The 243,769-nt window shown below is 42.4% G+C and overlaps 6 protein-coding genes across 8 annotated transcripts; 2 read left to right on the forward strand and 4 right to left on the reverse strand.

Annotated features, from left to right (window-relative positions):
• The first annotated feature begins 5,773 nt into the window (after nucleotides 1-5,773).
• On the forward strand, nucleotides 5,774-11,265 carry LOC125705996 (neuritin-like). Its single transcript, XM_048972411.1, has 3 exons — nucleotides 5,774-6,028; nucleotides 8,881-9,025; nucleotides 10,223-11,265. The coding sequence occupies exons 1-3, from the start codon at nucleotides 5,974-5,976 to the stop codon at nucleotides 10,449-10,451; spliced, it is 429 nt and encodes a 142-aa protein (XP_048828368.1). The 5' UTR covers nucleotides 5,774-5,973; the 3' UTR covers nucleotides 10,452-11,265.
• Nucleotides 11,266-44,669: 33,404 nt separating this feature from the next.
• fars2 (phenylalanyl-tRNA synthetase 2, mitochondrial) lies at nucleotides 44,670-129,691 on the reverse strand. 2 transcript variants are annotated; one of them, XM_049012694.1, is made up of 7 exons: nucleotides 129,575-129,691; nucleotides 105,526-106,171; nucleotides 104,585-104,747; nucleotides 103,209-103,340; nucleotides 85,794-85,954; nucleotides 79,590-79,741; nucleotides 44,670-45,241 (listed from the first exon to the last, which is right to left on the reverse strand). In XM_049012694.1, exons 2-7 carry the CDS (start codon nucleotides 106,159-106,161, stop codon nucleotides 45,103-45,105), a joined length of 1,383 nt encoding a protein of 460 aa, XP_048868651.1. In that variant the 5' UTR covers nucleotides 106,162-106,171; nucleotides 129,575-129,691; the 3' UTR covers nucleotides 44,670-45,102. The 2 variants fall into 2 exon arrangements, with proteins under 2 accessions (XP_048868651.1, XP_048868650.1); XM_049012693.1 differs by lacking the exon at nucleotides 129,575-129,691 and adding an exon at nucleotides 110,429-110,714.
• A 111-nt stretch (nucleotides 129,692-129,802) lies between these two features.
• LOC125738199 (LYR motif-containing protein 4A) lies at nucleotides 129,803-170,878 on the forward strand. 2 transcript variants are annotated; one of them, XM_049006901.1, is made up of 3 exons: nucleotides 129,803-129,920; nucleotides 140,318-140,438; nucleotides 170,478-170,878. In XM_049006901.1, the coding sequence occupies exons 1-3, from the start codon at nucleotides 129,835-129,837 to the stop codon at nucleotides 170,547-170,549; spliced, it is 279 nt and encodes a 92-aa protein (XP_048862858.1). In that variant the 5' UTR covers nucleotides 129,803-129,834; the 3' UTR covers nucleotides 170,550-170,878. The 2 variants fall into 2 exon arrangements, with proteins under 2 accessions (XP_048862858.1, XP_048862869.1); XM_049006912.1 differs by lacking the exon at nucleotides 170,478-170,878 and adding an exon at nucleotides 144,637-145,534 and having other exon boundaries at nucleotides 129,816-129,920.
• Nucleotides 170,879-173,443: 2,565 nt separating this feature from the next.
• Nucleotides 173,444-175,543, reverse strand: ppp1r3g (protein phosphatase 1 regulatory subunit 3G). The gene has a single exon (XM_049006890.1). The coding sequence runs from the start codon at nucleotides 175,050-175,052 to the stop codon at nucleotides 174,204-174,206; it is 849 nt and encodes a 282-aa protein (XP_048862847.1). The 5' UTR covers nucleotides 175,053-175,543; the 3' UTR covers nucleotides 173,444-174,203.
• A 4,484-nt stretch (nucleotides 175,544-180,027) lies between these two features.
• Nucleotides 180,028-216,374, reverse strand: LOC125738181 (chromodomain Y-like protein). The gene is made up of 7 exons (XM_049006877.1): nucleotides 215,949-216,374; nucleotides 191,971-192,703; nucleotides 188,076-188,332; nucleotides 186,715-186,887; nucleotides 184,853-185,063; nucleotides 183,211-183,354; nucleotides 180,028-182,663 (listed from the first exon to the last, which is right to left on the reverse strand). The coding sequence occupies exons 1-7, from the start codon at nucleotides 215,970-215,972 to the stop codon at nucleotides 182,505-182,507; spliced, it is 1,701 nt and encodes a 566-aa protein (XP_048862834.1). The 5' UTR covers nucleotides 215,973-216,374; the 3' UTR covers nucleotides 180,028-182,504.
• Nucleotides 216,375-224,694: 8,320 nt separating this feature from the next.
• Nucleotides 224,695-232,125, reverse strand: LOC125750594 (cytochrome b5). Its single transcript, XM_049028677.1, has 5 exons — nucleotides 231,796-232,125; nucleotides 229,106-229,234; nucleotides 227,577-227,606; nucleotides 226,868-226,902; nucleotides 224,695-226,158 (listed from the first exon to the last, which is right to left on the reverse strand). The coding sequence occupies exons 1-5, from the start codon at nucleotides 231,907-231,909 to the stop codon at nucleotides 226,077-226,079; spliced, it is 390 nt and encodes a 129-aa protein (XP_048884634.1). The 5' UTR covers nucleotides 231,910-232,125; the 3' UTR covers nucleotides 224,695-226,076.
• Between the last annotated feature and the right edge of the window lie 11,644 nt (nucleotides 232,126-243,769).

The raw sequence follows: 243,769 nt of genomic DNA on the forward strand, positions 1-243,769 counted from the left end.
GTGACATCACGAAAGTGGCACATTAAAAATTGTACATATAAGCAAGACATTGTTTTTGTTCAGAGGTTAATACCACCATAAGAACACTGTGTGCTGTGAAATAAATTTTGATGAAAGAAACATTTAGCTGGCAGTGACCAATTTGGATATCTGCTGGTGCATTAGTCCTATTACATTTCCCATTTATTTATTTTTTAATTGCAGGCCAACACACATTAATGGTTGATATTTAGGAGAGCCAAAGTCACAAACAAATATTATTACCATTGCGATTTGTAAAGGCAGACCATTAAAATAGATGAAGCTTGCGGTGACCTTCAGGAAATGTCACCAGTGCAGAGGAGCATTGCCTCACTGGCATGGGCAACATGAGTTTGCCCCAGAAAGCATAAGCAAAACACCAGGCTCTAAATCACTGCGTGGACTCAAATTGACCTCCCAGTTCAATCCTCAGCTGGTCTACCATTTCTCTGTTCTACCATGGGATCTTTTTTGATGCTGGAATGTCACGGTATACCCCTCAAGAGTATATTGCCGTGACATTATTCCAGAAAATGTTTTGGCTTTATACTAGAAGACTGGGCTGTACTTTCAGGGAGTGTTTTACTACAATAAGGTGATCTCAAAGCAATCCCACAATCATAATACACCTGAATTGCTTATATCACTGATATTCAGAAATTTTAAAAACATCCATCCATTCACCCATCTATCTTCCATAGCCTCTTATCCAGTAAAGGTCGCGAGAAGCATGGATCTTATCTCCGAAAAATGCTGTTTCAATATTTGAAGTTCAATAACAAGGTTAAATGATATTCCAAATTAATATTAATAACATGTAATAATTTGTCAGTGTATTCACTATTTATTTATTTTTATTTTTTTTTGACAAATTTATTTGTGCCCTTTTTTGATCATTAACGATCACGCTAAATTTACCGGGGGGGAACCCCCCCAATGCTACTGCACCATTCAAGAATTTGCCCCTGTCTCTGCAAGCCGCAATAATCTAGGTGACTGGTTGGACTCCCTCACTTTGCACCCCCTGGGAGAGAATCCTAGAGTTGCCTATGCCGGGAATGACAGAGCATGTGGCAAGGGAAACCATAGGGAAACCTTAAGGAAACCTTAGAGAAACCTTAGGGAAACCATAGAGAAACCTTAAGGAAACCTTAAGGAAACCTTAGAAAAACTTTAGGGAAACCATAGAGAAACCTTAAGGAAACCTTTGAGAAACCTTAGAGAAACCTTAAGGAAACCATAGAGAAACCTTAAGGAAACCTTAGAGAAACCTTAGGGAAACCATAGAGAAACCTTAAGGAAACCTTAGGGAAACCTTAAGGAAACCTTAGGGAAACCATAGAGAAACCTTAGGGAAATCTTAGAGAAACCTTAGGGAAACCCTAGGGAAACCATAGAGAAACCTTAAGGAAACTTTAGAGAAACCTTAAGGAAACCTTAGAGAAACCTTAGGGAAACCATAGGGAAATCTTAAGGAAACCTTAGAGAAACCTTAGGGAAACCTTAGAGAAACCTTAGGGAAACCCTAGGGAAACCATAGAGAAACCTTAAGAAAACTTTAGAGAAACCTTAAGGAAACCTTAGAGAAACCTTAGGGAAACCATAGGGAAACCTTAAGGAAACCTTAGAGAAACCTTAAGGAAACCATAGGGAAACCTTAGAGAAACCTTAGGGAAACCTTAAGGAAACCTTAGGGAAACCATAGAGAAACCTTAGGGAAACCTTAGAGAAACCTTAGGGAAACCTTAGATGGGATACCAGTCTGTTACCGGACACACATGAATGAAAGGAAGATTGTTTTTCTGACTACACACAGACTTTGAAAATAAGAGTTTATTCTTTTTCACCAAATGTCTAAAATCTCTTTCCCCCATTGCATTCCACAGATTTACTTGTAAGCTGGGGGGTGTTAAATATCAGGGTTATAACCCCTTTCCCCACCTTTCTCTCAAGCCATTCCCATGGAAACCAACAGTGTTGACAAGTATGGATTTACTCTGTACGTGACATTCAAAGTCATTATCAGACTGATTCCCCATGTCAGTGTGACTTTTGCTATGTGTGGACTGCAAGTGTCTGATACAGTAAGAACCATTTTTGTGGGGATGGATTCAAATAAATTTGACTTTTGGTGAACAAAAACAATCTGAGGAGGAAACAGTCATGAGGAAATTTCCACTGGGGATTATATGCACCTTTGCAAAAGATTTACTCAACACTTCAGTGAAAATGGAGTTAAGCAACCCATTGCAACATAGCCCTGGCAATCGTGCTATTGTGTAAGGGGGTATTCCACAAAACAGGATTTCCCGGTTACCTGGATGACTTAAGTCAAACGTGGAAACTGTCCAGTAGGAAGAGAGGTAACTGTCATTCCTATTGGACAGTCCTTACATTTGGATTAAGGTATCTGGCTAATGAAAGAATCCTGCTTTGTGGAATATTCCCCAACTGTGTTCTGGTCTTTGTATCCAGCATTTAACATTAACCATAATGCAACAGTAGGTTCCTGGAACCTACAACCTTCTGGAGTAGATTTTTATCTTTTGAATTCTTGTGATATTAATGAATTAATGAATTTACCATTAATGAAATGAACCTCTTTTTCTCAAGCATAACTATATCTGTTAATTATGTAAACCACTGTGAACTACTGAAGTAACCACTTAAGGAAATACTGTATTAACAGATGTAACATCCTGTTAATAACATGTAAAATACCAATCCCATGTTTGTTCATCGTTAATTAATTGTGATGCATCATTAATCCCAAACAGTTACTATATTTTATATACTTCTGTAAATCTTGGTGAACTACTGAAGGAACAAGTAATGAATAACAGGTGAAATACTGATGGCAAGTTTGTTCACCATTAGTGAATCATGACACATCTTTCATCTTAGGTAGCGAATATATTTGTACATGACTGGTTCATGATTTATACTTCAATAGTGACTGAGTTACTACTAAGTATTTGTGTCCCCTCAAGAAAAGTGTTACGAATGTTTTTGTCCAAAGGAATGTACATATGAGGAGAGCTATATGACAGATAACATCCATTTCCCCTGGAGCAGTTGGATTTTGTAATTCTCAAGGATCAACTCAATATTCAATACTACGAAAATGACAACATGAAACTGAGAAGAGAGACAAAAGCTGGAAACGGAGATGTGACACACTGGCAATTGACACTAAGGAGCAATGAGACCATGGCCTAAGTTCTGTGTCCAGAAGAGCCAAACTATATAGCCAAGAGAACTTATTAACTAGCTGCACTTCTGTGTTTGATCGTGGATCACAGAGAGAGTCCATGTCGACCAGAATCCACGGAAACCCCACTCTGCGAAAACAAACACACAGTATAATAAAAGACACAAAGACAATTGTTTTAAGATCTGATATCTCTTAAACTAAAATAAGGTTAACATATTATAGAACAAACAGACGTTTCTGAACTTACTAACATCCTTAAAATTGCGCTCAGCGAAAAAGATTTTGACTGCATTACAACCGTCCGACACTAGAGGGCAAAAATAATAAATAATCTATATTTGAGACATATACACGTAAGTGTAGTGTAGTCTTGCTGTCTATGAAAACTACACGTGTTTATTTATCCAGGCAAGGAAGCATGCTTAGGTATGTAAAATTTCATTTTAAGCATGTTACCATTAGAATGACCACTAATGAGGCTGTTTTGAAAATATATTTATGCAGTCAACATAGTTTTAGAAAGATAGCCTACATTTTGTACCCGCAACGCCGATTTGCATTAAGTTTCTTAGTAATTGCATTAGTAGATAAATGACTAAATGATGCAGCCTTTGTCCTGTTAATGGAAAGCAACTGGATTTATGGATAAATGAGTTGTTATTAAGTAGCATAAATCGTATGCATTTATTTGTGTAGGTATCCTATTATCGTTATGGAGATGGAACAAATATTCGGGCTAAGACAAATAAGTTTGCCATCCATTAACGTATTTTAAACTAAACCTTCACTGGAGTGCATCATGGTTACGACAACGTGCCACCCAGGCCGATACCAAAAGGATGCGACGAATAGACGTTACGTGTGAAATTCAGTAAAAGCGATGGGGTTGGGTTAATTCAGTGGGGCGGAGGCACAAGTTTTTGTAAATGGTATTTTAAAATGCTCCATTAATGTGCTCCATTCAGGAGTCCCAGTACTATCGTAAAAATCCGGGCTTCAATGGAAATCTGCGTCTCCTGTCTTAATTAAATAGCCTACGCAAGTGCCGTGCAGTCCGTTAAACGTTTAATGTAATTTGGTCATTTTAACAACAATATAAGACGTTTGTCTTACATAAATAAAACAAAATAAATAAAACGTCATCTTTCACGACTTGAGGTTCAAAATTTAGCGAGTTAGTTGTGCAAAACGATTTCTCCAGGTAACGTTGTTTATAAGGGTTAGTTTCCACAGTGTTGCAAAAAAATACTTTGGCGGTACAAATAATTTTGCATTGCATTGTAGTATCGTTAGAGCGGTATAAAATTAGATCTGATTAGTTTGAATAAGTGTATCTGTATCATTAAAAAAAATCTGATGGAACAGATGTAACAAAAACTGAAATGAATGTTATGAACAAAGATTTCTATTGACAAACAACAGATGGTTTTGCTTCATATGGCTAGACAAAGACCAACAGATGGATGTTCACTTTCTCCGTTTTGCCTTGCTCGGCATCAATAGATGTGAGGACCTATATAGTTAGGGCTGGGGTCGTGTTTTTAAAAAGGCAGAAAAAGCAAGAAAGTAAAATCGTTTTTTTCTGATTTGATACGTTACGCATGCGCATTATGGCAGAGGGCGCTTTCCACCGGTGAGCGAGTCTGATATGACAGCATCGGTTGCAATGTTCTAATATATTAGGATGCAAGACGGGGAGTTTCTGTATGGCCACAACGTCAAGCTCACTTTATTTAATCGTCTTCATTCTTTAAAATCAATAGTTTCCCTGCAAGACAAATGTGAATTATGTATTTTTGCTTGTTATATTGACATTTACCTTTGAAGGCGAATTTTTAAATAGAAATTATTTTTCTGTAGACATATTTTCCCAAGCACCATTTCGCTTACACATAGTCTATTATATGTCTCCGTTTTCATCACCACATAATTTACATATCCTTAATTTCTGTAAGAAGTGAGTATTCACGCTCCATCGAATGGCTGACGTCCCGTCAGGACAATGAAAAAAACCCACCTTTCCTTAGCTGCTTAGAATATACGTCGTGTCTGCTTTAAACGCCAGTTAGGCTGTGTCATTCAGTTCATATATTAGTATACCGTAGTTAATTAAAAGTATCTGCAACACAAGAGACATATTCCTAGGGGTTGATTTTTTTTACCAATCACGTACACGCATTTGTGAATGAAACGGGTGGAAATGTAGAGCTCTGCAAACTAGCTTATGTCATAGGAACATTTATAAATAATTTATATTGTTATTGTAATGCAGAATTCGGACTATAACATTAAATCGCTGAACAATTAATAGACAACAGAATTAACAGCAATCACTGCAGCGCTTAATCCCACCACTGTGACGTTTTGGCCATCGGATGACAAGCGTTTCCATCAATCAAGATGGGTCCCTACAGCACTTCATACATTATCTGTAAGAAAGACAAGGGCTTCCCTTATGTAGCAAATGAGAAAACGCTGAAAAGGGAGGAGCCGTCACCTTTACGTCAACTGCGCCGTGTGGGCGTGAAGGAGCCGCACAAAACCCCGTCAGCGCCCTCCTTTGCCCGGGAGCGTCTGATTACTCCGTCCGCGTTAAAAAAAAAAAGGCAAAGGGTGACTGGAAGAATCGGTAACAGCCGCTGGAAGTTGATAACAATGTTAGAAGAACAGACTCGAGTCTCTTTTTTGCTGCACAGTATTTAAGATCTGCTTACTCAAATGTTTTTTCTAAACATAGGATGGGATTAACTTTGAACGGCAGCTATATCTCACTGTTTCTTGCTGTTCAGTTAGGTGAGTTTTGCACGATCCAGCATTTTTTTTAAGTATCGCATGCTGCAGTGTTAGTTTGTCCTGTATGACCAGGTATTAACTATAAAACTGGGAGAAAATAGTCACTGAACAATGGGACATTATTATAAGAAACGTTTGGTGAGTTATTTCAATGTAAATTTAAATCCGATAAGAGAGTTCTATAACAGCATCCGTTTGCGGTACGTTTTAAGTAAAATTATTTTGCTGTAATAGACAAAACAAGCTAGTATGTGAGTATGTGCATAGTGCGACTTTTGTTTGGGAATTTGGATACTTTTCGATTTAAAAATCTCCTTGATATATATATGCCACGACATAGGATTATGGTAACCGATTTCGAACGGTTATGTTTTAGATTGTAGCAGCATACATAAATAATTTACATCCTAACAGTGGACCCACTGAGCATCGTAGATGTATAGTAAGGATGACCGCAATTCTAGTGCCCAGGATGCATGCAGTTATACTGATATTGATCGGAAGATTTTCGAACTTCCGAATGTCCAAAAATTTTACTTTGGTGTAAAAAAAACAGTCAGTGAAGTCATTCAAAATAACATTACAGATGGTATAATAAACAATAACTTGCAGTTGTTTTAAAGAGATAGGCCCATTTTCAGTAATCCTAGTTTAAGAAATTGTTTGGTGGAACGGTGCAATTGCCCATTGCAGTTATATTATCAGGTGTATTCAAAACCAACAAAAATAAATAATATCTAATGTGTGAAAAATATAGGCTACATTTGTGAAGTTATACAAACGATAAGCATACGGAAAGTTTGGTATCAGGCTATATTTACAAGGGTAAAACTGGTCCTTTTATGGCAGCCGGGTACTCTCAGTTTTGTGTATTTTTCTGTAATTGAAAGCTTTGTAAATTGAAGTTTGTCACGTGAAAATCTTTTTTGAAAAATCGGAATACTTTTATTTGGTTGATTAATTCTAGTTTTACTAGTTTCAACTACGAGTTCATAACTTATTATGACTAATAACTTCAATTAGTCCTTCATATACCCATGGTTAATTTTGTTTTAAACTTTCTGTATTGATCTTTGGGTTTTACTAGGAATTTATGAAGGGCGTTCTAACAAATAAAAGTGAATGGATTTCGTAGCCTGAAAGTTGTTATAGACTTATTGAATGTTTAAAAATCTTAAGTCACTGACAGATCAAAATATGCCGGAGTGGCCAAACGTTTTCGTATTTTGTTTATACATTGGGCATATTCACCAATACAGTCCGCGATTGGGAATTGTATTCGACTATGCATTTTAAATGAAGGAATACACTGTCGTTCAGTTCACAATGAATAGATGCTTTAACCATATTTTCGCTTATTCACCTAGGCTACTGATCACTTCTCTGCTTTTCCAAGTTTAACTCCCAAGGCTTCCTCTCCTCAACCATAAGCGCATATTTGCATATTTAATTTTCGTAATAAAACGAAATTGAGTCCTGCACAGTTTATATTATAATACTTGCGTATTATAATGTAGGCAAGTAGCAAATTGAAGGTGACAGTGTGTATGTGTGTGTGTGTGTGTGTTTGCGTGTGTGGGGGGGGGGGGGGTACTGCAGATAACACGTGATATGGACACGAGCCACCGTGCAGACCCACATTCATAAAAGTGGACGTATAATAAACCAAACTGACCTTAATGTCAATATATCCTATTGCAGGCCAGTATTTGTGTCCCCGAATGGTAATTACATATTAGGCAGACAAAATTTGTGTCCAATCAGTAATTATTATAGGTGATTTTAAATTAAATCATAATTTTGGGAAATGCTGCTGCGTTGTTCTTAATATCACAACCGTGCAATTAAACCTTCAGATCGGTGTTTTGTGTTTTCGCGCTTCTTGTCTGTGGAGATGAGATGACGGCGATGGAATTATACAGAAATATGTTGTTCAGAGCCTCGAATTTTTGTTTAGTCAACATGGTGACGGTATGGAGAGACGCTAATGTAACGCCTTAGTATTTTGGGGAAAGGATACATTTAGGCTGCGTAAAGGACATTTGATTTTTTTTTACTTAAGAGATAACGGAAGTAACATATCGGATTTTTATACAATGGTAAATGTTTTCGTTTTCTTCAGACCCGAATCATTATTCGCATTGCATTGCGTGATATTTCTTGGCTTTCCTCGTTATTGCAGAAAATACTGTAACTGAGCTACACGATCAATGCATTTCTCTGCTTCCCCTCGCGTTTACCTGAAATCGTGGCAAGACATATACCATATAGATTGCTTTGTTCTGGCACCTAAACTTTGAAAGCTTCTTTATTCGTTATAACGGTATCATCTGAGTGAACAATTTGTGAAAAAAGAGAGATGTGAAAAAAAACTTCTACCGGATTATGTTATACTGCGAGCGATCCGACTCGAAAACAATAGCTTACTTGCGCTGACCATCACGCACTAATATCCTCCTCCACAAATACTTGAATGGAAACTGCTTCTCCCGTATGGTTAAATAGCTCAGCCTCCTTATCTCCCTCTCTCTCCCCCTTTCTCTCTCACACTCATACAACATAGGCTACTTCTGCATAATGTCCCGGCACGTATGCGTTAATCTTCCTTAGTCCCCGTTGCACTTATTAAATCCTGATATGACCCAGTATAACGTCAAATATATCACCGTGTACAAAAATGCTGATATGAATTTGTTATTGTTTTTTTTTTAAATAAGTACAGGACTGCTAAATTCTTTAAACATGATTCCCACTTTCGTGGAAATAATAGACTGATCCTGAATGTTATTCATTCCTATCGATATGATTATGCATGATGCTTTGTGTAATCCGCACCCATTCTTTAATTTCAGCCTATCTGCTACAGGCGGTAAGAGGAACGGGCCAGTGTGATGCGGTGTTTAAGGGTTTCTCAGACTGCTTGCTCAAACTGGGGGAAAAAATGGTCACCTACCCAAAGGACATGGACGAGACGGAAAACCTACAAACCATCTGCTCGTAAGTTCGTATGTATGTTAAATAATGAAAAAAAAAAATAGTTTAGGCAGCACAAACGCGCCCCCGGGTAACTCAGACAGACAAGCACGACATGGGGATACACGTTACTATTTACTTGTGATTCAAAAGCTCAGATACGGAAATGAACGGCGTCAACCTTATAAATTAATTACGACGAAACAGACCAATTGCATTAGATGATCGGTTAGATGTTTCCGTGTGTTTTTCTGTCTTAAGGACCGGGGTTTAATGTTGTCACAATTGTCAATTCATCTGGGCAAGCCGATGCTCGTTATTAAAGTTGGTTGCGCGCACCTAACTATTGAACCTATTTATAACCAGTGAGTAGCGAGGAGTAAAATAGTGTCGCCGTATTTTTGCAAGTACGGAGTTAATATAGGCGATATTAGGCGAGATCTGGTGCATCACGTCTTCATTTTTGTCACTTTGGGGAAGGAAGGCGGTGCAAAACGCCCCACTCTTATCTAGAACACATTCGTGTGCAGAGTTAACGGTCTCTGGGAGATAAATCCAAAAGCACCTACCTTTATGACGTGTATATGCAAGAAATTTTAAAGAACGCATCAAACGACATGCTACTCTCGTCGTGTTTTCTAAATTCAATTAAAAATGTTATCGAATAATTAAAAAACAATATATGATCCCGCATTTGTTCTAATTATCTAGGTCTATCGCAATGGATAACATTTGTATTTACTGACTGCAAACTAAAGGGTGCTTTTTCTTACAAAGGAATATTGCTGGCAAAAATCCAAAACATTTATGTCTGGAATCCCAGTATTAGTTATTGTCTGTATCTCTTTAATGAAAGTTTTGGAAACCAGTTCAATAATTCATAGCAGCCGGATTAAGCAAGGACTGGTGTAGGAACCATCGCATTCCTGTGTCACTACAAATTCATATAGCTACTAAATATGTTTTATGCGTAGGCTATGACAAAGAGTACCCTCGAATTTCACATGGTTGAATATATATGCTTATAATTATTAATTTAAAATCGACGTTTTGATATGTAAAAACAATCAATCGAATGCACACCACAGTATCGAAACATTATTAGCATACATAAGTGAATGTATAACGCAGTTGCGTAATTAATGGGCTACTCAGTCTGCTTTACAGATCCCAGTCTAAACACGTGATTTTAGAATTAATCTTTTTGTATTTCGTCTACAGATACTGGGACGAGTTCCATGCCTGCGCCACAACTGCGCTAGCGGACTGCCAGGAAGGAGCCACGGATCTATGGGAAAAGCTTAAAAAGGACTCCAGAAAACTGGAATTCCGGGGTAGCTTGTTTGAACTGTGCGGCGGTGGCAGCGGGGCACCTACACCGACAGCCCCCCTGGGCATTATACTGCTCCTGACTGCAATCTCTGCACTAGTGACATGGCTCACCTTTTAGGGAACTGGATTTCTACATCTGACCTGAACCAATACCGGCGGATGAGACCTAACAGATCTGTTTTCCGGCGACTCTCCATAACCACCGCTGCATACCTGTTAAACCTGCGGCCAGTTATAGCTCATATGTTCGGTAGACTTGGACTTGGACTGTACGGTGCTCTGCTCGATGAGGTGTTGCATACGCATACTACAGAGTAATAACGACTAAACATCACAAGAGCAATTTTCCTATAATTATTCGTATGAATACTTGGATTGGATGACTGAAGGGATTCACAGGTGCATATCTGCGACTACACTGAACTACAAATCCACGCAACTAGAATATAACTGAACGAAAACAAGTAATAGAGAAATATTACAGAAGACAGATCTTTAAATTGTGTTAGGTCTGCTTCCTTTTAAGTTAATCTTATTGCTCCTTTTTATTTTCCAAATGTGAAATGTCAAGTGAAGATGAATGGCTGAGAAGGACTCAACTGACGTCTCTACTTTTATACGATACTCGCTGACGCAGCGAGGAAGAAAACGGTCTAGGAACAAGCCGACTTGCACCATTTAGGTCCACCACGAGTTTCCCGTGGATAGACGTTAAAGTGAAATATGAACAACGAATGGATCCAATGAAAACCGCAGCCACCCCTAAACGCCCTGGAGGAAAATAAGATTAATAACTGTTTATTGCTGCTATGTCCCATAGTGCGTTTCTGTCTTTATGTTAGAAAGAGTCTTTATTTAAAATGATGAGCAAAATCATTTTATATTGCATCATGGCAAAAAAATAAATAAAATATTAATGTTGTGAAGACGTATCTCACGGTTCACCGCCTACAAAATATACTGTTTGTTAATTGTAGTTCTGGGGGAGTCGCAATCCAAAATTATTAAGAAAAATTAAGGCTGAATACCAAAAGACTTAGAGAAAAAAAAACGAGTAATTGAAATCCCATACGTATAACAGATTATTTATTGTATAGTCATATTTCATTTCAGATTTTTAAAAAGGATGAATATATATATAATAAATCATTTACTGATTCACCAAAGTGTGTGATAAAGATCTATGTTTTACTGCGGGTGTGGAGCTTGTAGTGGGACTTGCGTGTGTATGTGACGAAGGCAAGAAAGACACATGACTGTAAATGTAACGTTGTATTAATAAATCATAGCAACATTGCAGCCATATGACGAAACGGATAGTAGGCAATAAGCAAGGGAGGAGGGGTGGGAGTCGGTATCTGAAGGGGGATTTAAGTCTCAAACACCAAAATTGAAGGTCTGGTTCTGCACAATCTTGTTACAATTTATCAAAAGACAAAACTGACGAAACAAACGGAGTTAAAAGAGTAAGATGCACATTGATTGATGTAACATAATTTTAGCTTGCATTCTTACGTCACAAGTGTAATACAGAAGATGTTTCGTGGCATTTCATAATTTTATAGTTTGATTTTAAAATGTCATTACTGACAGCTTAAATCGAACGTACCTATATAAATGTACGTTTACCGCTTTTCTGTTCAAAAGGGCACTTGTCAGGGTTTAGATATTTTCAAATGATAGCGTAATATTTAACTTCAATTTTAAACATGTAAAGCAAAATCAAACATAAACACAGCTGTCAGAATACCATATACTCTGAAAAAGCATTAAAACATTTGAAGGAGTGGCAATTCAGAAACAATTAAAGAACCCTAAGGATTTGTACTTAGGTAAGTGTATTCTTCGTACATATGTGCTATACAAGGGCGTATATTTCGGTGTGGACGGCTCCTACCAATATTGTGGGGGTACCGTGTGTGTTTTGGGGAGATGGGGGGCTTCGAGGCTGATTTGGTCCCAATACCAATGCGGAAACCCATCCTATGTCTTTGCTACTATACCATGTAAAGTCACGACTAGATGAAAAAGATGCACTATTTAGCCAACAAATTCTCTCATGAATGATTAATACGGTCATTTCCGTCCAGCGAATGCATTATGGGAGCAGGAGATTAAGAAGAGCGGGCGTGTGCTGAAGTTCTGAATCCGATTGCTGTAATTGAAAATCAGCATCGGGGACATGGGTGGTGTTTGGACATCCGGCCATGGGGGTGGGGGGTGGCAGCAGTTTCAGATACGCCCCACTTCAGCATGTACTCCGTCTATTGCTGTTTAGTCATTTCTGAAGACGCCTTTGCCAGTACACGATATGCACATTACATACACAGCATTACATTACTACTGCTTTTTGCTGAACACGCATGGTTTACACTACTGAGGAACATATACTACCTCTTGTACTGACAAGGGTCTTCCCAGACATGTTATAATGAAACATTCCCGGATTAATGCGACCAGTCATCATCAGAACCCGTAATATTTTTTTCTCCATTATAGCAACATTTGTCACCTTTATATTATGACTTACGAGTGATTTGTATACTCGACGTGTTGGTTCTGTATATAGCTACAGGCAGGGACGCCTTAAAGGGAGGGGGAGCTCCAAGGGTCCTGGAGTGACAATAACTGGATTGGTCTGGACTGGGGGGCCCAAAATGTTTAGCAAGGCCCCTGGACACAGATACCTGTACTCGGTACTTGTCTATCAAAGTTCCTGAAGAATATATTTCACAAGTAGATATTTCCTGTAAGCTGAAATGCTTAGGTGGCAGGAAATGTGTTTTTTTCCTTGGGCATTGAATTAATGTTGTATGTATCTTTTTTAAATCAACCTTCCTTTATAAGGTCCTCGCATTACAGTTTAAAGTTAAACTGCAAAGTAAACAACATTCCGTGTAATAAATACCACAATAAAGATAACTGAAAAGGTTACTGATAAACAATCAATCAATAAGACCCGATACTACATACCAACTTCCAGTTTACTGTGTTTATGGGTTAGCTGCTGTTCATAGTTTTATCGTAATAAGGTTTCGGAATGTATTGAAAGTATGTTCGGGGTTGTATATCTTTCGCAAAATCAATTGCTATGTGATGGGTTAACATGCCAACAATAAAATTTTCATTTTGAAGCCTAGAGGGGGCTTCTTCTTACATATTGTATATGTAACTGCATGTAATATCATTTAAATAGGCTATAATTGTTTTGTACGTTACTGCTACCGCAAAAGAAATGGTAAAGATTGTATTCGCATGGTACCGCAGCTAGTGTTTCGCGAGGCACATTTTTGGAAATGCAACACCTGTTAAACTTTAAGTATAAATTGAGCAGAGCGCGAAAATAGCCAAATGCAACGTACTTCACGTCCTTGTTTTTATTAAACAAGGCTGTTAGTTGAGAGTTGAGGCCTCTTTAGACCAGAGATCCCTGGGCTTCATACTGAGTAACCCCGTACATTACAAGCCTGTTCCTGTAAGCATTGCATTAAATTACTTATTATAAGCAACACATGATAAGCAGAAGTGCTTCTACATGATACTGCAGCTAAAAATACAGTTGCAGTGCAATTGCACATTTCTGTCCCGTCTGCATCACAAAAGAAATTCTGACAGACCAAGGCAAATCTTTTATGTCAACTGAAGGAACTATACCAGTTGTTCAAAGTCCTGACACTGTGCTGATTATATCTATCCCTAAAACATCCCAAGTGAAGCATGAGTTCGTAACCAAATCTCGATGCCAAATGTTTCGGTTCACCAGGCCTGCCAAATATGACCTCGTGGGGCCCCAAACTAGATGTTCAAAGATTTTGTAAATTGTTCAGCATTTACCATTCTTCTGAGGAATACAAATGGGAAGCCTGTTTTATCGAGTAACCATTAGGTCAATCCATCTTCCATAGCTGCTTATCCAGTACAGGATAGTGGTGAGTCTGGAACCTATCCCAGTACAGGATAGTGGTGAGTCTGGAACCTATCCCAGTACAGGATAGTGGTGAGCATGGAGCCTATCCCAGTACAGGATAGTGGTGAGCATGGACCCTATCCCAGTACAGGACAGTGGTGATCCTGGAGCCTATTGCAGTACAGGATAGTGGTGAGCCTGGAGCCTATTGCAGTACAGGATAGTGGTGAGCCTGGAGCCTATCCCAGTACAGGATAGTGGTTAGCCTGGAGCCTATCCCAGGATGCTCAGAGCCACACTGGACAGGATGCTTTACAAACAAAACACAACAAAATCAAGGCACAATTAATGGTGTGAATAAAAGCACAATTAAAACAGAGAAAGTGTGACCTATTTCTTTAAAGCACAGTTTCCATTTTTTTGTGTTTGTTACGTCTCTTTCCTGAAAATAATATTAATTGGTGTTTTGTGTTTTTTCTTGACGCCCACTACGCCAGTGGAGATTTCACATACTTGCTCTCCTGACACTTAGTCACATTTTTTGGTTCCTGACTTCCCAGCCTGGGTCTCTGCCTTTCATTTGGTTTCTTGTCAGCTGAAACGACTCTTTTCATTTTTTTGTTTGCATTTGTGTACCATTGAACCCACCCCGTCTTGTCATGTACCCTAATAAACTGCGATTCTCTCTCCAATCCACATGTCCGCCCACCTGAGGTTGCCTCCAAGCGCCCGAAGATTATAGTAGCTATTTTAATTCTTGCTATTCTTTCTGATACTGACAACTCAGCTCAAGAAACTGTGTTGTGTTGCCCACACCGATTGCTCAGTTCTTCTCACTTTTAGGTCCACATCTCATCGTGTGTTTGCCCACCAGCTTGGCGCGCATTTGTCTAACGTGTGATGGGCTGCCATTTGCTTAGCATTAGCTTAGACACAGCGGCCCATGGCCAAGCTGTTCGGAGTCATCGTTTTGCCAACTTTCGAAAGGGACAGATTTGTCCACTGACCTTGGGTCCAGTTTTTGTCTTGGTCCTCGGGGGTCATTTTTGGAGGCGGCTGCTTTTGAAAGTGATTTTTAGCTGTATGCTTGGCTGAACCGCATATCCCGTTCTTCATTAGGTACATGTGCCGGCCCACTGGACTAGGATCTGCACTACAACCATTACTGGCACTGCCATCTCAATAAAATCAGAAGAAAGTTCAAGAAAACAGAATGAATATAATAGACAGCCTATTCATATAGCATAAGAATGTTCAGCTTCAAGGTTATAACCATCTGAGGGTCATGCAGTAATATAATAATACTAATACTATTCTGACTCTGATCACCTATCATTTATATATATATATATATATATATATATATATATATATATATATATATATATATATATATATATATATATATGTCTGCAACTATAACATAACGTTAATTTCCACTTGAGTTATAGACTCCATTTATAGAATTTATAGAAAAAAAAATCTTTGTTAGGAAAGTTTTGCTGAATTTAGCAACTGTGGTTCTTCCAGCTTTTGTTTTCAACCCACAAATCTAGTCCAGCTTTTGTGGATAGATGCCTGGACAGAAGTAGCCATCATCCCAAGGGATTATAGGCTACACTCTCATGTTTGCAAACAAAGCCGCAATATTGGATGTATATCTAGACTGTGAGCTTGACCTAGAGAAGTGGTTGGAAGATGGACAGATGAATGGGTGGATGGATGGGTGATATCGAGATGAATCAAAATAGTTCACATAACGTAACTATTTTATTCGGTTTAAGGAAATTTTCCAGATGTACTGATATTATATGTGCTACATGAGAATATTTATGTTAGTACTTATGTATTAATTAACCGCAAACTAAGTGTTAGTTACATGTTGATCACTATTTGTTAATCATTAATGAATCGTGACACATCTTTTATCTCAATTACCATCTTTGTTACTGTATCTTAATTCTGTAAAACTTTCTGAACAACTGAAGGATGTACTGAATAAACAAATAATGAATAACACAACTGGAATTCTCTCATGTTTATTCATCATTAATTAACAGTGATGCATCTTCCTTTCCAAACAGTTAGTTACGATCTTTAATTCTGTACATCTTAGTGAGCTACTGAAGGAACTACCAATGGACTATTGAAGGAACAAGTAATGAATGTGAAATTCTGATCTCATGTTTGTTCATCATTAATGAGCTAATGAATGATGCATCTTTTCCTCAAGTAGTTACTGTATTCCTTCGTGATTTGTACTTTAGTAGTAGCTGAGTTACTACTCTGTATCTGTGCCTCAACGTGTTACTAGGTTTATATGTGAGGAGAAGTGTTTGCTTTTTATTGGGGGGGGGGGGGTTTGCAGCTCTGCAACTCTTCCCCTCCCAGATCTGGCCCTGGTTCACCCCTGCTAATGATTAGTATCAAACTGTCACTTAACAAATGCATACTTGGATTACAATCACAGGAAATAATGAGAAGCATTGAAAGTTACACAATCCAATGTAGATCAGAAAACATCAAAAGACAATGACAAAATATGACCATGTTTATTTTTTAAAAAAAAAAAAGCTTGAGAATAAAATGTGAAAACCTATTTAGAGGGGGGGACTCGTAATTTGTCTTCATAACTTTGAGTATGATTAATGCTCTAATGAAAACTTTATGCTAATTGACTTTCAGGATTAATAAATTAGCCTCCTTAAAAAATGGGGTGTTTATGCTTGTGGAATCACTACTAAGTATGCAATACCAGCAAAGGTAGAAAGCAATAATTCACTAATGATTAATTTACAGATGCTATTTTTAATGACGGGTAATTTATATATATATACTGTACACACACACATATATGGCTTACTGGTATATATGTATATTTCACTTGCTTAGATTTGGCCGAGTCAGACAACAATCACAAACAGATATAAACAATTAATGAAGCTTGAAGTGTCGTAATGAAGCTTGAACGATCAGAGTCCTTAAAATGCACATAAATGAGCAGTATATACAGCACAAGTCATAGCAGAGAGTGCAATGACTAAACATTTGGATTTGGCAATGAACTACTCATAAATGAGCAATTTTCATTCTGAGATGAGCATGGAACAGAACTAGGCCACCATCTGCTGAATGTGGCTTTTCAAAACTTAGCTCATGGGAATCTTCTCATTGGCAATAGCCAGTCACTGGATCGCTACCATGTCCCAGGTTAATGCAAACATTTTGGAATGATGTCACAAATCAGTAGGTCCTTGTTGTTGGGAGAACAAATATTCAGCAGAACTATATTTATTTTGGTTGTAGTACAAGTCAGATTTTGTAAGTGCTAAACTAAGAACAAAGGTCAGCAACAAAGTTGAGGAAAGGAAAGAGTTTGTGAGAAATGTTTTATCTACAAACAAAGTGACACTTTAACAAACATGGTAAGTATAGCTAAGCATCGATAACAAGGATTAATGTCCTACAATAAGTCATGGTACACTGTCTACCATTTTGGGAAAAATGTGTGGAGATGCATAATGCATAAAAATAATGTTTTGAGTTCTGCATGTGCTCTAACAGGCAAACCTGTGAAATAAAATGTGAAAGAAGTCACATATCTCACAGATTTAGAAATAGGAAGTGGAACATTCTTTCTGATGAGAATTTAAAAGAAAAAAACACATTTTTATTTTTCAAAATTTAGCCCCCTACCTTGTAAATAATGAAAATTCCATGACTTTTCCTCAAGGAAAATTCAGTTTTCAAAAAGCAATAAAATCTGGCATGCCTACATACCCAGTATTTTTAGCTCTCCTAACGACTTCTTTAAATGGTGCACAAGACAGGCATTCTCTGCCTTTGCGTGTTATGTTTGGACCCATAACATGTGCGATGATTCAAGAGCATGCCGCACTGGAAGGGGTGACATGATTGGGGACTGCTGATTGGATCAGTTTGCGCTGCTGTTGTTTCTCACTGGAGAGTCATAGACAGGAAGTAACACCAGTGTGTGTGTGTGTGTGTGTGTGTGTGTGTGTGTGTGTACAGTGCTCAAAAAAATGTAAGGAACACTTTTTAATCAGAGTATAGCATCAAGTCTATTAAACTTCTGGGATATTGATCTGGTCAGTTAAGTAACGGAGGGGGTTGTTAATCAGTTTCAGCTGCTTTGGTGTTAATGAAATTATCAAAAGGTAAACTAGAGGGGCAACAATGAGACGACCCCCAAAACAGGAATGGTTTAACAGGTGGAGGCCACTGGCATTTTTCCCTCCTCATCTTTTCTGATGGTTTTTTCACTAGTTTTGCATTTGGCGACGGTCAGTGTCACTACTGGTAGCATGAGGCGATACCTGGACCCTACAGAGGTTACACAGGTAGTCCAACTCCTCCAGGATGGCGCATAAATACGTGCCATTGCCAGAAGGTTTGCTGTCTCAAGGGCATGGAGGAGATTCCAGGAGACAGGCAGATACTCAAGGCCATAGAGAACATTAGACAACGGCACCTTGACTACCATTAGATAACAGGATGAAATTCTTGAACCCATTGTCAGACCCTATGCTGGTGCAGTGGGTTCTGGGTTCCTCCTGGTGCACGACAATGCCTGGCCTCAGGTGGCGAGAGTATGCAGGCAGTTCCTGGAGGATGAAGGAATCGATACCATTGACTGCCCCCCATGCTCGCTTGACCTAAATCCAATAGAACACCTCTGGGACTTTATGTTTCGTCCATCCGATGCCACCAGGTTGCACCTCAGACTGTCCAGAAGCTCAGTGATACCCTGGTCCAGATCTTAGAGGAGATCCCCCAGGACACCATCCGTGGTCTCATTAGGACCATGCACTGACATTGTCAGGCATGCATACAACCACATGGGGGCCATACAAACTACTGTCTATGATTCAGAGTTACTGTAATGAAATTTCGGCAAAATGGACTAGCCTGTTGCATCGTTTTTCACTTTGTTTTTCGGGGTGTCTTTGAATTCAACCCTCTGTAGGTTGATAATTTCATTTCCAGTTCATATCAGTATAGATATCCAGCATAATTTTTCCCCATTGAGATCTGATGTGTTTTCAAAGTGTCCCTTTAATTTTTTGAGAAGTGTGTATGTATGTGTGTGTGTATATATATATATATATATATATATATATATATATATATATATATATATATATATATATATATATAAACTCAAAGCCCTGACTAAGTCCCTGAAGAACCTAGGACTTATGGATCTTGCTCCTGGGCCCAATGGAGAAATCACTCTGCTGACTCTGGGATTTGAGCCACCGATTTTCTGGTGATAGGCACAGCGTAATAAGCTGCTGGGCCACACACTGCCACCCAAAGGTACACATTCCTGGGGGAGGCCAGTGGCTGCTGGCATGCAAACACACAACCATACGGTCCGCAGGATTGAAACCTACGCAGGGAGACTCCGATGGATTTCTAGTTCTGCCCGACTGGCTTTGTGTGGAGCGAAATTATGGTGACAACAACAAACATGGCTGTATACAGGACACAAAACAAAGGGAAATAACTAAAACATTAAACGGAAAAGGGGAAACAAGCAAGCAGCATCCATCATCAGGATACCAGAAAGTGCTGACTCACTTATAGGACTGCTTGTCCAATATGCCCCTGATGGACTACCAAGCCATCAGCCATCCCACACTGTGATGCCTCATAAGAACGATTAGGAACCTTCTCTACCGATGCTGAAATGAAACAAAAAAAGGTAGTAGCAAAGGGATCCAAAAATTCTTACACTACCTGAAAAGAATTACCATTTGGAGAAGCTGAAATTACAGTCACCGAAGCAGGCAATCCGCAAGCCCTTCCAAGATCCTCTACTTGAATTACCTTCCCTTGTGGTATATTCTGTAACTTATGGTATATTCTGTTAACTCCCTGATTTGTATCCCGATATCACTCAGCTAAATGCAACTGAACAAAGGCAGCATTAAAAAAAATGGCAAGGAAAATGCGTCATGTTTTCGATCCATAAATTTGCGGTGGAGTTTCAAATAAAAACACACACAAAGAGTGGTCATAAGAGCATGACTATATCTCTCACCTCTATGCTATAAGCACTGAGAGAGGAGCAGAAGGCTGTCTGGAAACTTAATACTCCAAAGTGCATCAAGCCTATTACGGCACCACCAGAGGTGATACCAGTTACTCATCCTTCTACTTACTGACACCCAAACTGCCATTTGGCATTCCATTCAGGATCAAAAGAGGTCATCAAGGCTGCCAGCAGAGGTATGTAGGAAGAAGAAAGGCTTACAAGATTGCATTCAATTTAACAAGAGACTCGGGTACGTAAAGGCCGAATGGCCAGGAAGCATAGAATTGCAGAAGGTATAGAATTGCAACAAGGAAAATCCCATTAAAGGATACAAATTGCCTTAATTCTTTAGTGGTTTTCCAGGACACATTCCTTCCTTAATTTCCTTTTTAATGTAATGTGGAACTTTGAGCACATCAGTCCTGTTTTGTTGTTACTATTCTGGCTTCCTGTTAGTTTCATATTGATTTTAAACTACTCTTACTAACCAATAAAGCTCCAAATGGCCTTGCCCCAGATTACTTGTGTGATATTTCTGTTCCATATGACCACCCCTCATTTGCTTCAGTCTCAAGGGCCATGGCATCTATTACTTCCCAGGATGGGAGGGGCTTTGTTGGGCTGGACAGCATCCCTCAGTGCTCCCCCATCAGTTTACCTTACACTGATTTGTGTAAACTCATGCTTCTTGGTGCCGGCCAGAGGAAGGCTGGGTCAGCCTTGAGTCTGGTTTCTCCCAAGGTTTGTTCCTTTTGCTGCAGAAGCTCTTCCTTGCCACTGTTGCCTCAGGGTTGCTCTCCTGGGACCTTGAGCCCAGAACTCTGTGAAGTGCTTTCTATTATATGAATTAATTGAATCTAGATTATACCAGAGACTAAATCTGAGACTGAAGTTATTCAAACCAAAATCACAATTCCATGAAAAGTAATCGAGTAAGTAAGCAAGTATGCACTTTTTTTTATTTACATACATACTTGACATGATCTGTTCAGTGAACTTATTTCCACAAAAAAATTAAATATATTTTATTTATGATATTCTAAAACTTTCCTTCAGGTTTTTCAGGTACTGTTATAACTTTTGTGACAGAGATATAGATGGAGAGTTAACATCCTGTGTCTCTCTTGGTGCCTTTTTGACAGCAGACGAGCTGAGTGTTCCTGCTGGAAGCTCTGAGAGGTGATGGATCAGCAGCAGGCAGCTGTCCTGGATGCGCGGTTTCTGCAGCCTGTTTCCATATTTTAAGTTTCTGTACTGGGAACAGCAGGGGATCTGCTGGCCTTTTTTTTAACGCCTCGATAATAAATCCAGCTAATTTCTTTCAGTCCTTCCCATTCGTTCATGTGGCCTTTGCCCAGTTCAGCTTCACATGCATAATTATTGGTTATGCTTCTGTCTCACAGAAGAGAAGATATAAGATATGAAGATAAACAAACCTCTTGACTTCTTATTGTATCACATGCATACATGGTATATAGTGAGAGGAAGCTCTATGAGCAGATAATTTAAAATAAATGAAAATTTTCAAAAGAAAAAATATGCACATGCATATATACATGTTTTACATGTATAAACATACACAAACTCTCAGCATGAGAATGTGTGTGGAATACATACAATTCATAATTTATATATAAAATATTGAAACATACAAAAGATTTTTTTGTGGTCCAGAAGCAATAGTTAAGTACTCAAACAGTCAGGCAGTGGGACATGGTGCAGGCATAAAGTAGACAACCATCCATTTTGCGGCTCCAAGACAACAAAGGGGTTTATTAGAGGATCTGAACAAAACCAGGAAGGCATAAAATAACCATGAGGGCTTCAAAAAGCAAAACTGAAAACAGAAACCATAGGATAACAAAAATGGGGAGCGGAGGTAGGCAGGGGAGCACAGTGACACGTTCGGACATAAGGACCCACTGAAGAAACGGATACAGGCAGGAACTTAAATACACAAAGTGAACGAAGAAGCAGGAGCGAATCATAAAACAATTGACCAATCAGAGAGGGCACAGCACAAATAGCAATCAGGTAGAATAATCAAAAATCATGAGGCACAGGAAAAAAGGAAACAGGTGGATCTAATAACCTACGGAACTAAGAGACTAACAAGGAAATTAGGAAACAGAATCTAACAGTAGGAAAATAACAAAGAGAAGTAATACATAATCACAAGCTAGGAACAAGAAAACCAATAGAAAAGAAACACTGGGGAACAGAAATCTAATAAATACAAATAACCAGAGGAGGCTGCCCTCAAACACATGACCAAAGGGTTTACAGCTGCACACTCAGCCCACAAAACTATGCGGCAGTCCAGGAGCTGGGGAAACACACTAAGGACTTGAAGGACAAGAGACATTGTGGAAAACAGGATGGCCAGCGACACCTGCTGGCCAAACGAGGAGAGGACACAAAGGGCAGGGTTTGACAGTGCAGGCCCTGACACAGACAAACAGACAGAATAACAATTACTCTGCCCGACCCCCTCCCAAAAAACAGAAATAATGATAACAAAAAAAGTGCATAAGTAGAGAGTAGGTGAATAGATATTGGAAGATGTGTAATTAGCATAATTAGTACAGTGACAGGTCAGGGAGTGAATATGTGGTCTGGAAACAGTGCTTTTTATATACTGAGGTTCATGGGAATGTATTTGTGACCTAATCCGATATCATTCTCACTTAATTACTTAATACACTTTAAAAAATGGAGACTGATTAAGTACTGTATTAATATTTTTATTTGTACCCACATTTTCATAACTTTTATACAAAGATTTCATCAGGTGGTAGGAATTATGTTTTGCTTCTTTACTTTTTTTGATATATAACATTGGTTTACATACTGGTAGATAAATATTGTTATATAGAAAAATCTATTTCCAAGGAGCATTTTATCCGCAACAAATGCATATATTTGTCTGCATTCTTCAAATATTGTGAGCCATTCTATTTTTTTCGTTCCATTCTCTGCTACTCAATCGGGGTCGGGTCGTGGGGGCAGCAGCCTAAGCAGGGATGCCCAGACCTCCCTCTTGCCAGCCACCTTCCCCAGCTCCTCCAGGGGAATACCAAGACATTCACAGGCCAGTCGAGAGCTATAATCTCTCCAGCCTGTCCTGGGTCTGCTCCAGAGCCTCCTCTTGGTTGGACATGCCAGAACCACCTCAACTAGCTCCTTTCGATACGGAGGAGCAGCAGCTCTACTTTGAGCCCCTCCCGAATGTTCGAGCTCCTCACCCTATATCTAATGCTGTGACCAGACACCCTACAGAGGAAACGAATTTCTGTCGCTTGTATTTGCAATCTCTTTCTTTTGGTCACTACCCAGAGCTAAAAGTTAGGGTAGGAACGCAGATCTACTGGTAAGTTGAAAGCTTCACCTTACATTACTACGCATTACTTCTGACGCTGCAGTGATCATCTCCGACTCTCTTCTTTCCTCACTCGTGAACAAGATCCCAAGATACTTAAACTCCTCCACTTGGGGCAGCATCTCATCCCTCACCAGGAGAAGGCAAGCCACCCATTTCTATTCCAGAACCATGGCATCAGACTTGGAGGTGCTGATCCGCAACCCAGCCACCTCACACTCAGCAGTAAACTGCCCTAATGCATGCTGCAGGTCCCTGGCCAACAACGCTGATTGGACCACGTCATCCGCAAAAAGCAAAGACGTGATCCTGCAGCCTCCGAATCGGACCCCCTCCACCCCTTGGTTATGCCTAGAAATTCTGTCCATAAAAATCATGAACAGAATCTGTGATAAAGGGGAGCCCTGATAGAGTCCAGCACCCCTCGGGTACAGAGACCTAATGGCCCACAACAGACCCCATACCCCATTCTCTTGAAGCACCCCACACAAGACCCCCCAAGGGACACGATCATATGCCTTTTCTAAGTCTACAAAGTACATGTAGACTGGTTAAGCAAACACCTATGAACCCTCCAGTATCCTTGTGAAGGTGAGCTGGTCCAATGTTCCGCGGCCAGGACAGAATCTGAATTGTTCCTCTTGGATCCGAGGTTTGACCAACAGACAGAACCTCCTCTCCAGTACCCCAGCATAGACCTTACCAGTGAGGCTGAGGAGTGTGATTGCACTGCAGTTCAGACACATTCTCCAGTCTCCTTTCTGAAATATTGGGACCACCACCCTGAGGCATGCCAGCCAAGACAGCACAATAACATCAAGAGCTTTCAAAAATTAAGGGTGAATCTCATCCACCCCCGGAGCCTTACCACTAAAGAGTTTTTTTTGACTATTTCAGTGACCTCAGCCCTTCTGAGTCTTCCAGCTCAACTTCCTCCAAGGAAGGTACATCACTGGGATTCAGCAGATCCTTGAAATATCCCCAGTTGAGGTCAACAATTCTCCATCCCCCCTGTAAACAGTACTGGTAAAGCCCTATGTCCCCGCCCTGAGTCACCTGAGGGTTTGCCAGAACCTTGCAAGAAAGACCTTCTCCATAGCTTCACCAAACTTCTCCCACTCCTCCCACATAGCTCCCATTCAGGCTCCATGCCCCATGACTCCCTTGGGAGCGAAAAGAAGTTCTGATGGAGGTGAGAGTTGAAGATCTCCTGGACAGGGTCCTCTGCGAGACGCTCCCAGCATACCCACACTATACGTTTGGGTCTACCAGGTCTATCCAGCATCTTCCCCTGCCGTCGGATCCAACTTACCACCAGGTGGTGATCAGCTGACAGCTCAGCAACTTTCTTCACCTGAGTGTCCAAAACATGGACGAATATACAAGGACGCAGATCGATGACAGAATTACAAAATTGTTCATCAAATTGCAGCCTAGGGTACTCTGGTGCCAAGTGCAATTAAGAACACCCTTATGTTCGAACATGGTGTTGATTATGGACAAACCCACACCTGCCCAGCACCTCTCACCATGGGAAATTACAGGGTGGAATAGAGTTCAGCCCCTCTCAAAGAGTTTGGTTCCAGACCCTGAGTCATGCATCAAGGTGAATCTGACTATATCTAGTCGGTATCTCTCTACCTCTCGCACCAGGCCAGGTTCTTTTCCCCCTAGAGAGGTTACGTTCAATGTGTTGAAAGTCAGTTTTGGTAACCGACGATCGGTCTGTCCAGGCCCCACCCTTCAACTGCCACCCGATCTACACTGCACCTGACCCCCACGGCTGCCCCTGTAGGTGGTGGGCCCACAGGGGGATGAACCCATGTTATACATTCGGGTTATGCTCTGTCGAGCCCCATGGGTGCAAAGCGCTTGCATACAATCTCTTGCCCCAGGTCTGCCTGCTCACCTAGGACCAGTTTGCCTTGGCAGACCCTACCAAGGGCAATTGCCCCCGACAACATAGCTCCTAGGACCACAGGGGCACACTAACCCCTCCACTATGATAAGAGGGTGAATCATGGAGAGCTTTGAGCCCGTTAAAGAAATATTGCACACTGTGGGTTCATTCTGGGTTGATACTGCCACTTACTTGAAAGTAGAATTTTATTGACATCTGTGATAGTACAGTCGTCCCTAGCCACTTCGACTTTCGCGGCTTCACTCTATCGCGGTTTTTTGTATATTCATTAAAAAGTTGATCGAAACAGTGAAAATGATACATCGCTATGCATCGGAAGTATCTTTGCTCTTGTAAGTGTTTGCTATTACTGAGCACTTTTAATAGTGCGTTCCATCTGCCCTCGGAACTCTGAGTCGTATTCCGAGTTTTGAAGCCGGAAGTGACGACATGCATGCTCCCGTTTCTCGGAGATCTGAGAAATATCTCGGAACAGCACAGAGGATCCCGAGTTCAGAATCCAAGATGGCAGCGCCCTTTATCAACAGAAGAGAAAGTTGTAGGTTAAGCACTACTTCCCATTTGTGACTCATTAAATCAGTCGTACACACTATACCGTCTAGCTTATCTGTGAACGTGTGGACATCAACTAATATTGCTAACAATTAACCGGACTAGAACTGGATTTCATGATTTGTTGGATTATTTGTCAGAATTAAGGTAGTTCGGACTAATTGTAAGTGAACGAAGATAAAGGCCATTTAAACCGAGGTACCTTATATCCGACAAGTTGTCCAGCTAAGCAAAAAATCTTGCTTTTTCATATGGATCCATGCTATTGTACTTCTGTGGCAAATGGGACGCATCCGACTCGGATTTTCCGAGTTTTTAGCGGATGTGACATAATCTCGGAATCCGAAAATCGGATCCCAAGGCAAATGCAATGCACGATAAGCCCCACGATAGCTCCTAAACATACCATAGGTTAGTGGTTGTGTGTGAGAACTGTGTGTGTGCGTAATTAAATGCACAGTGATAATAATATATTTGTAATGTCTAATATGTCTTATTTTCTCTTATTTTGTCTAATATATTGGGTAATACGAGTGTAATGGTGACTAAAGGGTGTTATTTCATGTCTAGAGGGCTCTAATAATGTTAAAAACCATATTTAGAAGGTCAGAACATTTTCTATGCTATAACTACAAAAATATTTGATTTATAAATAAAGAATCCTACTTCGTGGAAATTCACTTATCGGGGTAGAGTCTAGAACTGATTAACCGAGATAAACGAGGACCGACTGTACATTTGAAAGTAATGAACTATGTCAGTATTTACAACCTTCAGGCTCATGTTCACAGAAAGATCGTAGCCTTTAGATATCTAATAATGAGAGAAAGAGTGCATTTCATAACATATTTGGCTTTTCTTAAATAATTTTTTGCATTTTAATTTTTATTGCATGCTAGAATGTTGAATTACGGATTGTCTTCCAACACTTAATGTGTTCAGCTTCCAAGGACAACATTGAGATGTGTAGATTTTTAACCATTTTCATCATGAGTCCTGGGAATTAGAACATTGTTCAGAATCAATAATTTCCTTTTATGAGAAGGGGAAGTAAAACAATATAACAATACAACCTATAGCAACAGAATAACCTGGAAAAGTCGAAAGATGTTTAGTCTATGGTCATATGGTTATTAAAACCTGGGGGGACTTTTGCCTTGTAAGGAAATTATAAATGAAGTGTTTTTTAATGGGGCAAGTCTTTTGCAAAATAATGGTGTGTGTGTGAATTATACATGTAGCGTAAAACGTTTAATGTACTTTTACACAGAAAGATAAGATAATTGGTCAATATCTAATTGGAATGGTCTGAGCAGGGGATGCATTAACTGGCTTAACTGGATTCTCGGGAGAGATTTGGTGGGAATAGATTGCTTTTTGATGTGGCTCTGGTGACTCAGTGGTTCGCACGGTGGCCTCACACCTCCACAGCGGTGAGTTCAGCTTCTGTGCCCTGCGCTGTGCGTGGAGTTTGAATGTTCTCCCCATGTTTGTGTGGGCTTCCTCCCACCATCATAAAACATGCAGTTAGAGTTGGTGTCTCTCAATTGCTCTGTGCAGGAGTGTGTGCCCCGCTTTGTGCCGGGATAAGCTCCAATTCCACCGTGATCCTATAACGCATGAGCTGGATCAGGAGGATGGATACAAAGTAATTATTTCAGTAATATCTTAGATATTACTTCACTGATTTCCCTTCTATTATTACAAAGAGCAAACTGAAGCACTGGATACCAATGCCAGTGAAACATCCTTAATCATACCTGACTCACATAAATATTAAGAATTGAATTAGCTTTCATAATGGAGATCTAAATGACAGATTTTTATATAAAGCAACTAATAATACTTGATATTTTATACTATACTACATTATATTGTAAGATATACTATATAGGCACTTGGCCACATAGTAATAATAAAAGGTTTAAACCTCCTCCCTGGAAATTTTTTGTTACGGATCAGGCAAGTGACCAGGTAGAAATATAATGAGTTTGAAACGCCTTCTCTCCCCCCAACAATGTCTATGGGAAATGTTACCAGACCATCTATAAACATAAACCATTGCACACTTGCACAGCTTCCTGTCCCTCGTTTCCGTCTCCTGCGGCTCCGTCCAGCTGGTTTTAATAGCCTGCCCATTAGTCTTGTGAACACGATCCATCTGAGTGTCATTAGCAGCAGAGATTGTGCTGGCTGATCGACGCTCTGCTCCCGTTCCTCTCCTCGCTGTTTAATATTAAGATAAGTTTGTACCCCAGCTTTTATTCCTCATTTAACGGATGGTTTTTTAATTACTCTGCGAAATGTCATGAGAATAGAGCAAAGATGAAAAATGAAATGAAAAAATAAGAAGTAAAACAGGTGAAATATTCTCATGCATAATCAACTGATTTTTTTTTTTTGCTCCTTCCTGAGACTCTTGCTAATTAACTAGTGGCAACAGGATAATTGTTTCATGTATGCTTTTAAAGCAGTATAGTAATTGCATGGGACAGATGAATTCACACCACATTAATTCCTCATGTATAAACACGATATTTTGAGCTGAAAAATGATAGTCACATGTGATTTATATATATGAAGACTGATTGCCTTTCAGCTGGGACACCAGCCCTCCTGAGCAAACACACACATGTGGCTCCAGTCTTCAGCAATCCCATGCAATTATATCGTATAAATGTATCAGAGCATGAAATTAAATCAAATTAAATACACAAAGCCATTCTGTACACATTTATCTAACTGCCCTGTAATCTATTTATTGATTATTTTGTGCATGGATAGTGGGGTGTCACGCTCACTGTCAAGCGGAGCGGCGAGCGTGCGGGTAGGCGTGGATGGAACAAGCAGGAAGCCGAAAGCAAGGCAAAACTCGGGTTTATTCCGGCACAAGGGTTAGGAACAGGTAACGTCAGGAACACCACATTAACCATCACCAAACCACAATGACGGACAGGGGAGACGAGCAAGACCAGGACTTAAATACATAGGACTGAGCAAAGTAACTAGACACAGCTGGATACAATCGGGGAAGCACACGTGGGTAATCAGGGGGTGTGGCACACAGGAGGAGCGGACGAGCCGGGCATGACGTGGGGACATGTGCCTACCAATTTTTAGAATTTAGAGACCAGTGGTCATTGTTGACCCACCACAGCACACAAAAACAGAATGTGTCCTCTGCATTTAATCCATAAGTGACGTCGTGACATAGCAGGGGGCAGCTAATTCAGTGCCTGGGGAGCAGTGCTTGGGGGCGGTACCTTGCTCAGGGGACCTCAGTGGTGCTTTGCTGGTCGGGGATTCAAACCAGCAATCTTTCAATTACAAGTGCGCTTCCCACAAAAATATGGAATGAATTTGCAATATTGTGGGCGTATCGTGTTCGTTTAGTCAGGAGGGGGGAGTCAGGACTGATTTGGTCTCTACCAATGTGAAAACTAAACCTATGCACTTGACCAAGAGGGGGTCGCCATTTTTATTGATATCTGATATCACCAACAGGTCACTATTTTTTGATGAGTCTGCAAACCTGTGAGCATGGTTCAAAGTGAAACTTCACAGACTCTTCACTTTTGGAAAGTGGGGGCGGGGGTGGGGGGGGGGGGGGGGGGGGCACTGTTTTCCATCCAAAGCTCATATCTGTAGGTCTTTCACCAGTAAACATGAGACTTTTGGCATTCTTGTGTCTGGAAATACATGTATATTTACAGTATATTGCAATGTATTGTAGTGTGGACGTCATACATTTATTCACTGTATTTGTATTTATGTGTGGCACCAGAGGGGACCCAAGGAAAGCAATATTTCAATGCACTGTGTACCTGTACATACATGTGTTGGCAATAACGAACTCTTGAGAGTTTGACATTAAAGACATTATTCAACGTCTGTTGCGATCATCCAGAACTTACACTAAGAGGCTGAGCCTCGTATGTTCAGGCTACAACTTCTGGCTGCATCTTCCAGCCTATCAGGGTATGTGCTCATGCACATGTTCCTCTGACATAAAGGTTTTTTTAGTTTATTTGTGCATTTTTTAACATGAATTAGGGGTTTGGATGGTAAAAAGCACACACCCCCTACTCATGTGATGCCATCTTGAAGTTTTAGCTGTCCTCTTTAAGAATCAACAGGACTCAATAGAGTGGCATATACAGCATGAGAGATAGGAGCAAAAATATAATGTCCTCCACAGAGGACCACATTAACCTTTCTTTGGGTAATGCTTCCCCGCCCTGCAAAGTCTTTTCCTCTTTTTCAGGATTTTTAATAAAGGAATTGCAGGGGCCGTAGAAAAGAGGAAGCTACGAAAAGAGATGTGGATGCAGAAAAAGCTGAGACAAGCCGATCTCTCTGGCGGCATTTCAGCCTTGCAAATCTAAATAATCCGAGTGATTATCGGATTGATCTTGACACTTTCTAAACACGCTTGGAAATGTGTACCCCATCTGGATACTATTTCTTGAAAAAAGTCTATACTGAACTCATTAAAAACACAGAAGGATGCCAAAAGCCAAGGTGCTCTGTAAGAATAGGTCAGATGTAATAGAATATTACTGTTAAATGTGTTAAAATGTCTGGAAACATGGGATATAGATCAAAATATGTTTTATACCAGTGGTACCTCTACAGCAGTGTAGAGAAAATGAAAACATAATCTTGCCCCCCCCCCCCGGTCTACCATTTATCTCTGCATCTGTTTAAATCCAAGGGTTTTGCTCTACTAAACCACAATAGCGAACATAGTTCTTTCTTTGTCTGCTCCGCTGAGCAGTCCTTGGTCTGGGATATGAGTGAGCAGAGTGCAGTTACTTTTAATAGAATGCATTTTCACGGAATGCTTTACAATGGATTTTTCCGGACAGAATCTAAAAGAAGACGACGATGTACCAAAAAAGGGTCACTTAATTATTCTCTGATGCTTTCAGAGAAGACAATCAAGCAGCATCCATCCATCTTCCAATTGCTTAACCAGTAGAGGCTGTTTTTTGGGGGGGAGGAGTCTATCTCAGGCACCACATGCGCCAGACGAAACTGCTTTTATAACATCGTCATTAAAATTCTATAACATTGCAAAGTTACACTTGAAAATGTGGCTTGTGTCTTATTATACGTTTAATAATTTATTGTAAATGGTATTAACATATTCAATAAAATTAAATTATATTGTAAAGTTGTATTTGAAAATATGGCTTGTGTTAGTCATATCGTTAAATAATCTGTTGTAAATGCATTCAGTATTTTTCTTTTCTATTATTATTTTTTGATTTATTTATCTGGATGAATGCCTGGTTGGTCCCTCTCACCTTGCACCCCCTGGGTGAAAAGCCTAGAGTCGCTAAAGTGAAATACATGCTATGAGCAACCTGGTGATACAAGTTCACTTACCTGCATGTTCTTAGATTAAAACTGAGGGAGTACATGCAAATTTCACATACTCATACAGCAGGATTCAGAGCCCCAACCCTGGGGTTTTATGAGACATAATTGTAGCAATAGTTATGCCCACTGCACCATCATGCTGCCAATTTAGTAACACTCCCTGACAAATAACTGATATTAATAGATATGACAAAAATCATAAATAGGCAATTAGGAGAGAGTCTTGATTGGAGCTATTAATGAATCATGGTCAGGGGATGACGCTGCTACAGATAGACTGGGTAGAGATATTGCAAATGACTGCATCTAAACAGCATGAAACCAGTGAGCAGGCACCTCCTCTGAATTTTGTTATAAACTGAATGTCTTGCCAGGGGTCTTTGAGTTTTGGACGGTCTTGAGGGACAGGAAGAGGTGAGAAGAATGGCTCCGCGTTTTATTGCTAAGTAGATATACGAGGAGAGGTAGTCAAGGAATAATATGGGGTTGCACTCAGGAACTGAGAAACAAAATGAAAAGATGGTATATACAGCCCTAGGGGGGAGCAGGGATGGAACAACCAGACTAATCATGACAGGACCCAATAAAGACAGGACGGAAAATAAAGTGAAAGGGTGCCAGCATGGAATGTTTGGAACATGAAAAGCTCACCTTGGTACAAAGCCCATCATAGTACCAGATGGCTAGTACGAGGCAGCATCACACGGACAAAGTAAATGGTGTAAATGAGAAGTGAATAATTAGCGTAGTGAAGGTGCAAATCAATGTCAAGGATTCAAGAATTCAAAGGTTTTCTTGTCAAGTGCCTTGCAGTCAGAGGGATTGAAGACGGGGCTTTACAAGCTTATAAGGCATCACAGAAAGAATTAAATGGCATTAAAGAGACAACAAAGCATCAGTAATAAACTGTGAATAAATAACAGCAGTGGACATCGTTAACTGAGCGATTATGAACGTACTTGTTATTTAGCAGTGGTGTGTACAGTATGACATGGAAATGTGAAATGTCATTCAAACTGGAGGAAGTTGAGTGTGGGTCAGTGTAAGTAGATGAAGGATTCCATATAGAGCTTAGGGTGTTTAAAAGTCTGATGATGCAGGGGTACAAGCTTCTATCCAGCCTTTGTTCTATCAGCTGTCAGACTTGAGGAGGGTGAATAGTCCACGACTGAGATGACTGGAATCTTTGATGATTCTATGGGCTTCCCACAAAGGCCTCTTCACTTAAATGTCCTCTGGAGCCAGGGACCTACTCCTATTGGTAGTCTAAACTACTTTCACCACCTTCTGTAGGCCCTTGGGTTCCCGGGTGGTACAGATGCCATGCCAGTGGGTCATGCCACCAGACAAGATGCTCGGCTGTAGAAGCTAAGGGAAGATCTCAAAAGCTACACCAATTTGCTTAAAACTCACGAGAAAGAAAAAGGTGCCGATGTGCCTTCCTTTGTCACAACATCAGGGCCAGTCGCGTCCAACCCAACACACAATGATGTGCACAGCAAGGAACCTGAAAATGCTGACCCTCTCCACCCCTGCTCTGTTCATATGGATCTGCCCTCCCCCTGTTTCTTCCTGTAGTCCATGATCATCTCCTTAGCTTTCCTGACACTGGTGGTGAGATGGTTGTCCTTGAACCATTAGGCCAGAGCAATCACCTCCCGGCAGTAGGCACAACAGTGTCCGGCGAGTCTGACCCTACTCAGTGATGAGCTCTGTTGTTGGCAAGCTCCACGATGGAAGCAGGCTTAGCTATACGTTTGCGGGTGTACAGGGGAGTACAGGGAGGGGTTGAGCACACATCCCTGGGGAGCCCAAATCTAGAGCTTCAAAGGTGAGAAGCATTTTTTTCTTATAGTCAACTCTAAATTTAACCAAACTTTGACAAAAAATCACTGAAGGAAGACGAGCACTCCACAGATACCGTTACACATTTTTTACAATAAGATTTCTTGTGGTTGCATTTTCTATGTTATAGAGGCATGTGAACACCTAGACAGAACATTATAATGAAGCCTACAGGTCAGGGAATAGAGGTATTTAATTAGGTTGGACAGACACAAAATTCTACCATCGCTATAGGTGTGGTTCCTAGAATGTATTCTAATTTTATCCAAAAAATTAAGCACTGTAATAAACACAGCATGGTATCTCATTCAGGGTGTGCACCTTGTGCTATGGGATAGATGTCAGGTTTTCCTGTGACCCTGAACAGGATAATCAGAACAGCCTCCGTATCTGACCACTGTCTGAAAGACCATTTAGCATTTTTTAAAAAGCAGTTTCAGTGCAATGATGTCTGAACACATACCAATATGTATCTCAAACATCACTGCAACGCAGAAAGATATAAAAAAACCGCTGAGGAATAGGAGAGGTTAGATCTATATTAAGAGGAAAATAACCAGATGAAGGAGATGAATTTATAATGTCTGTCACGGAATCACCACTGGCGGGCTGAAGCCCCACCATCATCTTTTATGGTTAAAAGATAAAAAGTAAGTAGTAATACAGCCGCCTCACCTGATGTAGCTCCTGCTAAAGATATGATGAATATACACAAGATAGAGATCAGAAGCAGATAAGCCACAGACTAGCTGTTCACTTTTTTTCATGGCGTCTCTGATCTTCAGAAGTCTACTGTCAAAAATATTCGGTCTGGGTTTATCGATTAGAAACTGTGTGTTTTGTATTTATTTCCAAAACTGTGTGTGCATACACACACACACATACACGCACATGGGAAAAATGCTAACTATGACAACCTTAACCCCCACCCTACCCTAACCATAACCATAAGTAACCAAGCAAAATGCAAGAATTTTTTAACTTTTTCATAGCAGTCACTGATTTCTATAAAATATAGTTTTCCCTTATGGGGACCAGGAAACCGGTCCCCATAAGGGAAAAAAAACTGATATTTATCACATTATGGGGACATTGTGTCCCCATAAGGATAGGTATACCCGCTCACACAAACACACAGACACACACACACGGACAGATATGATTGTTCTCTTCATGTAGAAATGTAGATTTAGCAATGAAAAGTGCATTCTTACCTGATAATTTGCCTTCCAGAAAAGACGGTGAACCTCCAATTTGACAAACTACCATTTGCATTCCACTCTTTGAGAACTCATATCACATTATTTTGTCTGTATACCACAGGAATAAATGAAAGCCTCAGGGATGCCAAATATTACACCAAAGGTAAGGAGCATGCACTGATTACAGTGTGGAAGGAGCACGCACTGACTACAGTGTGTAAGGAGCACGCACTGACTACAGTGTGTAAGGAGCACGCACTGATTACAGTGTGTAAGGAGCACGCACTGATTACAGTGTGGAAGGAGCACGCACTGACTACAGTGTGTAAGGAGCATGCACTGATTACAGTGTGTAAGGAGCATGCACTGACTACAGTGTGTAAGGAGCACGCACTGATTACAGTGTGTAAGGAGCACGCACTGACTACAGTGTGTAAGGAGCACGCACTGACTACAGTGTGTAAGGAGCACGCACTGATTACAGTGTGGAAGGAGCACGCACTGACTACAGTGTGTAAGGAGCATGCACTGATTACAGTGTGTAAGGAGCATGCACTGATTACAGTGTGTAAGGAGCACGCACTGATTACAGTGTGGAAGGAGCACGCACTGACTACAGTGTGTAAGGAGCACGCACTGACTACAGTGTGTAAGGAGCACGCACTGACTACAGTGTGTAAGGAGCACGCACTGATTACAGTGTGTAAGGAGCACGCACTGACTACAGTGTGTAAGGAGCATGCACTGATTGCAGCAGGGAGCATGCACTAACTACAGTGTGTAAGGAGCATGCACTGATTACAGTGTGTAAGGAGCACGCACTGACTACAGTGTGTAAGGAGCATGCACTGATTGCAGCAGGGAGCATGCACTAACTACAGTGTGTAAGGAGCATGCACTGATTACAGTGTGTAAGGAGCATGCACTGACTACAGTGTGTAAGGAGCATGCACTGACTACAGTGTGTAAGGAGCATGCACTGATTACAGTGTGTAAGGAGCATGCACTGACTACAGTGTGTAAGGAGCATGCACTGATTGCAGTAAGGAGCATGCACTGACTACATTGTGTAAGGAGCATGCACTGATTACAGTGTGTAAGGAGCATGCACTGATTACAGTGTGTAAGGAGCATGCACTGACTACAGTGTGTAAGGAGCATGCACTGATTACAGTGTGTAAGGAGCATGCACTGACTACAGTGTGTAAGGAGCATGCACTGATTACAGTGTGTAAGGAGCATGCACTGACTACAGTGTGTAAGGAGCATGCACTGATTACAGTGTGTAAGGAGCATGCACTGATTACAGTGTGTAAGGAGCATGCACTGACTACAGTGTGTAAGGAGCACGCACTGATTACAGTGTGTAAGGAGCACGCACTGACTACAGTGTGTAAGGAGCACGCACTGATTACAGTGTGTAAGGAGCACGCACTGACTACAGTGTGTAAGGAGCACGCACTGACTACAGTGTGTAAGGAGCACGCACTGACTACAGTGTGTAAGGAGCACGCACTGACTACAGTGTGGAAGGAGCACGCACTGACTACAGTGTGTAAGGAGCACGCACTGATTACAGTGTGGAAGGAGCACGCACTGACTACAGTGTGTAAGGAGCACGCACTGATTACAGTGTGTAAGGAGCACGCACTGACTACAGTGTGTAAGGAGCATGCACTGATTACAGTGTGTAAGGAGCATGCACTGACTACAGTGTGTAAGGAGCATGCACTGATTACAGTGTGTAAGGAGCATGCACTGATTACAGTGTGTAAGGAGCACGCACTGACTACAGTGTGTAAGGAGCACGCACTGATTACAGTGTGTAAGGAGCACGCACTGACTACAGTGTGTAAGGAGCACGCACTGATTACAGTGTGTAAGGAGCACGCACTGATTACAGTGTGTAAGGAGCACGCACTGACTACAGTGTGTAAGGAGCACGCACTGACTACAGTGTGTAAGGAGCACGCACTGATTACAGTGTGGAAGGAGCACGCACTGACTACAGTGTGTAAGGAGCATGCACTGATTACAGTGTGTAAGGAGCACGCACTGACTACAGTGTGTAAGGAGCACGCACTGATTACAGTGTGGAAGGAGCACGCACTGACTACAGTGTGTAAGGAGCATGCACTGATTACAGTGTGTAAGGAGCACGCACTGACTACAGTGTGTAAGGAGCACGCACTGATTACAGTGTGTAAGGAGCACGCACTGACTACAGTGTGTAAGGAGCATGCACTGATTACAGTGTGTAAGGAGCATGCACTGATTGCAGTAAGGAGCATGCACTAACTACAGTGTGTAAGGAGCATGCACTGATTACAGTGTGTAAGGAGCATGCACTGATTACAGTGTGTAAGGAGCACGCACTGATTACAGTGTGTAAGGAGCATGCACTGATTACAGTGTGTAAGGAGCACGCACTGACTACAGTGTGTAAGGAGCATGCACTGACTACAGTGTGTAAGGAGCATGCACTAATTGCAGTGTGTTGCTGCACACATGACAAACCACCTCAGGGATGAGAACCTGAGTGCAGCCATACGGTGGGTGATGCCTCAGCGTTTTTTTTTCTGGTGGCTGAAGTGCCAGTCCCTCCACCAATACCCAAATTTCCCTTTAAGTTGGAGGACCTCCTTATAGGGCTGGATGTAGATAAATGTCATACCCAGAATGAAGCAATTGCAGGTTAAGGACCTTGCTCAAGGGTCCAATGGAGTAGAATCACTCCAGGCATTCATGAGATGTGAACGAGCAACCTTCCAATTGCTAGCACAGATACCTAACCTCAGAGCCACATGATGGTGCAGTGGAATGCAGTTTTCCACTGACATTCAGTAGCTGCAGGGAAATTTTGCAGGACTCAAGATGGGAACTGAAGATGTATTAATCGCTCCTTCAGCAGGAGTTGCATGCAAAGAATATGTACTGCGTGGGCAGGGAAGATCTGATGAGCAATATGATGGCTTCAAAGATATGGAGCACAAAGGGTGATGGACTGGAAAAAGAGGCGTGGGGACAGGTAGCAAGTTGGATAGAGGAGTCAACTGAAAAGATCATGGCTTAGCAGAAGCTGGGAATTGGTGAGACTGACGACAGCTGAGCTTGTGAGAAGTAAAAGCTCCGATGAAAAAAATTTATATGAAGTAACAATCATTGAGTAGGTGGTTAAATGAATGACCACTATTCCCTGCCTTCTCTCTATGGCTCTGAAATGTCTTTTACATCCCTGTACACTGTAAGGCTCTGACTTGCATTTGGTAGAACCCTAATCAATTTAAGGTTTTAGCAAATCAAAAGAATTGTAAAAGTAATGGTAGTCTGAAACTGGAACAGACTGACGTCATTTTTGCAGTTTGAAAGTAGAATCAGCTGTCCTGTGACATTATTGCTAATTAAGAATTTTCCCGTTTGTAATGGTGCTTTAAAAATGTAAGTGGTGATTGTCTTATTATTATTATTGCTTTTCATGTTATGTTGAAATGTTATTTCTGCATTAGAGCATCAAATGAAAACCAAGTTCATAACTCCTTCCTGTGAAGGGGTGAATGTTTTGTTTTCACATATATACATGCACCACTGACTGAAAGCAACACCAAGACATATTTTTCATATATTGCCTTTTGTTAAGATGGACTGCATGCAGTGGCTTTACATTATAAGACAGTGTTGTACTATTACACTTCTGATTGCTTCTTCAATCAAATCCCATGCTGGACTTATACTTGATATAGCATATGAAAAATAAATCTACCCTCAGAAAAATTTCCCATTCAGTGTTTATGATGAAGGTAACAAGGATATGTTTTGGCTGTTTACAACCCCATTTTCATTGAAAGTTCGGACAGGGGCAACAAAAGACTTGAAAAGTTGTGTATTGATTAAACAAAAGACCTGGCTGAATATTTCACAACTAATTAGGTTAATTTGCAACAGGTCAGTAAGATGATTGGCTATAAAAAAGACCCCCAGATGGGCAGAGTCTCTGTGCAGTGAAGATGGGGAGAGGTTCACCACTCTGTGAAAGACTTTGTGGGCAAATAGTACAACAATTTAAGAATAATGTTCCTAAATGTAATATTGCCAAGAATGTGAGAATTTCATCATCTACGACATATAATATCATTAAAAGATTCAGAAAATCCGGAGAAATCTCTGTACTCAAGGGACAAGATCGAAAACCAATATTGGATAGCTGTGATATTCGGGTCCTCGGGCGGCACTGCATTAAAAACAGACGCGATTCTACAGTGAAAGTCATTGCGTGGGCTCCGGAACACTCTTGAAAACCATTGTTTGTGAACACAGTTTTGTTGCTGCATCCACAAACTCTGCCATGCAAAGAAGAAACTGTATCTAAACATGATCCACAAATACCACCAATCTCTCTGGGCCCGAGATCATTTAAGATGGACTGAGGGAAAATGGAAACTGTCCTGTGGTCTGATGAATCCAAATTTCAAAATCTTTGTGGAAATCATGGACCCGACATCCTCTGGGCTAAAGAGAGGGACCATCCAGCTTGTTATCAGCGGACAGTTCAAAAGCCAGCATCTGTGATGATACGGGGGTGCATTAGTGCCCATGGCTTGGGTAGCTTGCACATCTGGGAAGGCACCATTAATTCTGAATGACATACACAGGTTTTGGAGCAACTTGTGCTGCCATTCAGGAAACATCTTTTTCAGAGGAGGCCTTGTGTATTTCACCAAGACACCAAACCACATTCAGGACAACAGCATGGCTCTGTAGTAGAAGAGTCCAGGTGCCAGACTGGGCTGCCTGCAGTTCAGGCCTTTTCATCCATTGAAAACATTTGGTGCATCATGAAACAAAAATGATGACCCTGAACCGTTGAGCTGCTGTAATCCTATATTAGGCAAGAATGGGACAACATTTCAGTTTCAGAGGTCCAGCAAATGGTCTCCTCGGTATCAGTCGTGTTGGCAGAACTGATGCAGCACAGCGGTAAACATGTCCCTGTCCCAATGTTGCGGGCATCTTCAACCTCAAATTGAGCACACATTTCTCATAAAACAATAAAATTACTCAGTTTCAACAGTTCATATGATGTCTTTGTTTTATTTTCAACTTACTATCTGTTTATAAGATTTGTAAATCATTGCATTCTGTTTTTATTTACATTTTACACGGCATCCCACTTTTTGGGAAACGGGTTGTATTTACATTTTTATAAACATTCAATAAAGATTTTTTGTGTAACTCTTTCAGAAACAAAATTTCATAATAAATCTGGAAAAAGGTCTGTGGTTAGTATTTCTGGGCTCTTCTGACATTTGTGAGACGAACTCCTTCATGCTGATTATTTTCTATGTCATTCACAAGCCATACTTTCTGAGTGTGTTTCCCCTTGTCTTTAATGTCATAAATATTCTGCTGAATTTAGGCCTGTCGTCTCGGAGGGCTTAGTATAGAATGCTGATTTTGTAGCCTGTGAAAATTTAGATGAAGATTTTTCCGGAAGTCTTCCTTGCAGGACTGCCTTAGCCTCCTGGCTGTTTTGGCATTTCCTGATAGTGTTCATAATTCTGTGCTAAGACTCAAAGACCCAAAGAAACATCCATCCATCCATCCATATTCCAAACCCCTTATCCTACTGGGTCACGGGGGGTCGGGACCGTATATACAGTGCTAACCACTGCACCACCATGCCGCCCAAAGAAACATCTAACAAAACACAAAACTTCTTCATGGCTTCTTTCTTCTCATGACAAACAAAATAGCAGAATGCATGTGCCAAAAAGCTTGATCATGTCTCCTCAAACCATAAAACACAGTAATTCCAATCGTGAGACTAAAGTACTGTTGTAAATTAAATAAACTTTTTTTTTTCTTATTCCCCTCAGATAATGCACTTTTACCCCAAAAGCTAGACTTTCTGTTCAAACTATCTGTCTAATTGTCTGCGAGGCTAACAGGAAGCTCTGCTCTTCAATTTACTTGCCATAAAAGCGTTCACTTATCTTTTTTAGATGTTTGTACATTTATCTTTATATGATGTTTTTAGCATCTCCTGACCCTTCTGCGGACATTGATATCCTTTGTTTCTGCTACCGTCTGTGAACTTTCTGCAGAGGACTGGAAATGTAATTAAAATGCACGCAACCTCTTTAATATGACTGGGGAAAGGATACAGAGATTTTGGAATAAAACCACGCATACCAATTTGAATAAAATTTTACTTAAAACAATAATTCTACATGATAAAAAGGCTTCCCCTTCCTAGATGTGTTAACTGTCTACAGCACAATCGTATCTGAACCTTGTTGCAAAGAAGACTGTGATGCGATCTGCATTTCCATGGCAACCATCAGCTGCTATTGCAATCCAACATGAGATCTAGCATCACTCCAGCGTTGGACCACTGGGAAATTCAGATGGAGGATCCCTTTCGCCTTTGCCAAGTACAATGGTCCTTCAGCCAAGAAAATATTGCACAAAGAAAGGCCTGACATTCAAAATATCAGCCATTTTTGTATTATGTGCTATTGCTTGGGCTGCAGGACACAGGTTAATATATGAATTACACAGAATTGTCTCCCTCCCAATCCATGGGAGTTTCTTAAACACCCCCAGCACTGTCCAGTGAGTCAAGGACACCTGGGGCCCCTGCTACAATTCCATCTTAATGACTCTTAAAATGGCATCTTAAAACCAGGTGATTTTACAGATGCAGACACAGTTGTTCTGAGGCAACCACAGGTTAATACAGCAAAAAAAACCACATTGCAATTATCACTGACATCATCATGGCAGTTATACTAAACTTACTCTAAGGGGACAGTTTTACATTTAATGGCTATTTATTGTAATGATGCTTTAGCACACATAATCACATACCATGGCCAATTTTGAGATGCAAATTCACCTAAATACATGCTTCTGGACTGTGGGAGGAAACTCACACATACATCGAGAGAACATGCTAACTTCACATGTAGAGCAGAGGTGGGGTTCAAACCCCCATCCCTGGAAGGGATCATGCACCTAACACTCCATTAATCCACACTGACTTACAGTACAAGCAAGGGTTACTATTCTTTATGTATGCTGCTTGCGATTTGGGGCAGTGGTGGCTTAATGGATAGGGAAGTGCACTTGCAATTGAAAGATTGCTGGTTCAAATCCCCAACCGGCAAGATACCATCCCCAAGCATTGTTCCCTGGGCACTGAAGTAGCTGCCCCCTGCTATGTCACATTGTCACATATGGGTTAAATGCAGAGAACACATCTCATTGTTGTGCACTGTGTGCTGTGGTGTGTCAACAATAACCACTGATCACTAAATTATATATTTGAATCACAACCACTAAATTTTCAGTACAGGACCAGATATGTTTAGCCACTGGGGACACCAACCTATTATTATACTACTCATACAATGTAGGAACATATAAAAAATTCCGTTTTGTAATAAATAGGATCCTAAACACCTGAAAAGAAATCTGTTGGCCAGTCTGTCCACCTATCTGTCATGAAATCTTTGTGCATTACAAAGCTTAATCACTCCGACGACATCATATAAATCCAAATATTTATTCTCATCACCTCCAGCACAAATCAAGTGTGAATATTAATACTGGGAGTGGGCGCTGGCATAACATGATATGCATCATGAGATGTGTGAAGGAACAGCAAAAGACGCTTAAAAGAAATGGAAAACAACAAAATGATTTCTCAGAGACAGACACAACTTGTGCTCGCTGTACTACACCCCCCTCAGGCCCTCGTTAGTGGCGTGGAGGCCGGTGTTTCAGAAAGACGCCGTTGTTTTTCCCAGAAAGGCTCAGAGCGATCTGTGTGATGGGATTTTTATAAGAGAAGTCAGACTAGCAAAACAGAAATTAAACATTTCATCCATGTTCTATATGGCTTATGCAGGACAAGGTGATGTGAGGCTAGAGCCGATGCCAGAATGCACATGGCACATGGTGGGGGGAGACGCTGGATAGGACGCCTGCAAACAAAACCATTGATTTACAAAAGGAAGGGATTAATAAAGAGAAAGAAAACCTAACATTTGTTATCTAATATTTGTAACTACAGGGGGGTCCTCAGGTTATGAAACAGTTCTGTTCCTACGACACTGATGTAACCCGAATTTTGGTGTAAGTCGAAACACACCCTTTTCCTGATCTCTTTACAATGTGTCATTTCACTTCCATCGTGACGGCTTCCCTCTTCACAAACGGAACACTTGCGCTTTTAACAGTCCGAAATGGTGTTACTGCGTATTCCTCCACTGTGCGTAACCAAATTAGTTCGTCCATATAATCTGTAAGTACGACGCTAACGGTGTACGCCGAAACACTCACATCTCAATTTTTTAAAAAAGTTTTAATGTGAGTGTCGTAAACTCGAAACATTGTATGTCGAGACGTCGTAACCTAAGCACCCCCTGTATATTGATTTGAATTTTTTGGTACGTAATTCCAAGCCTGATGAACACATTAAACATGTTAGTTAACTAAGTAGCTAGCTAGTGTCTTAGCTGGGCTAACAATTGATACTTTATTGATTCCTGTGGGGAAATTCTTTTATCTCCCCCAAATTGCTCTCAGTAAATGACAGCAAGCTGGCCACAAATGACCACAAATGACCAAGCTGACCACAAATGACCACAAATGACCAAGCTGGCCACTTCCTGTGACACTCAGGGAGCTGGGGGGTTAAAGGATTCGTTGAAGGACCCATAGACTTCCTAAGGCAGGGCTTGAACCAGCAACCATCTGATCACAGGCACAGAGGTTTAGAAAGGTCTGGAAATGCTGACTTGACTGAGAAACTTGAGGTTTTCAGCTGACTGAGTTGATATCAACGATCGTATCACTATTCATTATGTAATAAGGGTTGATTATAAGGTAACATTTCTCAAAAAAAAAATGTAAATGTTGCTTATTTGACACTTTTTCTTATTACGATGGGAGATGGGTCAGAGCAGATAGCGGTGTCACGCTCATCATCGGGTTGGGGCAGCGCCTTGAGTTTATGCTACTCCCTCGTGCTTAAAGAACCACAGGGGAAAGTTAAAATCATTACGTGACTGTGGCAGTCTGTCCTAGAAGAATGCTTATTTCTGCACTTATTTCCACAAACACCAAAGCTATCGAGTTCTGGGACTTCATAAATGACCTGATGCAAAAAAAAGGGAGGAGTGGGTGGAAGGAATAAAATGACTTGAGGAAACTTTGCTGCTATCAACAGCATGTATCTTGATTTTTCTAAAACTCTTTAAATCAAAGCTCACAGGCTTAATCTATATAATTATATTTATTTTTTAGAGCCTGATATGTAAACCAAGCATGATTAGTCACTAATTAAATATTTTGATAATACTTTAAGGCCATCATGAATGTTTTATAAAGCTCTCATCTATAATGCACTATAGATACCTTTATAACGCATTATAATAGCCAGTATAAGCATTAAGGATGCTTTTTACTGCATTGAAAAGGTATCTGTAGTTCATTATAGATGAGAGCTTCATAAGGCAGTCTTTGGGCTTTATAACCATGACTATAATCTTTTATGCCTTTTTGTAAATATTTATAGCCATGTTTATAATGCTTTATGAATGCATTATGAATGTGTTTATAAATTAATAAAAATGTGGCTTTAAGCAAAGTGTTACCATTATTTTTATAATAGTTGCATTTGTTATTTCAATTAAATGAAAAGACTAACTGATAAACAGATAAGTCAGTGGGTAGCACTGTAATCTCACAGCATTGCTCTCTTTCGCGGAATTTGATGTCGACACCCCTGAGACCCTATGCTGGACAAGTGGGTGGATTAAAATGGGATTAAAATAGCTAAAACTCCTAGTGCCATAAATACTCAACATTAACTGAATTCAATACTTGTCTTCAAAATTATACATGCCCGGATAAAACTGGTGAAGTCTTCACTGTAATGAGATCTGTTCTGCTGTCGTTCTTCAAATGAAAGCTTGGCCACAGAAATTCAAGTAAATCCCAGTTTGACAATAATTCCCACAACACAAATGACAAGAACACATACAATTAAGCATCTCCAAAGACAAGATGAGACAGAAAAGCCAGCCTCTGAAACTTTAATTTTGTGAATAAAACGACATGGTGACAGAAGTAAATTCATCTCCAGTGAATTCCTACAATTTCACGTAGAAATAGTTGATTTGCCAAGAATTACACAAAGATTTCTGTCCATTTAATTCATTACAAGTGAAATAGCATCATAGTTAACCAAAAAATGGCTGCCATAGACAGCTAACAGGCAAATGTATACAAGACCATTAAGCCGGCTATGTGTTATGTTCCGCATAAGCCTCTATTGGGGGCAAAATGCCAGCAGGATGGAGAGGCTAAGAATTCATCGAAAAGATACGAAAAACATTTCCTTTGAAGCTCAGAATCTGAATGACTGAGTTATTTTAAAGAGTCCCTCTGCGACCAGAGTGGGCTGATTGTTAATTGGACAGGACGGATGAGGGGGGGGGTTGCACAGCAGGTCAGAACCTCCCCTGTACGCCCAGCTCTCGCTCCGCCGCCTCCTCGATGGCCCGGTGGACGACCCGCACCTCCTCTTGGGTCAAGGTCCTCTCCATGTGGCGGTAAGTGATTCGGTAGCAGTGGCTGACCTTCTTCGTCCTGAATGGCCAGGTAGGGGAGGGGATAGGGGGAGGGGACAGTCAGGAAAGCCCAGCTGAGTACAGAGAAATCCAGAAATAGCAGTGGACATCTCCCGTTCGTGCTGCTGAGCTACGCCAGGCCTCGAAACCACTGGCTGGAAGCTGAGCCGTTACTACAGAATTCTGTGGAATACTTTCAGTGACCATTACTGTTTATAATCTATCATTTATTGTATCTGCCTGTTAATGGCTAAATGTCTTTTTACTGTCTAAATGTGTGCATTGTGCTACTGTAGACCTGCAATTTCCCTCAGCATTAACAAAGCAGCTATCTATCAGGTAATCCCCATTCCGGTTCCTGCTGCATCCTCAGCCCGATTCTGTTCGCATGTTGTCAGTCATGAGTGCCGCTCACAGTACAAATACATGGTCTGCTGTTTTAAGGTAGCTGCTTGGACTATTTACAGCACATCTGTGTCTTACATTTTACTTATGTAACAGATGTATTTTTATCAGAATCACTTTATTTCAGCATGTTACACATATGAGAAATTTGTTGACACGTAACATTTCACAAACTGGACAAGTACAGACATATATATTTAATGAAAATAAAAACTAAGAAAAGGATACAAATTATAAGATGATGAGTAGAGGAAATAAACATGAGGATATTTTATATTAATCATGTATGCAAACGTATACTTGTGAGGAACACGTAGATAGAATCTATTATTTACAGTATGTTACTGGGTTACATATGGTTTATGCAAATGAGCAACCGTGCATTATGGAATAGACAACAACGTGATTCTTAAAAGTTATTTACGGCGATGCGTGATTTTGAAAGAAAACAGGGTCAGCTGACCCCTGGAGCAATTGGGGGTTAAGGGCCTTTCTCGAGGGCTTGACGGTGACATCACTTGGCTGACCCTGGGATCCGAGCTGACAACCATCTGATCACAGACACAGCATTCTAACCCGCTGAGCCGCATACTTCCCCACTTGCCCAGGCCTTTTTGTATATAATAAGTGTAGGTCTGTGGGAGAGCAAGCGAGTGGACCCAGACTGGAAGTTAGCTGTCCTAATTAAGACCCTGTGGTTTCAGAACTGCGTGCGGTCGCTTTCATTACGGTCAGCGATAGCGCCTGGTGTGGCTCCACGCTCCCTTCCCTTCACATCTCACACCTGAGAAGTTCACGGGCATGAAGATGAAGAACGGAGTAATCTAATGTCATCAAAGCCCAATTAGTGAAATGGGGGGGTGCAGCATGTGTTCCAGTCCTGTAGCTGCGATTGGGTACATTTTTGGCCGGCAGATTGATGATGCTGTAGGGCCCCTGAGCAAGACCTTTAACCCCCAGCTAGAGAAGCACTAGATGGTGACCGACTCTGTACCGGGGCCCTCAGATTTGCTGCAAGTGTGTCTGTGAATCTCATGGAGAAGAAGATGGGGTAGACAAGAATACGATTCCCCCACCAGGATGATGCTCCTTGGCTATTAATAAATAGTTCTTGATCATTTTATAATATATTAAAATACAGAGCAATTCATTCACAAACAAATTTAGAAGTTTAATACAATCATATTTTTCTAAATTTGATTGTAAGTGCATCTTTTTATTTACTAATATATTTATTAGTACATTTATTCATATTTATTAACTTACTTAGTCAATTTATTAATAATTAAAGAGCAGATCTAAATTAAAGTGTTACACACTTTTTTATCATTTTCTTTGATTACGCGATTTAAAGAATTAGCTAAATACAGAAATTCCCTAAATCATGCTCCATGGAATAGTGGGGCTGCTGTTTTTCACAGAAGCACTGTGGGTGTGTGGAGGTTTAGGGCTCCAAGGGACATTTGGTCACGCCGGACATCTGAGCAGACAAATGGAGAAATTCCACTTCTTCATTCGGTGACAGTGTAAATTCCCCTTGTAATGGGGGGGCCGACATGACTGGCGTCACTCAGGCCAGATTGCATTGAACCCCGGCTTGAGATGTAATCAGCGACAGTTCAGGGCCGCCAACCTGCAGTCTTTCCATCACGGGCAGCACTGCTAGTTTCCTCCAGATTTTCCAGTTCTAATAAGGCTTTACAATCTTAGCCAGAAGTCACATGCCCTGCAGCTTGGGAATATGCATTTATTTCCCAGTTTGATAAGATTATTCTCAGGACTCCTGAGTGAGAATCACAACAAATGCAAGTGATGATTAATAATCTGACATATAACATACATGTATGATCTATATGTACAGGACTGTACAGAAGAGGCAGGCTGTCAAAGAAAACATTTAGAGCTATACATGTATATGCCCAGAAAAAAAAACTAGTTCATGCCATAATATGTACAAATGAAGTGTAACACCCTGCAATCCCTGAGAAAGACAAGTGGTTACAGAAAACTGATGGATGGATGGATGGAACTGTAACAAAATTAATAGAAGGACAAGAATTTGTTCTTTTATTGGTAACTAAAAGTTACCAATATCTGGTTGGAAAGTGAGAAGAACACCTCTTCAGCTGCCTCTTCCCTAGGGCACCTCAGTCATTCTCTGTACTCATTAAATTTAACCAAATCTAAGCTCACTTCATTAGTCAATTAATAAATTAACTAATTTGATCATCTTTAGATTAACCAAGTACGGTATGAGATGGGTTTGCCTGCCTATTGAAATAAGCAAAATGTAATTTGGATTGAGTGACTGAGTATGCCTGTTGTACTAGATCATTACTACAAATATTATGATGACATTGGGATGGCTTTGGAAATGAAAAGAACCCCCAGACAGTCCATGCTTCCTGGTAGCTGGGAGAACCAAGCTGAGAAACACTGAGCTACAGATAATGTTACAGACATATACTGTAAGAGCAGAGCATGAGCAGCTGTGAATTACTGTATAGACGCAGCATCTGACAAAGTTAGGAAGCCTTCTAGGACACCTTTCATGCTGACAGCTAAACCACTTAATTGGAAGCAGGTGAAGATAGCTTTCCCTTTCCGTGCACAAAACAAATACACAACGAACTGGCAAAGAGGGGACATCCTGATTTTTTCCCAGTTCGATGTGTCCCTGGTCAACAAGGGAGGGGCTTGTGTTTCACTTCTTTAGCCAATCACAGTTTTCATCGCATGACTTCCCCACATTGGTCCGTTGTTTCTCATTTTCAAATTCAAGGGTTCCAGTTATCAGGCCGAGGACAGTGTGCGACTCAGCAGGCTAAGCCTTTGTGCATGTGATCACAAGGGTGCTGAATCAAGTCTTATCATTATCATCATCATAATTTAAAACACACCCTTACATTGCTCCCTAGAGCATTTGCAGGTAAGCGTATTCCTGTGTTCGGTCTCTTTATCTGTAACACGTCCCTCAACAGAAGACATATACAATAAAACACCTACTTTAGAAATCTATGCACCTTGCCGCTTAACAGGAAACACTGGTTTTAATTATACGATGATATCATACGATGAAGACTCTGACTGGTTAAAGAAGTAAAATACAAGCCCCTCCCCTTGCAGAATCAGGGACACAACGAACTTGGCAAAATCAGGACACGCTGCGAAGTGGGCCCTACCTCAAACGCAGTGCGAGCAGCTCTTTCAGCCTTTCAAAATCATTTTGTGCGTCCGCTAAATGAAAGCTCTCCTTTCTGTGCCTGCCGTAGGGAGGAGAAGCTCTCCGGCAAAATTTAATCAAGACATCAAAGGCAGCTCAGAAGTGGCATTTGTTCTTACGTCCGTCCTTGTTATTAACGTTCAGGTTACTGCGCTCACCCCAGTGTGAAATAACCAGACTCCTACGCAGGTAAAGACAGCCTTCTGGAAAGTTCTCACAAACATTCACAGCGCTGAAAATTTAATAAAATGACAAAATCCACTTTGTGCATGTTTTTTTCCACCCTGTATAATGTAGTTCAGTCATTCGACCACGAAGGGATATTTTGATAAAATGCCATGAAGAATGTATGCAGACATTTGCACAGTTCTAGTCGCACAGCTGCACTTAGGGTATATAGTGCACCCATGTATTCACAGTACACTACAGGTAAAACAGAGTGCTTCTTGAAATGACCCCAATATAATAGTGTTGGTTTCATGGTATAAGAAACAGATGGAGAAGGATGGTCATATTCCCAAATATTTCAAGAGGTGTAACTCCGGGATTAGTCTAACTGCTTTTCTTTGAATATTTTTCTCCAAATTGCAATGACTGGCTGTTTGGTATTCTGTATTGCTGAAGTTTTAAAAAAAAAAAGCATCGTCAACCAGTATCACACATTCATAAATGGGGGAAAATAATCATTCTGATAAAAAAGAAACAGCGGGAAATTGATCACACTTGACCAAGGAAATGGAAATAGTTACGTTAACTAAACTGTGTTTGAGACCACAGCAGGTGCTCATGATACACAATGATTCCATGTTGAAAAGGAAAGAATTAATGCTTCATCCCAGATGCTTCGCTAGTTCCTCTCTTCTTCTGGGAACATCTAATGAGCTTTATTTGGGTCATTTAATAAACTGCTGGGAGTCCACAGTGACCCCTCCCCTGGATTGCAAGAAAAAGCCATGAAATAAATCAGGTGATATTTTGTGTTATTCAGACCTTTCTGGTCCAAAATGGAAAACCCCCCTTCGAAACGATATTCATTATGTTTAATGGATTAATGTAGCCATCTGTGACCAACTTAGTCAACTCCTTCACAAATTAATGAATAGATTCTATAGTTTTAAGGGATGATAAGAACTTCCAGCATCCCACAGGGGCAAAATGTCTGTCGTCCCGCAGCAGAATAAAAATAACTTCAGCGCAATCCCCTTAAAAAAATAAATAAATTAATAAATGACAAAGACGTATATAAAATAGGTACAAATGGGGTAAAAACATGCCTTGTAAACATATGATTTTTAGTGCAGGTGGGATAGTATGGTGATTGGTCAAGGAGAGTTGGGTTGGTGTCCTTTGACTTGGACGGGGACCTGGAGACTGGAAGCGCCGAGGGATCGAATGGCTTCAGCCACAAGGGTGTGTGATTGACGGTGCCCCCCCCCCCCCCCCCGACTGTACCTGCTCTTCTTTGACAGGATGGGCCTCGTTCTTTGGAATGAAGTACAATTTGAAGACCATGCTTCCATCCACCATCACCTCCAAAGAGTCCAGACTCAGGTCTCTGACATTCATAGCTTCCCTCAGACGTTTGTTCAGTCTACCAGCGTTCTTCACCTTGATATTACCCTACCAGCGTTCTTCACCTTGATATTACCCTACCAGCGTTCTTCACCTTGATATTACCCTACCAGCGTTCTTCACCTTGATATTACCCTACCAGCAGCACAGAACATGATGCTGTCTACTACAGACAAGGGAAACACGTGTAGCAGTTTGAGCGTCCGCGCGCACACACACACACACACACACACACACAGACACACACACACACACACACACACACACTGAAGGACTTTATTCTCCTCTAGAAAAGCAGCCTACCCGCTGCTTTCCTGTAGTCTCCCTCTGTGTTGTCATGGCAGTCTAGCCGCTTATTGAAATTCTGTATAAATGGCCCTAGAAAGTGCATTTTCTCCAAATGCAAAGCATACTATTAAATTTATTACATAAAATATCACCATTACTTAAATGCATTAAGAATGCACATTAGGAAAAATGCCCAGGAACACAAAAAACTACAGTGACCAAGATAAGAGGTTGCATGATATTTTGATTTAGAAATCTGTGCAGTAATTGAACAGTTAGAATTACTTGTCGAATGGTGTGTGAGTGAATGGTGTGTGAGTGTGCCTTGCGATGGGCTGGCCCCCCCATCCTGGGTTGTTCCCTGCCTTGTGCCCGTTGCTTCCAGGATAGGCTCCAGAGCCCCCCGCAACCCAGTAGGATAAGTGGTTTGGAAAATGGATGGATGGATGGATGGATGGATGGATGGAAGGAATTACTTGTCTGATTACATTTGTGTGCTTGTTTAGGTTAATTCCTACTTTTGTCCAGTCCTTGTGCAATATGCAAGTCTGTTAAATAATATTGGTTGTCACTCCTGAATTTACATCCATCCATCCATCCATCCATCCATCCATCCATCCATCCATCCTGAGACTGCTTGTTCATTTCAGGGTTGCAGGGTTGGGCTGACACCAGTCAGTCACTCTCACACACATACATCAGTCACTCTGCATTTTGTTATATTACTGTTATAATTTATCTCTTTCAGCTGGACTACCTCAATATACGTTTACCTTTTCAATGTAGCTTGTTCTTTTGTATATTGTTTACATCTTTAGTATAGAACTTCATATTTTTATTGCATTGGCTTCGCAAGTTACCAACATAATCTCATCATGTGTAATACAATAACAGTAACACTTTTCATCCGAATTTGAATTGAATCTGAATTCTGACTCCTTTCTGCCTGAGGATGTCTGGTCACTGAACCATTTCACTGAGGAAGACGTTGATGTATTTGTATGCTGGGTCAGAGACTGATCTGACGGTCAGTCATCTCTCTCAAGGGATGCAAATATAACTAATTTTTAGTGCTAATTAGTTCCAGGCATATTTTTCCTCTCCATTTTCCACATGCTCTTTGACCTCCGAGACCTACTGGACATATTTAGGTTAGAAGAAGTAAAAGTTTCCCCAATGTGACACAGATAAATCTGACTTGGGAAGCATCAGCTGACTCGATCTCACTCGATGGCCTGAAAGCCAGGAATTCTTATCAAGACGACCCTCGGAAGAAGAGGCAGCTGCCTCTCCATTAATAATAGTCACTTACGGGGCTGAGTTGCTTTCAGAAGAGCATTATGGGACTGCAGACACCCTGATCTGTAAGCATCAGACAGGATATGATGACAGAGCAGTGAAGAGGCAATTCCATTGAGTTCTTGAATTTGCATCATCAGTGTCAGGTACATTGTTCCAGCAGTAATTTATACATCGTGAAAAAGACTCAACCTAACCTTTATCACAGGTCTACCTCAGTGGTTCAGGAAACACCTCAACTCTCAACACGGTGTTTTAGTATTTTACGTTGTTAATTTAATTCAACCATTTATGTCATTAACATAAATTTTTTGTAATACTGTAGTCATAGATGTATGAACTGCAAGCTGAACTATGGCAGAAAGTTAACCTTTCACAAATCAGGAGAGGAAATCCACTCTAAATATTGACTTCGGGAAATGAAATTATGCTGACAGCAAACTTGACATCTTTAGCTTTTCTTAAAAATGGAAGGATATGTAACATTAATCACTCATTAATTATGCAGCTGACACAGCCAATCCATACACACTAAAATCTCTTTGATCAGTCTCTTGGTGTTTTCTTAACCTGGGCATTACACAGTATGTATGTGAGAGTTCCGTCCTCTCACAGAACGCGGCTCTGAAATCCCAGCTCTTTCACTGCAGCCTAATCAAGGGCTTCCCTCAACGTGTTCAGGCAACTGGAAAAGACAGTCAAGTAGAACGAGAAGTCCTACAGCACTGGAGAAACGGTGCGCAGAAATCAGTCTGCATCCCAATGACTTCGGCCCATAAAATTCCTTAGTCCATTAACTGCAGTTACATTTGCCCTCAGTTAACCAGCAATTAATTAATTAAATCCCAGGCTTGCAATACCTAGTGAAGAGAAGTGAAGATCACAATGGTTTGCCTCAAACGTAAGACAATTTATAGTGAAAATGGGCTTTTCCTTTGAAATCAACTTATTATTACTACCATGAATGAAATCTCAGTAAACCAGCAGCAAGCTGCTTTCTGGCCAGTGTCATGCAGCGTAACTTAATGCCATCTTGAACCAAAATTCATACCCTCATCCTGTGAGAGCACCTGGGCTGGCGAACCGAAGTCGTGACATGGGACAGGGACAAAGAATGATATTTATATATGGGGAAAACAGGGATACAAGAGTAACTGGGATTGAGTACAGACAGGCTTGTCACAGACATGAAAACAAACAGGCAACTTTGACAGGGATGGAAATGCAACCTCACTGTCAAAACAGGACACACAGCGTTGCACAGTGTTGACTCTACCTTGGGGTACCTAGGAGCATGCCAGTTCTCCTGGACAGTATTAGAATAAAGAAAGAAGTTTACATTCTGAAACATTTAAAAACTATTACCAACCCACATCCCACATTAAAATACCACCTTAACAAAGAAAGATTAGAAAAGGTATGTGACATTTTAAATATTTTCCTTCCTGCTACAGAACACACACACACACAAGTGCGCACACACATACACACACACACACACACACATGCACACAAAGTGTGCACAAACCTGCTGATTCTGCTGTATAAAACAGACCAAGCATCTGAATACTTGTGGCTGGATTCTACAAACATGGCAATTACCATAATGTTGGCACTTACTATACAATTACACCATAAGTAATACCCTCCTTAACTACCCATTGCCTTTCCCCATGTAAAGTCATACACTAAGGTGGCATAAATCATTCATTACGACAAGGATCCAACAATACTGAATGAATAAGATATTACACATTTAAAGATAATGCAAACACTGCAGCTTGAAACAGGGGTGAAAACAGAGACAGAATGCAAAGAGACTCATGTATTTAGATTGCATTTTCAATTCAACAAAATGTATACAATGAAATCCAGTAAGCGTTAATAAACTTGATCATATTTCTGTTATTGCATTTGTTCAGCGTTCGCCTCCCGTCGATCTCAGCGTAAGCAGAACCATTTCATTTCCTTCTACTTTTCACTGTTTCTGCGATGTGTTGGAAATGACGAATACGCTAAGACCGTCAGCTTGCCATAAAACCCGTGAAACACAGAGTGTCTCATTCCCCCCCCCCCCCCCCCTTACTTTCGGAGCTGTTAATGGAATGGCACCTTCCTATTGGTGTTCAAATCAAGTTCTAGTCCTTTCTGCTTGCTTTCAGAGATGCCAATGGATTGGCATCAGGAGCTACCTTCCATTCTGCCTTTTATGGTCATCAAGTAGACATTTACCTATGCATTTATTTAGCAGATCCTTTCATTCAAAGTGATGTAGCACATGGCAGGTAGCACATTAGAAGCATTCAGGACACTTAAGCTTCACGACCACCTTCTCCGTGGTCATCAGAGCAGATCCCCCGCCTGCATTATGGTCAGCAATATGGTCAGTAGCCATTTAAAAGTTTTACATTAAATGCACCAATCTATTCTAGAACCAGATAACCAGATATATAAACATCCCTATAAATTCAAGGTCTTGTTGCTAAACTGATGCCCAGGCCAGGACTAGTGTCTGTGGTAACAAATTACCATCAGCGTAGAAGTGAACCTAATGGTATTTTGCTGGTCAAATACATCAAGCCCTTCGTTAAAGTTGACATTCTAGACTTACTGAATAGTCCTGAAGCTCAGTGGTATTGCCCCTGAAGTAAACAATGGTGTGTACACCTCAGCAGTCTCAGGGCAATGGCAAAGGAGAATTTCATCCTTCGACACATCGTTTTTTCCAGTGAAATTCTCACTTTGGCTTGGTGGAAAATAGTTTCCATTCCGAAGTTATTCAAAGGCCTAAGCCTGACGATACAGTCTGGAGGGCAAGCAGAGAGAGCATGCAGCCCCCTGTGTGAGATACTAACTGCTGAAGCAGGAATTGTCACCAGAAAAGCGAAGATGACACAGGGCCACTCCTACACAGCAACCAAATGCTCAACAAGTCAAACAAAAGGCTCACAGCTAGCTAGTATGAACAACTTTCATTTACAGTGCCGGGTGTCCGGTGGCTAGAGTCATCACCTACCTAAGACATAAAATTCTGCTGCAACAACCAGAAAAAAAATGGGGACCCCTACAACTAGGGAGCATGGGCTACAACCCAGATTAGCTCATGCATAAGTCCAGCCTTGGTCATGTCTATCTATTTAGCAGACAATATAATCTAATGAAATGCACATTTAAGAAAGCAGGGACCGACAATCTCTAGGGCCACTGGAGTTAAGGGCCCCGTTTAGGGACCCAATGATGACATCACTCTGCTGACCACAGGCTATGACCTCGCAACCGTTTGCTCACGGCCACCCAATGTGCCACAAACTGGCCCAACCCTTAAAGGAAAGCAAGGCCTAAAAGAGGCTTTCGATGCCTCAGTAAAACTCAATTTCAAAGTAGACATCCATTTTCCTGACCTGTTTTTATTCCACAGCAGATCACAGGTCATCAATTGTGCCATACCTGTGAAAGGGAAGAATTTTCCAGACAAAGTAGCTGCTAAGACATCATACAGGAGAGGCAGTTTTCAGAATTTGGAATAAAAAGGTGAGTCTGCAGTTGATAAAACTTCTTTCTCAAGGCCAGAGATTTCTAAGCCGAGGGAATGAGCTTTTAATAAGTCGCAAACATAAGTCAGCATGATCTCAGAGAAAGGCCGGTGTAGGCGTCAAAATCCCTGCATCTCTGAAGCACATTCAGGATGCATTTTTGAGAAAGGGGGCCAGCGGAAAGTCATGGCCAGCCAGAGCCATCTTCTCAAACACTGTTCCTAGTTCAAAATGACATACAACTTGTGGCAGAAAAACCCAAGACATGATCCTTACTGAAATCATGGGCACGTGCAGCTGGAAACACATAGTCAAGAAGAATTCAGTATAATCTCTGAAGGGAGGTAAAACAAGCCATGGAGCTAAAGTCAATGTAACAGGAGGCCAAAAGTACAGCTTTATATAATTAACTAGAATGAAACCATATGTGTCTCTGAGTGTGGAAAAATATCTATATCTCTGATCACTGGGCCAAAATCTACGAGTCACAGCAAGGAAACACTTACCAGCCAATGGTGTGTAATTGCAGTAGCTACTTAACTCTAAAGGAATTATGAGAACAGGGTAATACTGACATGTAAGCATTGTGACTTCATCAGTATCGTCTCAACCTCTACTGGGTTATTAAAAAATGTTTGAGTTATTAATCAAGTCAATAACTTATGATGTTTAAGACAAACTGGACACTCTTCTCTATCAGAACATGGTAGCAATACTACCATGAACGCACATTAACTGCTATCTGACTTCCAGACAAATTAGTAGCAGAAAATTTACGTAAAATTTCTCCCAAACTGGATATAGCAAATAGGCAGAAAAATATATCCTACTGATTTTTTTTATCTTTTCGGTTCCCATGTGTAAGAAACTCCACTGTTCAAGCAAGTTTCTGTTTTGCTTCCCTTTGCTGAAGATTGCTAGATGTCCCACGTGAGAGTAAAGAACAAGTATTATACTGCATGGCTTTTGTTGGAATATCTTGCAGCAGCAGGCAATTTTTTTTCCAGGGTGGGAAAAACAGTATTGATTTTTGTTTTTTTTTCAGCATAGGCCAACAATAAGCTTCAAAGAACCCATAGATAAAAGTCTTAAATCAGATCATGCTGCCATCACCGCGTTCTTCATAGGAGTTACTTCAGGAAGTGGTGTAGATCCTTTGTTCGGATTCATTGACGTTATTCAATATGTTCTGATGCACTGCACTGATTCACTGTGTAATGGACATTATGTAATTAAAGTGGCATTTTATTCATCATTAACTCTAAATAAAAGTATGAGATTTCCTGTAGTGTCATGAAATTAATCAACAGATAAAACTGTTGGAATAGAGATTGGTAGCTGTCAAATCTCGGGGCAAACATATTGTTTACCCTGTCAACATGGGATACTTATACCTAATGACCTCTCTTAACTTCAGACAACAGCAAAAGCACAAAATATAGCCTTAAATAACCCACAACGGGGGGCAGCTCAGCAGGTTAGAATGCCGTGTCTCTGACTGAAAGGTCATCGGCTCAAATCTCAGTGGAGTAATTTCACCACTGGGTCCTTGAGCAAAGCCCTTAACCCTCAATTTCTCCAAGGACAGGATGACCCAGCTTTCTCAAAAAAATAAAAATAAAAAATAAGTACGTCACCTCGCATGAACACGTCTGCTAAATAAATCAATTTTCAGGAGGGTGGATGTTTCTGGAACTATCACACCTGATACCAACAATCACACCATATTCAAATTGGTTAGATGACGCATCTTAGCCAGTATAACACTGAACTAAGAGCTGCATCTATACACCCTCCTTGCATGACATATTCAGCGGCAACCCCATTAGCCTTTGCTGGTATCAACGGGGTGTTTGTGTAAATGAAAAACATTTTTCTGAGGTGGCACCAACTAATCAAGTGTTGGGTAATATTTGCAAAAATAAAACGCAATAAAACGCAGTTATCCGCAAAGATGGAGGTAGTGATCTGAGGCTTTGAAATGCATTTCAGAATGACATGAAGTCGATACATGGCGATGTTTGATGGGGGTGGAGTGATCTGGATGCCTTAATTTTTTTTTATTCAGTTCTGAAACAGGAGGAAACGCAAGTCTGTATGAAGTATCAGGCATTAACTGAGCCCTTGCCCCTTGCCAGTTCAATATTTCCAAGGCTAAGTATGATCTGTAGTTTTCATTTATACCTTTTCACAATGAGACAAAGTGCACAAAGTTTCAGAAAGTTCATTTAATCTTTCTGATGCTTTTACCCAAAGTGATTCGGGTAGGTGGAAGGTGGGAGAGAGAAATTCGGAATCTGTAGTGTCCCTTAGTAGTAGCCTAGCAGATCATACACAGCTTATGCATTGTCTCTGGAACCTGAACCCATGACTTCCTTAATAGTAACATAATGCTCTACCTGTTGAGCTACAGAAGCAGACAAAAGCCCCTTGAATGACCTCTCATCCTCGGTTCGTGCCTCTGAGAGTTATTAACATAAAAATGGAAGCAGGATTACAGTTCTAGCACTAGGATGGAAATAATAATCAGAAACACTCATATCAGGCTCTTTGAATCTATGACTTTAGCTAATAACAGGTGTGAGGATAATCCACAAAATTAGTGCAATTAATTATATTTAATTTAACTCCAGTACAATCCTATATAATATGTCTTAGTATTACTGTATAATTTGCTTCTCTGTGGATATACAGGGGCTGGACAATGAAACTGAAACTCTGGCCAAACTAGTGTTTGAGGGTCCAGGCACTAACCCGGACTGTATCCAAAAAACATAAAACCTCAGCTGCCAAACTCACTGCAGAATCAAAAGTGGACCACGACTCTCCTGTTTCCAGCAACAGTGTTCGTTGGGAGATTTACAGGGTCAATATTCATGGTCTGTCTGCTATAGGCAACCTTGGCAAGTCGTTCCAGTGCCAATTTCAGTTTCAATGGTCCAGCAGAAATCTTGGGCTGTGGACAATGTGAAACATGTATTGATATTTGATGAGTCCACCTTCAGTGTTTTTCCCACATCCAGGAGAGTTATGGTGTGGAGAAGCCTGCTGCGTACCCAGAGTGCAGCACGAGGGTGGATCAGTGATGGTTTGGGCTGCAGTATCACTGCATTCCCTAGGTCATTTCCAAGGACCACCGAACCATCCTAACATGGTACCCTGAAGGTAGTGCTGTGTATCAGGATGATAATGTACCAATTCACACAGCAAGACTGGTGGCAAAGTGGTTTGATGAACATAAAAGTTGTTGAACATCTCCCACGGCCTGCATAGTCCCCAGATCTAAATTTTATGGAGCCACTTTAGGGTATTTTGGAGGAGTGAGCCAGGAAACATTTTCCTCCACCAGTGTCCATAGTGACCTGGCCACTGTTCTGCAAGAGGAATGGTTCAGAATCCCTCTAGCCACAGTGCAGGACTTGTATCTGTCATTCCCAAGTTGAACTGATGCTGCATTTGCCACAAAACGAGGCCCAACACCATAATAATAAACTGCAGTCTAAAACCAGGTGTTTCATGAATAGGCTTTTTTTTTTAAAGATGACAAACCTCAGCATATTTCATCAAGAGCCTCATACAAGGTCATTTTATATGTGATTTTAATGTCTGACAAACTCTTTAAAAAAATAAACAAATTACCAATAAAAGGTACAAATTGTTGATTTTGAGCTCCATTCTCATGGAAACACATTTATAAGATACTGTATGAATTCCTCCGAATGGTATTAGCCAGCACATGTGCTAAAGGTAGGCGCAGACTTAAGGAGGAGCTCCAGAAAGCTGAAAACTATCATACTACACACCCAGCCTTGCTGTGTCGGTGAGAAGCCCCCTGGGACCTCTTGAACCTATGACCCTCTAATTAATTGCTCATTAAATTCTGTTTGCCCTTTTTAAACATATTTGATTTCCAGATTCCCAACAGTGTGGAATTCTACTGCAGCTAGTCTGACATTTCCTCGGTTTTCAGATTAATATTTCAACAAGAGGTTGAGTTCGAATGTAATTAAAGTCACTAAAATCCAGAGGAAACACGGATATTCCTTCTGCTATACTCGATGTGAAGTATCTTAACACCAGATTCAAATCAATACTTAGACAAGAAGTCTTGATCAATTCAAGGGCCTGCCCTTAAACTCATCAAACGTGACATAAATAGTTCAACCAGATTTTCCTCAATGCACATAAAATTGAATAACATGCTCATTAAAGTCATTCAAAGAAAAACTATGTATATTGTATAGCTATTTATTAATTTTCCATAACTGTCTATCCCTTATATCCTCCTGAGATCCAGCAAGTCATTTTTGCCCTCTGTAGTGGACATTATGTGCAGTCAACACATATGTCTCATACTCTACATGCTACTCAATTAAGTGCTATTGTTCCTTAAAGACATTTAGGGCTTTAAGATGACATCACATCTGTGGGGGTATGACCTTACCAACTTCCTCTTCCTGTCAAATCAAAATTTTAATCAATATTAAAAACCTTTCTTCCCTGGATCTCAGGGGTATATTCTGCTCATCACAGTGGCTCTCAGTGCTGATCGTGGTGCCAGAATCCTTACATTCCAACCCTACCTTAATGAGGCTCATATGCTCCTAAATAGGCTAATAATGACTGTGGCAGGTTGAAAGCAGTGTGGTTTGAATGAAAACATTCTGGCGGGTGGAGGGGGGATTGAAAACTATTGCAGTAAGCCAAGGGCACAAAGCAGGGGACACCCTCAATGGGCTGCCACCCCATCACAGGGCAAACAGACACAACAGGAAAGAGACATCAATTCACCGAAACCACAATTTCTTTGGACTATAGAAAGAAACCCACACAAACACTAGAAGAAAATGCAAACCCCTCACACTCAGAGCTGGGCCTGGAATCAAACCCACAGCTCTGGAGGTGTGAGGCCACAGAGCTACCCACTGAGACACCATACTGCCCAACTATATGTAAGACATACGATGCATATCTATAATTAATACAAATCAATAGCACATGCAACTGTTATTACAACCTGAAATATGATAGAACTAATATATTTTTATTTACATGACAGAACCCTTCTTTTATATATATAAAAACACCAATTATCCATTTGGTTGCCATGCTAGATGCAGAAATTCTACATCAAATATAATTAAATGAATATTTCATGCTGTTCCAAAATGCTCCACGTCAGGCAAAGTTTAGATTTTCTGCTCATCGTCTCATGGACTGCAGACCGGTCTTTGATTTTTGCATGATAAGTCAGCAAAACCCACAGCAAGGATTTATGGGGACATGCAGTACTTCCAGAAGCTTCAACGCACAGTGTATTACGGTACAGTGACACGTCGTTCACGCAATACATCATCTTGAGATTGCATCGCAATTGAGAGGGCCTGTGTATTTACAGACACATCCTTTACCCTTCAGTTCATCAGAAAACATTTATCGTTGTTCCAGAACATTCTGGGCCATTTTTGATACATAGGCGTTTTTTTTTTTCAGATTCTCTGACAGCTCCATTGCAGAAAGACCGCTTTGTTTCTGCCATATTTACTTTCCACCAGTATGCAGCTATTTCTGAAAATGAATCCTACATGCCGACATTTGCAATAAAGACTGAAAACTGAAACACAGAAGAGATAGGAATTAGAGATAATATTCTTTTCAAAGCAGGACGCACACCATAATCCAAGTAGGGAACCCCAATCCTTCCGGAAACCCAACTCTGGGTTGATAAGTTCATCCAAGCACTGCAGGAGTCTCCAGCCAAAACGATACCTCCCTGCTCTCAGTCCCCCCCCCCCCCACCCCATCCCCAAGGAAGAGGGTGGGCGCCAGGATTCCATCATCTGGTGCACAGAAATGTCTATTAAGAGATCGATGAGGCTAGGCTGGGGGTTTAGCACCCGCGGATCCGGGGGCCACAGGGGTGCCCCGTGTACCAACCCTTCCCCCACTCTGCATGGGAAATCGGCTGTCTATAGTTACATTTCCTAAAGATGCAGAGTGAACGTTTTACCGCTAAGACCTTGCATAAATAACTTGTGGTCAATGCTAATGCTGCTGAACCAAGCCTGTAATGGGGAAGGGACCGATCAGCCGGACTTCGCTTCGCATCAGTGGGACGTCGGAACCACTGCCGAAGGTTTTATTCCCGCCTCACTTAATTTTCATGTGCAAACAGAACATGCAGAAAACTTGTTTGTTTTAATAAATGATGAAACTGGGAGAGTGTTTCCACGGTAAGGGGGGCTTGGAGGAAAATAATTAATTGTGACTGGTCTAGATAAAAGCAGAATACATTTATTTAGCAGACTTTTTTTATCCAAAGCAGAATGCATTTGAGGGATGCGTGTCAGACACTCCATTGGGCAACTGAGGGTTAAGGGCTTTTTGCTCAGGGTCCTGTGGTGACATCAAATTTGTCCCTTGACCTTCTAGTCATAGCAACAGCATCTTGGCACACAGAACAGGCGTGATTCTAGGATGGTTTAAAGGTGAGAGGGGCATAAGGAGGGCCATAATTCATACATTATCATTAGCCAATCATACGCTTTGAAACGGTGAGTGATGGAGGGCGTGGGGGCAGGTGCATTCTGAGGGCCAATCAGCTTTCAGTTGGGACCAGCGCCCCTATGGCCCTGCCCCAGTATATGTCCCTGCTGCTGAGCAACACACAGGCGTCATCTCCACCCACAAACCTCTTAATGGAAAACGAGAATGCCGGCTCTTTACCGTAAAACCCAGCACTTCCAGTCCACCGCTAACATACGGCTCAGGGCCGGTCCCACCCCCAGTTGGAAAAATCATTTATACAAGCCCTTAAACACTCGATGGCTGGGGCGAGGCTTCGGAAAAGGCTGTTCAGAATGGAATAATCAATACTCCGTACCGGACAAATTTCATACCTGTTAAGTATCAGAATGTGATAAGTGATTTTAAAATTGATCCGCAGAGAGCATTCCGGGAATTGGTGCTCAAACGGTGGCTGAAGTTGTCTGGCAATTTATTTAGTGATCAAAAATGACAGCTGAAGGAATTAGGCAGTTTGTCGTAAATCAGTCCTGTAATAATACTGAATAATTCTATAACCGTAATCAGTCATCAGTGCCCCACAAAACTATCACTGTTTAACTCTTCAAACACTTGAGACATTTCATGACCCAGAGATGTAAATTATAAGCCATTGAGGAAAGAGCCAATTCATACATCCATTCAGAAACACTTCATCCAATCAGAGCCATGGTCATTCAGATGGGGCGTATACCGGGGAGGGACCTGCAAAGCTGATCGTCCCCTGGACTGCCCCCTTCCATCACACACCGATTCAAAATGTATCACTGTCTAATTATAAAGCTGACCCCTCTACATGAATTATGGCCCTTCTTATACCCCCCCCCCCTCCACCTTACAAAAAATAAAATCTACAATCGCTCCTGCAACACGGCAATGTCAGCAAACCACACGGCACTTAGGCAAAGTCATTCAAAAACTAAGGACAAATGTGAGTCATCACTTTGAGTGAACAGCATGTCACTGGAGAGTGGGAGGAAAGTGGAGGGAACCAACAAAGATTTAGGGGGCAAACGCACACCCTGCATGGACATCGTCTCCTGCAGAGCCAACCAATAGTATCGTTTCAGCTGCAATTATTGGTTTTCTCGCCTCGACCCCATCTGGCTTTTCTGTCACGCACCACACATGAAGCCCCAGAGGACATGATGGTCACAGCAGTGTGACATCGGTGTCCTCGCTCTTATTTACAGCCCAGTGGGTTGGAATTTAAACCCAAGTGCACTGCCGCCCGCTGGCTGAACCAGCCTCGTTTTGGAATATACTGAATGTGCTAAGGAAGTGTGAGATTACAGGCCTCCAAAACTGAAGCGCATGGATTCAGCTGGTAGCACAGTTAGTTTCTTTCCTCTCGAGATGCCACATTAACAATAATAAAGGATAAACCATTTCTATCAACAGGAGGCCAAGGGATCTAAATGTCCAGCAGCTGTTGACACACTTTAGGCCTTAACTGCTCACCTGAAGGCTAAATTTAGAACAGAATTGAAACTGTCACTGTTATTTGATCTTAATTCCCCAGGAGCCGACTAAAGACTTATTATGTTAATCCCACCAGTCTAACTGCATCCATCCACCTATCCATCTTCCACTGGTCTATCCTGGCTAATGCAGAGCACAAGGTAGATGGACACCCTGGATGGGATGATAGTCTAATGCAGGGCACATGCATGCACATACTGATACACTAGAGGCAATTTAGAGATGGTAATTTATTTCATATAATCTTTATTTGTATTATATGTACATGTCAGGATATAATCAGTTTTTATATAATAATAATAATTATAATAATAATAATAATAGGTACGATTCATCTCAAAATTTCAAAAATGTCCAGATCTTCAAACTTACAACATGTCTGCAACACTTGACAAAAGATCTACCAAGTACATTGAGTTATTGAACTAATGGGATCAAATGTTTAGAACTACTTTTTTTTGCTATCATTATATGGCACTGCTTCAGTTTTGGGGCAATCTGCCTCAAAATTTGATCACTTCCAGTCTGTCATTCCTAAAATGTGCCTCTGCAAAATTTGAAAAAGACCCGTCAAAAACTTTTTGAGTTATGGTCTTAATGAGATCAAGTGTCAAAACTGTCCTTTTCCTGCTATTATTAAGAGGCTTACTCCAATTTTTGGGTGATATATCTAAAAATTTAAACAGTTGAATATTAAAAATAATAATAAGAAGAAGAATCTTATTCATAGATGTTTGCATATTGTTTTATCCCAAGAGTTCCATTAGGATAATCGGCAGTTTGAAATTAAATAACTATATGTATACAAACTTTACCAGTTCTCCTCATTCCCTTTTCCGCAATGCAGACAGCGTTCCTGTGTGTCTAACTCAATTAGCGAAGCATCAGCGGCAACAATCATTAAACTACAATAACTCCCACACTCGCTTTCAAATGGAGACTCCATCAAATTCCCAGTCTTATTTGCATTCAAGAAAACTCCAAGGAAAACAGCGACATTCTCTAATCCACAGAAAGCCATTTTTAAACAGTCTGCCTATTGTTTACTGATTGATTTTCCCGTAAATTGCTTTTTCAGCCCATTTCTTAGTCTCCGTATATCATCGTAACGGGGTGATATTATTTTCAATTGAGTTCTAGCAGTTGGGGCAGGAAGCCGCGGTGTTGGGGTGTGACTGAGAGAGATGGCTGCCAAAATCACTCTGTCCCCAGCTGCTGAGTCATTCCCCGAGACTTGAACTGCCTTCGCCAATTACTCAGGATCCTCTGAAGGACTTGGCCACTCTCAGGTCTGGCATTTGATGACGCTCCCTTCTGCTTCCCCTTCGTCTCTCTCCAGGTGAGAAGCTCACCTGCGTCGTTGCCACATTCCCACAATTCCCACCTCACGTTCTCCAGCACTCCCACTCTTCAGATTCTCACTTTCGATCTCCTACCGCTTCACCTTCTTCCTCACCCTCTCCCGCAGCTCTCACCATTGGGCGGAGGCTACACCTCCCTTTCTACACCAACCGTTTTTTTCAATTCGTCTACATCTATGACAGATATACCTTTTTTTTAAAAAAAAAAAAAAAAAAACTGATTCAAACCACCTCCGTGTTCACAATGCGATGGGTTGAGGAGATAGGTTGAGATGGATTGGTGTTTCTTTCATCATCATACCGCCAAGTCACCTGCTTAAGACGTGCCAGCTGCACTTACAGCTTCACTTCACAATCCTTCCGCTTGTAATATGTCGGGTTTCCAAATCTCTGAAGTCACACTGTAAGACTTGCTTCAGGCAGGATGATGAAAGAAGCTACCCAGCTCTGGGGTGTGAGGAGGGAATAGGGACTGTGTTTGGGTGTGGGAGGAGAGGTGGGTTTAACAAAACAGTGGCAAAAAACAGAACTGAGAAAGAGTTGTTTTGGCTTTAGTACAAGGGAAATGAATCAGGAGAACTACATTGCGAGGAGGGCTAGGGAATCACGAACCAAATCTTATATTTACTTATTTAGCAGACGCTTTTATCCAAAGCGACACACATTTTAGGGAAAGGTTCAGCCAGTTCCTGCAGTAACTGGAGGTTAAGGGCCTAGCTCAAGGGCAAAATGGTGAAAGCACCCTACCGGCTATGGGTTTTCAACCAGTGACCTTCTGTTCACAAGTATAGCATCCTGAGCCACTGAGTCACACACTGCATTCACAAGACTGGGCTAGAGCCAGACAGCTGAATTAAGCGAACCCCCTGATTTACACAGAATAAAAAACTTAATGAAATAACATATTTCTGTCTTCGGGTATATCTACTCAAAAACGTAAACAAACCCCGAAATGCAGGCAAGGCTGATTCTTGAACCCTCACTGCATACAAAGGACCAGGCTTTAGATCTAAGTTCCAGAGCTTTCCATAGCCAGGGCTGAGGGACATCCTGAAACATCACAGCTATTCTGCATATTACCCCTGGCATTGTGTGTGTGGAGTTTGTGCATCCTTCCTGTGACAGGCTGACCTCCCGTTCAGGATGCACCCTGCCCAGCTGCATTCTGGGATAGGCTCCAAACTCATGGCAACAGCAATGGATAAGCTGCAGAGGAAATGGATGAATTGATGGATATCATCTTAATTGACTTAATTCAAAAGCGACATTTTTCTGAATTTGTAATGTCTGGTTATTACTTTCGTTTATACTTTGTGGATTTACCGAGTGATTGGAACCCATTTCATTTTCTCTAGAAACTACAGATTATACTGTTAAACATTTAAGTTTCACGAAACTCAGCATATTTTTCATTTGAATTCAGTCTTTTTCATGCGAATGCAGACTTCCGTTTGCAGTACCGAAGACATCAAATGCACTTCACACCAATGTGCTCATTGCTCTACTGGCTTAATGCCCTATTTATTAAAATTAAATTCATTGTAAATCAGGATGTGAGACACTATGGGTGTGACTAGGATGAATGGACTGTTTCCTTTTATGCCTTTTCGTGCCATTTACTGTATTGGAAAACCACTAAGCAGTCATACTTCAAACACATTTCGAATTTAATTTGAAGAGCTTCCAACTATTTTTAATGGTTACTGTCACCGAATTCAGCAATAGCTTAATTTCTAATAACAATAACTTTTTGAGCAAAGTGACCTCAAACAGTTTCACAGCATAGTTACACTCGTCAAAAACTCTTCACTTGTTTTTTGTGTATCGGCTGCAGACGTGTTCAGATGCTCCTCAATCAAGCAGACAGCACATGTGTAAATGGTTCATTTCATGGTTATCCATTATTAAGGGATGCTGAAGTGTCAGGGGAACAGAATTTGGCTGGCTAATTAATTCCATCTGTCCCCCCCTCCCTGCAATGTGTATAAATCTCTGCGTGATCGCTTCTCTATCTAGTACATGGAGAGGAAACCTCTTCCTACATTCCTGTAAGCCTCTCTTTGTCTTTTTGGAGTGGTGTGTGGCTCTGTGGGTTAGGAGTAAGTGATCAGAAGGTTGTTGGTTCAAAGTCCCATCATCATTGGGCTCTTGAACGAGGCCCTTAACTCCAATAGCTCTAGGGACAGACTGACCCTGCTCTCTGATCCTTACTTGTGCGTCAAAAAAAAACACCGACTAAGTAAATGTTCCTTTACATGTGACGTCCATCGATTCCCCGCCTTGTTTCCCCAAGACAGGACCAAGTTTTCCCCAAAATAATGACACCAATCCCTCCCCAGCACTACTGTGAGCTGATTTTGTTTTTACAGCTATCTTTCAAACAAGCTGGGAAACAGGAAATGTCCTAAACCCAGTATGTGGTTATGCGATTTTTCACACATCTCCTCCAGTGAAAGGTTCTGTTTTTCAGCATCCCTGTCAGATTTACAGATCCTTCTCAGTTTCAGAAAGAATGCGGGAGATTTGTTATCGCAATATTCCATATATAAACCAATTGTGTTAGATCTCATTCTCAGATAACTTAAGGCTTTGCATTATTTGATTATTTATGTGTTAAATAAGACTTTCATGTCACCATATAATTTATGTATATGTTAGCAGATGTACTTGCACCTTTTTAATTAAAAACTTAAAAATCAACTATCTAAACAATGTTTTTTTGAATGACGCATTAACAGGCCCCCCCTGACAAATGGAAGTGCCAGTCCCGATTCCTGTCACGAACATCACACGCACTTAATATCTGTTGCTGAAACGTGGAATATTTTTGTTTTCATTTGATTCACTAAAAAATTATTACCTTAACATCTTCCGGGCCAGACGGCCTTTTCGTATTTATATAGGTGTTTCAGTGTGTAAAACTAGTCAGAATTTGGAAGACTTTCGAAGACATTGAGCTCTCATGCCCCACACCCCACCCCCACCCTAAAAAAGGCCCCAGGCGCTAGATGGACAGCTGACACTGTGCTCAAACCTCAAACTTCACTCTCACCTCTATAAGTGCAAGACTAGATATGCGAAAAACACATTCCAATGTGTACCTATTCCTGAGCTTCTACAAACCGCAAACAGTGCCATCTTCACTTCATTTCTCATTTGCTGCAGTATTCCAAAGCACTGCGTAAGACATAAGATTCCATACAATAAAGGAATACACGCACTTTGAAACATTCTCCTGAGGCATCAGCACACATATAAGACTGATCTACATTATATACATAACCTGCTAATGTTTTATTTATAAAGCAACCATGAAACAGAAATTTCCAAGAGACCTTTGACTTTTATAAACTAATTTCGATTCTTGAGTTGGTTAAAAAAAATAAAAATTCAGGAAAAGTTGTCAGGAAAGCCTTTACAGCAAAGCAGTATCCGAAGTCTTAACCCAACCCTACTGCTGCTAAAACTGATTGTACCCAGAGGAAGACAATCCCCCTCCGCCCCCAATGTCTGTGGGTGACCGTCGGCAAGAATTTTGATGAGGGTGCAGCCAAAGGTAGTCAGCCCCTCTGTCCCCACAAAAAAAGTACTCAAGCTGTTTGTGACTCCAGGAGCAGGGATATTAGCAATGGCCCACAAGGTCTTGTTAAGGCTAATGTCTGCGGAGGCTACAAGGTCAATGATGACATTTAAAATAACGTCGGGGACTGGGGGTGTGTAAATGCCAGCCTGACTGACAGATGACAGCACTGCACGAGGAATTTTTATTTTTGCTATTTTCACAGTTGCTTTTTGTTTTGCCTCGTTTTTTTACATGAACACTGTATGAAAAGGCAATAAAAATCACCTTTATTTAATTGAGCGGTTTCCCTGTTCTGAATGTCTGCAAAACATCTATCCTTGACTGAATCTCTGGCAAAACCCTTGCAAATTCATCCCAGACCATAAACTGCACCCAGCCAGAACTCGTGGAAGATCAGCTTTGTTTCCCAGCTTTTTTAATTATTAGAAACCCTGGCTCCTATCGTTCTTACCAACAATTAAACCTTATGTCTGCGCGTGCTCAACGCCACCCCTAAAGGACAGCACCAGAAGGGGCGTGTCAGCCAGAGGGAAAGGGCAAAAGGAAAGCAGACAAAGAGAATGTATTCAGTTTTCGGGGGGGGGGGGGGGTGCTAACCTCTGGGGGGATAATTCCTGGAGTAGCATTTCCTGGGATAAGCCCCTGAGACAGCGACAATCCCCCCAAGTGTACACACCACACCTGTGCTCCATGCCATTTCGGGACACTAATTAGTGCATAATGCAATTAACCCAGGGATCTACATCGATTTACCCTCATGTGATGAACAGCGTTCACCCTGGGGAGAGATGCTGTGTCCCGCCGGGCACAGATTTAATTCTGGCTCAGGGATCAGGACGGAGGGACGAGGCCAGGAGGGCATGTGATGTGGAACTAAGCAGGACTCCTTACTGAATTCTCCCTCAAACAGTTGGCTGTGCATGATAACAATAATAACCCGCTTATACTACAGTTAGGTACAAATGTGTTAGCCAAATGAGTAGTAGACGACAACTCTTTAATGAGCTGAAAAATCATTTATTAGTATAACTACTGCCAGCAATGATTTTTACACTGTACGTTAATTTTAAATTGTGTTGCGCTAATTTGACGTTGCATTCTGGAAATTTAAGTAACATTAGTTAGAATTAAAGATTATTTTATTGCACATTGATTATTGTATTACACATTGATTTACTACTGTGATTTGCCTGACTGGCACTATGTGTGCGGTTACAGAACATTAATCATCACCCTTCAGACCAATTAGATTAGAGACTTCAACAGTGTTGTGGTACAAATTCTTTTAAAAAGTGAAAAGAGTTCAAAGCAGACTGGTAGTATGGTGGCTCAATGGATGGCACGATAGCCTCCAAACACCAGGGGGTATTCCACAAGGCAGGATCTCCCAGATAGCTGGGTAACTTAAGCCCAACATGAAAACTGTCCAATAGCAGGAGAGATAAGTGACATTACTGCTGGACAATCCTTCCATTCGGCTTAAGTTATCTAGCTAATGTGGAAGTCCTGCTTTGTGTAAAACTCTAGAGGTTCAAATCCCACTTTAGGCTCACAGTCTCAATGCCACCTCTGTGCATGTGCACAGCATTAATTTTCTACCCATGATTCTCTGGGGTCTTCCTGCAGCCAAAAAACACACAGTTGTGGGAATCCGTGTTTCTAAATTGCCCATTGTGTGCAAGTGTCTCCCCTGAGAATGGCTGACATCCTGTTCAGTGTCCCCTGCTTTATGCAAGAGGTTCTCTGCAATCCTGTACTGGATAAGTGGGTGAAAGATGGATGGATAGTGGAAAAACCAGGGTTTAACTGGTCAGGTTGTTTTTAAACAAACATATTTGTTCAGCCTCGTTATTTCAAACTGCAATCAAATTCAATTTAAATTCATGAATGATATTATATTCATCAAATGAATACATTAATGAATATATTCATCAAAAGTAATAAAGAAAAGGCTATCTGCTAATTGTCAGGTGGTGAGTGAACCCCGAATACTCGCTGAATAATGACGACTTTATTCCCAAATGCTAAATGATCATCACAAGGCGCAGATGTGTCTTACAAGTATGGAAATGAGAAGACAAGAGAGCTGGGGCTGGCGTCCACCAAGTAAGCCCTTGGAGGAGTGACAAATCCTGGGGCACCCACAGGACAGGGAGCCCTCCTCTCCAAAGAACATTTAGAAACATCTTTCTCCGAATTCACAGCACAATCCAAGGCCTTCAACCTCAATGGGACAGCCAGTCAACAAGGCCTTAGCCCATGCTAACTCTTAGCACAGGAAAAATATTTTTGGTTGTTGAATTGGGGTATCCTTTAAAAAAACCACAGGCTCTGAGAGTGAGGATTTATATAGTCGTTGCGCCAAGTAACCAAATAATGGACTTGATGCTCCCTCCATTAGCGCAGCTGGTCCAAACCTGGCCTTGGGCGATGAAGGATAAACATCTGAGCTCACACTCGAGTTCATTTCCAGCCCTCCATCGTACAAATAAATTAGCCTGGCTGATCTGGTGTCGTGTATGGATTGTTACCATGACGAAACGCCGCAGCCTCCTTATTGGTTAGCGGGCAATAACAGATCAGTAATTGCTCTTCGGTTCTAAGAGGGCATAAAGGAACAGAAGGCTGTATTATTTTCCTCTCCTTTCTTTCTGTAACTCTGTTAGCATGCTTTTTCGCGGGGGTTTTGTGAGCTTGCCATTCTGAGTGTTCCGTTTTCATTCTCTACAGTAGTAGTTCAGAGCCTATAGTATCATCGTCTATATGTCTTATGTGAATATATACAAATATCCTTTATTTTAATACCTTTCCTTTCATTCATGTCACCAATTTTTTCATATCTTTGTGTAGTGTGATTTCCCCATTGCCTCCACGATCATGGCTTTTGGTTGTTCTATTAAACCCAGTCAGGTTAAATATGGTTAATGCCATGTACATTCCCAAGATTACTTCCTCACAGGACTTTTTATTGCAATGTACTAAACTAGAGGGGCGGGGGATTAGTTTTACAAGAGTATGCAAATATATGCAAAGCAGGGCTATAATTTCTCAAGGTGGATTGAGAGTTTAGTAAATGTAACTGCAATTTAATATGACAGGAGAGCCAACAGTCACCTCAGCTTGGCATCGTCCTGCAACTGCTGCGGTATCCACCACATTAAGGCGACACTATGCTCATAATTTAAGATGATTACTTTGAAAGAGGCACACATATTTCATTTACTTCTAAACATCTGAAACAATCAACTTTACAAATAGCTTAACCTAAGGTTCCGGGAGAGGAACATACAATTATGTTCCAAATACTGGCTCCTGTGAAGAAAAACTAAACAACCAAGGACAATTCAATCAAATATTTATGGAGAGTATGCTCTTCTCTAAAAAGGAGAGCCCAGGGACGACAGATGAAAACTGGCCTTTTGGGAACTTTGGTATATTTAAAGTCATGTTGGCAATATGCTTTGTCTCTGTCAAAATAAACCAATAAATAAAACAAAACTAAAAACACAATCTATAAAGCAAAAATATCTATAGCCAATACCAAAGTGAAGTATCATTAAAATTATATACAAAATGAAAACAAATATTAATAAATTATTCTTGCCTTTTGTAGAAGTATGAGTACGGGTAAGACTTCTAGTTTTCGTATATCTTTCCCTTCTATGAGACACACACATATACAGGGTCCAAGTGTGGAGTCAGACATTTATCTAGGGTCCCATGGATATCTTGGGTTCAAGGGCCTTGTTCATGGGCCAAATGGTAACATCACTCCGCTAACCACGGGATTTGAACCAGCAACCTTCCGATCAAGGACACCGGCCCACACGCAGCATTCCAAGCACATCAGCGCCGAAATATGTAACTGGCTCAGGGCTGAATGCTTCGCGTGATGAACATTTCTGCGAAGTCTGACCCCCTGATGTCTCCCAGGCAATGGCATTTCGTTGTAAGATACCCTCCCAGCTGTCCGTCCTTAATCAAGCCGCCCCTGCGCGTTGTAAAGAGGGCAACTGAGGAACCGGCTCTGTAACTGCCCGTCTCATTCTGAACACGCTCACCCACCTCCCCCGCCCTCCGCAATCCGCGCCACAATAAAGGATTAACACTTCCCTCAAGATCGAGTTGCTTCCTCACCATATAATGCTCTGAAAGGCCTGAAAACTTTAAAGGTTGCCCCTAACCTGCCATTAAAATATCAGACCTCGCATCCTTTGTGGATCCATTAGGGTGACTTGTGAGCTGACCGTTTCCCTTTACGGCGTCTCTTTTCATCCGCAAAGCCTTGATATCTGTGGTGCCCCCCCCGTTTCTTCATTGTGAGCTGGGCTTTTACCAGCATTCTGCTAGTCTCCATTTCCTTGACACACTTTCTCAATGGGTCAGGCAAAGACTAACCACACGTCCAGCAAAAAAAATAAAATAAAGGCGAGGAAAAATGGTCGCTGAAAGCTCTTGAATCCACCCTTAAATGATGCTACAATCCCTGAGTCGGTGAACATGCAGGGGGGACGACTCACTGGCTGCAATACCGCCAGCTTCCCAGACCTGTGGCCTTTGCAATTAAAGCAAATGTGCAGCATTATGTTGAAAGTGCCCTGAAGGAAACCTCTTCAATAATACAGATCCGGCATATCTGTAAAGCACTCTGCGATTAAGCTGTGTCCTAGGTGGGCGTCCATCAGAGACCCCATATAAAATTCAAAAGAAGAGGCAAGGAATTAGTAGCTAAGCTAAGTCAACTCTGCCGACGCTTGGCTTTAAGCTGCAACCCTGTTTTTTATCCCAAGAATAACAGCTATGAAACACAGTGCTATTCTTTAAGGGAGACAAATACACGAGCAAAGAATTGCTGAATGATAAATAGAAATGCTGCACCTTCCTCATTCTGACAGAAGTGAGATTAGGAGGTAAAAAATTCAATTCCCCGATGACATTAAACTTTCTGTCAATCCTGCGTCTGCGCTTAACACAGGACTGCAGCTGGTGCTTCATTGGCTTGTAAGGTTTTGCGGACGGAGAGTTTAAGCTGGTCAGCTATGCAGAGTTTTCTAGCGTAGAGTGATTGTGTTTTGTTGCAGAGCGTTTGGGGTAGAGGTGGGTCATTCAGTTAGGCCGGGTCAGCGACTATGCCATCGAACCTCATGAGAGATACATGCATGAAAACAGTAGCGTGAAGGAAGCGTACTCCATCTCCAACCTTGCCGAACAGCGACATTTTTGTGGATCGTGGATGTTTACCCTGGATGCTCTGGGGTCCAACAAGACACAGTTATGTGAATCTGTGTTTCTAAACTGCCCATTGTGTGCGAGCGTCTCCCTTAACACGGTATTCAGTGTTCCCTTCCTCATACTTCATACTAGAAGTTCTCTGCAATCCTGCACTGGATAACTGGGTGAAAGATGGATGGACAGTGAAAAACAAGGATTAATCTGGTCAGGTTGTTTTGGAAAAAAAGGAAAAAACAAAACGTTTTAAACAAATATATTTCTTCAGGCTCATTATGTTAAACTGTGATAAAATCTAACAAATATATTCATCAAAAGTAATAAAGAAAAGGCTATTTGCTAATAGTCAGGTGGCTGAGTGGACCCCGACTACTCTGTTGTCGGGGCAGTGTTGACGTTGAATAACGACGACTTTATTCCCAAACGCTAAATGAGGCGCAGATGTGTCTTACAAGTATGGAAATGAGAGGACGGGAGAGCAGAGGCTGGCGTCCGCAATGTAAGCCCTTGGAGGAGCGATGGATTGTAGAGATGTGCACTGGGCAGGGTAGAAACCCACCTAAAAAGATCTGCTTCCACTTCCAAAGACCTCGGAAAAGACACCAGGCACAGAGTATATAAAGAAATCTCTAAGACATTGTTGCAGAATTTTAGTTTTGGTCAGAGGGGCAGGCAATTGTATCCTGTATAACTGCTCTAGTAAATCGTTCGATTTAATACCAACATACCTGCCATTTAACAACAGAGACATCCGAGCAAAGAAAATGCCCGTTAACATACCTAAAGAGCTGAAATTATGAATGTTCTCTGTCCACAACCTATTATATAAGAGGTGCTGTGAGCCCCAGAGGTCTTAGCTCCGAAAAATGGGTCCCTGATAGCTGCTCAACTCTGCAGTTTATTGCGTAACACCTTCGGGAAAATAAATAAATAAAAATCAATAGCGATTCTGTGGGAATATGATGCTTTTGGCGACTATAAAGCATGATGGCTAGAAAACAGACTTCGGTGTGACAGAAACCAAAAAAAAGTGAAGGAAAAAAAAACGACAGTAGGAGAAACCCAGCCATCATACTCAGCGAATGAAACGGCAAAGTACATTTCATATCTGCCGGAAAAAAAAAAGACGACACACCCACACACACACACAGATGCACACACACACAATCACACAAAGAACAGTTTAAAAATAAACTAGCTATAAAAAGTCTAAAACCATTTCTGAAAAGAGAGGTGCGGAGACGTGGTATTTGTAGAAATTCGACAGGCGAGTCGTTCCGCACTTCATTAATTTCCTTCAGATGTCTTCACACCGCCTCTGTATTGTGCGAAGGAGCCGGTATCCCAGCATGCACTGCACATTTACATGACAGCTCCCTGAATAAATGTGACATTTTGGGGGACAGCAGGTTTCTTCGCCACGCCTATTTATACTCAGAGACGGAGAGAGGGAGGAAGAGGCAGGGATAGTGGGCAAACCCCTCAAACTCAGCAATATTTTATTTGTAGTGCTGTCTCTTCACTGAAACTGAAAACGTGAGATTAGCTATTTACTGCACCTGAAAGAGAAACTTACCCAGCATCAGAGAGCTTAAAATGCAACGCTGTAACTGTACCACAAAGTGAAAATTACTGCACTTCACACAAAGTCAAGTATAATGAGTTCAGTTATGTGTGGACACATTCTGCACACCTTAAGCGGCAATCAGCACAGAATCTAAAGTTCTATCTTTAGTTATCTGCAGAATACCTGCATTTCCTCACTCCTGTGAATGTAACCAGAAGCCTAAAATCTAATGCCTACTGTACAGAGTATGGTACAGTGCATGCCAGTTTACAAAATGATCTCTCACACAAATCAGTATATTTCAGCAACCTGGACTGTTGATGGAAGTTACATGGAGACATTTTACAGATAGTTTACATTTAAATTTAAATGTAAACTAATACAAACTAGTTTACTAGACTGCACTGAGGCCATGCAGTTCCAGTGTCACCAACTCCCTCTTTATGTGGGTTTCCTGCAACGTGGGTATTCTGGTTTTGCCACAGTCCAAAGACATGAGTTTTTCTCTTATTGCATGACTGCAAACGGTGCCAAATTAGACCGCATCCAGGGGTCCCCTGCTTCATGCCTTTTGACCCTGGGATATCCAGTCAGGGGGGGTGGAGGGTTGCCCAACATGACTGAAAGTACCTCCCATCTGAGGTTTTGAATGTCCCTTTTTGGGGGACATTTTATGGACGAGAACCTCCCCATCCCAGTCAAAGGGGATTCCCCCCCCCCCCAAGCCGGACTGCATGGCCCTGGTTCCAATCTCACTATGAAAAATGAAATTTGGCCGGATGTATATCAATTCTAGTTTAACTAATGCTTGCCGTGAATAATAAAGGGTGCATTACATCTTATACATCAAATCCAGATACGTTAAACTGAGCATATATAAGGAGATAATTATAAAATGAATTTTATTTTTAATATATTTAAAATAACTTTTATGTTTTAGAGTCCTCAATAAGCTTCCACGGTAATATCATTCCCTTTCGTTTTCACTGGCCACTGATTCCTCGAGGCTGGTGAGGTGTTCCACAAAGCCATCCCCTAGGCCCATTCCTATTCTTGAGCCCGCAGATGCGTGAGAACAGCTGTTCCTTTTTTGGGGTTACAGGGACAGAGCGGGCACACAGAGGTGACATGGCAAAGCAACAAGAAGCTGCAAGAGGGAGTAGAACACACAAAGAAAATGTCTGGGACAGCAGTCACCAGAATAGTAAAGGTGAGGGGTTCTGAGCAGGTTCACTGGGCCAAAGAAGAAAGAAATAAAAAAGAATACATTTATAGTGCCAGAAACACAAGGATCCAATCAGCATAATGACCCTGGTCACATGATCACTCCCCCTAGATAACCCCATCATAATCCTCCATCATTGTTGAGCCTCTCTCAATAAATACAGAACACAACACTGAGATGTATGTAAGAGTGTGATTACGCTTAACAGATCTCAGTGACTGGCAATGAAATAGCAATAATAAAAAAGGTAACATTATAGCTAAAAAACATTTTTATCATACTGTGTATATTGCATACAAATGATAGATTCACACACATACACTATCCTGAAATGGCTTGCTTTTCCCTAAAAGCACGGCCATTAAGACAATGATAACAATCATAACAATCTAAGGAGTATCTGTAAGGTAATAATGAAGATCACTTTATTATGACCATAACGGCTTTCAACACCATGCAGATGTATCTATTTATTTCCCCGAGAAGCACAGCTCCCCCCTCATTTATCTGCCATCCTCTGAGAGAATGTGTCCTTTCCGTCTCACGGCTAATTTTATAATATACTCCATTTAGGGAAACTGTAATCTACCGATTCGATTACCATGCAAATATAGCGTGAAGGAACACCAAACCATTTTATTAAAAGAATAACCATTTGGGTTTGGGTCAGCTACACAGTCTGATTCTTTATAAGAGTCATTTACACCAGCCGTGCCCTTGAAACCCTATAAATGTAAACTTGTTTTGGTGCTACTATCTGGTAAAGCTACTTTTTGGCTTGCACCACAGTGTTATGCGGGGTTTTCCATCGCATTCACTGGCTGATAATAATGAAATATATTCATAAAGGGACACATAGTGCAATGTTAAAAAGAACAGGGTTGGAAAGCAGATGGTAGTAGGTTCAAGCCCAAGTCAGAGATCTGAATCAGTGCATCAAATATTGCAGGAGATGCTTAACTATTCTAGTAAAATACTGTGTATTAAATGGGGTGAAATGCCACTGTGAAGTGAAAAACTTGCTGAATTTGCTGCAACCTGCATTAGCTAATAATACGAATAACTGTTACCTAACTGTAAGTGGCGCTACTAGTATATTCGCAGAATCTTTTGCCTTGGATTAATGTACCGCTATATTTTTTGGGGGGTGTGCTGTTTAATATTGTGTTTCTGCTCACTTGTGCCACAAAAACATGGCATGATAATGAATGAGGTGTCAATATGAAGGCACATACGCGCCTACCGATGCTTTGCTATTGTGCCGATATCAGTGTTATCACAAACACCGTTAATCACTCCTGATTCACGCTGCGATCACAATTTAAGAAAATTATCATTTCCCAGGACAAGTAGCTAACACTCTCAAATGCGATCATTTGCAGTTTTCCATATTCAATAGCCTGCTGCGCTCACACCTGAGGGCCGAGCTGTCACACCCAAAATCATCAGCACAGACCCAGGACGAGATAAGGATGTGGATGCTGTTCAGTGATGCGAAGGACCGATCGTACGGAAAATAGCTTAATGCCCGTGTTCTTACTCACTGCAGACTTTTTAATGATTGCCCTTAATAAGACTCAAGTGGACAAGCTTTCCTCTCCTGCAGCTGTCCTCTTACGTCTTTATCGATTACATTTCGAAGAAAAGCACAGATGGGTCCAGGATCAAAAATAACTTAATCACTACTAGTAATGGCTAAATGTTCCACACTGCGCAAATATCATGGGTATAAGTGATATTGACAAAATTTTTTTATGCTTAATTAATGTACATAAAGCCATCTCATGTGACAAGTAGGTAAAATCTAATTTCGGGAGGGAAAGAGGGGCAAGCCTTTACCAAACTATTTCACAATGTCTCCACGCCTGACCCTGAGTACGAGGCTGTCTCCTTTGTCGGGTGAAATTAGAAATCTGCTTCTTTCATTTTCTAAATTATCTTTTCGCCCACTAACTGGCAGGGAACATTAGTCTTCGCCGTCAACGGGGGCTCGGGTCTCCGCGTCTTTTGTCCGACCTGGCGGCGGTCGCCGCTAATGAGTCTGGCATCACCGACATGATTCTGCCGTGTTTCCTATCAGGTACAGGTCAGGGATTAATTTGAGGAACAAGAGGCACCTCCTCTTTCGTGTGTCTGCCTGTGGGAGGCTGTGTGTGTATGTGTGTGTGTGTGTGTGTGTGTGTTTGTTTGTGTATATGTGTGGATTATGTTTGTATTACATTGTGGGGAACGACGTAATAAAAACAGTTATTTTGACGTTGTGGGGACCATTTTTCAGGTCCCCATAAAGATCTGTGAATGTTATCGAAAAACTAAAAATGCCAAAAGTCTCGTATTTTGTTTGGTTACTTATGGTTGAGGTTAGGGCTGGGTAGGGGTTAAGATCATCATGTTGTGATTAGAGCTTTCCCCATAGAAATGATATAATTACAAACCTGCGTGTGGGTCTGTATGTGTATATCTCTGAAAGCCATTAATTCAAAAGACATCGATATGTAGACAGGATTTTTCGGATTATTACACTTTCCAATGAAATTCTCCACTCTCTAAAATCTGATCCATGTTCCAGCATTTTTCCAGCATACAATTGTAAATTGCCGCTTCAAATTCTTAGTTTACTCTTGTCTTTGGATCGGTCAGGTTTAATTTCACTACATGTTGTACTTGTTATACTTGTATGTTATGAATACAATGATTATGAGATGAATCGTGATTTAATATAAAAAAACATTTTTAAGCATAAAGTGTCTCTACTACAAAGGAACAATTAGGTACACAGAAATGCAGTATTTCTAATTCCTATTTAGTGAGGACTGAAATTGTCAAATCTTGTGTACCACTTGCAAAAGCAATAAGATGTTTTAACAGTACATTAACAAACATGAGGAATGCTAATATTTTAAGAACTTATTACCTTTTAGTAACACAGAAGCTCTTAGCAAGTTAGCGATAAGATGATACAAAATATTCTGCTTTTAACTGAAATTTTGCAGATCAAGCGTGATTATTAAGTAAAGTGAAGGTGCTGCCTCTTACTTGGGGTGAGTGAACTGATCCACCAGGGAGACCTCCTCCACCAGGTCACTGCCAATGGTCCTCACTAGGTCATAGAAGTCATTCGCAGTGAAGCCATCAGCAGGTACCCAGAAGGAAATGTCGTTCATCAAAGACGGATATTTACTAAGGGGCTGGGGGGAGAGAGAAAATAAGACTTTGTAAGAAGCTATATTTATTTTATTAATAGATACTTCTAAAAGCGACATTCAACTGAGAGAGCAGGGCCAGGCAGTTCATGGAGCAACTGGGGTTTAAGGGTCTTGCTGAAGGGCCCGACAGTTACATCACTCCGCTGACCCTGGGATTTGATCCAGCAACCTTCTGGTCAACTAGATTCTGAACCCATACACCACCAAGAAAGCTGCTACAAAAAAACAGACAACATGGGAGTGCAAAAAGAATCAGTGTACAGAGGGTAGAAAATGACTGGAGAACATCTCATAACCGCAATGTAAGGTCATGGTGAACCACGGGCATCACATGGAATGAAAGATTCCAGTCCTTATAGAGACCGCTCATTCATTTGTATGGGAAAAATGCTAATGCGAACTATGACAACCTTAACCACTACCCAGCCCTAACCATAACCATAAGTAACTAAACTGAGTTTTTGCATTTTTAGTTTTTTCATTGCAGTCGCAGAATTTTATGAAATTAAAGTTATTATTATTTAATTTATTATTATTTATTAAATTTACTTAATTTATTTAAAAAAACGGGCATTCATCACGTTATCGGGACATTGTGTCCCCATAAGGTAAGGTATACCCGCGCACACACACACACACACACACAAATATTTTTTACAATATGTGCATTATATATGGTTTGTATGCCCTCCTCCATTATGCCAGATGACCACAGATAGGATCTATGCCTTAATGAAAACTCAGAGGCTGATCAGCAGCTCCGCCAGATGTCGATTTGCTAGATGCCCCAATGACAGCCCCTGGAAAGCTTGTCGACCCAGCAGGACACGGGGCCTCGCTGCTCTTAACATACGGCTGCATCTTTCCAGCTTGTGATCTTCCCGTCGCTGTCCCAGATGCACTCATAAATATTTATGTGTGTATATGTATTACAAATATAAGCAAACTATTCATAGCCTCTGATGCAGCCTCATAACACAGAACATATTTAAAATGCCATGACAACACATCATAATTCATACTCATTTCATGGGCACCCTTACAAAATTGAGAGGGTCAAAAGGTCAACGAAAATCCACCAACTGAATCTCTAAATTGTACTGTGTTCCATAAGGACTGGGGCGGAAGTGATTTTACTGGCTGTCAGCTAAGCAGGACCGTTGTTTGTAAATACGGGGTAGCTTTTTCCGATACTCTGACGGGACACAGCCATGTCTCAATCAAAGCTAGGGAACATCCTGAGACATCCAGGACAAGACGAAATCTCCCAAGGTGCATGAAAACAAGACACAGCTTAATTTCTTGCTAGCTAGTGCAAACGAGGCGTCATTCCCAGTTCTGTCTTATTAACGTGTCACGGCAGGATTGGCGAGCGCATATGAGTGTCGTACGAGTGCACGTGAGCACGTCGTCAGTTTTGATTAATGAACATTTAAACGGAGCCGGCCCCCAGGAGGAATCCAGGGCAGAGTGGATATGAGAGCGGCCACAGGCATGCTATGTAGCGCAGCAATTAATCAACGTGATTTGTAAGCACGATGCAGGGTGTTAAACATGTGGGGGAGGGCAGGTGTTAGCTAACAATTGATGTGGCACTTGTACAATGCATGTGTCATAGTGAAAAGATTCATGGGAGGGTGTGGAGGATACAATGGGGGCGATTTTTAATCGGCACCCTTGGTAAACCAAAGGCTATGGAAGCCAAACGAACTGACCCACAGTAAATTTGCTTTTTACCAAACACAAACAATGTGGAATCTCAGAAGAGCACATCATTCCTGTGGCCTGTACTACGAAGCGTGGTAACTGGCTTATTGGGGTAACTTGTCGGATTGAAGGTACCACAGTTTAAATGAACTTCATATTCGTTCACTTATATTTTGCCCAAACTATCTTAAATCCGACAAGTTACCCCGATAAGCCAGTAACCCCGCTTCGTAGTACAGCCCCCCGGTCTGTAATGTTACTTTATAATTACATAATGTATTACAAGTGAGGGGAGGGGCTTGCCCCCCCCCTCAAAACAATCCCCCCCTTCCCTGTCACACTATGGTTCAACTAGTCACGATTGCATGTTCTAAAAAAATTTGGAATAAAAATTCCAATATGAAAGAGTTTCTTATATAGTGCGTGTTTATGTTATGTCAGCAAACAATTTGTGAAAATGTGCTGTACAAGGAAGAAAAAAAAAACCCAGTGCAAAAATAAAGCATGAAGAGGAGCATTAATGAGCCTTAACAGAGCCAAGTGCCTGAAACAGGGTCAGTTAGTAAAGTTAATAATCGCCTGTGAAGCCTGTATAGGACGAACAGGACACTCAAGGCAGCCGTGCCACCATGTTGACGTAAAGCTTGTGCCTACAGACTGTATGAAAGATCGTTGGTGGTAGAAGGATCCACCAACAGCACTCATCAGCACAAAAAGCTGAGAGGGAGTGGAAGCGGATGGAGGAGGACGTGCAGAAGCTGGGGAGCACCGCTGAAGTAGGAGACAGCTGCTGCTAAATGAATCCATAGATGGCTCGTGGCCCTGACGTACTCTGAGTGAAACACCTGTTCAATCATATATATGCCCCATGTTTTCTAGCCCCTAACTGCACAGCCCTGGCATGTTTCCTATTTCATATAGCTAATAATTCCTGCATGGACAGATCCTTTATTAGCAGGATAGCGAAAAGTAAACTGGGAAACAGGATCTTCTGTTGCAGAACACCTTACTTGTGACACAATGCCTGATTTCATCCTAACTTATCAAACTTTAGTCTAAGTAATAAATGAATGTAAAAAAAAACATTTTGCTGTATTTATAACATTTATAAGCAACGAACTGGCAAAGTATATGGCTTGTTTTTCAGTGTATAAATATTTAATTTTTACTTCCTGTCTGCGGCGTGTCCTGTCTCTAAAATCTCAATAACATGCACAAAGTATATCTCTGATCTGTCTCTATCCTCACTATAAGCAGTTTAAATCTCGACTGGGTACCTTTGCTCCAAGACCACTGCATTCCTGTGACTTTTGACATCATGCTCCCCGGTTTACGCAAACCGGCCGTGCCACTTGAATGTGCCCGTCGCCCATCTTGCCCTGCCTTTATGAACACGCTCTTATGCACATCGCTACCACCTACGCAGGTATCCTTTACCTCGACATCACAGGCTCCGTGAAGAAAATGTGCATGAATATCGGTACACTGATCTTTAGTTTCCTTGCTTATGGCTGTTGTTTAAGTAGAGATGTTTTTGCATAATGGTGGTCCTGTGGTTCTACGTTCTTAATGAGTTCTTAATCCATCAGTTCTGCTCTCTTTAATCCCAAATCCATAACTACTATACTACTCATGTGATGCTTTTGTTTCATATAGAACATTCTGATTGGTGTCGGTTTTGAACACGCATTTTACTCATAACAGGTTAATATTTTTTTTTTTTCTGTAGTTTTCTGCTACTTTCCGTCCAGGAAGTCTGGAAATATGTCTCTCCCCCCCTTATTTTGGAAAGCCTGACACTGTAACAAAAAACAGTGGCTGGTGACAGGTTACGTAATGTGAAGTGTAACTGGTTGACTGCTTGAACTCGACTTCAGGAAGTAACATTTTTGGATCCAAAAACTGTCTCGTTAAATATCACAAATCTTATATAAGACATCTCAGCATTAATAATACCAAAAATGCGTGTGCCATCCGACTCGTCTGCTACACATATTTTTGACAATGACATCACCTAAAACATATCTAAAGTCTGTGTATTTCTAGACATCTCTCTACTCACCCCAATCACTGCCCCCCTGCCCCCATCCAAATAAGGAAAGCACATCCCAGCATCATGCCGTTTCCCTGGGGAGACCATACCGGTGGTGGGGGGAGCATTTATGGAGAGCCGACTCCCTGTTTATAGGGTACAAATACAGTCACACGTCCCAGACTGCTGACCCCAGAGAGAGCTCATTACAAGGCAGGTAAGGGGACAGTAGGGGAGGAGAGTGGAGGGTATGTGGGCAGGTCCCCTGTGAAAGCCCTCAGCTCAGGGCACCACCGGGGTCTGTCCCTGAGGGACCACTGTGGCTGGGGCTGGAACATGCCAGCGTGAAGCGATCACGGTGCTGTTGAGTAACAGTGACAATATGACGTGGTCATGGAAGAGTCCCAATATGGTCATAATGTGATCACGGTGCTGACATGATACGATCGTGATGTGGTCATGGTAGGGTCATGATACAGTCGTGATGTGGTCATGGAGAAGTTATGATACGGTCATGGTAAGGTCATGATATGGTTATGATGTAGTCATGGCACAGTCAAGATATGGTCATGATGTGGTCATGCTGCTGTCATGATGCAGTCATAATGTAGTGCTGGAGACGTCATGATACAGTCCTGATTTCGTGACAAAGCAGTTATGAAATAGGCATGTAGTGGTTGTGTTGTGGTCATGGTACAATCATGGCGCAGTTGTGGTTTGGTCACTGTGTAGTCATGGTGTAGGATGAAAAAGGTCCCTAACTATTACAATAAGGAGCATAAATCATTATTTGACAAGGACCCTGGACTAAACAATCACCAGATTTCGTTTCATTATTTATCTTGTCTTGTTGCCAATAAAAACAGCTGCTGATTTTTCCCCTAATTTAATTCCTTTGCCCAGATAACAATACAAACTAAATATCCCCCAGAAGAGAGCAGCTTTAAGGCGTGTAACAGAATAATTATCATACCAAAGTGCAGAGAGAATAGCAACAATCCATTTGCATCCTTCGGCAAAAACAGTTGTGGTCGCCAATAATTTGCATGTGACTGTAATTCACTTCAAGAAACATTTGTGACATCTTACAATTGGTTTTATAATGCATTGAATGAGGGTGATTTCTTGAATTAATCAATATGGTTGCAACCCATGCGCTCTTTCAAATCATATTATTTAGCTATTCATGCTAAATATACAGTGCATATGTGAAGTATGCACTCATTTAGTGCAAATGTTAATGTGAATATTTATATATTTTGTGTAATCTGTGTATTTTGGTAAATCATCAGCTATGAAAAAAGGCCCAAAGGAAAAGCCAACACAGGCAACAGAGTTGACCCTTCATCTCAGGGACTTTCAGGTGTGACCCAGAGAGACACAGTACAGTCCAAAAGGGCAATGCTTGTAAGGACACATAGTAAATAAACAGAATCGAAAAACATCTTAACGATGAGTTTGGGAGTTAAGACCTGTTTAACGACAGGATCTTCTCTGAACACAGGACCAGTAAACTCACCCGATTTAAGACGACCAGAAGCCTAAACAATGACAGACGACCCCAAATATATATGACCATGAAAAGCTGTACAATTATAAAAGAGAGAGGGAACACAATAGGCTGACTGACACTTAATGCAGCCAATCACAAGGATTTTGAAGAAAGAATAGCAACATGAACGCTAAAAGAAGAGAACAAAGAAGAAAAGGAAAGATAGAACGCAAATCAGCAGCCAGCATGTCCCAGGGAGTTCTGGGGGGGGGGGGGGCACTTCTCTGCAGGTTAAACCGCACATCAGTCATCCCTGAGAGGGTGAGGAGATCAGGACAGTGCCGGGGATGGGTGCGGAGGTAAGGAAGATCATCCACAAAGGCAGGGTGAGCTTTTGCTAACAAGGACCAGAGCAAGAAGGGCTGCAAGAAGACTCGTATAAAAGATGCTAGCTAAAAAGCAGAGTTCAACTTTAACACGACACAGGAAGTGTGGTCTTAAAGATATGCTGTGCCTGGCCAGGTGGTGTTTATGTGCTAATGAGAAGGAAACTTATACAGAGGCGGGGCCACAGGGGCACTGGGCCTAAGTGAAAGCTGATTGGCCATTGCAGTGTCACTCACAGATTTAAAACATTTCATTGGCTAATGATAAAACTGGCCCCGCCATATGAAATCAAGCCACTCCCATGTGTCTGACTGTAAAAATCCAAGAATTACCCTCGAAGGCTGCTCATTCACTGTTAAAGTCTTACCTAAATCAGATACAGTAAATAAAGATGATTGTTAGGAGGAAGCTTGTACCTGGAAGCTGACAGGGTCGTTGATGTGGCGTAAGCGGAACTGGCGGAGGAAGCGCTCGTCCTGGCTCCAGAAGAGGCGGATGTCGGGGATTCCGTAGAGGACCATGGCTAGCCGCTCCAGGCCCAGTCCGAAGGCCCACCCTATCCTGTTGTCGGCGCCGGCTGCAATGGGAGAAGTACAGCCAGTCACCAGGTTTTCAAAGACACGATGGCTTCAATGAGAAAAAGGAGGAATAAACAGCAACGGACAACATGTGCCAAGGGGCCCTGCTGGGGACAGGATGGGGGGGGGGGGGGGTAGACAGGGTAGACACTGGTGCCCCGCTCCAGAACAGCCAGACAGGAACGTGACACAAGGTAACTTTAACTGCGTAAATGATGTGAAAAGGCCCGGGAAGAAAAATACTGTGTTTAAGAAGCAGCCAGCAGAACATGAAGGTCACCAAGAGGCATGGATCAGCTTCGTTGGACTTCTGACAGCAGGCGGGTTCGTCGGCTAAGATCCGCCTCCTGCACCTCCGGGGCCTTTGTTAGAATTGAACCTCGGCCCCCGCGTGAGCCGTTTGCCTGTTCTGTGTAAGTGTTCCCCTAGGTGCACTACTTCCCTCTTGTAATCCAAAAACAGGACAGGTAAAGCATACAGTATCTATAAATGACCCATGGGATAGACTCCAGGTTCACTGTGACCCCATGGTATGGAAGATGGATGGAAATATACGTATAATTTTATTGTATTTTATTTTGCGACCTGCTGCTTAGTGATAGTCTGTCAGTTCCTTTGAGCCATTTCCAGATTTACATCAGGATTGCTCCAGACCAGTGCTACAATGCCCCCCGCCCCCTTCTGCAAGAAGACGTCCCCCCAGAGTCCTTCTGGACAGGATCTGCTGTCAATTTTACACTACAGGTCTCCTCATGACGTGAGCTAGCTGATTGGATACCTGGGATATCTTAAAGGCCATTGCTAGGCAGTTCCCTGCCTTGTGCCCTCTGACAGCCTGGCATCCCTTTAAGGGTGTCCCCTGCCTTGTGCCCTGCGATGGACTGGCATCCCTTTAAGGGTGTCCCCTGCCTTGTGCCCTGCGATGGACTGGCATCTCAGCCTTTTGCCCTGTGTCTCCTGAAGTAGACTCCAGGCTAAAACTACAACCGTATAATGGGTTACAGGAAATTAAATGAAAGACTCTTACAGGTATGTATATAGTCAAAACACTGCATATGTTTGTGAAGGAAATGCACATTCATATAGAGACACTGTGAATGCCTGCATAAACTGGCTTTGTTACAGAAAGTGGAACATAAAATCGGCAAGTTATAGAGCGAGGGTTACGTCCACTCGGTAGAGACACGAACCCAGACCCAGCTCATCCGTAACAGGACAGAGAAATGGGAAAAAATTTAGCCAGACAGCAGGTGCCTGACTGCTGTCATCGGCGACTGAACCGTAATTACAGTCTCTGTTTGCTTTAAGCACCCTGACCCAGCTGAGGGTGGAAGCGGCCCATTTGTCCCAGGTACGTTGAATATGTTTGAAATCTGGTTTATATGATAATAAGCGAGAAGCCCAGGGTCAAACCGCACAGGTCAGACATGCGGCAGACCATAGAAAATGCATGAATACACCTAGAGTTGCACTATTCCTCACAGATGGAAGGGTGACCTGAGCTTAAAACATTTCCGGTTTTATGCTACTTTCAATTCTGTAGATGATGCCGGCTGTGGAATTCTTGAATTCTACTTCACACAAACAGCCATCGCTAACGTAGGCCTGCTGCATTGTTGCACTTCTCTCTGCCTTTGTCAATTAGAATTACACATGTTCCTGGCTGAGATAAAGGTTAGTCGAGTAATTAAACGGGAAGATAAAGCTGGAATTGTTTTGTAGTGAAGAGGTTTTCGAATGGCAAAGGCACTTCTGAGCGAGCGCACAGTAAATACTTTAATGGCATAACCTTGTGATGGAAAGCTTGGACCGCGGATTCCCTTCAGTGACGGATTAAGCTACCATATTCTGTATAAGACATACTTACAGACGACAGCTTTCAATGTATAATACAGCAAGAAGGCTACATTTAAGTACTTCAACAGGGGAAAACTTGTCATTGTCAGTTATAAATAAAATAAATAATACAGATCGTATTAATTTTTATGAATAATTCCATGCATCCATTTTCCAACTGTTTATCCAAGATCCTATCCTAGACAGCATGGAGTATCATGCCGTAAACCTTTATCCCTCCCTTCAAGGACAAGGCAGGGGACACCCTGGATGGGATGCCAGTCCATCACAGGACACGAGGCAGGGGACACCCTGGATGGAATGCTAGTCCATCACAGGACAGGGGGCAGAGGTCACCCTGGAAGGGATGCCAGTCCATCATAGGACACGAGGCAGGGGACACCCTGGACGGGATGCCAGTCCATCATAGGACACGAGGCAGGGGACACCATGGATGGGATGCTAGTCCATAACAGGACAGGAGGCGGGGGACACCCTGGATGGGATGCCAGTCCATCACAGGACAGGAGGCAGGGGACACACTGGATAAGATGGCAGTCCATCACAGGACAGGAGGCAGAGGACACACTGGATGAGATGTCAGTCCATCACAGGACAGGAGGCAGAGGACACCCTGGACGGGATGCCAGTCCATCACAGAACACGAGGCAGGGGACACCCTGGATGGGATGCTAGTCCATCACAGGACAGAAGGCGGGGGACACCCTAGGCGGGATGCCAGTCCATCACAGGACAGGGGGCAGAGGACACCCTGGACGGGATGCCAGTCCATCACAGGACACGAGGCAGGGGACACCCTGGATGGGATGCTAGTCCATCACAGGACAGGAGGCAGAGGACACCCTGGACGGGATGCCAGTCCATCACAGGACAGGAGGCAGAGGACACCCTGGACGGGATGCCAGTCCATCACAGAACACGAGGCAGGGGACACCCTGGATGGGATTCTAGTCCATCACAGGACAGAAGGCGGGGGACACCCTAGGCGGGATGCCAGTCCATCACAGGACACAAGGGAGGGGACACGCTGGATGAGATGCCAGTCCATCACAGGACAGGGGGCAGAGGACACCCTGGACGGGATGCCAGTCCATCACAGGACAGGAGGCGGGGGACACGCTGGATGAGATGCCAGTCCATCACAGGACAGGGGGCAGAGGACACCCTGGACGGGATGCCAGTCCATCACAGGACACGAGGCAGGGGACACGCTGGATGAGATGCTAGTCCATCACAGGACAGGAGGCGGGGGACACCCTGGATGGGATGCCAGTCCATCACAGGACAGGAGGCAGAGGACACCCTGGACGGGATGCCAGTCCATCACAGGACACGAGACAGGGGACACCCTGGACGGGATGCCAGTCCATCACAGGACACGAGACAGGGGACACCCTGGATGGGATGCTAGTCCATCACAGGACAGGAGGCGGGGGACACCCTGGATGGGATGCCAGTCCATCACAGGACACGAGGCGGGGGACACGCTGGATGGGATGCCAGTCCATCACAGGACACGAGGCGGGGGACACGCTGGATGAGATGCCAGTCCATCACAGGACAGGGGGCAGAGGACACCCTGGACGGGATGCCAGTCAATCACAGGACACGAGGCAGGGGACACCCTGGATGGGATGCTAGTCCATCACAGGACAGGAGGCGGGGGACACCCTAGGCGGGATGCCAGTCCATCACAGGACACGAGGCAGGGGACACGCTGGATGAGATGCCAGTCCATCACAGGACAGGGGGCAGAGGACACCCTGGACAGGATGCCAGTCCATCACAGGACACGAGGCAGGGGACACCCTGGATGGGATGCTAGTCCATCACAGGACAGGAGGCAGAGGACACCCTGGACGGGATGCCAGTCCATCACAGAACACGAGGCAGGGGACACCCTGGACGAGATGCCAGTCCATCACAGGACAGGGGGCAGAGGACACCCTGGACGGGATGCCAGTCCATCACAGGACACGAGGCAGAGGACACCCTGGACGGGATGCCAGTCCATCACAGGACACGAGACAGGGGACACCCTGGATGAGATGCCAGTCCATCACAGGACAGGGGGCAGAGGACACCCTGGACGGGATGCCAGTCCATCACAGGACAGAAGGCGGGGGACACCCTAGGCGGGATGCCAGTCCATCACAAGACAGGGGGCAGAGGACACCCTGGACGGGATGCCAGTCCATCACAGGACACGAGGCAGAGGACACCCTGGACAGGATGCCAGTCCATCACAGGACACGAGACAGGGGACACCCTGGATGAGATGCCAGTCCATCACAGGACAGGGGGCAGAGGACACCCTGGACGGGATGCCAGTCCATCACAGGACACGAGGCAGGGGACACCCTGGATGGGATGCTAGTCCATCACAGGACAGGAGGCAGAGGACACCCTGGACGGGATGCCAGTCCATCACAGAACACGAGGCAGGGGACACCCTGGATGGGATTCTAGTCCATCACAGGACAGAAGGCGGGGGACACCCTAGGCGGGATGCCAGTCCATCACAGGACACAAGGGAGGGGACACGCTGGATGAGATGCCAGTCCATCACAGGACAGGGGGCAGAGGACACCCTGGACGGGATGCCAGTCCATCACAGGACAGGAGGCGGGGGACACGCTGGATGAGATGCCAGTCCATCACAGGACAGGGGGCAGAGGACACCCTGGACGGGATGCCAGTCCATCACAGGACACGAGGCAGGGGACACGCTGGATGAGATGCTAGTCCATCACAGGACAGGAGGCGGGGGACACCCTGGATGGGATGCCAGTCCATCACAGGACAGGAGGCAGAGGACACCCTGGACGGGATGCCAGTCCATCACAGGACACGAGACAGGGGACACCCTGGATGGGATGCTAGTCCATCACAGGACAGGAGGCGGGGGACACCCTGGATGGGATGCCAGTCCATCACAGGACACGAGGCGGGGGACACGCTGGATGGGATGCCAGTCCATCACAGGACACGAGGCGGGGAACACGCTGGATGAGATGCCAGTCCATCACAGGACAGGGGGCAGAGGACACCCTGGACGGGATGCCAGTCAATCATAGGACACGAGGCAGGGGACACCCTGGATGGGATGCTAGTCCATCACAGGACAGGAGGCGGGGGACACCCTAGGCGGGATGCCAGTCCATCACAGGACACGAGGCAGGGGACACGCTGGATGAGATGCCAGTCCATCACAGGACAGGGGGCAGAGGACACCCTGGACAGGATGCCAGTCCATCACAGGACACGAGGCAGGGGACACCCTGGATGGGATGCTAGTCCATCACAGGACAGGAGGCAGAGGACACCCTGGACGGGATGCCAGTCCATCACAGAACACGAGGCAGGGGACACCCTGGATGAGATGCCAGTCCATCACAGGACAGGGGGCAGAGGACACCCTGGACGGGATGCCAGTCCATCACAGGACACGATGCAGGGGACACCCTGGACGGGATGCCAGTCCATCACAGGACAGGAGGCAGAGGACACCCTGGACGGGATGCCAGTCCATCACAGGACAGGAGGCAGAGGACACCCTGGACGGGATGCCAGTCCATCACAGGACAGGAGGCAGAGGACACCCTGGACGGGATGCCAGTCCATCACAGGACACGAGGCAGGGGACACCCTGGATGGGATGCTAGTCCATCACAGGACAGGAGGCGGGGGACACGCTGGATGGGATGCCAGTCCATCACAGGACACGAGGCAGGGGACACCCTGGATGGGATGCTAGTCCATCACAGGACAGGAGGCGGGGGACACGCTGGATGGGATGCCAGTCCATCACAGGACAGGAGGCGGGGGACACGCTGGATGAGATGCCAGTCCATCACAATGCACACAGTCACATCCTATGGAAAATCTAGAAATGCCAGTTCACCTAACTGCATGTTTTTGGACTGTGGAAAAAACATGCAAACACACGCACACACGCACACACACACACACACACACACACACACACACACACACACACACACACTGAATGGGGACAGGATTCAAGCAACAGGGCTGCACTCTGAACTTCTGTGTCACCCCTGATAATATATAAATATTAAATAATAATAATAATACTGTTATGTTACTTATTGGTTCTAAGCTACTACTTTGCTAAATGAACAAACAAACACCACTTTCCTATAATCTGGTATGGATGAATAAACCAAATTGTTTGCCATAAATTCCCTCAGCAGATGTATGCCTCTTTGGCTCTTCTAAGGGTTCTGTAGCCTACATCTACTGTATAGCATCTTAAAGTTTCTGCATCATACAGCCGTAGTACTGTACCTTCAATATTCTGAAATCTATTGTCATAGTTCCATAGGAGTTCTGCAGCTTGCAGCCATACTACTTCAAATATCTGGGCCAGTACCACCCAGTGTATGTGCACCACCAGTGGTATCCGTAGCGTACCCAGGTGGTATGTGACAATTTGTTACTGTGATTTAGATCACTATGATCCGTCTCACCCATGTGGAATGTGGTTGATATGGTTTGATCTGAAGTGGTACTTGGTCCAAAGAGTTTGAGACCCACTGATCTAGGTCTTATTTCACAATAGCCCAATCAAACCCATCTAATAAACAAAAGCCAAGAAGTAGGGGATGACAAAGGCTGCAGAACTGCCAGAAGGTGGATACTGAGAAACATCCGCATGCAGTTTGTTTACTGCCTGCAGTGTAATCAAAGGAAAGGCATGAATTGAAATGTGAACATTAAACACTGCAAGGTGTTGCTTTCACCACAGTTTACTAGGTCAGATCCTTTGATAATATTTGCTCAATATTTTAACTGACAGGAAACACATATAAAATGTAACTGGGGCAAATTTATTATTAGTCCACAAACTGGAAATATCATTTCACTGGTCCTACAAGCAAACAGCATGAGAAACAGCTGAAGGTAAACCAAAGGTTTATAATTCTGCTGCGAACATATTTATTTAAAGATTCTTTCTGATAAGTTAACAGACTAAAAGCTTTTAAACAATTCAATTAATTGATTAATACTATGCAGAATAAGTAGTACACAAATGAACTATGTTAAGGTAAGAAATGTCTATTAAACTTTGGGATGTTACCACAGTTACGTGATTTTGTGCCTTTAAGTAAATGTATATGTTTATTCTCTATCAATTAAATCCAACCTCATTAAGTGATTGATTGAAACAAACCTGAGTGAAAACTCACATCATCATAATCATATGTGACCCATCACCACGAAATGAGTCTTATGGGTGCAGTTCTACTAATGCGACTTCAGACTCATTTCGTGGCGACGGGTCAAATATTCCAACAGCTCCTGCTATAGTATATGACTCGTAGCAATTATCATCAGTAAACAAAAATATTTCAATTTAATTAAACTCTTAGTTTTAATGATTTCTTAACATATAATAATATATTATTAGCATGTGGACCAAGGGAGTTTCTAGCCATTGAAAAGGTCAAGTTTATCATCTAATAAAAAGCCTTTGCAGAAAATAACAAGCTATTTTAGCAAAAAAGGGGAGGACTGGCTTCATATAAATACCCTCGGTTTTGGAGTGAAATGTTGGTCAAGCATATCCAAATACTTTTGACCACATATTGCAAATATAATACTAAAAGAAGAAAAGAGTTTTTGACCCAGGAGTGTAGATTTGGGTATACATGTTTGGGACAAGGCAAACATATACTGTTGCTTTGACTGGACTCCATTTTAAAGAAAATTAACATGCAAATCTCAGCTACAAGAAACCTCTGCGATGCACGTAAATTCTGCAAGATATTAAGTACTGCTTCCCCTGAGTGTTGAACATAGTTTAGCCTAATGCTAAGTTTTCCAGAGGAATACCAATTTCAGTTACTCAGATACACTGTAAATGTACCTGATTCGAACATAACACAAACATTAAAAGGCCATTTTCACGAAAGAGAGAAGCTAATGTCTCGACCATACCACGGCAATTTACGCAGAGCTTTGTTAAAGTAAGTTTTATAAGTTTTCTCAATAAACAAATAAATAAACAAATGGACAAGACTGGTTTAGCTTCTGAAAGTTACATGCATCCTTCCAGCCATCTTCCAGGTCCATGTCCTTAGCACAGGGTCACGAGAAGAACCGTAACATCAATCTGTGAAAACCCCCTCTGAATTCTCCGTTTCACATCGGGTTTGTGCTGCAGGTGACTGGATCTCTTGAATTTCTATTTCCTTGCTATTATGATCTCACTATGACTGTATCAGGGTTATTCATTCATTACGCTCCTTCTCAGTTGTAGTGATGCAGGGAAATCTACACATATTAGCATATTACTAATAAATATTAAATCTTCTGGTGCTTAGTTTTAACATCAATCATCCACATGCTATATTTCCATATAAATAAACTGGAGGGAAAATATACAATGTCCAAATTCTGAAGATTCTGGAAACCAAAGTATTAAATTATCAAGCTTTCACAAACAATCGCTGGCTTATTTAACTGGCTCACCGCATAATTTATTTAAAGAAACCTTTAAGAAATAGATCTGAATCAGGTTGATTTGTGCTTCTCAATCTACTAAAATGAGCTGTAACAAAACACAGGAGTTATGTAAAAAGCACAAACACAGTAAGGCAGAAGCACCTTAAATTCTTTTCCATCATTCCCTAAGCCGAATGCCGATTCCTTACTGCAGTACAGAAATTAAACCCAGGAAATCCAATCGACCTTGATAAAACATTCAAACTTTGCGAAGGAATTTCGTCCTGACAGCCAGACTGCCGGGTGCTTCCCTGCTCCTCTTAAATATTTAACTGCCTCCCTCATCTCATATCAAGTCTTCATTCCAGGATAAATCCATCAAATCTGGTGTGTTTATTTCACATGTAATCTCCCCATGGGAGGTAAATCATTACCAGCTTGATAATAAAATTTCTATAATAAATCAACTGGATAAAAATGCATACATGTATTTTTTATATATGTATGCAGACAATGTGTCTGTATTAATAACTCAGATAAAATCTGAATCAAATTATTATTATTATTATTACTATTGTTATTATCATACAGAAGGTATTGGTGCATCCAAACTTCAGTTAATTGTTTTAGATTTCATTTCAGTTGCTTTATTGCTCTTGTTTCATGTCTTTTTTGAGGGTGTTTTACTTCCCATTCCTATTCCTCCCTAGATTTGTTTGAGTTTGTACAGCACTTTGGTCAGCCTGGTGTTGTGCTCTAAAAATAAATTCTGGTTTATTTTGATTTAACTTTCAATGCCATGAGACTGTATCGTTTCCCCAGTTCGGCCTGGACGTCACAGTCCTGCCGTCTTTCTTCGTCTTGCCTGAACCAAGTACCTGGGTGACTCAGACTTGTCCCCACCTAACCCAGTCTTCATTCAGTCTATGTCTCAAACCAGAAACCCTCTCTGGCAAAGGCTTTGGTCATATCATCATAACAGAGGCTTGCATAAATCCAGAGCATACCTTAATGCGTGAGCATCTGAGATGTTGACAGGGCAAAATGAGCTCACAGGTCATCCAAATTTTATTCCAAATACTCAATACTCAATATCAGTTCCCTGCCTGGTACACAAATCAAGCTTTACACAATGATTAACTGCTGTCACGGTTCTGGTAAGCTCTTTTTGTAGAAACTGACACCACCAGCCCTGATTCTTTAGTATACTTCCAAAATATATGAATACAATGTACTGCAAAACTTTGTAACTACTACTACTACTTCAAAGTGGTTCTCAAAAAAAAATGAAAAACGAAACAAAAAACCAGTACAAACCATGTTTTTTCAGCTCTCGCATTTGAACCCAATAAGCTGAAGACCTCGTAAGTCCTCCATAATTCCACTTTGATTTTCCTCAGGACTAATACCTCACTGGACCAGTTATGCACCAAGAACCGGCAGTGAACTCTGTGGCAGTGTTGGAGTGCGTTACCGTTCAGTGTATCTGCCGCAGGAAATTTACACTCCCACAGTGACATGCTATATGACAGCCTTTCTCCTTTAGATTTGATATCTAAACATCAGTGTTTCTTAACCCAGTCCTCAGGTACCTACAGCCCACATTTTTGCTCCCTCCCAGCTCTCAGCCAATCAAGAATACCGAATACTTCACAATACTGGTACAGGTGCACTGGGAGCTGGGAGGGAGCAAAATTGTGTACTGGTTGGCCCCGAGGACTGGGTTCAGAAACACTCAGTCAATGCGATTGTATCTCTGATGCTCTGTCATGACTCTCTGGTTTAATTTTTCAGATTTTTTAGATTAGTTTATGGTCTTGAGAGACAATACAATCTTTACCCACAAATCGGCTGTGTTCAGCAGACTGTATGAGTAACAGAATAATAAAGTCATCGTTCAGGCCTCAGTGGCATAGCATCCGTGTAGGTGCCTCCCCAGAGAACACAATAACAACACTTTGCTCTCTGTAATATGGGGGCCAGCTCGAGAAATTCAGCTACAGACCTATCAACCCCCAGGCCATCCGGTATGTGTCACATAGCATGTGTAGTAATGAAATTCTCAACTCCAAACTTTATTACGCACGAAGGCTTTTTCAGTGGCTTTCTGCACAAAGCGTGATGAAAAGACATTTCTTTGTTTTATTAACAAGATGACTGCACTAAGAATAAACATGATTAATGGTCTCATATTTTATATTTAATCAGAGGTAATTCCATTTTCGTATTGTTATTTGTAAGACAGATTAAAATATGGTGCATGATGTCTGTGAAGAACTGTATCAGGATACAGATGAGGTTTTTCAAACACATATTACAGTCTAGGAGAGTGTTTCCCAATCCTGCCCTCGGGGACCCAAAACTATCCACATTTTTGCTCCCTCCCAGCTCCCATAAACTGTCTGCGGGGCGCCGAGGACCAGATTGAGATCGTCTCTGTCTCCTCTTTTGATGCCTCCTGTAAAACCTCTGCAAAGATACTTTGGTATGGAATTGCCGGATGGCAAAACTACTCGATGTAAAACCTGCACCACAATCGTCAGTCCAAAAAATAGATAAACAACTGAATATCTTTAAAAACTGGACTTTTACTAAGAATCCTAGTCATAAACACAAAGAAATCGTCTCTTTAATTCAACTGCTGCAAGTAATTCAAATCCCTCTCTCTTAATTAGGCAATAAATTTTTCTTTTACTTTTTGAAAATAAGAGCATAGAATCTGACATATCTGTTAGGGTGGTGGGGGGGGGGGGGGCGTGCGACATCTTGGCAGCCGTAGGTGATTTTGAAGGAAAGATGAAACTGAAACTGGGGAGCCCTGAAAGGCCGATATTAATGAAGGAAGTGATCAGGACTTTCATCTCCTTCACAGCGATTCAAATCAGTGGAGATTCGCCAGGAGATGAAATGGGGTGATGTGAGCCACTCAGGCTTCAGGAAAGTATGTCCTGCCGAAAATAGCTCATCCATCAGCAGGACCATGGGCATGGCCGTGGCCTCCTGGGTTGCGGGTTCCATTCCGCCCACCAGCCGTGTGCGTGCGTGGGCCTTGTATGATCTTTGCATATTTTTCCTGTTATCGTGTGGATTTCGTTCTGTGCCAAAAAGTCTTTTTCTTGATTGATGTCTCAAAATTTCCCATATTTTAATTGTATGCCCTTTTATCTATTTATTTCTCTGGTGTGTTTGTTCAAATCAAGATACATTTTTGGAACAATTAGGGATTAAACTCCTTAGTCAAGGGCCAAATGGTGGATCACTCTCAAATCCCTGGGATTCGAATCAGCAACCTTCCGATCAGAGGCACAGCGTCCAAACTTCCTGAGCTACCCCCACACCATTCAATCTAACATCCCATCCATGGTGTACTGCATGGGTAAGCATTCTATTTATTTAGCACCTTTCAAGAACAAATGTCACAAAAAGCTTCATGGATAATAATCCTAAGGCAATTAACCATCAATATAAGGCCTGTCTATACAAAAATACTTTGGCGTGCTGTTTAAGGGAGTCCACACTGCTGGCTGATCTACTGTCTCTGGGAAGACTGTTCCACAGCCTTGGGGAAGCAACCACAAAAGCCCTGTTACCTGCTCGTAAATTTGGACCTAAGGATAACAGGAAGCCCCTGATCAAAAGACCTGAGGCTACTGTTTTCAGTGTATTCCTGATTCATGTTTCAGCTACAAAACACCTTGAGTCCAAGAGTGCGCCAATCCATTGTGCTAATATCAGCGTCCTTGCTTTGAAAGAACTGTACAACGGAGCATTTGCCACAATATGGTTTCCTTGTACCTAGGATACCGGCTAATGCCGAGCCTGGTCTTCATCTGCCTGAAATTCATGACTTGCAGGACCTACATGAATAGAGCCCACAGAGCTACCGGCTAACGTGCTAACATGCTAATGTGCAGCTGAGCATTCACGGCCTCTTAGCCTGACACGATCAAAAGCTTTGCAGAAAGAAAGACTCCCTGCTCCCCGCAATAAATCCAATACCCCGGCTAGTCTGTCTCTTTCGGGGGGGGGGGGGGGCATAGTGGTGATTTACTGATCTCCTCAGTATTAGCAAGCAGTCAGTGATCTCTCAGCTCAATCCTAATCATCCCACATTGATCAAACAAATAAAAGAAGAAACCTTGACATCTTAGACAGACTGCGGTCCAAAATTTACTATCAAATGATCAGTCACAAGTGTCTGGGCTCATTTAAATGTTATGACAAATGTAACATCTCTATGGATCACAGCTACACGAGGCAGGAATCACACAGTGGCAAATCAAATCATCAGCCATCACCTACAGCCATATTTTATGGCTAAATCCTACCATTTAACATGCATATATTTACAAATCCCTTCAAACCCTGGTTAATATCTGAAAATGTGGAACTATAATTTCTTTATTAATTTTTAATTGGACCATATATTCAGTTTAGTACTGTTCTGCCCTGATGTTTACAAGCTCACTATCTTTTTTTTGCATATAATGTGCATTAGATGAAAACCTGAAAATAACTGCCTACTGGACATTACAGGCCGATAAATTTATGATAAACCATGCAGACTATGTGTGAATGTTCAACAATTGGAAATTACTCAGAAATACTTAATCAGGAATAAGAGTCCCGGATAGTGCAGCGGGTGGGGAGACCTTTGTGTGTGTGTGTGTGTGTGTGTGTGTGTGTGTGTGTGTGGTGGCAGTAGGATTGTGCCACTAGTGATTGCCTCCACTGTCACCACCATGACCACAAACAATAGGTCCAGCGGGGGAAGGCTTGTGCAGTGGGTGTGTAAATTCTGGGGAGGGGTGTGTGTGGATTGGGTTCTTTTTAGTAGGACATGTGGGGGGAACAACTTTGATTAGTCACAGACACATGCACACATGACACGCCCTGCTGTAAGTGGGGGGCCACGTTAATTACAAAATTTGGGGGCTGTCAATTTTTTATTTAATTTTATTTTTTTAATGAAAACCAAAACCATGATGACTGAGAGAGAAACTGCAGAGTGGACGGAAACGCACGTCAGACAGCTTCACACGTACGAAGCCCAAATTATGGAATAATGCATTAGGACGAAGGAAGGATTCGATGGGAACATGATTAACTCAGAACCAGGAACAGAAGTGCCACCTGAACCGGTCACAGATGGTGTCCCTCCCCCACACTCACCCCATACCCCGAGGCTCCCAGTTCAAGGGCTGTGTAATTGTCCCCAAACATGGCTTTAATCACACTGCCCCCCTCCCCCCATGGATGCATCCCGTCCATCCAGCTGTGATACCCTATTCCAGAGACTCGTGCTGTCATTAACGTGGGGTCCCATATGTTTCTGAGCATCCCCCCCCCCACCCCATCCCAGAAGAATTGATCAGGGCTGGCATAATACATTGGGTCCTAATGAATAACACAGCAAACCAGCACTGCTAATGGGAAGCCCCCTTCTGCCGAATTAATCCGCACCAGCCCAGCCTTCAGTCACGCTTGGGGACAAACAAGTCAGACCTCCCCCCCCCGGTGCCTCCCATCTCACACCCCCCTAGCCACAGAGCCACATCTCACTTCAAATTTGGCCTTCTTGCCAACTTCAAAAAAGAAATAAAAAAAAACAGGGTGTGTGTATGTTTGCATGTGTTTTTTGTTTGGGGGGGAGTAGTGGAGGTAGGAGTGGGGTGTAAAAAGGGTTGCCCTGGCAACAGTGGCCCAGTGATCAACTGCAAACCTCTGCAGACAGAGTGACACAAAAACACAAAGGATGAAAGAAAAAAGGAACAGGCAGAGAGACAGGGCGATCCTTCAAAACCGCGAGATAAAACATGAAAGTCCAGCACCGCTGTCATTGGCCAGTCGGACACAGAAGCAGATGTTAAAGCAGCAGACCGACGTCAGAACATATCTGACATCACAGTAGTATCAAAACTTGCCTTCTGTTTCTAGAATGTTCTGTCCACAACATCAATTAAATCAACAGAAGATGATGGGCAATTGAAGGCAGACTTCAAGTGATTAAGTGAAATATTTTCACGCATGAATCCAAACATGCATCCATCCAGCACTTATTTAATGTTTTATTCTTTTAATCCGCATTTTGAATTCATTTTAACTTTCTGTTGCAGATACATTCAACACATCAAACGAAAAACATATATACATATCATTCCGACACCTTGAGAAAGCAAGATAAACTATACTTCAGACAACATATGAAATCTGAGCTCACCTATGGAGCCTGTCAAGGGAGGATTACATCCAAAGTATAGAGGATGCAGTACTACTATACATCCGAAGGATCAGGAGGTGACACTCAACCAAACTGAATTATTTAGGATTTCTGAGGCGTCGAAGGCGCGAGTTGCTCTAATGCAGGCGTTTGCAGGGGCCCGACGCGTGACTGGATGCGAGAGCAGCTGACTTACAGGTAAAAGCCTCCAGCCACACTGGAGGACGTGTTTCAATCAGCAACGGCACGGAAGCCGACGGACATGACCTCAATCCCGCATCGGTGGGTAAACCACTGGGGAGACAGTATGGCTTTCTGACGACGGACAGGGGGAGTAAAGAGCTCAGCTGGTTTAGCCTACTGGTATTATAAAGCACAGGGAACACGGGAGAGGGAGGGGACAGGAAAAAAATCCAAGTGTCTATATGTTTGCATGTGAGTGGCTCAGTGGGTTAAGGCACCCTGCCTGTGGGCGAATGGGTCCTGGGTCACAGCTGGCAGAGTGATGTCACTGCTGGACCACAGAGCAGGGTCTTTACCCGCACTTGGTTCTGTGATCTCGCCATGTGTACACAGGTTTCCCCCTGCAGTCCAAAATCATGACGTTAGCTGGACTAGTTTCTTCAAACTGCCCATAGTATGATTGCGCACATGTGCCCTGTGATTGGTTGACTCCCATCCTGCCTTCGGCCCTATGCTGTCTTGGACAGGTTCCAGTCCCACTGCCCTCCCCGACGCAGAAGGAAGATGGATTTATGGTAATTAGGCAGGTATGGCTGAATGGGCTCCCCCACATCCTACACGTTATGTCAACAAATGTGAAAAGCTTTAAACCTAAACAAATAAAATGTGTAGCAAACATAACACAAGGGCAGGCTGCTCCTTCCCAAGGGTTCCTTTGTACACAGGTGCTGGTTTGTCTCAAACACAGAGATTCTCACAGCAGAGCTTTTGGCTGGACCAGGATTGTGGGGTGAAATTCTTATCAAAAGCTAGATAATCTAGCCGGCCACCGAATTGAATCCTACCCTCCCTCATAGGCACTTCAGCTAAAAGCAATACATCCTTAATTGTGTTTAGGAACAGAAGTTGAAATGGAATATTGTCTGCACAGGTCTGCTGGCTGAATAGACATGTTTACTGAATGCTCTTGCTGCTGGAGAGAGCTGCGACTTCTCCTCGTCATGGTAACCCTTCATGCAGCTGGTGTGACCTCGCACCAAGCTTAAATGATACCGACTGCATTAAAAAGTCTGAAAAGGTCTGTCTGGAGAGGAGTTATACTTATATAAGATTTTGTCTGGATACAAGTATAAGTTTTTCATCACCCAAAATCAAACCTTGCTCTAGGTTAACAGACGTCTAAAAGCAATATCAAAAAGACACTGCAAGACAGAATCACAGAGTCAAACCTGCTAGTAAAGAATTACATGACATAAAAAAAACAATGTTGACTTCACTAGCCTTCTGAAACTTGTTTTTTATATATATTTTTCCGCTGTACCTACAAAAAGCTTGCAACAGGGTCTTGTATGCAGGGATACAAGACAATCCTGCCCTAGTTAAGGAACCTGAAATGTTACAGAATAGATCCGGCTAGACTGGAAAGAAGACAGGCAGACAGTCAGGTTTCACTAACAATCCCTCAGCTGTCTTCCTCTGATCTTTGGTTTTGATTCCGTCTTTCTTTGGTGAACTTTGCTTTCTTGTTACAACTTCACAATATGCCATCAGTTTATCGCTGCTATATAGAATGTCGGCTAATTGTTGTTTAAAATCATGCACAACTGCCGAGACCTCGATACACAATGAAGCAGCTTTGGTATCTATGAGGCCTCAAATTCTCTGAGATGTCAGTTTCAGGTCCGACCTGTCCTTCTGCAGTGAGACAGCCTCTCGATAGTGGCACGGCTCCTCTCTTGGGACTGCGCAACAGTGCCATCTACTGTCAGAGGTAGGAAGTGAGATTCTTAAGCCTAACGGTAACTTGGGCCATGGTGAATTAAATGTTTGCTCGATCGTGAGCAGGCAGGCCTGCCTCCCACTCTAAGAAGAGTTCAAAAATATTTTCCTTGATTCTTTCGAAATTCCAATGACCAAACAAACTTCTGTGATTGGATGGCTCTGCCCAGCCGTGGGGGGTGGGGATTTCATCACTGGACCAATTAAATGGGCTAGAGACCAGCTTCAATTGGCCAATTGCTGTTGGTTTGCTAACAGGGGAACCCATCCTGTGGTCTGTGTGGATCCCAATGGCCCAGTGCAGAGCACTGTGCTGTAAGAATGGTGCCGTTCTTTGGATGAGAAGTAAAACCCTGGTTCTGATTCTCTGAGGCCATACAAGATCCCTGGGCTTCCATGGAAATAGTAGGGGTGGTAGCCCAATATCTGGGGTAAAATTTCCCACTGTGGCCCTTTTGAAACTGCCTTACTAATCATCCCCTATATCTAACTAGTGAATTCTCTCCTGCTCCTTCACCACTTTATCTACTGTGTTGTGAGTTTACTGGTGAAGAATGGTTGCCATTACAGTACATCCAGATGGGTGCTACACAGATTTGGTGGTTGAAGTGGCTTCCCAATGCTTCTGAGAAGCACATTGGTTGCCTTGAAAAGTGCTATATAAACATTCATTCATTCAATCACCCACAAATAGAAACTCTTTTAATCCAAGATTGTTTCTTCAAAAGCACATCTGGCTGTACCTGATTGGAGCAGCTGTTGTTCCATCACCCCGCAGCCCAGAACCTCCAGCCATCGGCCTTGGAAGTTCACCTCCATCTCAAATGAGGGGTGAGTGAAGGGGAAAGAGCAGTCGACCCAGCGGACCTCCAAGTCTGCCGGGGAAGCACACAGCACCTTCAGGACAGCCCGCACCGTGCAAATAACTCCGTGACGTTACAGCTAACTGGCAATGGAAAGTCAAGTCAAGTGGGGCTTGCTTGTCACATCAGTCATATAAATAACGCTCCCCAGACCGCGGTGCTCCATATGTACACAAAGTGCGGAGACAGACAGGACATGTGCATGTTGAACATGCTGGAATGTTTAGAATATACTCCATGATGGCAGCAGCAGAGTTACACATTTAAATAGCACGAATTAATGATAAATAAATATCACTGCGACAAATAATGAGGAATAATGGGAATTTGGTACCAATAACAATAATTTACAACAGCAGCAAGGAAACTATTTCCAGGAATGAGTGTGCTGGTGTTATATCCCAAACTGATGGGAAGCTGGTGAGATGCCTTCATGGGAAAAGGAGGGTCTGAGACAGATGGTGGGACTGGGAAGTAGATCAAATAGTTTTTGTATGAGGAAACACCTATGAGGTCTAACCCTTAATGCATGTTGCACTATTCCATTGTCTTTACTTCCATCTATCCATCCATCCATCTTCCAAACCGCTTATCCTACTGGGTCGCGGGGGGTCCGGAGCCTATTCCGGAAGCAATGGGTACGAGGCAGGGAACAACACTGGATAGGGGGCCAGCCCATCGCAGGGCACATTCACACACCATTCACACCTACGGGCAATTTAGCAACTCCAATTAGCCTCAGCATGTTTTTGGACTGTGGGGGGAAACCGGACTCAAACCTGGGTCCCAGAGGTGTGAGGCAACAGTGCTAACCACTGCACCACAATGCCGCCCCTTGTCTTTACTTGTGCATCTAAAAATCCTGAGATCTAACGGCAATGTGAATTTTTGGGTGATGTTTCGTTAACTGGATCAACAGGAGCTAACTGTGGAGAAGAAGATGGGTAACTTCTACTCCTCTTACTTGTTGTTATAATCTGAATATGACCACATCCTGAAAGCGAAACTATTTATCAGTTAAACCGTATTCCCAGGAACCACGGTTAAACCCAATCGGCGTTTTTATTCTCTGATTTTGCAGCTACTCCACCAACCAGCCATGCAATATGAATGATGTTACAGGGCAGGATCCCACCCTTGCCCTACCTAATGCCCCACCCCCAAACCACCAGGCCCCTCCCCCAAACCACCAGGCCCCACCCCCAAACCACCAGGCCCCTCCCCCAATACCCTCAAGCCCCGTCCAAAGCTCCCACCTTCCCCGAAAAGGTGCCTGATGAGGTGGGTAAGTGCCTGCTTCAAGTTGAACTCCACCAGCTTGACGGCCTCCAGCGTGTGCGTCTCCTGCTTCTCCGTGGTGCGCCGGCCGCCATGCTCAAATAATCGCAGATCCTCCCCATGCTTCACGGATGCAAATAGCTGGGACAGAAGGCGAAGAGCTGAGATTAATTAAAATGACACATGAAACAGGGAATGCATGAAAGAATACATACCCATTAGACAAACACTGGGAGGACCAATAAAGTAATTCACACAATACATAGGGGGTGGGGGGGGGTCACCGTATAAGATGAATTTCAGGACTCACATCGGGAGAACCCAACAAGAGCGAAAGACCAGAAAAGGGGCAAACATTGTTTTACATATTACACATTTATGATACAGCAGACAGAAGGGTTAAGGGTTAATGCACTAAGTAAAGTAAGTAAGAGTTAATGCACAGTTGCAGAAACAATGAACTGCCTGACACAAAAGCAGGTGCCAATGAACTCCAGGCTTTATATGCATTATATGTTTTTAACGCAAAGCTGTGGAGGCAAAAAAGTGTGTGTGTATTTATTTATTTATTTAAACACACACACTAAAGTAATGACGTAATTCGACTGTAAAGTATGCCTGGACAGCAAGTGCGTTACATCAGCAAATCATTTCGATATTTAGTCACTGACTGATAGCGATTTCTTTGCCTTTATAGTTTGCCTTACTAACGTTAGTAAGAATTACACATTATAATCGCACATTCATTTACTACTGTGATTCGCTCAGCCAGCACTATGTGTTAATCAATAGCCTTCAGATTTTAGCATTTGACAGTGCCGTGGAACAATTATCGGTGAACTAATCATCAATGAACTAATTAACAATTAACTAATCATCTTAAGCTTTTGAAATGTCTTCAGACTAGAGGCATCCTCACTTCGTGATCGGAGAAAAGGCGGACGCCCTCCATCTGGTGGAAGACAGGGTAGTGAGTGGCATCGATCTCATCCCTTCGGTACACGTCCCCGGCCACCAGGAAGGCGTCGAGGCCGCAGTGCACCAGGTCGCGCTGGTGGGCGGAGGTGTGCGCCCGCAGCATCACGCCACGGTTCAGGTAGTAGTTGTCCCCTTTGCTGCGGCTGGCATGGTCCGGGGGGAACAGGAGGCTGTCGAAGTTCTGCTCCACCGTTACCACTGGGCTCAGGTTGTCGTAGACGGAGAAAAGGCGCTTGCCCCATCGGCCCGTGTAGGACTCATAGAAGAACGCCTTGATGCGCTCTTTGATGAGCCACAGCGGGTGGTACGCCTGGTTGTGCAGGTTGCGGCCAACCTTAGAGAGGATCTTGGCCGTCACGTTGGTGTAGTCATCACGAGGGTAGCTCTGCCCGAGCACCTCCACCAAGCCCTGCCCACCTGCTTGAGAGGCGGGGCTCTTGGTGGTCACATGTCTGTGGGGGAGTCTATGACAGGGTAAGGGCATGGTGCCCTGCCTCATGAAGGGCCACCTCTGGATGCCTGGGAGGTCCAACAGAAGGCGCAGGGTCATAGGGTGGTTGCTGTGGCATAGCCTCATGGTCCATCACCTTGGGAGACAGACGACATAGTAAGCTGAGTAGGGCAGTACCTGGAAGGCTCCAGAAATCATCACAAAGAGGTGATTGGGTTATACATAACACAAAATAAGTCAGCGTCTCTCAATCCAATCCTTGGGGACCCCGAGACTCCCTATAAGCTCCCATTGAAGCTGTAGCAGCTATTTGGTGTTCACGATTGCTTTGTTTGTTCACCATTGCTTTGTTTGTTCACGATTGCTTTGTTTGTTCACCATTACTTCGTTTGTTCACGATTGCTTCGTTTGTTCACCATTGCTTTGTTTGTTCACGATTGCTTCGTTTGTTCACGATTGCTTCGTTTGTTCACGATTGCTTTGTTTGTTCACGATTGATTGATTCTTTCTTGATTGTTCAGTTTGTTTTTATTGCTTGGTTCATTCTTGATTGCTTAGCTCAGGTGTGCTTGGAGCTGGGAAGGAGCAAAAATATGGTCTGTCTAAGGGGGCCTGAGGACTGGGTTGAGAGAAACCGTGTTTAGAAAGCCCACAAATCATTAGTATACTTGCACACATTTGGGAAAAGTTACAAAGATTTGTATAACCTCTTAAACTAACGGACCTGAAAGCCTGTCGCTAAGAAATGAAAGAAGTGAGACACATAGACCCAAGCAGTAATAGATATGTGTGCAGCAAAGTAAAACCAATACAGGAAATTCCATCCAATATGTGCTCCGTATCGCAAGAGTCAAATTCAAATTCATAATTAGCGACAGTGAACAAAATGCTCCCGTCCCAGACTAGCTTCAATCAAACAGATTTTCCTCACCAGGGCCAACTGCACAACATTTGCATTAACGTCCCTGTCAGTCGCTCGGGATAACGGGGGCCATCAATTAGAGGAATGTAAATGTGGATGACATTTATCCCCCCCGCGCCCCCCACCCCACCTGGATTCACGCCACTTGTTCTCCGCCGACACAGCCTCCGTATTTATTCTGTCACATTTTTTTAACTTGGATGAGGCGAGCGCTCTGCGACAAGGCTGGAGGGGATGAAGTATTATCCTGGGCTGATGGCACATTTCTTCAAATTGCTAACTGTCTATCTTTTTTCCCCAAAATGGCAGATTAAAACATTACATTGGCTTCTGCACAGAATGGAGAAATCATCCAAAGTTGAAATGACAAAGGACTCGCGAGAAAACACATGTGGGAAATTTGTTAGCAGATTGGAAACATGGTGAAAATAAAATATAATGAACAGGGAATTTTCTGAGAGATTACAGCACTCTGGGAAACATTCAAAAGATAATTAGGGTTCGAGTTGTATAATTGATTCTATATACTTATTTTCCACAATTTATGACACTAATTTTACATTTTCTTTACTTAGTAGATGCTTTTATCCAAAACTAAATACATTTGAGAGAGTTAAAAATTCGGCTTCAACAAGCGTTCAAAGGTTTTTTTTTTATCAAAAATGTAACGACATTTCTGCAATTCTTCCTTCAAAATTTACAATTTCTGTGTGACATTCAAATCTCCGATCTCTTTTGATTTTTCTGGATGCAGTCTGAAGTCTCCAGTGCATTCTTTGGTACAAACCAACCCAGAAAGCTATTTCGGCTTGTGACATAGCAGGGCTAATGATATACATTCAACAACCCAGCCAGACAACACCACAACACCGCAATACTGCTGCAGCAATAGCTGCATCTTTTCCCTCATAAGCAGCTGAACAATAAGCTCCCCTAGGAAATCTCTCGCTTCCTTACGTACCGTGTCAATATGGCCGGGCAGGTTATTATCTGGAATTTTGTGTTCCGACCCAGTTCTGAGATAATGCAGTATGAGAGCAGGGACTAGATCCTATGGGGAGTCATTGTTGTGATGCATAAATATTATATTATATTATATTTTATATATACACATATGTGTGCGTGTTTAATATATATGTACACTTCGACACACAGGGGAGATAAAGTAATACAATGGCCAAATTATTTGTTAATATCAAGGACCAACTAAGGAGTAGAGCCTCCCACAGACTTCAGAACAGCTTCAGCCTTTCATGAAATTCGCTTTATGGGTCCTGTCTGTAGTGGGATATTTCACAGTACAGAACCTCCTATATAGGCTTAATGAGCTGGCGATGAGAGAGACCTTGGGAGTCATGTGACTCCCTCGTGGTCGTGAAGCAGACCCGTGAAGTCGCTTAGCAATGTGCATGGAGGCAGCATCATCCTGGAATACGGGAGCATCATATAGGAACACTGTCTGTAAAACAAGGTGCAGCTACTCCTGCAGAATGGCCTCCCATTCCTTGGCAGTTACACTAGCATTCAGAGAGACCATTGGGTCCCAATGACTCCCACAAGGCCGTATGCACCATTACAGACCCCCCACATTGTGGATTACATGTATCTATTGGTTTTCTCCAATGCCTAACCCCCTGACATGTTAAATCATTTTTATTGCATTTATTATACTTGGTAATTTTGCAGACTCTTTTGTCCAAAGTGATACACAAGTCAGAGAGCAGGGTCAGACAGTGTCCGCACAGCATTTGGCGCTCAAAGTACTTGCTGAAGAAGCCAATGAAACCCAAGCCAAATCCACTTTAAAGAACACAACTTTGCATCAAAAACATGAAACCATACACCTAACTGAAACCCCAACCCTAAAAGAAAAAAGATGACGTTTCTCACACACTTCAGACAGGCTAAATGAAGCAAAACAGAACATTAATGGACAACAAGCAAATCTTCACAATATCATTTCACTTTAAAAGATTCTAAAATCTAGTCGATGAGCTTCCAAAGCCAAAATGTTGCATTATTATCACAAAAACATAACTTACAATCCAAATCTTTACTTTACTTCTACACAATGAATTGAAACAATCTGAAAATAGCCCTTCTGCTCTGGCTTCACTGGAGGACCTTTGCTGCCTCAGGTTGATTAAAATCATTCTCACTCTGGTCTGAGTCTTTACATACTTGCTGCCCCTGTGGTTGGTGACCATCTGCCTTTGCTCTATGTTGTTACACTGCCACAGTGTTACTAAAAATTCATCCTCATTCAAGTTAGCATTTCCCCCGCAGGTTCCCTCTCCCAGGGCCTCCCCACTGTGTGGCGACCTCCCGTGGTAATATCTCACAACAATGAACAACTAACTTCCAGAGTGAACAACTAACTTTGGATTTGGCATTAACTATACATTAATTGGTCATTAAATTTACATTACATGAAAAAAAACACAAAGTCATAGCAAGAAATCACTAACAATGTAGCAGTGCACAGGGAACCTTTTAACACTGGTTTAAATGTAACACTGACCTCTTGCATAGTAACACAGGGTCGAGTAGGGTGTTCTTCCGCTCAGTTTACCACATTGCCCGCTGGGTTAAATGTAACACTGACCTCTTACATAGTAACACAGGGTCGAGCAGGGTGTTCTTCCGCTCAGTTTACCACATTGCCCACTGGGTTAAATGTAACACTGACCTCTTACATAGTAACACAGGGTCGAGCAGGGTGTTCTTCCGCTCAGTTTACCACATTGCCCGCTGGGTTAAATGTAACACTGACCTCTTACATAGTAACACAGGGTCGAGTAGGGTGTTCTTCCACTCAGTTTACCACATTGCCCGCTGGGTTAAATGTAACACTGACCTCTTACATAGTAACACAGGGTCGAGCAGGGTGTTCTTCCACTCAGTTTACCACATTGCCCGCTGGGTTAAATGTAACACTGACCTCTTACATAGTAACACAGGGTCGAGTAGGGTGTTGTTCCGCTCAGTTTACCACATTGCCCGCTGGGTTAAATGTAACACTGACCTCTTGCATAGTAACACAGGGTCGAACAGGGTGTTCTTCCGCTCAGTTTACCACATTGCCAGCAGACAGTCTCCTGCTAATTTTCAGAGTGACAGGGTGTGTTTTCGTCGAGATGTAACGCACAGTGCTTTTGCGGCATGAAAGAAATGTCTTTATCGTGCTTGTTCCTTGATTACTGAGCTGTGTTTGTAAGTCACAAATTCCAATTTTATATTACCTTAGTAACCATCTCGTTGCCAAAAACATAGCATCATTTTAAATACATAAACAACTCTTAGCTAGTGTTAGCCAAGCTTGACAGACTTCAGACAGCGTTAGCTACAACTAAGCCCATAGTGTAAGATAATGAAATAAAAACAACCAATTTCAGTTCAATTAAAATGATTTATTGGCATGAAGATGTCAGAAACAATATTACCAAGGTGTCAAAGTTCAGTTTTTCATACCTTGTAAGATTTCGCCTCCCCAACAATGCTGTGTGGCACGTGAATGCATTTAGATAGATCCATAATCAATATCCACCTACAACATACAAATAAAACTTTGTCGCATTTATCTCACTGAAACAGACTTTTCTAGTCAGTGTCACAATTAAGCCCGCCCATGGGATAAGTTGTACCATTTCACTTCTGCCACTTTTAGTGCAATCGTACAAGGTCGGTAGGTTCTAGAAACAAACTTCAAGTGTTCGCTTGTAGCACAGATCTGGATGTTGCTTATATAAAAATATGATTAAATCAAATATTTTTGAAATCATTTAGCCAAAACCAAAACGTGTTAGGTTGTGCACACGTACTATAGAAAAGAGTATATAGGAATATATGCATTCAAATAAATGAATCAAATCAATCATGTTAAATCAAATAAGTGAATAAATAAAATCTGTAAAGTTAATTAAAGTCTTGCAAATATATTCAGAGACACACAGGTCAATAAACAGCCAAAGCAAAACTATCAGAAATGTTACAAAAAAAAAAAGTTACCAGTACTTGATTCCTAATGAACCAGACTTTGGGTTGGAATTAAATATCCATCCATCCTCTTATCTTAGGGGCAGCACAGGGCCTGAAGTCTCTCCCAGGCAGCATGGGGCACAATGGTTGCCATGCCAATCGGTGGCAATTATTATTCCCATAATTCTTTCTAAAACCAAACATGACGCTAATGTCAGGCCAGCACACTTCTGATTATGACGCACACCACATTTTCTTCCAACTTCCAAGCCACATGCAACAATGTAATCACAACAGTTACCGTGATTCATAAGGACACTGCTCCATATTACGCATCAGCGCTATTTTGAGAATCCAATCTGGCATGAACAGAACCCCCTGCACACTTTGCTGAGAACCGAACGACTGCAGAGCCGATCGTGGCCACCTCTACACCCTGGTCACCCAGTAGAAGAACACTGAGCAGTAGCAGGCCTTCTTTTGATTGCTGGTCCATTCAGAATGTCTAGGAAGTGACCCTTACAGAAGCAGATGCTGTAAGACACAGATCACATGCACACAAATGCACAGAAGCATCCACATCTAAGCAGTATGCACACGCTACTCCCAGCTCTCTCCAACTCTCCTTCATGCACCTTGTTAAGCAGCCACTCCCAATGAAAAGTGCTCTTGTTCCATTGCATTGTTTCTCCTGCCTAAAACCTTGTTTTGGCTAAAGAATCGCATCTTTCTCCTTCCACTGCAGCCACTGAGTTTAAATGACCAGGCTCTCTAACCCTTGACCGCATGCTCTCTTGCACCTTAGACTAACACACAACAGAACTAAACTCAAGATCCACCCCGACAGAATACTAGACATGCCATATCGCCTAGACTCATTTGTGTGGGGCCCATTGGCCAGACACAGTCACTACACTAAATGTTAAATAAACCATGTATCCATTTTCTGTAACCACTTTTCCTATTCAGGGTCACAGGGGGTGTGGAGCCTATCCTGAAGGCTATGGCCACCAGGCAGGGAACAACCAAGGACGGGGCACCAACCCATCGCAGGGCACACTCACACACTATTCACTCATACATGCACACCTATGGGCAATTTGGTAACTCCAACTAACCTCAGCATTTTCTTGGACTGCGAGGAGAAACCGGAGTACCTGGAGGAAACCCCACGACGACGTGGGGAGAACATGCAAACACATGGAGCCATAACAGAGACTCAAACCCTGGTCCCTGAGGAGTGAGGCAACAGTGCTACCCACTGTGCCACTGTACCTTATTCAGGAGATGCTGAAGCACCACCAGCTAAGGTAGCCAAGAATCTGCTGGCTCTACTCGCTGGCTAACATTAATGCTATATGCAACCATGAAGCGATCACATCCCAGCTGCACCACAAGAATATCAAGGATAGTATGTCTAACATAACATTTACCTTAGAGATAGGGTGAGGAGCTCGGACATTTGGGAGAGGCTCTCAGTAGAGATTCTGCTCCGCCGCATCGAAAGGAGCTAGCTGAGGTGGTTTGGGCACCGATCTAAGATGCCTTCAGGACAGGTACCAGAGGAGGTGTTTCTGGCATGTCCAAATGGGAGAAGGCCCCGGGGCAGATCCAGGACATGCTGGGGAGATTATATCTCATGGCTGGCCTGGGAATGCCTCAGTCTTCCCATGGTGGAGCTGGTAAGAGGGAGGTCTGGGCATCCCTGCCGAGACTGCTGCCCCCACGACCCGACCCCAAAATAAATGACTGAAGATGGAAAATTTACCTAAGCCGACCAGTTACTTCAGCACAAGCAATGAAACCCCTGATGAAGACGCAGCAAACTTTACAAATACAGACAGCGGGGGCCCAAAACGACTTGGGGACCCCACAAACCGAAAGCCCTCTCCTGCCTAGTGCACAGTACCAAGGGTCACATTTCAATGATCCATTGCTGTATCAAGCAGCACTGAGCAATTAAACCCGTATAACTTCTGTACTTCAACACAGATGCAAAAATGAATAAATAAAAATAAAACATCAGTGAGACGAGCTGGAGATGTAAAGGAACAAATTATGAAAAAGGCAGACAACTGAAGCTGTGTTCTCAAGAGAATGAGTCAGTGGAAGGCGTTTTGTGAATCTCATGGCATGCATGTATCCTCAAGGGCAAATGAAATCTGACAGTCTGAGGCAGCTACGTGGAAGAGCACTGTCGACGGTATGTGAAGCTCGCAGAGAATCACAGCTGGCAGAAAGCATTTCCACACAGCGGGTCTTGGTTCATGGAGATCAGACGTCTAGGTTCCAGAATTCCTCTGAAGGTCTTCAAGGTATCACTTCGTTTTATGGTGACTTTTGTGTTTTCATGTTTCTTGCACACAAAACCTATTTAATCTCCTTTATTCGACAAAAATAACAGAAGTTACAAAAGGAATTGAGTTTCACTGCCAGTCTTGCTGGTCGTTTGCGATGTCAAAAAGAACCTGATCCATATCGAGAACTGATGAGTCAGCAGGGGGCGTCTGCCAGTCCCATTTACTGCTGTGCCGAATGAGACCACAACAGGGCAGTGTCTGACTCTATACCTAAGTGGGTTTGTGATTAGATGGTCGCTGGTTCGAGCCCCAACCTCAGCAGAACAGTCGCATTTCCATTGGGACCTTGACCCCCAGATACTCCAAGGATGCTGGATAAACGGCTCACTCTGAACCCCTTGTGTGTGTGTGTGTGGGTGTGGGTAAGTCTCAAAGCAGGGCAAAATCATTTCAACGTGTGGCATGCCCTTCCAGACCCCTAAGTGGCGAGACGGGGGATCCCGACAGACAGCTCCCCTGTGACGGACCGCATGGCTCTGCTGCAATGTCAACAATCCCGAACGATACTCAACTCACGTCCCTTATGTGGGCTCTGTACCGCCGTTCTGTTCCTCCCCAACTCCACAAGACTGGTCCTTTATTACAGCCATTTACGATACCTGGATTGGTCACATAAATCTCCTTCTGAGAGGAGAAGTTAAAAAAAAAAAAGGGGGGGGCTGGAAAGTTGAGACGCCGGATAGGCGGAATGGAAAAGGCCCCCATTTCCGTGAGTAATAGCCCTAATATCCCTTCTTGGCTATTTTGTCAAAGCCCCTTATTGCTGAAACTGAAGAAGTGAGACAGGAAGCGCCTCCATTTCTCCCCAGACGTGCGCTCAGGATCAGCTTGCCGATGGCTGGCTATCGCTTTGAGAAAAGGCTTCCGGCACCTTCTAGCACCATTTCGACAAAGGCGATTCCCGGCAGACTCATGCGGAGCTATATTTCTGAGTGCAAACAGCTAACAATACGTCTCAACACTTTCACTAAGTTTCCAGCGAAGTCGTTCCAATTAATACTGTGAAATATATACTTCCCGGCTTGGTTTACTGTGGATACCCCCAACTCCCTTTAATAATCAACACATTTTTATGTGAAGTTTCACATTGCCAGCTTTCCATCCATCCAACCATATCACATACAAAGACTGTTCAGATACATGCCACACTTCTTCATTCTGACTGCCCAGAGACGTAACACGAGTAGCCCATGCTGGTACTCCACACAAAACCTAAACCATCAACACAGATATAAAGATTTCCCAGACAGGCCCGAAACAACTCGTCCTCCCATGCACTGAGTCAATATGCATGTTGGAATCGTGTCTACCACTGAGCGTCCCTTCCGCCTACATCAGCAACGAAACCAATCTCTTGTGCTGACCCAGAGGTTAAAAAAAAAGAAAGAGTAAAAACTTACATTCATCTTGCATAGCAGCAGTAATCCCAATTTGGCTGACTTCTGCATGACTTGCAATCATAAATAGTAAAAAAAAAAAAAAAAGAAATTGCACGAGAAAACCTATAAAGAACTGATTTTTTGTGGATCTGAGCCAGATGTTCAGTCAATTTAGCTATTATTCAAGATGTATTATGATTTTTTAAATATCTGACAAGATACAATCCCCAGAGGAAGTTGAAAATAAAAACGCAAAGACAATATCCAACTGAGCGGATAAAAATTCTTAAATCCTGAACAAGTGTTCCTGGAAAACACAGAAGAGAGGCAGAGCATCAGAATAGTAGAGGCCACAGTGGAGACACTCACATGCTTCTGCTTGATCAGTTCTTTAGAATCTACCAGTAGAGAGACTTTCATTTATTTATTTAGCAGAAAGTTTTGTCCAAAGTGACACATAAAAGAGAGAAAAGCCTGGAGTCAGGATAGGATCAGCCAGCCTCCCTTCGTTAAGGGCTTGGCCTGCCATCTATGGGACGTGATCCCACGACCTTCTGGACACGGGCACCGATCCCTACCCTGCTGAGATACACACTGCCAATAGCATAATTTTCCATAGGTTCATCAAATCCCCTTTTCTGTTAACCTCACAATCTGGCTGAAAAAGAATTGGAATTCTTTTTCCAATTTGCCTTGTAGCTTGTTGCACTCTCTCTCTCTCCACGAGAAGGAGCCTAACCCTACTACACCACCCGTGTCCTCACCTCCACGGCACCACATTACCAATCACATACACCCTGACCCCACACTGACCTATAGCCCTCCCCAGGAAACAATGCCCAATTTGTTTCCCCTTGTGCTTCACCTTCCATTATACCTCCCCCCCCTACCCTTTTCTCTCTCACTCCGATTCCCAATCCCATGTGCAGGACTGGGTCTCACATTTCTGGAGCACCACTCAAAAAGTCACTTAGTACCCCAAAAAACAAAACAGCTAGGAAGTCGACTCAGAAGATCATCACTAGCTAGTTGGCTAGCAGAACGTGCTGCTTCAGCATCTCCTATATAAGGAACGTGTTTATTTTATATTTGGCATAGTGACTGTTTGTGGTCAACAGGGGGCACCAAACCTCAGAGGAGCCACACCACTACCCATGGTACACCACTGCAGCCAGATGGCATCTTACAGTCTGTTACACTACAGTGACACTACTCCCTTTAAACTAACACAACATCGACAGAACTTCTTTCTGTGGTTCCACTTCAGTGTTTTTTTCTTCTTTTTAGGACAACAATTCGGCAGTAATGGTTTCCTGGTGACCCAGGGGTGCAGTAAGGGCATGGAAACCTGGGCACATTTCATGGGCTCTTTAAAATTATCATAATATTATCATTGTGTCATAATAATGTACCAATGTTCAACAAATCTAACCTACAATTCCCCCTCTAACAAATGGATTGATCCGAATCCACCGGACCAGTCAAGTAAAAAACTGAAAATGGCAGTAAGGTTGTCACAGAAATAGGGGGCCCAAAACATCTAGCCACACCCCTGCTGACGACTCATCAATGTATTTTTCCAGACTCACTAAGTTTCAGAGCTGCCATTTACTTGCAGATTGGAAGGTCTGTCCTCCACACAGAGGACCCACACCGACTGAGTGGTGAAGACCTCCGCTGGAAGCCATCTTTCTTCTCACTGCACATAACAGCAGGTGGAGAGCATTGCCCCTTCCACATGCAGATGTGCAGGCACCCTGCAAACAGTGGGTGTCATTGTGGAGCAACCTGAAAGAGGAGGACCCGGGTACTTGACCTGACTTCTGAACAATGAAACAGAGCATATGTGGATCCAGGATCCCCAGTGCAGAACCTTATCATCTCATACTGGGTACGGAACCAGCGGAGAGCCCCGGCACTTTTTTACAAAAGGGCTTCAGAAGTAGGCAGCCAAAAAAAGCGGTTTCAGTAAATACACATCTTTCCTCAGCAGGACCAGCTAAAATTACTACCATTACAATCCCTTTCTTTGTTTCTATTTTACTAAAGTAAAAGTCTTTACCAAGTAAAAGTCTTCTGCCATTTTTTTGCTTTCTGACGATCGAGAGAGAGAGATGCGGAGCTCTGATCACTTTCACAGATTTCTGACATGCATCCGCCCCGCACCCCCACCTTTCCATGATGTCCTTCTACTGGCCGGCTTCATGACCCCTCTCTCCCACTTCCTGCTCCTGGCAGGTTTCCCTCCTGTCAGCAGAGGAAGTGAGGGAGTACAGAGGAGAGAAAGGGAAGGCCAGGGCCCCTGAGAGGGCACTTTGCCGGAAAAGAGAGAAGCCGAAGGGCAAAGGGGCAGCTACGCATCAGGGGTGTAGATGCGTCAGCTGATAAACTGGCTTCAGGTCTGCTTGGCAGCCTCACTGCTCCTCTCGATGATCCTCAGCCAATTAGTAGCCCTGTGGACAACAGTGACACTCCAAATACTAATAGGCTACAATCGCATTCAGGACTAAATTTAGCAGGGTTGAGGCCCCGTCGACAGCAAAAAAATCCTGCTGTAACAACCAAAAATGAAATCGCTCAAAAATTTTGATGTGGGGCCTTGGGATAGAGCCCAGGTTAGCCGGAGTATAACAGGCTAGCCATAGCAGAGTGCCTAAACGATACATCGCAACACAACGAACTAGCGACAAATTAGCAAATGAAGTCTCTGTGGTCTTTCCGCTCAAGACTTTTGCAACTAGCGGCAATGAAATTGAGAGAATTTCCAGCCAATCAGGATGCAGAGCACCTATGGAGTCTGTGACCCAATGACAGTTAGCGACGCTGTATCCGGGGAACGACACAAAATGGATGCAGGTTGTGTCTAGATGACGCGCTGGTCGAACCTTAGTGGGCGTTCCCCATTAATCAATGAAGTATGATCAATATTTTTGTGGATATGATTTCATATCACACAAATAAAAATACATATATTTGAGGATAGTGATGTATTTGTGATTTTTTTTTTTTACAGATTAGCTACAGTACGGAGAGGACAAAAATCTGCAAATAAATAGGAGCGAAGTAACAAATGTAGTGGGATCCACAAATTTGCAAAATGCATCTCACGCATAGAAGTAGCTCCATATTTTTGTGGATATAATTTCACACAACACAAATTTAAAAATAAATTTCTGTAGATAGAGAAATATTTGTGGATCATGGTACATATTTGTGGATTGTTGTCTGTGGGTTACAAATAATAAAAGTCCAATAAATACTCAAAGTGGAAATAGCAGTTATGGGCGTGTAAAAATGCATTTCGGGGGCATAATTATGTGTGCGTGTTTTTTACACATTAATTCTGGGTCTCCAGTTGGAAAATATAAATAAAAGTGCAATCTTTGCTCAAATAAAACACAATCTGCAGTTTTTAAGCTGTTTTAAAATGTTCAAATAAAAGGCAATCATTTTCTACATCTCACAATTTAGATTACTTACCAGGCTACAGATTATTCAGCGCCTGGCCAAGCCTCATTTAAAAAAAACCACTCATACAAGTGGACAGCAGGCGAAACCACTTACTATTTTGAGGACGCGGCGCATGGCGTGAAAACGAGCGACACACTGGTACGAAACTAGCAAACACACTTTGCGTCGCGCTTTGCGCAGGTGCGACACAGAGCCCATCGAGTGATTTTTTAAAATGATCTCAGTTACTGTCATGGCGAGATCCACCCTGTTATGTTCCATCTTTCCAAAGCGAGCCTAGAGCAGTACCTGGCAGTATCACCAAAATGGCCTGGGTGCTGCTCAAACCTAGAATTCAAAGGGATAAGGGAGATATCCACGGCTGCACCTACAGGAAGCATGTTTGTGCTAAACAGTAACAGATTCAGATAGCTTCAGCCAAGTACTAATAAGCCACAAACCACTGATGTAGGCACCTTCAGTAATATTGGTAATGTTATCTGGTCTGGTTAGCAAGGGACTAATAAGCTGTAACAGTCAATAGTACTAAATGTAGCACTACACACATTCAGTAATATCAGAAATGTTATCTGTTTTGGTGATAAGGTTATAGTCAACAGTACTAAACATAGTACTGAGCTCCAAAAACGCTAAGTTCTGATTCACATCAAAGTCTTATTATGGTAGCCTTGAATACACAGCTCTGGAAAAAATTAAGAGACCACAGCAAATTTTTCAATTTCACACTTTACGGGTTTGCGCCTGTGTAAAATATACATTGTTTTGCAAACTACGCCCTGGCTCTTCTCTGCTTCTCATTAACGAAGGGCTTCTTCCTTGCTTTATGGGTCTTCAGTCCTGCTTTTAGGAGTCCGATACGAATTGTCCGAGCAGTGCACTTCACACCACTTAATGTTATTGGCAGTATCTCCTGCTTTACTTTGTTCTTGCTGATGTCTTTATAAATTTGAACCTGAAACCATCCTGCTGTTCTGTGTAGCCTTCTGCCCAGCAGAACCAGGATAGAACAAGGACAGAACCAGGATTTAAAGATGAAAATTAGTGTAAAAATATAGAGTGACCTCGATATTATTTACAGAGCTGTATTTGTTCTCCATATGATATTCATAATGTTTGCATATTTGTATTTGCTCTAATGCTATTGTAGGATTCGCAGGGTATTTGTACACTGTAGATGCTTTTTTCATTTGTAACCAAACAGACAGGAAAACTGAAGCAAAGGGATCTTGCTCCCTGCTGAGTGTGCGTGGAATCCGCATTTCCTCCCACTGCTTTTCTCCAGCCACTCCGGTGTCCTCCCTCAGCCCAAATTGCCCGCAGTGTGCCCATACATGCCCGGAGATGTAGCGCAGGACTGAAATATCACTTTGCCGATACAATAGGCCAGTATTAAGGTTCCCCAAATGTACCGCATGGGTGGAAAATCCACCGATAAAACAGCGATAATGTCTCTTTAAAAATGTATGATGGGAAAAGGAGCTCTCTCACTGGAGATGGTGCTGAGCAGCTCTGCTTCCTGCATTACGACCAACCGCTCCCAGTCTGGGATCATTAGCAGGTCTGGGCAAAGAGTTGTTACTGATCCGCTGGGAATGGAAATGTTGCATTTTACCACACCAAACTTTTGACTGTTCATCTGCAATGTGCCTTTGTTATGTAGGACAAACAATGCACTTTAAATGTGCTGTTGTCCGAGAGTTCAAACACTGTGAGAGTCCATGTTTACTTCTTTTAAGAATAAGTTATACATAGAAAATCAGCCAAAGTTACATCATTTTAAGATTTTAACTTTATAGATTGCTGTTGAGCTTGAGAAACTGTCATAATCATATACGTCAGTAAAGCAATGTTTAACTAAAACTACTGTCAGTTAATTATGGTGCATTATATCGAGCAATGAATGATAACATCGGAATTTTGAGCTCCTTAAAATCCAGTATTAGATACATAATTTCATTATGGATCTTGCTGCAATGGACTGGCATCCCATCCACCATGAACTCCAGTCTTGTGCCCTACACTGCCTAACCCCAACCCTGCCTGGAATAGACTCCAGAGCACCCCAGGACTATGACCAAGACAAACAGTAGGAAGACGGATGAATGAATGGTGTGCAGATGAATGATATTTGTACCAGAGAATTTTATAAGGGAATGTCAGATTATCTATCAATGAATGGAAGATGAAATACTGCTACTTCCAATGGGTATCGCCTGACAAGAAGAACTGTATTCCTGAGCAAGCACTGCTTTTTGTCAATCCTCAGTAAGATTATAAATAGCGAAATGTATAGTGATACTTTATTAAGCCCCATGGAGAAATTCTCATTTTGCCTACCCCACCTTGCTCTCCATGACACAGTATCCTGTTAGGATCTGCCCCCGAGTCCATCAGAACATTCCTGGACCCAAAAAACTGATTCACCCTAGGGTCCAGACTTCCAGCATGCAAGGATGTAGAATCTGAACCAGGAATTACTGTCAGCTCAATCTGATATGGCTCAAGATACTCGGCCCAGATCTGCTTCACCTTCACTTTATAAAAAGAAACAACATTTAAAATGAATACCTTTGGATATCACATACACACTATATATACTCAGTGGCTACTTTATTAAGTACCAAGGACTGGGTGGGGTCCCCTTTTGTCAAGGGAACAATGCAAATTCCTTGGGGCATTGAATTAACAATGTGCTAGATGTGTCCTTATGGTGTTTGGCCCCATTTTGCACACGTGACCTTCCTGATAGCTTTAATAAGTCTGGCCATTCCCCTCTGACCTCCTCCAATAACGAGGTGTTAATTTCACCCTCAGAAGTGTCACTGATGGGACCGTTTCTGCTCATCACATCACGATCTGCTTTAGACACCGCAGTGCATAAAAATCCCCGGTGGCTGTTTCGGAGATGTTGGATCCAACACTTATGTCACCAATAGTCAGACCATATTCAAAATCATTTCGATTAGTGTTTCCCAACCCAGTCCTGGGGGACCCCCACATCACAGATACACAGAGGCTTAGTCCACGCTGCCCCATGTGTATATATGTACTGACTGGCAGTCCTCAAAAACCGGGTCAGGAAACACTGATTTTGATCACACATATTGCCCATTACAGGGCACTAACTGAACCTCTTCATCCCCTCTGCATGCTGTAGGTATTCAGTTGCAGCCAAATGATACTCTGTTTGCTGGAAGCAGGCTGTCGGTGTTAGCATGCAGGTGTTTTACTGAGTGCATAGTGTTATACTAGAGCATCGAGCTTCAAACTTAAAAAGTAACAGGAACGACATTCCCCCCATGTGAAATGCCAGCTCCGCCCCCGATGCGGAGTTAAACCATCCAGAAAAAGCATGCTGTTTGATGCACTGCCCCCATAATAAACCCAGGGATCTGTGGCAATCTATGCCGCATTTTCTATTAAGTGCTTAAAATGCGCTCTCGTGAACTTCATGACACTTGCCTCAAATCAGAGGCATGGAAGGGCACGGAATGAAGTCACATGCGAACTCCTGCGTCCTAATAACTGGCAGCAACCTATTGAAAATACTGAATTAAGAAAACTATTAAGCTGAAACTACAAATAACCTTTCTGTAACACATCTTTTGATGATGAGATCCTTATCTAGGCATATCTAAGCTACTTCGCAATACCAGAGAAGCTTGTTCCCCAAGTCCTATCCTTTTCATGTTTAACCCTAGAGATTCAGCCCAAAGCTACACTGTGATACTCTGACCGTTCATGTCAAAATCAGTCATTTATTTTGCTCAAGCCCTCATAATAATTGGATAATTAACCTGCAATTTAGGCAGGTGAATGATTTGTTGTCTACAAATTCAATCTTTTTAGTGCTTCGAATAAACATGGCAGCCGCTAAGGTGTAGTTGTACGTTGGGTTGAACAGGAACACATCCCACACCATGTCATAATGCAAAAAAGATGAATTCCTCCTCCTGGAAAAGGGGACCACCTCCACCCACGCAGGCAAGGAAATGAACACTGTCTCAGTTCAACAGCAGAGCCACGAGGCGCATTACAGCACGATATTACACTGAATCCACCCCACCGATATCTCTATTCAGGGTGCTTGTCCAGGACGCATTTGTTCGTGCCAGAACTCTTCCCAAGAAGCTACAAAAACTGCATTCTGCACAAAACTCTTTTCTTCTCACTCCTCGTTTGGTTTATGCTGAGGAAACCATCCCCTAATGATTTTCTGCTTTTGTGGGAGACACTGTTATTTATCTAACTGCCATTTATTGGTTTCCGCTGTTCTGTACTGAAACATTGGTCCTCCCAAGTTCACGTGCTTCCATGCATTTTCCACAACCTGCTCACCCAGTATGGGGTCACAGTGAGCCTGGAGCCTATCCCAGACAGCACAGGGAATGCGGGGGGGGGGGGGGGGGGGGGAGGCTCGGGTCGGGGTACCAGTCCATCACAGAACACACACACACATGCACACACACACAATTTAAGGACACCGGTTCACCTAAACTGCATGTGCCTGCTATCCAAAAAACCACATACAAACACAGGGATATGTAAAATCCGCACACCCACAGCAAGAGGCGGGAATGGAACTTAAAACCCTGGAGGGGTGAGACTACAGTGCTTCCTACTGTCCCACCCACAGATCTGATACCCTAATGATCGCCAAATAATAACCAAAATAAAGTCCCTGTACGTCCATTATATAAATAACAAAATCACATTTAAATCCCATTAATCAGAGCAGGGATTCCTTTCTCGTGCCATATAATGAACCTGTGCAAATAAATTTTCGGTGACCATTATAATAAATACATTCAATTATTCTAAGTTTGTGCTGAAAAGTGCTAGCCGACCTCCTCCACATGCATATTAACGACGCCTCCCAGGGTCCCTCAGGGGCCCGGTCTGATGCTAAGCCCTTGCGAAAGTGCTTGGGCAGCCCCTCGTCACACACACAGTAAGGACAGAGCTCTGGTAGAAGACGTGTAATTCGGCACCAAGGCCCTGTTTTCTTCCCGCTGAAGACATGGATATGCCACAAGGAACCACTGAAAAACGAGTATAGCAAATAGCAAGGCCAGGCATGTCAGGGTTTAACTGCAAGTGCTGGGCAGTCAGCCGTGGAAAGGCACTGAATTCATGTATACCAGGAGAGAAACAGTCATTCAAATGTACATGGATTTATTTTAAAATTCAACACAGTTGAAAAATCAGGGTCAGACAGTCCCTGGACCAATTTGGGGTTAAGAGCCTTGCTTTAAGCCCCAGTGGTGACATCACTCTGCTCACCATGGGATTTGAACCAGCGACCTTCTGATCACAGGCACAATGCTCTACCTTACAGAACCACACACCATCCCCCATAAAAGCATCTCATTTATTATCTTATACAAGTGTCAGCTATTGTTTTTTTGTACGTGTGTGTTCTCCGGCCTCCCCTTCCTAACACTACCCAGCACCCCCTAGGACGCGAAGATGTTTGGAGGAAACTCAGTTAGTAAAGACAGCCGAATGGATGGGTAACAAGACAAAGAGCCCAAAACCAACCGGTGCATAGCTATACTGCAATACTTTACTCATTGTAAAAACATAAGGTAGTATGATGCCGATAAGTTAAACGCTGACAGCACAGTGGTCAAAATAAAGATTAAGGACTGCTGGTTCAAGTCTGAGGAGGGGATTGTTCTTTGACCTTTAAGCGAGATATTCAACCTGATTTTCCTCTTTACATAAAAAAAAAAACATGCAGTTATGCAAATGTGCAAAATTTTGTTTTAGAAGATGTGAGATAAGCAACAGATAATTATTCACTAGAGAAGTATGGCCACAAAGTACTATCTGAGCGTCTATTCTTACAACTTATTTATTTTTCATTTCTAATTTACTGTTTTTTAAATGATGCTAATTTAAATCCACAACACAGTTAATTAAAAAAGGAATTTGCACCAGGTTTCAGTTCAAGTACAAGTTATGTTATGTTCACTCAGAAGAACTGGCACACTAAATTTGACTAAACGGTCATGAATATTCATGATACATCTTGACAGGGATTCCTACCAGTTCTGTCAAGGCTACACTAACTGAAGGGCAACTGGGCTGTTGTCACTGAGCATCACTGAAAATAACATGCTTACTTTCTGGAGGAGCACTTGCCCTTGACATGCTGCTAATATGATGAACAGAGGCAGTTTTGACAAAAGAGAAATTATTTTATAGATGAAATAAAGACACCAAACGGTGGTATGTTTGAGGTCAGATCCCATCCGATTCAATTTGTACCCACATGTTGGAAGTGCTGGGCATGTACTTCAGTATGAGAGTTTCATTTGCTATCATCTAGTATTTTCAGTAATTTTTCTGTCTCTACACTTCCCTGTATGATAAAACTATTAACATTTTTAAAATACATTTTCTGAATTAATACTGGGTTTTTTCACTCCCATTTTAGGTGTCTCCTCCCCTCTCCTGGGCGGCTAATAACAGCTAGCACATGCACCTCCCATTTATGCCGCTTTTAGTTCCGCCCTCTTTCAGTCTCAAATCAGCAGATGTAACACATAAGGCCTAAGTGCTGATTGGATGAGCAGTGTGTCCGTCAACAGGCACTCAAGGCCACTTGACAGCCGTATAGAAGCTGCGTGATGTGGTCAGCTGAGAAATGCAGTTGCATCCACTCTCAATCACAATCAGCTACTGCTACGATGCAGATGCAAACCGTAACACTATCTCCACATAAGAGAGCCTTGAGAGCCCACAATGTCTCTGTAAGCCAGGAGTCTTAACTTGTCTTCCCAGAGGCAATTTTCCAGGGGCTGAGCACATCGTCATCCACCAGCACATAATTACAGTAAATGATCCCTAATACAGCTCAGTGGTCACTGGATTCTAGTCATCATTATGAGCAATGAAAAGTTCATTCTTATATGCCATAGTCTAAATCACCATTGTCAGCTGGTAACTGCATTTGCGTTTTCTATTCCAGGGTTAAAACCATATGGAAGGGGTCTCCCAAGGGCCTCGGTAATGGTGCGATCCCTAAATGTGCACTTGAGCTCATTTGGTAATCGAGGGTGCCAGGGGAGGGCACTAATTGGCCAAGGTATTTTCTCAGCCTGCTGAAATACATCTTCATCGATCCACAGGGGAAGCGGTGTGCAGTTGCCGGACAGCAGCGAGGAACACATCGACCCCGCGGACAGCAGGCCTGCCCGGAACCGCGCCTGACATGGGCCGCGGAATGAAGAGACAGGCCCGCAGTGGATGACCACACGTCAGCTGGGCCCCAGCTAACCGCTAATCACAGGATCACAGCTAAGCTCAACTGGACTCCAGACAACTAATATCCGGTGAAAAGGATGGCAAAAATCCACACGAAGCTGCTTCACAGCCATTTACGCTTCTTACATTACAGTCACAGATCAACAAAGACATGAAAACCTCCACAAGTTGTAAACAAGAAAAAAACACCATTAAAACAAAAACTTAATTATATCCCAGACAGCACATTTCAAAGCAGGTATCAAATGCCTTTTATTCATATTGTCCTTTGTCAATAATGCCTCATTGTGCACTAAATCTTCACTCTCAAACTCAATTGCGGAATTAATCAGCACTCCCGCTGCCAAACTGCTCTTCATAACAGTCATCGCCGAAGAATAAATTACTCCCACCATTCACACACAGCTTTTCCTTCTGTTTCTTCAGACTTTTAAAATCACAAGGACAGGATTGAGAGTTTGAGGCCTTAATAGACCACATTTGCTTTCGGATTACTGTTTTGCTGAGGGATTGTGGGTAGTCACGTAAAAGCAGTGGCTTGGTACACAGAGTGTGACTAGGATGCCATTGGAGCGATCGGCACCACCTGGGCCCTGCTCTCTGCACTGCCCACGGAGCCCAGATGGGAAGCCGTCTTCCGGCGAGGTCTGGACGGGCGACCGCAGTTGCACCGCGAGTCCATCAGCCGGCTTCTAGCAGCATGAGCAGCCCGAGGGAGGCGCCACCACGCACCATGCGGCAATTGTCGTGCAAGCACCAGACGGACGCTGCCTGGCTGCTTTTTTTTTTGTACATTCACATTCATTTTTACGGACACATGACCCCAACTCTTCCACAACACCCTGGGGTCCAAGAAATGAGCATGTAAAGAGCTAAAACGAGCTGAAAGTGACTCAACAAATGTTCTCACCTCTTGGCAAAGCATGCTGTGATACAATACTACCAGACACCCCGAGCGTTACTCATAATCACCGGATATTAGCCATTTATTTTATCAGAAAGTGCAAACGTGAGCAACACAGGAACCGAGTCGATGATAATGTGGAAGGACTGGACCTGCTTACTGTCACAGCATCAGGCAACGACTGGGGACTGGATGCCTGCCAAGTCAGGTTTAATATCCTGCAAATGTAGAACCACGAGTTATGAAGACGCCTAGTAAGAATACAGAATGAGCGTCCCTCCATCTTTCAAGAGCTTACCAAACTCTATGAAACTCATACTTTAAATGTATGCGTGCGTGTGTGTGTGTGTGTGTGTGTGAATGATTCTAATGATTCTGAGCCTACTAAATAATTTTGTGGTGCATCGGCACAATGACAAAGTTGACTTGACCAGTCTTGAGCTTATCCAGGACAGAGTTGTGCCTCGAGCCAATCCCAAGCAGCATCGGGAAAAATGCGGGCGTACACTCAGGACAGAAGGCCAATATACTAACATTTCACATCAGTACTAGACACCTACAGTAAATGTAGTGCAAAGAACTTTCACACGGCATGCCACTGAACTCAGGTTTGAGGCCTAAAATGGAAGGAGAAGCTCGTGTCTGTGTGTTACCCTCAATGTTGCATAATTTGTGTGGAAACGAGGCACGAAAACGGGAGAGGGAACAAGAACAGGAAGCAGTCGGGGGCAGCAGGTATAGTGCAATCATGTCTGCTGAAGCAGAGCAGTCCTTCCAGGTGAATGTAGAGGTGATCCAATAAGAAAGAACCTAATGTACAGGTTAAAGATCTAATGTTCCTAAGTGCCAGCTGAATGTATAAACAAAGTAAAGTACTGTTAGCCTAGCACCTCGTTCAGGGTGAACACCAGCCCTGCGGCCTGTGCTGCCTGGGATAGGCTCCTGGGCACCTCATGACCCTGACCAGAATAAACCGGCAAAAGATGGATGGATGGGTGGATGGATGGATGGATGGATGTACTGGTATTCTACCTTTCATCAGTTGCCAGGACGGGCTGGGAAAGAACATCAACATTTTCGATTAGACATGTAGACATGTAAGGCTGTAAAGTTTGTTTGAAAATGAAGCCAATGTTTGGTGAAATATTCTATTCCAAAATGAAATGTACTAAAAAAATACACTACAGATCAATTAAAATCCCACAAAGGCTGTTAAGATTTGATCATATTTGTTCACCCATGAGTTTGTTATGCCTTAAATATTACAGGAATTTTGTGTGAAACTGGCATTCGTGTTTGAAGGGTATTGATATATATATATTGTGTACACAAAGTAAGTATTAAAGAAGAGAACAAATTTCGGGAAGCATTAAGTTTTTTGACCAAGATGACAGTTACAGGTGCTACATGTGGAGGGTCTGGGTGCGAACACAGTGTGAGACCCTTCGGAGCGCTGGAGATATCGCACCTGTCCTAGCTGCAATGCTGCTGACAGCTCCCCCCACCCCAGAGCCCTGCAGGACCATAAACAGCTTTGTTTTTGTGCACACGCTATACTAAATCATGCACACAATTTAGCTTAATGTGGCCACAAAATACTAAATCAAGTTTACAAAATCCCTAAAACGTGCATATTATTTACTTCTTTTCGTGCTCTCAATTTGCTATTTCGAGCTCTGAAATTAAGTTGTGCACCTGGACAGGGCTCCTGGTGTGTCTACAGTCAAGCCATTAAAGGGCTTTTAGCACCGTAACCTGATACAGCGCAATGACACATTTCTTTATTTAATATTTATCCATCCTTCTTCCTCACGCTTACCCTCGACAGGGCCATGAGGTCCCTGAAAGCTATCGCAGGCAGTATAAGGGAGTCGCACACACTGAACGCGACTATTGGAAATGCAGAGACACCAATTAGCCAAACCGCACATCTTTAAATTTGGGGAGGAAAATACAAAAAACACAAACGACATGAAAACTCCGCACATAGATTATAGGTAGGATTCAAAGACAGAAGTGACTGAAAACAGGACAGCAATACCATGCTGTTACAAACCCACTTATCGGCTCGAAAATCATTGACAGCACTCGCAAAGGGGAGCTAAAATGCCAAAAAAAGTATATTAAAAACTACTCACAAAGTGGGCTTATATTTAAATCTTCAAAAATATTAAGACAGCATTATTCAAAATGCAAATAAAAAAAACACAAAAATAATTTCTCAAAAGCAGTAATATACAAATGTGTTCGCTACCACAGACAGGCACGCTATGATATTCATGAATGATCCCCACCGTCCCCCAGTTACAGAAGTAGCACACCGGAACAAACTGCACGTAGCTTAGATTGTGGGAAAAGACGTTAAGAATCACTTGCATCCAGGGTTGTAGGCAGGGGTGTCCTTAGAGACTTTGGGCCCAATGAAAGCATATCATATTGGGCCCCCAACCCATACATCATATTATGTTCCAAATGTCCTAAATGCGCCCCCCCCCCCCGCAAACAGCGCCCGTGGGCGTAGGGGACAGGGGGACGTGGCCCAATATTTAATTTGGGTTCATTCATACTCAAAATAAACAGACCGTTGTATTTAAAATAAATGATGTCCCCTCAATCTCAAACTCTCTCCTACGCCATTGCTTGCATACTATGATGAAACGTTTCCCTCCGGCACTTGCTGAGGTTCCCAAACATAAAACGTTAGTAACATTTCACAGGTGCCTAAGGTCGTGGTGTCTATCTCCATGATATTACGGACAAAGGTTACATTAAATTACACAGCGGGCCGTTACTGTAAAACACTGATAACTTAATGTACAGTTAAAAAGGTGCAATAAACATATACGGACAATGTTATTCAGGAAATCTATCTACACTACGTAGGGCTTGTTGTGTTGTCAAGTTGCATTTAGCAACGTACGAAGATAAAACACCTTGTTAAAGTCGGACGTCTTTTGGTTCATTGTCATACTTATTTGCATGCAACCACGTTTAAAACATCTACAAAGTGTCCCAAAAATATAGGCAGGTTTTTAAAATGCAAAACGGTATGACCTTGCTATACACGTAGCCACTACATTTGATACATATAAATATACAATGTTATTGCGTGAGCGATAATCGTGCAGGTACATTTCGACCGAGCCAATTATGGAGTTTGAAGGAAACCATTAATTCTGACTATAACATTCAAGAAAACCCCTTAAGAATATGTAACTGGTACCAACTGGGTAAGTTTAAGCAAGTTACTTACCTTCTCCTCAGTTGGCGGAGGTACACATTTTTGAAGACTATGCATATGCCTAGAAATGTAAACTGGGTGTTCGATATTTCAAGTACACTATACAAATTGTACCATTTGTTATTCATTCATCCACTACAATAGTTTATGAAATGTATGCTTTCAAAAATTTATAAGTAAAAGAAGAGGGGAAACTGTATATATTTATACTGGCATTCTGTAAAGTCGTCTTTTTGAGGTCCTTGCTGTGAAGCGGGGTCCTTCTGTGAAAGATGGCGACCTCCAGCAAGAGTCAGGTGCTTTCTCTGTACAAAATGTTATTGAAAGAAAGCAAACAATTCTCTTCATATAATTACAGGTATGTGTGGGGAAAATAAAGTAACAGAAAAAAATACGGGTTAAAGTATGATATCGTGTTGTCTTTCGGCTGTTTGTTAGTTTTCATATTACCTTATGTAACTCCTCAGTATCTGAACTGGCTAAAATACGTTAATCCAATGTGTTGTATTAAATGTCTTAGACAGGTTACATTGATACCATCATATATAACTATATGCATTTAAACGTGATAACTTTCAGATTAATATATATTATGGGAAGCTATATAATTATCATATTTCTTCTTCACGTGGTGTATTATGGGTTGTGTTTTTCTTGCATGTGCCTTAGTGCAGTTGGTGGAAGGAAACTTAACTCAGCAATAAAATGAAAAATAAATACAATGTTTCATGCATTGTATGGGCATTTGCTGAATTTTAGAGACATTCTTTCTGATATATATATATTTTTTCTCAACATTAAAGATATTAGTATTTGAAAGAGATGGTTAAAGAAAATTGGACGACATAATTTGAATAGGTTGAATATTTACCAATTTCCTGCCTTATTGATTGTGCAAAAATAGATACCATTACTTTGGAACCAACAGTATGAGTGAGAATGGAATATTTATCTAGCAGATGCTTTTGTCCAAAGCAGTGTACAAGTGAGATAGATAATGCATCATAAGCGTGCAAGTGCCCAGGAGCCAAATTAGTTACAAGGTCTAATAAACTGCAGCTCCAATGAGTGACCAGACAGAAGTGCAGGATACTTGCACAACAAAGAGTTTTATTTATATATAATTATATAAATATAAAACAGTTTGGAACCTAACATCAGAAGAGTTTTGCATATAAATAACCCCAAGAGACAACCCCAGCACAGCATCCAGTAGTGCAAAGTCCAACCATTTCAATGGCACAGTTGACAGCTTGGAGCCAGGGAGCATCAGTGGTAGGATGAGTTCAGTTGAGGTATTGCGAAATTGTAATGGGTCTTAGAATGTTTCTTGAAGATTTAGATGGATTCTGAAAAGTTGCATTTGGATAGCTTGTTCCAACTTCAAGGAACAGTTATGCTGTGTGGTTCATATTTTCCAAAACAACAAAACAGGAATCCATGGTCTTCCAGCATGTGACAGTTGTGTATTAAGACTAAAATGGACTTTATTGGTCCCAGGGGGAAATTGTGGTGCATACACAAGTGAAGATGTAGTGCACAGATAAATCTACCTATGGTACAAAACAGTGCAAAGACTGTACAAATAGTGCAGACAAATTTAACAAGTACACAAACAGTATATTGTAGTGTTACAGAAATAAATATCTAAAGATAAGAATAACGATGAATTAGCGGGTGGTATATATGCCCTGATAAAATTGACAAAAAAATGTTCTTTCTTAAGATGTTGATTCAACATTTTATTCATTTATCTGAATGAATCACAATTAATGTGTGCTTCCTGGGATGTGAACCCACAACTATTGGCTGTTAGTGTTAGAGCTACAGGAGCTGTACAATAATAGTGATACATACTGTTGTTCCGTGAAATTCATTTTGCAGACCTGGCTATCCAGTGTATTGTCTGGAGCCAATCCTGGAAGCAAAAAGCATGAGGTAGGGGAAACCCGAGGCAGGATGATACTCTGTCTCTTTTTTTCCCCCAATCAAACTTAATGCTACAATCACATTGTTTCCAGTAAGTTTACAGCTTTGTTTTGGGGGGGGGGGAGACGGACACTGACAGGATTTATGGTGTTCATGTGTTTCTTTCAATGACAGCAGTCAATATAACAGCTGAACTAAACATCAGAACGTTTCTGCTACTCGCAGGAGAGTGAGTGTTGCCATCTTCACCACCCTGGGAGAGTTTAAAAAAACGCAGATGTCTGTCTGCTTTTCAGGTGGTTGACGCGACATATTTTCCAACACGAGCTCTCTGTCCCCTGGTGGGAGTGTGCTCACCTGTGTGTGCATGCACGTGTCTGTGTGCACGCATCGGGGCAGATCGCCGCCATGCGCGATACAGGAGAATTGTAAACGCGCAACCGTGTGCAGACAAAAATGACAAGCTAATATAATGGTCTGGGAAACACTGAATTACTTTCAAATATTTTCACATATTTATTAAATCAACTCGTGTTGGCACTGGCGTCCAGTCCAGGGTGTACCCCTGCCTTGTGTCTTGTGAGGAACTATCATCCCATCCAGGGTGTACCCCTGCCTTGTGTCTTGTGAGGAACTATCATCCCATCCAGGGTGTACCCCTGCCTTGTCCCGTATGCTGCCTGGGATTGGTTCCAGGCTCTCCCATGATTTTGCTCAGTATAGGCAGTTGAAGGATGGATGGATATCATTTTGGCTGAACTGCTTTTTCCATTCGAAAATCTGCACTCCCTGCCTCCATCATAAATTCAGTCTCCAGGGTCTTGGCACTGGTCCTCAGAGAATGTGACTCGTTTGTATTTATAGAATTTCCAGTGCTGCTGCATATGATTTGAAGATTTTTTTTGTCACATTTTTTGTCAACGCGTAATGAAACGTGCACTACCAGCAAAGTGGTGTTCTGGGTTTTCGAAATGCCTCTGGACATTTTTAATACATCTGTCCGTTGCTTGTTCACAAAGGTCCCAAAGATTGTTTTGAACAAAAATCTGATTAATACATAGTTGTGAATTTAACCATGGGCCTGTGGTCATAGTTCAGTTTTATGAATGAACTGATATGATGTATTTGTTTTTGCAATTTCCAAATTGGATGGATGGATGGATGGATGGATGGATATATACATACTAATGTATGTATGTTTTTCTTATCAAAGCCGACTTGTTGGATATGGAAGCCACACTTAACAAGGTTCCATTGTACTTCTAATTGCCTTGATACTTTCATTACAACAGCAATAAGCCAAATATATGTATTAAAAGGGAATTTAATAATTTTGTGTCTTTGGTATAAATGGCGTATTATGTCTTTATTAGTGGCAGTGTTCAGGGACTTGGATCTGTGAAATGAAGGATCGTATCACTTATATGCTGCAGAGACTTTTCAACTTGGGAAACTGCAGATAATGCAAAAATATTCAATTCCAAATGTTCTCAATGTGCGAGTAGCAGCTGTGGTCTCTGCAAAGAGCATAATGCTGTGATATTTATTCATATATTTACATATAATATGCCTGGTGTGATAATGTGGCAATTTTGTTGCTGATCCTTAAGGAGGATTTCAGGAAGCATGTAAGAATTAAATTACAAAGTCAATCACAGTTCAAATATTATCCAAGTTTTTTTCCAGCATTGTTTCTCCATCTAGCTTTTTTTGTAATTTGTATCTCACGGGCATTAAAAGTTTAATTCTGTTTTAAAATAGACTGACAGCGCAAATGCGATTCCTTCATCTTTTTGCTGCCGGATTTTGAATTATTGATCACGTGTCATTGCAGCCTTGTCAGGAGCTTCCACTGCACCCCTTAGATGATCAGGTGCTGGTTTGCAGCATTTTTCTTTTTCGATCAAGGTCAACGGAGGTCACGATCAGAGCTCTTTGTGCATGGGACGTTTGTGTGTTCCGGAATGTTCCGCCAGTGCTCCTAGCATCTTTTTAATTATTGATGCACTAAAAACTAAAATCATTTTCCTCCATCACTTCCCGAAATTGCTGAAAATGATGGCAAAATGGCACCCACCCGTTACTCAATTTCCAGGAGAAGCTGATGGGTGAAGTAAAGGTATTAGCACTGTAACACACGTGTCTTGGTTGGAGGGGGGAGAGATGGTGAGGAGGCAGAGGGTGAACTCAGCTTGTAGGGAAGGACTTGCAGTGATATGGGTTGGGGGGAGGGGGATTAATTTGTGACACGCTATTGACACAAACGCACCATCGTTATGGGAACAGACTGGCAGGCAGAAGTAGGGCAGCATTTTAGCAGAATTAACAAGGACGGGTTTCCATGGAGGCGGACGCCCCTGTTAAAATGCATCCCATCCTGTGTAACTTCCAATTATAGAATGAATCTGCTGTGTTCTGAGTCTTAAACAACTCAAAAGGCCGTCAACAAACAATTAAAAAAAAAATATATATATATATATATATATATATATATTATATATATACATACATACACACACTCCCCTCCTGGAGCCAACACCTTATCGTGGTGGAGGGGTTTGCACGTTCCAGTGATCTCAGGAGCTATGCTGTCTGGGGCTTTATACCCCTGGTAGGGTCACCCAAGGGAAACAGGTCCTGGGTGAGGAACCAGACGAAGTGCGGCTCAGAAGACCACTTATAAAGAGAACGATTTTGAATTCACGTTTTCCCTTGCTCGGGGGCCCCCCCCTGGAGCCAGGCCTGGGGGTGGGGCTCGATGGCGAGCGCCTGGTGGCCAGGCCTATACCCATGGGGCCTGGTCGGGCACAGCCCGAACAAGGCACGTGGGTCCCCCTTCCAATGGGCTCACCACCCATGGGAGGGGCCATAGGAGTCGGGTGCGATGTGATCTGGGCGGCGGCCTAAGGCAGGGACCTTGGCGGTCCGATCCTTGGCTGCAGAAGCTAGCTCTAGGGACATGGAATGTCACCTCTCTGATGGGGAAGGAGCCTGAGCTGGTACGCGAGGTTGTGAAGTTCCGGCTAGATATAGTCGGACTCACCTCGACGCGCAGCTTGGGCTCTGGAACCAGTCTCCTTGAGGGGGGTTGGACCCTTTCCCACTCTGGAGTTGCCCACGGGGAGAGGCGCCAAGTGGGCGTGGGCATACTTATTGCCCCCAGGCTGGGTGCCTGTACATTGGGGTTTACCGCAGTGGACGAGAGGGTAGCCTCCCTTCGCCTTCGGGTGGGGGGACGGGTTCTGACTGTTGTTTGCACTTATGCGCCAAACGGCAGTTCAGAATACCCACCCTTTTTGGAGTCCATGGAAGGGGTGTTGGAGAGCACTCCTCCTGGGGACTCTCTTGTTCTGCTGGGGGACTTCAATGCTCACGTGGGCAATGACAGTGAGACCTGGAGGGGCGTGATTGGAAGGAACGCCTCCCCCCCCCCCCCCCCCCCCCGATCTGAACCCGAGTAGTGCTTTGTTATTGGACTTCTGTGCTCGTCACGGATTGTCCATAATGAACACCATGTTCAAGCATAAGGGTGTCCATATGTGCGCTTGGCACCAGGACACCATAGGCCGCAGTTCAATGATCGACTTTGTAGTCGTGTTGTTGGACTTGCGGCTGCATGTCTTGGACACTCGGGTGAAGAGAGGGGCGGAGCTGTCAACCGATCACTACCTGGTGGTGGGTTGGCTCCGCTGGTGGGGGAGGAAGCCGGCCAGGCCTGGCAGGCCCAAGCATATAGTGAGGGTATGCTGGGAACATCTGGCGGAATCCCCTGTTAGGGAGAGTTTCAACTCCTACCTCCGGCAGAACTTCTCCCATATCCCGGGGGAGGCGGGGGACATTGAGTCCGAATGAGCCATGTTCCATGCCTCCATTGTAGAGGCGGCTGACTGGAGCTGCGGCCATAAGGTGGTCGGTGCCTGTCGCGGCGGCAATCCCCGAACCCGCTGGTGGACACCGGTGGTAAGGGATGCCGTTAAGCTGAAGAAGGAGTCCTATCGAGCCTTTTTAGCCTGTGGGACTCCAGACACAGCTGACAGCTACCGGCAGGCCAATCGGGATGCGGCTGTGGCGGTTGCTGAGGCAAAAATTCGGGTGTGGGAGGAGTTTGGCGAGGCCATGAAGAACAACTTCCGGACGGCTTCGAGGAGATTCTGGTCCACCATCCGGTGGCTCAGTGCAGGAAAGCGGTGCAGCATCAACACTATTTATGGTGGGGATGGTGCGCTGCTGACCTCAACTCAGGACGTTTTGGGTCAGTGGAAGGAATACTTCGAAGACCTCCTCAATCCCACTGACACGCATTCCGATATGGAAGCAGAGTGTGGGGACTTGGAGGTGGACTCGCCTTTCTCTGGGGCGGAGGTCGCTGAGGTGGTCAAAAAGCTCCTCGGTGGCCGGGCGCCGGGGGTGGATGACATTCGCCCAGAGTTCCTCAAGGCTCTGGATGCTGTGGGGCTGTCCTGGTTGACACGCATCTGCGGCATAGTGTGGACATCGGGGGGCAGTGCCTCTGGACTGGCAGACTGGGGTGGTGGTCCCCCTCTTTAAGAAGGGGGACCGGAGGGTGTGCTCCAACTACAGGGGGATCACACTCCTCAGCCTCCCTGGTAAGGTCTATTCGGGGGTCCTGGAGAGGAGGGTCCGCCGGATTGTCGAACCTCAGATTCAGGAGGAGCAGTGTGGTTTTCGTCCTGGCCGTGGAACAGTGGACCAGCTCTATACTCTCAGCAGGGTTTTGGAGTGTTCATGGGAGTTTGCCCGACCAGTCTACATGTGTTTTGTGGACTTGGAGAAGGTATTCGACCGTGTCCTTCGGGGAGTCCTGTGGGGAGTGCTCCGGGAGTATGGGGCATCCTTTTAAGGGCGGTTCGGTCCCTGTATGACCGGTCCTAAGGGCTGGACGTCAGGGCTGCCCTTTGTCACCGATTCTGTTCATAGTTTTTATGGACAGAATTTCTAGGCGCAGCCAGGGTGTTGAGGGTGTCCAGTTCGGTGACCTCTGGATTAGGGCTCTGCTTATTGTAGATGATGTGGTTGTGTTAGTCTCATCGGACCGTGACCTTCAGCTCTCACTGGAGCAGTTCGCAGCCGAGTGTAAAGCGGCTGGGATGAGAATCAGCACCTCCAAATCCGAGACCATGGTTCTCAGCCGGAAAAGGGTAGAATGCTCTCTCCGGGTTGGGGATGGGGTCCTCCCCCAAGTGGAGGAGTATCTCGGGATCTTGTTCACGATTGGGGGAACGATGGAACGGGAGATTGACAGGCGGATCGGTGCGGCGTCAGCAGTCATGTGGGCGCTACATCGGTCTGTCATGGTTAAGAGAGAGCTGAGCCAAAAGGCGAAGCTCTCCATTTACCAGTCGATCTACGTTCCTACCCTCACCTATGGTCAAGAGCTATGGGTAATGACCAAAAGAACGAGATCGCGGGTGCAAGCGCCCGAAATGAGTTTCCTCTGCAGGGTGGCTGGGCTCTCCCTTAGAGATAGGGTGAGGAGCTTAGTCATTCGGGATAGACTCAAAGTAAAGCCACTGCTCCTCCGCATTGAGAGGAGCCAGATGAGGTGGCTTGGGCATCTGATTAGGATGCCTCCTGGACGCCTCCCTGGTGAGGTGTTCCGGGTATGTCCCACTGGGAGGAGACCCCGGGGAAGACCCAGGACACGCTGGAGGGACTATGTCTCATGGCTGGCCTGGGAACACCTCTGGATCACCCCAGAGGAGCTAGATGAAGTTGCCGGGGAGAGGGAAGTCTGGGCCTCCCTGCTGAGACTGCTGCCCACGCGACCCGATATGTGTGTATATGTATGTATGTATGTATGTAATGTATGTGTGTATATATATATATATATATATATTACTACATCTCTCCAGTCATCTATCTTTTCTAACTGCTTATATGGTACAGAGTCGTATTGGGACCCTGCAGTATAGCTGGAACGTTCTTGGTCGCTTCCGGGCGATCCTGCGCTCTGGTTACTGTCGATGCTTCTGGGTCTGACAGCATGCTCCGCAGGTGATCCCTCGGAGTGGTTTTGTTCAGTCGCTGAGGATGCCTATAACTTATTCTTTATGGATGTATAGATGGATAGATAGACAGACATTACTAGACGGTCACAAAAATAATTGACAACAATAAACAGTAACAGTGCAAAGAACGTCAGGGGAAGTATTGCAATCTGTAGTAATACCTCAGAAAAAAATTATATTGTGCAACGGGCGGGACAGTGAATGTGAATGTGGGAGGAAATGCCTAAGATTGCGAAGTAACAGGTGAGTTTGTGTAACTCCAGATATTTCAGTGACCATCTCCTACTTCTGTGCCCAACAAATGTCCCCAAAAATGTACCTTAACTGAGTCATGGTGACTCAATACTGCGGTTAGTTCACATTCTACTCAGTCAGTTAATGAGGTTGTCAGAATATGGGAGCTCAGCTGATGTCACTATTGACATAATTAATAGATGGTTTTAGAAGAGCAACAGTCCTTAGCCTGGGCACGTGGCCCACCCCCTGGCCCTCTCACCTCTATACGTGTGGCTCATAGGAGAGCACGATGGCAAAAGCAAAGAATTCCTAAGTACTTGTAATCCTGCAGATATCAAACAATCATCATGGTTATTTAAAGCTGTGTAGATATACAATTATATTCTTTGGACAGAATGATAGGACTGGGTTGTATGTCATGTTGATAGTAATTTGAAATATTTTGCTGTGTGACCATGCCTATGTATGTGCCCTGTGCTTGGTTGGCATCCCATCCAGCATGGACCCTGGCCTTGTGCCCTGTGCAGCCTGCAATAGGTTCCAGGTTCCCCCATGACCAAAACCAGGATAAGTGGTTAGTAAATGGGTTAAAATGTAAGTGCAGAAGAATGTACAAGAGCTACCCTCCCTCCAGATAGTCGGGGATTAATTAAGCATCGCGCCGCATTAGAATGTGCCACTTAGCAAGTGCCGGCAGCTTGAGGGGTGGTGAGTGATTAATACTCGTTAGTCATCTTCGTCTCCTGGTGACGACTCCCACCCCGTCTCCTTCACATGGCATGTGTCACATTTTCCGCCAGAAATGCTTCAAGGGCAGATGAATAGTGCATTCAGAGAAGCCTGTTATACTTTGCCTAAACTAAAAAGTCGGGTCATTCTCCTCTGACCTCCCTCATTAAGGTATTTTCAGCCACAGAGCTGTGCTGGACTGGGTGCCTTTCTTCATCGTTCCATTCTTTGTAAACTTTACACACTGACACCTTCTGAGATGCTGGAACCGCCATGTCTGACAGGAAGAATCACACCACAATCAAAATCACTCACATCAGGGATCCTTACGCTTAGTTGGACCGTAAGGGAGCTTCTTCATTCTGTCTGCATGTTTTCATTTGTGGCAACACGACTTACTGTTTGTATATTATGCATCTAATCTGTGACAACAGCAGAACATTCCCTGCTTGAGATTATTGTGGTTGCGGTGTGTGATGCAGTAAATTAAATCATGCTGTTCACTTCTCAAAAGTCAGTTTGACTAAACTGAAACACTGATTTCTGCACTTCTGACCCAGTTTATCATAAATCTCCTTCTGCAGTGTTTCCCATGGCTCTAGATTCTTTCAAAATTGATGTAGTTGGAGGAGGACAGGTGTCTCTCATGACCCTGTATGTCTCTGGTCTGACAGGATCCATATAATTGCATCGTTTTGGCTCCAGGTCGTGCAGCTCCATTTCGTGTGGCTGATATCATTTAATTGTTGGGGATCAATTGTGGCTTACCGGCCATGAGTACCTAGCTGCAGGTGCGGCCTGACTGCGCACGTTCTCTGCCAGCACCCAGACCAGACCACTCTCAAGCCCTCAAACGTCATTCCTGAAGACGTAATCACGTTGCGACAGGATCCATTGTTTATGTTTTGCTAGTGCGCCAGTCATTCCTTAAACATGAGATCTGGCTCAATAATCTATAAATTAATTATTACTTCGTACAAAGTCAATATGACCACGCTTTTCTAAGCTGACCAACTAAAAATAAGTTTAAAGTCTAAACTAGCTGACTAGTAAATAAGTGTCACATGGAGTCTGGTGCAGCCACTGGGAAGTCCAGTATCTCTTTTGTACAGAATCATGGGACTTCCTGTATCAAAACGGTAAAAACATGTTAGCTTTTTTCACGTTAACAAGCTCAGAATTGACATTGCATGTTTTGTATGTGTTAACACGTTATCACGGGTTAAGATGAACAAAATGTTTGCGTCAACATGTCAATTTTGAGCTTGTTAACGCAAAAAAAGCAACGTTGTATTGACACTTTTGGCATTCCGTAAAATGGCATCTTACGGAGTGGTGTATTGGGGCTTAAAAGTGGTCTGGGTGCTGACAGGGAACGACCGCTCTCAGGTCCGTCCTACAGCCGGATGGTTCTCTAATCGGCAGCGAAGTTTGTTCTGCGATTATTACAGAGATGGGCAATCTCATCCCAATCACTGGCCCAGGGTATAAGAAGGTTTTCTGAATAACCTGTAGGTCAGCTGTTCAAACCCAGGTGTAAGGACTCTTCAGCCAATCAGTCTTCAGATTAGTAATCTAATTAGGGAGTTGCAGCGAAAACCCACATACCCAACGGCCCTTTCTGGATAAAATTGCCCACCCCTGGATTATAAAATCACTGGACTATAAATATATCTTCAGTTATGTCATGTTTATTATAATCAGTTTAACGTTTTTCCTTAGTTTTAAATGTGTCTAATTTAACTTGATGATGGAAAAAATCGCCCAACTGCTCAGTTTCTTTTTTCCAAAATGGCAGGGGAACACAAATTTGTTTTCTATGTGTACTCAGAACATATGCCTTGCGGAGGGTGAGGGACGCTTTCAGGGAGAACAAGAGCGTGGACGACCCTAAGACCCTGGAGATCCTGCTAAACCGAGCCTGGGATAGCCTGGCTGTAATCCAGCGGCAGGTACGTTCCATAGCCGAATCTCATACGCAGACAGAACACACGTCACAAACAAGACCCTGGTGCTCGGGTGTGTGATCGTTCTCCAGGACAGAAATTATGCAAGATTCCCTTTGGTCCTGTAAACTCTCAAGCCACAATTCTCAGTTGTCATGTAATTGTGGACTTACAATAATAATAAAAAAAAACCTCTTTGTAGTTTTAAAGTTTCTGTGCCTTGGAGATGGAAATACATTTTTCATGGCTTGTCTTGGTGAACTTCCCTCAGTCACCAACATGTCATGTATGTCTGATGGTGGATATTCTCCACACATGATCTGCATGTCTTCTCTTGCTTTTCTTACACCCATGATCTGCATATCTGCCATAAACACTGAGGAAACATTGCTGTAAACATACTTTTTCATACAATGAAACATTTGTCACATTGTTTCTGTAAGCAGACTCACTCAATCCCACAGGAATAGTATAGTTTAAGTGATAATATGAAGTGTAAAAATACGCTTTTGAGTTTTGTTCAGGTGAAATTATCGACGGCACGGTGGTCTTGAGTCTTATTTGATTTACTTTGAACCTCAAAGAATAATTAATGAAACGGATAAAAATAGATTACCAAACAAACAAATGTGCTCATTTGTCAACATTTTAGTTTCCTGTACTGCTAATAAGTCTCTTTGGATACGATACACTGCAGGATCGTTCCTTATACAGGAATGTTTTCTTCTCTGCGAGTGTCCAATGATCTATTTTAAGATATTTTTCTGCAAGTCAGAATTTAATTGTCACGATTTTGGTGAACGCAGTATCATTTAATGTGATATTGCGTAGCTTACTTATTATTTCACATAGCATGTTAGCGACAGCTAATGATCGACGACCTGCGGTCAGGAGTTTGTCCCAGGGATAAAACCACTGAGAAGACCTACTGAGGTTGATGCAGGAGGAGTGTGATTTAAGCATTCCACATGTAATAGATGGAATATACCAGAGTCACCAATTTAAACATAAATTCTCAGGCCCTCGATAACCATAATTAGCTAAGTGATTGATTATGTTGTACATTTGGATTGTCTTGTTATAGGTTTTTTTCATCCTTACAATGTGCTTCTTTGTTACGATCAGTCAGTCAGTCAACCAAATTTCATTTTGTATTTAAATAAATTCTCCCAAGACATCCAGAGAAAAATCAGGACTCCTCAGGTAACCCTGAAATATCTACATGTGTTATGAGTAGTTATGCTTTTCCAGGAATTACAATAAATGTTAGATTTATTTTTTTATTATTGGAAAGGGTGGGTGATACAGGGAGAATAATGCATACTTATTATCCTGTCACTAACACAAAAACAAACGAGATTGTGTGATAATGATGTGACTAATGATAAAATGCATCGCTGATACCATAGAAGCATGAAGAGTGGCTCCAAGCCAACCATTCACTTAACAGCTGTATTCTCCCGGCCTTTGGGGAATACATACGGTTTTAGCACCAGTGCGCATCTCTGCCGCAGCAGACAGTAAGCCATGCAAGCCAATAACTTAATAACTGTTTGATGGCTGTTTTAAAAAATTTCCATATGAATTATATGGTTAAGAAATGAAAACTGATCAAATTTTGAGACGGGATTGGCCAAAAATTGAAGCAGCACTGCATAGTGATAGCAAAAAATGGTTTTGACACTTGATGCCATTACGGCGACAACCTGAAGTTTTGATAGACCGAAGTTTTGTGGAAAGATTCTGTAAATTGTCATATACTCTAAATGGATAAAAAAATTGGGACATGGGGAAATTGGGACATCTTAATCACTGAATTCATGTGCTTCATTCAGACCCATTGCCACAGGTGTATATAATCAAGCATGTTGCTATGCAGTCAAGTTTATAATAATTTCTGAAAGAATGGGTCGTTCTGAAGAGCTCAGTGAATTCAAGAGTGGTTTTGTCATAGGATACCACCTTTGCAATGAGTCAGCTTGTGAAATTTCTTTCCTGCTAGATATTCTACTGTCAGCTGTAATTATTGCAAAATGGAAGTGTTTAGGACCAACAGAAACTCGGCCACAAAGTGGCTGACCACGTACAGTAACAGAGTGGGGTCGCAGAGTGATGATGCACATAGTGCATAAAAGTTGCCAACGCTCTGTTGACCCAATAACTGCACCAAACTTCCTCTGGCATTAACTCCAGCACAGAAACTGTGCAGTGGGAGCTTCATGGAATGGGCTTCCATGGCCGAGCAGCTGCATGCAAGCCTCACAATGCCATGCAAGCACAATGCCAAGTGTCGGATGGAGTGGTGTAAAGCACACTGCCACTGGACTCTGGAGCAGTGGAAACGAGTTCTGTGGAGTGATGAATCACACTTCTCTGTCTGGCAGTCTGATGTCAAGACAAATCTGGGTTTAGTGGATGCCAGGAGAACATTACCTGCCTGACTGCATTATGCAGACAGTAAAGTTTAGTGGAGGAGAGATCATGGTATGAGGGTGTTTTGCAGGATTTGGACTAGACTCCTTAGCTCCTGTGAAGGGAACTCTTAATGCTTCAGCATATCAAGGCGTTTTGCACAAATCTGTGCTTCCAACATTGTGAGTTTGGGGAAGGCCCTTTTCTGTTCTAGCATTACTATGCCCTAGTGCACAAAGGTAGGTCCAAAAATATATGGTTGGGTGAGTTTGATGTGGAAGAACTGGACTGGCCTGCAGAGAGAGCCCTGACCTCAACCCCATCAAACACCTTTGGGATGGACTAGAACAGAGGTTGCGAGCCAGGCCTTCACATCCAACATCAGTGCCTGACCTCACAAATGCTCTTCTGGTTGAATGGGCACAGACACACTCCAAAATCTTGTAGAAAGCCTTCCCAGAAGAGTGGCAGCTATTATAGCTGCAAAGATGAGACCAAATCCATATCGATGCCTATAGATTTAGAATGAAATATCATAAAAGTTCCTGTAGGTGTAATGGCCAGGTGTTCCAATACTTTTGTCCATATAGTCTAAGTGCAATGTGCAATAAATGAAGTGCACCTTATTAACTTGTACATTTCCAGGTAATCATCCTGTACTTCTAGAAATTGTACAAGTTGGTCAGTGTAGGATGAGTACGACTTACATAGCCGGACCAAATGACAGGGCTGACTGGGGTGTTGTTTCCGACCGCATGAAATCTAGTTTGCACACATTCGCTGTTGCCAAGCAACCTTCCCTCTTGTGCATTTTTTTGTTCTGTGTATGTTTTTTTTTACCAGTGTTGATGAACTTTACAGAATGTTTTTAGTTTTAATTTTGAAATTTATTTTAATTTTATGTTTTTCCCACTTAGACCAGGAGCCCAGAGGGGTCAGCCTAGCTGAAAAGCGAACCAATTTCCCTTAGTGTAATCTTGCGGGGGGGCATATGACAGTTCATCAGAATGGATGTCTGCCGGGCCCGTGGTGGTGGGTGTGGTTGTGAGGGGTGTGGTAATGAATTCAAGTTATTCAATTGAGTTATCTTTTGAGGTCCCCATTTGGATAACTTCAGTTTTATAAAAATCAGTGCAATCAAAAAGTAAAAATGCCAGAAGTCTTGTATTTGGGTTACTTATGGTTAAGGTTAGGGATGGGTAAAGGTTAAGGGTGTCGTGACTAGGATTAGAGTTTTTCCCCATAGAAATGAATGGATGGTCTCCATTTAGATAGGTACACCAACTTGTACGTGTGTGTATATGTATGTGTGTGTGTGTGTGTGTGTGTGTGTGTGTGTGTATATATATATATATATATATATATATATATACACACACACACACACACACACACACACACACACACACACACACACACACACACACACACACACAGTGAGGTAAATAATTATTTGACCCCCTGGTGAATTCTTAAGTTGACCCATTAATGAAGATATGAGAGGTCTGTAATTTCACTGGTATGTTTATTTAAACTGCAAAAGATAGATTATTAACAAAACAAGCAAGAAAAAATCATTATGTTACAGTTACAAACCAATTTATCATTTATCTAGGGAAATAAGTGTTTGGTCCCCTTCAAGCCAGCAAGAAATTAGGTCAAGTACATGTGCACTAACACAACACAAGTAATACTTAATTAAGTATTAACAGACACCAAGCCATCACTGTCATTTAGTGGCATTACTTTGTTAAATAGTATTCTTGGGTCACTAACCTGTCTACATCTTCAGCCTTATCACCATGGGAAATAGCAAAGAGACGTCTAAGGACATCAGAGAAAAAACTGTTGACCTTCACAAAGGTGGAATCGGCTACATTACCATCAGCAAGCAGCCTGGTGAGAAACTGACAACTGTTGGTGGAATTAATTGCAAATGGAAGAAAGATAAAACAACTGTCAATATCCCTCGGTCATGTTTAGGCCCGTCTGAAGTATGCTAGTGGACACCTGAATAATTCCAATGAAGCTTGAAAGAATGTCATGTGGTCTGATGAGACCAAAATCGAGCTGTTTGGCATCAACTCTACTCGCCATGTTTGGGGGGAAAATAATGCTGACTATAACCCCAGGAAGACCATCCCTACCGTCAAACACGGAGGTGGAAGCATTATGCTTTGGGGGTGTTTTTCTGCCGAGGGTGCAGGACAGCTGCACCACATCGAAGGAAAGATGGACAGACGTAAAATCTTGGATGAGAACCTCCTCCCTTCAGCCACCCCTTCAGCAGGTGGGTCTTCCAGCAAGACAGCGACCCTAAGCATACGGCTAAGGCAACAAAGGAGTGATTCAAGAAGAAGCACATTAGGGTTATGGGGGGCCCTAGCCAGTCTCCGGACTTTAACCCCATAGTATTCCCTATGGAGGGAACTCAAGCTTCATCTATCCAAGTTACAGCCTAAAAACCTTAGAGATTTGAAGGAGGTCTGCAAAGAGGAGTGGATGAAAATTCCTGATGATCTGCACGTAATCCTGGTGACCAACTACAAGAAACGTTAGACAGCTGTGCTTGTAAACAATGGTTATTCCACCAAGTACTAAAGTATGTGTTCTAAGGAATCAAATACTTGTTTCCCTAGATAAATGACAAATTGTAACTGTTACATAATGACTTTTTCTTGCTTTTTTTGTTAATAATCAGTCTTTTGCTGTTTAAATAAACATAACAGTGAAATGACAGACCTCTCATTTCTGTATTAATGGGTCAACTTAAGAATTCACCAGGGGGTCAAATAATTACATAGCACATAGCAAAATGGAAATGTCTGGGTGTGGAACTCTGAAGGCGTGTAGTTTTATCTTTTATTTCATAAATCAGTTTATGATTTGTGATCATTTCTGATCTTTCATCATATATCATATAGAAGGTGGGTGTGGGTAATGGGCTCGGCTGCAGGTGAGACACGCAGCATGGAGCTGATTCTAGCTTGATTTTTCAGTTTGATATTAAATCTGAATATAAGGTACCATCGTATATTTCTTCAGGCTGAAAGGGGTGAAATCCTGCTGCCACCCCTGATACGCTCCCATATTTGTGCAGAGTGCCTGCTTCTCCTCAGAAAAACAGCGTAAATAGCAGCTTTTGTCCTTAGCATTTTTCCCATGTTTTGTTAATTCCTGCTTGAGCTCGTATTGATCTCCATTTGCAAGCGTGACAAACAGAACCAAATGGTCTTGCGTGTCACCGCTAAAGCGGCATCTTGTTTACTCATACTGTCAGAGACTGGAAGGCCACGTGATTCAGCCCCAAACTGTGCACTGGCATGGAAACGGGGGCTGCGTTAGCATTTCACATGCGGAGGGCAGGGATTAGCACAGACTAGCAGCAGCTGTTTGACGTTGGGCTGCATGATTCAGCCCTGGACAGTACAGTCTGCCCAGCTCCGGTGCATTAGCATTTCGTATGTGGAGGGCAGGGATTAGAACAGGCTAGTGGCAGCTGTTTGACGTTGGACTCTGCGTCTGTCACGGTTGTGCGTCACAGCAGAGCCTTGTGCAAAGCGGAAACCAGGCTGTTTGCCTGCGTCTGAGCTCCGTCATATACTGCTGCTGTCATCTCTGCTCCTTACCATGGTTAACCCCAGCCACATGCCCTGTGCTGCCTGGGATAGGCTGCACCCCAACCAGGATAAGAGTGAGAGGATGACCTATGCATTCTGGTAGTGAAATGAAGCTTTATTTACCATTGGTACAAGTACATGTAAATTATTTAGTTTTCACACATCGCATCTTGCTGTCCTATAAGAGGCAAATATACAGGTCAGATCACAGGGTCGGACTTTTATCCACCACTCCTGTGACATTTTTTCACAGGGTTAGGGGCCTTCAGCAAAGCCTCAACGGAGAAGTGTGGCACAGAGGCCTAATCCGGTGAGCCAGGCCCACCTCCCGATTCTCTCATCATTTTGTCCTGGATAAAATATCTATTTGTAACATGCACTGTACGTGACTTGGCTGGTTCAAGTGCAACATGTGCAGTTTTAAACAATATTTATAACAGATCAATTTTGTCCAATTACAGGAGGACAAAGACACTTGGGCACAACCACTCAACAAATTATTTATGATAACCTATTTATTAACATGCTGCTGTAAGCACGAATAAATGAATTGTGACTATATTACAGGTACCCAAAAAAAACTGAGCATAAGAAAGAAACTAAATTGTACTTGATACAAAGAAAAGAATACCAAATTGGGTAAAATGTCCACACTTTCCACAATCAAAAGAAACAAGATACTCCTCTCTTAATGTCCGTATGTTTTGAAAGAAGAACGCAAATAAAAACTCTGTTGTTCTTTTGTGTCCAAGGCCTTTTCTTCGAGTCTATTACTCGAGTAGGAAATGTAAAAAAAAAAATCTATGTATTAAACCTCTTTGAGAATTTGTTGATATTATCTGACTATCAACAATCTAGGCTATCGGGACCTTCTGCTGCGAAAGGACAGATGAATGATCATGTAGATGCACAGGGTTTCCTGCCTCACTGTTCAGGTCAGATCTCATCAGAATCGCACAAAAAAACGTATTAATACAAATAAGTATAGGATTCTTCCGCACAGATATCAATATAAATTCTAACTAAAATACAAAATAAACCTGGATTTTAACACGCTCCACTCCAAGAACTACCTCTACTTGTCTTTCTTTCCCGGAAAGGAAAAAAACTAGTTTTATTCCAATAATACATACCGTTTCAAGTCCTGCATAATTAACAGTCTGCCCCTAGTGGTAGTGGGTATTATCAGCAGACAGTGATTGAAAATAAAACCAAGGCAAACTTGAGTGGGTTACATATTGATTAGCCAGCTGCATGGACTGGATTCTCTCCATAATACAGCAGAGTTTCAACGTGTGATGAAAACAATGTGCCACAGTAACTAGACCTCAAACTCTCTGCTTCCCCCCTAGTTTAATGCCTGTATATTTTCTCCTGCAACATCCCCAGGTACATTTTAAATAAAGTGTACATGCCCCCTCCCAGCACCAACAATAGCTTCAAACTAAGAAGACCAGGCAATGTACATCCTTCAGCTCATTTCCAGAGTGGACGCTATCCCATCGTTTTAGATTCTGTTTTTGTAAATGAACTAATTGCAGAGGAAAAGACTTGTACCCATAATGCACTGCTGCCCAAATTTTCTTATCCCTCAGTTCAGAAGCTTGCTGATTCTCTCTCGGTGGAATCGGTGCTGCTTTTAGATGTGCCTCATGTCATCGACTGGAGACTTGTGAAGAGCTGAGTGGGAAACGTCTCGTATGAGCAGTAATATATTCATCCATCTTTTAATCCATCCATCTTCTACAACCTCGCATCTGCTCCTTGGTTCTATCCCAGGAGTGCAGGGACCACCCAGGACACGATGCCGATCCATCACAATGCACACAGTTGTACCCTATGGGAAATGCAGGGTCAACAATCCCCCAGGCCACATACATTTAGACTGGAGGAGGAAACCGAAGTACTTGGATGAAACCCAGAGAGAATAAATCACCATGCATATTGACAGGGATGGGAATCAAACCCTCAGCCCAGGTGCTGTGAGCCTACAGTGCTACCCACTGAGCCACCAAGGCACCCACAATGCCATCAGATCTTAAATATATGCTGCCCATCATAACTTGTGATTGTGTGCCTGGTTGATGGTCAGAACCAGTCATTGATTTTGCCTTATTGGAGCTCCGTTGAACTAGCATATAGTCATGCTAAGTCATTCCTGAAATTGTATCATTTCACGCACTAATTATCCATTTAGCCCAGTGTTTCCCAACCCAGTCCTCGGGGACCCCGAACAGTCCACGTTTTTGCTCCCTCCCAGCTCCCAGCCAATCAGGAACATCGAATTCCTGGTACACGTGCGCTCGGAGCTGAGAGGAAGCAAAAACCTGGACTGTCTGGGGTCCATGAGGCCAGGGTTTGAATACACTGATTTTACCACTAAGAATGAAAAGAAGTTTTCATTGCATTAATAGGATAGCCTCCCTTGCCTTTTATAGTGATATTGTCAGCAAAGCGGTAATTTGTCATGGGTCCCATGGCTATTTTAACGACCCCATTTTCTCCGGTTAAAAATTACGTCATCAGCCCATATGTTTAAGGGATTTGACCCTTCATCTCAGCGTCGGAGTAATTGGACTTTTGAGGCTGTTCTGGGGCTACAAATTTTACTGTTCTTTCTTTTTCCTTTTCTGCAACATAATGTTTCCTGTTTAGTATTATGAGTGAGCTTTGCAGAGAGATGTGTTGGTGCGGTAGCATTAGTGCTAATAAGACCTTTCATAGCATCCTGGGTTGTCACTGTCATCAACGCAAACAGGGCTGAAAGACTACGGTCTGTTCCTCACAATGCGACTGGACAGACTGGTTTTTTTTTGGACCACATAGCAGCACAGAAGGGAGTGTCATTGAGTAAACAAATGTGTGTAGAAGCCAGGAAAGTGAAAACAAAATCAATCAAGCATTTGTGTCTGGCGGAAAAACCGTCCGTTGGATGGACGTAATGAGCTCCGGAGATCGATGACAGCGGCATTAACAGCCGTTAAGAAGCTGTTGCAGACCCTTTGTTTCCATTCTGACCCATTATCTCTCACACCTTTCCCAAAACCATCATCAGCTGCTACTAGTAGTTAGGTGTACTGTATTGAAATGCATTTTCTTTTTACGATATTTCCGCCTTACTTATTTTCAGTTTATCGGAACGTAATCACGTCGTAACCTGGGGGGCCTCTGTATAGTCATTTGTCATGCCAAGCAGGAGGTTCTGCTTAAACTAATGCCAGTCTGTCACAGGACACACACACAATTTGTGAGCAAATTAGAAACTCAATTAGATAGGACTGCAGAAGGAAACTGGAGTACCTGAAGGGAACCCTCACAAACATGGGGAGCAAATGAAAACTCTGCCCACGCATAGGGCCAAGGCTGGGGGTCGAACACACAGTTATGGACGTGTGAGGTTACAATGTTACCCGCTGAATATGTATCATGAAAATTGTGCTATGACTAAAATACTGAAATCGGGTCTCTGAAACTTAAAATGTCTTAGTTCACCAGTGTTTGGTTTTGAAGAAAACACTGTCATTCACCTACCTTCTTCAGCTACATTTTCATTTTCCGTATTAGCGTAGTTACTGCATTTTGCCCTTTTTAGGGCAGTCCATGTAAATGCATGTAAACTGGCAGTGTGGCTTTAATTTGTGACACTGTCAGTTAACTGTTGAATAACTTTAGTAAATCAGAAAAATAGAAAAGCTGAAGTGCCATTGATCTTCATAGTGATTTACTTTTAATTGATCACAAAGGTCACTGCCGTTTTACAGAGTGTTTTATTGATAACTAGTTTACTGGATGATGCTTTAATGCCAGTAAATATCAAGTTATGTTCACCTTTGTTATGCAACTTTGCCTTCACTCTTGGTAGCTGAAGGGCTTTCTAATGTTAACACCTTGTCATCAGTTAATTAGCTGTTACCATTCAGCCTCTAGCCTTGATAATGTAGCATTTGTGGTGATGATGGAGCTCATTACTGTCGCACCGTTGGAGGATATATTACTGCCCGAAGGTCCAGTTGTTATTGGTGATGTCACAGCGCTGTCTCCCTGCTGAATGCTAGCTAATCTGACCAAGTTAAACTGCAACAAAGGGGAATAGCTAAAACTATTGACTCATCATTACAGCAAGGGCAGGATATGTGTGTTAACTTGTTACATTTGTGTGGTTAAGATCATATGGGGGGTGGCATGGTGGTGCAGTGGTTAGCACTGTTGTCTCACACCTCTGGGACCCGGGTTCGAGTCTCCGCTTGGGTCACACGTGTGTGGAGGTTGCATGTTCTCCCCATGCCATCGTGGGGTTTCCTCTGGGTACTCCGGCTTCCCCCCACAGTCCAAAAACATGCTGAGGCTAATTGGAGTCGCTGAATTGCCCATAGGTGTGTATGTATGAGTGAATGGTGTGTGAGTGTGCCCTGCGATAGGCTGGCCCCCCATCCTGGGGTGTTCCCTGCCTCGTGCCCATTGCTTCCGGGATAGGCTCCAGACCCCCCGCGACCCAGTAGGATAAGCGGTTTGGAAAATGGATGGATGGATGGATGGAAGATCATATGGTTTTGCCTCCTCAAACCTCATCCACAAACAAGCAGGTCGCAGCTGCCTAGTTAAGGTTATGCATGCAGCTCACTTTCCAAACCCTGTCTTGTGCTACCTGGCACAGAAGATGGAATATTTATGTTAATATGAGTTAGGCGCGATTAATCGCAATTGATCACAGAAAACTGCGATTAGTTTTTTTTTTTCTCGATTTACAGCCTGTGTGTGTGTATAAACTTACATGGAACATCTTACCTTCAGATATGTTATAGTGTGCTGCTGAAACTGTGTTTAAACTCAAATTAAAACAAATAATATTTGCAGTGAAAATCAAATAACCGTGAAGTATATTTTTGTTCCGGCCCATTTTTATTTTGGCATATCCGGTTTATTCAAATGCTAAACTGTTTGTCTATGCCGGGCAGTTCTGTTAGCAAAAAGATATGTTTTTATCACACTTTGACTGTGTTGAATCCAGCTTTAGCCTTTGTTTCGCAAAATGCGGTAGTCATAAGGGCTGCTAATTGGAAAAGTCTCAAAATAGTATATTAATTACATTTCTATGAACCACCTTGTTTATTCTGAAATGTTACATTTGTGTTTATCATCTCTCAAGCAGTATCTGGGTATTAATACCAGTGAATTAAAAATAATTAATTATATTGTTTTAATTATTTATAGCGTATTTGCCTTTATATATTATTCCTATAGTATGCATCATATAAAGCATATAACGGCATGAACATCTTCATTTGACAAGAGGCTGCAAATACCTGAATAGTGCCAGTATTGCTGTAGCAGAGCGGCTGTGTTCCTGAAGGACACCAAGTCACGCCAGGACTGTGCTTATATTGATAGGAGTGAATGACTCGTGGGTGGCTGTCTGGAAAATGCAGACCTTACTGGCATTTTATTCACTGTTATTCGTGGTTTTGATGTATCTAGTGCTGAATACAATCAAAACATGCTCTGAGGCACCCATCGGTCGGAAGTTTGTTTTTTTTTTAAAGTGCAATTTCCTACCTGAAAATTGAAAAATGTATTTTAAAAGGAGCCCTGTCCTTTTCGCCTTTTCAAGCGGCTCCCTTTCCAGGGCCGAAGCTGAGCAGCTACAGGAAGGCCCTGAATTCGCAGGCTTCACGCTGGAGCACTCACTGCTGCTTCACTCACTGCTGCTTCACTCACTGCTGCTTCACTGGCCATATCGCACCTTTGCTCTTTGGTAACGTGCGGGACACGGTTTTCGGGGGTTATTGCTGGATTCACCGAAAAATATGCACTTTTGTGTATATATTCTTTAAATATGTATTTAGCCAGATTTTTGTATTGACCTTACCTTTATTTATTTATCAAATTCTTTTATTAAAGGTGACATACATTTGAGAAGGCAAGGTCAGACGGTCTCTGGAGCAGTTGGGGGTTGAAGGCCTCCCTCAGGGGCACTATGATGACATCACCATTAACCACAGAATTTTAACCAGCAACCTTCCGATCACAAGCATAGTGCCCAAACCCTCCAGAATATAATCCATTATATGAATAAATTGTTTCAGTTTAAATAAAAAAATATAATTATTAAAAAAATAAATCACATTAAAGTGTTTTATGTGCACCATGTGGACCTCGTACTCTTCAAGTGACATCGCACTACCCCCACCCCAAAATCCTGCAAAGGGCGAGAAGCTTTACAAGATCTCTAAATATTACTCTATGATTGCTAAGACCATCCCTTGCTTTTACCAGTTTAAATAATCCATTCCCTGCATTTCAGTTGCTGGGAGTTAATATGTACAGAATCTATACCTCCTTGGCATGGCTAATAAGCACTGAGCTTGTCTTCAGGTCTGTGAAAATCTAATTGTAGGTTATATGTGGAGGTGTAAATTGCTTTCTTTTCAGAGCTGCCCCCCCAACCCGGGCTTCTGAGAGCTTGGGCCTGATGTATCCCATTACCATTGTTAACATACCATCCCCCTAAATTGTTCACCGACGCACAGGCAAATCTGCGGGATACATACCTACCAACACTCCAAATTCCTTCAGGTTTCCCCAGCTGTACTCCTGTATTACCATTCCCCCCCCCCCCAAATAAACTGCCATTTGTCCATATCCAGACTTCTATATTCGTGAGAATCACCAACCTCTCCCCCCCCCCAGCAAAATCTCACTATTTTGCACAACTCATGTTGACAGGTATGCCTCACTATATCAGAGCTGGTTAAATGGTGAACTCCGCAATACTGAAACACAGTTCACGCAAATAATCTGGACTGCGTGATCGATCCCACCTCCACCATCCCCCTTGACACACTCCATTCCACTTGAAATATTCTTACAATTCCACCACTGCATGTGAGGGTGATGGCTGGCTAGTTCTTAAAGGCTTCTTTAATAAAGGACAGGTTACCAAGGTGATGAAGCTGCCCGTCCGAGGAGAAGCGATGCATCCGAAGGTGGGAGGGGTAGCAGATACTCCTGAAGTGGGTCGATATTAAAGTTGTGTTATCTTCTGCTCTAGGGGATGGTTGTTCTCATCTGACAGAGGAATAAGGATGCAGAAATACATGCTCTAACCGTCCATGCTGTGACTTTGTACAGGTGTTTTTTTTTCTCCATAAATTTATAATCTGCAAAGTGCAACCAACTTGTTTGACCAAGCATTCGTGCTTTGATTTGCCATTTTGTTGTCAAATTTTTTCTTGATTTTCCATCTGAAAAGTGCTAAGAGGAATCCAGAAGGTATGTCTTTCGAAGGCAGTTGCGAGCAAGATTTGTTTTCACTGTAGACGCAACCCCTTGCCTTGCTAGGAGATGCTCCTGTGCCGAGCAGCATCGTATAGGCCGGTCAGGGTGAGGTGTTCTTGCACTCATGTTGGACACGAAGGTCCAACAGCTATGCCTTTGAAGTGGCCTTTATTTGTTATAGTGCCTGCGCCGTCGCAGCTGACCATATGCTAGGTGAGAGATTCCACCTCTCCCGTTTTGGGTGGGGCCAGGTGCTGCTTTATTTTTAGCTCACTTTCTACAGCCGACTGGGCCGTGGGAATAGAAGGGAACTTCACACTCCGCGTGATGCGTTGATATTGTGGAGACTCCAGTGGGTGCTGGATGCATAGCAACCAATTAGAGTGTTTTATTTTGCTTATTTTATTTACATCCATCCCCATGATTAATAAGAAAATTCACTCTGCATGCTCAGCACCTCCCCCCACAGTTCAAAAACATGCTGAGACTAATTGGAGTTACTAAATTGCCCATAGGAGTGCATGTGTGAGTGAATGGTGTGTGAGTGTGCCCTGCGATGGGCTGGCCCCCCACCCTGGGTTGTTCCCTGCCTCGTGCCCATTGCTTCCGGGATAGGCTCCGGACCCCCCGCGACCCAGTAGGATAAGCGGTTTGGAAAATGGATGGATGGATGGATGGATGGATGGATGGATGCTCAGCAGTGGTAGTGGTAGCATTCTGCATGGAAAGAGTTTCCATTGGATCACAATGACACTGGACCGTTCTAGTACCTTCCGTTGGTTGGGGGGGTCGTGGTCGCTGGACATGGCTCTTTAAGAACAGATTTTTCTTTTTTTCTGCAGGAGAAGGTCTGCGTTACTCCCCCTGACCTGTGTCTGTCGTACTTATATTTTGAAGTGTTTTAACTTTTTCCGGCACTGTTTGAGACTTGCAGTTATTTCCAGTCAGAACCCCTGGGGGGGCGATGTGAGGGATTCTGCCTTATTCCTCTTGCCGGTTGGAAGTTGCCTGGAACTGTGATATAATTAGGGCAGCAGAGCAGCTTGCTGGGCAGTCGTATCTCAGGGCTCCGGGTGCGAGCAATCCAGTCTCCCGCTGCCCTCTGAAGGCGAGTCAGAGGGTGTGTAAATTTTCATTAGCATGAAGTGACATTTTACTTGCCATTTGTACAGGTTAGAGAACAGGTACATTGCAATGTTTTTTCCCTCAAATCCCATCTTACTCTCCTATATTTAAGACATACAGTACTGTGTGAAAGTCATAAGCAAAGAAAGTGTTTAGTGTTATTTATCTGGATATTAAGTGCATATTTGCTCTGGGGAAAAAAAAACACAATTTAACATAAAAACAGATGTGAATGTATATGAGTGACGCAATAAAAATTAAATGGGGCACCGCAGCCATTACATATTGTTTAATTTCTCCACACCAGCTCATTTAATTCATTAAGTTAATTAGGTAAATAACTCAGCGAGGTATTGATTAGCCAAAGATGGTGCAGCAGTGGCAGGATCGGCAAATGCATGGGTGTATCGGATGGTAGCTGCAAGTGTCTGGGGGGCTTTAGGAAATCTTTTGAAACTGCTAAGCTGACAGATATACAGAGATGATGGTGAAGCTTTGGGTCTGAGCACAGGGTCAGCCGTCCATCCAGCAGCCCCGTAATATTTCAGGGGGGTTATGGACCTTGCTTAAGGGCCCAGTGGAGAGATCTGGTCAGAACCAGCTCAACCTTTTCAGGGGCCCTAGGCAAAGTTTTGTTTGGAAGCCCCCCCCCCACCTAGAAAACTGTTGATCATTTCACTTTATTTGCTAGTAATTCAGGGCCCTAGGCAACCGACTATTCTGCCTACGGCTAGAGCCAGCCCTGGATGTGGCTACCGAGTATGGGATTTGAACCGATGACCTTTTGACGCCAGGTGCAGAGGCCTAACCCGCCAGGTAATGGCCTGTCTGCACCCTTCCCCCGTCCTGTTACGGCCTTCCTAGTGCAGGATCCGGATCACCACAAGTTCACTCAGTCAGACTATTCAGTGCTGCAGACGCTGCACCAAAACTAGGAGCATTTCATCTTTTAAATTATTATTGAGCTTGTAGCTGACTCCATTGTTCAACGCAAAACTGGCTGCAAGATCCTTTTGTAGGGGTATAAATTATTCACCAGCGTAGAATAAAGCTCGCTTTTTAATATTCACTATATCGGTGCTGGAACGTTGGGGAAAAATGAGGCCGGGGTTTGTCATATGGAAAACTCTTGATTTCTGCGTTTCTTTTTGTCAGTATCTTAGCCGCTGTTCCTGGAACATTACGAATCATAGCCGTGGCATAAGGGTAAGAAGATTTATCAGGTGAGACAGTGACATATTGACTAACAGAACCATGCATAATGTGGTATAAAAAGTAGGCTGTGTTCTGAACTCATACTGCCAGAAAGATGGAGGGAACGAGCAAACTTTTACTGCGGACTCCTCAGAATCCCACTCATCTCTTAACAAAGGGGGAAAAGGCCATAAAGTCGCGAGCCGCTCTGCTGCGTACACCAGCTCCTGGCGAACGTCTGCCGCCTGGCTCACAGCTCCTAGCTGGCAGCTTTACACCCTTCCTGGTGCATGTCTGGGCTCAGCACTGCCTGTGCTAAAGCTTCCTGTGCTGCCGCCTGGCTCACAGCTCCTAGCTGGCAGCTTTACACCCTTCCTGGTGCACGTCTGGGCTCAGCACTGCCTGTGCTAAAGCTTCCTGTGCTGCCGCCTGGCTCACAGCTCCTAGCTGGCAGCTTTACACCCTTCCTGGTGCACGTCTGGGCTCAGCACTGCCTGTGCTAAAGCTTCCTGTGCTGCCGCCTGGCTCACAGCTCCTAGCTGGCAGCTTTACACCCTTCCTGGTGCACTTCCTCACATCTGCCTGTATCAACCGCTTTATCAGGCCGTTACCAGACAATTATCATTCAGGTTTGCACATCAGCCATTCTGCACTGTATTTATCATAGTGTTATTTACCGTTTCCCCCAAAACATTTAAAAACATTTCTAGTAACTGAGGCTCAGTTCCTCAAAACTTGAAACACGGTGAAAAGACTTAACTTTGACAACTCCGCAAATCTCTTGCAAAATGAAACGATGTTCTCTCTTCTGAAAATTGATTCCTTCCACCAAACCAATACACATAGCTGTTATGCTTGTTTTTCAGAGCGCCATATAAACACTGATGTGATGAACTCAAAATGCTACCATCAAAAGTGTTCATGTATGTTTTGTCTTCATGAGACCATGTTACATATTCAAACACATACTGGTGCATGAACAAGTGTCCTTTTTCTCACAAATGTTACGTATTTTACATAATATGTAGCAAAACCCAGCAATTTCACCTAACTACCATGAGAAACCCTACAAGGAAAACCCGTGCACAGATACAAAAAAGTAACAAAATAATATTTGTTACTGCAAGACAAAGTGTTTACCTGAACTGGGAAAAAAAATGCAGTGAAGCAGGTCACTCTACATGGCAGCCCTGATCCTGGTCAGGCCAGACAACGTCATCCACGTCAGCTGCGATGTTCTCCCTGGCCAAGCAGCGGGGAAACAAATGCCTGGCATGGCGGATGCACCCCTGGCATTCATCTGCGTGGGTGTCTTCACATGCTGATGGGTCTGCCAGGGGCGCTGCTAGACATAAAGCTCTACTGGGACACAGGCCCCCCACCCCCCATATTGTTTTTGATAGCTGAACGTGAGATTTTACTGGGGCTCAGCACATAAATACAGGGCATGTTCCCCAGTAAAAGTAATCTAACGATACCCATGGGGAATGTGTTCCTGCACGTTCCATCACCATGCAGAAAAGAATTTCTCTACTGGATATTGAAATGGGGAATACGGCAGAAGGTACGGTACAATGAAACGTGGGTTGTAGGCGAATCAGTCGTGGTCCAGAACGGGCCGGTCGAAATGTACATTATCCCAAATGTCAACAAAGTCGGCCGCTCTTGTTCCTCTTCCTGTGGGGGGATGAGGATATTTTTGAGTTCGTCAAGGAATGTTAGTGAACGGGGAGTGTTTTAGGGACCGAATTGTGCTTGGTGATGTATGACCTCACGCATTTCCTCCATGTTGCCCTTGGACGTTGACAATGGCACAATTGCCAATGATGTTCCTCTCCCACCTCCCGCCTGCTCTTCTGCAGGTTGCACCCTGCCTCACCAATCCCGTTGAAGCCCTCTTACAAAAAAAAGGGAGAATGAGCATATCAGACAAACGGCCTACATACAGGAACACTGAGATGCATGGTGACTTGTCTATGCAGAGCACTGAGAGGAAGCTGCACTGAGATGCATGGTGACTTATCTATGCAGAGCACTGAGAGGATGCTGCATGGAGATGCATGGTGACTTGCAAATATCCTACCCTACGCCGTACGCTGTATTCTGGGGCGGCTGCTTAGGGCCCAGCTGCCCACTAGGGTCCCAGAAAGGGTCAGTTCTGCAGAACAAGTATAATTTTTAATGGTAGAGAATGGTGAGCAAAATAGTAATTAAGAAAATCCCCTTAAATATTGTGTTTTGGTGGAATGCGGCTTTAAGCATTCGATACCGTCCCCCAGGTTAGATTCTCTGCATTTGTGTTTATCACTCCAGCTCATTAGTCTTTCAGCGTGTTACTTTATTCTGGATGATTACGGTCTAGCATCCTAAGATTAGTCTATGGAGTAACTTAATGTCCTCCTGTGCATATTTTATCAGTGATCATCTGGAATTTTCTGACCCCCCTCCCCCCCGCCGGTTGATTGTAATGGGACTATCCAAAAAAAGAAGGTTTTATTGCATTCCTAGTGGATAAGTGTACCCAGTGGGCCATAAATTGTAGGTGTACTATTCTCCTTCTATATGTTATTGAGGATGACAAATGTGCTTACAGTTTAGCAATTAGGTGTCCAGCACCGAAGTTTAATGTTAAGCTTATATCAGGGACAGCTGTTGGTCGGTACTGTGAGCGGGTATTTCAGAATATTACTGCTCGTCTTTACAGTAATGAAGTAGGTTTGGAAGTGTTGAAGCCAGTTTTTTGGTTTGTTAATTGAATCGCACCGGTTGGGTATACATTTGTTTAGATTGTGTGTGTGTGTGTGTGTCATTTTATTTGAACTTTCGTAGAATGCAAAATATCCATATTATGGCGGTTAAGTATATTTTGTTGTTTAGCAAAGCTTTCAGCGAAAGCAACATCAGTCTTTGAAGGAGCAGGGCAGAGGTGAAAAGTTAAAATCCAGACCAAGATATGGTTTCAACTAGGGCTGGGTGATATATCGGGTTTTTACGATATATCGATATATTTTCATACAAGATATATGATGAGATAATATCGTTTATATCGATATAGTTTGTTGGTTTAAAATTATATTCATAGCGCCATCACTTCGCCTATTTCTCCTCACCTCTGTCTCTTACAAAACTGTGCCCTGCCCTGCCCCGCCCCTCTTCAAACATAACCCACCCCACCCACTCACTCACTCACAAGTCCTGCATGCAGCGACAACATGGAGACAGGCACAGACACGAGGCAAGCTAGCGAAGAAGAGCTGGGGGCTATTTCACGAAGCAGGATTTCTTGTTTAGCCGCATAACTTGTCAGATTTAAGGTAGTCTGAGCTACATTTAAGTGGACGATTATATAGTCCATTTAGCCCAGATTACTATAAATCCAACAAGTTATCCGGCTAAGCAAGAAATCCTGCTTAGTGAAATATCTCCCTGGTTGGTAAAATAATATACGCCGGTGTTCTAGCGTTTCATCCTAACCTATGGAAACGTCCTGCCTTTGGGTGCTGCACATGCACTCAATGAAATCAAGCCCCTTTTCTCATGCTTGAAGAACCACCCATGGATCTATCGTACCTTGCGTTGGAGTCATGACTTATTTCTGTGTTTTCAATGTATATCATATATTGTATATCACGGTTCAGCTAAAAATATCGAGATATCATTTTCGGTCCATATTGCCCAGCCCTAGTTTCAACCCACTAGTTGAAACTAAAAAGTCACAGTCACAGAGTACTCAACTGGTTGGTTGGAACAACCAAGTGACATCACTTTACCGACCTTGAAATTTGAACTGGTGCCCTTCCCATCACAAGCACGTCTGGGGCGTAGGAACTGGGGGGGACATGTGCCGGTCGATATTTAATTTGGATTCATACATTCACACCAATAAATAGACCTTTGTATTAAAAATATTAAGATGTGTCCCCCCTTAAAATCAAACTTTCTCCTAAACTGCTAAGCATTGTACCCTAACCAAGTCAGCCACACACAAGTGCCCGCACACACAAGTGCTTGGACACAGAGCTAACAGAAGGCAGCGTTTTGTGAATTCTGACAGTTGAACTTGTTTGGTTTTGTTTTATTTTTCTTTATTTTTCCCTCGATAGGGAGATACGTCACATCCGATAATTCTTTGAGGCTGGCTACTTGCCCCAGCTACAGACTCTTGGATCATGGGGTTTCGCCACAGCTTCAGAAAGCTGAGCAAGCATGAAATTTTGATGATTCCTTAATGGAAAGCATTCAGGGGCTGGGATGCAGCTCTTTCCCGGCGGGGAACATTAAATCCATGCCACTGTGTCCCCAGCTGCTAACCTGCACCGCGCTGAGCTGCAGCAGCGTGTCATCAGCCTGTAATTGGACCATTCTGCTTGATACCGCGCTGACATATATGCTGTGTTAGCCAGGCCATGGGAGAGCATGTCTGGACACAGAGTGTATGTTAGGCCAGCCATTAGTGACATGGTTTTGCATGTTTTCCTGTCGATTTTTTCACAGTATTCCGGTTTTTTGGAGACTGCACTCATGTATAGTACATAACTATACAAATAACACTTTAACAAGGTCTTTTTTCTTGTAGTATAAATGAAATCAAATTTTGAATGATGTCAAACAACAACAAATTTCTGAAACTCTGTCTATTTTCTATTGTTTTTGAGATGACCTAAAAATACAGGGAACCTAATCTCACTCAATCCTCATGTAAACTAACAGAGAACTTTCATTAAATTTACCAGAATTCACTAAATCCAGAGCAATTTAGAGTACTTATTTATGAACTGGACTGAGTGAGTTTTGAAAATTTGCTTCTCAAAGCAGGTACATAATACGTGTTCTCCACTCCATGTGTTGGTGTGGCTTCCTTACAGCTGCTCTGCTTTTCAACGACAGTCCAAAGACACATGTTTTGGTGGATTGGTGTCTCTAGATCGGTCATAGTGTGGGATTGTTTGGCATCTCAAATACAGTGTCACTGCCTCATGCCCTGTGCACATTGTAATCCTTCACTGGATAAGCAGTTACAGAACATGGATAGATGGATAATCCAGTGGAACTGCACTGTTGGAAGCCGCCACACGGACTTACGGGCTGAATTAAATGATGGAACACACAATATTACCGATGACACAATGAAGACTGAAGTGGACGAGCTTACTGGAGGGTTTATTTAGTTTTTGAGCATGAGATAAAGACTTTCTAACTAATGGCTTAAGTACTTTGAAATATAGCTAAACAAGCAAGAAGAACCGTCTTCAGTAAATGATTTGAATAGTTCCAGTAAATACAAATAACATCAGCTAGCTATCGGCAAGATCGTCAGGAATTCTGATACGTATATTATTTGTCAAAATAACGTTTTAATTACCGTAATGTTTTAAATATACAGCATAGTATGGTTTTATATAAAAACCTACGTTTTTTTTTAAACATGAGCGTAACAGAGTGTTCCTTTCAGTATATTTTTATTAACGGTATACCGTGACCCTGTCTGGAATGCACCACATATGGCATGTATATTATGACATGGTGTGATTATTTATATATATTATTTTATGTTGTGTCACCCAGCCACTGGCTGATACATACTTTACAGGGGTGCAGGCCTCCGTGCTACATTTACGTTTCACCCAGTCCCTTATTACAATAAGGCGTATAAATGGCCTTTGATATGGTCACAGAATGGTAAAGCCTGTTTGCAGCACTGGTTGCTATTTCTAGATTATGTAGAGCTCCTGCAGGGTGGATGTTATGTTTTCATTGGCTGTTTTACAATAGAAGTGATTGAATCAAATATGGATTTATACCAGGTCACTTACAGAGTGGCATCACATTGCTGTCAGTCAGGATAGAAAGTGAAACATAGACAAACTCCAAAAATGATAGCAAGTTACCGTGCACTGTACATAAAGATATTTTGGCATTATATAAAAACGCATTTTGTATTGTGAACAGCACCATTTGATTTTTATCTCATCATCTGCGGTTTGGGTCACAGTCACCCTTCTGTGAGTCTGTACCACATGAGATAGCCTTCATTCACATCTCGCACTAATGAGTCTTGGCCGGCCAAGACCCTGTTGGTGATTAATGGTTTTTCCCTCATCAGGTCACTCTGACCACGGCTGACCATGAACCCCTCCCCCCCCCCAAGCCTTGCCAGTCCAAAATACTCTGAGCCAGTCTCCTGGCCATAACGATTTGGCCATTCTCACTCAGATCTTCATCCTTGTCCATTTCATCTGCATTGAACATGTCAACTATTGGTACCGAATGTTAGCTTGCTGTTTAAAATATCCCAGAACTTGACGTTTGTCATTTTAGCCAAGATAGTCAACATTATTTGCTTCAAATGGGGGTAGTAGTGATGTACATAGAGAGACAGAGCAAGTTGTCAGTCTGTGCTGTTATTCCTGATGTAATTCTTGTAAAACATTGATGTGCTTTTAAGAGGGACTTTCCAAAATATCTTCAGGCTTCAAATGAGCATAAATATGAATATCTTATATGATCAAAGTGCGATACTAATCAGGCTTTGGACATCTGTGACAGTTACATTTTTAAAATAATGAAGGAGACTGACATCATCTAGACTTTGCTTTTACAGATCTGTGTGTTATTGCCAAAAAAAATAAAAATTTTGTATTCTCCGTCACCATTGTTATATGCAGTGGCTAGATTAACCGACATGATCAATAAACAATGGCTGAAATTGGTAGAAATAGACCCTTTAAAGCAATAAAAACAGTTAAATTGGAACTATGTAGTCTCAATGCTAGTGATCTCTGTGCTGGAGAATTCTCACATTGTACCTGAATTTTAAGAGCATTTGTTCATAGCCTATAGCAGGGTAAGGAATTTCTAAGTAGTTTTCAATTGGTAACTGATATTTTCTAATCATACTAAATCTTGTGCCTATTTCAGTAACCTTTTCCTAAAAACGTAATGGAAATAAAACTTTATTTAATAATGTTCTGCAGGATTACAGAGAAGATTCACTGTTCAGTAATTCTAGAGGCGCATATTTAATAAAATGTTATTGTTCTATATCCCTGCTATCTTTAGTACTGGAGGGTGTGGTGATGTCTTATACTGAATAGCCTCAGAGAAACACTGATGAAAGCAGAAAATTACCATCTCCCAAGCAAACACGTAATTACTTTCCCTACCAGTGTTTTATCATCATCTCAGATCTTTCGTTTTCATGTTCATTCATTTTTTTATTTTTTTTTTGTGCCCGCTCTGTAGGGGGTGCTGTAGCCTCACACCCATACGGTTGCAGGTATGATTCTCCCTGCCTTGGCTTTCATCTAGGTACCCTGAAATCCCACAGAAGTCCAAAGACATGCACCTAGACGAGGCAAGTCAATGTCTCTAAATTGCCATTGGCTTGTGGCATGTTTGTGCCCTGCAATGGATGGGTATCCGTTCTGGGCCTCCCCGGCTTCCTGCCCGCGTTCCCGAGGCCCAGAATGTTTATGACATGTTCCAGGACGGATATCTGTTTTAATCAGCATCAGAAGGAAATCACCATCCCTGATACTGGCATTGCTGTAGCTAACAGGAAGGATTTTCCGTGACCCATAAAATCCGGGCCCAGGTTCTGTTGCCAGCCAGTACAGCAGCTCTTATAGCTGTTGATGTTGACAAGTGCAGCTTTGTATGCATTTCGGCTTTGGCCAGTGCCTGAACCGGATGAGGTTCTCGCCTCTTTGCCACTCGAGGTGCCCGCTGGTTGCTGCACTCTGGCAGCATGTGATCTGTCACATGAAATGCAGCCAAACCTGGATTACATTTGTCACTAAGTGGCTGCTTTTTGGTCTGTGGACATCATCAGGTAACACAGGATGGCTACAAATGGCATCCCAAATTAAGGATTATGGCTCTGTGTTTGATTAGAGATGCCTTTCGTTCTTCTTCCATAACCATTTACCCAGTACAAGTTCGTGGTGAGCTTAAAGCATATAACAGTAACACAGGGCATGAGACAGGGGACACCCTGGATGGGATACCTGACCATCACAAGGCATATATACTCATTGCTTTGGACCATGGGAGAAAACCAGAGGACTTTGAGGAAATCTATGCAAACAGAGGGGGCAAATGCAAACTCTACATATACAAAGCAGGATTCAAAACCTGAGGCTGCATGCACCACCGCAAGCACCACCGCATGCACCACTGTATACCACCTCTGCAGTAACCTTACAGGATATTCACAGTAGCAGCTTGGAGTAAATGGATTTGTTTATGATACAGATTACCTGTACACTAAACATTATAGTCATCCATTGACTACAGGCAACAACAGACCAATCCATCCATCTATCCATCCATCCATCCTGTAACCACTAGTCCTGTTCAGGATTGTCAGGGTGTATTCCAGGCAGGACATCATTTCAGGCTCCCTATCATTTTTGTGGAATTATATTTCATACAAAAGCACTTGTTTAGGGGTCCTGTAATTTATGCAGATATTTGAACTCATACTGCTGGATGAGAGGTCTTGTATTAGACGTTAGTTGCAGAGAGCTACATGGAAATATTTTGGGGCAGTCTATGCATGCTGCAATTCCACTGGCAGGCGATGCATGGGATGAATTACTTTCCCACAACTGCCGACAGTGAGACGGAAATGAGTGTCTTTCTTGCTATATTTTAGGTGCGGCTACTATACGGTTTTCATGCTTTACGTCTCTTGCATAGTTGGGTTGCTGTATTTTTAGGCTTCATAGTCACTCCAGCGATGCTCAGATGTACGTAGGACTCAGAGACCCTTTAAGGCGGAATTCCCCATAGTGTGCCGACATGCTGTTTTGTGTTTGATCCAAGGAACCAAAACTCAGACACTCATGAGAAGTGACCAGGAGGTTGACTTCCTATTTTAACCTGTGCTTATTAGTAACATAAGAGTAATTTTTGAGGGATCCTGGTGTTGTATATTTGCTGCAGTTTTTCCAGTATTTCCTTCTATGGTTCCAAATCCAAGTCTGATCACCTTATTTATGGCTGTCTTGTAATAATGTGCTGCATAAATAGCTTACCACATACTCTTAGCTGAGGTTGCGGCACTAATGTTATTGATTAGAAATTCATATGAAAATATCAGATTAATAACAGCCTACTAATAGCTTGTTTACCTGATGAATGGCTAGGAATTATTTATTTAGTTATTTATGGAAATTACTCTGACAATTGCACTGGTTAACACAGAACACATAGAGCTTTTAAAATGCACAGCCTTCCTTAGGTTAGAATAAGAAAAAAACACAAGTGGGATTAATCAATCGTTTTACGAGATATTTCACTTGTAGTATTCTTAGCTTCGTCATTAAGATCTTGGCGGTTTTAGCAGTATAATAGATTTTTTTTTCTGGCTCTTACCCACGCAGCCCAACCTACAATGAGTCCTGCATAGTTTCCATGTCAAAATAAGGCTGTACTTGTCAAAAGTGTACCTAAGAATCGGCAGGCTGAAACCACAGTGAGGAAGTCTAAGATGCCGAGGAAGAAGAGAATGATAGGGCACCGTAGTTTCATGTTAATCCCAGTGAATCCTGTGCTATTACATCTTGGAGTTACAAGAGTCTGGTGGTTAAGATCGTGCATTGACGACGTACACAGTAATAACATCCGGAAGCGGGAAGCACCATTCATTTTACTGTTTGTTTGGTAGTAATGTTGCGCATGCGGGGGTGGCGGGGGCCAGGAATATATAGCGCCGCGCCCAGATTTCTGCTCCTGCCGCAGCGATTAAAAGGAGCTACACGCTTGAGAACTGCAGAGTCCCGCGCTCCGCTTCTCCAGTGACATCATACATAAAATAAATGTATAAAATTTTAGCGATGCAGTATCGTGGACTTAAGGGTTGTAGGTACGAGTGACAGCGGTTTAACCGGCATGTGTTCCGTTTGTGGCGTTATACTGCCCCCTGCTGAGACTGCGGGAAAACACATAAGTTACCGCGGCTGTTGTTTCTGTTTTTCCTTGACGCGTTGCGTAACTAATAAGGCAGGTTTTTTGTTTCACGATAATTTGTTAACACTAATTTCTTATTTCTAAGCAGAATTAGTTAGACTCTTCATTTTCCACTTGTGTGTTTTCAAATCAATTATTACTGGTTGTTACCTAATAGTACAAAACAATTCAATTGATTAGATGTTCAACAAACAGACAAGAAGTTACGATCACATCTTTTTTTGTAATTAATTTCTGTAACCGTTCGTTTATTTTGAAGTACAAAAAGACCTTATACATTACAACACTGTCTTTAAAATGTAAACTGTTCAGCTTTGCTAAAATAAGTTTTTTAAGAAGAATGATGTATGACCTGAAGCAGTATGGTCAATTTTAGTGTGCATTTTCTATACAGAGACGTTAAGAGGACAAAAAAAAAAATTAATTGCTTATCTTGGTCAGAATGCATTGGGCTCAAGACAGGGCTACTCCCTGGAGCAGATGTCAGTCCATCACAAGAAAAAAAAACTCACACAAAGTTAAGAATGTATTACCGAAGAAAAATCTTCGCGAAGTTAACTCTGCAGTGTAAGTATGAGCAGGGTAGGGAAAAAAGGCCAATCAGTTCTACTCATTCAATGGCACCTGATTCCCCGGCATGAGCCAGAGCATTTAGGCTGCAGCAGTGCACCATGGGAATCGGCCACTCTGGAATGGACTCCCTTCCTGAGGTGATGTCCTTCTCTCGTCTGGGCAGCTGTTTCCCAGTCTGAGGCGCCGAAGCATCTGTCTCCTCCACCAGTTGGGAGGGTGAATAGAGACCTTTCGGGGGACACAGATGTGTGCCTGTCACCACTGCTTTTGTGACGACTGTCATCTGGGAAACGTGGTGGAGGATGAAGGGTCATATACTTGGTCTATTTCAAGGGCCCCTGGAGTATTGAATATATTTCCTTAGTTTTTTTTAATGAAATAATGCATAGCACATTGGAATGCTTCTATTCACACGTCCCATCCTGCTCTGCTTTGAGACACAAATGCAGACTTGAGCACAGGGGCAGGCTGTATATCCAGCACCCGTTTCAGAGGCGGAGGCTGGCTGGTTAAGGGCCCAGTAGACACGTGCCAAACACAGGATTTGAACCAGCAGCCTTCTAATCAAAAGCACAGTATGTGACCACAGACCACCCTAGCATCCCAGGGTGTCCTCAGCCGGTCCATAATCAGACTGATCTATGCTGTCTGTGTTTTGCAATGAAGAGCAGCTCTCCAAGATGTGTCTGGGTTTCATTTGCTCGTCTTGCCTGATCTCCAGGAAAATGACATGAGGCCCATAGCCAGGAAAAATCTTCATGGGTTGTCCGGCAACGCTAGCAATAGGCCCCCCTCAGTAGATGTCACCGATATGGGGGGTGGGGTTTAAACCCGTACTTGTACTACCTGTCCTTGTGCTTGAAAGGCATTCTTTGTTTTGGGCGTTAATAGCGGCAAACTCTCGATACGTGTTGGAAGCTGAAGTTTGAATGACCTCCCTGTTTGAAAGCAATGCCGGCAGTTCCTGTTCCAGGCCCCGCTGCGGAAACCTCCGAGTATGGGCCCGCAGTTTCCTGGGTTTGGTCCAGCCATGCTATAAAGGGGTCCTGCTACCTGGATTTTCACCCGGTGGAGCATCCAGGAAGCTGCAGGAAATTGATGAAGGGTTTCTGTCAGCATGAGAGCATGAAAGAGCCCTTGTGTGAATGAAGAGAATGGCGTACCACGAGTACCCAGCCCATTCCAGAGCCACCAGCACATTTACAGGCTTGCTGCTAAGTACAGAGGTGTCCGGAGGGCCGGATGTGGGAAAACTCAGCCCACTGGCCACAGAATATCCCACCATGGGAGAAAATGACTCATGTGCGGCTGCTGTGATTGTTTTCCAAAATTAGCGAGTGGCAGCGGCAGGTACCCAGGCGGGTGAAGGAGGTTCTAGTGACCGTGGACAGTGATAGGAAGATCTGAAAGGCAACCAAGGGGAAAGAGGAACTTATTCTGAGAATAAAATGTGAATCAGACTCCGTGGCCCCATTTCTGAACATCCTGCCTGGGCTGAGAGATTCTGGCCGTCCATCTGCTTGATTTTGGGAGATGTGCGCCGTTTGTGATTCAGAGGTTTTTTTTGTGTCATTTTAGGTAAATGATGTAAGCTTGTGCTACAGAGGCGTCAGTCGTATAAATATGGAAATAAGATATGAGTTTGCATAGTTCTTGGTTGTACCTACACCGTGATTCTACGAAGAAACTGAAAAATCGCAATTTCGTCTCATGTGTGTGAAATGACAATAAAGTTAATCGACTTAATGTTTGTCTGTAATTTAGTTAGTATGTCACTGTTTGGGCTCTATCCCATTTGGAGTGTACCCCTCTTGTGCATGCATTAGGATATGATCCGATGGATGGATGGATATGATGGATGCATATGATAGATGGATGGATGGATGGATGGGCTTTCAAGTCCCACATTCACAAGGTTTTTGTTCGGCTGTAAAAACCATATAAAACCGTAAGCGACTTGCTTTTTTCTTCCTCTTGGACATTTTGACTACACCTTCCCGGCCACCCTGTTCCTACTGCCATTATTTCTCACACAGCCGGGAAATGCTCTTCAACCTGGGATAATCATCCTCCCTCAAACAATAAAACACACCGTACATAATACACTCTGCTAGCAGTCTAGACCTACATAGTCTAGACCTACATGTTTGTTGCCAGCATGGCTGCAGTATACTATTTCCCTCTAATGGCACCAATTACAGTCATACATGTGTGTTAGTGAAAAATCCATCCATCCATCTACCCATCTAACTGCTTATTTTGGGTTGGATCATATGGGGGCTGGGAATCTATCCCATGCAACACAGGGTACAAGGCTGGGGTACAAGTGATATAAAGTCTGTGTAAATAAACAGTGGTCTTCTGCTTTTTGTGATCAGCACACGTTATGAGACAACAAACAAGCCTGTACTTGGTCATCCACCTCCTGGGCGAGATGAGCACTGAACTCCCCCAAACAGCAGGGGGCTCTCTTCTCTGAGTTCTCCCGCAGAGTGTCTTTAAAAACCAACTGGCTCTTAATCCTGTTTGTCAAAGGAAAACGCACGTTACTATGGTGATATAGCTGAAGGTACAGAAATACAGGTGTAAGAAAAGATTTAATAAGAATGTGACAAAGAGAAGCGTGAAATGTCAAACTAAGAAGCAAATGTTAACAAAACCAGTGAGGTGAGAGCTTCTCACAATGTTGGAATTAGATTAGATTCTTCCCATTTTGTCATTCATTATCTTTATCATTGGAGAGGTTGTTTCATTATGTATTGCCCTGGGCCCACGGTCTCAGGCCACTTCCATGGAGGACCATGTGAACTCTGGTTTTCAGATTTACATTCTCATGATGATTTGACCACGTCTGGACTTACTAGCTATTCAGTATATTTTAGTCATATGTAAACACATTTCATGCAAGCTGACAGTAACTAGTAGCTAATTTATGCCTTAAATATTATAGGCTAAATATCATTTTAGAATGCAATAGTAATGCAAAAACCAGACACGGCACAGCGCTTTGGCGTACAGTACTATGTGCTTAAGCACCTGTCGCGATTATTTTTTTTTTCATCAGAGAATATGTGCATTGTGTGTTTTTGCTGTAGGAACCTTTTATCCATATATTTTGACAGGAGTTCTTGCACTCGGTTTGAGAAATATATGTAAGACACGATAAATATTCTCAGATGAATCGGTATCTGAGTCCTTATGGTCATTATTTCAAATCCCCAGAATAATCATGTTACTGTTGGGCACTGGAGCAAGGCCCTTAACCCCAAAAACTGCTCCGGAGGATGCCGGATAAATGACGCTCTGACCCCAAGCTTTGCTCTTACCTATGCTTCTGTCTCCTAGGAGAACAGGATGGAAAAGCCAAAGAATTCTTATATAGCTGTACTCACTAGTACAAATGGCAAATAAAAGTCTTCTTCAGTGTTAATCCACAGTGAAAGGGCAGAGAGTAAACTTTATCAGTTTCCAGTTGGTGGACTTATTTATTACATCAGACATATTCATCCAGGGCTTGACCTCATCTGATGCAACAGCAAGCTCTGCCAGATATGGGTTACAAGCCGCCACTGGACTCGATTGCAGTTTCCCTGAACGTCAGCAACAGAAACCTAACGAATGCTAATCTGATGTGAAATTTTAAGGTCTGAAGTAATTACATAGAATTCTGTACCTCCTGCACTTTACATTTGATTGTTGCTGAACACATTTATTCAACTGAAGCTGCCCACAGAAATGTCCAGAACAAAGTCTGGTTGCAGTTTTATTGTAGATACATGCTTGAACTTTTCCAGGATTATGTATTCTTCATGTTTGCTCAAGTAAGAAGGATCTTGAAGTTTCTACATTAAGGATTCATTGTCTTCTCTGGCAGGTAGCCATTGGCAAGCTGTACAGTACTCAGAAGATCGTAATGGAAGCCGAAGGGATGAAGAAAGCCTCCTGAATGAAGGGAGAGAATGTAGACAGAATGACAGAAGAGGATGTTGACTGGTCACTTCCAGGAAGTGTCATTGGCTTGTAGTGGTCTTCACAGGATACTGGCAGAGGGGATGGGTTGGTGCCCTCCAGTGGCAATTAAGGTTATTACCAGTCATTTTCCACCCAGGCCACAGCCGTGTAGTGGGGTACCCACCTACAGTATATGGTATGTGCAGATTTCATCCCACTGTCATAACATTTTTTTGCTTTACTTTTGAAAAGTATTTTTGTCATTGTATGTATTTTGCCATTTGAAATGGTTGAAGAATTGCCAAAATAAAGATTGTGTTTTCATTACTGTGTGAATGCACTTCATACAATTACCTCAGACACTTTTTTCAGATGCGTTTGACTGATGTTGGTCACACACACACTATATTTGCAAAAGTGTTGGGACACCTGCCCATCAGACCTACAGGAACTTTCATGACATCCCATTCTAAATCCATAGGCATCAATATGGAGTTGGACCCCTCTTTGTAGTCATAACAGCTGACACTCTTCTGGGAAGGCTTCCCACAATTTTATCCAGTGTGTCTCCCTTCACTGGGACTAAGGGGCCTAGACCAACCCCTGAAACAACCCCACCCCATTATCCCTCCTGCACCAAACTTTACAGTTGGCTCAATGAAGTCAGGCAGGTAATGTTCTCCTGGCATCTGCCAAACCCAGACTCGTCCATCAGACTGCCAGGCATAGAATTTGTCCCTCCACAGAACACATTTCCACTGCTCCAGAGTCCAGTGGTGGTAAGCTCTACACCACTCCATCCACTCCGCACTTGGTGATGTAAGGCTTGCATGCAGCTGCTCAGCCATAAAAGCCTATTCCATGGTGCCCAGATTTTGTGCTGGAGTTAATGGCAGAAGAAACTTAGAACTCTACAGATATCAGGTCAGCAGAGCTTTGGCAACTTTTACACATTACATGCCTGAGCACTCGGTGACCCAATTCTGTTACTTTACATGGTCTGCCACTTTGTGGCTGAGTTTCAGTTGTTCCTAAATGCTTCCTCTTTGCAATACCTGCACTTACAGTTGGCTGTGGAATATTTAGCAGGGAAGAAGTTTGAACTGACTTATTGCAAAGGTGGCATCCTAAGGCAGTACGATGCCTGAATTCACTGAGCTCTTTAGAACGACCCATTTTTTCAGAAATGTTTGTAAACCTGACTGCATGGCTGGGTGCTTGATTTTATACAACTGAGGCAATGGGACTGAATGAAACACCTGAATTCAATGGTTAAGAGGCGTGTCCCAGTACTTTTGTCCATATAGTGTAGACTTAAATCACAAAACAGAAATCATGGTCCTCTTGATTAAGAAGAATACATACGTATGACTTCTGTTTAATAATATATTTCTAAGGGTTTTAATTATAAATTTATTGGAATGCGGTTCAGTATCACCTCTATATTTTTTACAGTGGTGGGTTTGCTACAACTCTCCTCCTGTAGAGTGTCTGTCGGAGGTATTTCACAATGCAAAGCATCTAAAAATACTTATTGAACCGTGACAGACCAATGAGCATGTAAGGGTCATGTTTCTCAATGCTTGCCAAGAGCTTTGGCTCACGTCTGCAAGGGTCACCGCGGACAAAATGTATTAGCATATGTGATTAAGCATGTTTAGACATGCTGAACAGACAAGTTCTCTGGTGTTATGTTAAATAGATTCATATTATGCATGAAGAATTCAACCAGAAGTTGAATGGGGTGCATGAGTTACATTAGATCAGGGCTCTTCAATACTGGCATTCGATTTCAAATCCAGGCCTTGTTTTCAGTTCTTCCAGGTAGTTAGTTTAATAATTACTGATTCTGACTGGTCAGAGGCTTCACACCTGACTCCCAGGTAAAGGAAGGCTGGAAAACCAGCAGTGCTGAGACCTGGAGGACCGCGATTTGAATAGACCTGCACTAGATCTTCAGCAGCAATCCTAGGCAGCTGTGTTTTACAGTTAAATCCATAGTGATGACAGTAAATGTCTGTCTCCAAAAAACCTGAAGTTGCCTGTAAAAATCAGAGAAGACCAAAAAAATGTGTTCGAACCTGAGAACAAAAATGGCTCCTTTTGAGGGCCCAGGTGCCCCTGTTTGATCACCGACTTGGAAAAGATTCTCACTTTGTCACAGTCTTGATGCTGCACATTTACTGGGTAAGCGATAGTAGTTTTACTGGTTTGAAAGTGTCAGGTAAAAACCCATCCATCCTTCCATTCATTTTCCAGCCTCCAACCTGCTCAGGATTGGGGGACTGGACTTTACCACCAGCCACACAGGGCACGTGTATATTACCATTAACTTGGGAAGTTTACATTACATTTAATTTTCCCCAAAAGTGTGCTATCTATATCCTTGGAATCCAACTATACATAAGCTTAGCACTGAGTAAAAGAGACAACAGGATGTTATTGATGTTATATGCAACAAACAAAGCAGTCTGTGCATTTTCTGTTTACCTGAAAAACTGTTTGAGTTGATTAATGCAGGGGCGTCAGAAGCATTTTGAATGTGGGGGGGGGCACACTGGCATAAAACAAATATTTTATATTAAATGTGGGGGGGTCCAAACGAATGATTATGAAATGTGAGGGGAACACGTCCCCCTCAGATTTAACGTCGGCGATGCCCTTGGATTAAAGCTTAATACCAAGCAGATGTATGTGCGTGACGTCACACCGAATGTGAGCTGCTTGTATTCATTGGCACTAAAATACATCAAAAACCCTGCTGACGGACATGTTTGCCTAGCAGTGATTTCAGCTTTTTTAATGTTTTGTTATTTGGGGGAGGGGGTATTTAAGAGACCCACTTACACACAGTTAACTCCCAAATGCACTGAATGAAATCCCTGCACCGAAGGTCAAACTTTTATTTACAGTATACATGGCAAACAGAACCTATCTCTTTGGACTTCGGCACCGAGGTAGAAAAAGATGACATGCAAGGGGAAAACGTGGATACCAGATACCAGTATGAACTAGCATATGCTGTGAATAATAGTAAAGATGCAGCATGGATTGTTGACAGAAAAACGATTCAGCTGATTTTTTTTATTGAAAGAAAAAGTAAAATAACCTAATTATTTTCGTAACATTTTGATTACTTTGTAATCTTTATCTTCTTTTAAGTGTAAATTAAACCCCCAGTAAACTGGCAGTGGGAATAGATCTGGCCAGTTCTAGGGTGACAAGCTGCGCTTTAAGCCCAAAAACAGAGTAACGTCTCCTTTACTTTGACGTGATTAATTAAAACAGCCCAAACTCACTTGCGTGAATATAACTGAAGCATTTATTTCTCTTGATGAATAGAATTCGATATGCAAGCATTAGGAACCGGGGAACAGATGAAAATCACTCATCAGGCAATAAAATATCACATATCTAGTTGTATGTAATGCCTTGTTCTTCCAGCATTAAAAGGCAACCCTAAATGAATATATACTTTCGTCATTTAAATTTCCATTCTTTTCGGTTTTATATTTCAATTCGTGTCGCAACACACACCTTGCAGCAGATATTTTTTTTGCATTTTTGATAGGAGTAGCTCAGGATAACACAACCGCACATACCACTTGCTTTTATTTCAGAGGATATACGTTTATGGAACGCCTTTCCCTTAGGTAGCATTGAATGCTGCCGTTTCATTGCTGGTGGTGCAGTGATACTTCAAGGTGTAGTTGTGCCCCTCGTTGTTGTCCCAGAACTCACCCTGATCAGTCTTTGAATAAACCGCAAAGTGCACCGAGGAGCCGGCCTCCAAAAAGGGGGGCGTGTACATGGTGAAGGAGAAGCGCTGGTAGGTGCCAGCCGAGTCCTCCACTGGCACTGCTATGGCCTGTGCATCCACAAAGGACAGCCAGTCGTTGAAGGTGTACCTCACCCCGACTTCCTTCTTATATCCAGCACCAGCAGACACCTTGATTAGCCCCTTCACGTCAAACATCGTGACGGTCACCTTTTCCAGCGACACCTGTCGCTGCTTCACAAGGCTCTCAAAATCCTTACACTCCGCTGGCATCTTGAAAGTGGGCACCAAGCGATCCATGGTCAAGGTGGAGCCCAGTTTCTCGCACACGTCCCGCAGGTCTTTGTCAGGTTCACGGGCGAAGTTTTGCAGCCTGGAGAAGACCTTGGAGGGGATCTTTGGGTCTTCAGTGGCGCTGAAGTGCTTCACGCTGGCCAGGCTGAGTCCCAGCGCGTCTGCGAACTTAACTTTCTTTCGGCAGCTTTGCGAAATTTCATTAAAGAGAGTGGCTTGTTCTGGGTAAGCAGGCAGAGACTTCGCTCTCCGTCTGTCTTTGAAGAACATCTCGTCTTCCAAGTCCATGAAAGTGTCCTCGGTCTGCTCTTCATTTTCTGCTGTTCCATCCACTCCGTCTACTTGACTGGGACCCGCTGTAGGCTGGGCTGGTTGCTCAGAGCCCCTTTGGGTTATCGAGTTAGGCAAGGTGCTGTGATCATCCATGCCGGTCTGATTTTCCAGTAAACAGATGATCCAACGGACCGAGGTTAACAAAAACTGCCGTATGAACTTGGGATCAGAGGTATTTCTGTAGTGCGTCACAGCAACGTAATATACGAATAGTAAGATACATATGTACTCAAAAACTCATCGTGACGACTTTTGCAAAATGGGAGACTCTCCCATAGTCAATCATTATAAAAATGTATGTTCAATATTTACATATCAGCAACCGTTATGCCAGATGTTTCTCTTTCCCATAGAAAGAATATGTGCGTATATATGCATATAGGAAAAAAAATCAGATAATCAGCTTCCATACCTAAAATTTATTTGAAGTAACTTGGTGAAGAAGAAATTTCAGGAAATTTGATGTTTGGCTTGCAGTGCGACGATCTTGCAACCAGCCAGATACACAAAAGCAGCAAAATCTGAACATGCTTTACCTGCACACGATTTGTGACTGAAGTGCTTCACTTGGGATTTACCTGAATATCATGAAAAGGGAATAGGAACATTTTGTTGATTATTAACTTTATTGTAAATAAAAGAGAGTGCCTGTTGTGACGGAGAGTTACACAAGGGTTTGTACTAATAACCAGCAGATAGAACTGAAGGTCTTCGTTCCCCGAGTGACGCAATGCGTTAGATCTGTACACGACCAGTTATGTAATCTGTGTAATCTGTCAAACCAAGTTTGGCCACATTTAATAAATACACTTTTATAATTCCAATATTTAATAGGTCTGCTTATAGTCGTAAAAAGCGCCACATCCCTTACGACTTGTTGAAAACCCAGTGCTGGCAGAAAGATCTTTCTACATTTAATCCTAAAGAAAGCAGAGTCCCTACGTGAAAAGGTCAATTAATTGTAAATTCAATTTCTCTCAGTGATTATCAGCCATATTCCTATATTTGTAATTGCACTTGTTTAGATTAGTCCAGCGAACATGGAGCGCCCATTAACAATTAAATAAACTGCAGTATTATATTCATTTTCAAGATGATACCGGGGTGTATGAAAGAATATAGTTCGATTTGACTGCCAAATTCTCCTGTCCACCGTGTTAAGCACTCGAGCCAGCAGGCTTCGAAGCTCTCCCCCCTTGGCTATATTTAACGAGAAGCACAGTCTGCTCTCAGTGGCCCTGCAGTTTTCAGGGTTTTGGACCCAAAACATCCCTCCTGAATCCCTAATGCCATCATCACTGCTCGCCGTTTCTCTTACCTCTTCGGTCACATTCACCTCCGGCCATTTTCCTTGCCCTTTTAGATGTGCAAACCTCACGCCAGATGTCAGAACGACTCCATCTAGGTGTCATGGCATTTAGACCTGTAAAGCTTAAACTCTCCATGACTGAACTCACCCAATTCCCGGTCAGACGATCGCCACACCTAATACTGATCATCTTCTTCCTAACATTCATATAGCTGAAAGCACATCTGCTTGCTAACCACCCACCACATACCTACCATCCCCAGACCACCCTCGTCTAAGTTTTGCCCAACTATCAAGTTAAAAGGTTTTAAATAATATCATCTGTCCCTCTAGCTAAGTCAGACACCTTGTAGTGAACCATTCTGTACGTCATCTATCCTGCATAGTGGCCTATATACTTTAAACAGTACAGAAAAAAATAACAATGCAACAAACGACAGCAAAAGAAACGCTGGTAAGTTCAACAACTAAACATGCAATTATCACACTACTTGTGCAATATAAACACGAATAGAAAAATTAACCAACAGTAAGTGCACTTCAGGTAGAATCGTTGGTTTGGACGCTGGGGCGGGCTCACTGAATTTCTAAATTTTCCACAATACGATTATTTGTGTGCATGTTTGTGTGTTTAAAATGTGCTATTTGCCCCTCACGTGTACTCACATTGAACGAAATGTGTGTATATGCAGAAACTGTTTTTCTTTTCAAGTAGGCCTACAAATACTTTACCTGTCTTTAAAATATAAATTGGAATAAGAGGGAAAACATTGACATTACTAACCTAGGTTCAATTAAGACACGTTAAATTGAACCCAGTTCACAATTTTTATTCTTACGGGACATCACAAATTGCGAACTGGGTAATGTTTGCTGAACTCATCTAATTAAATCAGAAATTCGTAGCGGTAATTCTTACGTGCATTTCAGTGCATAATTACGCGGCCACCATTCCCCCACATACCAAGCCAAAGCATTATAAGCCGAATGGTAATTACGGCATTACGATTTAAGCACTAACCCTTGGGTTTGCATTCTTGGCATTCTGGCTGCCGGGGTGTTTCTAAAGAATCACTGAAAATGATGTTTTTACACACAACCTTTCCCCCCCCCGCATTTTACAGGGGTCAGACGTCTACCAAGAAAATACTTTAAAATGCTTGTATATTTCAAGTTTTAAAGTTGTAACTTTTTTTTTTTTTTTTTTTTACATTTTTGCTGCCTCGTAACATTTAAGGAATCACATTCAAAATTTTACACAAACTACCTACACGGTTCTCCTATTAAATGGCACAGGTTTTATCTCTGTATCACAGACAGACAATGAATAGCCTCAAACAACCACATTTTATTTATATATATATATATATATATATATATATATATATATATATATATATATATATATATATATATATATATAAAATGTGCAACTGTGCACCAGTTTTAATAGCTTTTTACCCATCCATCCATCCTCTACTGCTTTTCCGGGTCGGGTCACGGGGACAGCAGTCTAAGCAGCGAAACCCAGACTTCTTTCTCAAATTTCTTTTTTCCTTACAAATCTGAGTGTCTTTCTTACAGGGTGCTCTTTCTTCACATATGAAAGACTAAACTGAGCAATCGCAAAGTGAGTTATGTCATTTGTACCTCATACCTCATTTGAGAAACAGACTTTGTTACAATGTTCCCATGCTACACTCATCGCTGGTTTCCCCAACATAACACGCAGATTTTTACAAGCATCATTCAGATTACTGCTGAATACAAGGTAATTAACAGCAATATGTGATAAACAAAAAGAGGATCACTGTCAATATCAACATAGAAATGACAATTACCAAATTTTACACATTTTCATTAAAATGTAGAAAAATGACAAAGGAAAAAGCAAACACTTTTTTCCCATTTTAAATTTGTACTAGTTTGCGAAACATCAGGGCTGTCTGGGGGATTCTATGCAGGAACATTACTGTGTCCCTTTGAATAACTGACCCCATTTAACAACTCTTTTTGGTCTCCATTACAAGCGCACAGGACAGAATTTATTCAAGTAAGAATTATTTAGACAACTATTTCACAACAAAAAAAATCGACAAAGACCTAATATAGTGTTAATGAATATTTGTCGATCTCATGATGTCAGCCGTGGAGTTTGACCAATGACGGTAGCACATGACCTTGAGAGAACCATCATCTGTTTGGGTCTGACTCGGTACCATGTGACCGGCGGCCGGCGAGCCATGAGCCTGCGGGTGTTCATGCGAGAAAGACATCTAACGTGCCAAATGTCTTCACAAAGCACCCCCAGGCTGTCTGAAATTGACTGGCCATAACAGACACACAAAACAAGAACAACAAAAAAGGATGACCAAACAGATAGGGACAAAAGTGACAGATTCAGATGGCCTGGGGAAGGAAGCTGGAACAGGTTCTCTTCCTAAGCCATTCGAATTTCCAACATACACATTTGCAATACCAGTCATATATATGACACATGCACTTCATAGATGTGTTACTGTACGTCATCAGCCACGGACCATATATAGCCAATTTTGTAGCTTTGTATCTTATTTAGTCCATCCTACCCAAGTCTGGCTGAATTACTCAGCATTCCAATGCACCTGTTGCACATGGCCTATAAAAAGAAAACTCGGATCCTGAAGACAGTAAACATTACTGCCAACAGGGGCCATCATGCAACACAACAAAGGACTTTTCTTTTATGTACAAGATCCACGCCACCGTTATGACCTACACTCGACTGGCCAAACAATTACACAGAACTAGCCTGATGACGGACCATCAGCTCTATAGCTCCTGCCCATCTTGGTTTGAACACTGGCATAGGCCAAGGCAGGCTGCCGAGTCCACATCCCATTCACCAGCCACAAACCCTGTTCGTCCTCCTTTTCTTAGACTATCGGGAAATGACTATGCCATTTCACCCTTCTACCACCAGGGGGAAAAGTACTCGAATGTAAAAATAGTTTGAGAAAACCTTTCCAATACTGACAGTACCATCTTCACTAGCTGAAAACTACCCACAAGTTTAACTGGTGCCTTTGTTAAAAATTCACTACCATGTAAAAACTGTTGACAGCTGACACTGACTGGAATTCTTGGGCAAAAGCGTTATTGTTTTGAATATCCCCAACTAGGAGTAGTATAGCCACCTTATCTGTAAGAAATTCTACTGACCTCATCTTGATGCACCATATCTATCCGATTAGCTGGTGGATTCCAGTGTCAAACACAGGCTGCTTTCCAACTGCATCTCATTGCTGCTTACAGGAAATTTGCAGTGTAGTAGCAAGATTTTATCTGGAAATGGAAGCTGTGCCACACAGCTGGCGAATTTGCATGCGAAAGCAGTTTACATTCTTGAGTTGCATCTATCCTTGTCGTGCTTCCAAAATGTAGAAAACATACAAGTTGTTACCCTTTATAACTGGTAGAAACACAGAACAACCCACATTTTACTCTGCAATAGTGCTCCAGTCCACAGGCTTCTGCAGAGGGACAATGCAAGAATATTTCTGTACTGATCACGACCACGCTAACAGTGGGTGACATTTAAACATAATAGCTTGTTTGTTTTATATAACTCGTGTGGCCAGTTACCAAAGAATACTAAAACTAGGTGGAACGCAATGGGAAAATAACAGGCATGTTTTCATGTTCAAATACAAGACACTAAGAAGTTTGTGTTACGAAATCAGACAATTTATTTTGACCACTTTTCACAGCTGAATATTTTAATCTATAAAAAAACTTTACATATTATACAATATACATATATTATTTATATATAGTTTATAAACTACAACAAAATAGGTCCCAGAGATGAAAAGTACTGTACCAAGCATTCAAAAAAAAAAAAAAAAAAAAAAAAAACCAACACACTCTATGGTTCTTTTGGGGGAGAAAAGCAGGGTACTCAGTCAAATCTGTATTCAATGTACAAAAATAAGGTACATTTCATCACACTACCCCCCCCCCCCCCCAAAAAAAAAACCTCTTCATTTAGCAATGTGTTTAAAGGTTATTTCTGTTCACCAACAATCAGTTCTGCTTCCAGCACATGAAAAGCCTCTAACTAGACAAAGGCTGCTTCATTTCTGCAAACAAGACACCAGAAAGTTATGAAGGCGAATGAGGAAACTCAGAATCCCTGCTTCGACGATGATTGAGGTTTCTCACCTTTCTACTACATGGCCCAAGGCACTGGTTCTGAACAACAGATATAGGTCACCAACAGAGAACAGCAGACTTAACGTAACGAAAGGCTTTCCCCAAGTTTCCTTTCCGCTGAAAGAGCACTGCAGTGTTTCAAGTAAAGATGGAAATCATTGAGTGTGGTTTAGATGCAGCTATTCTTACTCACAAAAGACGATACAGTTTTCTACTCTTTGTAGTATGGGATAGGACCAGCCTGGGAATGCAAGGTCCTCACTGTCCATTTAAGTAGAAATCTTTAGCAATGAAAAGCTATGAAAGCACAGGATTATTTGCATTGCAGTACAGTAGAAAAATGACCCCCAATATATAATCTTCACCCCCCCCCCATTTCACATCATTCTCTTCTTTTCACACTTTTGTATTTAAGGGCACATACTGATGAAAGAAAAACATCATTCAGAAAGACAAGTTCAGGAAGAACTGGGTGGAAGCCAGTACAAATGGTTTTTACTGCTTGTGTGTTGTGTTCGGATCATGAGTTTTTTTTTTGCATAGAATCTAAAGCAAGAAGATATGAACTCTGGTCTGTCGCTGGCTTCTGATTTACAGCTCTCTGTAAAATAGTGTGTGTCATGACAAAGAACATACTGTTATCTACCGCCATCAGACTTGATCAATTTTGACTGCAAACGCTTCAGTCAAACTATTGAATAAATGTCTTAAACCAAAAGACTTCCATTTTAAAATCACTATAATGCGCGAAAAATAACTTAGTGTATTTTTCCTCACTTTGCTGAGGTAATACACCAAATCAAATGAGATCAACTGCAGGCAAAACTCATTGTAAGATTAGTCTGCGTTCACATGTCTACATTTTGGCATCTGGCTGGATATATCAAAAGTTCAAAAGCTCAAACATCGCCATTTATAATAGTTTGGTTCTAGCCACAAGTGATGCCAAACATGTTCAGCCACCACGTTTGCTTCCTACCTTTCTGTCCTTTAGTTCTCTTAATTCTGAAAGCCCAGAAAAAGGACTATACAATCTGATGAGGTGCTTAACTAGTGAGGAATATCAAAAAAAAAAAAAAAAGTCACACTAAGATGGCATTTTGGGCATATGACTCAATTCTTAATGGCCTGATATATAGCAGATAGGCCTTACAAACCACAGAAAGCTTTGCTGAACATTGATTTGGATTTCCTCAAACAACAAGAAGTAGGATAATACCCCTGATTACAATCAATGTATTACTCTGAAAATTGTCGTTTGACAAAATATAGCTGCAGTTAACAGGTAAAGAGATGGTAAACCACACAAAATCTTTCAGACAGCGAGTTCCGCTTGAATTTTCCCTTAATGCATCTATTTGAAATTGACCAAACAGAAGCAACAATAGAAAACATTTGGTGTAACAATTACCTGAAGTAGGCAATGAAAGAGACCTGAAGCATACATGTTTTCTGCAAATTCACTTTCACCCAGCAATGGTGATACAGACATAAGACATAAATATATAGGTATATATTCTTAATGCTATATACATAGCCATATATTTTAAAGTTAACCTAAGCTACCCTTAGGTACAATCTATGATCCTGCTAGTCTTGTCATTGCTGAAGTAATGTATCCGCAAGACTTTAAAAAAACAACAACAATAATAATAATAATAAATTTAAAACACAATTTCAAATGGCGGTTTTCCATGACAAGTTCTGCCATCTAACTTTAGGATGAATATTTATGCATGTTAGAGTTGTCAAATAAAGGCTGCTGCATCATGAAAGACGTAAAAAGTTTAGTTCCCTTCCTAGTCACAACCAAGCAGGCAATGGGGAACAAACAGCTCCAACGTAGCACATCTTCGCAAAGACTGCCGAGAGGAGCAAAGGTGAGCATCACATGCTGTCCAAGTCTCTGGCGAGACTCCCTAAGGCAAACATTTTTCCCCCAGTCAACTCTGGTCAGACAGGCTTTCAGACGCACGGGTCACCACCTGGAAGCGACGTCGCTCCCCTCGTCAGAAGTGGGGAGGGGAAGCAATGGTCGGCTCTCAGAATCCATCGATCTTCTTCTGCAGGTAGTTCAGGATGGAGTCCATGCCCTGGGGCGAGCCCCACACCCGCTTCAGTGCCTCACACTCCCGCTCGTTGGCTTGCTCTAGCGCCGCCCTGCTGGTGCCACGCAGCAAGGCTTTGGACTCCCGCAACACCTAAGAGCCGCCGGCGCCCGCGTCCCAGATGAACGCGCGGTGGAAGGGGGGGAAAAAAAAGCTGGTTTATGACAATGAATGAGTTTGTGGAAACATAACTGAAGCGTATGAGTATGCGTTCAGGGAATGTGTCATTCAATTCGGGGACGGCAAACACACAACATTTCCATTACTGTGGCCATTCATGAGAATCAGTGTAAGGGACAAACACTCAGAAATGCAGCCCCAAGCTTCATTCCCAGCACACATTTATTTTCCAGGTGTTCAGAAAATGTCTTTGGTAAATAAATGTAAACAAATGTAGTAAATAAATGTTTTTCTGGTTCATTATGACATTATTTCCTTTCCTTCTGCACACAAGTACGCATCCCACATATACAAAGACCCTGGTGTGTGCTGGGTGCAGATGACTGATCGGTGTGAAAAAGAGCGACAGAATGAAGTGAAGGTGACACCTACGGGAAGGGGGGGGGGGTGTTTGAGGGTATGGTGAGGAGAAAGAAGGGGAGATACCCCCCAAACCAAGCAAAATCAAAGGATGACTTACGACCGAATGACAAGAGACTAGCTCCCTAACGCGCACCATCACCTCCTGAGCGAAGGTACCAGGCCAGAAGACCTGGGAGACCAGGCCCTTGGCGCAGGCCTCCTGGGCTGTCAGCTTGCGGCCACTCAGCAGCATCTCGTTTGCCTGGGGGGGGGAGGGGAGGGGGGGCATTAGGCACACACTCAGAAGATCGTTCTCCTGCTCAAACAACACTGCTATTTCTTGGTCTATCGTAATACCATTTTATTTAGTTATTTTTTTTTTTATAAAATCGGACAAGAAATGTAACAAGTGTTCCATTTCAGCCTGGGGAGGGACACCTGGGCACAGCGGGTCCACTGAGCGAGCCTGGAGCATCCCATCCTAATAAGCCCGAGGCATGAGTCTTAAAGAATGACTCTGTTACATTTTATTTAGCGGACGCTTCCATCCAAAGCAATGTGCAGTCGAGAAAGCAGGGTCAGCATGTCCCTGGAATTAGGGGTAAATCCTTCCGTCACGAGCCCAGCAGTGAGATCACTTTGTAGACTGTATGGTCTGAACCAGGGACCTTCCAATCACAGGCACAGCATGCTAACCCACTCAGCCATACATCACCCCCAGTTAGGCGATGAAGAGGTTCGGGGGTGGGGGTGGGGGGGGAAGAGACTTAAAAACAGCAGGAGGTTCTAGCTGAGCGCTGCCTGGCTCTGAACAGCCCATCAGAGCTGACAGCGGTCACCTTAAATCTGAGACGAGCAGGACAAAGGGCAGTGCGTCGTTAATTATGATCCCTAGCCTAACTTATAACCACACCTATATGAAGCAGGCGGCCATATAGCCATAACCACACAGACGTGCATGGGAGCCCAATATCTGCTCGGTCTGAGATGACCGGTGAGCAGCCAGACCAGGGCTCTCCTCTATGGTGAGTGGAGCACTGCTGCCACCTACAGTCAGAAGATACGACGTGTCTCGGTTGTCCTTTTTCAGTTTAGTGGCAGCCCACTAGTTCTCTTTAAATGTGGGATTTAACAATTCAAGGTGGAAAATGCCTACCATTATTTTCCATTACTTTTAAGTTACAATCGCCCCTGAGAGTTCATGCCATTAATAAAATCAAAGCTGTTTTGACAGGGACGGCATTTCAGTCTGTCCAATCTGATATTTGCTTTGTTATATATTTAAATAGCCGACATCTGTACAATCATGACCACGGGTTGAGTTACCAGTTTCAGAAAGGCAAACAAAATGTATTTCTATAGTGAATTGCATCCTGCTTGAATTCTTTTAAAGGTCATTTCTGAAAATGGTATTTCCACCTAATAATTAACAGCACATCCATCTCATATTTAAATGTAAATATTGCATACAAACATTAAAATTTACCTACATATTCCTGGGCCTGACTGCTGAATCATTACCGCTGATATCACTGAAGCATCGCCCCCACACAGATATTTATTTCAGTAATTAGAAATTTGCATGTACAATTAGCATGCTTTATGGTACTGAGGGTTTTTGACCTACAGCTTTGTTAAACTGTCAACAAAGCATCGATAAAAATGGTACATCAGACGCACTGGCATCTATTTTGACTCAAGCTGTATTTACGCATTTACTTTTCTTTAAAAAATGGGGATACGTTTCCAAGACGACTCACAGATGCCACCCCCATGACGCGGGGGAAGGTGAAGGAGGAACAGGCATCAGGCGTCTGGCCGAAGGCTGCGTATGGTGTCTGGAACCAGGCCTTCTCGTTGGCCCAGATGACGTCGCACAGTGGCAGAATGGCGGCGCCCAGGCCCACGGCAGGGCCGTTCACCGCCACCACAATGGGCTTCTTGAACTGGATGAAGGTGTTCACGAAGGTCCTGGATGAAGCGGAGGGGGATGGTCATCCTCAATGACACAATCACAAAAGAGGTGGGGGTCTGGGGGGATCTAAAAGTGCCAACACCCTGCAACACCACAGCCATGCATTTTAAATCCCAAATAATCGGCTAAGGTGACAAGACATAACTGCTTATATCATCATCAACTCCTTAAACCAATGTTTCTCAAGCCAGTCCCCTCAGGAACCACTGGGCAGTCCACATTTTTGCTCCTTCCCAGCACACCTGAACCAACCAATCAACCAACCAACCGCTGGGTGCTGGGAGGGAGCAAAAATGTGGACTGTCTGGGGTCCCCTGAGGACTGGCTTAAGAAAAACAGACTTCAGTGGCTATAGTTATGCATCTTGCACATAGCATTACAGCCTCAAATTTAACCAGTGGTACGATATGATTCTCCCTGAACCTATCAGCCCGCCCACAGCGCTGAGAAAGCAGCTTTGACAAATTGAGTAAAGTCGTGGTTTTAAAGTTGGCAGTATTACAGGCTCTAATAAAACCTCTCCCGTTATTTTTCGTTAACAGTGTGACTTTGCGAAACTCGGTACACTCGCTCTTTACCTCCATCACACAGGCAGAGCAACAATAAAAAAGGAAACCTTCTGAACAGCTGAACAAATAAGATGCAATAACAGTGCCAGGAAAGCAAAAAGCAAGGGCAAGAGGCAGTAAGTCTATAGAGAAAGGATCTCCACAGGTCCAGTTACTCACAGCGAAGCTGGAAAACAAATTCAGTGCTCATAGTGGCCAGAAAAGAGCGGGCTGAGTCATACAGACCCGGGTCTGAGTCCCACAGCACCACAATCTGACTGCTGTGGGGGGCGGGGTTAAGGGATTAGGTTCTCTCTGATGCGTAAGCGCCAACTGGAAATCCAGCAGGCATCTACATGGAGCAGATTTACAGTGTTGACAGATCCTCTGGTATATACAGAAATGGGTACGAGGTACAAGTTCTGTAATTTACTCTGTGTGTACGTTTTCAGCAATCACATTCTGGTTAAGATGACACAGTGAGGTGATCCAGCCACTCTACAGCTCTTTGATTATGCAGCTTGATTATCAGTCGCCTGATTCACTGTTGCCTAAGCTGAACGTCTCTTTGATACAACAGACCAAACAGGAAGCATCGCTTTCCTCTCATTCTGTCTTCCCTAAGTATTCTCGCTCACTGGGCCAGAAAAGTTCATGCTGTTGCTCTCATTGTTAATATATCATACATGCAGCCAGTGTTCAGATGGAGCTCCAAGAGGCCACATCCTGCTAAATGCACGCTGGGACTCTCAGCCCTTTTTTGTGGCTGTTTTGGGACGGCACAGTTTGGCGTGACCCTGTGCCACACTCACAAACATGCAACCAACCAGAATGGCTTCCTCTGTTCATTTTGACAAAGATCACATTTTTCAGCCATATACCTAAAAGGTACATGTATGATTCAAGCCTGCTCTCTGTAATAAAACAGATTCTTGGCAGAACATTTAATTGCTAACTTTTTGATGCCATTTTTGGTTATCAGATTAGTTAAATTACACAAAATTATTCAAACAACAAACAAAACCGACATTTTTAGCTTTTGTACGATTTTGTTTTCACATACGACCCTCGTGATACGAGCATCTCGGCGTGCCTTCACCTGATGGAGTCAGCCATTTTGACGCTCTCCTTCTTCCTGTCATCTGTCAGCCGGCGGATGAAGGAGATGAAGTCCAGACCACAGCAGAAGACACTACCCACAGCGCCCAGCAGGACCAACTTGCTGTCGTCCGCTGCCGCCGTCGTCATGGCATTCTGCACTTCCTTCATCACCTGAGCAAACATCGGTCATGTCCATTTGGAAGTTCCAATAGAATTTCAGTCAGCCCACACACCCACCCATTTCCAAATCTAGAAGGGGGGGGGGGGATCTGGGTCTGAAGCCCATGCAGCATAGAGTCTTGGGTTTTAGAACACCATGGACAGGACGCTATTCCATAGCAGGACACACATCTCAAGTTAAACACCAGTTCATCTAACCACACTTGGCTGGTAGAATTTCACAATTTACAGGCAAATAATCATGTATTCATAGTAAATTACTTATTTTCTTTTAAGATTAATTGCTTTTGTAGGCATTGAAATGACTAGGGTGGGAGAAGACGACACCCCAAGACCCTATTAGCAACAGAACAAGTTATTCTAGTTCCTGTGGTGTAAACTGGGTTGGTGAGTCAGATATGAATAGGGACAGACTAATCTGGTCACCTGTGCTGCTGCAAACTGATTTACAAGAGTCAGTAAGGTGACTGTTTACTTTGGATAATTTAACATACGCGTTAGTGCGCAAAATACACACAGGCTACTTAGCTGTCGGGGCTTATACGGGCAGGGAGTTAACACAAAGAGTTAGAAACCAAGGTAATTCTAACTGTTTCGATCTAACATTCTTTATAGTGGCTATTTAAAAGCCATGCTACACCCACCCCCCATTCCAGCCAAAGGTGATGCCCGAATATCACATACATCTCACACTTGGAGTGTCGCTCCCAAAGCAAAACTAAATGTCACAAGACCCAGTACGCTTTATTCTAGATACTAATATTTTCCCCACTTCATTCATGGTTGCCAACCACGCACATGGGCGGACATACCATCATGAAACTCTGACGCCGCTTTCCAGACCGTCATTTTGCATTAGCTTGCAACAACTTACATAAAACCATTAGAGCACCCACTGAAACCCCATTCAAAGCCAGACCCAGCTTAAATAGCAATGAATAGTCATCACACAATTAGGCATTGTGTGTCCTCCGCATCTGTCCCAGAAATATTCAAGCTGCTGTTTTATTGCCTGCATCACTCCTCATTACTGAAGATGAAACACAGTTGAAATGGCCTCCAAATAAAACACACAGTACAAAGGAAGAATAACAGCAGCATCGACCCACACACGGCTGTGTCCGATTGGCTGGGCCACCCGCCTCCTCGTTTTGAAGGGAGAACCTTGAGGACACTCACATCGGGGTTGAGCGAGTTGTTTTCCGAAGACTTGGTAGAGAGCAGGATGTGTGTGAAGCCGTCTTGCTTGCGCACCACAATGTCGCGGTACCGATAGGCACTCTTGGTCTGCCGCACGCTGATGCGCAGCCGCTTGTCGAATGCAGCGCATTCCTCAAAGCGTCGCTTCGCCACTGGCGGGCCCGAGGCACTGGCAGCAGGACTCTGTGGACTCGACGTCCCATTGGCGACCACCGCTTCCATGACGGGGGACGTACCTTGAGAGGTGGCATACGAATCAGTCAGTCAATCTAAATGACCAGGAGAAAGTGCAGGCGGCATTAAGGCGACTGCAGCAAGCCAGGAATCGCCAGAGGTATGAAACGCAAAAGATGCTACTGATCCTGCACGCTCAGGGGCATCAGGGCATGGGCAAACCACAGAGCACCTGACCGTGAAAGCAACCAGCTCAGGACAGCTGCTGCAGAACCTCCTTCCTGATGATGGGCCATATCCACAAACACCAATCAGGAATCATATTTACATAAGAACCCACCAATCGTGTGAGAGATCCAGCTGCTTGCAGCTAATATACATTAACCAAGAAGCGTAACAAGCACCAAGACTTTCTGTCCCTGTAGTGCATCCTTCCCCAGTTATAAAAACAGTTTAGCAGAAATATTTATTCGTTCCCGAATCCTCTCATCTTTTTTCGAACGACTCATGGCGATTCTGGAGACTATCCTACGAGGTGCACGGCCGGGTACAACCCAGACGGGAATAAATAGCATTAATTACTCTTCTCAGCAGCAAGGTCCCTACACTGGCAAACCTTTGGATGACAGTTCTGAGCAGAAGGTGAAACATGGAAGCTGGCTGAATGCTTCCTATAAATGTGTCTTTTGTTATTCAGCACTTCACTATTTATTCACCCCAGAAGCAGTACACCATCACTGCTCATCTCTCAACCCCACCTTCCCATCCCTTGCGACATTGCATGCGCTTGAAAGCAGGTTAGTGAAGGATCTTTCCTGGAGGCAGACATCCATTGCATGGCTGCCAGGAGCCCGGCATAACCCTGTCGACAGCCTGAACTGCTCTATTGTTTCGACGTTCGGAGGACTGTGTCATCATAACAGCTTTTAAATAGAGGTGAGAATGGGTGAAATGTGTCACTGACATTCCCCACAGCTGACTGAATAAAATAGGACTCTCCATGATTATGGGTTGCCTAAAATTATGCAGACGGACGCATCACTGTTCATGGCTGGCTATTGCCTGAATTTGAATCAGGGTTGGACTGACCCAGTCACACCAGAAGTGTTTAACTTTAAGTGAGGCATGTGGAGGGTGGGGTTCTAATGAACTGCTGACAAATGAATCCGTTTTGATAGGATTGTTTGGGATGGGTGTTTTGATGCAACGCTGTCCAGTCCGTTTTGCAATGTGTGCATTGAATAGCAGGGTATTGTCCTCTAGTTTACTACAATTCCAACCCTTGCCCCACAACTACCAGCATATAACAGGCATATTTAACCATCAATTCTCCTCTTACTCATAGTAGCAGTCCAACACAATCACACATATACACACTCATTTGAAAGACACTAAAGAGTGAAGATAACACCATCTTACAGAAACCTGGTGCTTATATCACCATACATGTTTTATGGACTCCTTAATGATCATGACATTTAGAATATCTAATGGCACAGCCAGGCTAAGTGGCAAGTAGTTAGCTTTGTGCCCCTGTGCATCGGCTGTGCATTTCAATAATCTGCTGCTGTGGGGTCATTAATAAAAATGGTCTGAGTAACTGTGCATTAATTTCTGATTCAGTGGCCATAAATCTCTGGGGATACAAGTCCATACAGGACTTATAATAGCCAGACAAATACACCAACTGCTGGGACACCAGTGAAGTTTTGAGGCTCTGCTCTCGCTACTTTCATTTCAGTATGTAGTGGTGTATGTCCCATGGTCACAATATCATGGACAAGCTGTTTGACCCAAAACAATGAATGCACATCCCTCCATGGCAGACTTCTGAGCATTTGAGACACCTGGGCAAGGTTAGTGCACAACACTGCTCACATCTCCTTCCAAATGATCCGTTGTTAAGGAAACACATGCTCAGGCACGAAAGAAACATCCCCGGCAGCGTGTGTCTGACGATGAAACAAATAACGACATTCGGGCTGAAGTACACAAAGCAGTCGGACCATCCGAGATCCAAAACACGGCAGAGCCCTGAATGTGACTAAACAGGCTCTAAATTATCTAATGGGGTACGGCGTTGCAAGAGGGCACTGAAAAATAAACACGTGTGTACAAAAGAAATACAGCATCATTAGCTGGTGGGCTAAAATCTGAAGAGCTGTAAGTAAAGGTAGATGTAGCCTGTCAGACCATGACATCACGGCAACAGAAATACCTCAGTTAAAATAGAGGCTGGCCCACTGCGACACTACCCCCCTCCCCCAAGACTCAAACCCAAACCACAGTAGACAGCCAAATTCAAAGTAAGAAACAGTTCTGCATATGCAGGAACACTGGCGATGCCAGAGTATATTCAGGGGAAGAGCAATAAAAAGAAAGTCTAACTAAAAAAAATTAGACAAAACCTGTGGCTATAAGGCTGTTAATGTATGTGAGAAACACAGATGTGATGAAAAGCAAGCAATGTACTTGGAACATTACCATTAATTCAGGTCACAACACAGCTGATGAGCAGATAATAGAGCAATAAGAAACAGGTTTCCATGACTCAGGTTTGCCCTCAACAGTTCCTGCTAATGAGTTTCTCCTACCAGCTAGTTAGGTACCTGTTAATGGAGAAATTTCACTGAGCCACCAAGCCTACAAACGAGAAAACTTTATTAACTTATTCATGAAAAATATCCATGCAATTTTTGGAACTACTACAATACTTGCCTCACGCTTGTGCCTTTCGAATTTAACTCAGAGCCATTGAAAATAGGGGGCTGGGATTACATGGGGGACCCAATCAGATTTAGGGGGCTGGTACTACCGAAGTCCTCCATTGGCTATGCACTACCAACAAACACTGCAGTGTCAGCCTATTCTAGAAAGGACACTGCAGGCGGCAGCAGACATTCCAGCCAGTCCATCTCAGTGCCATACCCCGATATACACTAAGGGCATTCTGGAGAAACAAACACACACATGTACCACCTGCCTGGGCTGATATATTTCTCCAGGTAAAGCGGAACGTCGAAGGTCAAGTCACCTGGAAGAAGGCCTCATCCTCACAAGGCGAACAAGCAGAGCACCCCAGCTGTGCATGATGTGACAGCACAGATCTTACCACCTGTACTCGCCTCACTCTGAGTTACAGTCCACAGGCTGCATGTCACACATTCCCCACAACCAGACAGCACCATTCTTCACATGCCAAACTAGTGAGGAAGCTCAGTAAGGGGGAAATTATTTGTTAAACTTATGACACAGGTTGTCCATGCACTCTGACTACGCAAAAATATCAGACACACGGAGTCAGTCAAGGAAACTCTGACCCAACACTGCACTTCCAGAACCACAAATGGTGATAAATCTACTGTTCCTATAAGCTGTAACATAATATTTACTGGTTGCAAGGTCTGGTATTACATTCGATCCGTCACTTGGAGACATGAAACACACACAAAGTTCCTGAACACCGAAAACAAATAGTCACTCAAGTACAGTGCTGGGGTAATTACGTTAAGACAGGCAATATTTCAGCTCAAATACTGTGTGATGACAAACAGTAGCCATTCCCACAGAATGATCCAAAGCCTTTATTATCCCCTGTTTGTTCAGGAATCGATACTTTGGCATGAGGAGACGCATCTTTTAGCGCATGGATTACAACCCAGTTGAATGGTGCCTCCACACAGAGACACGCTGATCCTACCTTTTCCACTGAGCGCCAGGACGGCAGCGGGCGTGATGGGGACCTGCGGGAGGGGCAGGATGGCATGTGTCCGCGTGCGTGTGCCCATCCGTGCCCTCTCCTCGCCCGGTGCTAGCGGGGCCCCCAAGGGTTTCTCCAGGATGGTCACCTCCTGGGGAACGAAGCCAGGCTCCTGGCCTGCTTGCCCCAGGCTGTGGGCTGCCTCACTGGGAGACTCTTCCAGCTCAACTCGGCTCTCCATGGGGCTCTTTGGCACCAGTATCTTGATACCAGACTTGGTCAGGTCCACGCTCCTGCGGGCTGGGCCTAGGGTGTGAGCAGCAGCTGGCCCAGCAGCACCACCTGTTGGGGGACTAGAGCGTTTATACTTCTGGCCAGTGGGTAAAGGTTGGCCGTTCGTTTCAGAGTCCACGCCCTCAGCGCTGGCAGAGGCAGGGTCAACAGGCTTCTCTGTGGCTGGGCCCCCGGTGTGACTCGGTGGCCTGTGGATCTGCTTGCGGGCGCTGCTGCCGGGGTCATGCACCGGGCTGGTGGTGCTGCGGGTGGACCGGGGGGGACCCCCCTCACGCTGGCACTCGCCCCTCCGCCCGTTGAACTCGTGGATGAACTCTACACAGTTGGCCAGGTGCGTCTCCGGCTCCCAGGTGTCATCCTCGAAGTCATAACCCCTCCAACGCACCAGGTACTCCGTCTTGCCCTTCTTGTTCCTCCTCTTCCCAATGATCCTCTCCACCTAGGAACACCAGGCAGGAAATGAGAGGCAGGAAACATGGCAGAACCAAGTTCTTAAAATATCTTAAACCCAAAGCATTTGGCCAAACTTTTGTGCAATTTTGCATTGTTATACATCAGTGGACTAAACAAAGCAAAACCGTTTGTCATCCACATCCCCACTGGACTCCTGCATGCCTGAATGTTTACTCAGCCAAGCAAAATGGCTCAAAGTATGTCCTCCCGAAAGCCATACGACGGTGTACAACAGCTCAGTGCACAACCAATGTTTAAAGAATACAGAAATCAAGTCAGCAGGAATTATGCTGAAAGCGCCATAAGCTTCAAAGCAATCATGCTACTGTTATGCGAGAATTCACAACAAAAAAAAGAGACCGAACAGAAACATTCTGAAGATAAAACAATGAATTTGGAGCTTGATTAAATGCATACACAAGGCTACAAAAACAGGAGGCTGACAGACGCAGTGTGAGGGGAGCAAAAGGCTCACATCTCCGTGCTAAATTCAGAAAAATATAAGCTTGTTCACTGAAAGCCATCTGTCATGGTGGAGTGTTTGAGGACATTTTTATTAAGGCAGTTAAAATGGGTGCTGCTTGATATTAAACATTTGCCTCTACAGACACACAAAAAAAGCTCTTAATACAGAGTGCGCATGAATGCATGCATGCTTTTTATATATTTTATTTATTTCATATATATATATATATATATATATATATATATATATATATATATATATATATATATATATATATATATATATATATATATATATATATATATATATATATATATATATAAAAAAAAAACTGGTTCATAAAACATTTGTCATTCAAATGAGGTGTGACAGGATGGTGGGCAGGCACCAGTTGTGATGCTATTCAGAATAAAAATGTAAGACCATGTGATTTCACGAGCACTGGCTACAACCAGATTACAATGGTGTGCATTTCCAATCTCACAGCCTGCTGAAAACCCTCCCATCTTAGCTACACCCAGACCTACTTCTCTACTGACAGCCATCTGGCAGACAGAAGTAACTGTGGGGTACACAGAGGGGAAATTACCCTTACTGGGATGCCTGACACCCACAAGTACACCTCTCCTCTCTTCAAAGTGCCAAAGGAAAGCTTTACTATTGATCTGGACCCACAGCTAAACAAACCTCCTCTAGACATTTTGTCTGGGCACATTACTGTACCACCCACCTGCTCGCAACCTCTCCCATGCAGGCAACCACCACGGAAACAGCAAAGGGAGCAAGTAAAACTGATGAGAGCACTGCGCATATATGACTTTGAGGACATTCCTGACCTTTGAGCAATCCCTACAAGTACATAATGGAGAAACCGCTTGTGCCAGTTCCACCCACATTGTTGTAAGTGGGTAGAAACATATGGTTTGCGAGGATCTTGTATAGTCATGTGACTACCGGTGACTTTCTTCTCAATAGGCACCTCACTTTCACACCCAAATAAGGTGCTAAAGTAAAACCAGTTTTCTGAACACTGCTTCCATCTTCTCAGCTGTAAGAGCTGTGAGCCTTCAAACTGTCCTTAGGTGCTAAAAGTCAGACTTCGATTCTTCGTCATTCTCTAAATGACTATACTGCTTCAGATGAGATTTGATCCAGTTACCCCAATAGTTAAGAAAATGCAAAAGGAGTATAAACAATGAACACTCTCAGTCTTTTGTTAGCTGTTAGACAGTATAACTTGCTGAAAACAGGACAATGCTTAACAAAAAAATAACACAATGTGGGGGGAGGAGGGGAACACAGACTGACAAGACAAGATTCCATTGGCAATGCCTCCATATCACTGCTAACACGCGTGGATCTTAGTTTCCTTCACTTTAAATTAAAACTGCTGTACATTGCGAAAATATGCAAGCAGACATCGCTAAATCCACATTGTTACACAACAGTAAAACAAAACGTAATGTTAGTCATTTCATACAATAAACTAAACTCCAGTCCCCATCAACAGAATGAGCCCAAAGGGTTAGTCAGAGTCAGACGATTTAATTGTCACGACTCAAAAACTTGACATTCTCAGAATCCATAGACTCTACTGGATAAAATTCACCAGTGCAACATACAAACCATCACAGAACATGTTTTAATGAGCATTAGGTTTTAATCTGAAACCCATCAGGTAGAGGGTGTTGCAGAATGACAACTCCAGTGAGCTGTTCGAGTGGCACAAAACCCATCAGGGTCCACTGCATTCAGCAGTTGGTGCAAAGACCCCGTTGCCGAGGGGGCTTGAAAAGGCATCAAACAAATCAACCTTTGCATAATTACTACGTGAGAGCAAAGGCTGACCTCTGCTGATTAATGCCAATTTTCACCTGAGGTGGCAGATTATTTGAACAGAGACATCTGCAGGTTAATACGGGAAACGGTGAGCAATGACCTTTAAGAATACTCACTGTATCAGACACACCAGGATGCACTGCAATTAATTGAGGGTGACCAGTTTCAGCACCTTGGAGAGCAACACAGCCTAAATTACAACAGCAGGCTGTCACACTGATTAGTAATCAAACCTACTTGCATTGTGGGTAAATCTCAGATAGGAGTTCTGGAAGAACAGTGTTGGGAATGGAGCTATATGAAAACAATTAGATAGGCCCTGGCCAGTGTCTTCCATACATCAAATGTTCCTACGCCTGTCTATGGAAAGAACAGTGGCATGAAGGCTTAAAATCTTAATTTAATTAACATCGACAGTGTCTGCGGCTGTGTGTTACTCGCCCCATGATGGAACAGCATCTCATACGGGGTGCCTGATGAAGACTCAGGATCACTACAACCTCATATCGGTGAGGGGAAAAGGGGGATGAAAAAAACGAGTGACCCAAAAAAAAAAGTTTGAAGAAACTTTCGGGGGTGGTGTATAGCTCAGTACATTAGGGACCTATGCCTAATTTGAACATCCTTTATATGTCAAAGCGATTAATTAAGTTCAAAAGAGGGCTTAGTATCCCCTCTGTCCACACATTCTACCTCTGGATATTTTCTCCTGACAGACCATACATACACAGAAAGACCCTCTGAGGCCACAGGGACAGAGCTCAACATGCTACCCTTTTACAGCATTTAAAACCTAGAATGATGGAAAACTAAGTCACTGGGGACAAAATGAGCTGACTAAGCAAAGTCACGGTATACAGAAGACAGACACCCAATATAAGTGACAGAAGATCCTAGCAGAACATGCAGCATTTAGACAGCTGCAGGGCAGTAATTAATGCCATCGGGAAAGCACTGAACCAGGAACACAGCCCACCATAATCATGTACCTGGTCAACTGGGGGAATGGTGCACGACAATGGCAAGGCAAAACCAAAAGGACAGGTCAATTTGGACTCTGGGAAGAGATTGAGACACTGAAGAGCACACAGAACTACTGCACCTTTTCATTCAGAGCAGGTGGTTTGCTGCATATACCAATAAAAATGTGGTGTCCATTTTTGGCCCTAAATAAAGAACACCAGTTCTAAGCGTTTAATCACAGTCTCCCCTGTTCTCATGAAAGCAGACTGTTAAAGAAATCATTATTTTTTTTAATATGTAAAATTGATGTTTTTTTGTGATTGATGAGCAGCTATGCCATAAGACAGCTGGAAGAAAAGAAGCATGGTCTCAAGAAAGGAGGCTTTGCCCTAAATGGAATTTGGGTAGGGCTGCTCTACTCCATATGGGGGAAAATCATGTTGAGCAAGCAAGGGCCCGAGACGTGGGAGGGGGAGGCCCCCATGAGAGCCATGGAAACATGTGCGACCCAGTATCTCCACATCAGCCTGCAGAGATGCACAAATTTAATTGACTAGCATATTAGTATCAGCTGATGTTAAAGTCAAGACATTTGCTTGATGTTTCAATTTCGATTGTTATTGCTGGCCGATATTTAGACTTTAGTTAATATTAAAAATTAGCAGCATGAGAACCAAAGACAAATATATTAAAATAATGGAGATAATTGCATTGGATGACTGGCCATTTTCTGTAGTGGAGGGATTTTTTTAGCTCATTTGTCACTTGCAGTCTCCCAAGTGGGCGCTACTTTGCTGATGTCTCGCTGCCTGCATTATCATGTGGATGCTACACTCATTCATAAGTAGTACGGCCACTGATATCGGTTTCACTACAGATTGTGTTGTTCTGAAGTTAGCATATTCCCAGTATCGGTTAAAATGTCCACATCGGTGCACTACTAACAGCTGGTGAAGAAAAATCCCAGGGAGTGGGCATGAAATGCCGGTGTGAGTCACACACTAAATCCCTTATTTCTACACAGCAATATCAGTATTATACAAGGGGCCGTGAGAGGAACTTCAGCGGATCGCCAGCTCGGTAAGCGAGGACAGGAAGATAGGGGTTTGTATATTTCACAAGGCCTACAAAAGGAGCTGCAGTCTACAGCTTCAGGCCCCATTACTAACACTAGTCCTCCAAGAACCGCTACATTAGGATCATCATTAAGACGACATCTAGGACAGGTTCCAGTACTGTTCACTTGACACGACATGACCTGCAAAGAACAAACCATCCAGGATCCTCCTGTTCTGTGGGATGGCAAGACCACACCCTTTGAATTTTTTCAAAAGAACTTTTAATGCAGCCAAAACCTTTGTCTATTGAGCATTTTGTTTGCTTGAAAAAGGACTAAATAATAGGTAAATAATTATTTACGGATGGAGTGGCTCAGTCTACATGTGGAAACATTTAGCAGTTTTTTGCACTCTGCAGGAAAAAGGGGGGGGAAATCCTTGTTTGACTTGTGTTGCTTTACTTGAGTAAAATAGCACTTTAACCTGCATAAAATGTGTTCTGGGGGGCACAGCATCATTTAATTACACATCAAATCAACATGCAGATTGAGGTCACATTTGAATTTCTTTGCATAATCAATTGCAAGTCATTTGTAATATGCTTGTATGTTTAATTACACCATTTGCACAGGTCACAGCCTTTCCCCACTTTCATAGTGGGGACAATGACCCAGGATAAGAAAAAATTAAAACATGATGATCAATGGTTATTCTTGCACCAGTATGTGTGTAATTATTGGTACATCCACAGACTAATGAATAATTACAACTTTCCCTGGACACAGAATGCATATTATACAGGACAGCTGTGCACCAAATTATACCCTTCAGTTAATCAGACTTACTTGAAAACAGAATCCAGTTAAAATAAACAGCTTATGCAGTGTGTGTAATAATCACAAAAGTTCAGACAAAATGATGATTTTAAAATTGAAGCTTGCTGGAAGGACTCCACATGAGGCACCCTTTGGTGATACACATTTCGGATGAAATCCAACGGGCCACATTTAAATGAACAGGAAAGCAAGTCTGCTACTTTACTAGTGCTAAAGACAAATACGTAAACATGGTTGTGCACCAGTCTGAAGCCCTGCAGCTCCAATTTGATTCATGAATTTTAATTGAATTTAATTTAAGGTAGAACATGGGTTACAGATTCGATGAAAGCAGAATTAATATGGAACTGAATTCAAAGTTGATATAGAAGCAGCTTAACAATACAGCTTAATATTTCAATGTAACTTACACAACATATGGCATATCACTCTTATAAAAAGTCCCATACTTTTCCTATATTGAAAGTAGTTGCCAAACTTTCATGTCACCATATACCTGAGTCTCAACCTTGATGACAATCCTTTGGCCTACTGTTAAGGAAACCAAACCAGCTTTCCTGAGCAAACACAGCTTGTCTGCAAATACCTTGCTGTAGAAGCCTTCTCTGCATCCGTTGAGAGAATCTTCAGTGTAGCAAGAAAAATTATCCAGGTCAGAACATTACAGTCTAAATGACAAAACTTCTGAAGATCGAATGCTGATTAAATGTTGAACAATGAGCCATGTGTATCGGCATAAAGCATGTGTTATATTTTGCCAAGTCCTAAGGTGGAACTCAGACAAAATTTACTGTTCTACACAAGAAAATAGGAGCAGCATTGTCATGAAGGGCCTGTCCGCACCAATACGTTTTCGAGTAGTAATGCAAAAACTTTCTTCCGGTTTAGCCATCTGTCCACACTACCACGTATCTTTTGTACCACCACTCTCCAACAAGTAATCTTTCTGTAAATGCATTAAGTGCGGACGCTCATACATGCGACAATTTTGTTACACCTACATCAGTGAGCTCCTATAGGTTTGTACTTAGCTCATGACCCTTGCCTGTTTCATTTCGATATCTCTTTTCCCAATTAGTTATTCTTCATGGGAATGAAGAATGCTTTGCCTTTGTTTTATGGAAGTAAACCACATATGAACATGTCCTGTACATCCTACTTTTGTTAGCTGGCGTGTGTTATTTTGCTTACTTGTGTGCAAATCATGTTTTGCGTATATTGTATGCTGCTTACAACTATTGTGGAACTAAAAACGTTTAAATGCTGCTCTAGCGATGCTACAGTACTGTGATATTTCGCTTTTGTTACATGAAATACGTGCTTTTACTTTAAACACATTGTTGTGCATGAGATTAAATCAACAGTCAAATGTTTATAAAAACTGAATTTCAAAAATTATTGAAGTCAAATAAGTCAAAAATTATTCAAAATATATACCTTCCACTTCTACAAGTACAAAAAAAATTTTGGTTGGACTGATATGGCTACATCATTTGCCTTTTACACGGAGTAGTGTGAACGTGGAAGTTTTTTTCCCAACGTTTTTGATAAGAGTAGTGCGGACACAGATCTTTTCTTTCAAAAACGCCGGTAAAAAATTTTTACATATTAGCGTGGACATAGCCTATGTTTTAAAAAGCAATTCTTTTCATGTATATACTTCATTCGGTCTTAGGTGTTAAACTGTCAATCAGCACATAACAAAAGATGAATTGACACTTGACTGAAACACTACAGCTGTGTGGGGTTACAGTCATACAGGTAACCTCATTACCACCCTATCCATCTGACAACCCACAGACATGCACAAGATAAGCCGCTACAGACTCTGCAAACATGCAAATACAACTAAAACATGCAAAAAGAATGTGTGTGCCCATGGAGAAGGACTTAGAGAGCCAATATAAATGGACTTTCAAAGAATATGCTAAAAGGTACACACACATTTTCTTAAATCATACATAAATTAAAGAACACCTTGTCCATTCTAACTTCTACAAGTTCAGTTCATGTACCATTTAGAACAGCCTTTCTCAAGTGGTGGGTTGATTTTCAGTGGGTCGTGGAGTGTGTAGGTAAAAAATAAAAAGAACTCCCACAGATTGTAACTTATGACCAAGAAATATTGGTCCTGAGGGTATATCAGGTGATAACCAATGATCTAGAATGTAAATTATATGTCTTGCAAGATTAGATGATACTCCTGTATTGTGTGATTACTAGGGATGCAACGGTACTCGTTAAAGTATTCAATTGTTCAGTCCGCCCTGCACAGTCCAATACGCCCTTATCGACCGGGAGTTTTCAGTTTGGCAGTTCATTTCGAAATTGGTGCTTATAGCTTAACAATAGCCAATGGGCGAAAGCCCTCCTCGCGAGTTAATGTCCAATCACTGTTGTGCCTCCACCCACTTGCCCCCCCCCCTCATACTGTTGTAATTGGAACTGAGCTGGAAGTGCAGCTCGCACACAGAAGTGGGAAAAAAAAAAAAAAACACAAAAACAGGCATGGCCAGCACTAGCAGAGGAGCTGACCAAACCAAGCTGGTTGCATCACCACCATTTCAGTGATCGAAATGCAGGGAGATACTGGCGTCCTGCACATGGATTATAAGGAAAGGGAGTAGATATGATTCATTAATAGTATAGAACATCACAATGTATCGAATTCCTTTAATTCAGAACTTAATTTCCAAACTGCTAAAAAAGTACTATAGAACAGCTGAATGGAACGGACTCGTAACGCAAATTTATGCAAATGAATTCCACTAGCCTTTGATGCTTATACGACATGGCGATTCTCAGACATGCTTGCCGAAATTAGCGTGCAACAAAATAGATTAGATCTACTGATTAGATATAAATAAACTTGCAAATTATACATTATGATGTACACCATGTGAATAATAAGCGTCTCTACGGTTTTTGACACTATCGCTCTCCAAACCCCGTAATGGCTTTACCCAGCTTGTCCTTCTGCAGTGGAAACCGAAGCGAGCTGGAACCATGCTGTAACTAGTCTCTCTGCATGGTATGGGGGCTTTGGTATGGGTCGGATCCCATATGCCAGCGGAAAAGTGCTAATATTAAAATGCAAAAATAATAAAAGCATTAGTATCATCGTAGATTAGTTATAGAAGTATTGCAAATAAAAAGGGTAGCAAATAAATTCCTTCAAGAGAGTATACTTGTCACACTCCAGGGATTAAAATTCAAAAAACGAACAAACAAATAGATCCTACAAATAATGAATGTTTTCACATTGATTAGTAGTGACTGCACTATGTACTATGTGGCTGCACTATGTACAAGGCAGAAAGTCTGAAGCTTCAAAGTCCAGAAGCTGCACTTACTTGGTCATGAATGCAAAAGGAACCCCCCCCCGACAAGAATTACATTCAATACCCGAATGGGGTCCCCCTTGCTTGGAAGCTGCCAAAAACTGCAAATGATGCGTTTCTCCCCATTACGTTTCCCAAGCCTAACTACAGAAACAGGATTGGCATTGCTAAAAAGATACCATCCCCTACCTGGAGACTCTGCAGACTCGAGCCCAGTTTAACACCTCATTTTCCAGAAGGATCCAGTGACTATTCTCAGTGGAGGTGAATGGCCACAGTGCAAGGATTAATAAATATGTACAAAAACATACCAATGAAAGTTACACAGTGTGCACTGTCCCCATAGTTTAATGCTTAAAGCAAATTTAACTGGACATCTGTAGTTTAGGTTTATACTCATCAGTCCTGATGTCTCGCTGCCTGCATTATCATCTGCATGCTGCACTCATTCATAAGTAGTACGGCCACTGATATCAGTTTCACTACAGATTGTGTTGTTCTGAAGTTAGCATATTCCCAGTATTGGTTAAAAAGTGCTATACTTACCTAGGATTTAGTCCATCAGTTACACAGTACAGTCATTATCAATAACAAAGAAGTACTGCAAGGGATCGCAAAAGTAAACGTAGTTATAAAAATATTTCCTCGCTCTGACCTCTTACCCCCACTATGTATTAAGGTGATATTGTATAGGCTTTTAATATACTGAATCGTTATATTTATATAACAGTATAGTGAAACTGAATTTAATACTGAAAAGTATGGAATTTGTCTCATTCAATTTTGGAATTTAATCCGTGCAACAGATTTTTGGTTGCACTCTGAAGCCTTGACCAACATAAAAGAATTGTGGCAATATCTTCGGCTGTGGCTCCAAAACCATGGTCCTATATCAATGCCAAAACTAGACAGCACTAAAACGCAACAAAAAAATATAAAACACTGTAAATATACCACAGAAATAACTGCGTGCGCATCTATCGACCGGTTTCCCAGAGCACAGTCAGTCAGGACCATAAATATTTGGGCAGAGACAAAGTTTACCGATTTTTAAGGTCTGTACATCACCACGATAAATTTTAAAAGAAACAAGTCAGATGCAGTTGAAGTGCAGACTTTCTGCTATAATTCAGGGGGTAGAATAAAAAACATAAAAAAAAGTGGGGAACTAAAGTAAATTTTCTACATAATCCCCTCCTTTCAGGGGCTCATAAGTAACTGGACAAATTAATATAACTGCAAATAAAATGTTCAGTTCTAATACTTAGTTGAAAACCCTTTGCAGGCAATGACTGACTGAAGTCTGGAACTCATGGACATGACCAGATGCTGGGTTTCCTCCTTTATAATGCTCTGAAAGGCCTTTACTGCAGCAGCTTTCAGTTGCTGCTTGTTTGAGGTTCTTTCTGTCTGTACTTTAGTCTTTAGCAAGTGAAATGCATGCTCAATGGGGTTTATATCAGATGATTGACTTGGCCATTCGAGAATATTAATATCCTGGGTTGCTTTTGATGTGTTTTTGGGTCATTATCCATCTATTATGAAACGCCGCCCAATCAATTTGGCTAGATTTAAGCAGACATGATGTCTCTGAAAACCTCAGTATTCATTCGGCTGCTTCCATCCTGTGTCGTATCAAGAAACACTAAAGACCCAGAGCCACTGGCAGCCATGGACACCCAGGCCATCACTCCACCATGTTTTACAGATGATGCAGTGTTCTTTGGATTATAAGCTGTTCCAGCCCTTCTCCATACTTTTCTTTCCATCATTCTGATACAGGTTGATCTTGGTTTCATCTGTCCAAAGAATGCTGTTCCAGAACTGTACTGGCTTTTTTAGATGTTTTTCTAGCGATGTCCAATCTAGCCTTTCTATTCTTAAGGCTCATGAGTGGCTTGCATCTTGCAGTGAACCCTCTGTATTTGCTTTCATGCAGGTTTCTCTTTATGGGAGACTTGGATATTGATACGCCCACCTCCTGGAGAGTGTTGTTCACTTGGTTGGTTGTTACGAAGGGGTTTCTCTTCACCATGGAAATGATTCTGCAATCATCCTCCACTGTTGTCGTCCGTGAACGTCCAGGCCTTTTTACGTTGCTGTGTTCACCAATGCTTTTTTTCTGGAACATCATGAGAAAAACTGTGGATTTTGCCACTCCTAATGTTGTGGCAATTTCTCGAATAGTTTTTTTTTCTGTTTTTGCAGCCTAAGGATGGCCTGTTTCACCTGCATACGGAGTTCCTTTGACTGCATGTTGTATGTTCACACCTCAATCTTCCACATGCAAACAAGACACCTCAAATCAACTCCAGGCCTTTAATCTGCTTAATTGATAATGAAAGAATGAAGGAATTGCCCATACCTGTCCATGAAAAAGCTTCTAAGTGAATCGCCCAATCACTTTTGTCCCCTTTAAAAAGAGGGTGGCACGTGTTAACGAGCTGAAACTCCTAAACCCTTCATCCAATTTGAATGTGGGTACCCTAAAATGAAATCTGAGAGTATGCACTTTATGTCCATGCCCATCCTATAACTTCGATAGGAATATATTTCAGTAAAGAGGTGAAATAGTAAAACTTGTGTCAGTGTCCATATTTATATGGATTTAACTGTAGATTACCTTCGGCTGCTCTCTGCGCTCAAGTGAAATTTTTGTGCTTGAGTTTCAACAGTTTGGGGACGGTCTCATAGTCGGCAAAACTGCACCATTTGTGCATGGAGGGTTTGTAGTCGAGAAGTATTAGTCTCAGATGGGATCCAGCTCCCATCATTCATGTAAAGGAGCAAACTCGTTCACAACCAACACATCACTAGAGGACAAAGAGAACCATCAACATATAGCTAGGTTACAAGCAAACCATGGTTTATCTGTCTTATTTCATATTCAAACTTCACATATATGACTGTGCATTCATTGATTGTTGCCCACTTGCAACATATTATAAAATAAACTATAATACCCGTTCCTCTTCGATGATCTTTGTGTTCTAGAGGAACAAACAGCCAATAGCATTCGCTGACAAATGGCCATGTGTCGACCCCCACATTAAAAACACCCCCATGCCAAAACTCTACCACAGGGGTGGATAATGTTATCTGCAAAGGGCCGGCATGTACGCAGGTTGTTTTCACTGCAACGCCGTAATTAGGTCACTAATTAGAGGACTGACTGGCTGGAGATTCCTCACACCTGGGTTTGAACAGCTGACCTAAATGTTTCCCCAAAGACCTGCATACACACCGGCCCATTGCGGATAAGATTGGCTACCCCTGCTCTAGCACAAAAGTTTCACTCAAGCGTAGAGAGTAGTCATAGGTAATCCACTTGGTACACAAGGAAATTATCGAGAGGAGGAAAAAAACAATAGATGTGTACGCAGTTCTTTGCTCGCGAGCTTTACATTTACGCTTGCAAGTGAGATATTTATACAGGTTTATATTTTTTTCAGTTTGGGTTTTAGTGCTCTCTCGTTTAGCATTGGTGTGACGCCATAGCCCTACATCACACACAAATAGTACAACTGTGAAGCAACTACATCTTAAAAGACAATGCCCAGGTTTGATGTACTCAATAACCGTTGATGTGACATTTAGCCTCTCAAAGTAGCTTAGCAGCCTAGCATGTCTCTCATCTTATGGTGCTTTTCCAAGGGCATATAGGAACCAGACCATACCTGATCCATACCACGTAGAGACACTAGTTAGTGTGGTTCTAGCTCACTTCAATTTTCTACTGCAGTAGAGTTGGCTGGATAAAGGAGTTACCAGGTTGAGGGCGACAGCGAAGTAAAATCGAAAAGATGCTCATTTACCATTCACACAGCGTACATCAGGATTTTCTGTGTGCAAATTTCCGCTAGCATGTCTGTGAGAATCGCAGTATTATGTTAGCATCATATGTTAGCGAAATTACCATTCGCTTGTGTAAATTTGCATTACAAATCCATTCTGTTCAGCCAATCTATAGTACTATTTGAAGTATGACATTGGAAATGCAATTTTCAGGCTATCGAGAATGCATCAAAACGCGTTGTGTGATACTACTAATAATTAGTTATATATGGTTCTGATTTTTATATTTTATATACCACTGGTTCTTTCTTGTGCATTTTGAGTAATCAGATTGTGGTGACAGCCAGTTCAGTGTAGTCATGCTTTTCACCATGCTATTCAGCAGGACCATGTCAGCATTAGATACAGCGATTTATGATGGAAAACTGCCTCTTTGTGGTTTGTACTTGGTGGCAATAAAATGTACTGTTAGTGTTAGACCTCTTCATCCCAGCTGGGATGTAAGGCTGAGAATCTGGTCTTTGGCAACATGTTGTGCCTGGCCCTAGGTAAGGCTCCTTTAGTTCAGATGTTTTTGTCTTCTGTAGGGCTGGGTTTTGGCATAGATATTCCAATTCAATTCGGATTCACAAGCTAGCAATTCTATTAGATTCCAATTCGCTATGAATTTGATAGAAATGAGATACCAAAAAAAACACTATATAGCAGCTATCCATATTTGGAGAGATGTTTAAATACCTCTAAATGGAACTCAAAATTTACAAATGCAGAGTAACTGGAAACAAACTGAAAAGCATTAAAGAAAATGCCGAAAGCCTTGTATACGAAAATCTTTTGAGGAACACATGGGTATAATTCCTTAAAAACAAAACTGGTCTCTTTCAAAGGAGAAAAAAAATGACTGACTGAAAATAAAAATGGGCAAGTCTAAAATTCTCGTGGCATGATGTAAAAGGACTTTACCTTAAACGTGTGCCAAAATACAGATTAGTGTTTGTACATTTTCTGCAGGAAGAGAAGTTGCATGGGTTTGCTGCACTACCGCTATAGTTCAACATTACAAATCTTACAAATACAAATCTTGCTTTGCTGCAATGAGAGTGTCAAGCTTAAGAAATTCAATAGTTCCACATCAGCTTTCATATGAGAAGCTGATAACTGTTCACCGTGGGTAAACATCTTAGCAAAAAAGAAAAAACAAAGAAATGAAACGACATGACAGGACTTCTGTCACAGGTAGTTTAACAAGAGTGACATCTACAGTGTAAACCCAAACAGTTCCAACTCATAACAATTGTGCATACAGTACTAAGAATCGTCCACCTATTTAATGGAACAGAAATTTATTGTGTCATTTTGAACTAGGGAGTCAAGTTTTATTTTAATGTATTAGAGTAAACTGCAGTAGTTCAGTCATTATTTTTAAGTTAGCAAAAACATGATATTGAGTAAAAGCAAGCACATCACCAGACCTATTAGATGGATCAGATATCGACCATATGTGCCCAACCTACGTCCGATACTTATTTTGTTTTCGGCAGTCTGTAAAAAGATCTCATTTCTTGTTAAATCAATTTGCGCTACTGTGACGAAGTGAGTGACGCTGTCGCCAGTGGGAGGAAAAAAAATTGTGGGGCATTTTAAACATTCAGCATTTTCGTATACTTGGAAGGCATTCAAATTGAACTGCAAATGCCTCAAGAACGCTTAAAACAAGATGTACAAACGAGGAAGAGCAGTACGTTATGTAGGTTTCTAGTAGCCTAATAAAAGATTTGTTTGTTCCACATATAAATAAAGTGACAGTGGACAGTAAAGTATTCTGCTTAAGAGCCTCTATACTGTGGAATGGTTTACCATTGTTTGGGACACCGTTTCGGTCTCAGTCTTTAAATCAACTGAAGACCTATTACATCAGTTTAGCTTACCCACAACCTAACACACCGTAACTATGGCTGCTGGTGCAGCTGTACGTGCCATTTTTATCTACTATGCTTGTCCATTTATGTGTCAATGCATGTTTGGACCATCCATGTTCTCCGTCTTCCCATATGTCTGGATGGTGCACGAGAGGTGCACCATCTGAGCTGGAGTTCTGGGTCAGTCCCATGGAGGGATAATATTGCAAATGGGCCCTACGAACTGTATCAAGTGTATTGTAGGTGCAGTGTGGAGAACGGGCTTATCGATGGACTTCGGCAACCCTACACAGGCCAACATGGATGATGGACTTTGCCTTGATCCCTAGTCACATCTTATACCTACCTTTTGGCAAGCATGTCCACTCTTTTTTGTTTTCAGTAATGTTAGTATGCCCAGGGGGCTTTTCATCACTGCCAGAGTCTCCAACCCATATAACATAGCTGGCCTCACTGCCGTCTTAACCTTCCCTTTTACTCTTGATCGGTCACAACTCACTCCTGTCACTCACTTCACCACTCCTACAGACTCACACACACACACACACACACACAAGTATTTAAACTCCTCCACCTACTCCAACTCTACTCCCTGCATCCTCACCCATCTGCTGTCCTCCCTCTCATTCACACACATGTATTCTTTCATAGTTCTACTGACCTTCATTGCACGCCTCTATAAAGCATACCTTCACCTCTCCAGAGTCTCTTCAATCTGCTCCCTACAGATCACAATGTCATCTGCAAACATCATAGTCCATGGGGACTCCTGTCTGATCTTGTCTGTCAACCTGTCCATCACCATAGCAAACAAAGGGCTCAGAGCTGACCCAGTGTGTAATCCCACCTCCACCTTGAACTCATCCGTCAGTCCTACCATAGACCTCACCGGTGTCACACTGCCCTCAAACATTTCCTGTACCACTCTTGCATACTTTCGTATGCAACTCCCTCATTCAATACCACAACTATTCTCTAGGAACCTGTCAGATGCTTTCCCCAAGTCCACAAAGACACAGTGCAACTTTACACACTCAGAGCAACCATTGCATCTGTAGTGCCCTTTCCTGGTATGGCTGCTCACTAATCATTACTTCCCCTTAACCTATAGCTTCCACTACTTTCCCGTAACTTCATTCTGTGGCTGATCAACTTTATCCCTCTGAAGTTTCTACAGCTCCACACATCACCCTTATTCTTGAAAATAGGTGCCGGCACACTTCTCCATTTCTCATGTACTCTCTCACTTTCCAAGATTATGTTAACATGGATAAAAACCCCACTGCCATCTCACCTAAATACCTCCATACGTACATGCGCTTGCTCAATATTGTCACTATGGAACCCAAAATATCTCCATACAGTGCAAGACATTGGTCTTTGTTTCAATTATTGTTCACTTTTCTCCTGTTCAGAAACACACCACAGTTGGTTCCCCCTCCCAAAAAAAGCAGCATAAACCTCAATATTTAAAAGTTCACAGCAAGAAGAAAACCAGTGCTCAATGTTAACAGTTGACTGGCCATCCATGATGACTAGATTCTCTCAGGCAGCAATAGGCACTGACAGTAGCCCGCTGGACAATCATAAAAAACATCACCAGGTCCCTTTACTGATTTTGACTGCTACCCCATCAAACCGTGCATCCATCATCAGATCAATCACTGTTCCATCAGTGCAGGCAATGCCATGTAATCTGCTCTGCCAGTCCCACATGCTTTGCTTGTCTACTGTGTTATCAGCCTCAACGCCTACCTCGCCGATGAATTCACTTGAGTAAACATGTATATGCATGCTGTACATTAGCGGATGCAATCGGGGTCAAAATGCTGGGAATTAACACATCAAAATTTGTATAAGTGCCCATCACGTGTTTTATGAGCAACTGTCATGTAGTATTTGTGTAGGTATAGATTTGTGAGATAGCAATGGGAATTCCGGCTCTTTTTAGCGAGGCAGATCATTTGGCTCAGCTCAGCAGTTAATGCCAGCTCTTTCAGCTGCCAAATGGTTCTCAATTTAGTACAATTTCCACTATTTATACAGTTATACTCTTACATGTACTGTCACAATTATACTGTACAGATGCTCCTCTACGTACGAACAAGATACAAACATTTCAAGTCACGAACGGCAATTTGGAATGCAAGTAGTTATTCAACATCATTTTAAATAAAGCAAAAATAATCTCAAGAGAGCACGTCTTACCGATACACAAGCACAAAGAACGGGATGCTGGGAGTATGCACGCTATGCTGCCACGCGGTGGGGATTCGTACTAGGCGCGCAGAACAAAATTTGATGTTGCGGGAAACCCCCAAAACAAACACAATTTGGACTTACAGTCCTCTTCGTTCGTATGTCTGAAAGTTCATAAGTTGAAAGTTCGTAAGTAGAGGAGCATCTGTATTTTATTTTATTTTTGAGACTTCTGTGGTCGTTTGTTAATGCACTCGCTGTGGGTCCAAATTAAACTCAATTTCAATCATCTGTATGTCCTGTACATATGGCAAAATTGACAAAGACTATGACTTCACGTTGATTAATGTATGGGTGGCGGTCCTCCAAAACTTTGCTGTCTTTGCGGACGTCTTGTAATGAATTTGCTCCCATCGCCAAACAATGGATAAACAGATTTTCCCTGGAGTTGCTATAAATCGCCAAATGATGCAGTGGGTTGGTCTATATTTTACTCATCACTCTCCTTTTCTCACTCCAAAAATCAGTTTCACTTCACTCAAGTCAGTTAGAGAAATAAGGAATCATGAACAGTATAGTTTTGACCTCATACATATAAACCGCTCTGGGACAACGTTACAGAAATCAGAGCATTGATTGAAAAATCATAAATCATCAAATGAAGGATCAAGACTGCCAAGCTTTTTATTGGTTTGGCATCACTACACAAATTGCTCCACTTAGCCTGCTAGCACCCACCAAAGCCACAAGACTGAATGAAATAATGATCCTTTTTATTTGCCAGTTGCACAAATGAGTAGGCAAAGTGGAACATTTCTTTTCACATATCCCTTTTCGGTCTACACACACTAAGGGAATAACAGCACATGGTAGATCAAACCATTCGGTACACCTCGATGGTTCAATACACACACATGAACTGCCTGTCATTTAGTTATACATATTGCTGTGAATAAGACGGTATTTGGTCCCAAAAAAACACCTAAAAAACCGGGGTCATCTTATTTAAAGTTGTCCACATAAGTCAAACGGAATCAATTTCGTTTTAGCGATACAACGTTGTATGACCAGTCATTCCACCCACTGTCAACTGGCTGACAATGTGAAACTGTGGGGTTGGTCAGCAGGCATGCTTTGTACTGCACTGCTCTTATCTTTAAATGGTGCAAATTAATATTTGTATATTTATGTTAATTGTAAATGTTGCAAGTGTGTAATGTTTGCTGTGGAATGCATGTGTTCCCTTAGCATGCAACAGTGAGTGTCATGTAAACTGTTGGTTTCCTTTCCTGTGCCACTGCTACCATTAAACCAATAGTGCCTGTTAGAGTACTTAATTTTAAGATAGCTGGCATCTTTATTAAAATAGCTTGACCACTCACCACAACACTTTTTTGCTCCCTTTGTGTGGGACTGCAGCCGTAAAACCATTGTGCGCTCTCCTAGGTCTTAGAGTGGATATTGATTATCTATCTATAAATACGTACGGTGCTGCGATTGCTTGTGGTTGCTTCCTAACAGTGAAATGCTTAACCTTGTAAACATGTTGTCAAAATTATTTTTTCCTTTATAAAGAAACTTTTGGAACGCCTTCTTCCAAAATCTTGCTTGTACAGGTACTGCACACACTTTGTACACTATTAAATACCAGTAAAATAAATGAGACAAAGTACGTACAGGTTACCAAAGTGAAGGAGTACTTAAATTCTAATGTTTTTCCCTCCAGTATTTCATAAAGGAGATACAAACCAGGCCTAGTAAGTAGGTGCCTTTCCACCGCACTGAGTACCGCACTTTTAGTACTTTGAGAAAAAAAGTTCCAAAAGTACAGCACGTCAAGGTGTTTGCGTTCCAACGTAAAAACTAGTACTGACGCTGAATGACATCACAATGTGAGGGAGGGTATTTTGTACGGTATTCGAAAAACTTCTGTAGTATGTTATAGGGTTGGACGATGTGCAATATTAATACCACATGTCATACACATGAAATCCTTACATCGCTAGTCAGCAATATTAAGATTAGGCTTTTTCTTACTTGTTATTCTGTATGGACATCATGGGGGGGGGGGGGGATTAAGTAGTTTTACTCTGTTACGCTGTCAAACTGCAATTTTAATTATTCCGCTTACAGATTATCTAGTATGTTTAAAAATCAGTTTAAAGTTTACCTTTGCCTGAACAATGCACGTGCAAGAATTTTCATCCTAACTTAACGAGTTTGTAAAAAATGAATGAATTCCTTTTATCCATTTTATAAATACCTCAATATTTACTGCAACAAAATGACATCGCTATATTTACAACAAAATCACATCCCTAGGATTCCAGTATATTTAAACACACCCTAATACATTAAACAAAATAAATCTCTTATCCTAATTTTTTTGTTGTATCCGTTCTTCCGACCAAATCGCAATGTACGTACCATAATTTACCTTTTTATAATTTTCTGAGGGAGGGAGGGGGGAAATCAACTGATACAAATTGTGATTCTTCAATGTAGCGATTTTAATATCACCATGAGACCTTAGAAAACGATTTCTAAACATCAACTTAAACAAGGGTTACTGAAATAATGCGGTTCACATTTGGTACTGCTAAAATTTTCGCCCAGTTGAACACAGCCTGATGTGCATAAGTTTGGTACAGAGCAATAATGAATTAGCAAGTGTGCGCAGAGACTCTTACTGCTCCATCTTAATTTAAAGCCACAAATAAGTATCTGAAATGTAAGCTCATTTACTCTTTTTATACCTCTTCACTGAACACTAAGAACAGTTTCAAAAGAAGCTGAACCATTTACACACTTCCACTGGCAGTAGCTCGTCACCACATTCATTTTCAGTCGCAACAATTTTCACACTACAGGATTTGGAGTTTCAGACATTTAGCGTGCTAGATATGACAGGCATCTGTGACGCATTCATGACTGTCTGGTCAAGTCTTTGAAGTAATAGCAACCAAGCGCCGATTTGCCAGCGTTAAACACCGATTTGCCTCGATCTAGGGCATTTGTTGGCGATTGCCAAAAACTTTCAGGGCTAAATTTGTGTACTATGAACTTAGTATTTTTAGCCCGATCCGAGTTTCCTGGCAAAAATACATACTTGAAATGCTCTTCAAAATTTCTGTTAAAATCATAATACATATTGAATCGGCAAACATATGTTCCATATAATACTGATTCGGGTGGTCACCGATTCCAGTTACGTTGCTATTTTTCTAAATGGAGAATTGATATATAGAAAAATGAGAAGTTCATTGTTTAATTAAAGGGTTATGTGTTATTTTCTTCTTAAATATAAAGATATGGAAAGTGTACCATTAGTCCAAAAATCATAACACATATTGAACCATTGGATAACTGGACCATTACACCCAAAATATACACATATATATATATATATATATATATATATATATATATATATATATATATATATATCCAATTGACTGTAAAGCTTGGGGTCCAAGGTTAAGGGCAGGCTGCTTTTCCTGTACCCCTGGAGAAAGAGGAAGGGTGTAAAGGGCCTTGTTCAAGGGCACAGCAGAGATGTGATCATTCTGCCAAAGCCTGGGCCTACTTGAACTGGCAGCCTTCTGATCACAGACAGGGGCTTAACCTGCTTAGTCACACAATGCTCTTATAATATAGGCCTGCATAGTTCATAGGTGCCATATGTTATGAGGAGAAAATAATGGTGCAAATTGCATTTTGAAATAGGTCTATTTAGGTGGGTGGCCCACAATTCCAGGCAAAGAACTGATAGATTCACCAAAATTAGACCTGCTAATATTTCTGTAGCATAATAAAATGTATGCACCGAATTGTTAGACCTCTCCAAAACCATCCCGCAAAAAACCAAATACTTCCTTTTCGAAGCATTAATATAATAGCTCTTGTTACTGCAAGCCAGCATGGAAACTTAAACTTATCTTCCTGTGCACTGCTGGTATCTGTACTCAGCAACTATGCCAAACAGAGCCTCACTGTTCAGTTAATGCACAGCATCACGTGAAAAAACTGACAATCACATGTTTTTTGGTACTTAAACCCTGAAAAAGAAAGACTTGCTTAAAATATATTACCATTTTCCAGAAGTGTGCTAGCACAATGTGTATACATTTTGGATGAACAATAGCTGAAAGTAAAGAATTTCACATAACATTTTCTAAGTTCCCTTGCCATAGAATTTCGACCAACAGAAATACCAACAGTCAATGACACAGGCAATTTCCATCCAACCGAAAAATGCTGAACAGGAACAGAAGAGACTCCCTGCAAAGGTCATCACACAGAAATCCATGAAAACAGCCAGTCCTCAAATTACAAAGGCTGACTAACTCTTTGTTCTTACAGTATGCTTTCATTGGTGACATTACTTATTCTCTGGAATTACGGCATTCCAAGAAATAAGTGAAATTCTCTGGCTGGTACTCATGAGAATAGCATGATAAATTTTATAAATTACTCCAAAGGAAGCAATAAGGGTTTTAGTAGTCAGCAGAGACTAAATGGACTAACACCTTAACAAGCATATGGCAGAGAAACTCTCAGATTGGACAAGAGTAAACAAAGAAATAAGCGGAAAATATGCAACTTATGGATAAATGGCTAAATACACTGCATAAGCATGTATAACTCCACAACAAACATTTACGACATAATGTACTAATTCAAACAAGTGAAAAGTTTGAAAATAAAAGCTCGAACCAAGTTGTCTCTTCCCAGACTGTGCTACAGTATCATGGGTGGGCATGGTTCACAGAAATGGAGCTTACTGAAGAGACCAAATAAAACTGACATCTGACCTGCTCGGCATGCTGCCACCACAACCATCACCAGGAAAGGCACGTTGTGAATGGGTGGAAGACTGTAATAATCTGTCTTAGAACTCTTATCTTGTAAAATATCTTGCCCATTTTTTATTTTATCATAATATGTATCCAGAAGTTACTGTGTAGATTACGGAACAGCACATAAAGCATCCCAAATTAAAATAGAACACACACATAAACAAAAGTGTGTTTTGTAAGGCCCATCTCATGAAGCTGATTTCAAATATAATGCATTAAGGATTATTAGAGTAATGGCTGCTATTTGCCAGAAACTGAATGTGCAACTTCTGTAATATTCGGATATACATGCCAACCAAGTGTATACTAGAGCCACATTAAAATAAACACTTAATACTTTCAGGATTATAAATACACAAACCAAGGCAAAAGAGCTTTACATACTTTATCGTTTTTCATCAGAAAACACAACTTACCTTCACTGAATCAACATCTTCCACCAATAAAGCATTTCACTTCAACAAGTTCCTCCGCAGGACAAAATGCCATGCTTGGAGGGGGGAAAAACGACACCAATTTAAAGCAGTCATTTACTGAATGAAATGTCATTTTCAAGCCCCTTGGCATTAAATACCACAGCTCCCTGAAAACTACTAATACATTTTCTTTTAAAAGACCATCAGTTTAAAATAATGGGTACAATGACTTTTCAGTTCTCTTTTCACTGTTAAACAAATGTTCTGTACAAGACACAAAAAGAGGGAGGGACAAATGCTCCACTCTACTACCACTCCATAGCATCAAAGCAAAATCTGAACCAACCACCTCCCACTCAATGTTATACATTCCATATTCGAGCAACGAAACCAAAATCCCATTCCATCCATGACACGGACTGGTGGGTATACTTATGCATGCACAACAGTCTACCACTCAAAATAAAATTGGGTGATGCAGTAAAGCTAGTGCTAAGCAATGCTGTCCACAGAGGCTGAATGTAGATTCCATGGCCTCTGCTAGTGTTAAAGCACATCTCTTACACTGGACTGGTGCCCAAGTACTGTCGCCAAATCATAAACCCTGGAGTATGTGAAAACGCGATGAGAGCTGAGGAGCACTTAATGTGACACTTGGAACAACAGTCATAGGGAATCTGTTCTCCAGTCAACTTCATTTCAGAGATGGGTTCTGAACAGATGTCAGAGAAGGGATTAAGTGTTAACCTAACACTGATTGTGCATTAACCGGCCTGCAAGAAAGCCATGAGCAGCATGATCGCCCATGCTCAAGTCAAATATGGTTATTTTTGGCATAAGTAAAGTAAGTTAACAAACCGACTTGTAAGTTTGCATATTTAATCAATCTTAGCGATATAGGTGGAAATCGTAACACCTAAACCAGAAACAACCACCTAGATGACACTGAGCAACGTCAAACAGCAAGATGGACTCCCATCTTCATTTTAAAACCGTGCGAGCCTCTACACAACTTTTGTCTATATTTAAAAGTTTTCACAAAAATAAAAATAAAACCATTACAACCAATCGTGTTGGGAAAGTACTGTCTTGTCGACGACTTAGGGAGCGTAAGACAAAAACAATGCACACCATGGCAAAGTTTAAAAGTACCTTGGTTTCGTTCGAACAAAAGGAACACAAAAAACTAACAGAAAGAAATAAAACAGAAAAGCACAAACACACCACAAATAGCTAGCAACAGTGCAGAACAGCAGTATTCTCTGGGGGGAACGCGCCAGTTTCCAACTCCGGGAAACAAGAAAGACCATTTGAGACAAAAATAGACTAAAATTAAGCTTAAACTGGGGACAAACTGTCGAGTTAAGTGTGGACTTGGCGTGGCACCGATGGAGGAGTGTGTTTCTAGCGCACTTTTCGCTGAAGACACACTCCTCCATCGGTGCCACGCCAAGTCCACACTTAATTCGACAGTTTACCCCCCCTCCCAGCGCGTCCGCTTTCGGCGAGGGGAGGGGGCTCCGGCGGCTGACGGCGGTACCTCGTAGAGACCCTCGGCGGCCATGCTGCCTGGACGTCGCTCGGTTAGCCAGCCAGCCAGCCAGCGAGCCGGTCCGCTACTGGGAAGGCACTTTTTCCGTTTGCAGTCGCGACTAGCTTCTCGCTCCGCTCTTTCCTTCCTCTTCTGCCCCAAGCCTTCGGTCGCTGGGGTCGAGCTCAGTCTTTCGCCGTCGCCGGCCGCTCCCTCGCCCCGTCTCGGCTCGGGTCTCTCACGGTCGGCACCCCTACTTCTCGAAACCTCTCCACTCGATCCGCTGAGCAAACTGGGTTTAGGGCTCGAGGCGCCGCGAGCACTGCTTTAACGAGCCGTACGGGCGGCTGCGCGTTGCGCTCCTCAGTGCGCGCGCAGGGAGTCCTAATCGAGCGCAGATCGACCCACGTAGCGCGGGTCCGGCTCCCGACCTTGGCGGCTGGCCTGATCGGATGAACCTGTTTACTGCACGTCGAACCCGATCCAAGCTCCAGAAGTCGGCCCGCTTGGTTGTGTCGTACGCTCTTAGCTCAAATGTTAGCTATATTCGTCAAGAGCAGACTTCCAAAGTTTAAAAGAGGGACTCTATAATAGTCATATATACTTATAGTTACTGGTGTCAAGATATGTACCCACGTGTGTAATAAATAAAGTGTTCTGCAATAGGTTTCTCTGATTCTTAAGAATGATGTACTTTTTTAAAAAAAAAATGCATTCGTTTGTAATGTGAAGCTATATAACTATTAACTGTTTATCATATGTGCTGCTACATCGGTTACAGTGTATAATTCATTTAGTTTTTAAATTACACCCCGTATGCGGTGTTATAAGTGTGCTTTTGCAATAAATATGCAATTATATAACTGCTATTCGTTTTTGTTAAAACCTGGGTGCTTCTGACTTGGGGTTGACAATTTTTTTTTAAAATAACCATTTATTTGCCGCTTGCACAAACACATCGGATCGAAGAAGTGACTGAACAATTGTACACGGCTCTGGGCCAAAAATGGACCATCCCCCCCTTAAGTGACGTCCCCATCATGTACAACAGTAGTTAGCAAATTCCACAAACATTGAGTGTTTCATTAAATACATACATCGGTAACATAGTTTGACTACAAAACATTGCAAAGTATTACATTTCAAAATTCTCTTAAGTATTGTACCAAATATTTTTTGTGTTATGACTCCTATCATAATGAGATTATATAGATAAAAGTGAGAGAAATAAAAGTAGCATGTTATGAATCCATATAAAATGCATAATATTGTATCTTAATTGTAACTAATATCACGTATGTATGTGAGATTTGTAATCGCAGGAGGCTGTGTCGCTGTGTCGGAGTGGTGATTGATGCTACCAGTCTGCTCCTGATTGGAATGCTTCTCTTTATCTTTCTCTCCATGAGACAGACAGGTGACAGTAATCTTGTGGGTCACAGGGCAGTGTCAGCCAGCATGCAACACCCAAGAGGCTGGGGGGTTAAGGTCATTGCTCAAGGGCCCCTAGACCTGTGACTGTTTTGCTGAGGCCAGGGCTCAAACGACTAATCTTTTGGTCAAAGGCACAGAGGCTTAGCCTGCTGAGCCACTCACCACCCCAACTGGCTGTAGATCACTTATCAATAGGACAATGAAATACCATGCATCAGAATCAACACAGAAACAATTACTGCAACATGATATAAAAGTTTTGCAATCTCCATCTCAGCGTTCAGCCTTAAATCATATTGAAAACCTGTAGTCAGGTGCCAACTGAACGCTATTCAAGATCTTGAAGTCTTGTGTGTGGAGGTGTGGTCCAAGATCTATCTAAAAATGTGCTGCAATCTTGATATACTTTACAGAGAGGAGGCCAGTGCTGCTATCCTCTCCAGGTGATGCTTCACCAAATATTAACTGAAAGGATATCAGTCATTCTGAAATATGTTTTGCAAATATTGTACTTCTCAATAAAATGTTTCACATTCAAAAAATTGTGTTAAAATAAACACATATGGTCAAACGTTTGAGCAGAACATTTGAATTATAATCCATCCATCCATCCATCCATTTTCCAAACCGCTTATCCTATTGGGTCGCGGGGGGTCCGGAGCCTATCCCGGAAGCAATGGGCACGAGGCAGGGAACAACCCAGGATGGGGGGCCAGCCCATCGCAGGGCACACTCACACACCATCCACTCACACATTCACACCTATGGGCAATTTAGCGACTCCAATTAGCCTCAGCATGTTTTTGGACTGTGGGGGGAAACCGGAGTACCCGGAGGAAACCCCACGACGACATGGGGAGAACATGCAAACTCCGCACACATGTGACCCAGGCGGAGACTCGAACCCGGGTCCCAGAGGTGTGAGGCAACAGTGCTAACCACTGCACCACCATGCCGCCCCTGAATTATAATGCATATTGTTTAATTTGTACAATAGTCTTTGCTCAGTTTTTATGAAGCATGTAAATAATTTGACAATATTCACTGTTAAATTTGACAGGGAACCGGTGCTTTATGGAAATAAAACCACAATTCTTATGGAACCATCATCACAGTAACATTGAAAGAGTGATTGATTGAGTGACATTGGGCTTCGTTAGGACCACCTTCTCAAGAGCATCGATGTGTCTTGGAGTTGAAGTTCTGCTTATTCCATGTCTTCTGGCATTTATGCAGCAGTCGGTTTTACATGGTTGAACTATTTTATGAAGTCTGACAGACACATATAGTTATGTGTCTTTGGTAAACCAGTAGTAGTTCACATCCATATATAGCCGGAGGAACAACAGCTCCAACTGAGCACTGTAGCAGTCCTTATCTTAGCAGCAAGTTATCTGGAAGACTCATCATTTGTGATGACACACTAGGATATCCATCTGGAAAATAAGGAGAGATAAACTGGGAAGCATCTCCCGCTGAGGCCAACAAGATGTTACAGCATGTTAGAATATACTGTTTTGAAATTCACAGATAAAGACAGAAGTAAAAGAACAACAACAATGTTCAATAATGTTATTACAACCAAATCTATAATTTTAAATTTTCCCTTTAAATACATTTGTGAAGTATCTTGATCTTGCCACACAGAGAATACATGAAAGACAAAATACTTCTAACCTTGCAAAGTGGTATTTGATTTTTTAACAGGGCTGTTTTAATATCTTTACTAGTGTTGTCATTATAGCAAAGTGAATACTTTCCACATTTCACATTTAGTACTTGTATTGTATACCAGTTCCATTTGTTAACGTACAATGTTTAGTCATGTTTGGCCAGATAATATTTAAGGAAAGGTTTTGTTGTTCAATTTAAAGTTAAGGCTTCTGATGTTGTATTGATGTGCATCGCAGTGGTGGCAGTTAAATTTGCCTTAAAAATAACACTTCGTTTTAACAGATTTAGCTGTACCTCAAGAGTAATTAGAAAATGGACGTCCTTGAAAATGAGCTAAGATAATGGGAAGCGCATACTAGATTTAAAGCAAACAACAGATTCAATAATATTTACAAAAGCAGACATATATGCACAATTTAAAATCTTATAACTTATATAAATCTTTAAAATAACGAGATGACAGCCATTTGTTAGCTGGGCTATTGTTTTAGAAGTCTGTGATAACGCAGTGGAAAATCAACAAAGCAAAAACATCTAATTTTCAATAATTGTTCTTCCTTACTAATAAATTAATCAAATTGAATTCAGTCATTGGTGGAACTAGTTAACTAGTTAACTAACATCTGTGTTAATTGTGAACATGAGGCGAGATTGGTTTGACTCTTGTTGACACTGACATACTTACCTCACTGACAATCTGTTTACATTATTTGTACAAAAGTATTGGGACATCTGGCCATTACATGTACGGGAACTTACATCCCATTCTAAATCCATAAGGCATCAATATGGAGTTGTTCCCCGCTTTGCCACAGTTGCCACTCTTCTGTGAAGGCTTTCCACAAGTATATGGAGTATGTCTGTGGGAAGTTTTGCCCATTCAGCTAGAACTGAATTTGTGAGGTCAGCCACTGATGTTGGACATGAAAACCTGGCTCGCAATCTTCATTCTAGTCCATCTCAAAGGTGCTCGATGGGGTTGAGGTCAGGGCTCTGCATGGGGCAGTCAAGTTCTTCCATACCAAACTCACCCATCCATGTCTTTATGAACTTTGCTTTGTGCAATGGGGTGCAGACATGCTGGGACACAAAAGGGCCTTTTCCATACTGTTACCACAAAGTTTGATGCATAGAATTGTCCAAAACGCCTTGGGATGCTGAAGCATTAAGAGTTCCCTTCACTGGAACTAAGGAGCCTAACCCAACCCCCGAAAAACATCCCTACACCATTATCCCTCCTCCATCAACCTTTACAGCTGACACAGTCAGGCAGGTAACGTTCTTCTGGCATCTTCCAAACCCAGACTCGTTCATCAGACTGCCAGACAGAGAAGCGTGATTTGTCACTCTATAGAACATGTTTCCACTGCCCCAGAGTCGAGGTGTGAGTTACACCACTCCATCTGACGCCTGGCATTGTGCTTGGTGATGTGAGGTTTGCATGCAGCTGCTTGGCCATAGAAGCCCATTCCATGAAGCTCCCACTGCACAGTTTCTGTGTTGGGGTTAATGCCAGAGGAAGTTTGGAACTCTGCATGACTGAGTCAACAGAGTGTTGGCGCCCCCACTCTGTTATTTTATGTGGTCTGACACTTCGTGGCTGAGTTTCTGTTTTTCCTAAATGCTTCCATTTTGCAGTAATACCACTTACAGTTGACTGTGGAATATCTATCAGGGAAGAAATTTCACGACCTGTCTTATTGCAAAGGTGGCATCCTATGACAGAACCACACTTGAATTCACTGAGCTCTTCAGAACGACTCATTCTTTCAGAAATGTTTGTAAACCTGACTGCATGGCTGGGTGCTTGATTTTATACACCTGGGACAATAAGTCTGAATGAGACATATGAAATCAACGATTAAGAGATGTGTCTCAATATTTTTATCTAAATAGTGTAAGTCCATTTAAAACATTAAACCATTCACTGACAGTGTAAAGATAGTTTGGTATTTGAGGTGCTAAGCATCGCATTACCTTGTTTTAGCTGTATTTTATAAAATAGTTTCTGAGAAAATGCATTTGTTCACACTCCTGAAATAATGGATTTTTGGAGATGCATGTTTTTTTTATTTCACAGCAACAACATGACCATATCTTAATTATCTCTTGATGCCCATTTGGTCAGGTAGTCAGACAGTATTCTGAGTTTCCCTCAGACGGTTTCACTCAGCTGCCATAAGCTGATGTGTGGTTTTCCTCTCTGGACCCTGTTGCAGAGCTTAACATCTGAGTGCTGCTGGTGACCCTTGAGGCAGAAATGAATGCTGAAAAGTAAAGATATTTTCTTGATAAGTGCTTTGGTTATATCCAAAGATAACAGAGACAGCCGAGTGCTGTACAGAAAAGACCCAGGGCAACTAAGCCCGATCAGCATAATAAAAGGTAGAGAATATTTGGGAGATTATATTGAGAGCATTTGGAGCACGTCTTGAATGGAAGGCGAAGGAGCAGCCGGCAGCCTCTGGGGAATGACTCAGTAAAGAGCAGCTAGTGAAGCCGCTAATTGGTGTTACCGATGAATATTCAAGAGGTTGCCTTTCAACACCTTCCCTATGCTTTTCAGAGCAGCCCTCTGAAGGAGCTTTATATACAGGTACTTAATAATGTACGACGCATTACACACCTCTGTAAGCAACCCAGTGTGGTGTGGCGTGTAGCTCAGTACGTTTGCGTTTGGTGCTTATATCCAGAAGGATATGGATTTGAATCTTGTTGCTGGTAGAGTAATTGTACTGCCTCCTCCCCCCCCAAAAAAATAGCTCTTTTCCTAATTATTTTAAATCATGTGTTCTCATTAATTTTTATTAAAATCAGAGCCCACAGGCTTAGCTCACGTTTCCATAAATCACTAGCAATGCTCCTGAGTATCGCCATTCACCAAGGTTCTTACCGTTAACTGCTCTAGGGCTGCTGGCTGCTAGCTAACCCCTGCTCTTTGATCACAAGCTCTCCTGAATTCCACATCACTTCGGACAAAAGTGTCTGCTGAATAAATAAATGCAAATGAATTCGCGGAGTCACACCTCTGGCTCATTTTCACCTCTCTTTCAGATCGGGATCTGTGAATGATTCCCCCCGGTGGACCCCAAGTAAGTCTACAAGGACCAAGGCCAATTTCACAATTTTTTAAAGGTGGTAGAAATAAAAAAGGGGCATAATTCAGTTGGAGGGACCCTTTTGATTAGCCAATGGTATGTTTTGAATCAGTGAGTGACCGGAGAGGAGGCACTCTGGAGGCCAATCAGCTTTCAGCTGGAGCTGTTGCCCTTGTGGCCCCGCCTCTGTGTATGCCCCTGGCAAAGACGGCTCCTGTCTGAAGACTCCTAATTTATGAATTGTGAAGGTGCCCTGAAATACTCTGCTCTTCAGGCTGTCCCCTGCCTTATGCTTCCTGGGGTAGGGTCCAAGCCAGCCCAGTATATTCTAAGTAGCTATGGAAAATGAATGGATCAACTGTGAACAAATGAACATCTTCACAGTCTCTTTACTTTTACATTTTGTCCATCCATCTTGCAACCACTTATTCAGTACAGGGTAGTGGGGATGATCTGGTTAGTGGGGATGATCCCAGTAGCACATGCAGGAGAGCATCCTGGGAAAGAAGCCAGTCCATCACAAGGCAAATGTGAGATGACAGACCACCTAATTGCATATTTTGGACTGTGGGAGGAAATCAGAGCATCCAGAGGAAAACCCACGTGAAAATGGAGGGGGTGCCTACAAAAAGAGTTAGTTTTGTTTGAACTCTCAACCCTAGAGGTATGAGGCAATGGTGTTAGTGTTCTGACTAGAAGTGTCCCTGTTTGGTTTGAGATTTGCAAAGTCTCAGACTATACGGAACAGAAAATAAATTATGTTGTCTCTCTCCCCTACATGAAAGATATCTTTCCTCAAAGCCTGCACCTGCAAAGCCTGCAGCATTGTGGAGGACACCTCCCAACATTCTCAGGAATCTCTTTGTCCTGCTCCTGTCTGGTAGAAAGTACAGGAGCATCCGAACCAGTCCGGCCAGGTTCGGTAACTGCTTCTTCCCTGAGGCTGTCGGGACCTTGTTGTCCCCCTTATCATCTGCGTGAGCCTAAAAATACCCAATCCCCCTTCACTGACACCGGTCACTTTACTACTCATTCATTACTATCAAACTATTGCCACTGTATTTATCGTGCTGTTCTATGCCACTGCATTATTATATGTCAGGGTTCCATTTCAGGAAACGTGGAACAGTTCCTTCAATCGACAATACTTGGTGCTTCATCATAGTGCTCCATGCTGATGTCAGCCTATAGGGTCCCCAGGAAAGTTAATCTGCCCCTGCTACCTACTTAGCCAGCCCTGACACCCATGTTATATTTTGTGAAACAGTGTGCTGAAATTTACATACTATTCCAGTTTACATATTTACACATTCAGTTTCCATTGCATACTTACGTACTACTCCAAGATACAGTTCTGCATCTTGGAGTACATGATACATTGCATGAACCTTCAGTGCACATTTAGTGTAACAATACATTCTGCATGTATTTTCCAGAATTTATTCCATACAGGTATCAAGGTAGTCTAGATGCTATTCCAGAAAGCACAAGACAGAGGGCGCTATGGAATGGGCGGTAGCCTACAATGGGTAGAAATAACACATGAATATCTGCACACACCATACTGAGGCAAGAGTTGAACCTGAAGATGTGAGTCCAAAGTGTGACCCATTGGGCCACCGTTTGTCTATGGAGTTTGCATGTTCTCCCCATGTTTGCAAAGGTTTGCTCCACATTTTCCGGTTTCCTCTATCAGTCTAATAACATGTAGTCCAGTGTAACTGGTTTCTCCAATTGGCTTATAGTGGGTGAGTGTGTGTCAGACCTGTGATTGACTAGAATCACAACAAGAATGAATTAGCTGGATATTAGTATGAATTACTTTGTTTTCTTAATTAAGCAGTTTTGTTTTAATTAAATTGAAGAAACCCATTTCCTGAGAAAAGATTTTGTAGTAAAAACTTGGATGGCTTAACATAAAACAGGAAGGAAATATATATTAACAGATAAACGTCTGACAAATAAATGCACCATAAAATTCAAATGATATGCAAGGGAGGAAGATGAAAAGCGCTTTCTGGAAACACCATGACATCATGGCCAAAGCTATTTTGGTTCTTGTCATGGTAAGTTTGAGAAGGAATATGATAGGTTGGTCTAATCAAAGCTAGTTTCGAGATGATTTTCTCATTTGGTGTTTTATTTCTCAAAGGAGAATTAAACCTTCCTACTGTTGCATTTGCTAGTGCATATGAAATGAAAATACAGTCAACCGCTGTTTAATGACAGGGATACGTACCAAGAAATGTGTCGTTGGGTGGTTTCGTCATTGGGTGAACATGCTTCACACATTGGCTACAGTAAACTTTTACTTTATAAGTAATGAAATATCTAAAATTTATATAACAGGTACTATGTACTGTACATTATTATATGTGCTATGGCATACATTTATACGATGGGCAGAGCAGTAGGCTTGTTTATACCAACTCCTCCACAAACACATGAAACGGTGAAGCTTGTCAAAGACTCCAAATGGGCTTCAACTGCCATTGCATGCAATCAAAAACTACAAAGAGAACAGCCTCACAAATACAATTAGGATCTCATAAAATTGTCAGACATTGATTTTAATATCAGAATGTACATTGGTGTGGTTTCACTTTCCTGTGAATCCTCTGGAAGTGTATTACATGACTTGCATGGTGGGTGCTCAGTGCAGTACCTGCTGTGGGATCCAGGGGGCGACACAGGTGACCTTTATCATTTCCGGTCCCTTCCTCCCCCCGCAGAGTAATTAAATGCTGCTTTGTTATTATTTCATCCAGAGTGATGAAAACGGCCTACAATGGCATAGCTACTAATTGCTTCACTCTTACTTTGCTAATGATTTCTGATTTGCATATTTATGTATTTTCTCCTTCGGGGAAGACAATATGTTCTGGAAAGTCAAGGACTAAAGCAAGATGCAATTTGTTAAGCAAATCCCAGCATTTTCCTGAAGCCATTAAAAGTGAGACTGCATAATGGTAATTGTAAATTATTTACTTATTATTATTGTTGTTGTTGTTGCTGAGCCCATACAATGGATATGAATCCAGAGTGTACCTGTGCTTTGGCCTTTTCTTTCTACTTTTTACACCATCCATCCATCATCATGATCAAGGTTGCAGGGGGGCCTGGAGCCTATCCCAGTCAGTGTTCGGCACAAGGGCGTGGACACCCTGGGTGGGATGCCTGTCCATTACATGGCACACATGCAATGGGCAACTTAGATATGAGAAACTAATACAGTCGTTTAGACTGATTGAATTGAACTGAATATGCCAGTTATCCTAACTGCAAGTTTATGGATACAGTGATGAGATAGACACACAGACAGACAGAAAGACAGACAGAAACACAGACAGACAGAAAGACAGATTGACACACACATACACACACAAACATGATGTGGAGGTGAGTCACCCCATCCTAACCCTACCCCAACTTTGTCCATAGAATGCATCATGTTTCTCTTTGACAGGAATAGCAGCAAGCAAGCAGCAGCAGGTAAACTGCGTGAGGACAGACTTCACTGCGCCTCTTCACTTCTGCAAAGTGGATGCTGATTCTTTATTTAACACCACATAAATATTTCATTTGTCTAGCTTAATACTGTCAATAGGTTTTCAATTATAAGGCTTAATCGCTCCTGACTATATAAACACTTGATTGAAGTCATTTAGACCAGAAGAGGTGGGTTTTGAAACTGCAAAAGTGATTGAGAGAAAGTAAAAGGGAGCATACAGTCAGGCACAGTGCAGCTTTTCTTTTTGTTCTTTTTGATTCATCAAACTACCTCTGAGGGGTGTCACTCAGAATGCACACAAGAAATAAAGTCTTCATTTACACAATAGTGTATAATTAGATAATAATCATAGTGATGAGGCCCATTAACTGCATATGGTTCGCCGGGAGGCTATGGTAACGCAGGACTGGTCCACACAGATCATTCCTCGTAGATATACATGCGGTACATGACCGTGACAACCAGTGCTGCTAGACCAGGGATCACCCAGTTTGACCACCAGCTAGAGGGAAAAAGAAACAATCAGATCAGTTAGATTACAGGGAAATGTGGAGTCCTGGATGAGGAACAAGCACATATAACCACACAGAACAGTTCATAGAGCCAAGCCTGGTAACAGGTGGCATTTATAGCTATTGAAAAGATCAGGGGCTAAGCCAAGTTTAGCTGAGGCTTGACTTTTCTTTTTTGAAGTAAGACTGGCATCAGGGCTAAAATACTCGGGGCTATACCTCTAAGTGATCGGCCCTAACGACGCAGGACCGGATCTTTTCAGGGGCTCCCCGTTACTTGGGAGACCCCCCAACCAAGAATACTGGTGATCATTTCACTTCCTCCGCAATGTGGGTAATTCAGCAGCCCTGGGCCACTGTCTGTTCTGCCTATAGCTCGAGCCGACCATGCGTCTGCCTGTAAACAATACCATTTTATGCATATGGTTTTATAGTTTTTACCAAATTATTCTTATATGAATATATGTAATTTAGAGAAATAATTAAAAAAAACATACTAATTTATGTGCATGTGCCTGCGTGTGTGTGCGTGTGTGTGTGTGTGTGTCTGCCTGCGTGTGCGTGTGTGTGTGTGTGTGTGCAGCTGCCCAGTTTGCTTATGCCTGGTTCCAACCTTGTACACACCGACTTATGTGAAGTAATTATCGGTTACTTATTGAGTACTTATTGAGTACTTATAAATGGCTCCATTAGCAGTACCTTGTGCTGTCCTGAACATAGCTGCCTGGGGGTATCTAAGAAAGGGGAACATAAATAAATTTCATTTACATAATGCAATGCGCTTGCACAAAAAATAAAAGCCAGAAAACCAAAAGCAAACCCATGCGACTCCTTCATAGTTATTAATTAATTTTACATTTTATTTTTGGGACCAAACAGGTCAGCTATTCATCATTTTCAAAGTCCTGTGAATCATATTTTGATACAAAAATTGGTACAACTAATATATTTTAATGCTGTCTTTTGTTCGTTATTTTTTATAAATCATTGAAAAGGGGAAATTAAATGCTGTATATCTTACTGTATCAGTTTACTTTCTTCAGTTGAAAATAAACTATTGTTTGTTCAGATTTATCACAGTGCCAATAACTATAAGCCAATAAGTAATGTACTGTATGGTAAGTGAGCAAAATGACTGGAAATAGCCTGTTATTTTAACATTTAGTTTAGTTTCTTTCATTAAATCATTGTGTAGTTAAGCAGAACGACACTGTCAACATACTCAACAATAATGAATGATCACTTTGCTGCTAGTAAATTCTGTATTCTTGTGTCGGCTTGCCAAAAACTACAGTCACTGGGGCCATTCTTGACACTGACAGAAGGTCTTTGCGTTGGTACAGTTTTTCATTCAGCAGTTACTGCAATTAATGATTCTGAAAAGGAATTCAACACATATATTACTTACCAGGGGACTTACAATCTTCTCTCGGTCCTCCTTTGGAAAGAAAAGAAATCAATAATCAATAAAAATATCAGACAGCAACAAAGGAAATCCTGTAGGTGACAGTTAATTCCATAGATAGTAAATAATTTTTCCAAACAGTAACTGATAAACTACTGCGGTAAATCAGGCAAACAGTAAACACTTAATCATCACTAACTTAATATACATACAGGCCACCATTATGCTGTATAATACAATGCATAATCACTTCTAAATATTAACCAACTTGGCATAACACTTAAGAGTTTTAAACATGCAGAAGGCATGCTGTGTATTTTCGTTGCTAATCATATAATGACATTAGCAGTGTAGTCTTAGCCAATTGTAAGCAAATTAACACTTTCTTATAGTCTCAGCCTATAAGGTTGATTAATTTATGACAAGGATCAGAAATGTTACGAAGAGGCAGTCTGCATATATTTGGTTAATACTGTAACTGCTAAAAATCACACAATGCTACCTGTAGATTGTAAAAATTGGTAATTTATGTTTAAGTTACTGTGAATCAAATAAAACTGAGTGAACTTATTTAAATACAATGATTGGTGATTCAATATGTACGCTAAAATACTGTAAAGTATTGGAACTTGGTGCCAAGGTCTGCTGTACTGCCTCACATTATACCTAAATTAGATGTTAGAGGTTCAAGGTTACTTTATTGTCATCAGCAGCTTCATACCTACACAAAGACTGATGAAACAACGTTTCTCCATGGCCCCGGTGTAACATATAGTAACATATAACATTTAACATCACAGTAACAGGACATGCAAACCGGCAGTAAATAAAAAGCGCAGAGGTTTTGCAGTAGTGAGGAGCTACTGTTGACTGTGTATGATTTGTGCAGTTGCACAAGATGTCCAACAAACCATAAAGTCTATAAATCAAAGAAGTGTCCCACACTGTGCAGAATTCTCCTATTTATTTCCATACAAACCATTGACACAATTAAATTAGCTGTATGAAACAAGGGCGGTTGTAATGTCAAAATTACACATAGAGCTGTACTCACACCCAAGCTGTCGGCTACCAGTGAGTTCCAGTGAGGAACTCACTGGCTATTATTACGACTAAGTTTTGTTAACCTGAGCCGCTGATTGAACCTGATGAGACAAGTCAAACGGAACTGAATTGCAAATGTTATTGATCTCCCCCCCTTACATATATATTGCTCAGTCTCTGAACAAATAATTTTGTATTTGTTCCTGGACTGGGTAGCTTGATTTGGTTGATTACAAATTTGTCGTCTTCGGTAAAGATGTCACAGGCAAATCAAATAAGGGATCACAGAAGCGTTTTCAACGAGCTGGGATTCAAACAGTACAGTCTTAAGGTGATTCATCAGGTTTGTCTAGATGCTTTGATAGTAATGGCCGGCTAAGAGCCGAACTGGAATCGAAACCTGCAAAACGTGTGGCTCTTGAAGACCAGGCTGGCCAACCGCTTCTGTTATTGCTGGAAATGAAGCCGACGGGGGGGCAGATGCTTACCGGATGCAGCTCTCCTATGACATAACTTTCAGCCATTTTCCTGGCGTCGCTGGAATGTCCCACGTCCTCATAGTTCTCTGTGGCGTCGCCCCCTGCATGCTCACACAGGACCTCCACACCCCCGGGATGCTGGGTGAGAAAGAGCACAGCAGAGAGCAAAATCTGAGCGAAAAACGGACAAGGATGACCCATCAAAGGGGACTAGGGACAGGAAAGCCCAGCTGACCGCTGAACCCAAAAACGACTCGGGATATTCATAAAATGTAGCCTGCAGACAAACTGAAGAGTTAAACAGAAGAGGTTATAAGGATTAGCAAATTTTCCCAAACATATCTAGCTATATTAAATATTTAATATGTATTCATGGCTTCCAGAAATGCCTTGCTTTTGGCGTTAAACTATAAGAAAGGTTAAGGTACATTGAAACGTAGTTGGCAGAACCAGTAATGCTGAAATCAGGCAAGATTGCTATCTGCCTACTCAGAGGCACATTATCATGGTCAGAAGTCCTCAGGCTTTTTGAGGTGTCATTGGGCTCCCTGCTATAATTCATGATGTGTCATTGTCGACCAGGGGGTTGGGTCCCCAATGACAAAATTTAAAAAATTGTTTGGGTGGGGAGTCAGTCACACGGTTCAGATTAATTTCTATTTTGGTCCAGATGCGACAACACTGGGCAAATGTTTGGATCAAAACAGGACGTTGGCAACTCTGGGTTTAAAATTTTGTCAAACAAGAAAAGTTCAAGTTCCTTTTTAGCGGACGCCCCTGAGTTTTAGCCCGGGTAAGCCTGTGTATTGAAGTGCACCTGTCAAATCCAGAATGCCAAAGAAAAATAACCTTAAAACACTATACATATGCACATTTCTACATTATAGTTAATTCCTCCAGGAAGAATCATCTAGCATATTGGTCATTCACTGTTTGAGCTTGACAAAACATCTTGTGTCTGTGGAAGGGTTAAAGCCATTACATTTACATTTTATAGGTGAGGAGCCACTTCTGTGAAAGAGAAAAGACCTTTTGTTGTTTCACCTTTGCTCTCCTGCTGCTCTGGCCTGAGCGTAATGAGCCAGGCCGAGACTTTGGACTCCCTGCATACACTCACAGTGACATGTGAGAAATTATTTACCCTGACTGAGGCAAAGCGCAATGAATTATTAACACGATTCCCATTGAAGCCAGTCAACCTGTTGCACAGTGCACAAATTCAATCAATGGAGGAATATGTGACATTTAATCAATTATCAAGGAAAGTAACGGAAACATAAAATAAACTGCTATTTGGTAAGGAGAATGACCTTGTCTTCAACATTAGTAACACAAAGGAAGTAATCCTGGTCTTCAGAGAGATCTCCTCACCGTTTGCTATTGACATCAAAAGCACTGATGTGAAGCATGTTAACTCTGAAGAATCCAGACTGACATTTCGAATGACCTCAGAAGACCCATCATCAAATGAGGACAACAGCACCTGTAATTCTCACTGCGCCTTATAAAGGCCAGTCTGAGGAGATAATACTTGTGGACTGACTGAAAACACCCTAAACAGAGACATCGCCATATGGTTTGGAACAATGAATCTAAGGCGAAAAAAAATGCCAAGCAGACAATCATAAAAATCTCAGAACAGGTAACTAGAGGTATGGCCATCATAGAGTCTCCATTCTTAAGCCACTTTGGTTACAAAGCACAATGAATTATCCTTACCAAGCCAGACGCTGCAAATGCAGGTACGTTTTGGTACTATGATCCAGTACATTTATGCCTGTACTATGCCTGAGCCTGCTGACCATCCCTCCAGTGAATCAATAGCAATTACTAAACGCAAGGGTATAGATTTGGGTGTGGATGGTAGGGACATATCAATGTCACACAGTATCAATATTGTGGGAGTACCGTGTGTGTCTAGGTGGACAGGGTGTTTGGGCCTGATTTGGTCCCTACCAATGTTAAAACCAAACCTATGCTCTTGCTGCTGTTAATGAAATCATAAAGGAGTGGCATTAGGATCATTAAGCTGGATAAAGACATTTTATTTTTATATATACTTACTTCATTTATATACATCTTTACTTGCCAATTTTAACAATTTCTTTCAAGAAGCATAGAAATTAGTAATACAGTAATAATAATGTTTAATGATACATAAAATGATTATTAAATATATACCCAGAGTTGTAAATATTTATTACACTAATAAAACTTTATGCAAATGTGTAACCCAATGGCATTTAATTATATTCAGTATATATTCAGTATTCATTAATCAGTTCTAATTCGTCCTCTGTAGAGATAATATAATTCCGATACCATTCACTCTCAATAAAGACACCTATCAGTAAGATTTTGTTACAAAGCGCACCGACATTCATTAGTCAACAAAACAACTCTTTTTGTTTAAGGATGTTCATTTTTGGGGAACATCTCTAATTTAGCACAAGGCAACAAATGTCCTGTTGTACAATAATATTTACCTCAAATCGCAAGCTAAAAACTATACTAGTAAATCAAACATTCATATTCATGGATATAACTGTTGTTTTTCGAGATTCGTTTCAAAGAGTTTATCTTCTGACCGTCCATTGTCATTTTACAATGACAAAAATCTAAACCTAAAATGCCTTTTTCCCATTGGTACGAATGATAGCCTAACGCGATAATGACGTCAATAATGAAGCTTCTCTCACCTCTTCCAGAAATTTGGAAACATCGTAAACTTTATTGTTGATGAGAATCCAGCAATTTTGGGGAGACTTGTGTTCTTCTACTTCTGAGAGTCTATAGTACTTCACTGGCTCCATGTATATATTCTTCTTGTTATTATTATTCAACTCGTAGAAAGTTTCGGGAAGTTAACGATTTTTGCAGAAATTGGACGCAAACTGAATTCCCCGCATAACATGGGAATTCTAATTCTATGCTTATCTCCGACGATACCCACGTAGTCTTGCTTTCGGGATCGTACTACCCACCGACACTCCCTCCGCTGTCCTCCGTCTACGTAAAAGCAATGACAGGCTGGCATCTGGCTGCCGGCGGCGTTTTGCGGGGCGCAATAATTGGCCTAAGCGCTTGTCACTCTAGCGATAGCAGGCGCCGCACATACGATGAACCCAAGAAAAGTCACTAGAGTTCAATTGGCTTTTTTAATTTGCACGCTAAGAAAAAACAAGAGCCTTGTCACAAACACCACCCTGCTGCCTTTTAAATGTGTGATTATCTCTGTTGACGTTACTAACAAGGATAATTTATTATCGAAATACTGCGTCCACGTGTAATAAGTATTTTTCGTGGGTTATAGACACTTCCGTAGAAACTAGGACAGAACGGGATTACCAGGAAATAGGAGGTACCAAAATGACCTTTTGTCCCCTTATCATAACGCCCCCTCCCACAAATCCAATATGCCCCAAAAGAGAGTCTGAATTGTGCAACTAAGCACAAATGTGAAAGTTTGCATAAATTCACAGTCTGCGTTAAACTTTTAAAGATATTTTGTGTTCGTATTATTTCCAAGATTAGTTTCATGCATGCCGATCACACAAGTACCTGCCAGTAAAATCGTATTAATAATTATTATGACACAGTGCAAGATGCATCACTTGCGCATAATCTGGTGTTTTAAATTGGTTATTTTAAAAGTAATGGCCTAGAATGAATCAAGATTAAGTATGAGCATAATAAAAACGCAAACCTTAGCATGGTGATGAGACTGGAGTCTGATTGGACGGCGGAAGAAAGAGACCGTGGCCATTCGCCTGTGGTATCGATGGGATACGATACGGTAAATGGCGGGTTTTGCGTTCAGATGTATATACTTTTTCATTCTCAGTTATTAAGAAAGGGCTCATTTTTAAAAGATACAGTCAGGTCCATAAATATTGGGACATCGGCACAATTCTAATCTTTTTGGCTCTATACACCACCACAATGGATTTGAAATGAAACGAACAACATGTGCTTTAACTGCAGACTTTCAGCTTTAATTTGAGGGTATTTACATACAAATCAGGTGAACGGTGTAGAAATTACCGCAGTTTGTATATGTGCCTCCCACTTAAGGGACTAAAAGTAATGGGACAAATTAATCATAAATCAAACTCACTTTTTAATACTTGGTTGCAAATCCTTTGCAGTCAGTTACAGCCTGAAGTCTGGAATACATAGACATCCAGTGTTGCCAACTATTTTCAAAGGAAAGTAGCTAAAGTCTGCTCGAAAACTCGTCAAATGTCGCTAGATGATGCGTATATTTGCATATTGATGACGTAATTACGTCGTATTTGCATTCTGCGTGTTTTCCCTAATCCTTCCTCACGTGTTCAATATAAAACTGTTATCAATTACTTTACATATTTTCTGTCAGACAACACAACGGAACTTATTAAACAGCAGTTACATCCTCTGCAATGAAATAATTCCGGAATCCGGATTTATAACTGCGTTGGACAAAATCACTACTGTAGGTAAGTTAAAGACAGCATATGTGTTGTGATATTATCAGTTATATTTACAAGTAAAATGAAAATAGATATAATTTATGCCACAGAATGCTTTCCTCGCACTTACAGGACAGTACTGGCGACATTTGGAAAGTTGCTAAAGTTTGTCCAAAAGTCGCTAGATTTGTTGCTAGGCGCTTTTTTGAAAAAAAAGTCGTCAATGGGGTCTGAAAAGTCGCTAAATCTAGCGACAAAGTCGCTAAGTTGGCAACACTGTAGACATCACCAAACGCTGTGTTACATCCCTAGTGATGCTCTGCCAGGCCTCTACTGCAACTGTCTTCAGTTCCCGCTTGTTCTTGGGGCTTTTTCCCTTCAGTTTTGTCTTCAGCAAATGAAATGCATGCTCAATCGGATTCAGGTCAAGTGATTGACTTGGCTATTGCATAACATTCCACTTCATTGCCTTAAAAAAACACTTTGGTTGCTTTTGCAATATGCTTTGGGTCATTGTCCATCTGCACTATGAAGTGCCATCCAATGAGTTCTGAAGCATTTGGCTGAATATGAGCAGATAATATTGGCCGAAACACTTCAGAATTCATCCTGCTGCTTTTGTCAGCAGTCACATCATCAATAAATACAAGGGAACCAGTTCCAGTGGCAGCCATACATGCCCACGCCATGACACTACCACCACCATGCTTCACTGATGATGTGGTATGTTTTGGATCATGAGCAGTTCCTTTCTTTCTCCAAACTCTTCTCTTCCCATCACTCTGGTACAAGTTGATCCTTGTCTTATCTGTTCATAGGATGTTCTTCCAGAACTGTAAAGGCTTTTTTAGATGTTGTTTGGCAAACTCTAATCCAGCCTTCCTGTTTTTGAGGCTCACACAATGGTTTACATCTTGTGGTGAACCCTCTGTATTCACTCTGGTGAAGTCTTCTCTTGATTGTTGACTTTGACACACATATACCTACCTCCTGGAGAGTGTTCTTGATCTGGCCAACTGTTCTGAAGGGGTTTTTCTACACCAAGGAAAGATCCACCACAGTTGTTTTCCGTGGTCTTCCCAGTCTTTTGGTGTTGCTGAGCTCACCGATGCGGTCTTTCTAAGAATGTTCCAAACAGTTGATTTGGCTACACCTAATGTATCTGCTATCTGATGGGTTTGTTTTTATTTTTCAGCCTAATGATGGTTTGCTTCACTGATAGTGACAGCTCTTTGGGTCTCTTATTGAGAGTTGACAGCAACAGTTTCCAAATGCAAATAGCACCCATCAAATGAACTCTAGACCTTTTATCTGCTCCTTGTAAATTAGATAATGAGGGAATGACACACACCTGAGCAGTTAATTGTCCCATTACTTTCGGTCCCTTAAAAAGTGGGAGGCACATATACAAACTGCTGTAATTCCTACACCGTTCACCTGATTTGTATGTAAATACCCTCAAATTAAAGCTGAAAGTCTGCAGTTAAAGCATATCTTGTTCGTTTCATTTCAAATCCATTGTGGTGGTGTACAGAGCCAAAAAGATTTGAATTGTGTCGATGTCCTAATATTTATGGACCTGACTGTATATTCATAATAATATCAGTCTCTGACTTATTATTTGCATTCATGACCATTCCGTATGTTAGCAAGTTTAGCATTAATAATAAAACTAAATTTAAAATATGCATATTACAGGCCATGGTTTTAATTTTAAGTAGTAATATTTGAACATCAATAATTTTTAGGGGATACTTTTATCTAAAGTTACATATACTTGAGAAGGCGGGTCAGCTGGTCCCTGGAGCATTTGGGGTTGAGATTCTTGCTCACTGGCCTAGTGCTAACATTATTCTGCCTGTCACACCCCGCATGCCTATTCCCCCTGTGTTCTTCCTGGTCTGGAGCTAATGAGCCACACCTGTTCCTTGTTTAGCCCTGCCTCAGTCCTCGTGTGGATGATCCCAGGCAGGGGCGTAAGAAGCATTTTGAATGTGGGGGGGGCACACTGGCATAAAACTAATATTTTATGTTAAGTGGGGTGGGGGTCCAAACAAATAATTATGAAATGTGAGGGGGACACGTCCCCCTCAGATTTAATGGCGGCGACACCCATGATCCCAGGTGCCTCTCGTCTGCTTCCTCATCTGTAGTGCTTCCTCGTCTTGAGCTCCCCAGTCTGGTCATTGTATTATTGTGTGTGTGAGCCTGCCTGATTGCCTGTCTAAGCGCACGCACTACCCCTCCGGTTACCCTGAGCCCTGTGTTTCCTTTTTGAACTTTATATTGTCTTTTAGTTGGAATAAAGCCACTTCTGCTTTCCCTGACGCCTGCCTTCGCCTCCCTCCTTCCCGTGTTGTGACACTGCCCACTACGGGATTTGAACCAGTAACCTTCTGATCACAAGATTTTAACCGATATAGCCACACACTTGAAGACATCCTTACAACAATACATCTTCAATTGCCGTAATCTGGTTTCTGGTAAATTTAAAATTTGAAAATTTGGTTTAAGTATGAGATGGATCCCATCTCTATCTTCAGCCCGATGACACCTGGAACAGTCCATAGGTTCATCATGACGCTGTAGTGGGTAAGCACATATTCGCTCTATGTTTCAAATAACCAGCAATGTTTCGAGACCTAATATGAGTCACTGGGCCAAAGGATGTGGTTATCTATCCATCCATCCATCCATCCATCTTCTACTTACTGATTCAGTACAGGGTTACTAGAATCTATTCCAGGAAACACATGGCAGGAGACACTCTGGACAGGATGCCTGCTTATGGTAAGTTCTCACACTCATCTTGGGGTTGACTGTTGCAGATGTGTTTCATGTTCCCTATGCGGTTTCTTGTTGCTTACTGTAGGTGGAGAAATGGAGACCAACCCCCTGAGCTTTCAGACGTTTGCTTTATTGTGTTTTTGTTCGATTTGCTTGCCTCAAGTCACAGGATAATGAATTACTAACATTTCCAATGATTTTACTTAATATCCATCCATCCATCCATTTTCCAAACCGCTTATCCTACTGGGTCGCTGGGGGTCCAGAGCCTATCCTGGAAGTAATGGGCATGAGGCAGGGAACAACCCAGGATGGGGGGCCAGCCAATTGCAGGATTTTACTTAATATTTTCTCTAAAATAAAAAAAATACATAATTTAAAAGTGAAAATTCTTTTTTTGGTGAGTTTTCTGTGGTTACTCCAATTTCCTCCCATGGTTGAATTAAACAAACTGTCAACCCTAAATCTGTTATGGGGGAGTGTGTATGTTTGTTCTCATGCAAGGCGTGCCCCTCTCTTATGCCCTAAACCAGTGTTTCTCAACTCAGTCATTGGGACCCCCCAGCCAGTTCAAATTTTTGCTCCCTCCCAACTCCCAACACACCTGTACCAGGTTTAAGTGTTTTTGTTTGTTGGTTGTTTGCTTCAAACATGCTGGGAGCTGGGAGGGAGCAAAAATGTGGACTGTCTGGGGGTCCCCGAGGACTGGGTTCAGAAACAAACACTGCCCTATACTGCCTGCTATAGGCTTCAGGCCCCAAATGACTCTTTAGTGAATAAGGAATTGGAAAATGGATAGATGGAAGATAGTAAAAGTTTTTTAAATTGCTAAGCAGTTAAGTGAGAGGAGGGCACAGAAGGAGCAAGATCAGCTCAGATGCATACTGTACTGCTGAGTCTGATTCTCGCCAGATCACCATAACAAAAGTGATGCTCTGCTCCTCTGACCATAATGCTGAGCTGACGATCGATTAAGATGAATCCGGCAGCTTTCTGCTTGGACAAAGAGATCTCTGTACCTACTGTATGCAAGGTCATTGCTAAAGGCTTGCCTTGAAAATAATTCAAAAGAAACTCGAGAGAAAGTGCCATCTTAACAAAACGTTAGAGGGGAATTTGTTTCGAGATATAGCAACAAAAAGGGAAAAAAGGTGAATGAATCCATTGAGTGGTCAACACTGAGGTGTCTATGAGTAATTGTTATCCTAGCCCATAGCTTCCAACCTATCCTGGAAGCTATGGGCATGAGGCAGGGAACAGCCCAGGATGGGGGGGGCAGCCTATTACAGGGCACACTCACACCTATGGGCAATTTAGTAACCGCAACTCAGCATGTCTCTGGACTGCAGGGGAAAAACCCACAATAACATGGGGAGAACTCTGCAAACATGTACCCCAGGCGGAACCTCAAACCCTGGTCCCAGGGGGTGTGAGGCAACAGTGCTATCCACTGCACCACCATGCTGCCCCTATTGATACTTTATTGATCCCTGTGGGGAAATTGTCTTTATGTCTCCCTCAACTTGCTCTTGTAGAGTAAGTTGTCTGTGAAGGGAAACCACCTGTAGCGGCGCCCAGGGAGCTGGGGGTTAAGGGCCTTGCCAAAGACCCACAGGCTGGGTTTGAACTGGCAACCTTCTGATTACAGGCACACAGGCTTAGCCAGCCCTCATGCTGCCCCCTATCATTATTAAATAAAACTGCAAGAAAAAATGTTTGTAAACTGAAAAAAATAAGATTCGAAAAAAACTACAAGTAAACAAAACTATGTATATTGATTCCAAAACAAACTGAAATAATATAAAAACAAACATCAAATACATTCCACTACCATTTTAAAATTCTGTTTTGCTAAAGTAATACTTTGCTTACCATTAATTACCATTAGTAATATTTGGAACATGTTTTTTGAGGTCATGTAGTACGTAGATGAGGTAAGAGGCTAAGCTGTGTTAAGTTAATATTTTTGTTACTGTTTTAAAACAAAATGTTTTCATCAATGACTAAATTTTGTACACCTGACAACAGCGCATGCTGGAGTGAGAGAGATCTTTTAAGTAGAATGTACAAAATGTTGAAAATGTCCTCTTCATGAATGACAAAAAAAAAACTGAGCATGTAAGGCTGAAGTAAAGCCATAAGCAGAACTACTGTGATTTTCTGTAAGGTATTCAGCCAGGGCTGCATTTCCCAAAACCATAATTGCTAACTAGGTTAGCATCTTACATGGTTGTAACCATGCAACTGAATGAGGGCCATTATGTACTTTGCTAATGGGAGATTTTGGGAAACACCACCCAGGTCATTGGTCGCTAAACCAGAAGGGAAACTCCAACCTGACCTTGACTATATCTGAAATTAAACCTGTCTTCTACCAATACTGAGGGGAATAAAGGTTACCCAGGAGAATGCAGTCACACAATCCCCCCCTGACATTGCTCATAAATGGGTTTGTCCTCCAACACATAGTGTGCTCCCAGAGATTGTTCCCACTCTCCTACATCCCTAAAGGGACTCCAGTAAGTGTAATCGTTAAAGGTCAGATCGCCCAAATGCACAAATTCCTGAGGCTGTGAAACTGCCAAGCTGCTGTTAAGAAAACTTACTTCCTGTCGCTCCCTTGACTTTTTTTCACCCTTACAGGATCTTGGATGGCAGCCAAAGTTGCTGCCCTGTTTTCAGATTCTTGCTGGTTACCAGGAATGACTATAAAAGGAAACTCTGATACAGAATCATCATGCTGGCTTTGTGCTTTCTTGTCAGTCTGTCTCGGCTCTTTGTTCAGGTACATCTGACCAGTCAACCTTGCTCTACAGGCTTCTTTTAGTTGTCATATGCCTCCCTCTTCAAGCCATCACAATGAAACTCCTTATATATATACACACACTATATCAATCAATCTTCTTTGCTCTCTTTAACTGCAGCCAACACCTGTCCTTCCTGTTTTCTGCTAGTTCCCTTTATCATTTTTTAGCAGATGCTTTTTCCAAAGCTGCATAATTTTTTGAGGAAGCACAATCATTCAATCCCCTGGAACAGCTGGGGTTAAGGGCCTTGCCCAACCAATCTTGGGATTCGAACCAACAACCTTCCAATCACAGGCACAACCTCCAAAACCACTGATCCTTCTTCAAGCAAACCAAACAGTGGGTCAGTGTCTTGACAACAACTAATTGAACTTTTCAGTGATGGTGGGAGATTTTTTTTTTCCCATGATGCCTTTAGTAACTCTGTTGCCTCACACCTCCAGCACTGCTGGTTTGAATGTGTTGCATAGGTTTCCCCTAAGGAAGGGGTGGCCAATCTTACCCAGAAAGGGCCGCTGCGTCTGCAGGTTTTCGCTGCGACTCTAGATTAGTAACTAGATTACTAATTAGAGGACTGATTGGCTGAAGAGTCTTCACACCTGGGTGTGAACAGCTGACCTAAAGGTTATCCCAAAAAGCCGCATAAATACGGATAAGATTGTAAGATTGGCCACCCCTGTATTAGAGTCTCTACCTTGGCCATAACGTATGGTTATGTGTTGTATAGCATCCCATCCAGTGTGTGCCCCTGCCCTCTGTCCATACTGCCTGGAACAGGCTCCAAGCATCCCTTCAACTCTAACTAGAATAATTAGTTGGAAAATGAATGGATATAATTAGTCAGCTGTATTAATTATGCTAGGAAAAGAGATTCCATTTACATTTCTCATATCATTGACTGTTTCTCATATACTGTCTGTTGCATGACTACCTGTTAACAGCTGTTAGTGGTAATCCTAGTGATGGTGCATGTGTGTGTGTGTATATATATGTCTGTATGTGTGTTTTTCCATGCACTTTAGGATAAATTGCTATATATTAATGCGTACCACATTATCTTCTGATCAGGTATTGGCTGAACAAATCTTTTACCAATTTCCTTGATAGAAATTGCTGCAAGAATCCCCACTGACTATTTAACCTTTTTCTGTTGCAATTATTAATAGGTCAATCTCATTTCAGTGGGACGCACAAGCAGAAAAATCCTGACCTCGTCTTCATATGGGATCTTTTTTGCCCCCCCCTTACTATGAAATCTCCCATCTTCACATGGTATAATCAATATTTCATCTCTTCTGTTACAATCACAGCTCTATATTCAGTCTTGCTGCCTCTGCCAGCTCTAAATTCCCACCATTTGGTACAATTTTGTTTCTTCAGATACTTGTCAAGGTTGGTCACTAAAGCCTACATATTCATTCCCTGCATCAGCTAGGGCCTGACTTGTAGGGCAGCATGGTTATTGAATGATGTGGTTAAGGACAAGGATTTCCTGTCCTGTCACAGGAAGTACCTGTCTGTTCTTTACGTGCTGTACCTGAATTCACCCACTTGGTAAATCAGTATAACTAAACAGCTACACTCACATGCAATATACCCACTGCAGATACTCTTTCTCAACATCACTCAGATCCCCTTGCTGAGCCCTTGTTCCTTCGCACATAAAACAATGAATTTCATAGATGAATTATTCATAAAAAAAGGAGAATCTGTAAATGAGATGAATTAATCATATGAAAGGAAATGGTAACAGATGCAGTTGGCAAAGCTAAGCGATGACCCTAGTGTCGCCAGCCAGACAATTCATCGGCTGAAGAACCCGAGGTAGTGACAGCTTGTATTGCATGTCTGCATCAGTCTGTGTGCAAAAATCCCCAAAAGAAACATTCGTGAGAACAATACGCTGTCATGGATCCGGACAGTTTTGGCATGTGGCCGAGGCATGATGCAGGCAGATAGAAGGTGGACGACCCACTAGCAGCTCACTGGACAAAACAGGGTTTATTAGAACAGAAACACACTAGAAATACTTACAAAAACAAATCAGACCTCAAGGGGTCAAAAACTAAAAAGGATAAGTAAGGCAGACAACAAAGCATTAGGGTTACCAGGAACAGGTTGGCAAAGAACTAAACACGACTAACATACATCATCTTCCAGTAACATACATCATTTTCTAGTAACATACAAACTTCACAGACATCCAACAATCAACGAACCACTGGGCAACTGAACAAAGGCAAGGACTTAAATACAGAGGGGAAACAAGACTAACAAAGGGCAGGTGAGATTACTCAACAAGGGTTGGGAAAACAGGTCACAGATTAAACTAATAATTAACTCAAGGAACTAAACAGGGAAACTAAGAACTAGCCAAGAAATAGGGAAAACAGAATCCAACACTGGGAATAACAAAAACTGATAAAACACAACTAAGGCTCAAAGCAAGAAACCAAAACTTAATACAAAATCACAGAACTAAACTGATACAAAAGAAACTGTAGGAACAAAACACAACAACAGAGGAAGCAGGATTCAAACACAAGGGTTCACAGGCAACTGCATGTTCAATGAGTTGAGCCATGCAGATGACAGGGAGTAGTGGAAAACACAAAGACTAACAGGACGGACGGGATGACCAGCAACGCCTACTGGCCAAACAGGGAAGGACAACAGGAGCTGACCCTGCCATACACCTCCACCGAAACTTCTCTGCAGCCATCCTGCCATTAAGATACTGAGATGGACTGTAAACATAGAAGGTGAATGAGAGATGGTATTGTAATATTGTTACTGCACATTGAATCATACACAGAAAAATTGCAACGTGTAGAGAAATCTCCAGAGAGACAGAACTATGCGTGCAAACATTATTTGATTGTAGTAATGAATCAATTCTATGTCCATTCAGTAAATTAAAAATATTCAGTTTGAGGTGGACTTTATTTCAGCCAGCTGTAACTTTGCAGCCAACTGGGACATCTGGAATCTATGGTGCTGCTCATGGTTGGAGGCGTAGAGGAACCCTTTTCAGATGCCACACATGGGAGAAAAACGGGGGAGAAGTTCTGGAATTCATTCATGTTTCCATAAACTTCCTACATCATGTGTGCTTAAAATGCAACAGGGGTTGTTACGGTTTAAATAGTTGATTCCAAACACAGCACCTCTTACTTCTATGGAGCAGATGATCTTGTAACCTATGTGAGACACAAAGAATACATACTCTGGTGACACATAAAACTTCAGGTTCATTCAGGTCACTAGTACTGCCTGTATATTATCTGGACAAAAGTATTGGGCCATTACACCTACAGGAACTTTATAGACATCCCACTCTAAATCCATAGGCATCAATATGGAGTTGGGTCCCCTTTGCAGCTATAACAGCTGCCACTCTGTGGTATCTGTGTATTTTTGCCCATTCAGCCAGAACATTTGTGAGGTCAGGTACTGATATTGGAAGTGAAGGCCTGGTTCGCAATCTCCGTTCTAGTCCATCCCAAAAGTATTCGATATGGTTGAGGTTAGGGCTCTATGCAGGTAAGTCAATTGTTATGCCTCGGATGCCAATCCTCTTGTGTGCCACGCCCCCTCATCTACCCCGTGTGGAGTCCCTGTGTTACCAGCTGTTTCGAGTCGTGTTGATTTGCTGTTGCGTATTTAAGTCCGCGTTCCAGTATGTCTCCCTGAAGTCATTGACGTCAGTTCTATGTGCTGCTCCATGTTCCTGCTTGTGTCCTCCCTGAATAAATCCCTCGTTTCCCTAACTCCCTGGACTCCTGCTTCTCTTTCCCCGCTCCGTCCCTTCGACATGTGACATCAAGTTCTTCCACGCCAAACAGTCAACCATGTCTTTATAGTCCTTGCTTTGTGGACTGGGGCACAGTCATGCTGGAACAGAAAAGGGCCTCCCCCATTAAGGCTTCCTTTCACTGGAATTAAGGAATGTAGACCAACCCCTGAAAAACAACCCCATACCATTATCCCTTCTCCACCAAACTTTATAGTTGGTTCCATGCAGTCAGACAGGTAACATTATCTTGATATTCACCAGTTCCAGACCACCAAACAGAGATGCATGATCCACTGCTCCAGAGTCTAGAGGCAGTGTGCTTTACACCGCTCCATCCGACACTTGGCATTGTGCTTGATGATGTGAGGCTTGCATGCAGCTGCTCGGTCATTGAAACCCATTCCATAAAGTTCCTGGTGCAGTTTTTGTGTTGGGGTTAATGCCAGAGGAAGTTTGGAACTCTGCACTTATTGAGTCAACCGAGCATTGGCGACTTTTACGGACTGTACACTACAGCACTTGACAACCCCGTTCTGATACTTTACTTTGTGGCTGAGTTTCCGTTGTTCCTAAATGCTTCCACTTTGCAATAATACCACTTACAGCTGACAGTGGAATATCTAGCAGGGAAGAAGTTTCACAAACTGACTTATTGCAAAGGTGGCATCCTATGACAGAACCAAACTTGAATTCACTGAGCTCTTCAGAACGACTCATTCTTTCAGAAATGTTTATAAACCTGACTACATGGCTGGGTGCTTGATTTTATACACCTGGGGCAATATGTCTGAATGAAACATATGAATTCAACGATTAAGAGGTGTGTCCCAAT

This window comes from Brienomyrus brachyistius, chromosome 1, assembly GCF_023856365.1.
Source record: "Brienomyrus brachyistius isolate T26 chromosome 1, BBRACH_0.4, whole genome shotgun sequence".
NCBI classification, from domain to species: domain Eukaryota; kingdom Metazoa; phylum Chordata; class Actinopteri; order Osteoglossiformes; family Mormyridae; genus Brienomyrus; species Brienomyrus brachyistius.

Bases quoted from the DNA above. Each gene is read 5' to 3' on its own strand.
- LOC125738199 (XM_049006901.1), top strand. From the start codon at position 129,835: ATGGCGACCTCCAGCAAGAGTCAGGTGCTTTCTCTGTACAAAATGTTA. The intron at 129,921-140,317 runs GTATGTGTGGGG...ATGTGTACTCAG, and splicing joins TTCTCTTCATATAATTACAG to AACATATGCCTTGCGGAGGG. The intron at 140,439-170,477 runs GTACGTTCCATA...CTTCTCTGGCAG, and splicing joins TGGCTGTAATCCAGCGGCAG to GTAGCCATTGGCAAGCTGTA.
- LOC125738181 (XM_049006877.1), bottom strand. From the start codon at position 215,972: ATGGCCGCCGAGGGTCTCTACGAG. The intron at 185,064-186,714 runs GTGAAGGCACGC...CGCTTCATCCAG, and splicing joins AAAATGGCTGACTCCATCAG to GACCTTCGTGAACACCTTCA. The intron at 183,355-184,852 runs GTGAGTCGTCTT...TCCCCCCCCCAG, and splicing joins GCGTCATGGGGGTGGCATCT to GCAAACGAGATGCTGCTGAG.
- fars2 (XM_049012694.1), bottom strand. From the start codon at position 106,161: ATGAGGCTATGCCACAGCAACCACCCTATGACCCTGCGCCTTCTGTTG. The intron at 104,748-105,525 runs GTGAGGATGCCT...CTTCTGTCCCAG, and splicing joins GCCTTTTCTCCGATCACGAA to CTATTTGCATCCGTGAAGCA. The intron at 79,742-85,793 runs GTACAAGCTTCC...CTCTCCCCCCAG, and splicing joins ACGACCCTGTCAGCTTCCAG to CCCCTTAGTAAATATCCGTC.
- LOC125750594 (XM_049028677.1), bottom strand. From the start codon at position 231,909: ATGGAGCCAGTGAAGTACTATAGACTCTCAGAAGTAGAAGAACACAAG. The intron at 226,903-227,576 runs GTAAGTAATATA...CCCCTTTCTTAG, and splicing joins AGAAGATTGTAAGTCCCCTG to ATACCCCCAGGCAGCTATGT. The intron at 226,159-226,867 runs GTACTGCTAATG...TTTTCCCTCTAG, and splicing joins TATGTTCAGGACAGCACAAG to CTGGTGGTCAAACTGGGTGA.
- LOC125705996 (XM_048972411.1), top strand. From the start codon at position 5,974: ATGGGATTAACTTTGAACGGCAGCTATATCTCACTGTTTCTTGCTGTT. The intron at 6,029-8,880 runs GTGAGTTTTGCA...CTTTAATTTCAG, and splicing joins GTTTCTTGCTGTTCAGTTAG to CCTATCTGCTACAGGCGGTA. The intron at 9,026-10,222 runs GTAAGTTCGTAT...TTTCGTCTACAG, and splicing joins AACCTACAAACCATCTGCTC to ATACTGGGACGAGTTCCATG.
- ppp1r3g (XM_049006890.1), bottom strand. From the start codon at position 175,052: ATGGATGATCACAGCACCTTGCCTAACTCGATAACCCAAAGGGGCTCT.